This window comes from Canis aureus, chromosome 28 (assembly GCF_053574225.1).
Source record: "Canis aureus isolate CA01 chromosome 28, VMU_Caureus_v.1.0, whole genome shotgun sequence".
NCBI classification, from domain to species: Eukaryota; Metazoa; Chordata; class Mammalia; order Carnivora; family Canidae; genus Canis; species Canis aureus.
The window spans coordinates 30,563,334-30,825,129 of NC_135638.1; the positions used below are offsets into that span (position 1 = coordinate 30,563,334).

General features: G+C 42.2%; 1 protein-coding gene, 1 long non-coding RNA gene and 1 pseudogene across 4 annotated transcripts; 1 reads left to right on the plus strand and 2 right to left on the minus strand.

Annotated features, from left to right (window-relative positions):
- Positions 1-21,171: 21,171 nt before the first annotated feature.
- CHD7 (chromodomain helicase DNA binding protein 7) lies at positions 21,172-213,371 on the minus strand. 3 transcript variants are annotated; one of them, XM_077876852.1, is made up of 38 exons: positions 213,077-213,371; positions 147,239-149,074; positions 106,508-106,938; positions 91,891-92,032; positions 86,058-86,195; positions 84,952-85,017; positions 78,385-78,440; positions 71,992-72,106; positions 68,386-68,469; positions 66,693-66,830; positions 66,475-66,596; positions 65,661-65,904; positions 64,342-64,518; positions 58,833-58,976; positions 57,175-57,430; positions 51,100-51,310; positions 50,379-50,574; positions 49,871-50,038; positions 49,461-49,640; positions 46,396-46,506; positions 46,099-46,304; positions 43,137-43,336; positions 42,893-43,052; positions 38,887-38,976; positions 38,324-38,427; positions 36,868-36,997; positions 36,367-36,439; positions 36,152-36,209; positions 35,212-35,440; positions 34,755-34,963; positions 33,958-34,629; positions 32,760-32,917; positions 30,382-30,609; positions 29,712-30,155; positions 26,353-26,574; positions 24,644-24,784; positions 24,320-24,424; positions 21,172-23,063 (listed from the first exon to the last, which is right to left on the minus strand). In XM_077876852.1, the coding sequence occupies exons 2-38, from the start codon at positions 148,898-148,900 to the stop codon at positions 22,149-22,151; spliced, it is 8,985 nt and encodes a 2,994-aa protein (XP_077732978.1). In that variant the 5' UTR covers positions 148,901-149,074; positions 213,077-213,371; the 3' UTR covers positions 21,172-22,148. The 3 variants fall into 3 exon arrangements, with proteins under 3 accessions (XP_077732978.1, XP_077732976.1, XP_077732977.1); XM_077876850.1 differs by having other exon boundaries at positions 32,760-32,920; XM_077876851.1 differs by lacking the exon at positions 213,077-213,371 and adding an exon at positions 190,051-190,147 and having other exon boundaries at positions 32,760-32,920.
- Positions 190,352-196,050, plus strand: LOC144300263 (large ribosomal subunit protein eL32 pseudogene; annotated as a pseudogene).
- Positions 213,372-237,140: 23,769 nt separating the features above from the next.
- Positions 237,141-238,859, minus strand: LOC144300228 (uncharacterized). The gene is made up of 2 exons (XR_013366819.1): positions 238,322-238,859; positions 237,141-238,212 (listed from the first exon to the last, which is right to left on the minus strand). It is a non-coding gene; the product is annotated as an uncharacterized LOC144300228 (long non-coding RNA).
- Between the last annotated feature and the right edge of the window lie 22,937 nt (positions 238,860-261,796).

The window sequence follows — 261,796 nt, forward strand, 5'->3', positions numbered from 1 at the left end:
GGTGGCCTTGAAAGCCAGTTAAGAAAAGAAATCTTCCCAATCAATATAACCTTGGCTGTTTTTCATTCTCTGTCTTACCTCAAAGGAGAGAGGCGCTGAGGTCTGTCTATATAGGTCTGAGGTATGTCTATATATATAGTGGTTAATTGTTTGGCTATATGGTAAGGAAATAGTAAAGCATAAGATTTATGGGTTGATGACCAGATTAGGGAAAGACTATGGATCAGTCTCCAAGAATAAACATGGAATGTACCAAGCAAATATGCACCAAAAGCCCCTCGTGGTGGAGGAGGCTTTTGTTAATAAGGGTGACATGATTTATTTTCTGAATATCAGCCAACCATTATCCCCAGCAACCTAGTGTTCACTCAATAGGTTCATGAAGTGAGTGGCCACAGAGGGTGGAAGGGAAGCTGGACATGAGGTCACAAACATGGGCATGTCCTCAGCTGGCCGAGTATCCAAGTTTCCTGCAGAGTGATGTACCCTAAGCGTCAATATGGTGCCATACCCAGGAGGAATGGGTGGCCTCCCTGTAGCTGGTTCATCACACTGGATTCGTTCTGTAATTGAAGAGGTGGTAATCCATCCTCCCTGGAATTAACACTTATTCTGGATTCGGATTACATTTGCTTTCTTTCCTACTGTGCTTCTTCCTTCATGACCCACACAGTCTTATTATTAATCATCATGGAGTCTCCCATTCACATTAAGTTACTTTTCCGCAAAGCACACACTTGTAATGTGTAAGAAGACAAGCAATGGGCCGATGTCCACAAGATTCACCAATCTAACCATGCAGCCCATTTCTGAGAAGCAGATGCCCTTACAGGACAGCAGAATAGCCTGCCGAAGGCCCCATTCTAGCAACGGTAAAGGTAGAAAGAATAAACCTCGCTCTTAAATGGAAAAAAATGACACTGCAAATATGCAACAATTTTCGACCTGTGGAAATGATGAGTTCATGCCATTCAACCTCATGGTTTGGGGTACACAGAATGTGCTGAACTAGCAATAGTATGTGGTGTTCTTTCACGTGTGAATAGGGCAGACAGAATCGTATGATCTCATGATCACTTGCAACCGTTTTGTTTTCTGCTCCCTGGCCTTTGTCTGGATGTCTTAATAAGCAAGGAAAGAATACTTCCTCCAGGTGAGGTAGTAATGGTCCCATTGTATTTGAAGCTGAGACTCACACCTGCACTTTTCATGACTCTCCTGCCATTGGGTAAATAGGCAAAAAACCCAAGTGTGTGTGCGTGTGTATGTTGATGGGGATGTGATGGATTCTGAAGTAACTGATCAGCTTATAAAGAAGCAATGGAGTTGCTGCTCTACAATGGGATGGAGAGGAGCCTGGTGGGGACCAAGAGGTCCCCTGTGGTGCATCATAGGACTGCAATGTTCTCGGAACCTGGAATCCTGAGTCTCAATATGTTTTCTTTTATGAGCCAAAATCAATTGCTCTAAACTGCAACTAAGAACTCTGCCACATTGGGCTGCACCTCAGGTCCATAGCTATAGAATGGAAGTAAAAAAATTGGCCCTCTGCAGGGTAATGATTAAGGATACAGACCTACATATGAGAGAGTTATTTTTTTTTAAAGATTTTATTTACTTATTAGAGAAAGCATGAGCAGGGGAGGAGAGAGGCAGGGGAAGAGGGAGAAGCAGACTCCCCACCAAATAGGGAGCCCAACACAGGGCTCAATCCCAAGACCCTGGGATCATGCCCAGAGCCAAAGGCACATGCTTAACTGACTGAACCACTATTGCATTCCAAGAGAGAGTTCTTTTTTTAAAAAAATTTATTTATTTATTCATGAGAGACCCAGAGAGAGAGGCAGAGACACAGGCAGAGGAAGCCTGATGCGGATCTCCATCCCAGGACCCGGGGATCATGACCTGAGCCGAAGGCAGACACTTAACCACTAAACCACCCAGGTGCCCCCAAAGTAGAGTTCTTTTTTTTTTTTTTAAGATTTTATTTATTTATTCATGATAGTCACACAGAGAGGCAGAGACATAGGCAGAGGGAGAAGCAGACTCCATGCATTGGGAGCCCGACATGGGATTCGATCCCGGGTCTCCAGGATTGCGCCCTGGGCCAAAGGCAGGCGCCAAACCGCTGCGCCACCCAGGGATCCCCTCAAGGTAGAGTTCTTAATTCAAGTCCTGGCTCTGCCACTGTTTACATGTGGCACCTTTGGGAGGTTACTTGACATTTCTGATCTTTTTCCTCATCTATAAAATAAAAATGACAATAATAACACCCATATCAGGGCTTTTATGGTAATTAAATGAGATAGTCCACATAACATGCATATAGCGAGGATCAATGATGTCACTATCATTACCTATGCTTTTCTGAGTTGATGTGAGTCGTAAGGAAGATATCTAGAATTATACAGTGTTAGTTATCATTTAGGATTTGTCTTCCCCTTCCTTTATTTGATGATTACTTCCACTGTAAAAATGGGAAGAGAGACCTTTGTGTGCTGGTGGAAGGAGTATGGGTAAGAGTTAGTGCACCGGGGTGTCAGTACCTGCTTCTCGCTGTGTGGCCCAGGGATGGTCAGTTTCCTCATCTGTGATTTCAGTGGGTTAGACTTGGCTTCCCCAACTTTTTTCCAGGTCCAACATGTTCAGGGTGCAGAAAGATGAACTACAGGCTGCACTCCTCCTAGACCCTCATATCTCTGGGGTTCATCCTGTAATGGAGTAGCTGATAGGCATTGGATAAGATAGAAATTTATTCAGATCTCGATTTTTCCCAGTGTGAGACTTAATGACGGTTCCCCTCAAATATTTCAGTGAAAAGAATCAGAACTCTCAAATGAGCTAAGACATAGCCAATGCTTAGAACAACTTTGGGACAATAGGCAAGTATAAACCATGACACCATACTCTTCCTAGGTATGTGGAGCCCACAGGATGTTCCAAGGTATTTGTTCTCTTTAAAAAATAGGATGTGAAACTGACTTGGAAAAAAATGAGCCAGCCTTTATAGAAGAGGCTAGATTTGAATAGCTTACTGACTATATTACACAAATAACTTGAAGAGAAAAGAAAAGATTGAGTAATCCCCAGAATGTTGAAAGAGGAATAATTGCTGGGGACATGATACCATTACTGTAAATGTTTTGTCCTTAGTTCTGAAAGTTCTCTGAATTTTTTTCCATCTCATTATGTTTCTTAACTAAATTTCAAAGTGTTGACTAAACAAAAGATTCTAAAGAGAAAGGCCTAGTAAGGAGTGTATTTTTAATAATTTTAAGTAATTGCATCTCTGCAGATTAAAACTATTCTTGTCTTTCTCTCAGGCATTCTGACATGACAGTAAGAGAGTATCATTAAGTGCATTGCAAATGTTAAAAAAAAAAAAAAAAAAAAAAAAAAAAAGCAGAGATGTCTTGAATGAGGGACTCCCTAATTTAGACCATGAAACTTTCATAGGATTCTGGGGGAAAATGTTTTCTAGAGCAATAAACTGGCATTGTTTACAGGTGATATGATCACCTATGGGGCAGGGGTATAGAACAAGAAAGCATTAGGATTAATTGAGAGTTTAGTAAGGTCATTTGTGTGATCAACCAAATAACCAACTAGAAATTTTAATTTTAATGAAAAATTGAAATAAATAAAATCTTTTGTTCATAATAGCAACAAAACCTAGGAATTGTTTACAGATTAACTAAAAATCCTGAAGTCTTTTGTGAAGAAATCTGAAATTGATGAAGAGCATAGTCGATCTAAAAAGTGGGAAGGCAGGGATGACTGAGTGGCTCAGTGGTTGAGTGCCTGCCTTTGGTTCAGGGCCTGATCCTGGGGTCCTGGGATCGAGTCCCGCATCGGGCTCCCTGCATGGAGCTTGCTTCTCCTCCCTCTGCCTAGGTCTCTGCCTCTCTTTCTGTGTCTCTCATAAATAAATGAAATATTTTTAAAAATAAAAATAAAAAATAAATAAAAAGTGAGAAGACAGTCCCTGCTCTTAGATGGACAACTTAAAAGGTGAAATGTGTCAGTGTTTTTAAATTAACCCATGAATGGATGCAGTCATAATCATGATTAGACATTGAATTTTTGAGGGACTTAGACTTACATCAACATGCATATGGAAGAATAAAACATCTAAATCCATCTCGAAAATACTAGAGAAAGGATTTTCCACACTAGACAATAAAATATACCATAAAGCCACAGGGGGAAAAAAAGTGTGATATTGGTATAAGAAGAAGCTAATGGAGCTTAGTATTTGTTGGCAATGGAACTACAAACCAATGGGAAAAGGAGAGATATTTAGCAGCTAGTATTGGGGACACTGGTTCACCTTGAAGAAAAATAACATTGCATTTTTGCACAATAGCACTTACAAAGGTGACATCCAGATGGATAAATACCAAATGTGAAAGCTAAAAACTACGAAGTCAAGAAAACCTAGGATAACACCTTTCTGATACAGGCTTGAAGGCAGACTTTCTAAATAAAATAAAATTAACCAGAAAAATAGAAAAAGAAGAAAAGGAGCTGAACCGGTTTCATTTACAAAATGAAACCAAAAAGGCTAATAAAAACATGAAGACAAGCTCAAACTCATTGGTAATTAGAGAAATGCAAATAAAATCAAGGGCAGAAATTTACACCTGGTGACAATTGGAAAGACAATGGCAAATGTTGGTGATGACTGGAGACAGAGGGACATTCATTCATGGTGGGTGGAGGCTGGACTGGTACAGGCTCTCTCAAGAGCAACCAGTCGCTGCTCAGCCATAGTAAGTGTACACATGCACCTGTGCCCCTGAAGTCTCATTCCTGGGACAAATCTTAAGGAAATGTGTATACGAGTCCATAAGAAGACATAAATAAGGATGTTCTTTGCAACAGTCCTTGTAGTGGGGGGAGGGGGGAACCCATCTGGTGTCCATCACTGGGAAAGTGTGTATCTAAAATGTGGTGGATGCAAGTGCCATGTGGACAACGCAAATATGTCCTTGTCCTAATCCCTGGAACCTGTGACTGTTTCTTTATATGTCATACAGGACTTTGCAGATGTGATAAAGTTAAGGATCTTGAAATGGGGAGATTATCCTGAATTATCTGGGTGGGCTCCGTGTGATCACAACAGTCTTTATAAAAGGGAAGCAAGGGAGTCAGAGTGAGAGGGACATGGGATGACAAAACCAAAGCTAGAGTGATAGGCTTTGAAAATGAGGAAGGGCCACAGCCAAAGAATACAAGCAGCCACCAGAAACTGAAAAAGGAATAAAATAGATTCTCCCCTCAGAGCTTCCAGAAGGAACCAGTCTGCCTGACACTCTGACTTTAGCCCAGTGGTCAAATTCTGACATCCGGGGCACTAAGAGAGCACATTTGTGTTGTTGTAAGCATGTAGAATTGTTCCAGCGCTAATAGGAAACCAATACACACTGACATTATGCCAGTTAGAAGCAATGCAGTAAATACACAGCAACATAAATTCATCCTAAACTTAACATTAAAACTTAAAAATATTAAGAGAAAAAAAATTTTTTACACAAATATCATGTTCAAGGGATTAGAAAACTCAATATCATGAAGATGTCATTCTGCTCAAACTGGTGTATAGATTCAATGCGATCCCAATCAAATTCCTAGTAGGGATTTTTGTAGAAATTGGCAAGTTGATTCTAAAATTTATATGGAAATACAAAGGAACTAGAATAGCTAAAACAAGTTGGAAAAGGAAGGATAAATTTGGAGAACTATATTACTTGGCTTCAAGATTTATTTTAGAGCCCCAGGAATCAAGACAGTCTGGTTCTGGCATCAAGACAGACTTATAGATCAATGGAAGAGAACGTAAAGTCCAAAAGCAATGCCAAAAGTATGACCCGTAAGAAGCAAATTGATAAATCGAACTTCATCAAAACTAAAAACTTCTGCTATTCAAAAGACTCTAGTAAGAGAGTGGAAAAAGGGCCATAGACTAGGAAAGAATATTTATGAATTATATATCTGACAAAGCACTTGTATCCAGATTATAAAAGTAACTCAAACTCAATGCAAGAAAACAAACACCCTCCTCCACAAGTGGGCAGAAGATTTGAACAGGCACCTCACCAAAGAAGATATACAGATGGTGAATAAGCATATAAAAAGGAGGCTCAACTTCATTAGTTATTGGGGAAATGCACATTAAAGCCATAATGAGATACCACTGTTAGAATGTCTACAATGGAAAGGACCGTCTACACCAAGTGGTGGTGAGTGTGTGAAGGAACTGCAGACACTTCTGGAAAGTAAAATAATGCAACTATTTTGGAAGTACATTTGGCAGCTTCGTAAAAAGTAAAACATATACATTCCATATAATGTAGACGTTCCATTCCTATGCATTTACCCAAAAGAAATAAAAACATGGGGAGCCTGGGTGGCTCAGTGGTTGAGCATCTGCCTTCGGCTCAGGTCCCGATCCTGGGGTCCTGGGGTCGAGTCCTGCATCGGGCTTCCCTGAGGGAGCCTGCTTCTCCCTCTGCCTGTGTCTCTGCCTCTCTCTCTCTTTGTGTCTCTCATGAATAAATAAATACAATCTTTAGGAAAAAGAAACAAAAACATATGTCTATTTAAAAAGTAGTACCTGGCTATTTGTAGCAGTTTTATTTCTACACTTGATCTTAGCCAAAAGGCCGAGAAGTGATGTTTTATTTCTAAGAGCCAGAAACTGAAAAGAACCCAAATGTCCACCAGCAGGTGACTAGGCAAATAGTTTGGTATATCAAAAAAACCAAAAGACCCCCCAAAAAACAAACAAAAAAACTAAAACTATCGATACACACAACGTGAATGAATCTGAAAAAATTTGCTGTGTGAAAAAAGTCAGACCAAAAAAAGAATGTTCTCTAATTCCACTTATATAAAATTATGGAAAATGCAAACTAATCTATAGCAATAGAAAGCAGATCACCTGTCGCCTGGAGGTGAGGCGATGGCAAAGGGTGAGAGGAGAGGTTACAAAGAAGCCAGAGGAGGGCAGCCCAGGTGGCTCAGCGGTTTAGCACCGCCTTCAGCCCAGGCCTTGATCCTGGAGATGGGAGATCGAGTCCCACATCGGGCTCCCTGCATGGAGCCTGCTGCTCATTCTGCCTGTGTCTCTGCCTCTCTCTCTCTCCCTCTCTCTCTCTCTCTCTAATAAATAAATAAAACCTTAAAAAAGAAGAAGCAAAAGGAAACCTTCAGGGGGTGGATGGATATGTTCACTGAGTGTGGTAGAGTACGGTTCACAGGTGTCCACACTGACTCAACATATTCAGTATAATGCAGGTCAATGAGACTTCAGTAAAACTCTTAAAAATAAGATAAACTCACAAAAGGAAAAAAAAAAAGGCAGAACAGGATACATAACAAAATGCCACGTACCTCATGAAAGATGCACACAAGACAACACTCACTTCGAAAGAATGGTAAGCAAAAATAAATACATCTATTTATACAATACCCACGTTAGACAGCTGACCTCTAGGTGGGAGGGAGCCCAGGGATCAGAGGGGGTAAAAGAGAAAGAAGAAAGAAGAGAGAGACTTATACAGACCAACGAAGACAAGCGAGGTACACAATGAACTCAATCCTCTGCATAAGGATAGTTATTTTCTCTTCGTTGAATATTTTTTAAAAAGTTCCTTGGGACAAGGGAAATTTTTATCTCAGTTCAGAAAAGGAGTATTTCCAAAAAAAAAAAAAAAGAAAAAGAAAAGGAGTATTTCTGAGACCTAGGAAATGGATACAGTAATTTGTAGCCTTTTTTAAAAAAGATTTTACTTATTTATTTGAGAGAGAGAGTACGAACAGGGTAGGGGTAGGGAGAGGGAGAAGCAGGCCCCTCGCTGAGCAGGGAGCCTAACTCGGGGCTCAATCCCAGGACCCTGGGATCCTGACCTGAGCTGCTTAACCCACTGAGTCACCCAGGGTCCTCTCCTTTGTATCCTTTGCCTTCAAAGGGTTACATCTTAGCATTTTGGGAGGTAGAACTGAGCTTGTATATGCCACAGCTCGGAGAAGCCTGCTAGAAATCCTGCTAGCAGGGAAATGCTGGCATTCTCGAGAAGGGCATAATTACCTCGATGTTTATAAAACTCCATCATACCCTACATGCAGGCCCATTGCACAGATGTTTAAGTACCTTCAAGCTGTGTTTTCATATGTACAGCTAATAACTCCTAGCTGTGGTTCCCTTTAAATAAAGCCAACAGTAACCAGGAGATATGCTTGGCAGAGGAGTTCCCCTGCGTAAAACATCATTTATTTTTAGTTTATTGCAGAGAAATGGGGGGGGGGGGCACTTGGAAAATAATTAAAAGTGTGTGCCTCCTTATAACAGCTATCTCTACTAACTGAACTTCTAACCTGACATAAATACATTGCATACTGTAACCTGTTTCTCCTGATTATTAACCTTGAGTGTGGCAACCTATAAATCATCCCCGAAACAGCTGGCGCTCAGCATTGCCCCAAAGGTATATGATTACGATCGTTTTATATATATCTTGGTATGCAGACATGAAAAATTCATTGAAGAGGTTGGTATTGTAAGACTCATTGTAATGAATTTTCTCAAAAACATAGATCATGCTTAAAATAGGTGTCTGCTTATTATAATGCAGCCATTTATATCTTCTTGAATTACCTTGCCCATAGCTCAGCCATTTTCTTAAAGTCAAACACGATGATACCTAAACAGATTTACGGCAGTCACTTTGCACTGCTTAAAAGTAGAAGTTTGCTTTCTCCCCCTTTTTGGTGTTAATGCCTACAGAATCCAAGGGTACAGTATGTGTGTGTGTGCGTGTGTGTGTGCGCGTGTGTATGTAAGAGAATCATTTGGAAGGTCATTCCTTAAGGGCATCCCCATTTACTTGGGTCTGTCAACCATGGACACATAGAGCACAGAAACCCCAGACAGCATTATGCTTCTCACAACTTATCAAGATGTTCCACTACTCTCTACACAATGGTTCATATCAACATTTATTAGAATAATAAAATCTTAGAGCTGAAAAAGTCCTCAAATGTCACTGAGGTCTTCACTGTGCAAACGGAGCAAACCCAGGGAGGTAGTGACTTCCTCAAGGTCACACACCTGGCAAGGAGGAGGTTCCAGATTTGAGCTCGCGTCTCGGGTTCATAATAACAACACAATAATCACTTGCGTGGTGTTTTCCAGGTGCAGGGACAGTGCTAAGTGCTTGACACATGTTATCCCATTGAATTCTCACTGCAGGCTTCTGAAGTGGGCCCTGTCACCACCACCACCACCACCACCACCAGCATGATCCCTCCTTTACATCTAGGAAAACAGGTCCAGAGAGGTGGCACAGCTTGTCCTGGGGCACACAGCTTATAATCAGCTCGGTAGGATTTAGTCAGTTTGACTCTGGCCTGAATCCCTATTTCTAACTATGACATTTTACTCTGTTTTACTTCTGTGAGATCGTTGCTTACTTTTTCCTTTGCGATGTGGTTGGCCAGACTCGTAAACGGTTACTTTCTGAATTCATAAAAAACAAAAATAAAACAAAACCCCCAAACACAGGGTGTTAGTTGGCTAACACTGCTGTAACAAAGTCCCACAGATGGAGTGGCTTAAACTAATGTATTCTCTCACCGTTCCAAAGGCTAGAGGTCCAAGACCAAGGTGGCATCAGGGTGGGCTCCTTCTGAGGCCTCCCCTTGGCTTGTAGAAGGTCATCTTCTTGTGTCTTCACATGGTCTTCCCTCTGTACCTGCCTGTGCCTTAATCTCCCCTTCCTTTTTAAAAAAGATTGTATTTATTTATGAGACACAGAGAGAGGCAGAGACACAGGCAGAGGGAGAAACAGGCTCTGCGTGGGGATCCTTGGACTCCAGGATCACGATCTGAGCCAAAGGCAGATGCTCAACCACTGAGCCACCCAGGTGACCTCTAATCTCCCCTTCTTTTTAAAAAAGATTTTATTTATTTATTCATGACACACACAGAGAGAGAGAGAGAGAGACAGAGACAGAGACAGAGAGGCAGAGACACAGGCAGAGGGAGAAACAGGCTCCATGTGGGGAGCCTGATGTGGGACTCGATCTTTGGACTCCAGGATCACGCCCTGGGCTGAAGGCAGGAGCTCAACTGCTGAGCCACCCACGTGTCCCTAATCTCCCTTTCTTATAAGGACAGCAGTCATACCAGATTAGGATCGCCCACATGACCTTGCCCTAACCCACCTTTCTAAAGACCCTATTTTAACTATAGCCATATTCTGAGCTGCTGAAGGTTAGGGCTTCAATATAAGAAGGGGATCAGGACACAGTTCAGCCTCTACCACACAGTGTTATAAAAAACACCCAATTAAAAATGAACGGGTTCAGTACTTACAGGTGTATAAATCTTCATTCTTTACCAGGTATGAGCTGTTAAAATCAGCAAAACCTTTGTCTCTGTGTCCTTTTAAACTAATCTTTGTGGGGCTCCTGGGTGGCTCAGCCAGTTAAGCGTCTGCCCTCAGGTCATGATCCTGGGGTCCTGGGTTCGAGCACTGCATGGGGCTCCCTGTTCAGTGGGGAGCCTGCTTCTCCCTCCCCGTCTGCCTCCCCCCTCCACCCCACTTGTTCTGTCTCTATCATGCTCTCTCTCTTTCTCAAATAAATAAAATCTAAATAAACTAATCTTCAGAAAACAAGAGCTGGTTTTGGCAGAGGATCTGTCTGCTTGCTCTTCTTTCCTTCCTCGGAGTCCAGGACCTGGTGCCATAGTTGAATGGAATCCAGCACAGCCTAAATCTGCTACATCCACTCATGGTGCCACTATCCGAGGGTCCTCGCATGCGAGACTGAGCAGTGTGGTGGATGTTAATAAGGCGGCCAAAATTTGGACTCCCCAAAAGGCAAGCAACTTAATGCAAAGAGGCCTTTTTCCTTGACCTTAGCTTCTTCCTCATAAGGATGGAAAACTGAGGGCAACCCTCCTGGGCCTTTAGGTTTTGTTGGGTTTGATTTATTTTATTTTATTTTATTTATTCATGACAGACACAGAGAGAGAGAGAGAGAGAGGCAGAGACACAGGCAGAGGGAGAAGCAGGCTCCACGCAGGGAGCCTGAAGTGGGACTCGATCCTGGGTCTCCAGGATCATACCCCAGGCTGAAGGTGGCGCCAAACCGCTGAGCCATCAGGGCTGCCCTGTTGGGTTTGATTTTTATCCCCAAGTGCAGATGGGACAGGGGTGGGTGTCCTGAGCTTACCCGGGCCAAGGCGGCCCAGGAAGCTGGCGTAGCTTGGCAAGGAGGACCTAGGACCGGCCTCCAGAAGCCAGACAGCAATACAAGGACTCATTTCTGTCTTCTGGCTTTGTGCGAGGACGGAGGGGAGAGGCCTAAAGGTATCTTAGATTGCCCTGAATTTCTTCTTCTTCTTCTTTTTTTTAAGTAAGCTCTCTGCCCAGAGTGCGGCTTACACTCATGACCCCAAGATCAGGAGTCGTATGCTCTACTGACTGAGCCAGCCTGGCGCCCCCAATCGTCCTGAATTTCTCTCGGCCCCCATGCTTATGGAAGAGGGAAAGAATTCATTCCACTCAAACAAACACACAACTCACACAAGAACCAGGCTGATACAATGGACAACTCCTCTTACCACGCAGGGACAGCACAATAGTTGACATTGTGAAGTGTTTACTTAGTGCCAGCCCTGCTCAGCCCTCCGCGCATGATCTCATCCGGTCTCCAAAGCAGGCCTACACGGTGCTGTTACCATCCCCGCGGCCACGGGAGGCGGCCACAGCTGTGGGCCTTACTCGACGGAGACAGGGGGGCCCGTCCAGGCCGTGTGTGAAGGGGCACTCTGCTTCAAAGCAAGCCTCAATCGACTCGAATGGAATTTTCAGCCTCTTTCTCTCAAAGAGGGAGTCACAGGGGCGCTTGGGTGGCTCAGTTGGTTAAGCATCTGACTCGATTTTGGCTCAGGTCATGGTCTCAGGGTCAGGAGCTCGAGCCCCAGGTTGGGCTCTGCACTCACCTAGGAGTCTGCTGGAGATTCTCTCTCTCCCTCTCCCTCTGTCTCTCCTTGCTCCTGCTTTCTCTCTCTCTCTCTAAAAAAAATAAAATAAATAAAAGGGAGTCACAGGTGCTTTGAAGACCACATGAGACTGAGGGACACTCTTTCCAGAAAAAAATACACATACAATTGTGCATCAACGTCAGGAGATTTGAGGTCACTTTGGCCTCCCTGCCACAAAGCTCATCCAGGTGTCCAGATTCAGAATTCTTGTTTATTTTTTAAGTTTTTATTACTTTTTCTTATTCATGAGAGACACGGAGAGAGGGGCAGAGACATAGGCAGAGGGAGAGGCAGGCTCCCTACAGGGAGCCCGATGCAGGACTTGATCCAGGGAGCCTGGGATCGCACCCTGAGCCCAAGGCAGAGATGCTCAACCACTGAGCCACCCGGGTGCCCCACGAATTCTTGTTTAAAGCAGAATTTTTCAAGAAGCAGGCCCTCACCTTTTAATTGAATCATAAAATCAATTTAGACAGACACAAGCATTTATTTTTGACTGAAATCAAATACAACAAATGATTTGAGTATATGAGAGGGAGTAAGCCTATGCTATGTCTTGTGGCCTTTGGGGAAAAAATTGGTATCCAAATGTGAATATGCACAAGGCCCCAGTGTGCATCCTATTTGTCTTCAGAGTTTGAGAGCCAGAGTCATACCCAGCCTGACCCCCTCTCCAGCCTCCGCACTGCTTTCGGGGAAGCCACCATCATCCTCATCTTTGCAGACGTTCCTTACTGACCACATCACCTCCAGCCACTTTGTCAGTGCTTTTATTTTTTATTATTTTTTTAAAGATTTATTTATTTTATGATAGACATAGAGAGAGAGAGAGAGAGGCAGAGACACAGGCAGAGGGAGAAACAGGCTCCATGCCGGGAGCCCGACGTGGTCTCGATCCCGGGACTCCAGGATCATGCCCTGGGCCAAAGGCAGGCGCCAATCCGCTGAGCCACCCAGGGATCCCCTTCGTCAGTGCTTTTGGATGGCACTCTCCGAAGCCACTTTCTTTTGGAACTCATTAGATGAGGATGGTTTTAGGGTCAACCTTTATGGAGGGTCACTTCAGTGCCACACACTGAGGACGTTGCATACACACTATTTGTCATCCTCACAGCAGCCTACGAGGAAGGCATGATCATGGTTGGTGTTACTAGTATTATTCCGAATGTACAAATGAAGGTGGGGGCCCAGGGAGGGGTCCAAGCTCTCGCCGTGCGGGACTGCCAGTCTGCACTGGGCGCGGGTGGCCTGTTTGGTGCGTAGTGTGGCAGAGAGACCTGAGTTTAGGTCCAAAGACCTGTGCATAAGATCCATCTAAGCCACCTGCTGACCTTGGATTGCTGAGATTTAGTATCTTTGGTCTCTGAAGTCACAACTTACGTGCGATTTCAAAGTTGTATCAGTTGAGATAATGCGTGCATGTTTTGCAATCTGTAAGTTGCAGCCAGGCCTGTGTTATTTATATAAACCACGTCAGTCAGAGACCTGCGAAGGCCCTCGAGAGCGAGGACCCTGACTACATTCTTTGTCTCCTACCCCCCCCTCCAGCTGCACATTAAATATTTGCCAATTGATTGCTGCATAAGGACAAGAATGATGCCTATTATTCCCTTTCTCTAGCAGGCTTTAAAAAAAAGAAAGTGTCCCTAATACACAAAAAGACTCCCTGACATTTGTCCTTGAGAGAGAGGAGGCTTCGAACAAGAAGCACAAAATGGCTGCCTCGAATCCATCAGGCAAGATGTCCGAGCCCCAGAGGAAGTCAGCTTGTGGACGCTGGCAGCAAGGATGCTCTCGGCCACTGCCCAAGCCATTTTGGCTTTGCCCGCTGGGGGCACTTTCAGGAGTGCGGCGTCAGGGCCAGCCAGTTCAGGCAGGAGAGGCTGCTGTGCGAGTCGTTTAACCCACGTTTCTAAATTCTGTGGCCTTTTGTCCTGGCAGCAATTCAGAGGCCTGCATGGCTCGCCTTCGAGTAAAGTAAGATTGGTTTAAGCTGTTCGTGCTCTGGGTGAGGTCGCCAGGTGCAGGCAGCAAACCTCACCTGGAGCTGAGGGCAGCCCATCGTGTCACCTCTTCCCCAGGCTGTGTGGGCGCGGGTGTCGGTAATTATTCAACGCATTTAGCCACAACCGACGGTCAACTGGCTGGGATCATTGGTAGCTGCAGCAGCCATTAAAACTGGAATCTAGGGACGCCCGGGGGGCTCAGCGGTTGAGCGTCTGCCTTAGGCCCAGGGCGTGATCCCGGGGTCCTGGGATCGAGTCCCGCATCGATCCCCCCGCAGGGAGCCTGCTTCTCCCTCTGCCTGGGTCTCTGCTTCTCTCTCTCTGTATGAATAAATAAATAAATAAATAAATAAATAAATAAATAAATAAATAAATAAATAAATAAATAAAATCTTTAAAAAAAAAAAAGAAAAAGAAAACTTGAGTCTGCCTAAGCCCTTGAGTTAAGGTGGTCATGCCAGTGTCCCCTTGAGGGCAGGGACAGGCACCACGTTCCTAGCACCCACGGGGATAAGTGTGCCACAGCCATTGCCTGTGGGTCCTTTGGGCACGTGGCCCTTCGGGGGCTGCTTTGGCGAGGCCTTGCATACACAGGAGCGGAGGGCTGTTGGGACACGACAGGTGTCCGAAACTCAACTGGAGATGAGCTTTGGTCACTTGGGCTCCGAGACGCAGAGAAACAACAAGGAGGGCGGGGCTGCTGGTCCCGGGATCCTTCCTGCCCTTCGCGGCCAGCGGTGTTTCGACCCTTAGGCCCGCTCCCAAACCACATTAAAAACTCACAGAAATACAAAAGGCTTTTATTTCCCTGCCATCAGAAATGGTATTGGGGTTTATTGCCGTGACTGTCCCCAAGCAGAGGGGATTGGTGGTAACAACTGATGCTTGTCCCTCCCGCTCACTGGACTGCTCTCCGGTTGCAATGGAAAGGGCCATTTTGGGCTTGAATTGTGTGCTGATGGCCAGGGGAGTGCTTTTCTCGAGAGGGGCCTGCGGGGTTGGGGGGGCGGCTAGGCCCACTCTTGGGTCCTGGGATCGCTCTTGGGCCGTGAGGTGGAGCCTCCAGTCGGCTCGCGCTCAATGCAGAGGCTGCTTGAGTTTCTCTCTCTCTCCCCCTGCCCCCAGCATGTGTTTTTTTCCTATCAAATAATCGATCTAGGGGATCCCTGGGTGGCTCAGTGGTTTAGTGCCTGCCTTTGGCCCGGGGTGTGCTCCTGGAGACCCGAGATCCAGTCCCATGTCGGGCCCCCTGCATGGAGCCTGCTTCTCCCTCTGCCTGTGTCTCTGCTTCTCTCTCTATCTCTCATGAATAAATAAATAAAATCTTAAAAAACAAACAAATAAATAGATCTAAAAAAACTTACCTGTCTCTAAATATTAAAAACAAAGGGGGGGTGGTGCCGGGGGTGGAGGGCCCCGGCGGAGCAGGTCGTCGTCCAGTTGCTGTTTTCCTGTTTTCCCCTCTCAGAACATGCGGTTCTGTACAAAAATGGGGCTCTTGTGTGTGTGTGTGTGTGTGTGTGTGTGTGTGTGTGTGTGTGGCTTGTCTGTCACTTCATTTCGGAGGGCGAAGGCGGAAGGGAGATTTCTCGATGGCTTTCACCTAACCCTGCAGGCTCTGCCGAGGCGGCCCAGCTGCTCCCCCGAAGCTGGCCGGGGCTGCAGGGGCAGCCGGCGAGGAGCTGAGAAACAGGCCAGCGTCGCCCCGTCTCCGAGGAACAATGCCTCCCCAGCCAGACACAATGGCGGCCTCTCATTTTCCAGGGACTCTTACAATGAGATGGAAAGGATCCCGGCCGTCGCCTCGCAGGGCCCCAGCTCCGGAGAGAACAGTAGCTCGGCAGCTACAGATATGCAAATCTGCGGGGCGCTCCGGCGGAGGCCTGGGGGCCTGGGGGCCTGCTCGGCTGGGGAAGCAGCACTCCCTTCTGCAGGGCCACCTCCCAGCCTTGCGGGGGCCTGAGCGCCGGTCTGCCTTCTAGGGCCAGGTCCCCCAGGGCCCCTATCCAAAGGCCTAGAAGACAAGCTTCAGAAATGCGGCAGAAGTATGTGGACTACCTAATCGGTTCCATAGGTTATATCCTAAAATCAACATGGATGTAAAGTCTGCTCTTGATTAAACATTTTGAAGATTTTATTTATTTATTCATGAGACACACAGACACACAGGCAGAGGGAGAAGCAGGCTCCATGCAGGACGCCCGATGTGGGACTCGATCCTGGGACTGCCCTGAGCCGAAGCTCCACCACTGAGCCACCCAGGTGTCCCAAACAGGTTTTTTTAAACTTCAATATCTTTCAGTCATCCTTTACTAGGGCTCTGGTCTTGTAGCATGAGACACCAGAACTTCTAGTCATAAGATCAGTTGTTATTGAGGGAGTGTATAGCTTAATTAATTATATTTTATTTAAATTCCTTTCGCTGGTAGCTTATTTTATTTTAGGTATGGGTTTTTTTTTTAATATTGTTGACCTAAGTTTACACAAATGGCAGGTTTTTACTTAAGACAGTCCACCACGGGATCCCTGGGTGGCACAGCAGTTTAGCGCCTGCCTTTGGCTCAGAGCATGATCCTGGAGACCCGGGATCGAGTCCCACATCGGGCTCCCGGTGCATGGAGCCTGCTTCTCCCTCTGCCTGTGTCTCTGCCTCTCTCTCTCTCTCTCTGTATGACTATCGTAAAAAAAAAAAAAAAAAAAAAAAGACAGTCCACCACTACATACAGCTTATACTGGAGAAGCCTTAATTCTAGTTCCCTCCACTGCAGTTGTCTATCCACTTGGCCTTGGGCAGCGACCCCACCAGCTAGATAGGGGAGGCGGCAAGAACATTGGCCTGCCTCTCCTGGGTGTGCGGTGGGTGAGCTCACAAGTGCCCTTTGGCAACCACAAATGCTGAATTCTAAAACGCTAAGAGCTTCTTGGCTCCTAAGGAAACATGGTGGAACATGTCAGACAGGACAAATTTTCTCTCCTCAAATGGCGTACTCTCCCGACTATGAAATTCACAGCCTGTTTATGGTTTCAGTCATCCAGCCAACGTCCAGGTTGAAGTCTCTTGAACTGGGGCTGACAAGGATGAGGTGGTTTGGGGCTGCAAAGGGTGTGAAGCCAGGGCAGTACCTGGATCTTGTCACAAGAGCATCAGGTTTCTCTCTTTTGTAATTTTGAAATCGAGCTTTAAGATCAAAACACAAGGGAATGGAAGGAGCCACCTAAAGTAGGGTACTAAGTGATTGCTAAACAATATTTTGACCTGGTGTTTCTCTTTATCATACATTAGAAATCTATTATGCTGTCCTTTAGCTATCACTCAAAAAATTCCCAATGACACTCAACTTGGAGCCCGGAAAGACCTTGTGATCAAGAAAGGCTCATGGGAAAGAACCTGGTGGGGAGACATCGATACGCTTAAATGACCATCTGTCAGCATCTGCAGGTGGGTTCTGCTGTGTTTGTCCAGTTGATGAAAATTTCAGTCAGCTTAGGAGCTAAACAAATTATACAAGTAAATGCTTCTGAAGATAAAGATGTCCGATGAAAGAAGACTGTATTTGAAGTTTTAGTTGTCATTACCCTCGTCTTTGACTTCATTTAAGTTACATGGCAAACATTCATTCACTAAGGAAATGGAAATTAAAATTCAATTCTACATTCGTAGATCCAAAGTAAGATCTACAGATCAACAGACCATCGAATAGAGCTACATTGCCAACGCATATACACAAGGAGTTGTTCTAGTTTGGGTTTAGAGACTCAAGAATAAGAATGGGAGCAAGAGAAAGTTAAGGAGAAACCTTAAAACATACACGACTTAAATAGCCCAAAAATACTCTGTAAATCATCATCATAACCCCCACCAGAAAAATTGCCAAGTTGGGTGACTCTCCCCACAAAAAATTCAATGATGAAATGCTTTTCACTGAAGGAGTCTTACACTAAATATTTCAGAAGGTAATTTACTCATCTGTTTTGCCAAATGTAGTTTACTTTCCTATAAATTGTCTATAAAACTGTGGTAGATCTTATCTGTGCTAAAAAATACATAAAATTGCTCATTAGAGAGGCCAGTTGAATATGATATATTCTAACTTTTAAGTGCTTGTTAGAAGTCATTTACATTGTTTTGCTTTCTAATTTAAATTTATTGATGGCTCCAGAGGCACAGCAATGTTTGCTGCACACACACGTCACTTCAACAATGCACATATGTTCTTACTGCCCCTACCTGTTAGAAAGAGTCTTAGAATTCTTCCCAAAGATAATTAACAGTTTTCAATGAACTGAAGAATTTTGTAACAGAACATGGAAGGAAACTTTTCTGTTCCCAGTATCTTTTCTTGTAACATTTATCATTCAATTCTTTAAAAAAAAAGGAAAAAAGAAAAGAAAAGAAAAGAAAAGAAGAAAAGAAAAGAAAAGAAAAGAAAAGAAAAGAAAAGAAAGAAAAAAAGCATAGCAAACATTTGGATGTATTTCAGGAGTAATCCTGAAGTTAATTCAAATTATTCACATAATTCCAAGGCTGCTTGGAATTTTTTTTTTCACATTGTGGCCACCGCGATTATTTATTTTAAAAATACAAATTTGGTCATACTGCCTTCCTGCATAAAACCTCCCAAGCATTTTCTACAGCACCTAAAAGGAAATCCAAAGCCTCCAACAGGGCATCCCTGCCTCCCTCTTTTTCTGGGTAGATGGGCTGCCCAAGAAGCCCTTTCTTCCAAGCTCACTCTCAAACTCAGGGTCTTTGCTCTGCACTCTTCCCTTTGCCCAGAGCATCCTCCAACCAGATCTTCATCTGGCTCCTGCTTCTCATCACTCAGGCAAGTAAGCAGAGCTGCCCCTTCACAGTGCTCCTCCCTGTCTGCCCCATTACATTATTTAATGGTCTTCCTTGATCTATAAAAGTTTTATGTATGATCTGCTTATCACCTGTCTCCTTGCTCCTCAAATGTAAAATCTGACAGCAGGGAACTAGTCTGTTTTCGTTGTAAGGCTCCTGCCTCTGAAACCCCCTCTAGCACATGGAACCCCACAAATGTTTGCTGATGAACATTAATTACACTGGCTCATCAGTTAAGTGCCTGGGCTTTGGAGTTGATCAATCTGGGTTCAAATACCAGGTTTGCCGATTTATTAACTCGGAAGCCTGAGTAAGCTTATCTTTTCCAAAGACTTGATTTCTTTATAAAATGGAAGTATTCACGGGGCAAGATAAACCCAAATTTAAAGGAGGTAACTGGGACTCAAGTTTCCATAGTTAAGAGCTCACACTGTTCCACTTGACACAGGCTTTCTCTTAATCCAAGTCTGAAACTTAAGATCCTTATGGATGGGTCGGTGGAGAGGTAAAAACATAGAAGCCCCAAACATTCCAAATCATCATTTTATAATAATTTTCTTTCAGAGACCTGAAAGAACCGTATTTTGAGATAATGTAAGTTGGCTCTGATGTCAGACTGCCTGGGTTCCAATCCAGCTCCTATATTTACCACTGGCCAACTCCTAAGTCTCTGAAAGGCTCAGTTTCCCGCTGGAAGGAAAGTACTTCCCTCTCAGAGAAGGGAGATGAGCAGCAATGCCATGGAAAGCAGGTAGCAAGCACCTCAGGACTTAATTGACATTGAAGCACACAAGGAACCCTAGTTATTAAGGATCAGATTGAATTTAAAGTATTTCTTACTTAGGTAAATTCAAGGACTAACATCAAGAATTAATTCCATTAGAAGAAAAAAAAACCCCATATTTTCCAACATGGAAATCTAAATGACTTTAACAAAATAAATCCCAGCTAACGCAGAGCCAGCTGGTGACCCATCTCTCAACTCAGGGTTCCTTCTGGCCACAGCAACCAATGCCTTTGCTCTTGGCATTTCCTTCCCTAACAGTCCCACTGCATGTTCTATTTACACAAGGTCATAGGAAAACATCCAGTACTATAAAGTATTTTAGAAAAAGACCCTTTTAGGACGCACTTTATTAAACACACTCTTCTTACCTAATGTCTTACTTTGAGGCTTAAAAAAAATCTTTGTTTTAAATATTTAAACTCCCTGTACTTTGTGCAGATCTAGTCTTTTTTTTTTTTTTCCCCATGTTCAAAGAATTCCATTTTGGAAGATATTCTCAGATTAAAGGCACTTTTTACTCCAGTGCACACTACCCGTTTGTTAACTTCCAAGACACAGTAGTAACGATGGTGGATAAAAAGCAACCAGAGGGTCTCTAGCATGGGGGCTTCAAGTTGTCCTTTTTCCAGAATCACACTGGCAGATTTTCACCTTGGGATAAAAATGAACCGAGTCTTAGTGTCTACAAGGACTTTAGACAATCTGTCTTGTGACACATCCAGTGGGGGATGGACTACTTGAGTGTAGACAGGGTGTGGAAGGAGGCGACGTACACAGAACTCCAACCACATCCCTTCTTCTCCGTTTCTAGCTGCATGGAAATACAGCTTTGTGTTCGGTCAGGTGACATGAAAGGTGAAAAGAGTAGCTCTCAAATTATATTTAACCTCGAATATCAAAGGTCATGAAGGGGTGCACAGATGGGCAGTTCCCGAGCCCGCGCATGCGCACGCGGTTGCTTAAGTGGGCCCCTTTTAATTCCACATGGGTTTTCCACACAGTTTCTGGCATCAAGCACCGGTCCGCAGGACACCAGAGCGCCTTTGTGTCCCTTGCTGACACTCTGGCATTGTGTTTTTCTACCCATTAACCAAGGATAAATGACCTAGATATTCTGCCTATTAAAGCCTCATTTTTCTTTTGCCCTTTTGTTCTTTAGTGTACCACATTATCAGACGCTGCACACATTTTAAAGTATTCTCAGTCTCAGATGCCCTTTTGAGGGAGTAATAGGAGGTTTTTGTGTGTGGTTCTGTGGAGATATCTGGAGTGGAATTATGTGAAGGTAATTTAAGGTTTTTCTTCCTGTCTAGTCTGAAGACAATCAGTTTAGTGAATTACTAACAGCTAATCTAGCATAAGAGGATATATCAAGAAACCGTACAAAGGCCAGAATGCTGTATTTGCATCTATTGCGAATACAAAAAATAGAGTGAACACCAGTTCCCCTACATACTACATTCTATAATTACATCTCTGCATATCATGGGTCACTTTTATTAAAAGCATCATTACTACAGTTGGCAGCAATTTACATTTTATCTTACATGATAGCAGTTTTCAAAGAAAAAAATAAAAGGACATCACAACAAAGAAAAACAATACATTTACAAAGTCATGTCTGTAAACTTCAAGGCTAGTTTAGAGCTGAGGTAATGCTGTTTTAGCTTTGTGGCTAAAGTAACAAAGTCCTTTAATTTAAAAAAGGTACCTGATTCTCTCTTCTCTCACTCTTTATTTATTCATCTATTTATTTTGTTTATACCAGTGCATTACAAGACCACGAGACAATGGAACTGTAGTTCTGTCTGGCAAGAACCCTCCCAGTAGGTTAATTTCCAAAGGGACCCTTCACATTCAACAGCTGCCTTATTATTGCTGCGCCTCGGGACAGAGACGTTCACACTAACGTGGAGATTGTCAGAGTGTATGGATGTGTGTGGATGCGCAAGTGTGGGAACCCCCATACAGTCAAAAGGGAAACAAATGAGCAAGTATGATATGTATGGTAAATTTCATCTTGACCTTCACAGCAAAAAAATTAAAATTAAAAAATTAAATATATAACTTCATACTTCCTTTGAGCAGCACTTCCTTCCATTAGTGCCACTCAGTTACAAATTGCTCTTTATTATAATACCAATGGTACCAAAAGAAAAAAAAGAAAAAAAAAGCAGAGCATTATGTAAGTTTCCTTAAAAAAGACATGATCACCTCTCAAATTTCATCTCTCCTAGGGATAATAAATAATGCACTGCACAATACTTAATGACCAAGATACCTTTTGACACACCTGTATAACATGACTTGGACTTTTTTTTTTCCTTTTTTTTTTTTGCTACACTATGTTACAGAACAGCTTATAAAACTAGGTATGAACATTAACTGTGAGTGTAAACAGTAGGACTACCACTTGTCAAAAGTTTTAAACACTTGAACTGGAACTGGTACTGGTTATTCATCATTTTCATTGTTTTCTAGTTCGTCCCCCCCATCAAGTGAGTCCAGCTCTTCACCCTGTGCCATTTCATCTTCGAAGATGGAGGACTCCGCGGTCTTGTCCAGGTTCTCCTCGGCATCGCTGCCTTCCAGGTTCTCCTCTTCCTGGAAGGCGCCCCCCTCGGCCTTGTCGGGGGCCTTTTCCTCGCCGGAGCCCACGGCGTTCTGGAGTCCTGCTAAGGCGGGGAACCCGGGCAGTGTCAATCCCCCCAGTCCTGGAGGTAGAAACATGGATGGGTAGAAGAGGCCCGGCGCCATGGTGGACAGGAGGAAGGGGTTGAAGGCGAGCGGGCTGGAGGGCAGTCCGGCCGGGGCAGTAGCAGCACCAACAGATCCATTCGCGGAGTCAGTAGCCGAAACAGCATCTGTGCTTTTCTCGGAGTCTTTGTTCTCTTCCTCGTTCTCGTTGCCCTTCTCTTCCCCTTTTGAAGTGCCGTCGTCCGGGTCCCCTTGGCCCGAAGCAGTAGTGGCGTTGCCAGCAGCAGCGGAGAGCGGGCTGTTCAGCAGCCCGCCCAGGCCGAACACGTTGGGCAGGCCCGCCACGCCCGGCAGCATGAGGGGCAGCACGGCCGCGGGGTTCTTCGTGTCGCCGCCGGCGGCCGCGGCCGTCGCCAGTCCCGGGGGGAAGCCCATGAGCCCCGCCAGCTGGAGCGACTGCAGGTTCTGGAGGTTCTGAAGGCTCGTCAGGTCCATTCCCGCGAACAGACTGTTCACCAGCAGAGGGTTGATCCCCGACGTGGAGGCCGCCGCGGCCGCCGCAGCCGCCCGGGCGATCTCGCTCTTAGGCCTTCGACCTCTTCTGCTCGCTCCCTCCCCCCGCACCACGGGGCCGGTGAGAAGGCGGTCAAACATCGACTCGGGAACAAAACCCTGAGGCAAAGGGACAGGCAGAGACAGCAGCTGTAAATGCGGCTGGCGAAAGCTGAAGTTCACTGGGGGCCCTTGGGCGGTGCTGAAAATGCTCATTCTGAATGGAGACACGGAAGCCACGATTCCATCCCAACAGCCCGCTGGTAAAACCTCGAAAGCAGACATTCTACCTTCTGGCACTTACGTTAAACTCACTGAATTGTGTGTGGAGTTGCAGAAAAATTGCTAAAGGCCGCTCCACTGGTGAGGTCAACAGCCAGTTATCAGCATATCCGTAACTACCTCGAGAAATAACGTATTGCGAGGAAGTTGAAAAGTATGGACACTGACCAAAATCACATTTTAGTATCTACCCTGGAGAACCAAAAACTATGTTCACCCCAAAACAAATATTTATAGCAGCTGTCCTCGTATTTGCCCAAGTCTAGAAACCGCCCACATGTCCTTCTACGGGTGATGGGTAAGCGCACACACGGGCATATGCATGCGTTGGAGGGATGCTTAGCGATGAGAAGGATGCTCAGCGAGGAGTTGCACAAACGTCTGACACGAGCAACCATGTGGATAAATCTCAATTATGATGTCATCTTAAAAAGGTTAGACAATTTATGCTTCTGCTAATAGGACATCCCAAAAAGACAAAACTTGGGACAGGGAACAGATCAGCAGATGCCTGAGCTGGGAAGGGTAGGGAGGGGCAAGTAATAACAAGGGAACTTGGGGTCGCACGGTCTCTATTTTGGTTGCAGTGGTGGTTCAAGAAATTACACGTTATGACTGACAGAACCATACACCAAAAGAAAAATGAGAAATTTTACTGTATAAACAACCAGAGAAATCAAGACAGCAACAAATTCATCTTGAAAAGTGGAAAAAAATTTTAGACAAAACTGTTGTATTCTTTATTTGAAAATTAAAAAAAAATATATCAGTGAATCTTAATGATCTCAACCACCACGAATTCCATTCCACAGGTAGACTGTTAACCAGGTTTACCTGGGACATTCCACCCTGTAGTAAGTCTACCTCCAAGACCGTGAACATGTATTTCTATACAATCCTTTAAAATCAGAGCTGTCAAATGAATCCGCTTTGAGCTAATGATGTATGGATATAAGAAATGAGGATGTATTATGTCAATTCTTCTCAGAATCAGTTATCACTGATTCATTCATGGTCAACAGAAAAGAAAGACAAGCTCAGGAGACCACACTTTTGTATTAATACCTCTCCAGACAGAAGCACAGTGTACTTACAGACTGCTTCACTATCTCAGTCCAGTCTGGAGCAACTGCAAACTCAGGGTTCTCTTCCAGCCACCTGGGCAGGTCCTTCATTGGAGGCGCCATAGCTCCACCCATCTGGGGAGAGGCATTTGGAAAATGATCTAAAAGCACCTGCATTCCCCCCTTCCTCTGTCTCTCTCTCACACACACACTCACACACACACAACACACACACACACACACACGTGTATCATATACAGATATTCTGGAAGAAACATGATTTTTCTTCCTTAAAAAGATGTCAGGATAAAAAGCTTCCTTCTGTGAGCTCAATTTCCTTTCCCAAATGTTCACCTTCTTTCCATTTCGTTTATTGACAACAGGCACCCTTTCTTCTCCTGTCAAAGTGTTTATATCCAATTTATTAGGGTTTCGACATCTATGTCGTTTCTGTTTCGGTTTCTGAAATGAGGAAAACAGCACATCCGCATTCTTCTGCAAAAAAATCCAAATACATATTTAGCAAGATTGTATTTAGTAATTACCCTTTCCTATAAAAATGACAGAATATAATCCAGCCATTTGTTTTCTGCTCCAAGTAATCTCTAAACCCAATGTGGGGCTCAAACTTACAACCCAGAGATCAAGAGTACACACTCTACCAACTCAGCCAGCCAGGCACCCTCAGTCAAGCCATTTTTAATTATTAGGGAAGTTACAGGAATCATTTTAAGTTATTAGAAACCATACTTTTCTTTAAAAGGAAAAAAACTCCTATTTTTTTCTCTGTACATTAAGGAACTAAATAATCACGTAAGCTGAGAATTTGCTTTTCCTTTTATCAATAACTGTGCTTCAAGTCTTTCCTTCAAATGTTTAACCAAATCACAGTACTTTTTAAAATCTTTTTTTAACTAAGTCATGGTATTTAAAAAATATATATTTTATCTATTTGAGAGAGGGGGGCGGAGGGGAAGAGGGAGAGGGAGAGGGAGAAGCAGACTGTCAGTTGAGCAGGGAGCCTAATGCAGGGCTTGATCCTAGCACCCCAGGACCATGACCTGAGCCAAAGGCAGATGATCAACAGACTGAGCCACCCAGGCACCTCCAAGTCATGGTATCTTTAAAGGAAATTTCTTCAAGTACTTTTGCTAATTTCTATTTAGTGATTTGGATGAATACAGAGATGACATCAGGTCTACAACACAGACTATATATGAGAAGCAACCCAAGGGATGAAAGGACCCATGCAGGAGGGGGCGTTCTGAGTGGCAAGGACTCAACTTAAGATGAACTCAACAAGATAAAATGTGAAATTCTCTACTTAAGTTTTTTATTTTTAAAGATTTTTAAAAATTTTATTTGACAGAGAGAGTGCCAGCAAGAGGGAGATGGCCAGAGGGAGATGGAAAAGCAGACTCCCCCCTGAGCAGGGAGCCTGACCCGGGGCTCTATCACAGGACTCTGGGATGGTGACCTGAGCCCAAGGCAGCCACTTAACCAAATGAGCCACCCAGGCACTCCCTACACTTAAGTTTTAAAAAATCCAGTTACTAAGTACATAGGGAGTAAAAGATATGCATTGCCAGCTAGCAAGCAGTTTATGAGATAAATCATCTGGAGAATATTGTTTAATGTTTAATGTTACACATAGTGTTAGTTGTTAAAAAAAAATCTTGGGCTGTATTAGCTAGTCAAATTTCTGCAAGTAACAGCTTCATACTATTCTGTGCTGGTCAGACTTGGTCTGGAGACCAGTTAAGGTACATTCATGAATGTCATCCCCATAATGAGACCACCTGAAAACCAGGCCATGTGAAGTGAAGAAATCATGTCTATTTGGTGAGAACGAAAGTAAAGAAGTGCATAACAGGTGTCTTCAAATACCTACGAGGTTGTCCTTCAGACCCAAAGCTACCTTTTAATGACAGAAACTGGGAAATGTCTGAGATGAGGAGACATTCAAGCAAAAGGCAGAGGGATGGAGGATCTCTACACTGTACAGGAGAATTGCGAGGGCTATCCTCACAGGCCTCCTCTGGACTAAACTCTGTAGTACTTACTGGTACGTAACTTGGCATATCAACAGTATAAGTAGGATGCAGCTTCAGCCATTCAACTAAATCCTTGTTTTTAGGAGCATCCTCCCCCACCAGCCTAGTCCCATCTTCAAGATTTATCACGGGGATCCGCGTGTCTGGGTCCAGCTGTCCAGGAGAAGGAATGTTTCTTGTAGGTGGGGTCTCTATATCTTCTTCAAAAGCTTTGGTCACCTCAGCATCCTCCTGCAGAAAGTTGATAGGGGTTGAATTCTCGTAGGAAGAGAGATTCCAAAAATGTCTTATCTCAAGAAAGTGCTATCCTAGCATAATGGATCTCTGACCAAAAATGGAAAAAAGTTACTTGAAACAATGTCGGTTTGGGAACAGCCATTAAATTAGAAGATAAAACTTAAATCTCATTCTTCACACTGTAGAATTAGTAATTAGGAAATTCACAGTCCATCAATGTTCCATGTTTGAGATCTTAAGCAAGCAGCTAGGGCATGGGCAGTGTAGTCTGAGCTTGACTTGCAGGAAAGGTAGCCTCTCAATCTCTCTTGGGGATCTCAGGATAACATCATTAAAGAAATTATAATTAAAAGAATGTTCCAACAGTCAACCTGTACACGGCACTCTCTGAGCCACACAATTTTATTGGCAGTACAACAACCTGGAGTAGGTATGTGTGGCAACACTGAAAATACCATGTCTATCTCAAGTCTAGCCTCTACCATGGTCCAGCCGGTGGTCCTCAAACTTACACCAAACTCCAGATACCTTTTATGGCAGCCCATTTGTCTATTCCTACTGCTGTTTCTACTTTGGTTCAGGTCTTCATCGCTGCCCCCACCCCACATTCCTACAATATTCCTAAATGATCTCCCTGAGTCTAGTTCCACCCTTCATTATTCTGACATCCCTACTGCTATATCAGAGTCCGTTTTTTAAAGTGCACTCTTCCTAAGTCAAAACAACCTGAACTATTTAAACTATTTTGATAATTGAATCCCCATCACCTTCAGGATAAAATCCAAGTTCTTTAGATGGCAATCAAGGCCCTCCCTGATCTGTATCCTACCTTGTATCCGAGCCCACATCTGCTGAACCTTGCCCTCCTTATCACATTCCCCTGCTACCAATGACTTACAGTTCATCCAACCCGGAAGGTTCTCTGGCCTCAGCCCCTTTTGCACACTGTTCTTCCTGCAACCTCTTTTCAAATGGTCAACTCCTATACAGTCTTCAGAACTTAATCAAAGTATGACCATGTCTAAGGAGACTTCATCTGTTTCTCCCCATATTCTCTTCCTGCCATTCCCCTTCTTCCTTTGTGGAATATTCACAAAGTATCCCAGGCATGCCTCACAGCTATGATACATTATTATTCATCTGTCACTCATTTTCAGTACTGAGTTCCTCAGTACAAGCACTTGTTAGGCCCTTATTCTTCACCTCCCAATACTTGGGGGTGGGGGAGCCAGCACACAAAGGGATGATTTCCACCATGTTGCTGAATGTATGATGACTGCATCCTTACTTTTCAGGGCAACACAAAACAGTCTCCAGTTTGAGTATCGACATAACAAAAGATTTCAAGATTTCAGCAAGTAACTTTGCTGACCTTTATACCTCTTCACTATTCCATTTATTTATAGATCATCATTCTCCTTGTATTTTATCTGTATGCACATAATACCACAATACCAGATAAGTAATTCCTAGATCAAAACATCTGACAATAAAACGAACAAAAATCTAAAAAATACATCCTTTAACATCTATTAGGAGTTTGGGGCTGGGTCGCTTATGTGACTTTAGAAAAAGAAAAACACCACTAAGTTCTTCAGGATGATTTCAAATGTGTGAAATGAAGAAAGTCAGCCTGAAGTTTAATATAGGATATATAATTACAATAGGAAAATAGTACCTGGCTCACATCGTTAATTCCTGATGCCTGAACTACAGACAAATATGTGCTGTGACTCAAATATTAAACACAAGAATAAACAAATAAAGGAGTGAGATGCAGAAACTCACTAACTTGTTGATGCTTATGGAGAAAGGGATTTCAGGGAACAAAAATCCATCAAAGTGTTAGGATGGTTTCAAGTGTGAAGGCTAATCACTAGTGATACAACCTTGAGGACCACACACCTAGAAATGACATTTTAACTTACAGAATAACCAGTCACAGCTGATCCATTATGAGGTATATTTTTATAAGAATCTAAGAGTAATCACATGCTCAACAAAAATGACCATTATTATGATTCGTGCATGGTAATGAATTTTGAAAATTAACTTTTAATCACCCAGATGCTTCTGTTTCAATCAGACCCCACCAGAGGGCAAATTCCAGTGAATGCTATTTTGTCATTTCTAAACTTTTCACTCAACCACGACTTTTACTACCCTTTTACAGTTACTGAGCTTTCTGGAGGTTTCAAGAAATAGAAAATAAGCAATAAGAATAGGGATGAAAAAAGTAAAAGATATTGAAACAAGCATCTCCCTCCTTTCAGTTTCAAATTTCAGCATTTCCCAAACTGTGATCCACAGGGAAAGGGCACATCACGGTTCCTGGAGCACCAGCTCCTTGTGCACAAACCAGTTCCAGCACCATTATGTTGATTCAGGTTCCAAATCGATAAGGATTAAGATACCTAGTACTAATTTGTCCTTTAAAAAGGGATCACATGTAATCAAGTTCTTTGGGGGTAAAACCCTCATCATTTCGTAGGCAGCACATTTTTAGGTGGCACGGTTGAAGATTAGGGAAGAGAGCTGTTTTGATTACACTGCACTCAAGTCCTCTGAATTGAAAAAGAAAATGTCAAAATACATTGGCACATACATTTCATACAAACCTAAACTAGCACAGACCTTTATTCAGTTGAGACTTTAAAGGCAGCTACAATTATAGAGGTAGAAGAATTAGCAATCACTAGCTTTGTATATGAACACAAATCTTAAGTCTGGAATAAAACATTTATACTAATCTAATAAACGCCAGGGCCCAAACAACATTATTTTTAAGAGCAGAAGCTTTTTCCGCCTCAGGAATTCAGAGATAACAATTATAGGCTCAGAAGAACATGTTTTTGTTTTGGGCTAGTCTTCCGAGAGTAATCAATATATCAGGATCTTGGGAGGAATAAATCCTCAAGCTACATTTGGTTCAGGCCGAGTGATCTGTATCAATGCTCAACACAATTTTTCAGCTCAGAACCATGACTGTTCATTGTGATCCTATTTCTTTAGTGGAAGAAGCCAGCTTTAATACCACATCACTGAGAGGAGCACAGGCCAGCGTCGTCAGAATGGCAGGACTCTGGCTGCCACTGTGGGCACACACAATGGAAGTGAGCTCCTGAACTTACTGCACTCAATGACGTCCGTTTGTGGCTCATGAAAAGCAGATCAAGACCCTCCACGTTTTTCCTCCTTCCCCGCCTCCTCTTCATAGGAGGCTCTCCATCCACTAGGGAGCCATTAAGCAGATGCCTCGTGGGTGTGCGTGACAGGCCTGCCTGGAGCAGCTCCATTTGAGTCTTAAAGGCATCGGACACCGGTGTTGAGACATTAGGCAAGATAAACTTTGAAGTAAGAGATGAAAAATTTGAGGTAGAGCTTGCTGCCTCTCTTGAGGCCTTTGATAAATCTACAACTTTTTCTTGTCCATTTTCTGAGACCACCTGAGACTCCCGCAGCTGGGCAACCATTTCCATGAGGTTCCGCCGCTTGGCAGCTCTTTCGGCCTCGATTTCAATTTTTCTCCTCCTCCTCCTCCGCTGGCGAGGGACAGAGAGGTTTAGGGCGTCTTCCTATTGAAAAATTCCAACAGAATAATGAGCCTAAACTGTATCTGCTACACGGGCTGGATTTCAGAAAGAAAGAACATGAAGCTTCAGCAATTACACATTCATAACCGCTGAAAATGGCTGAGGGAATGGCAGCTGTCTTTAACTCTTGGGAGGACCAGGGAGCTGTGAGCTCCTAAACCGAGTGATGATTTAGGGCACTTGCCTATAAACCGCAAAACAAACTTACCTTCGACAACTGAGGAGAAGTTGTGAGGTCCTCGCTCCCACTGATGCTAGCCTGGCCGACCATGGAGAGCTCGGCAAAGCTCCTCTTCTGCAGGGGGCTGTCCATGGTGGGTGGTGTGTAACCAGGGATGAGGCCCTGGAAATCAAACATCTGGCGCCTGTTTACCGGCCATTTGCCTTTCAGCACTGCTTCACAGATGTTGTCTAATCGGTTTATCATTACTCGGTCCTGGAGGGAGAAGAAAAGTCACACGAAATTGTAATAAAGACATGGTGAAAATTACCAGATAAATATTTCCATCAAGATGCTAAAGAGCCTAAGAGGTTTAAAAGTCAATCCATGGGCAAAAAGTAAAACAAAGAACAAGCAAATAAATTAACAAAACCTGCCAAAACTGCTCTGCTCTGCTGGAAGGTGCTAAAGGTTGCTCCAACAGAGAAAACTTAATATTTTTTAATTTGAACACTGGATCACATAAATTAGAAAACATTACATAGCCACTTCTATTTCAAAAGTAACTTTTCTTCAAGTTAAAGAACTGTTGGTGAACACCCGCAGACAACAATGGAACCCTGCATTTAGCTTCTGGACGCTCTGGTGCTTCAGATCCACTGGCCGGATCGCAGTCTGTCCCAGGAAGTGGGACATCATTAGCGTCACTATTAATAAAGTTCAGCATTACGAAATGGGCACCAACCTAGGAACACCTAATGAATGTCAATTTGCATTCCCCACCTATTATCACTTCAAATTTCATTGAAGCGTGTACATTAAAAATTTCTAATTACAGCTCTTAGGCCCAGTTTCCATAGATTAAAAGTGTCTGCTACGATAGACCTCTAACTGATCTGGGAAACTCCCTTCTCGCCTCAATAAGGGGGATCAGCATAACAGGGTATAGGGAAGAAAAAATGTCTTTGAGAGGAAACTCCTTCAGCTAAAAATTTCACATTGTCTCTTGTACAACTAATACTATGGAAGTTCAGCCTGGGGATGAGTCAACTGAAGCTGTTTTTATGTTGTTTGTTTTAAACCAGATAGCCCTGTAATGGTGATTAGGGTGATTATGTCCCCACCCTGAAAAGCAGATCCAAATTACATACGGATTTATTATAAAATTATGCTAGTCAGCCAAAAAAGTAATTTCCATTTTGCTTTTGGTTATAGATAACTACATTTGGAATTATCTCATGATGTATTGGAGCAAATGGGTCAACAGCCTACCCTCTCTGGAGTTAAGATGACTATGGGTTTCCAAACCTACAAAGAGGTCTTAAATCTGGAAGTTCTGTTTTAGATTTAAAAAAATTAAAACACACATTTTAAAAAGTCCACAAATTTTCTCCTGTGCACTGTTGGTAGGACTGTAAATGGTGTGTAACTGCTACAGAAAACAGTCTGGAGGGTCCTCAAAAGATTAAAAATAGAATGACATGTGACACATCCATCCCACTTCTGGGTGTATATCCAAAAGAACTGAAAGCAGGATCTCAAAGAGATACTAGTACCCTCATGTCCTCAGTAGCACTATTATAAACCAGGGCATGGAAGAAACACAAATGTCCCAAGGACAGATGAATGGGTAAAGAAAATGTGATATATACACACAATGGAATATTATTCAGCCTTAAAAAAGGAAGGAGATCCTGTCACATGCTACCATATGGATAAATGTTGAGGATAAGGTGAAAATAAGTGAAATAAATGTGCCCCCAAAGGGCAAGTATTGCAAGATTCCACTTATATGATGAAGCATCTACAGTAGTCAAATTCACAGAAACAGAAAGTAGAGTAGTGGCTGCCAGAGGCTGAGGGGAGAGGAGAGGGGGTTGTTCAATGTGTATAAAGTTTCAGTCCCACAAGACAAAGAGAGTTCTGGAGATCTGTTTTATAGCAATATGAATGTACTTAGAACTACTGAACCATACGCTTAAAACTGGTTAAGATCATAAATTTCATGTTACATGGTTTTTACTACCATACAAAAAAATTTAAAAAGAAAAAGAAAGAAAAAAAGAAAAAGAGAAAAAAGAGCAACATTTCATGTTGCTAAGGGCAAGTCTGTGGAAACAACAACCCATAGACTACTGCACAATGTGACTACTAACCTAAAACACCTCAAGGAACCAAAAATACAGGCAAGATTCTTATCTTTCCTTCATGTCACCTTTCCTGTCCTATTACAAAAGGACTGCACAGACTTTAAAACATGAGAAAAATCTACAGTCTTCATACACTGTCAGAGTCTACCTTAAAATTCTCTGAAAAATCAAACCAGAATGATTTCCTATATTCCACTCTTTTTTGGCCCACAAAATAAAATAATAATAGTAATAGTAATAGTAATAGTAATAATAATAATAAAACAACCCACCCACCTTAGGCCAAAATGAGAAAGCAAAAGTTCTTTCGTGAAGGAGCTGAGCTACTGAGGGATCGCCATCCTCCATGTAGAACCCATCTCGGGTTTCATCCCTAGCAGTGCTCATGGAGGCATTGCTCTCTTCATCAAAATTCTTCCCTCTAGAGACAGCTCCTGCTGAGAAATGAATTCACGTGCATTACTCACAACCAAAGTGTCAGTGGAAAAGAAGTTTAGAGAGGACATGGTAAAAAAAATTTGAATACCAATCAGTTCCATTTTATTGAGTACCTACTATATGGCTAGGATGGCATTAGGTATCTTACAGTCTTGTTGTTTCAAGCTGGTGATGGCCCCTTCATGCAGATGGTGCTACTCTCATTTTACAGATGAAGACGCAGGCATGGTTAGGTAGGTGACATCACTAGTTATCTGATGCTCAGAGGAGGCGAAATGACAACCAAGTCTGACTCAGAGCCTCTCCACACAATGTCCCTCCACACAGGAGAGAAGACTAACAACCAGTGGGAGTACCAAGGCCCAGCTCCCCAGAACAGTACAATAGAAGGCTTAATTTTTACTCTGTGTTGGGAATAGCAACCTGACTGCAACTTACAAAGAAAACTGGTTATTTTCAGATTCTGCATCTACCCTTTACTTCTGACTTAAATCTAAAATTAAGCATCATTTGTTTCAAAATAATTACCAGTATTTATTCAGTGAATTCTCCTTCACATTTAATTGTCCAAATTAAAATCATGTGGAATTCTTAATACACTGCTACTACAAAGTTAACTCATTTTTTTTTTTTTTTTTTAGATTTTATTTGTTTATTCATGAGAGATAGAGAGGCAGAGACATAGAGGGAGAAGCAGGCTCCTTGTGGGGAGCCCGATGCGGAACTCAATCCTAGGACCCCAGGATCATAATCTGAGCCAAAGGCAGATGCTCAACCACTGAGCCACCCAGGTGACCCATTAACCTCAATTCTTAATCCGGAAATTGTTACAGGTCTTCTGAGCGATTAAGTAGTTCAAAATTCATACACATAAGCATACATGTAAGCATAACTCGAAAGTACCTATTCACAGAAGTAACTGTACACTAATTACCCTTGAAATAAATAAGAGCCCTTGCCATGTGCTGGGGAAGGATGGTCCTGGCATAGCTGCCATAGTGGGATGGGGAGAGAGGCCCAAGCAGCCCAGCATTACCTTCAAGCTGGGAAGACTCCTCTGACTTATCGTCATCCTCCAGCTTTTCTTCTTCATCCTCTTCAGAGCCTTTTTCTGAAATGGACTTGGGTCCTGTGTCTGCAGTGACCTCCATTCCTTTCAGCTCGCTTCTCACCGAGCCGGCCTCAGCCTCACACCCCTGCTTACTGTCCTTCTCCCCGCCATCCACCTCTTCATCGTCCTCCTTCCCCTCAGTTTTTTCTTGGGTGGCCACACTGCCTGACTCCTCCCCTTTGCCTTCACTTTGTCCTGTAGCCTTTTCCTCCTGGACATGAGCAGATGAGAGGATGGCAGGAGTCTGGCCAAACCCGACGGCCAGTGGGCCCAGGGAGGACATGTTACCAGCCCCTCTGTTCTGAGCAAAGTTTTTGTGTGCGTCCAAGAACGACAACTCGGGGTCATTGAGGATGTGATAATCCGTCCGACTGACCCCATGTTTAGCAGCACCGACCAGCAAGTCTCGGTCATGCCTCCCACATTCCCACCACTCTGGCAAATCCAAACTCGGCTGGCAGAGCTTCAGCCTCTCCCCCAGCTGAGGGTGATGGAGCACCTGCTCGCGGATTTTCCGTAGCAGCTCAATGCGGTAGAGTGTTCTGGAGGCACGCTCTTCTGTGATTGGCTCAATCATGGAGGAGAGGTCAGGTGGTTCTGTTAACATGAAAACAATTGTATTCATTTGAAAGAACCCTAAGTATTGCTTTAAACTGCTCACCCTCTATTTTTCACTTTATTTGGCCTTTTACTATAGAACTTCTGTTACGAAAAGCACTTACCATCATCTGGCTTAGTGGGCATTCGACACACTCGCCTACACATGGCTACAAAACAACTGAAATACTTTTCCAAACTCTCATCGGACTTCTTGTCGAGTCTGGCAAAGGCTCGAAATTGGTTCCAGTCAAACTGCTGTTTCATGGGGTCGAAAATAACTCCAAAAGTAGAAACCACACGGTAAAAGTCAGCCTCTTCTCTTCTTGTCCACCTAGGAGCAAGGAGACATTAGCTTCAACTGCACTTGAGCAAACAGTCTTAACGCTTATTCATTCTTCTTCTCTTTTCCCCTAAACTTAACACATGGGATGTATTCTGGGGGCGAGAGACAGGCTGCTTTGATGTCCTGAGACTTCCTCTGATCAGCGTCTGGGACGTGATTCCTGTCTCTGGCTGGTCGAGAAGGGCAGAGAAGAGAGGCCCATCCCAGGAGCTAAGTAAAACCCCGAGGACACTCACTTTTGCCGTTTCTCAGATATTATAGCTTCCCTTTCTGCTTCTAGTGCTCTCACTTCCTCCCGGGGCCGTCGCCTCCGCCGGTCAGTCTTCATTAGGGCCTCTTGCCTCATTTGTTGCCTTTTATAGCTGCGCTGATAGGCAGTAATGAGCCGGCGCAGACGGGTAGTCAGGGTCGAGGTGTTGGGCCAGTAGAGTTGGCCTAACTCAGCAGTACTCTCACTGGGCTTGCCTGGGGAAGTGGAAAAAAAGATTTCTGAAATGTATAGCTGCAATCTTGCAATACACAGGATTTTCCATCAAAACAAGATGACTCATTAACATTCAGATGACAGTGTGGGAAAGGTTATCTCAGTGTTCATTTTAAAAATATAAATAAATAAAGGATAATATTAGTATGAAACTTACAAACTTTTTTTTTTTTTTTTACTCCTTAGGGGGTTCTCGAGAAGCAAGTTTACATCGCCGTTTTATGTAAGGAAACATACTTTATGCCATGAACTATACTATAACGATGCTCTTCCGTAACATACTTAGAATAATAATCTTGAACATAAAACATAATCACATAATTGATAGTTATTCATCTGACATTAGGGAGGAGGTCAGCATTCCAAAAACTTGCAGGGTTTCAGATACCTAGCAAATGTCCTACTCCCAAGAGATATATTTCTAAAGATGCTTAAACTTTTCCACAAACTGGTATATAAATATATACAAAGTATCTCAGTCCAAAAAAGTAGTTATTTCATCAAAGAAATTCAGTGTAATGCATAACCCACAATAAACAAGAATTAAAACTGTTCACAAAAGGGACGAGTCAGTATAGAAGGAATAACATTTTAAGATATCATCGTCATAAAGAAGCAGAAGAGCGGGTATGTGAATTATGCCTGCACGGCACACATTTGCTCCGCTCTGTGGGCTTTTTACAGAGCCTTACCTGTGGTGCGTATGTCCATGGCTTCCTCTTTATCTTCTGGAGGAGAATTTGCAAATTCCTTGAAGGGAAAGCAAGAAACAGAATTTTTATAATTTGGGGTTTGATTTTGCTTTATCTTATTAAGAAATGGCCATTATCTATAAAGTTTAACAAGTCTTATATGGGCAGATGATATTTTAATGGTGTTGTAAAAGTCAATATACTCTAGTTCTTACATCTATTTCATCCTTGAATGGTGTCCTGGTTGGTTTATATTCTGGGTCTTCATCTTCTCTATCAAATTCTCCCCTATATTGAAATTGTTTAAAAAAAAAAAGTGTAAATTGTACAGATAAACAAGAGATTGGGTGGGGGGAGGGCAGCTTGGGAAAGACTAATCCTCCACCTGATGCTACTTTTAATTCTGAGTTAGACATCAAAGGCAACCTGATCAGTATTTAAATCATACAGCCACGGGGGAAGGGTCTGGGTTAGGGGTGGGGTAACGGGGGGGAGGGGGAGAGAATGTGTCATTACTTGGAAAAAACAATTTTCAGACTATCTAGATAATCTATAGTGTTTAAATAATCATTATCGTATAGAAACCGACTGGACTGGTAAACATCACTGAAGTTCCAATCGGATGCAATGCAGTGTGTGGTGCAGTGTAACTGAACCCTGCTGATAGAGATGACACTGACATAAAGTTTATTACAATTTTTACATGTCCTTCTTACCCGTCACCACCATCTGCTAACATGTCTGTTCCTCTTTGCTCGGCAGCTATGGCCTTGGCATCGGGCATGCCGACTCGTTCCAGGAAGCACAGTGCAGGGTCAGCTCGCATGGAATTGTACTTCTCGTAGCCTGTGCCATCCCCACCAGCCCACACAGGACATGTACAGAAACAGCAAAAGGGCCGTCACTGATAAAATCATAGCACTGCCATGATACACCAAGTTTGGCTCTCAAATGAGATGATCATTTATGAACCTTGTTTTAGTCGAGTATTCCACAGAATGCTCACTACAGGGCACGTTTTTAGGGGGGAACCATGTGACATTTCAGAGAGGTTTTATCTAAATGACCGCAAACATTAATGGAAACACAGGTTCAAAATAACTGCAAGATGCCTAGGAAGATTTTTGACCCTATTTTCCCCAAGATCTAATTCTGCTTGACATTTAAAAGGCTTCCTCACGCTCCTTTACGACCTCTGTAGGGTACTCTGTGTCTACCCCATCCTCCTGTGGATGGCTTCCGTCCTGAGGAACTCACACCACTGGCTGAAAATCCCTGTCTACGTAAGGCCAGCGAACCTGTCTTATTAGGTTTAGGATGATGCATGTCAGTAAGATGACACTGTTCTCTCTATGGTTTTCAAACTGCAATTTGCTTTTTGACTGCCCAAGCTGACTAGATGTAAAATGGCAGATCCCAACAGTGCACTGCGGGAAAATGATTTTTAGGCTGAGCTCACAAAACGCGGCTGCAGTACGTAGGCAGAACAGCACAATTCAATTAGGATGTGTACTACAACACACCGCTCCTAACTGCTGTAGCGCCGCAAGCCAAACTGTAATCATGAAAGGTTTTATAAGCCATCATTCTCCCCTTTAGTCAGGCTGGGCTGCTGAGAATACCTCCGCGACCTCCAGAGAATTGGGATTATAATCAGGAATCGCTCACTGTATATATCATGCCAGTTCTGCATCCCCAGCCTTTCAAAGTTAACAAGGCTGCATCCCACTCAGGGGAGCCGTGAGTTCTCAGCACTGACATTTGTGAAATATTGCTTGGAACAAAGCCCAGGAGGCACTTGTACAGATTAATAGCAGAGGTTAAGCCCACCGTCCACTTTGACACGGGTTGGCAGAGCTAGCAAGGGGAGCCGTGCTGGAAGCAAAGTTTAGGGAGAGCTATAGGACAACTTGGCTATTATTAAAACAAATATGGTTTTGGTTTTATTTACAGCCAAGAAAGAAATGTTTTCTTCTCAAATACTCAACAAACATTCAAAAACAGCATCTGATATTTACAGTTCATATTAGATTTTTAGTACAGGAAAATGGTAGAAGCCAAGAGTCCTTTGGAACTATCCTCATTAATATTATGACTTTGGAAAAGGGTATGCAAAGAGCTCTAACAACAAAGCCACATAGTCAAGATGTGGTCACATGAAACATCACTTACCGTGTTTGAACACTCCAATTAGGAGGGACTTATCTGCTTCCTTATCCCACCAATCTGTGGGGACTTCAGCATGGAAGGGTTCAGGTATCCACACATCAGCTTCACTATAAAGACACAGTTCATGTCATATTTAAAATACACATTATATTAGAAAAGAATTCTAAGTAGCAACAAACATGATACACCAGCCCACCGTGTCCCCTTCCTGCAACATGCATCTGAGTATCATGAAGAGCAATGAGCAAAGGCTACAAGAAAAGGTGTAAGCCAGTTGCTTCCTACCATGGCCTGAGATGGACTTCATAGCAGTGTCCCCTTTTAAAGGTCACCTCAGAACACCAGTAATGTGGTTTACACTTTTTTATCTGTACCACGTACATGGGAACGAGCTTTTCCTGATTCCCACTGCATCCCCACGCTCACAGGGTAGAAATTGCATTCCAGGTGCAAAAAAGGAGATGCGCTACTCATGGTTTATGGTCGTTCCGAAACACAATCGGCCGTGTTTTCCGACCACTCGGATTATTACCGGGAGGTATGGGACGGTATGCGCTTGCACTAACCTTGAGTCAGCACCCTCTAAAATCTTATCTGCCTGGTCTCCTATAACTTCTTGTCTTAGGTAGTACAGCATGCGGACACGCAGCAGGACCCTGGAGAGGAAGACAGAGGGGGGAAAAAGTTCTTAACTTCAGGACTGTTTGCCAACAGTGGCTTTTGGCAGCTGCTGCTGTTCATCCATCATCCTGCCAAGGCTGATTAGCCATGCTGTATGGTAGGCTTGAAGCGTGACAGATGGTGGCACATAATCACCTCTGTGTGGTGCTTTCTGCTGGCTTCCAACAGGCCTGCCTGGCAACCGCTCACGCTGCACAGAGAGGGACCGAGCTCAGCCCAGCCTGGGCGCACTTCATTTAGTTTTACCTAGTGCAGCTTGTGAAGTTTAGACACGTACCCTACCATTGCCTCTGAAGTATTGAAGCAAGTTTGTAAACAACTGAGCAGATGGCTTTCAGTAACTGTTCTGCTTCATTATCTCATAAAATTTCCTCAGCTGCTGCCTTAATACCATTTTTGGAAGCACATCAGAAGTTGTAGGAATAAACGAGATATAAAATCTGGTTTTACTACCTTACAATAAACCCTCAATATGGAATGTCAGGTTTTTTAGATTATACAACTTTGCTTCCGAGAAAGGAAGATGGTGATGGGGGTGGGGTATGGGAGGTGGATCCTCACTCTTCTCTCTTAAGGAATATTAAATATTATTTATTCCTTCTAGTTCATATTACCTGGAAGCCTAGGTTGTAGCTTAAAAAATAATAAAAGGATACAAAGGAGGTTAAATTGTGTCCAATTCATTGATGTTCTTAGTCATTTTCAAGGAATCAGCTTCTAAAAACCCATGGAATTCTAGGAACCAGATTTCCATTCTCACTTGGATTCCCTCAATGGCTTAAACTTAATTCTTTCAGTAAAGCCCACCTGGTAAATCCCAAAGGCCCGTGTCTACTCTGAGTCTAGCTAGCATCTCCTGCTGGACAGCTCCTGATGTGCATTCGGGACTGATATTTGAAGACTTACCTCCTTGACTGTGAGTAAATGGTAATACTGAATGCTATTTTCCCTATCTGGGTATGATCCTATCATACACTTACAGGATGTTTTATAGCGGATGCATCACATTTGTGTATACTACCTCATCTGATCTTCACAATAATCCTACAATGAAGTGGGGCATGCTACTACTTTACAAACATGAAAATGGAGGATAACAGAAAAGCAGTGACGTATCCAAGGTCACAGAGTTACCTTCAAGCATGGACCACTTGGGATTAGGCCTTCTGACTACCACCTCACAGTGTCTCAGGACGTGGCAGGTGCCCTTGAAAATGTCAAAATGATAACTAGGGGCAGCTTCATCAAAATAGACTACTTTTGCATACATAAATAGGTACTCCATGATATGCCTTCCTCTCTGACCAGTATCTGCTTTTGAGCAACACTTGTTCAGGATGGACAAAGTGTGAGGCTATGAACATCTGAATAAGCTCCAATGTATATAGTCATTTTGGGTATTTCATTTTAATTAAAAAAAATTTCTTTGGTAAGATTAAAAATTAGCTGTGCCACACTGAACTGGCAAAAGAAAACAGTATGGGGCCTCCACGGCTGGTACTTTTTTTCTTCTCTGGCTAGAGAAGAATTTATAGGCCAGATCTCCTGACAGAGGATGCTCGGAAAGGGTAGTTCCAAAGGAAGTGCCCTCCACCTTTGGCTGGATTCTCTCTCTATATTTTTTTTTAAACTAAAACTCAGCACAGTGGCAATGATCTGAATGGTTTCTCTCCCTTTTGATAGAAGACAAAGTTTTCTTCTTTGGGAGGAATTTTAGTTACACGGAGACCTTTAGGAGTTAACTGTGAATATTACCTTACTTCTAGAGGAAAAAATTCAAATCAGTTCAACTGGCAACTCAATGGTACCAGCAGGATAACAAAGTAGCCAGGAGGTGGGCCTGACCCTAAGGAGTTCACACTTGGTAAGCCCGACAGACCAGACTACTAACGAGTCCCCAAACCTCATTCACATTTGATGGGCAATCCCACTAGTGACTATTTCTGGACCTGCATCTGGTTCAAGACCACACATAGTAGTTTCTCTGTCTCTTGAAACTTTTGAAGAGAACTAGCCAGTTATTTTCTAGGAGGTCCCTCGATTTGGGTTTCATTTTCTCTTACCAGTCATCTACATTTCCCCACTTTAGATCCTAGGAAGTTGTAGGGCATGACCTTCTAGGAAAACTGGACCACTTGCTTGTCCCAGAGAGGAAACAGCCAGCCTTGCTAGGCTTTCCCTAAGACTGGGCAAAGAGCACACTAGCTACATCTCACGCACTAATGAGGGAGGATACTCTAAGAAAGTGTGCTACTGATGTTAGAATGGGAAATTTAAAACTACCACCTCCATCACTCTGGGATCCAGGCACAGGAGCCATTTTTCCCATACCAAACCACTTCACTTCCGGTTTGTATGAATCCAGAACTCAGAAGGTTATTGACCCAAAGTTCACATAAACCACAGGAAATGGAAGTTTTCTAAGAGCTGTAAGTGGGGCAGGATTTTAGGGAGAACTATTATTCCACAGCAGTAACAACAGTTTCCAAGGTACCAAAATGGTTTGAGATAATGGTTTTAAAGACTCAAAAAGGAAAAAATTTGTCAGTCAAAATCTAGCAATAGTGATCAAAAGTAGGCCCTGAAAGCACTCTCATATTTAAAAAAGGATTAGAACCATTAATCACTGCAAGCCAGGAATTATATTCCATGAAAGGCTTGGGATGACCCCGTGGAGAAGGCAGGCTTCTGAGGTGGGCGGCACTGCCCTCATCTATTCTGGAAGTCCAATCTGGCTCTGCCCCTTAACTAGCTGAGACTAGTTACCAGAGTCTCCAATTGCTTGTCAGGTAAATGGGGAGAAAGAGCGCTACTTACCTTAGACAAGTCACACAGATAATGCATGTGAAGTATTTGGCACACTGCCAGTTATTATGTGCTCTGACTTTTGTTGCTACTTTTTAGAGAAATACACATTTATTTATACTCTGGCTGTATCTAGTTGAGATCTTGTTGTAGAGCTCTGTGTGGTTAACAAGGAAAGTGAGTCTTAAAGAGGCTACGGAATTTGCCGAAGGCCTCACAAAGCTACAAGTGGTGGAGCTGTTCAGTGCTGGCTAGTGTACTGATTCTCAAAAATACATGTTCACAGCAATGGAAGAAGAATCGCCACATGCAGATGTTAGTTTAATACAAAGATAGTTAACAAAGCTCCAAGCAACGAAATAAATACAGATCTAATATAACACCTCTTGGTTACAACTTAGTTGTCTGCAACATTTACAGCAGCATTGCTCACAATAGCCAAAAGGCGTCCATCAACTCCAGTGCCCATCGACGGACGAATGGATAAACAAAATGTGGTCTACATGTACAATGGAGTATTATTTGGCCACAAAAAAGGAAAAATGTGCTGGTACAGCTACAACATGGATGAATCTCAGAAACATTATGCTAGGTGAAGTCAGCCAGACCTATAAAGACATATATATATTCTGTGATTCCACTTACAAGGTGCCTAGAATAGGCAAATTTGTAGAGGCAGAAAGAATGGTAGTTGCCAGGGTCTTGGGCAGGGAGGGTGGCGAAGGAGGTGGGGGCAAGCTGCCGTCTAATAGGTGCAAAATTTACACTGGGGTCAGTGAAATGGTTTGGGGTAACAAGAGTGCTGATGGGTACACTGCATTTTGAATATAATTAATACCAATGAGTCACATACTTACAAATGGTTAAAATGGGCAGCTATGTATGTACTATTATTTAAAAAAAAATAGCGCTATGTATCTACTATTATTTAAAAAAAAAAAAAAAAAAAAAGAATCCGTCATCTAAAGGTATGCCATCACATGAGCTGGCATCATGTTTCAAGGAAAACACTAAAGATGTACAAAACCAGGAACTACAAAACCAGGAACTACAAATGTCAACTGTATACATCCTTTCAAGACGTACTTATTACAGTGGTGCTTTAGGTGTTTCTTGTAGCTGTCCTCCTGGAACAAGGCGTCTGGGTTGCAGCCAGCCAGCCAGTCGGCATCCTGCACCACTGGATGTGTGCTCTGGGCTTTTACCTTCTTTCCTTTCCTTCCCCGTGGCACTGGGGCTGATAAACCTAGAATCAGAGTTATAATAACAATAACAATAATAATAGAAGTTTTTTATAACTCCAATTACAGACAGCAGGAAGCAGACCTACCAGAGTGATTGACCAAGGCTCGCGTCTGGCCATCAGCCGTGGGTGTGATCAAATCCCAGATGAAGCTTTTGATATTCTCATCCCCCTTGTAGTGATTGAGACAGTACACAAGGATGGTCCTGCAGATGGTTTCCACGTCTTGCTCAGTGAGCTGACGCTTGTAGCGCCCATGGGAAAGGATATCTGTCCACCGTCCCCAACTGCAAAGCAAATATTCAGCATGTAAGAAGAGGGTGCCTTTCAGTTCAGATTTGGGGCTTCATTCTGAGTCAGGTAGCAGAGTTAGGGAATCTTGGGTCAAACTGGTAGCACTTAAAACAAAACTGGCCATAATTGACAGCTGGTGATGGGAAAGTACTTCAGGACACCCGAGTCAAACACACTGGTGGCGGAGCAGGGCCCTAGCTTGTTGCCTGGAGCAGAGCATCACTGAAGTCCCGCCCATGGGGCTACCACAGGCTCTCCCGGGAGATTTGGGTGGCAGCCACAACCCTGGGTGAGGAGAAACGAGCCAGGCCCCAGACACTGTCCACTCGGCCTCATGCTGCCACTTGGCTGGTGTGCTCCAATGCGGACCAGCTATTTGCCATGTGTGGCGACCCAAGTCTAGGACATGATGCTGAGGGGGAATGGTTAGTTTCACTCTACCTCACAGGGATACTGTGATAACCAGTGAAAGACTGAACTGGCTTGAGTTTCCTTTCTGAAACAGGGAGCGCTGGTTCCCAAGTACAAGAGCATTCATGGACAGCACGTTTAGCCAACTCTCAGGCCCTTGTGTTAAATGGACAGGAGGAAGGACTGCACACAGAATGAAATAGAGAGCACACCACTGAACCCTAATAGTCTACTTGGGGTTATAACACCGGGCAGAAACAGCGCTGTGCTCTTTGATCCAGGTGCCATGGCGTGAGAGCACACAACAGATGGGCAGATGCTGTCTGCACTGTGTCTCCTCCAGGCCACATCTCAGGATGGAAGCCAGCCTCTCTCCTACCTTCCTCAGGGGCCCAGGGCTGTGCACGGCGAGGGCCACCTCGGCTGTGGTCCCAGCCCTGGACGGGTCCTCTCTGGCTTCTATGAATTCTCAGTTCCTCACCCTGCAGGAGCAGTCCTCAACTTCAGGCCTTTCGACACAATGTTCTCTCTGCCTGGAACTCTCTCCTCGCTGCCCAGCACCCAACTCTCTCTCCTACATGGACTAACCCACAATGTCCACCTATCAAGTCACATCGCTGTCTGTGGAATTCCTTCTTGTATTCCCTGAAGATCAAAAGTGGGGGGATGATACCAGAGCTGTGTCTTAAAGGAGCGACATGCTTTTCCCCTCCATCTGCACAGTCTTCCTGGCCATGGCACCATCACGGTTTCCTGCCACATTTGTTTGTTCACCTGCCTTGAGGCAAGGGCCGTGACTGTCCTACTCCCAGGTTTCTTGAGTATCCTAGCACAGTGCCCCGCCTCCAGTAGGGGTTTCCTACAGAGTAATGCCCAGGGGAGGAGGGAAAGACACTGTGCTTTGTGTATACTTCTTAGCTTTAGGAATTATTGATGTGTTCCATTCCTAAAGTAACCAGCAAAATTCTCAACTGTGATCGTTGGCTTGAAACATCCAAGCTGGTGCAAATTAGCAAAAGGCTCAGGTGTCTGTCCACCACATAAGAACAGACAAGAGAGAATTGTCTAGATTCTTATAGATAATCAGCTGAGATATAGAAGGTGCTTCAGTTGAACTTCATTTATTCCATAAAAAAATCACTGATCTGGCACTCAATGTATCTGCTGGCATTGCACTCTTCCCTGAGGACCTAGAGAAAAGAGTCCTGGGCTTCCTGGAGCTCTAACTGGGGCTCCAGCAGGAGAGCCTGCTACTCTTAGTCATAAAACAATGTGATGAAAAAAAAAAAACAACAACAACGTGATGAGTGTGATGGAACGTGCAAGCCAGACTCTCTGGTAGAGTGCCGAGGAGATGCCTGTGCTGGATGTCAACGACAGGAGCTGTTGGGCAGATCAAGTCTGTGCGATGGGGCGGGGGTAAGGGGGTGGGGAGTGGGCTGCTGCTCTAGGCAGTGGAAGAACTTGTAGAATGACAGAGATAAGACCTGAGGCAGAGCATGGCACACTGAAGGAAATGAAGTGGGCTGTCCCAACAGAGGCCTGGGCCACCCACAGAAAGGACCAACAGGACAGATGAGAGCCAGATCAGAGCTCTGTGTGCCATGTTAACAGAACGTATGTATTTACTCTGAAACTACTGATAATCAATCCACTGCAAGAAATAATCAAAAGCAGGATATCATCAGATCTACAGAAATGGCATTTTGGTGGTAGTTTTTTTATTTGAATAGAGCTTGCCTGCAGACCCATAAAATGCCAGAGAATTCTTATTTGCAGATTCAGATATTTTAGTGAGCACCTTGCCATCATTCAAAGCATCATTCAAAGCAAAGACTCAGAGATGAATTAGATATGGATCCTGACTTTCAGAGACATGTTGTCCAGCAGAAGTACAACTCAGAGTTGAAATAACCATCCATTTATGTTTCAGATGAGTTAGAAGAGCCTTATAACTGAGATGATTGCCTTTAACAACTCTTTATAGCAGAGAAATACTAAAAGACCACCACAGTTGAAAATTTTATGCGAAGAAGCTAAAGTAGGAAAAGGTTTTGTAATTCTGAGACTTTGTTCTGAGTTATTATTCACCAACAAGTATATTTGGATCTGACATAATTCTTTAAGGGACAAATTCGTGCTCCCTCAAATCCACGAGGATATGAATGACTTGTGACCACTTTGACTGATCAGCCCTGAGCCCTATCAAAGTTGCTGCAAAGTCATTTGCTTGACTGCACTATAGGGAATCACAGAAATCCAAACACAAACACGATTTTTTCTACGCTGATTAGAGTTCTAGTATTTAAAATAAAATTCTGTTTTTCATGTAAGCCTGACTTACCCATAGACGAGCAGATTCTTCTCAACTCTAAAGCACTCACTCCTCGCGTAGCCCTGGGACCTGTCCTGGGGCCGCCTCGGCTTTGTGCAAGGCTTCTCTTCAGAATCACTTTCCAAGTCTGAAAATTCCATCAGCTCGTCTTCCTTCACTGCACTGTATAGCCTGGTTTGCTTCCTCACTCTTGGAGTGTCAATAACCAGGTTGTTCTAAAAAAGATAGCAGATAAATCTGAAACTTCTAAAAAAGCATCCCTTGGGTTAGATTAGATAGGGCTTTGAATGGGAACCTCTCACTCACCCTCCCATTTAAGGCATCAATATCCAATTCAGCCTTCTTAGCCCACTTTTGCCAGAAATTTGGATCATCCAAGGAAATATCTGTTCTATTTCCAGATGCAACAAAACTGGCCTAAAGGAGAAAAAATATGCATTACTTTGAGATGCTTTTCTCGGAGGCAAAATGCAAAGTAGCTTTCATTTACTCATTCAGCCAAACATGTATGCATTCCTGCACTGTGTGCCAGATGCTGCAGTCAGTGGGCTAGGATGAAAGCGCTACCGTCCCTCAGGTAGCTCTCTGTCCAGGGGTTTAAATAGATCAGGAAGTGAAAGATGACAGTACAGCATATTCGGTGACGGGTGACAATGGTACATATAGGTACGACAGTTATCCACGGGAGGGACCAGGTTCATGAGGGGATGCAGCAACGGCACTGCTGGGAAGAAAGAAGAGGCTCCCCAGAATATAATTCCTGGGTCAGGCTAGAACAGGAAAGTATGTGGAAATGTTTGTGACAGAGCATGTGCAAAGGCTCAGAAGAAAAGAAATGCAATTGTGTCATGTGGCTGGTGATAAGAGTAGTCAGGGGAGAGCAGCTAAAGGTCAAGCTGGCGAGGCAGACGGAAACCAGGTCATGCAGGGCCTTGCATGTCCTGTTAATGAGGCCGGAACTCTATCCTGAGATAGCAGTGGACTCTTTCAAAATGGAAATCATCTCAAGATGGACACAATCACATCCAAAGCCACCTGTTTAAGAGCTCATACTGATGTCCTGGGACATGGGAGGTTACTGCAGTGGTTTACAGAGGAAGCAGCTCTATAGACTGAAAATGGCTCCACAGAAGTGGAGAAAAGGAGACAGTCCAGAAATGTTTACTCTTTAAAAAGTAAAATGAAAGCAGTTAGAATCTGGGTGGATGTGAAGCATATAAAATAGGTGGAGGAGGTGGGGGGTTTGGGGTGGTGGTGGGAGGCGGCAGTGGCCAAGAAAAACCTCTGTAGCCAACTTGGCATATGAACAGCATTAGTCAGGCGAAGTAACCGGGGGTGTGAGTTGAAAATGCACATACACAGAGGGTGGAGAGACAGGCGTGAGGAATCTGCTTTTGCACAAACTGAATCTGAAGTACCTGTGAGGACAGAGAACAGAACCGGGAAAGAGGCTGAAAGACATGAGAGAGAAGGTCCGGCACAGAGCCCAGAAGAGGGAACCTTTCAAGACTGGAGTAGCTGGGACAACTGGATGTCCATAGGGAAAGGGAAGGAGACGGGCCCCTATCTTACACCACAGGCAAAAGTTCACTCAAAAGAGATCACAGACCTAAATGTAAGGGCGAAAACTATAAAACTCGCAAGGAAAGAGCAAATCATTGTGAAGTTAGGTTAGACGACATATCAAAAGCGTGAACAATAAAAGAAAAAATGGGTAAACTGGACTTTATTGAAACTAAAAACCATTAAGAAAAGACTGGGAGAAAATACCTGGGAGAAAATACTTGCAAATCATATTGCCTAATGAGAAACTTCTATCCAGAATTTTAAAAGAATTCTTAATATTCAATAATAAAAGCCAAGTAACTCAAAAGGTGAATAAAAGACCTGTACAGACATTTTACCAAAAATGATATACAAATTGGTCAACAAGCACATGAAAAGATGCTCAATAGCATCAGAGAAGGCAGATCAAACTAGAGTGGGTGATCACTTCACACTAATATGGCTATAATCAGAAAATCAGAAAATAAAAAGTGTTGGTGAGGATATGGAGAAACTGGAACCCTAAATCACTGTTGGTGTAAAGAGAAAATGGTACAGTCACCAGAAAACAGTCTGTCAGTTCCTCAAAGTGTTAAACCTGGAGTTAACATATGACCCAGCAATTCTATTTATAGTAGATACATGAGAGAAATGAAAAGATACTTCCACATAAAAACCTGTTCATAAATTCTTGAAACAATGTTATTCACAGTAACTCCAAAATAGAGACAACCCAAATTTCATTACCAGCTAGTGAATGGATAAACAACCCCAATGCCCATTATCAACTGCTAACAGAGGTACATCTATATAACAGAACGACGTTCAGCAGAACAAGGGAACTGACACATGCTACAACACAGATGAATCTCAAAAACACTATGCTGAGTGAAGGAAGCCAGACACAAAAGACCACATGTTATATGATTCTGTTTTGTAAAATGTCCAGAGTAGGCAAATCTAGAGAAAGGAGATTAGTGGTTGCCAAGGACTTGGCAGGGGAGGGGCAAGGGGAGGGGAGGAGGGAGAGGCTGGTTGCTAATGGGCAAGAGGTTCTGGGGCGATTGAAACACTCTAGATTTAGATGTGGTAATGGCTGCACAAGTCTGCAAATTTGGTAAAGGCACTGAATCATACATTTAAAATTGGTGAATTTTATGCCAAGTGAATTACATTTCAATTAAGCTGTTAAAAATAAAGGTGTAAAGGGGGCCTGGGTGTGGATAGGCGGAACTATGCACAGGGGAAGCCTCAGAAGGTGCTCTCAGTCAAGTAGCGGGAAGGAAGGCTGGGTGGTGACCTTCACCAGAGCTGGTCTAATGACAGGGTGGGGGAGGGGTGCAAGCTGGAAGTTGAAAAATTAGCAGAAAAGCAGGTGGTGGGGACAGCTAGTACAAATAACATTCATGTGGATTTTAGCTATGAAAGAAGGGTTATAGAGCTGTAGCTGGAGGGCAACATGAGATGAGAGGCTTTTTTGATAGGAGTGACTCAACTGTTCTTATAGGCTATGTCAGGATCTCAGGAAACAAAATTATGTCAGAGCAGGAGCTCCAGAAGTGGAGAGGGTGGGATCAAGGACAGAGGAAGCAGATATGAGGTCAAGGTGAGGGTGACTACTAGGGCCATATACAGAGAAGGGAACCCAAAATGTACACAAAGAATCTTCTATGCATCAGCAGCTCCACAGAGATGTCAAAATTACCCTCTTAATTCTTAAAGAGCAAATGTTACATATGCACCTTAGGGGCACTTTATAAGATCCTGCTTTAGGTGAACTCTATTATGATTCTACAGAAAGCCTGTCTCTTCAGATTAATTCGCACCTTAGCAAATGTGGAGCCTTTCCCTTCAGACTCAATGGTGATAGTGTGGGTTCGCCGCAGGAGAATCTGATCAATATCTTCTTCACAGAATTTAGACCCTTCATCCTCCTCATCCATGAGTGCACCATAGGCCCCTTTCCGTAGCAGATCTTCTATTTCTTTCTTAGAAAGTTGTTGTACCTGTTTTAGAGAGATATTTTAAATAATTCAGAACTGAAATGTTTGTAGATGACACAAATGCTTCATTGTACTTAAGGAGGATAAACCTGACTCATAAAAAAGAAAATGTGACAAAATAGGCTGAAAATATTGAGGCTGAAAAGTAATTCAATGCTGGACAATTTCTTACTATTAGCTAAATAAAGTTAAGGCGCCAGAATAAACAAATGGTCTAGGCAAGTGTGGATTACCCCATTGGTAGCGTTTTCTCTCCCACTCATGGACTGCAGCACAGCTTTATCCAGGCCGAGCTTCAAACTAGCCTTGTCGAACATTTCCCTTTCATAAGAATTTCTTGTAATCAGCCTGTAGATTTTCACAGATTTGCTCTGTCCTATTCTATGACATCTAGCCTGAGCCTGAAAGAAAAAGGAAATGAATGGTTACCAAAGAAAGAAAAGACTCAAGTGTCAGTTATAAGAGCACCCGTTCCAATAAGCAGAGGTGCAGTACAGAAGGTTAACACACTAAGAAATTACTTTTACGTTACTAGTAAATTGATTACCACTTGGTTCATTTGCCCAACCATGGGATGCTACCTGAGTGACTACACAACTTTAATTTATTGGTTTGACTGGGGATTCTTCATCATAATGGAATAACTTAAAAAAAAAAAAAAGAAAAGAAAAGAAAAGAAAAGAAAAGAAAAGAAAAGAAAAGAAAAGAAAAGGCATCAGGACGATTTTTGTGTATCTTTACCTGGAGATCATTTTGGGGATTCCAGTCGGAATCAAAGATGATGCAGGTATCAGCAGCAGTAAGATTAATGCCTAAACCTCCTGCCCTTGTACACAGGAGGAAAACAAACCGATCAGAATCAGGTTTGGAGAATCTGTCGATAGCTGCCTGGCGGAGATTTCCTCTCACTCTGCCGTCGATCCTTTCGTATGGGTACCTAGAAAACGTCAGGATTAACAAGAAGGCCTGCCGCATGGCTACAGCACGCTTGTTTCTTTTTGTAAAGAATATTACAACATGGGATATATACCATCTGAATATTATTTATCAGAAATAATTTCAGAGCAAACAGGTTTCATTGTAGTTTGGGATATAATTGGTTGAATGCTCAAAAATCAAATTTTATTTTATGTCCTCCCTAGTTAAATAACTTAAGTCTAAAAATTGCTGACCCCTCTTACAGTCAAATAACAAACAATTTTAATTTTAGGTAAGAACCATTTTCCCCTAGTCAAATCAAAGAAATGGGAAACAAAATTGCCATTAAAAGTATGCAGAGTCCTACTGTAGTCACCACATAGAATAACAGCTATGTACATCGACAGTTTTGAAAAAGAGATGTGACACATTTTTCCCCACCCCATCCCCTCTATTATGAATGTCACTCTGAGGTGAGCCACTTGGAGCCCCATGAAAGGTCATTTTTTATTTCCTTTTTATTCTTACGGTGCGGTGGCCTCACCGTCTTTGAATGAGGTAGTCTTCCAGTATGTCCAAGCAGCGCACCATCTGGGAAAAGATAAGCACCCTGTGGCCACCAGCCTTCAGTTTTGGCAGCAGCTTGTCAATCAGCACTAGCTTGCCAGCAGCCTGGATCATCGCCTGGAGCTGAAAATCTGGAGAGTCTGCATTGTGTGTTTCTTTAAACTCTTCCAAAATTTTCTCTTCAGCACCTGCAGAGATTGGACAGCATAACGTGAATACTGTAAAAGGTTTTTATTACTAAAAACAATGAACTTGCTTTCAAAACCCACTGCTAACTATAGGAACCAGGATGCCATACTCATGTTTATGAATATGAATCCATCCGCTTACTAAAAGTCAGGTCTAACACAAAACCATGAAAGTATAAAAGGGATCAAAGTTTTAAGCACAACACATTTAAACATTTGGGGGGGAAAAAAACCACATTTTCCAACAAACAAATGTTTGCTGTCTGTAGAAACTGAATTTCAACAACAGACTGTCAAGCCAGAAGTGGCAGAAACAAGCCAAGGGCCAGATACCTACAGAAAATTTGGAACCTAAATTGCTAAAGAAATGAAGAACTGTTTACTAGCTGAATATAAACACAAACAACAAAATCTGTTCTGAAGCTAAGAAACAAGGGAATAGAGTTCTAATAATTACAGTGTCAGGGCAGTAGTTTTTGTATATAACTGTATGTAAACATAGCCAAAAGGAGGGCAACAAAAAGCAATTCCTTTTCGAGGATAATTTTTAGGGATTTTTTTAGGGGTTCTGAACATACTTCTTCTATTGCAATCTCTAAACCTCCTTCCATGTCCATTCTCATCTGAGAGTTTCATGAGGTACCAAAATTCTATCCTGAAGTGGCAAAAGCTTTTCAAGTGTTTAAAAAACAACAGCAGCAAATGACCTTGTTTCACGTAAGGCTTCTATGCCTATGTACGTCACCCTCTTTTTCTCATTAGCCTCATGCAGATGATTTCTGCTTGTTCAAAGACTTGGGTGCATCAGAGAAGCCTCAAGAGAATGACATTGTCAGAAGAGCAGTGCTTACATAACTGCCCCCAACCCCAAACACACACAGGCTAAGCTTCCTTCAACTACTTAGGTGGCTTAGCTAGAATTAGACGGCACCAGTCTGGCCACCTCCCATCCCTGGAGTTAATCGGCCAGGGCTGCTGTGCTCAGCGCCTCTCCCTAAGGATGGGGGGTAGGGTCACCTATTCTTTGGAAAATACAAACAAATCCACCTAATGGGATTGGTTCCCAGCCCTCGACTCTCCCAGAAAGTGTAAACTACTCTTCTTAGCACGGGGTTTAAACGTGTGAACTAACAATACATGTGATGAGTATGCATAAATCTCAAAGGGGGCTTAAAAGTTAAGTGAGTCAGACCCTCATGGCCTCTAGGACAGAACTTCCACAAGCAGCAATGTAAGTAAGAAAAGTGCCATCCTATTTCCACTCTAACGGCACTTGCGCAAATTAAGTTATGGCATGGTCATATGCAGAAATACAGCTTGTTAATTATTACAACAGAGAATCTTACTGAGATCAGATTAAAGTCGCTTTATGCCCTTACCCAGGCACTAAGGCCTCAGCAAAGCACACTGTTACTTGTGAAGAAGGGGGCTTGGCTGAAAATGCTACTCTGGGTCAGAATGGTTAGTCCCTCACTACCTTTTCCACATGAATCAGAAGCTCTTCTCTAAGTGGGGGAAAAACAGGGAAAGGTTTTGTAAAAACAAAATGTTGTTGAAGAGCATTAGCAGGAATGTCCCTGATGATAGAATGTTCTTGAATAAAGTTGAATAATATTTTTCAAAACATAAAATTTAGAAATCTAGGTCCTGGATTCAGGACAAGACAGCCCTCAGGAAACAAGAGAAATAGATTTAAGTCTGTGTCTTACATTAGGTCTTTTTAAAAAGTTTGTTCTTGTGCAATATAGTATAAGCTCTTTACAATTCAGAAATAGATTTTGCTCCTGGTATTCGGCTATTTTTTTTGTCTATATGAAAATTATAACTCAGAATCAAAATATAGTATATTGGTTTAAAACAAGCTAAGAAAAAAAATAAATAAAACAAGCTAAGGACCAAAGAATGTTTTTCACAAATGAAATAATCATTTTGAAAAGATAAGTAAAAGACATTTGAATAATTTTATTAAAAAACTGAAAATACAAATAATTTCTCAAATTAGCAGAGAAATTTTTTTCACTTTAACTTTATTCTGAGATGAGAAAAGTAACTTTCTTGCTTTTTGATTGCTACTAATGATTTCTCATCTTATAAAGAATAGTCAAAATTAAAATACATTTGTCCCTACCTGACAAAAGCTACAGCTGAATTTATCAATCCAGCTCTTTGTTATGAATTCAAGGTGTTTTGTTTTTTTAAAAGATTTTATTTATTTCTTCATGAGAGACACAGAGAGAGAGGGGCAGAGACACAGGCAGAGGGAGAAGCAGGCTCCATGCAGGGAGCCCAATGTGGGACTCGATCCCAAGTCTCCAGGATCACGCCCTGGGCCGAAGGCAGGTGCTAAACCACTGAGCCACCCAGGCTGCCCTGAATTCAAGGTTCTTAAAGTGCAGGCAGTTTTAAAAATATTAGCAAACATATTTCCTATATGATTCCTGTAGCACTATATTTATTATAGCCAGAATGTAGGAAAGAAGGGTGGTGAAGGTATTGAAGAGAAAGCAATTTCTACCTTGCAACATCACAGCCAAACTGCCCAATTTACCATTTATCTTGATGTTAGATTTGCAAATATCAATCTGAAAATTAGCTGGAAATAGGTTATGATAAGCCAAAATACTTTGTTGACACTGCCCTAAATTAAAGTACTATTCACGCTACATTTCAAAATGTGTGTGTGTCTCAAAGACAAATTGAAACGAGTGTGCACTCACTTGAAGCGAGTGTGGAAATCTGACTTAAACAGATGGTCACTGTGAAAACAGTACCTGCGATGGTAGCTAGCTATAACAAGAAATTATTATCTGGCCAATGTCATCCAGCCACAAACAAGAAATAATTTTCTTTCAAAGATTACCAAAAAAAGAGTTAGGATTATTTATCTGAAATTCATCCCATCATGCAAGCTTCAGCTTATTTTCTTTCTGCCTATTCTTTTTTTTTTTTTTTAAGATTTTATTTATGTATTCATGAGAGACACAGAGAGAGAGGCAGAGACACAGGCAGAGGGAGAAGCAGGCTCCATGCAGGGAGCCTGATGTGGGACTCGATCCTGGGACTCCAGGATCACGCCCTGGGCCAAAGGCAAGCGTTCAACTGCTGCCACCCAGGGATCCCTTTCTGCCTCTTCTTCTCTGTGCTGCTCAGATCTCCAACAACGACAACAAATGACCCTGATGTCACTCCTAACCATTAGGGGACCTTGACCAAGTTTTCAACATTATTTGTACTCTCACATAGGGAACCTAAAACTGGACATTCCACTCTCTTGAGGCTGGGGCCAGTAACTGTAACTGCATTTATGTTTCCCAGTTACCTGCTACCCTGATCTAATAAAGCAACAAGTAGCAACAATTAGCCAGTACTCACAGTGCACCCCCCAAAACTGCGCTAAGCACTTAAGATATCAACCCACATTTAAAATATTACTCAGTTTGTGTTCTACCATCCTTTCTAATTTTCTTCCCTCTGCTTTACTTATATTACACCATATGTCACCAACTTATGCATATAGTTGCTTCTACTTTCCACAATTACCAAAATGTTATGCTTTCCTGAATTGAACTTTAGCTTGATGGGGGCTGCTTGACTCTGCCACCACCAATAGGAATTTCGATTTAAACTTCAACACTGAAAACTTCCTTGAATCAGCTCAGTTACATGTGTAGAGGTGGCAGCCCATCAGTATACCTTCTACTCCAGATTGTGGATGAAAATGGGAGGTACTGGCCGTAGAGCAACCTCAGTGAAACCCAACATCCACATGAGCTACCCAGGCAGTTGTAACGCCTACTGTGTGTGTATATACTTTCAGCTTCTCAGCATAGAGGTATATAAAGACACACTGCTTAACAGATTCTTCATAACCTGTAGGCACAGAACACTGACCCCAAGGTGTGACCAACTAGGACAACTGCCACAGACCCAAATTTTAGAAATCCTAAAAAACTCATGGTCAACAATGAATTAAATAAGATGACCCTGAAGAGCAATCAGCCAAGGAAGAGACGACTCCTCCCCCGAATGTTCAATGCATATAATGAGCACGTAAGCAGACCAGGTAAACTTGAGAGAGCTGCAAGCGGGTATCTGACAACTATCACTGAGGTCAACCCTTTCACACACATCCTGCTCGCAGCATTTAAGCTCTTTTGTGAGTGTCCTCCTGTGCCCCGTGGACGCTACTATTCCTCATTTTCTTTTCACCAGATATTAAATGCAAAAGTGTGCATCTGTCACACATGTATTGTGCTTTACTCACACCATCAGTCACCCTAAGCCCCAACTCCACCTCCCCACCTCAGGAATAGACAGGTCAACACTCACAATAATGGCCTTATAGGCTCTTAAACACACAGTGATTAGTAGGCTGGCAGCATTAAACATATAATTATCACACACGATACTCTCTTTAGAAGACAAAGCTAAAAGCACAAAGTCTGAAAAGGAAATTCATCGATGTCACACCACAACAATGAGCTCAGGTGCTATGCTGAGACAGTCTTGCAGGTGTGGACCATTCTGTCATTTAATAACAGGAACATGGGGGTCTGAGATGCCTGACAGGTGTGTATGTCATGAATGGGGGCGGGGAGTGGAGGATGGGATTCTTTAAATTAGCTGCCTCTGAACTTCATGGATTGTGATAAAGACAAAACTAAGCTTTGTTCCTACTCACCTAGAAAGGAACCTAATGGCGTTGCCAGCCATTTGCAATCACACACAAACACCCCAACTCAGCCGGCCATCACCTTTCTTTAACCCATATTAACTCCGGCCAGCAGGGCAGGCAGCAAGAGCCTTCTAGCAGGTCTTTCCCCGCTCCCTCCCATCTGTTTTATATGATGTTGCCAGATCAATCATCCTGAATCATTTCTCAGCTCAAACACTAGCCATGGTTCTCCACTGTCTGCAGACAAAAGCCAAATTCCATGACCTAGCCTCGAAGCCTTTCCATAGCTGGGGCCACTATGTGCCTCAGGTTCCCTGTCCCACTGCTTCTTACATGGACTTTATACTTTGGGCAAGTTCCCCCTTTGTTTTCCTGCTTCTTTGTCTTTGCTCATGTTATTACATCAGCCTAAATGCCCTTCTCTTTTCTGCCCTTCACTGGCAAACCCCTTCCCACCCCCACAGGCTTGTCTCAATTGCTTTCTCTGTGGCTTCTCTAATCCCCATCCCTGACAAGCCTGAAGACTCTCATATCCTCCAATGTCCCACATATCACATGTATGCCATATTTATCCCTTTAATGATTTTCGGAAGTACATAATACAGGTTTTTACTCAAATCAGTTACAGGACACTATCAATTTAGTTAAGAAAACAGGAAGACTGTAAAGTATTCATCAGTAACAGAAACAAACTGTTAGCAAAGTTTTTGAATGATCTCTCATTCTTAGGGAATAGGTCCTAGAGGTCTCTAGACTGAAATTTCCTGCAGACAGCTGCCAGCTGCCTTCTCGCACCAGTTCCTCTTTAACTTCTCTGATTTACACACACACACACACACACACACACACCAAAGTCTCTGCTGAGGCTAATCTCTCTTTAACTATGAGCACTGTTGGTGATTTTTAGGTATGAGCACCCACACCTCCTTCCAAGGGGTAAGACACAGAGTCAGGAAAGTAGGAGAACAGCGAGCTGAGGTCCTGCTGCTGCAGGGATCAGAAGGTGCAATGGTCCCTTGCCTGTAGCCACCACAGAAGCAGGCGTCACGAAGAACAGGAAGCTGGTGAAACCCACGTTGAGATGACAGGATCCAGTAATGACCACAAACCATCAAGTCCCCTGTCTGGAGGACAAACAGGACTTCTGGAGCTCTGTCATTTAAACACATTCGCTGGTGCATAGGCTTACCGTTAATAAGGTATGGATGATTGCAGCACTTCCGTAACTCCATCATAGTGTTTAAAAGGTTAGGTACATTAGCTTGACCACCACCTTTGGAAAGAAATGTGAAATTCTTCTCAAGGATGGCTCGGTAATATTTCTTCTGAATGTTTGTTAGCTCAACTTCAATAATAGTTTCTTCTTTGGGGGCCAAGTTCTTTTCTACATCCTCCTTGAGACGTCGCAACATCATTGGCTTTAGAATAGCCTGGAGTTTTTGCACCTAAAAAAGGACCTTAAGTAAATACTGGAATCATGATTCGCTTGCATGCTGAAACATATTCTAATGTAAAAAATCAGGATTATGCTATTCATTTACCATTGGTTTTCACTTGTCAAAGCCCAATAAGGGTATGAAGGCACTGATCTCTCAGCTTGCATGACAGAAGAGTATGAAGGTTGAATGAGTCCAGGTTAAATGGCCTATTTCAGCTACCTGAGAGCCCGAAAAGCCAAAGGCCTGACAAGCACACAGCAGAAAAGAACCCAATTTATTCACTGAGCTTCCCTTCTGTTTGTCTCAAGCCACAGGGATGATGAGGAAGAAGGAAGAGGTGATGTCATGGAGTGTTATGCCTCAGTTCCCTTCCCTTCTAGAAAAAGCTAAGTGAACGAGTAGGCCAGGTGTTACCTACTCCCTCCACCAATAGGAAGGCAGAGAGGTCTCTCTGGTTCTCGTTTCTGTTGATTGGCATTTGGATATACAGCACACAAGACAGTTTTTATTTTAGGAAAAGCAAAAACAAAACAGACTTCACTCAACTAAACTAAGAGGCTTTAGACAATAAATTATGGAGGGGTGAAGGGGAGGACATAAAGACTAAGATTGCAAGTGTATCTCCATCTCTGTTTCAAATACAGTATAATAATAAATACCACAGAACTCTTAGGATGTATAAAATAATTAACTGCTTTTCATATACAATACCTCACTTCTCACAGAAATCCTGTGGGGGTAGTTTATTTTTTTATTTTTTATTTTTTTTAAAGATTTATTTATTTATTCTATGATAGACATAGAGAGAGAGAGAGAGAGGCAGAGACACAGGAGGAGGGAGAAGCAGGCTCCATGCCAGGAGCCCGACATGGGACTCAATCCCGGGACTCCAGGATCGCGCCCTGGGCCAAAGGCAGGCGCTGAACTGCTGAGCCACCCAGGGATCCCTGTGAGGGTAGTTTAAATGAAAACATGTAGACTCAGAAAAGTAAGCAATATGACCAAGTATACATAGCCAAGAAATAAGACTAGAATTTCAAAACTCCACGAGGCAAATAACTATAATTTCCATGGCTTCTAACACTGTGGTCAAAAGTATACACAGCAAAATCATTTACCCGAATAGCATGGCAGTCTATGAGAATTACATGAACAGGTAAGTAACCTCTCCCAACAGATCTCAACAGCCCCTCATGAGGGTAAACAGACAACAGAACAAGAAAACCTTCCATAACAAAGACCCAGAACGTCCAAGGAGAGGAGATATAAAGCTCACTTAACTAAGTAGGTGAGAAAAAGCTCATATAATTTATATTTTTAAAAAGCTAAATAGCAATGCGTTGTCATTTATTTCATGGGTTAATCTTCAAATTATATGACTAACGTACAAAGTAGATGTGATAAGTACCTGTTCTTCTGTTTTCAGATCACCAAATTCTTGCATAAAGGTGGTTTCTGAAGGGAAGCGACTTGGTTCCAAGAAATGAAGCAAGCTGAAGAGCTCTTCCACAGTGTTCTGTAGTGGGGTCCCTGTCAGCAGCACTTTGTGTTCCTATAGGAACACAAGGAAAGCAACTGATCAAATCCTAACAAAAACAGTTTATTAAAATGAAAGCCTCGCTCTCCTGGGGCGTCTGGTGGCTCAGTGGGTTGAGTGTCCAACTCTTGGTTTTGGCTCAGGTCATAATCTCAGGGTTGTGGGACTGGGCCCCCAGACGGGCTCTGTGCTTAGCTCAGAGTCTGATTGAGATTCTTACCCTCTGTCCCACATGCCCTCCCTCCTCATCTGCCTTGCACGTGCTCTCTCAAGTAAATAAAATCTTAAAAAACAAAAAACAAAAAAGCCTCTCTCTAGATATCCATTTTCCTACTTCTCGTTCATGCCAACTCAGCATCCACCATACGTAAAGTGCAGGTAGCAGAAACAAAGGCAGAACAAAACAAAAACACGGACCCTGCTTCAGACAGATCTGTGGTGTGGGTCCTCTAGAATGCTGCAGACCTTGCAAACATGTCTTGCCATTTCATTTCTTTCCAGGGTTATTAGGTCAACATTTTAGTGCCATGGCTTTGCAAGTCTCCCGAGTCCCAATGCTTTTTTTCTCCACGAAAGTTTTTTTCCCAAAATCCCTAGACTCAGAGAAAGCTCACATGCTTCTTTCTGTTCTCTACATCATCAGCGCTCTTCTCCCCATCTGCTTCCTGCATGACTCACTTCAGACACAAAAGAAGTTCTTCTACATGCAACAGCATATGAAAAACTATTTTGTTCTGCAAAAATTTCAAACTAGCAAAGAGGTCAGCTTGGTTTTAAATACCACAATCACTTTTTTTTTTCTTAAAGCAGATGCTATTTCTAACTTTGTTTCTTTGAACCAATTAGGTATTTCTTTAAAATAATTCTTCCTGTTTACGAGCTGTTTCTCCAGTTTTCCTTATGCATCTGTACCCTTGTCTTTGTATTTTATATATCCAACATAGTGGGGCTATTTCTCAGTGATCAATTTTAATGATATGAGTTTTTTAATCTTAAGAGTCTTATTATTTAATATTTTGTTTGGTACATAGTCCAGCAAATAAAACTATTTCAGAAAGTGATCCTACCTTCTAGTAGGTTCAAAAGCAATTATTCTGACCTAACGTGAAATCTGACACAAACTTGGCTGCCAAGCAGAGTATATGCTCAGTAAATACTAGATAAATGATGTAACTAGGGACGTGCTAATTTTCATCATATCTACCATGTCTTTTTTATTTTTTTATTTTTTTATTTTTTATATCTACCATGTCTTATATGTCAATGAAGTTCTTTAAAAAAAAAAAAGATTTCTTTATTTATTTATGATAGACAGAGAGAGAGAGAGAGAGAGAGGCAGAGACACAGGAGGAGGGAGAAGCAGGCTCCATGCAGGGAGCCCGATGCAGGACTCGATCCCGGGACTCCAGGATCGCGCCCTGGGCCAAAGGCAGGCGCTAAACCGCTGAGCCACCCAGGGATCCCCTCAATGAAGTTCTTTGAAAGTGAAGTAAAGCAGTTCAGTTTGTTTTTATTTCTCCTTTTCTCCCTTTTGAATAAAGATGTCTCTCAGGAAGATACATAGACCACCATCATCTTGGGATTTATTTATTAAATTCATAATGCGAAAGGCATTGGGAATCAGTTCAAGATTTTCTAATATAGGGGCAGCACCTGGTTGGCTCAGTTAAGGGTCCGACTCTTGATTTCAGCTCAGGTCATGATCTCAGGGTTGTGAGATTGAGGCCCATGTTGGGCTCCACACTGGGGCATGGTGTCTGTTTGATATTCCTCTCCCAGTCCCGATCCTTCAACCCCTCTCCTCTCCCTTCTTCCTCTCTTAAAAAAAAAAAAAAAAAAAAAAAAAAAAGGTTTGCTAATATCTAACCATATGGGTGGGTAACATGGGCTACAGTCCCTGACATGCTTAAGTTCTGAATTACTTTACCCAAGAATTTTTTAAGCTGTCACAGACTCATGAAAGAGCTATACTGATACGAAAGATTGTCTCCTAGTTTTCTCATATCCCTAATGATTGAGCTAAATCCTAACCTTTAAACAAATACCGTAGAAAAAGCCTTTTTTAACTTATTCATTTCAAAGTAAATGTATCCTTTTTTTTTTTTAAGTTCAACATGGGGCTTGAACTCACAATTCTGAGATCAAGAGTCAAACACTTAGCCAACTGAGCTACTCAGGAGCCCTGGAAGGGACTCCTTTTTTTTTTTTAAAAAAAAAAAAGATTTTATTTATTCATGACAGACACACACAGAGAGAGAGAGGCAGAGATACAGGCAGAGGGAGAAGCAGGCCCCATGCAGGGAGCCTGATGTGGGACTTGATCCCAGGTCTCCAGGATCAGGCCTTGGGCTGAATGCAGGTGCTAAACCGCTGAGCCACCCGGGGACTCCTTTTTTATTCTACATTCCCTCAAGGACTGTTTAAAGCCGTTATGCCAAATGGTTACACACGTGACACTTTTATAAGGTTACATACGAGTAGTCTAGTCGGATAAAACCAGGTTTCCACTAGAAAGTAACTGTGAAAGACCATCTGATTAATACACACCGTATCACAAAACGTCATGTAAGAGACTTGGGCCAGTAAGCTTATCATCTCCAAGCTCAGCTATGTCAGCAAATATGCTTTTGGCTTGAAAACATTACCATTCTTTAGCTCTGATGGAGTGATGAGCATTTAATTTCATTTCAGCAGACTCTTTAATTTGTGTGAGGCCTGACAATGAAAGACAAGATGACAGAATCAATGAAGAACTTCTACCCCCTCCAGAGAATCCCCTCCTTGTCAATGAGGGGCAAGGAGATGGCTTGGTTTTCCAGAGCTCTGTGGAGGATGGTGAAGACCATAAATGTCCCTCTACAAATCATTTTCGTGAGCATTTCCTTTTGTGATGGGAGAGCTAAAGACACTCAGTGGTCTTCTCTTTCTGAGAATGCACTTGGAACACAATCCTCATCAAGTATACCTTTGTACTGAGTCTAGTGCAGGAAACAGCAGTTCCCTCTGACCTGCTACATAGCTGGATAAACTTACTGCTTGTTATTTTCACTGTGATTTATTCTAAGAAACAAGAATAAAAAGTGGCCACTGTGTAAGTCATCATCATAAGGTTCACTGTAAATAAGAATTTAAAGGCCAACCTTTAGTTGTTCAGAACTAGACAAATACAATTGCATTCTAATTCTGAACAACGGTGCTGTATTCCATCTAGAAAACCTCTTTCAAGAAAGATTCTTGATCATCAGAAAAACAATTATTGTGTTTCATTTGCTTATCAGAGATTCCTGGTGAGTGAACCAAGAATGAGTAACAGGTATGTGAGTCCTTGAGATGACCAGGAGGGCTGAGAGTCAGGATCCCAGGGCTGGTCCATTATAGCAGTGGGCAGCATTCTCAGCTTTGTCCCACTATGACATGGTATATCTAGAATATTATGACTTTCTATATGGGCTGTTACGTGAAAAATAATTAGGGAACATTGCAATATGTAACAGAAAAATTATCTGGCTAAGAGATTCTAATCCATTAATGAAGTGTTACTATAAACAACAGAAAATCCTTTCAAGTCTCCCGATTACAATTACATTGTAGGATGTTGACAGCATTTAACTAATCTGTATGCACCAGTGGAGGACAGTTTTGCAGTTAGAATCAACTGCTTGGTAGCACATAAACTAATAAAAGGAAACAACTCAGATAAACTCAGGTGACTATTTAAGCCTTCAGAAAGTGGTACTCTAGCTGTCTTTTACGTGGACCACTGTGAAGATGGGTCCCTACTTGGAAGATGTAGTTAGGTACTTCATGAACACTCGCATTTGCCTGCAAATACCAGTTTACTTCAATGTAATGCTAAAGTATTGCATGGAGAGAGCAAATACAGTCTCAGAGTTTCTCTTTTCCATGTGCTTACCTAGGTCTTCAAGACTATTCACTATTTCTAAGTATTTTAATTTCTTTTTTGGATTGGTCGCCAAATAATATAAACTGGTTATGAGAAACGTCTTAGGATGGAAATTCCATACTTAATATAAAGATTGTACTTATTTACTTGAGAGAGAGTGCACAAGTGAACACCAAGTAAGGGGGAGGGGCAGAGAGGGAGAAGCAGGCTCCCCACTGAGCAGGGAGCCTGACTTGGGGCTCGATCTCAGGACCCTGGGATCATGACCTGAGCTGAAGGCAATCGCTTAACCAACTGAGCCACCCAGGTTCCCCGGAAATCCCATACTTAATAGAATAATTCAGTCAGACTTATTCCTTTAAACAAAACTGGATTTTGTTTGCTTTTAATTAAAAGAACTGCTGGCTAATGAATAAAAGAAATTGCTTCAAAGAAGCAGCTGCAACAGAAAGCTTTTAAGTGTTCTTTTTGGTAGTACCACTCTTCAGTAAATAAATTTATAGTCATGAACGTATAGAATGTTCTTCCCAACTCAAACTCTCAATTAACAAGAGATCATATTAATCTACAAAAGGCAACATCAAAGAGATTTTTTAAATCTTTTGCACTTTTTAAAAACTCATCAAAACATCCAAGACATACTGAATGACAATAACATAGGTTTTAAAATGTACATTAAAAATGAAAACAAGTGATCAAAACCCACTTTGCAAACTACAGAGAACAAAGAAGTCTGAGGATGACTGAAGTCATGTAATAATTTCTGCTAGGAAACCATATACACAGAAGCATGGAACAGAAAATCAATAAAATCCTACCACCTCTATAATACATTATCCCATAACACCCCCACTGAAAAAAATGTAGAAAAATCTATTCAGAAAAACCTGACCAAAAAAAAAAAAAAAAAAAAAGAAAAAGAAAAACCTGACCACCTCTTAGGAAGCAGAGAGAGTATGAGAGTATGGAGGAGGTATGGTCTACAACTCCAGATCAAATCCAAGGTCTTGTAAATGCCCCCAAACTTCTAAGTGTCTGTGTGAACTTGACCAATTCCGGGTATTAATCCATACAAAGAACTTGACTCTACAAGTCCTACTGGATTCAATGTGCCAAAACTGTTGAGCCCTGGAATATAACTTCATTATCATCACTGGGCCAAAGCCTGGCCCACAGTTTATGAAATGGCAGTATTTATAAACAAAAGGGAAAATCAAATACTCATAATCCATCTCAGCGAAAATATCCTGACTATACCTTACTGTAATACAATTGTGCAAAGACACCAGCCAACAATGTCAGAATCAAGAACAGCCATAACTTTGGAGAAACTGAAAGCTCAGGAGGACATATCATGGTATTTGACAGACTTTGGAAACACCCTACACAGGTATCAGTCAAATTCAGAGCTGTGAGAATACTGAGTCGGTAACGATTCTGTTCGGGTTCAATGGAATCATCAATACGATCACTGACCAAGTCCATCATCTTGAGCCCCTCCAGCAGCTTGCAGTTCCTATTCTTCAGCCTATGGGCTTCATCAATGACGACACAGCGCCATGGAATATTCCGCAGCTCAGGACAATCCGTCAAAATCATCTCAAATGTAGTGATGATGGCATGAAACTTATAGGACCCCTTTATCACTCGACCCTACAAGAACGGTTCTAAATTATTATTTAGCATTAGAGATTACACGAACTTTGATTAATAAGTAGCATAAAATGGATATATTTATCTTTTGGGGACATCTTTATTTTAGTAACAAGTTGCATTTTTGTTTTCAAGGTTATTTTGCAGGGGAGCTTTAAAAACCTTTCTTTTTTCAAGGAAGTTTGAAAATCATTAGTAAAGTTTCCAATCCAATTTCTCCACAGATCATATGTAGTAAAGTGCCACTAAGTGTGGCCATTCTAATTATATCCTAGAGACCCCCAAAAGGTGAAAAGCTGAAAGATTATATACTATAGTATATAAAAACTTGTTTACTGTTTAAAATCTTTTACTTTTTTTTTTTTAACTTTTGTAACATTTCTTTTGAAGTGCTAAAATGAAAAAACATTCACCTAGGATAGAACTTTTAACAATCTCTCAAATCCAGAGTTAAACACCAAAATAGATTTCCATATTTTTCTCCTTGAAGTATTTAATCATAGGTTAGATTTTATACTCAAAGCAAACATATAACAAAACTCTTCCTATTTCCAGTTATAGGATTTTTACTTACCACCTGTAGCTTACAATCATTTTAGCACATACTCTTCTTCCTTCTCATTTATGATGTTTCACTGTCAGTATCATAGAATAACTGTATACAGCTAACAAGAGTAAGTCAAAAATCATCCCAAGTGCTACAAAAAGTCAAAGGAGAAGTTCTTCCCTTTGGGTGTGTTTCACACAAACACTGCATGCCCAATAAATTTTTACTTCTAGTAATAGTTTAACAAAATAATTTTTCCGCTTACATTTAAGAACACCATTTTTTATTTAGCTTTTCCTTAGGCTTGCAAAATAAAACCAATTAGTGTATCAGCACATTAAATGATTTTCCATAGTCACCCAAGGTAAAAATATTTTATTCATTCTTATCAAATAATCAGAATGACCAAAGGTTGTAAAAAAATTAGCTGTATTTATAAGATAGGAAAATATAACACAATTGGGTAAGAAATCTGAAGCAATTTCTCAATTTTGTAAAATCTAGACTTTCTCCCCAAACATGTGAGTCCATTTTAATACCTAATACCTTGAAATGTACATGATAGGCACAGAGCATACCACTCAAGATGCTTTACCTGGGGATCTTTGAAGTACATTTCATACGACTGAATGGTCCGACGACTAGCTTGACTCCCATGATACACAACCACGTTCAACTCTGTCCAGGTACGGAATTCCCTTTCCCAGTTGGGGATTGTGGACAATGGGGCAATTACTAAGAAAGGGCCATGGATTCCTTTCAAATATATCTCATAGAGAAATGTAATGGACTGGATAGTCTTTCCCAAACCCATTTCATCTGCTAAAATGCAGTTTCGCCTTTGGGAAGGAAGTGAAACAAAAGTTTAGTAAGTACAGATGTTAGATATTTTGCTTTCTTTTCACAAAATATATACTATGATAGTCACAAATGCGTATCTCAAATGTTCTTTTTCTTTTTTAAGATTTTATTTATTTATTCATGAGAGACACAGAGAGAGAGGGGCAGAGACACAGGCAGAGGGAGAAGCAGACTCCATGAGGGGAACCTGACATGGGACTCAATCCTGGGTCTCCAGGATCACACCCTGGGCTGAAGGCGGTGCTAAACCGCTGAGCCACCCGGGCTGCCCTCAAATGTTCTTTTAGAGTCAACAAAATACATTTCTTTTTCAACAAAATACATTTTCAAACAAAGTGCTCTAGGACATAAAAATTATTTCTGCATACTTCCATTAATATCTATGCATTAATGTTTGTGGGATGAAAATTAATCATACTTCCATTCCTGGCTGTTTCTCATAATTTTGGTTAGAGATTAAAGTGTGACATTATTTGATTAGTATTTTCAATGACTACACAGGAAGCTATAGGTCTTCTTAAAAGTGAAGAAAAACATGCTTTACGTACATGTTGTACCAATTGAAAAGTAGCCAGTTTACTCCCTCCAACTGGTATTCCCTGAGTTTGTTATTGTTTTTGTACTCCCTGGAACTCTCCGATTTCTTCCAATCATCAGCAGGAGGTCGCTCCTGTTTCAAATATAGTAAATCCCATTAGTGGTTTCTCCAAGACCACACCACTATGCTATTTTCAAATTAAATCCTTCACCATTAGCCAAGTCTTACCACACGCTCTGTTTCTGGCTCCCTGGACATTAGTTTCTCAAATTCTTCAATCTTCGCTTGATCTATGTCCTGCCTTAGCTCCCACGTGCTGTCTTCATAAGGCAGGGAGCACCACTTCACCAGGTAGTGAGTCACAGGCTGGGGCAGGTTTAAATAAATTAGAATTGGATTCATTTGATCGAAATGTATCTATATACACATACACATTACTTATTGATAGACACTACACCTCAGCAACAGTAAGAACTGAGTTGGTAGAAGTTTATTTAAAACTACAATTGTTACAGTCATCCCAGTTAATGGTATCAAGTGTAAATTAGAAATAATATTACTGGGTATCATCAGAACAAGCTAACTTTTACCTAAATTCATTGCTATTTTCAAAAGCCAAAAATATAAAGAAATCGTTAGTAACACAGCTGAATTTAAGCCTTATTCCTATCTGTACAAATCATTTATTAGATGCCTGATTCAGACTTATATGGTAAATCATTATAATACATTTATATAATTAGTTTCTTAAAGAATAAGAAACCAGTCTGTATTAGTATCTCTGCCTTTTTCTTAAAGAGAGGTATTGTTCGTATCTAATCGCTTTAAAATAAAGTGTTTGAGGGGCACCTGGCTGGCTCAGTCGGAAGAGCATGCGACTCTTGATCTCAAGGTTGTAAGTCTGAGCCCCACGCCGGGTGTACAGATTACATACATACATATATACATACATACATAAAGTGTTTGAGCTCTAGTATATCAGAGAAAAAATATTTTGGGTAATGCAGATCAACAGGATTTCCCTTATCTTTCCTCTAGAAAATACTTGAGTCTGTCAATCTTCACTTCAAGACTAAAGCACACTGACCTCGTTGTGATATTAAAAACATTCACTGTACTGTGTAAGTATGCAATAAAACAATCTTCTTTTAAGTACAGCTAAGTAAAACTAGAAAAGTAAATATCACATTATAGATACAGAAGCATCATAGACTTCATGATAACAGTCTGGAAAAAATGGGAGTTCACTGCAAATCTCACTAGATAAGTAAGTTCTAAACATTTTTATATAAAACTTAATTTACACAAGGAAGCCAGGAATGACAGAACTCATAGTGGGTGCATATATATCATTAGCAAGACAATATGGTCAGGAAGGCACTAGACTGGTCTTGACTCTTCCTGCCCCAATCAACCATCCTTTACAACCTCACAGGGCTTTGCAAAGCAACATGAAAATGCCAAGAACTCATAAAGAGAATTATTTTACATTATCCTCTGTGCACCACACTCAATGAGGTTCATCAACTTCACTATGGATGTACAATGTTAAATAACATTTAATTCCATTCTTCTACAAGAGCACTCTTAATTACGTATGGGAAATTTGTGCTTCATAATACGTTTATATCAAACTGTACTGAATTCTTAATTGATCATATTCTGAAATTGTGTAAAGTGCCAATGTATTTGTTTCGTATTGAAAATTGATTTCTTTTAAAAAGCTCTCAAACTAAGCAAAGAACACATTTAGCACTATTAGGTCATAAAACTAATAGTAAGTTTCAGTTAAATTTAGACCAAGTGTGTCACAATCCAACGCTCTGAACCAGGACCTGATCTAGGATTCCATAATCATTCTCTGTAAACACACATAAGCTGTCTGAGTCACTGCCCCCTAATACAAATGATCTTCTGTTACCTCTCCCCGTTCATCTGTGCTACGTGCAAAGTCCATTATCCGGTCAACCTCCACATAATCTGGATTAAAAAGCTCATCTTCAATCTGCACCAAAGGAAAAAAAAGTTAAAATGTGCATTTAATTCCTAAGAGTAAACGTTATTCCACTTTTCACCAGGCAATAATATTTTGGGGGCCACAGAAAAATAAAAATTTATATTTGGCAAATTCTATTATATTAATTGAAATGCTACAATTTAGCAAAATCATTCCCCATGAGGAAATCAGACTTCTCAGACTTTGTTAACCGGGTCTTTTAATTACTGTGTGAAACCTTTTTACTGTGAGAGAATGTTTAAGAATATTTTAAATGAAGTGTGAAATTACAATTCACTAATGAGCAATCCAAAAGGCTTATGGCATGCAATGCATTTAGCATTCTAGAAACTACAGCTTGCAATAAAGTCTCAGAGCCATGCAAAGTTAAGTGCTACTGGAGTCTCATAACTACTGGAGTTGTCTGAGGCCTTACAGCATCATTTACAGAATGCTATTCAAAAGCTAAAAAATACTGAAACCAGTGAGCTTCCTATTTTTAGTGTGAACAGTTTAGGGTATCTGGTTGTCTTTGCCAATCAATCTGTACCCTCATCTGAATATAGTCTTATCGTTAATCTAAGTGTTCTAATGATTTATTTGTACTGAATATAGAGCATCTGGCTAAAAGTATAAAGAATAAAGAAATGAGGCTTAAATAATTGGGTTATTTAGCCAATGTATTAACAATCTTTACGAAGTAAAGTAATACTAACTTCCTTGCAAGGTCATCTCTTTATAAAAGAACAGAATATGGCTCAAAGGGAAATTACAGACTATGCCATACTTTAAAGAAGTCAGAATCAGGCAAATTAGAAAACAGAAGATACATTATTATGTGTGCCTAGAGATGAATTTATCAGTAACATAACTGCATTAAAAAGCTTCTGCAAGGGCAGCCCGGGTGGCTCAGCGGTTTAGCACTGCCATCAGCTCCGGGTGTGATCCTGGAGACCCGGGATAGAGTCCCACATCAGGCTCCCTGCATGGAGCCCGCTTCTCATGAATAAATAAATAAAATCTTTAAAAAAAAAAAAAAAAAAAAAAAAGCTTCTACAAGACATAGTGGAAGTCGCTTCAACACTGTTCATATCTTCTAAAATGCAGGTTAAAAAAATAAGCTGTTTGGTCACAAGGATAGCAAACATTCTCTGGGCTACTGTGTCCATTTAAAACATCTGGTTTGGGGGCATCTGAGTGCCTCAGTGGTTGAGTGTCTGCCTTTGGCTCAGGTTGTGATCCTGGGGTACTGGGATCGAGTTCTACATCAGGCTCCCACTAGGGAGCCTGCTTCTCCCTCTGCCTATGTCTCTGCCTTTCTCTGTGTCTCTCATGAATAAATAAAATCTTAAAAAAACAAAAACAAAACAAAACAAAAAGTGTGGTTTAGGTCCTTTGAACACAAAATTATGAAGAAGAAATGAGAAATGCCTTTGAACAGTGCAAAAAATCCATCTAAATGTTCATTTAAAATGTTAATGTATTAATGCACTGGCTTCGTCAAAAGCATCTAGGTTTAGGTACACAATATGTATGCATTGTTCTTATATAGTATGAACACTAAAACTTTCCATTAAAACTTTGATGATAAAAGTTCCTTTTAAGACACCTTGTTTCTTAAATGGCAGCTTTCACTGATGAATTAAAATCCTTAACCTTACTCCTGAACACATCCATTCTCCCAGAGAATAATCTGGGCCATCATGCATGGGATGCAATTTCCACTTTGAACAGAGATTTAGGTACAGCGGACTTAAAAGGATGCCTAGGTGAAACAAAGAATGCAAAAGCAGTCATAATTAAAAATCCCAAAGCAGCAGCACCATGGAACACCTGAAACCAGGGCGTGTGTGTCCGTGTGTGTGCCTGAGTGTGCATGTGTCTGTGTGTAAAAGAGAAAGAGAGGAAGAGAGTTGCTATCTTTTTTGTGCTTGCCCTCAGATCATCTTTTCAGACTGGAGTTTAGCTACTTCCACTCAGGACAAAACTTAAGATTTCTAGTTGCCAAGTTACCACTCAAGATAATATATTTCAACCGTAGCAATAGGTTATTCACATAGATAGACCCAAATAGATAAGGCTACATAGGTAGGACCAGGCACAAATCCCTGAACTGCAGCTGACACCAGCAAACAAGGTCCAAATAAATTTCATAAACAGAACCAGGACTTAAGGATGGTGGGGGTGGGGGAAGCTACCACTGCCCTCTTTCCTTCTCCCTACATTGATCCATAAAGAAAAGGTCAGAAGAACATATGGTGTCTTTTTAAAATAAAGCTAATGATTTCAACTTGCCGAATTGTCACCAACACTTAACTTCAGTTTCATTAAGAAGGTCACAAAAAAAATAGAATCTTAAGTATTTTCTTAAAATCTGCCCTTTAAAAAAAAATCATTTAAATATTCTCTAAGAGGTAAAAGAGACACATGTGAGTAACTCCAATCCACCTCAGTGTTAATTACTGCACTGCAAGGAAGCTGAATACTCGGATCAGAAAAGGTGGTGATGCAGACATATGTCCAATAAAACCACTGCCACCCAATCACCCATCTAATACAAACTTTACAATCTGCCTGTTGGGAGCATGGAAATCAGACTTCAGGAGACCACAGACTTGTCATCTGAGATTATAAGGATTTTATGACAGAAAAGTACTGAACACTCTTCCATCCCCACCCCTCATGTCCAAAAAGGGGTGGGGGTGCGAAGTAGGTTGTTAAACAGGCATTATTTTGCATCAAATTTCACACTTCTTTGCAGTTTACATTCTGTTAACTCCTTTATGGAGAGGGAAACTAATAAATCAGCAAGTTTAATCTTTCAATGTGAAGGTTTCTCTTTTATCTTTTTGAGGCTGTAAGTGAAACCAAATTGGTGAGCAAAAGTCCAGAGACCCCAGTAAGCAGTCTGCAAAAGCATTTTTAATGCAATCAAGTTATGTTGGAGGGGAAATCTGGAACTTCTTTTAAAAAATGCAGATTTCCTTCCCTGCCCTAGGTATGGTTACCTTTTTCATCATCGATAATTTAGGATAAAGGGAGACAGGCAAAGACATTATACCAACTTCTAATACCACATGGCACACATCATTAGTAAAGATGAGTTTAGTGATCGGGTATTAACTTGAGCAAAAGAAATCTGCCACATACTTTCCTTAGTAGAAGTAACTGACATTCTAGAAACTGTATTTAATACTTACTATAGAGTCTTTAACTCACTAAATCTTAATAGAACTTTTATCCAGTGACTTTTTTCACCATCTGCTAACTATACTTTCATTACAAGATTTTAATGATACCATCATATTTCCACATAATATAAGGACCAGTATCTTCTAGACTAAGCAACAGGAAGAATGAGAAATTTCCTGTTTACAAATTTTTTTTAGCAATAACCAGTTACCAGTATGTAAGTAACAGCACCAAATGAGGCAAACTATTTTTTTTCTTAGCCATTTGCTAAACTAAAATTCAAAAGTCAAACACTTTAAGAAAGTTACTACTTAAGAAAATTAACTGGGTATTTCATACCTCTGAAAGGAATTTGTTCTGGCCCTGCTTTGCCTTAAATCGTTTGATCTTTTGCTGAATTCTCTTATCTTTTTCCAGATCTTCTACAGATGCCCATTGACAATGAAGATAAGAGCTAAAAGAATAAAATAATATACTTGAAACATGTAGAAAATAATTTTATTATTCCCCCCCAAAATCAACTAAATAATTAACAAAATAAGCTGTTTACCTACTTATTGAGACTGCTGATCAACATTCAATACAATTATTCATGTTTGAGAATAAGAAAAAAAAATCAGTAATAGTGCCTGAATTTGTCTTCCATCCTAAGCCTCCAGTTCTCTTATTTATCTCCCATTAAAAAGAGGAAAGGACCTACTAACAAGCTGTTTCCATAAGTGAATGGATTACACTTCAATACAAAACAATTAGCACTACAGGGTGGCCCTAATTATGAATTTACATTTTGAGCCTTTTATCATTAATTGAGAAATAAAAGGTTTCCATCAAGTTAAGAGAATTCAAATTTAAAACAGCACTGGTAAACCTAACCTAGTCCTTCTAGAGCAATCAGAGAGAAAAGAACCATCACTTGCTCTCTGAACACCCACACCCCAACCAGCCCCTGATCAATTTCTGCCCTCCCAGCTTCATTCTTCCAGGAGCTTTGAAATGATGTTTCTTGGACCCCTGTGAATTTTTCCCTCTCTACTGTCTACCTAGTCCTCACACTGGGCAAGTCCTCTCCTCTTCATACTCACCACGGCCTGCTCCAAGCACAGCTGTTCTCTCTAACCTCAACTTGAACACTCTCACCCTCCCTTTGACTATAGGTATATAGTTAACATTTTATGATACTTTGACATTCTTTGGTTTGCTATTTCAATATTCTTTTGTACCATCATTCTCTCCCTGCCCCAGATAGCCTGTCTCCTATTCCTCTTTCTGGTGATGACATTAAAAAGAAATAAGGTGCTGAATATGTGCCTATTTCAAAATCAAGGTACTACTACTCTTAGAAATTATGCAGCCATTCTAAAATCTGTCAAAAATGATCAATGACATGGAAAAGGCTTATGATATTAAGCATTATATCGTTTATATTTATGTAAAGTATAATATGCAAAAGGAAGGACTAATTTAGTCCTTCTACAATTGACTGAGGGAGATAAGGACTTTAAATACATATACCTTGTAGGATATGAATTGATATAAACCCTGTACACACATGCACACAGAGAAAAGAGCCTAGATGAAAATGCATCAAAATGTTAATAATGATCATTTCTGGGTGGTAAGATTCCAAGTATTTTATTTTCTACTTTCAAGTACTTTCTCAATTTCCAATAAATAATGTGCAACCTGCTACTGCATATTATCAGAAACAAATACTATAAAAATAACCTAGTCTAGTCTAATTATTGGATAGAAAAAGACATTTGTGTAAGTCAACACCCTTGTCTTTCCTAAGGTGCAGCACATGCCTTTAAAAGCACCACTGGTGTGGCTGTGAGGTGGACATAGGCATTTAGTCACTCTCTCATTTGTAAACTGGGCTGTAATTTTTTGGATAGTGATTCTGCATTACTAAGTGGAGAAAAACCACAGCTCTCACTAAGAACAGAAAGAAGGCAAGGATACTCACCACCCCCACTATTATTCAATATTGTACTTGAGGCACTAGCCAATGCTATTAGACAAGAGAAAACAAGGAGGGGCAATAATTGGAAAGAAGTAAAACTACCCCTATTTATAGACTGTATAACTGCATAGCTGGGAAACCCTAGATAATCCATTAGAATACTCATTCAAATAATAAAATGAAATAATTTAGCAATGTAGCAGGATATAAAATTAACATACAGAAGTCAATAGCTTCCATTTACACTAACAATAATCAGAAGATACAATGGTAGAGAAAACCACTTATGTTATCAACAAACATTAAATGCTTAGCAATGTATTTAATTTACAAATGTATGAAATGTATAAGGAAATATTCAAAACCCTTCTAAAATACACAAAAATAGAGTTGAATGGACTAGAAAGACAACCTTATTTTTAGAGAGCATGACTCACCATCATAAATCATAAATTCGTAAATGTAATACAATATAAATATAAATAAAATATAAAGAAGCATTTTTATGGTGTTAGGTGAGTTAATACTGACATATATACAAATAAACATGCAAGAACATCCAGAAAAACACTAAAAAGGGGAAGTTTTTAGGGGAAATTAGATACACTAGACATTAAAATATACCATAAGCCTTTATAAGTAAAACAGCATGCTACTGGCTCATGAATAGAAAGGCAGATCAAGGGATTAAAACATGGTACAGGGGCACCTGGGTTGAATGCCTGACTCTTAATTTCGGCTCAGGTCAAGAGCTTAAGGTCATGAGATCGAGCCCAGTGCAGAGCCTGCTTGAGATTCTCTCTCTCCCCCTCTGCCCTTCCCCTGCTCTCTCTCTTTAAAAAAAAAAAAAAAAAAGGTACGTATATAGTTCCAAATAAATATATAAATTTAGGACATGATAAGGAACATATCTCAAATTGCCAGGATGAAGATGGACTTTTTAATAATAGTGCTAAAACAACAATATTTGGAAAAGTATAAAATTGGAACCAATTTTATAGTAACCAAATATTACTATACTTTATGCCATACCCCAAAATAAACACCAAGTAGATCAAGCACCTACACACAGAAAATGAAACCATGCAGGTACTAGAGGAAAACATGGCAAGTTCCTCTTTAATCTGGGGGTAGGGAAAAGCTTTCTAGCTATGGCTCAAATGCCATATACAATAAGAGAAAATATTAATAAATCTAAATACATAAAAAATTTCTTTAATTTACAATGCAATAAAAATATAAAGTCAAAGGATAATAGAAACTAAGAAAACATAGTTGCAACAGATCACACAGAAAAATGGGCAGAGGACATGATGACACAACTCACAAAAGAAGATATAAAAATGGCCATTAAACTAATGAAAAGATGTTCTTGTTCACAAATTAAGAAAAAAAAAAACTAAAGCAAAATACAATTTTTCACAAAAAATGAAACTACCATACTACATTGGAAAGTTTGTAGGGAAACAGATGGTCTCTTACATTGTTGGTAGGAAGGCAAAGGGCCACACCCTTATGGAAGGGAATGTGGCAATACCTAATAGAACTACATATATGTTTGCCTTTGAATACAGCAATCCCATTCCTAGGATTTCACCCTCTAACTGTGCCTAAAACAATCTCAAAATATATAGGCATGAGAATATATACTGTAGCATTATCTATAACTATAAAATATCAAAAGCAATTTACATGCCCACATGCACAGGATGTATTTGGATGAGTGATGACACAGCCATGAAATGGAGCAGTAACAAAGAGTGAAGAAGACCTTATGGTTTGATATTGAATAATTGCCAAAATACAGTATTATTAAAAAGCAAAGTGAAAATGTGTACTGATAGTTGCTATTTTTTGTAAGAAAATAGGAGAAAATAATACTTTTATTATATGTAAAATATTTTATGTATATATATTTACACACACACACACACACATATACATATATGTTATCTGTGTGTTCATACCAAAAATTACAGAAAGGATAAATCTGGGATTGATGAGAAGGTAAGTAGGAATGAGGTGGAAGGAAAGGGAAAAGGATGTGTCTTTGAATATCCTTATGTGGAAGTTCTGACTTTTGAACCATGTGATTATTTCATGAACTTGAAAAAAAGAAAATAAATAAGATCAACAAGAATGATGGGGAGCTGGGGCACCTGGGTGGCTCAGTTGGTTAAGGGTCTGACTCTGGCTTAGGTCATGATCCCAGGGTCCTGGAATGGAGCCCATGTTGGGCTCCTTGCTCAGCAAGGAGTCTGCTTCTCCCTCTCCCTCTGGCCCTCCCCCTGCTCATGCTCTCTCTCTCTCAAATAAACATACAAATACTGAATGAACTTTATAGTTGGTAGGCTTCTTTTTCACAAAAATATGGTCTAGTAATTTGGAAAACACTTCCTGTATATTCTAAGACTGACAATTAAGCAAATATATTAGAGATAATGAGAGCCAGGTTTCTCCTGGTTGAAGAAGGGAGTCATTACTATTAGAAGGGGAAAGGACAGAATGAACCCTGCAGTGCTGTTGAAATAAAGCCAGAACAATTGTTATAAAGGCCCTCCCCCTTTATAGGCATTGTTTTTCATCATTGTTAGGTAAGTAGATAGGTAGGTACACAGAGATGTGTATATATAATAAACACATGCGTGTACATGTAACATATATGTGTATGTCACACATACTTATACACATGTGTGTACATGCATGTACATGAGCAGGTGGCCCACCTAGCTCTATCTACTGACAGGCCCCTGAAGGGCTGACCTCCCTGCAGCAATGCGTACACCTAGTACTCAAATGGTGGTTTCTAAATGCCATTCTTCAATAGAAACAACCAAGTCTCTTTGGATAAATAACCTATTCCAGGACTTAAACAGGACAATTACAAGATGAGATTATCCTCTGCTGCCAGAAAGTAAGGAAGTGCTCAAAGAAGGATGGGGACAAGGCAAAAGGAAACAGTATCCAGCCTAAAGGGGCTCCCAGTGGCCAAATCTGGGATGTGAGCAAAGTAAATAATGATATGATAATAAAGAATTATGGCCCACTGAATAAAAATAAGACATTGCAAGTCTACACAGCTACAAAGAAGCAGATTTAGGCCAAATTCTCCCTTACAGTGGAAACCCAACTAATACATTTAGAATGGGTGATAGAATTAGTAAATCACCACTTGGTAACCATTATCACATTTAAGAATCTCAAAAATCTTTCCAGAAGATACTTTTACAATTACAAAAAGGAAAACAAGAATTCTTTATACCAGTTCTGTAATTTTTCTATAAATTTGAAATTATGTCAAATAAAAGGTTGACAGGAACTGTTAATTTTATGGAAATTTTAATTTCTCTTAGAACTCAATAATATCAGACAGAAAAGCTCTTCTTTATAACTACATTTGCCTCATCTCACATGACCGATGAAGGATGACTGGTCTCTCCTGGACTGGCAGTGGGACCTAGTCACAAATGAATCAAGTACCTCAAGCCCTCACTTCCACATCCTGATTTGAATGGATGCTGATCTAGTGGTGCCCCTTTGTGGGAATCAATACTTAAATTTCTTGCTTTGTGTGTGATTTGATAAATCTACCAGAGAACTGTCTCTGGCTTACTTATATCTCCTCCTTACCTATGCTGACGCTTCCCTTATATGGCTATATATGAAATCATGTCATATGTACAATTTCCACATGTATACAGTCATAATGCTCTAAGTACAAAATGATGACAACATCCATCTAATACAAACCGAGAATTTTTTTATCGCTGTATTCTGTATATCACTGAACTCCCACAATAACACTGACAAGAGACTTCTTCATCTTTTCACTCAATAAAGGTCTTATGAGCAAAACTTTAAACTACATTAGTTTATTAACACAGTGGCAGTTGCAACAAGGGAGAATGATAGAGACCATGGGCCCAGTGCTTTCATTTTCTAAGAGTACGGTATATTTTCTTAGGCTGTCTGAACAGCTGTCTGTCAGAACAGCAACTCCCAAAAGCCTCTCTTTAAACTCTAGAACTTATTAATATGGGGTTTGAGTTCCTTGCTTTGACATTTTTAAACTTAATTTTTATGTTATCCATGAAGATTTTTGTCCTTGTTCTGTGACTACTGCTTAAACTAGAAAAAGGCCGCAGATGGGATGACTTTAGCAGGATGACTACTGATCCTCACAACTACTTGGCCTCATCAAGATGTGTCTGGTCCTATATCTACAATAAAGAATAACTCACTGAGTTCTTCAGTTTTTAAAACTTCTGCAATTCAAATCTACTAAACAGAAACAAACAAAATCACAGCTCACTGCATTTCAATATGTGAATGATGTCATAATTTTCTAGAGCCTTCGCCTGATAGGAGACATCTCATCTCAAGTGCCTGGCATCCTATGCACAGCCAGAGGAGGGAGAGTGGCCTCACAGAGTAAAATTCATTCTCAAAGGACAGGCAAATATGACTTTACTCACTTTTCTATTATTGTATGAGGCTGTATTCCTTCTAAAAAGAATTTCTTGATTATACATGAAAGCTAGTCAACTTTTCTACCAATTACACATTTTCCAGAAAAATGAAATTTATGAAATTCCAAGGATACAAAAATTAGTAGGCAATGGCCTCCAAAGCATGAAATAAACCATACCCAAATCTCCCAATTCCCAATTATTTTTTCATTTTTCCAATTATTTCTTACATCCTTATTTAAGACTTTGACAATATATCCCCCAATTAAAAGAGAAAAAAAAAAATCACAGTTTACTTACAAGTTTTTGTATTTCACATAGAATTCCTCAACTTCTACCTCTTCTCCAGAGTCCTTCTGCAGCAAAAGAAAATTTCAGACACATACTTAACACCAACTACTAGAATATTCCAAAAGTAGTGATTTACTCCCACAGGAATACGAAACAGGAACGAGAAAGGCAGTGCTTGATGTTCTTGTAAGGATGAGCACATTGCGAGCAGTAGGAGGCCAGTGAGATGAAGACTAACACGCTTAGGCCCATGCAAGCTACTCAATGTGCTATAGCTTCTAAGACATGAATCATTTTAACTCCTCCCTAACCACATGCAGCTTCATTCACAACAACCTGACCCCAAATTTGGCTCTCTGCCAAACCCACAGTGTTAAGTAGACGCCAAGTGTACCATTTTCTCAGGCAGCAGCCAATTAGCAACTGCTCTCCTGAATGCCATATGTATTATTTTTGGCTGCCTCATGGCAACTTTACATTGTGGGTTTTGTAATGTTTTAAAATATTTAAAAGACATTTATTCCTCCATATAGTTAATAACTCTAAACAAGAAACCATATAAAACTAAACCTTGTTCTTACACTGTAATATCAGTGCATCACAATTCACAGTTTTAGTTTTACTCAGTGGTACAATTAAAATCTCTCAGACAAGATGTCTCACACACATAGCAGCCAAATAAAATTAACACTCCAACTACTACATTTAGGTTAAGGTTAAAATCGTGATATGCATCAGCCAAATCAAGAGTTCGGTGGTGAGATTATCTGCACCATCTCCCCTGATCCCACCTACTGCAGTGTGTGCAGCAGAAGATACCACTCATATGATATTTTAGGTATCTCTTTCAATATTTTTTTTTCCCTTCTGGTTTTAGGCTATTAAACAAGTCATAGTATGTAATTTTCTCCTGGAACATTTGATCAGATAAATCAGGGACGTAGAACATAAACACCACTTACAGATGTTTAGGGATTGCTTTTACACTCTTACAAGAGCACCCAAGCCTGCCTCGAGGGTCACACTTGGCTAAGCCGCCTCAGAGATGCTGCGGAGAAAATTAAGGCAAGTAGGAACATGGTAAAGGACGAACAAAAGAGCAAAGACTTCTATACTGGATGACAGGCTAGCACAGGCTCTGCTCTGAGAGGCTACAATTTCCTCAATCCCTAATCTTCAAACTACTATCAAAGACTGTGTGAACTTAAACTTTTCTCTGAAACTCTCACACGTATCTCCTCAATCAAATTTTAAAATGCTTTTCCACCTGTGTAGCCCTCAGCAATTAGAAGACAGGATATTTATGAGCGTAGTCAAAGCCCATTAATATCTGGTTCTGATCTAATGATATATAAATGGTCATAACCATAAATAGCTTTTTAAACAATATATACAGGACACCATCACTATCCCAAACATTTAGTTGTCAAAAATGGAAAAAAAGAATTTTTGCTGGGTACCATCAAGAGCCAGCAACGTAAGCCTGGAATTAATTGATTTAATTTAGAGAGAAATTCTTGTCAATTCAAGTGACAACCTAACTAGCCCCCACCTTACTTTTTTCGGACCCAATGTTACCTCTTCCACTCACACATTTCAGCAGTCATTTTGAAATACATTAGCTCTGCATAGAACTGGAGATTCTGGTAGAAAGGCCATGACAAGACAGAAGACAACCAGGGTAAAGGGAAAGCCAGGATGAGCCTAGACCTTTTGATACTTGTCATAGCATTACCGTGAAATCCAATCCTAGGATGGAATTCAAGTGTCTCGTCTACCGTTTTTACTCTTTTAATGCTAGTTATATTTCTTTCAATTCAGAAAGTGTTTCAAAATTATGTATCTTTGAGGTAGTAAAAAAACAAAAAACAAAAAACCAAGCTTTATCATTTCTATTCTCTCTTATTTCCTGATTTCCTTCTTCCCAATCTTTCCCCCTATACTGGCTTTTCCATCATATTCTAAATAGATAGTCTCACCAGCCCCTAATTTCTAAGCAGACACCAAAGCACATAGGATCTACTCTGGAACACCACGGATAGTTTTCATCCTATCTCAGTCCTGTGGTCAGAAAGTTCTGACTCACAGCCATCAACTGTCTGTCTCTTGACTGTCATCAATACCCACTTTCTTATCATGATCAGCTATTCCTCTAGGAACCCGCCACGGAAATGTCTACCAAGAGGGTCGAGAGCTGTCTGAGAAGAAGCAACTGGGTTCCAAGGCTTCATGTAGTACCACCTGGAGCTGGTATAGAATTCTACCAAGGCTTGTTTCTTCTGGATGTCCCAAATTATAAGCCTGTTCTTTGATGAAGTGACCACACATACTGGATCACCTTCTTGCCCCTAGAACTGTGAGTAGAGCTGCTTTATACCTTTTGTTTCATATACATATGATCTTCCTGACCTCTGCCTTACTAATAGCAAAACAATTAACAAAAGTATGTGAATTCATTAGCCCTCGGGAACACCATTTTAATTATTCATTAAATGGCAGTTTGGGGACACCTGGGTGGCTCGGCGGTTGAATGTCTGCCTTTGGCTCAGGGCGTGATCCTGGCATCCGGGATCGAGTCCCACTTCGGGCTCCTTGCATGGAGCCTGCTTCTCCCTCTGCCTATGTCTCTGTCTCTCTCTCATTGTCTCGAATGAATGAATGAATGAATGAATGAATGAATGAATGAATGAATAAATAAATAAATAAATAAATAAATAAATAAATAAATAAATAAATGGCAGTTTGACCAGCCTCTGGTGATATCTGGAAACAGTCCCAACAATTATCCATCCTCATGTCCCAACTTTCAGACACCATTCTATAATGAGCATAACTAATGAATAACTGACTCCAAGCACTAGAGTTCTGGACATGAATGCAAGTGTGCTTGCACATACACAAAAAACCAGCAAATTTATTTTCTGGACAACTACTATTAAATTTGAGAGCCCTCTACAGTAATTTTATGTGTTCAATAGAATATTTTTGAGAAACGTGTATATCTTTTCATTAGATTCCAAGGCTAGTCTATGAAAATCCTTAGTATTCATATGAAATTTAAAGTTCCAAATATATTAAGCCATACTTGTTCCCATCGTTCACAGGAACCAGACAATAAATCGACTCCTTTGGCCACCTGGATTCTATCTGTAAATGGCAATCCTGAAGCCAAAAATAATGGATGACCTTCCCTAAGCATTCTATTACTAAATTAAGCAGCCACACTGGAGAAACAAAGCTAAACTATAGTTTCCCCAAAAGGGAAAGTGTTAGAAAATTTACAACAGAAAGAGAAAGCACCTTGATAAAGACATCAATAAAGCAAAGGTATGAATCACTTCCTACTTCTGACCCAACCCTACTCTATTCTCTACCAGAGATACCAAATCACAGTTCACTTATGGAGAAAGTAGGACATAATAAATGTGATGAAGACTTCTGCCCACTTTACATACTATTTGTTGTTATTAGTGGGTTTGGCTAAAGAAGATTAAAACAAATACCCTGGAATTTAAATAAGCTCTTAAGAAAATATATCATGGCATAACCTAAAAAAAAAAAAAAAAAAAAGAATTCCAGGGAATATAGCCAGAATTTATTTATTTTTTATTTTATTTATGATAGTCACAGAGAGAGAGAGAGAGGGGCAGAGACACAGGCAGAGGGGGGAGAAGCAGGCTCCATGCACCGGGAGCCCGATGTAGGATTCAATCCCGGGTCTCCAGGATCGCGCCCTGGGCCAAAGGCAGGCGCCAAACCGCTGCGCCACCCAGGGATCCCCCAGAATTTACTTTTAAAACTACTTTTGACCTTCTAATACAAAAAGGATTTGAATTACTATTCTCCAAGGACGGATGGCTCCAAGCAGAAAGGGCTACATGATGGACTAAATGCAGAAAACAAAAGAATGAACAATTGTACAATCCAAAAGTCCATTCTTAAATTTACCTTAAAATTCAAATACGAGTATCATCTACAGCCCTTTCCCTGGGACTCACACACTTGAACGTGAGTTTAGAACAACATACAGGCCTGAGCCAGCCCTATTTAACAGGAGGTGCAGCATTACGCAGGCCCTGCCAGATGAGCTCTGTGTCCACATGACTCCATGACAATGAGAAACGCTTCTCAGGCTACAGTGATGAGGTCAACTGACTCTGGAAACCATTATCTGAGTCCCCACTATGTGTCAGCACCGTGTAGGGTAGGCTCTGAGAGCCCACAGCAGTTACTGTAGTGCTGCCAGGCGGAGATAAAGGCACCTTCTCACAGCTACTTCTTCAATTATTCATGGTAATAGGACACAGACCAGCAGGCATAGCTAGAATCCACAGGAAAATCTCAAATTTCCTTTTGTTTCTATTTGCCACACTCTCCTCCAATGTTAATAGAGCTGATAACTAAAGTAACTATTTCAAGAACGTTACCAATTGGAAAAGTGAGTACCTGCTAATGTTTACAATGTTCTGATGACTTTTTATTGCGCTTTATGAAAACCAGTAATGTAAAAGCACTTCAATGAGCTATACATCTCATCCTTACTTTAAATCACACCTCAAGGCATACCTCCCTGCCCAGACCAATTCTTCCGTTCATCTTCTCCATCCTAAAATTCACCAACTCCACAAAAACTCCACCGTCATATAAAATTACAGTGATTTTTAATCTCCTATGATAAAATAACCTCGGTTGTCTGTAAATGATAACAATACCTATTCCTAACCATGGGTACCTATCTTTTAAAGCTAATGAGAAAAGAAAAAAGAGCTGTAAAGTGTGCAAAGCAGAAAGGAAAAGCAACGTCCCATGTAATGCATAGTCTAAGTAGCTCTGAATAATAGAGCTAATTATAATTTGCAACCCCAAACCTGCTGAGTATGCCTGCTGAAGCACTATCAACTGAATGAAAATTAATACATCCTATCCAAACCACATGCTATTTACTCCAACAAGTCACTTCAATTCTGTGAAGGGGATTATTCTTTAAAGCATGTCAAGTATTTAAATTTTACCATATATTGACAATTCACAAATTAACAGTTCTAAAGTCATTAGCAGGACAAAAACGCAACCTTTCTAATGAGTTAAATAGCGCTCATTTCTGCTTAAACAGGTGGGAAATTTGGTGGAAATTTTATCATTGAATTCATCAGAGAGGAAATTGTCATGTTCAAAGGGTCAACAGATAGCCACTCCATATAACTCCCATCCCCTACGCTCAATTTCAAAATATCTTGACATGCCATTCTTGATTATTTTCCTGTGAACTAGAGTTGTAGAGTCTGATAAAAAAATCCACACTCTGAATAACACAATAGAAAAGCAAACAGTACTGCAACAAAGGTAAAGAGAAATGCCCTGCTGGTGTAATACCATTTTCAAGGGTCTCTCGACAATTGCATCTGAAGAGCAAAGGTTCCCTATTTGATAAATCTGGGGTCTCACTGATTCCTCCATGCCTCATCTCTTTCAATGGGAAGTCACATTTTGCATACATCTCACTTTAAAACAAACAAAAAAAGGAAGCAGCTTATTTTACATATCAGAGCAATGAGGTTGTACTTCCACCTACCTGGAAAGCAAATAAGAACTGCATTTGACAATGATTCAAGCTGAAAGACAGGCATCCTATATCCATAGGACACCACTTCTAGGGACACTGGAAATTGTATGCTAGAATATAGAGGTGCAGCTCAAGGTCTATGTAATTCTTCGAACAAAATAAAACATTTTCTCCAACTGGCAAAAGAGAGATGGTTGGGATGAAACAGGGACTCTCCATCAGTACTAGACTACTTTATATGTGTTCTTCAGTGACAAAGCTATCAGACTAGTAGTAACAGGTACTTAGAGTTCACCTCAGATCAACATAAATTTTGACTAATTTTGAAGAATAAGTCATATTATCTTCAAAAGATACACTGAAGGGGCACCTGGCTGGCTCAGTCAGTGAAACATGTGACTCTTGATCTCAGAGTTGTGAGTTCAAGCCCCATGTTGGGTATAGAGATTACTTTAAAAAAAAACCTGAATCTTAAAAAAAGAAAAGAAATTACACTGAAAATAGTTCAGTAGTTCACCTTTGCATTGACAAAAAAAAAAAGATATTAACAAATATTTTAATTGGATATGAAGAAATGTTATGGAAAGTATGAGAAAACACCTACTCACTAAAATGATAAACCTCCATCCTGGGGTGGGGGCAGGGACAGGGGCAGGCAGGGAACTTTCCTAAGGGAAAGGAGAGGTAAATTCACATTTATGATTTTTTATGAATAGTATTTATGAAAGAGGCAGCATATAACTCTAAAAGGCTTATATATTTCTTTGGCGATTTTTGAGTTCCTTGTCTACTCTAAATGGTGTCATAAAGCACTGATTGTTTGATATATTTCAATTTCATTTGGAGCTAAATAGCTCATAGTTTTATATTTGGCTAATAAATCAGACAGGATGAGAAATATCACCAGGAGTTTTGTTTTACAATAGTGAATTTTTAATGGAAATTATAAGGCAAAAAATAACTTAAGAGTCATACATATACCATAGGTTTTGATCACTCCAAGTGGTGCTTACCTGTTTTTTTACTGAACGACTGCTCATGATTTTTTCTACCACTGGACCTTCTGCATCAACAGATTCCTAAAAAAAACAAAACCAAAGTAGAATCAATCAACCCAAATGGAAACCATCCCATTCCATACTATAAAAATAAGAAATCATTCCCTTTACATCTACCTTCCTCCCTTTTAAATTCATACCCTTTAAATCACTGGGTACAAAGTCACCAGTGGGAAATAATGACTGAAAAGAACAAGACTCTCACTCTCTAGAAAGGCAAAGGAAGATCTGTGTTTATTACTTCATGATTATGTGGTTTAATTATGTGGACTAGCATGGGTCCCTAAAGCCAGAGAACATTCAGAAACTCCAGCTGCCAAGAGAAAATAATCTCTGCATGATAGCAGTCAAAAATATAACTTTTGCTCATCTATACCCATGGGGTAAATATACTCATCATTCTGTTATTGTAGGCAGCTTTTATCTATGTTGGTCACATAAAATGTTATATAACAACTTAACATAGCACAAATTACCAAATAAAGTAAAAAATGGCATTTAATATACTTTTCAATGGGTTACCAGTTTGTTAACTAAAGTACAGTAATGGTAACAAAAGAGCATTAAAAAAAAAAGATCTTTACAATAATCAATCCAACATTACTAGCCATATTTTATACAAACTATTTTATCCATCATTTACATTGCACAGAGAATAAAGTATGCCCTGCTGGGTACTACAAGGCAGTAATTTCATAAAGGGGTTCTGACGGTGCCTAACAGCAGGAGACAAGCTTGAGTGGTTTATTAAAGTCCCAGAAGCTACAGCCCTGAATTCTTCAGAGGTAAATTCAGCCTCCTTGCATCCTAGCTCTGACTATTCCTCAACATAGGCCATTAATTCCCCAAAACTGTGTCAAATTATGTATCAGAGGATCATATAAAAATAAATTTCAGCAAACAGGGCTTTCTAAAAGCTACTGCTAAACATTTAATATCCCACAGTACATTAGCCAATAGTAGATGAATGTTCTCCGACTCAGAGTCCAAGGCTTCCAGCTATTCAATCTCTAGTCCACCTTGTGCAAGACACGTGAGAACCACACAGAAGGGCCGCTGACCTGCTGCTCTGACTGAGAGGTGTTGGAGGGGGAGTCTCTCCCAGCAGTGTCTGCATCATCTGCCTCCTCATCAGAAATCTTGAACTCCAAGTCTTCTGTGTATCGCTTTCTCTTCACCTGCCTGCTGGAACGTCTCTTCTAAAACAAAAACAAACAAATCCAACAAAGCAAGTTTAAGAAGCCATCACTGATGCTCTTTATAACTTTTCAGGATGGCAATATGTATGTGTGTGTGTGTGTGTGTGTGTATATATATATATATATATATATATATATATTTTTTTTTTTTACATTAACCTCAGCGAAAAGCTGATAATTTTAACTCTGTAAATCACATAAGAAACCGCAGTGGCAGTGAACATAACGGAAATGGGGTGGAATCTGGAGTCAGGTGTCTGGAACTTCCAAGGCTCCGTCACTCCCAGTTACCAGATCTTCAGCTGGGGAATGGAAGTAATGACACAACTGATTCTTTAGTCAGGCGGTGCACCGCTCAGAAGTGAAAGCTATATAGAAGCTGGATGATAGGTAAATAGCAGTGTATACTATTCTACTTTTGTAGGTTTTAAGTTTTTCCTATAATAATAAAAGATCCAAAAAAGTGAAGGCATTAGAAGATAATCTGTAAATTACAAAGTTCTATATAAATACTGATATAGTACTTCAGAGGACCATTTAAATAAAAGGTTTGCATTTTAATCTTGGCAATAGTCTTAAAATTTTTGAGGAGATGAAAGACTGAATGGCAGAATTTATAGTGAATGTGAAAACTAATTTTACTTTTTTTAGTTAAATTTTTTACCACACTGATTAAAATGTAAAGTTCTGGTAATAGCTGGTATTAGTAAGATTATTAGCAAAATGGTCTCCTCCCACCCCAACGACAAAAGACTGGGTTAATCCAATTTGCAGGACAGTATGGTCATTGTCTATCAAAAGTTTAAAAATGCCCACCCTTTGACCTAGCGATTGCACTTCTAGTAAGGTACATAACATATCTTGAGAATATCTGCAAGATATCTCAATTGTTTTTTAGACCCAAACTTTTATATCTTCAGAATGATCTGCAAGATAAATTGTAAAATAAAAAGCAAGTCACATAATAATAAGCAGCTTATAATTCTATTTAGGATAACAGAAATGCTTGTGCATCTCTTTGTATATATGACTCATCAATACATAAATTCAAAACAAGGACATTGAACGTCTCGTTTACTTCTCTAAGACTACAGGAATATTTGCTAAGAAATGGTATATGTATATATTTTCAATAACAACAACAACAGAAACCTGAAAAGACACACAACAAATTGTTAATAACTATTAATTCTAGGGAGTGAAGTGAATGGAGCAGGAAGAGATTTACACACTTTTTGCTCAAAACAGTTCTGTATTGTTAGACCTTTTTGATGAAGATTAGTTCTGTCAATTAAAAACAAGAGGAAATCACCTTTCGTTAATATGTGTATTTGATAAAATCTAACACAACTCTAAAATGACATGGGTAAATTTTAAATCACTGATAAATATAAGATTACAACTTACAGAGGAGTTCACGAAGCACTCAAAATGAATAAAAATACTGAGAAAGTAACACTTATGAACTTTTTTCTAAGAATTATGAAATAAAACATTTTAAAGAGACTCTGAATTTTAAAGTTCGTTAGTAAAACAAAGAGGCAAGTCACCCCACCATGCAGACCAGAGGGGGAGCAAGCAAGGATATTCGCAGCTTAAGCCAGGACCATGGAAGCGCAGGATAAGATGGATTGAGTTTTGTTTTATCACACTTCTGCTCTCTCTGCTCTCAGGAGGGGCTGGGAGGCAGCTTACAACACAAACTTGCTACAGTATGACCATCAAATGAGTTGTTTTAGACTATGAGCTCTGATCTTACACAGTCGGGACTGCAGAGGTGCAAAGCACCTTTCTGGCTCAAGGTATGTGGGGTAACCTCTTATTAATAAACTTGTAGTGGCTTAGATCCACAGGGTAGCACATGGTCCAGAGTAGAGGCTCCTCCTCTGATCCTCCTAGTCAGCCCTGCCCCAGAACCAATTCTAGGTCAGCAGGGGTTCTGCTATCTGTGACCTCCCCCCACACCACTGGAGGCAATTTGACCTTGGGGGCCCTGGAGGTGAGTGCGGAGTCTCTGAATTGGCCCAGGTTCTCACTATGTGACTTTGGACATATTGTTTTGTGGACCTCAGTCTCCCGATCTGCAGGATGGGGTTCATGATAGTTAACTACCTCATAAGTATATTGTGAAGATCCCATTAGGGAATTAGATCACATAACACAATTCATTTAAAGCATTTAGAACAGTGCATGGTCCATACTAATGCAAAGTGAAATTAGTAGGTTTAAAGTCATCATTAATTAGCTCCACCTTTCCAAAATAATAATAATAATAATAATAATAATAATAATAATAATAATAAATCACAAAGTACTGATGCTCCAAGGCCAGGATACCCTGCACAGCTTCCCTTCTCTCTTCCCAAAGCTGATCTAGAATAACTCCTGCTCCTGTGCCCATTTAACCATTCCCCACTTCTCAATTGTCAATTTCCTTAAGATATAAATGGTTGTTATCAGTAACGGTATTTTAATTGGTAAGATTTAGCAAATCTGTATTTCATTTAATCTATCAATTTAACTAAATTGAAATGGGCTAATCTATATTTTCATCTTGTTGTCATTACTATAAGGAGGAAGTGTTATCAGTGATGCATCTGGATGTTTTATCAGGTTTCCCTGGTTGGGGCCATGTCACAGTATGCTTCCAGCCTAAGTAACTAGACACCCTCAGATACAGTCTAACACAAATCCACTATACACTAAATCTCCCTACTGAAGAAATGTTCCAGTACAATAAAACAGTAAGCTTTTCTTTTTTTAAACAGAAATTTTATGATTGGTGGATAGGACTTTTTTAATTCTGGAAGTTTGTTCTCACATCAACTTTGGTTTATCAATCTATGTAACAGTGATGGGGTTTGTTAGTAGTGGATACACGGTCACTTCATAAGAGCAAAAACACCAAAAATACAATTAGAACTAAATTTTTCCTGAAAATTTTACATGTTGTTATGGCTTTCTGCCTTTTAAACAATAGTGATCTTAAGTTCATTTATTTTAGGTAATGAGATTCCTTTTACCATTTCCCAACATAAAATCAATTCATTACATAATACACTTCTATTATGGTCTGTTAAACTATTATTATTTGAAAGATTTTTTAAAATCAAAACAAAGTGTAAGCATTCCATTTAAACCATAACTCAAGAGGTGCCTGGCTGGCTCAGTAGGTTGGGCATCTGCCTTTGGCATATACAAATACTTTTGTGTAAACCTAAAACTACTTTTTTAAAAAAAAGCTTATTGGGGCGCCTGGGTGGCTCAGTCGGTTAAGCATCTGCCTTTGGCTCAGGTCATGACCCCAGGGTCCTGGGATGGAGCCCAGCATCAGGTTCCCCGCTCAGTGGGGAGCCTGTTTCTCAGTTTCCTGCTGCCCTTCCCCTTGCTCATTTTCTCTCTCTCAAATAAATAAATAAAAACTTTTTTTAGGACAGCCCGGGTGGCTCAGTGGTTTAGCACCACCTTCAGCCAAGGGCACGATCCTGGAGGCCCTGGAGGCCCAGGATCAAGTCCCACATCAGGCTCCCTACATGGAACCTGCTTCTCCCTCTGCCTGTGTCTCTGCCTCTCTCTCTGCATCTCTCTGTGTCTCTCATGAATAAATAAATAAAATCTTAAAAAAATTAAATTAAATTAAAAAATAAAAACTTTTTTAAAAAAGAAAATAAACCATAAATCAAAACTTCTGAACTGAGACTAAAATAATAGGTCAATTTGATAAACTTACATTATTTTAGAAAAGTTACACATAGTTAACACAGTTCTACCAAAGGGAAGATTTAAATGTGTTTCCGTGGTCTCTCTGTTGTAGTACTTTGAGATACAATTTTGAGTTTACATTATACGGAATTTAATAGTTTAAACAAATCAATCACAGAACATAAGAACTGTAAGCCCTTCATGCATATGCTACAGGAAGAAACAACAAACAGCAGTCAGCATCACTTCCTGTGTCAGGAACACAGAAAGATTTGCCTTCAAAGTCAGATCTTCTTGTGTGGTTGCTTATATTAGGTACTGAACCCATAATAGTTATGCACTAGCTAATTAGAAAGGATGCACTGATGTTTATTTGAATAGATTAGCCTTTTTCTATAAGTGAAATGCAGAAGGGGGAAAAAATCAGTATTTCATAAAGTCCAACTGAGTCTCCATTAATACAAATACTTTTAAGAAACAGCAGCATTATTTGTGAGGGAAAAATGGAATTTTCTTGACCTGTGTGGATAAATCTATTTAATGTCCAAATACTATTGTCATAAAGGCCCTGGTTTAAGCAAACACGATTCAGAAGAAAACACCCCTGTGCATAAAAATAAACTTTAAGATCAATCAAATATTTTAGTTTAAAATTCCCAAAGCCATTAAAAAAAAAAAAAAAAAAAAAAGAGGTTTACTTACCTTTCCTATCTTTACAGTGATGTGTAAAAGGAAATTACAAAATTCACCCAAACGGCCAGCGGCATCACAAGTTAGTTACAGAACCTAACCAAACCACATTCATTCACGCATACTCTCTTTTTCCTCTCCCTTTCGGGCCCTCTTAGCTTAAGCCATTCCGTGACATTATAGACATCAAGGAGTTCTACTAAAAAACAAACAAACAGGGGCACCTGGCTGGCTCAGCTGGAAGAGCCAGTGACTCTTGATCTCAGGATTGTGGGGTTGGGCCCCACGCTGGGTGTAGAGATTACTTAAAACTAAAACCTTTAAAACAAACAAAACAAAAAACCCCAAACCTATCTGAAATTCTTTAAAATAGAGCTGCAACTGTACTTTTTTTTCTGACTTTTAAGCGACTTGGTAGAGGTATGGGTAGCAAAGTACTTAGTGTGGACTGAAGACTCCGAAAAAGACAAGCAGGTTGTTAGGGGCTGCCTTGCGATTCTAACAGGACTCCTCGGTAACTGCTCCTTGATAACTTAGATGTCATTCACTGAAGTGACATTCCTAGCCATCCCAGTGGAACATACTGGCACACTTCCAGAGACTGTAACAAGGAAATAATTTTTAACGGTCACGTGTAAGGGCCTCTTACCTTATAGTCTAATCAGTGAAGGCAGGATGCTTTACACACAAGAATCTACATTCCTAATGTTTATTTCAGTTTTTCAACTTCTTCCTACAAAATTCTCCAAAAGTCAGGAGAATCTAACACTGAAAAGTTCTGCACTGTTACCATCCAGAAAGTCACTAACTTGTTCACAGAAACTTTATTTATTACATGACTATACATCCCAACTCTGGCCATCAGATGTCAGAAACCTTAAGATTAGCTACAGATTACATGTTGGTTTTTTTTATTCTGTAAAATAAAAGAACTGACAAGCAACCAAACTCCAGAGAAAATCAGAAATATGAAAGCAGCTTTAAATGAACCAATACATCAACAACATGTTAACACAAATACATACATACATATATCAACATCGAAGGATACATTTACAGAAATAAATGAAGATTCTCAGTTTTATTTATTGTGAGGTCAAAGATGACAAAACCAAGAAGTCAGGGGTTTAACTTCGTGTCAGCCCCCAGCTCTCACCATTGTGGATATAATGTTCCAGACAACAATAAAGCCACCTTTAAAGCAGCTCTATAACAAAGACAGGGGAGGTCTAGTGTACTTGATATGCGGCTAAAGTTACCCATGCTAAATAACCAAGGCTCGGGATCAGAATAATGGTATTACCTGAACACCTGGGTCCTCATCTTCTTCAGGAGGAGGAGATGGTGGGGGCGTTTTGTCTAAGTCTGAATTTTCAGAACCTTCTGTTTTTCCCTTGTTGACCTTTTTCTTCAAAGCACTTGCTTCTGAATCAGGTTTCTTATTACTAGAATTCAAAGTGGATCACTTAGTGTTCACTTTTTAATGAGGTTTTCCACATGCCCCATGCCTTATATTTCCCACATTAATATCCCGAAAGTATCAATGACAACTGATAAATCGATGCATGTTGGCCGTTTATAGTTAAATGGCACTCTCAATTAAGTTTTTATAGCCAAACCCCATACTGATGACCTTTGGCAAATATCTGACCTAATTAAAAAGAAATTTCATGCAAAAACTCCTAACACCACACGGAGTACATTTCCTCATCTAGACAATGCAAAATCCCTGCCAACACACCAAGCCATAATGAAAAATCAGATTAAGAAGCAGTTTTATTATCAAGTTTTTAAGGTGCAGAATGTTATGGGTTCTTTTTTTTTTTTTTTTTAATTTTAATGTCAAGGGAAACTAGACTATAATGATCATTTCTTTGTGTCTCTTGCAGCTTTAAATACTCCTATTTAAGTCCTTTTTATAACTAACACTACTAGGTGTCCTCTATTATGTCATCCAGCTACATTATTATCCAATGAAGCCTTTTAAAATATAACAAAATATATGGCAATTTCCTGTTCTATATAATTTTACTTAATGCTGTCTTCTTAATTTAACATAAGCTTTATTTTGGTGCTAGGCATTTTTTTTTTTTTGACATAGTCACAATAGCCTCTCTTTCAAAAGCTAGGTCTCTGAAATACAAAAATATAGCAAAGCAACCCCAATAATTAAAGTGCATGTTCCATAGAATGTTTCTGTCAAACGTTAATAGGATTTGAATGTTACATAAGTCAAAAGACATGAATGAACTCTATGAAAAAAAATTTTTTAATTTAAGTTTACCATCACCTTTAGGACATTTATTTGATGTTCTTTTAAAATGTACATTTAGTGCTAACTTCCATTCCAATTTCCAAACCAGCTCCAACATTTCCTAATATTATCATGTTATCCAACGATTAATCTAACCTCGTTAATGATTTACATTTACTATTTCTAGAAAGCCTAAAATTCCAATATATTTGAAAACAAGATGTATTTCAAAAACCTTTAAAAAGTTTATTTATTGAAGTTTATAAATTCCAGAAAAGTATGCTGACAGAAAACAGCATTTTCTTCAGCCTCAGCTACTACAAAAGACGCCAAGACATCTCTATGCTTTTATTTAAATAAAGCACATCATGTAAAACATTTCAAAATTATGTTAGTATAATAAAGTATCCACACATGCCTAAAATGTATTTTTGTCATGAGTAAATAAAATATTTGGTAATCCTAAACTAGTTATTTCTAAATACTCAGCGCCTGTTTTTATTTTGTGAACACTTTAGCATAGTAAATAGCCACATAAGGAAGTAACTTACAAAGAATTCAAGATTATAGTCAACGGCAGTTAGGTTTAAAGAGTTCTTTTTATTTAAATTTTTTTTAAAAAGGTGCTGTCCTAAAAACTTTAAGTCCCCAAAAGATCCACGGAAAGAATAATATTTTTTAAAATTAAAAAAAAAAATCCATACAACAGTTCCTCATCCAACTGTCCTAGTGTTTACGCTACACATGGACAGAAGTCTCCCCTACTATGAGGCTCCATTTCCAGCATTTATTTCCGCTCTAACTGCCACAAATTATACAATACTACAGCTGAACGCTGGGCCCCTTTCCTTTCATCTGCACGCCAAGAGCAATCAGATTACCCTGGTAACCAGCGGTCACATGACCAGCACCTGCTCTTTTGGCTGGATGCCACTGACTAAAGCCATCTGCTTCCCTCAATCAGCTTTCAAACATTCTCAACACCTGCGCTGCAGTGTTTTGTGGTTTCTTTTATCAAATCAGTGCAAAACTGCTTCCAAAACTTTACATATTTCTCAAATTTGTTTAAATCAGAGGTAGGCCTGTCACAGAGTTGAACCACTGCCAGGTAAAGTAAGTCGGCAGCCACTGCTTTTCACGGTGACCTCTCTGCACCAGAGCGAAGTACACAATTTAATTTAGTGGGGTTACTGCACCCTGTGTGAACTATCCTATAGGAGTAAAAAGGCTTACTGTCTTAAAGCCACCAGAGCCCAGGTTTGATGAAATATCAATTTGCTGAAGGAGAGAAGTGCTAATGATTTTCCATCTGCCCTTCCCATGAATGAACTATGTGGAACCTCCAAGGCTGCTAAAAGTCAGACAAGACCTCTCCAAATGCTTAGGGAGGTGAGGGGGGGGGGGGCGGCGGAAAGCCTGTAGCCAAGGGAAGCACTCATCCCAGATCTGATTACTGAAAGATTTCTAAACTCATTAGACCTTGCACTATTAACGTTGCTCAGAGACAGCTAAGCATTTCCATGCTGACATCTTCTCAGGACATCAATATACAAATCAAAAACATGCCAAGAAGTCAGAAAAGCTACAAAATCCTCAGTGTCCACCCAAAGACATAACAATCAAGGACAAGATAAAGTTACTTTAATCACTAAATTGCCTTCATTACTGGTTTGCAGTAATCTCATTTGGATTTTCAACTATGTGTTATATTAAAACCACTCTGTCCCAAAAAAGCCAAAGTCAGGATTTTTCTTTTAACAAATGAGGTATAATATAGGATGGTGGGTTAGAGCACTGATATGGGTCAGACACACCTTAGTTCAAGTTCTGACGCTGTCACTCAGAACCTTATCTGTGTGGGACCCTGGACAAGCCACACCATTTCCCTGAGCCTCCACTCCTCATCTGTAAAATGAGGTAATTCTATCTTCCTCCAAGATTCGTTAGGAGGTTTAAATTAGATAGTGGATGAAGACTTTGGCAACGTCTGACACAAATGGCCAGGATGCACACACATCTAGAAGGCATTCTGGAACGTCTGGGAACCAAACCTCTGGCTTGGTTCAGACCCACTCGGGCCAAATCAACTGCAGACTCGGAGACAGAATCCCCAAGCAACACAAGGAGAAGGAAAGCCCTTTATCCACAGTCCTCAACACAAGTTGGAAGAACAAAGCAGCAGACGGTCTCCAATGCCGCTCCTCTCCATGCCCATGACCAGTGTTCTAGTTCAGGCAGGTATCATCTGACACCTTGCCTGTCACAACTGCCTCCCCACCGCCTCGTCACCCGCAGGACCCACAGGTAGGGGGACCTACCACCAGACTGCCGGGGGAAAGGCACACAGTCTACCTCCAAACCTCTAAGGTTCAAAGCTCACCTTTTATAATGTCAGAGCCAAAACACAGCCATACATTCCTCTCCCAAACTGTAATTTGGAAAGCTGGAAGGCACAAACAGTGCAGCTCTTCCCATTGGGGGTAAGAAAACATTACGAATAAGAAACGTCCCTTAAGCTGACACTACAATGTTGAGAATGAGGCCACTGAGTAGCTTAGCAGAGAGACAGACCCTCAAACAGCTAACAGGACAGCCACTCACGGGAGTAGCCGACACTGGCCTACCAGTGGGGATCACAAGAAAGACCAGGGGTGGGCAGGGAATGCTTTCACCTTCTGGCCCTAAATGGTCTCCATCCTGGAGAAATCATATCTGCTCCCACTCTTCTCCCAAACCTGCTCTGCCTCCCACACTTCTTAGTTCAGGGACATGGCACTGCCACCAAAACAAAAACAAAACCAAACCCACCCTCCGTACATCACCACAGTGACCAGCAAAAATGTAAACCTGATTGCATCATTCTGCTTCAAGTCCAATTCCATATGTAATAACATCGGAGTCTGCATTGGCAATATAAGGCCTTCTGCAATTTTTGCAACTGGCAACCATATTATTTTTCTACTTACCTCACACCCCAAACCCCCCACCCACCCTTTATGCTGCAGACACAAAGAACTACTCCCTAAGGGGTACACCTATCTCTTCCACGTCCACTCCCCTCCCAACTCCATTACTGCTGTGCAAGACTCGACCAGGCCATCTCATTCAGGGAAGCCTTTTCTGGTCAAAACAGACTAGATGACTCCACCTACATGTCATAAGGTGTACCCCATACAAGGGATATTTAAAATACACAGAATATGGTGGTAGTAATGGTGGTTCACTGCAATGAACCAAGACCAAAGCCGTGTGTGTGTGTACACATGAGTGCATGTGTGACTGTCTTTCTCCAAATCTCCCTTACACTCAGAAAGAGGAAGAGTGTGTCCTATTTATCTTTGCTTTCCTAGTGCCTGGTCAGGTATGTTCCTTATCAACTTTAGCAGATCGATTTAACTAAAGAGCGCAAGTAGCAGCAACAACAACAATAACAACAACAACAACACACACACACAGCCCTTATGATATGCCAGGCGCTATTCTAAAGTGCTTTTCTCATTAACTCCTTTCAGAAAACCCCACAGATTCTATCTTTATGATGAAAGAGCTATGAAGCTCAGTAAAATGGGACTAACATGCTACCAAAATAGAGTGAGACTTCACAAGTTTTCAAAACCAGTACATCTATATACTTCCCCTCCCTCTTCACCAAGTTCTTTCATTTCCTCAGACTTATCTCCCATCACTGCTGGTAAGACCGAGATACAGAGCCACCCACTCCTGAAGCCCTTCCAACCCTGGAAGCAGCACATTATTCTGGGGAGGGTGCTAGCAGTTTGAAGGGCACTGTCCCTCCACCAGCTCTATTTTCATTTCACATTTTATCATGAGAGCATGGTCACACTGGTGGACAGCTGGATGAGCTCAGCGTCCATAGCTTAGTGACATTTAAGTCACCACTGCTAGACCAGGCTCTAATGTGCTTTAATTGTCCCCTGTGTGATCAAAGCACAGGCCATCTTCATGAGAACCCAGGAACACAAACTCTGTATTTGGAGAATACATGTTATATGGAGGGAAGTGCTAAGGACATTCCATACCCTGAAGGGTTCATATTCAGCTTCTGACCGTTAAGAGTCTGCAATGAAGGCCTAAGTGGAAGTACCTAAAATGGGGTGGCATGAACTCATTCCACTGAAGACATGGCACAGAGATAACAATTTTTCTTTCTTTTTTTTTTTTTTTTTTGGTGAGAATGAGTACAAGCTTTGAAACAGGCCAAGGGCCAGAACTTACTAGATATCTAGCTAGCTGCCCTGATTTATTGCAAAACAGAATGCAGTTAAACATTGATCAGCATCAGCCTACGGATCTAAGTCCTCAAAAGAAACGCAGTTTAAAAAGAAACCACATGTGATGAGAAAATGGTTAGTAAAGGTCTGGACACTGGGAGGGAGTTCTCGGACAGACACTTCAGATGGGGTAAGTTAGTGAAGATTCTCATCACACTGGGAAAAATCAACCTTGAGGCGTGGGTCATGAAGATTAATCAGATTTGTCTCAGGGACTCAAGCCAAAATGTCATACTATAATCTTTTAGAAGAAGAGTAAAAGGTATTGAAAGATATCCTTATATTTTATATGCTCAAAAGGTTTTTTAATGAAGAATCAAAATTAATGGATGGGAAGTGAGAGAGATGTTCCTGGCATGGGATGTTTGCGGTGCGCTGTAATTCTAAAAGATCCAGGCTGCCAGAATAAAAACTGTAATAAGCTGTTAGAGTCAAGGGCCCAATGGTGGTAGAAAGAAAAGCATCAAGTCTTTCAACTTGAATAGATAATTTTATTTTATTTTTTTACAGATTTTATTTATTCATGAGAGACACAGAAAGAGAGAGAGAGGCAGAGACACAGACAGGGAGAAGCAGGCTCGACGCGGGACTCGATCCTGGGTCTCCAGGATCACGTCCTGGGCTGAAGGCGGCGCTAAACCGCTGAGCCACCCAGGCTGCGCCATGAGTAGAGGATTTTCCTCTAAGTTTATAAACCTCAAAAAAGAAACGCAAAAGAAAAAAGAGACAAAGTACTAAAAGCTTAAAAGTGTCAAACTAAAAATAAAATATGAAATCATCATGTAAACTTAACCCAACAAAACAAAAATAAAATGTTTAAAGAAAGTCCTTAGACTAAAATTTATTTAATGGCTAAATTCGAATATAATAAAATGCAGGTGACAGAATAAACTAATGATGAAAGAGACAAACTGCGCAACACACAATAAACACACAGGACAACTCCTTCCCACGAAGGCAATCAAAGCTTGCCAGGTGAAGGCCTGAGCGTGCTCTGGAGACTGCCCACCCCCTGGGATGCTCCACAGGGCAACCCTGGGCAGATAGCAGCCGGGTGGGAATGGTGGGGTGTGACCAAGACCCTTGACCTGCACACTTATGCCCTCTGGCTCCCAGCAACTCAGCCAGCCTGGTGCCACATGGTTCCCTCCAAGTGGGTACCTTGCCCCCTCAGCCCCTAAACTCTACCCATAAATTCCTCACCCCACTTCTGAAGATGGTTGAGAAAGAGAAAGAGGAAGAGCAGAGAAGAGAAAAAGAGAGAGAAGGGGAGGGAATTCTATTTTATTTCTGAACAACAAACATAAGATTTCACTGACAAATTAATAGGCTTTTTTTTTTTTTTTTTAAGTTCTCTGAATGTCACTGGCTGGAACACCTCTAAGACATTTAATGTAATCTAAATTGTTACCTTAAAATAGCTCTTCGAGCACCAATGTTCTTACTCCTTAAGAACATTAACTATGCTAAATTTTTAGAAAAGATACAGAAACCTAACTTGCCTTCATTTAAAATGAAAGTATATTTCAACTCAACATGCCTTACCTTTACATTTTACAATCGAACTTTCCAAGGATAAAGAAACTGATGGTCAGACAGGCTACATGCTCAGCCCAAGAAGTGGCATTGCTAGGACTAGAGCTAAACCTGTCTGGTTTCAGGGCCCACGTCTGAGTCCTGGAACTGGTCTGAAGGCATCTAACCTCCTCATAGAGATCTCCATAGAGTCCAGTGTGTGCCTGGCCTTTTAGGGTATCCCTCAGGCCTTTGGAACCTTTGCTGGTGAATGTCTTCTGTTACTTGGGACCATCTCTGGGTAGCCTTCCAGTACCACCAGAACCCTATCTTGATGATAGCTACAGAGTTGCCCCTTATTTAAAAATGAATGAGAAGGAAGGAAGGAAGGAAGGAAGGAAGGAAGGAAGGAAGGAAGGAAGGAAGGAAGGAAGGAAGGAAGGAAGGGAGGGAGGGAGGGAGGGAAGGAGAGGAAAGAAAGAAAAGAGAAAAAAGAAAAGAGAAAAGAAAAGAAAAAAGAAAAGAAAAGAAAAGAGTGATAGAAAAGCCTCCTGAAGGAGCCAAATCCATTTTTAATACAATGAATATGTTCTAGATGGGGGGAAAAAGACTCATCATGCAGTCAAGAATTTTCATCGAAAAACTAAAGGTTGCTGAGTTATGGATTGAATTAAGATCTTCCAGTAGCATGGAAAAGAACACTAGTTAGTTAATACATTATCTCATCACAGAAGCTCAACATAAACATTAGCCACTGTGGCTATATGACACTGCCTGGCACTGTTCTGCAACATAAGAACTGAATAAATCAGACATTACAAAACTGATGCAAAAAGCACTCTTTTACTATAGCATATTCTTCCAAGTGCCAAACAGTAGGGCACAGATGTGGTTCCTTGTGCATGTACTGAAAATGCCACTCTTATTTAGCCACAGCGTTCCCATGATCCTGGAAAGGGGATACTGGTCTAAGTCTGGCAGTTAGAACCCCATTCCCTAGATTCATAATGAGCTTCTCTGATCTGCCAGCATGGCCAATACAACAAATGAGACATGCTGCTCATCCACATTTTAATCAGGTGCTACCTATAACTTTCCCTAATTAACATTTTTATTTTTTTAAATGTTTTTAAAATGTGAGACAGAGAAAGCATGGGGTGGGGGGCAGAGGGAAAGGGAGAAGCATGCTCCCCACTGAGCAGGAAGCCCAACTCAGGACTAAATCCCAGGACCCTGAGATTGTGACCTGAGCCAAAGGCAGATGCTTAACCGACTGAGCCACCCAGGCATTGAACCACCCAGACAGAGTGGGAACCCACCCAGAGTTCCCCTCTCCTAGATAACATTTTAAAGCTAGGCCACGCAGACTTCTCTGAGAAGCTAAAGGGAAGGTTGGTGTTTTAGATGGCTAATGATGTTCTCAGGGTGGCTTTGCACAGTACCCAGACTCAAAGGGGCCCTTACCTGGGCAGAAGACACCTAGCAGAAAGATCTTTGTATATCAAATGATAAATTTTGCCTTTGTATAGGTCTTCATACTTTTCAAAAGCATTTTCGTATATGGTTTTTAATAATTATTTAAAAATTAAGCCCATGATTTCTTCTGCTCTTTATCTTCCAATTCTAACATCACAGCCACATGTTCAATGACAACATATGTTCCACCCTAAGATTCCACTTAAGAAAGTCTTCAAGGGGGATCCCTGGGTGGCTCAGCAGTTAAGCGCCTGCCTTCGGCCCAGGGCGTGATCCTGGAGTCGCAGGATCGAGTCCCACGTCGGGCTCTCTGCACGGAGCCTGCTTCTCTCTCTGCCTGTGTCTCTGCCTCTCTCTCTGTGTCTCATGAATAAATAAATAAAATCATTAAATAATAATAATTTAAAAAAAAAGAAAGTCTTCAAGGGAATGTATCTCCAGAAAAATCCCCCTTTAACATTCCACTACCACCCTGAGCTCCTTGCCTCTCAACTTTCATCTGATGGGTGCAATGAGAGCTGGAGGTGGAGTCTATGCCACCCTTTCCCACATCCAACCACAGTGGCAGCCAGCCACCACTTTCAAGTCCACTCCAGCTCCCTGGACAGGCAGAAACAAACTTTTGCAGACCAGTGTGGTCCAGTCCTGCATCTAGCACAGGGCAGGAGTTAGCAAGACCTGCTTTTTAAGGGTCCATGTTGTTGGGCATTCTCTTCCCCCAAGGACTATGAACCAAACCACACGTGGCTAATGGTAGTACAGTCTGTGCTAAAGAGTGGCTGACAGGGGATCCCTGGGTGGCGCAGCGGTTTAGCGCCTGCCTTTGGCCCAGGGCGCGATCCTGGAGACCCGGGATCGAGTCCCACGTCGGGCTCCCGGTGCATGGAGCCTGCTTCTCCCTCTGCCTCTCTCTCTCTCTCTCTCTCTCTCTCTCTCTCTCTGTGTGTGACTATCATAAATTAAAAAAAAAAAAAAAAGAGTGGCTGACAACTACTCCCTCCTTGCTCATTCAGCTGATTTAAAACAAATCAGATAGAGGAAGGATGATAATGTGGTCTATCACTGGCAAGAGAAAGACTGAGACGGCCATCCTAAAGGAAAAAAGGATTTCTAATTAAAAAGACCCAATGGCGAGGTGCCTGAGTCACTCAGTCGGTTAAGGCATCCGACTCTTGACTTCGGCTCAGGTCATGATCTCATGAGTTGTGGGACTGAGCCCCGAGACCAGCTCCGTGGTCAACAGGAGTCTGCTTCAGATTCTCTGGCCCCTGCCCCTCCCTCTGCTCACATGCTTTCTTGCTCTCTCAAATAAATGAATCTTAAAAAAAAAAAAAAAAAAAAAAAGTCCAATGGGCCTCTTTCAAAGAGAAGATAACCTTTGAGACCAGCAGAGAAGAGGGCGTCTACCTGGTCCCATCCCTGACCTGCAGCTTGGATTTAATGAACCACAGACTTGGCAGGGCAGACCAGAGAGCAGAGATGCACAATGCCCACAGGCACCTTCTCTCCCTTGCTCCTCTCCAATACTGAAAGGGCTCAACACTCCACTTTGTGGTCATACATTAAAAAAATCTGTGCCCTCTTCTGCAGAGTGTCCAAAATACTTAATTCAGTATTTCCAATTATCCAATGCTGTGGGCCAAAATTGAATCATGGAACATAAAAGAAAAAAAAAACAGAAGGAAAGCTGTGGGTTTAATTTATTTTATTACCAAATACCTGAGGGAGAGGTATCTGACTCTCCAGGTTTTGTGTACTTATTAAATAAAACTAGTTTAATGGTTTGCTTTTGTGTCTAATCTCTACAGAGAAATTTTACATGTAGAAGAGCACACTGTAAAATATATATTAGGTTACCAAAACTACACCGCTGTTGGGCTTGTTGGCAGAATAAAAATATTCTGTGGGTTAAAATGCTACTTTCTTAGATCAGAATTGAGAAAACAACATCTGAAAAGCAAAATTCCTCAGAATAAAGTTACCACATAAATATTAATGATAATGATAGTGTGGTTTACAAAACAAACAAACAAAAAAAACAAACAAAAAACCCACTTTACATGGTTTTGGTACTTCGTGTTTTTGAAAAATAAGAGCAGTATGTTGACTGTCCATTTTAAAATAAAATAATTCATCACTCTTAATTTAGAAGGTGCATTTTAGTTTCCTGCTAACTTTAAATGTTGGGGGGGGGGGGTGGAAAATAGCAAGGAAGCTGCACCAGAAGCAAATCTCCACGGCTTCATTTAACTGGTGCTTCACTAGTCAAGTCACAATCTTTGGCCAAGTTCCCTTCTTTATGTCCATTCAAAGAATCTTTATATAGCTAAATGGACCACTAAATCCTTCAAGAGTCATTCAAAGGAAGCGCTTCCTCCAAATTCTCTCTCATTTCACAAGGCCCGTGCATACACAACAGAAAACACATTGAAGAGAAGAATGCAAATCCTCCTATTTCAGCTACTTGAATCCTTCCATATGCAAAATGGCATCCCCTCCAGCCCACAAATGTCTTAGCTTTTATTTTCAATATTTACTGCCAATATTTGAAAGCTATAAGGACACCTGGGGAGAGCACTAGGAAAAAGAATGGGTAGAAAAATATATATTTAACATACAAGGTAAAGAGGAAAGAAAGATACATCTCTAATAGAAAAGTGGAATGAGGCCCATTTTTCTCATTTTTAAGATTTTAAATGTCTTTTCCTGAAATGCTCATTTTTTTCTGTTTCCCTACCATTCTATGTAACAGCTTGTGGATGGATTCTTTTAGTTATCCTGGATAGACAAGACAAATATAATCATATTTTGGTTGCCAAAAGGGTCAGTTTGCTGGGCATGACCACAAATTCAATCCACTTTACAGAATGAAGCAGAACGGCAGGTAGTGAGAAGGACATCCTCAAGGCACACAAAATCAGCCCACTGATAACAGCCACCCTTTATAAATGTCCTTTATTACCAAGAGTGTGTGAATGATGCAAAACAAGCTCTCTCCCTGCCACAGACATAATGCAGAGCAAGCCAGACCACCAGTGGGTCACTTCCATCACCACTGGCACAGAGGGCAGCACATTTCTTTGTAGAACGTCACCAATTAATGATACAGCATACAGGGCTGAACAGGAAAGATGTGTGAGTAGTTCTACACTAAATTTTTCATTTTACTTCTGTTTATTCCCTTCTATTTCAACCCTCTGTAGGAAAATTATTTTCTGTATAAACAAATTCATCAAGTTAACTTATTCAAGAATGGAAATAACTGGTATCACATAACATTTTGCAAAACAAAATTGCCACTGCTGTATTCCAGTGCTTAAAAGCAAACTGCTATGGCAATTCAACCCCAGTGCTAACATAACCCAAACCCCCTATTACCTTCATCACTGCATATTCAATTTACATAATTATTCTGCTATGCTATTCAGAATTTACATGTAGTTGTATGCATTCCACTTATCTGTGCTTCAGGGATGCTATTTCCTTCCTAGACTTAGCAGAACACAAGACCACAACTTGACGTACTCCATTCATCTGGCCAATAGAAACTGGCTCAACAAAAAAGTGGGTTGGTTGGTTTGTTAATCTACTGAAAATCTTTGTTCAATTACCATATTCTTGGACAGCCGGCCCCATCTGACCAACGATGACAGGAAAGCCACCCAGGAATGTTCTCACACACTCTGTTATAAACCAGCAATGGCCTGACGAGTGGTCAAGGCACCGGGGCCGAATATCCCCAGGCCCCCTCAGCATGGCCTGAGTCTTGGCCACGTTATACCAGCCCCCATTCTGCATGCACATCTCCACACTCAACAGAAATGTTCTACTCAATTATTTTTATACCACTTGGGGAAAAACAGCTATCACTTATAGGAGGCATTCACTGAGACTGTTCGTCTAAAGCAACACAGAGGAGGAGAGATGTACCAAACACTCTTCTTGGGAGAAAATAATCACATGCCCTTTCTCCTACCAAGAACATGTGACTAATGCAGAGCCATTACTCAGATTCAGCAATGCCAAAAATTTACTCTGCAGAGACAATTCAAATCTCAGGATGAGCAGCTGGGAGCATGCAGATGAGACCTACACTGGAGCTTTCTCTGGTGGGTAAAGATAGGGCCTCTCTCTGTACCAAGGCAGCACAGGTGCCCAGAACAAGTTCCTAACACTTGCTTACAGTTGTTGGGAAAATTTTAACAAGTTTCACTGTTAAATACAGCATTCATTTTAAATATCTGCCCTAACATATCCCACAAGAGACAAGGATAGGCTAAAGTATGTTTTTTAAAAGACAAGACTAGGTCAGTGTAGACTCAGGACTTGAACATAATATACTTGGAAATTTATGACAAGACCCAAGACACAGTGCAGGTTTTTTCTTCTTTTTTTTTTTAATCAACGTTTATCATTAGGTGCCAGATTAAAAAAATTAAAGATAACAAACCTAAAGGCAGATAGACTGTGAGGCTAAAGCTAGTCTTGGTGATATATTTTCTGAGTTCTAGGAAGGTTCTTTACAACACAGACTCTTAGGGATGCCTGGGTGGCTCCGCAGTTGAGTGCCAGCCTTCGGCACAAGGCGTGATCCTGGAGTCCCGGGATTGAGTCCCACATCAGGCTCCCTGCATGCAGCCTGCTTTACTTCACTCTCTGCCTATGTCTCTGCTTCTCCCATTAATAAATAAATAAAATTTAAAAAAACAACAACCCACACAGACTCTTACATTTCAAGTTTTAAAATAATAATAATAATAATAATAATAATAATAATAATAATAATAAAACATTCTTTTACAATTTTGCTGCAATTTCTCCTTGAAAAAAATAAGCACATTTCTACCTAATCAAAACCACAATACTTAGCTTTTAGGGAATTATAGTTCTAAAAAACCCTTGATAAGTCAGACTGAAATTCTAACCACATCTTTCTTGCTCACAACCTAACACTTAACGCTGTACCTACAAAGAATAAGTATTTAATGAAATATTTAAGTAAATGAAAACAAAATTCATAATGGGTTGTGGGTTTAGAAGGGTGTTCATAGGGGAAAAAATAAAGGTTTTCAATTAAGAAACCACATACTGAGGCATCAAAGAATGTTCCTAAGTAAATGCAAGTATTAAGTTATCTATAAGATTGAGTCATTGAATAGAATTCAGTTATTTCGGCACCATAAAAAGTACCGGTGACAAAAATTTTTAAATGACTATCATATAAACTTTCAAAACTCTATAAAATAGCCTATTTGGGGTTATATAGATATTTTTAGCAGAAGTTGAAAATCCGACTTCACTCTTCCTTTGCAGGGACATCTCTGTATTCACAGAAATCATCTCTTCTCTGTATCTGCACATACACACACAGGAAAGACTACAAGACAAAGGTTTACTACAGGCCAGCGAGCTCAAAAAGTTCAGGTCAAGCATGTCTGTCACAGAACTGAGGATGCATGTGTACACACACGTGTGTGTGTGTATATGTATGCACATGGGGGTAGGAGGTGGAGTGTGTTTTCTAATGAAGTTTGCAAACAGGTTCAGATTAACCAAGTCTGACCATACATCCATCTGGAAACTATATTTTCTAACATGAGCCATATTCTGAAAAATAGATTCAGATGTTTGGAATTGGTTCAGAACAGTTGTAAGAAATGTTCAGTACAAATGAAAAAAATTAGTCTTCAATGTCTTCTCCTCTCAGCTTTTCTTACTGAGTAAATATGCCTTCTGGGGGGTCAGAGTTGGTGGGGGAAGTACAGAGGGAAGTATGGAGTGGAGGAGGGTATTTCCTAGAAGCTAAAGCGCATGCTAATCTTGCATGCATATCTAATGGATAACTGCTATTTGATTTCTCCCACGTTGCCCACTAGCATTTCAACCCTGCCCCTGGAAGGCTTACTCCGCCAAGTGGAGAGAATTAATTCTCCTCTTTCAACTTCTGGGAAACAGGGCTGAAACGCTTAGTGAAATATAGTGACCTATCTTGCTTCTGTAATCCTTCTTTCCCTGTTTTGCATTGTCCTTGAAAATGAGGTTGCTGGTCTAGGCTTACAAATAATTAAGCTGGTAATTTGGTTCTGTTTGCTCAGTGACGAATTTTCACAAAAATACACGCAAATGATTTTAAACAAAGACTTTTTACCCAATGAAGTCTAAAATGTACCATCCAAACAAACAGTTTATAGTAATTGATTCCTAAACTTCAGAATGTACAAACAAAACTCTTAACTTTTTAGTTTGGGTATCAGAGAAAGGAACCCAATGGCAAAAATCAAAGTGCAGCCCCTCTGCCCCACCCCCACCCCCTTTCAAGGGCTGTGACTGAGGTGCTCATTTCTACACTGTTTGGAGGGGGGTGATTTCTGCCCACAGCCTACCTTGACTTTTTGCTGGATTTGGGTTTTGGCGTGGCAGTTTTTGCTTTCTTTTCCTTTGGCTCTTTGGGAATCTTAGGGGCTTTCGGGGTCTTGGGTTCCTTGGGCTCTTTTTTCTCCTTGGGTTCTTTCGGTTCCTTCGGATCTTTTTTTACCTTCGGCCTTTTCTTTTTCTTTTTCTCTTCTTGGGACCCATCTAGTGAGTTCCTATTTAGTTCTTGGTTATCAACCCCACCAGGGAAGTCATCTTTACCAAAACTTTTACTGGGATCCTCTGCAACAATGTGGTTGTTTTTCTTTTTCTTCTTCTTCTGCTGTGGCTGCTGTTCTACGGACGGCAGGTAATCATCACTCTTCACTAGCTGAGCGTTCGGTCCGCTAACCTGAGTCATATCCGGCACTGGTTTCTCCAGAAAGGGCTCCGATGGAGAATGCTAAGAGACACAAATAGGAATTGAAATTAGTTTATCATTCTTCAGATCGATGAAAGGAACTGAAAGTTAGTAGTTGATGCTTCTGAAACTTTATACTCAAAGTAGCAAATATTTTACCAACTATATACTTTAAAATCTACCTTTTTCTCTCATCTAAAAAACAAGAAAGCTTTTACGTAAATAGTTAAACAACAACAACATCAACAAAAAAGCAATACAGTAAAAATTTTAGTTCAGGAAGAAAAATAATTCTCATTTAGCTGTCCATTTCTTAGCAGCCCCCTCCATGTGTGGGTCTTGGTGAATGACAAACAGTGGAAGAAGCTAAGCCCAAAGAACGAATTTAAATGGAATTCTTTTATTAAAGATATATAATTAAGCCGCTTTTAACAAGAACAGGTATACAGAGCACTGTACGATTCAGGTACTGTGAAAGTTTGAAATCCAAGTATCATACACAAATCTTCCATGGTACAGGCCATTTCTGATTTAAATGACATGAAAATACCAAATTAAAAATACATATCCAAATTTAGTGACTTCAGATTCATTAAATTTCTTGTACTAATATGAAATGCAGAGGGTGTTTTTCTTAAGTTACTAAAGCTTTACATTTTCACATTTCACTGAGGAACAGAAAATCCAAGTAGTTGAGCTGGTAAGCCTTGCAGGATATTTTTGATATTCACAAGGAATGTATCCAGAGACGGGCTTAAATACAGTAGAGAATACCAACAATCAGGATGGGGTGCTGAGTGGTCAGCTGAGATCAGAGACAGCTCAAACCAGCACAGGGGTAGAGTATCATCTCTACTGTAAATTCGGATATCTAATGAACCTTCGTATTTCAACGAAATACTTTAAAATGTTGTATCTGCAAATGTTACTCAGGTTTTTTTTTTTTCCTTTTTCATCTGTTTCTCCAGATACTTAAGAGTAAGTATAACAGAAACAGCAACAATAATGGCAGCTAGTGTTTGCTGAACAATCTCACTATGTGCCAGGCATGTGCTAAGCACTTTACACTCCTGACACCAGCCCCAATTAGGAACTGAGTATGGACGCTGATGCTCTAGTGCTGAGCCCAAGAAGTTACAGGCCCACCCTTCTGACCACATCACCTCCAAAAAGGAGGAGGCAAGAGAGCCCAGGTCCAGGTCTGCAGAAGACTCGAGAGTAACCCAGAAGCTACAGCTTACCATAAACAGGGTACTTTAAATTAGATTCCAGTATAGTACTGAGCATCTATTTCATGCCATGTACTGAGCTGAGTGCTTTCAGGAGTCAGTTCACCTGACTCTCACAACAAAAATGTGGCAATCTGCCCCCATCTTACAGAAAGGAAGTAAAGTTTGAGGAGGCAATGTGTTCTCTCAAGGTCACACAACAAGAGACAGAGCTGTGATTTGAATTTAGGTTTTCTAAAACAGTGTTCTTTGGACTCTCTGCTTCTCCTGAAATCTTACATATGGGCATCCTTCTGGGAAAGGCTCCATGGGTTTCATTTGATTTCCAAAGTATTCAGTGACAGACCCCCAAATTTTAAGATATCACTTCCTGAAAAAGCTTACCAGGGTCACTAAAGAAACCCACATAGATGCCTGGGTGGCTCAGTCAGTTAAACTGTCTGCTTTCAGCTCAGGTCATGGTCCCAGGGTCCTGGGATCAAGTCCAGCATCAGGCTCCCTGCTCATCAGGAAGTCTGCCTCTCCCTCTGCCCCTCCCCCAGCTCACGTTCAAACCTGCTTTGTCTCAAAAATAAATACATAAAATCTTAATAAAAACATAATAAAGAACCCCACATTCTCCATCTGCACTAGTATATGAGACAGAGCCCATAATTATGAGATAAGAGACACAAATTCTAGTCTGGGCCCTGCCATTAGCTTTATTACCAGTGGAAAATCATTTCACTCATCCAGCATTCATTTTCTTCATCTACAAAGTGAAAGGTTTGGGTTAGATGATTTCCAAAGTCTCTTTCCAAATCCAATGGTATTGGAAAATCTTAAAATACATATTGCTCTTTCCTAGTCACAGCTGAAAGAAGATGAACCTGAAAAAGAGTAAAGCTATACAGAAAGAGAAAGAAGCAGGGGCAGAAGTCTGAGGAAGAGCACAGGGGTGGGAGTCCACATGAGCAGCTTTCCACACAGGAAGAGCACAGCTAGCCAAACACTGAAAAAGTTACCATGTGCCCCACACTTCTCCCTTACACACACTCTCAATACGCCAACTAAGGTGCTGTCCATGTTACCATCACCTGAGAATTCAGAGTGTCTGGTTTAATTGTGTGATTAAACTTCAGTTGCTTAAGTTGTTACATATTATTTTCAAATGTTAAATAAAAAGGAAAAAGCTATATTTTTAAAAAAAGAGATTTAGAGATCAAACTTTTTTGGGACAAACTATTTTTCAGGAAAGGGAAGAAAAAGTATTTCCTGGAAAGGGAAGGAAAGAGAAAAATCTACCAGTAAACAAAGCTTAAAGCTTAGAATGGTGAATTAATCCCAGGTATATGTACCTTGCTTTAATCTGCATGGCATTAACCCCAGTAACAGAGTGATAGCTTCTAATGAGAAATACCTGGAACACATTTATGGACTAGAAAAAGCACAGAACATCTAATACAAAAAGAGTGAAAATTTATCTACACATTTTAGCATACAAATGATTTTAGATGCTCCTTTCAGTAATAAATGAAGCCATAAATTAGTATCCCTTAAAACATTTAATCTTCCATAAGAAGGAAAAAAACATAAAGATTAAATACAAAAAAAAGGGATTAATCCTGTTTGATATGCAGCAGAATTATGTTTTGGTACTATATGAGATAGGGTGAAAAAGGTGCTCAGAAATATTATAGTGTTTACCAGACCCACATCTCCTTAAATCTTTTAGAGAAAAGCTGTTTTTGTAAACATTTAACAAAGAACAGATGGCTTGCCTTAATCATGTGGGGGAAAAAACCTGGAGCTCACAGTAATACCCTGACAAAGTCTCCCAGGCCCAGCCATGCACCCCCCACCCCTGCCCCATGCATGGTACAGTCTTCCCTAATGCTATTTAATTTTACAGCGGACATTTTCCCATCAATTCCCACTGCCTGACAGGTAATCAATGCCATTAACATCTGATATTACCATATAGGGCATTGCTAAAACCTCTCATTTATTAGAGCAAACGTGGAGAATGTTAGATACCAAAGATATCTTTAAATACACACTATGGGACAGACTTTCCACATGTTTTCTATCATAATTGGAATAGTAAGGACTATGCCGTGGACTTTTGGAACTAAAATAGAATGACTGATACTTAAAGTGTAAATAAAAATGATTCAAAGCGTGTTTGTGTCTTGTCCAAAAAATTACCATAAATTAAAGATAATCACTTTTATCCTTAACTCCATTGTTCAAAATGTATAAACTACACAAACACACAAACAAGTCACCATATGTAAAACAGCAGAACAGATAGGACGCAAAGTTAACCAAAGGAGAGCTGAGATGAAGGAAGGGAGGGCAATCCTTCTCTTACCTTTAAAGCAAATGAAACCTAAAATTCTCAGGAGCTTTCCCAAGGAAAGGAAAAAGTAGATAAGAAGAAACTTTTCATTTACCTCAGGTATGCTTTTCATCTAACATTCACCAGCTTTATCTGGCTTAAAAGCTACCTTATTTACTCATGTTTTGCCTTAATTATATTCCTAAAGCCTCAACCTGTTAGCACTGTCAAGGAACAGGAGTGAGCTGCGTGATATTAACACTGTGCAGCATTTCCAACACAAATCATATCTGCAAACTAACAACATTCTGTAATGTAGGGCACCTACAGACGGATGAAGGTTTTATTCACTGAATGATACAAACAAGCCTAAAATCAAAATGCTACTTTAGAATATAGAAAAGATACTTCCAACTGGGCAAGAGCAAGAGGACACTTTTGGGAGACACATCCTTTACCCGCAAGTTAAAGCTAAAGGGAGGTTCTTGTGCTTTTAGAGAAATGGAGATTCTGGTGGAGAAGCTGCAGGCCACGTAAGGCTGAAGGAACAACAAATTCAAGCCTAAAACACACTAAACTATGATTCCAATGATTTGTAAAAATACAAATAGTAAGTCCTTAAGATTGCAAAGTACTGGGCAGCCCTGGTGGCCCAGCGGTTTAGCGCTGCTTTTGGCCCAGGGTGTGATCCTGGAAACCCAGGATCAAGTCTCACGTCGGGCTCCCTGCATGGAACCTGCTTCTCCCTCTGCCTGTGTCTCTGCCTCTCTCTCTCTCTCTCTCTCTTTGTGTCTCTCATGAATAAATAAAAAATCTTTAAAAAAAAATTGCAAAGTACTATTTGTTTCCTTTTTTTTTTTTTTTTTTAATGGCTTTGGAAACACCTCATATCGATGCTCTTCACTTTCATTTTTCCAGTATTCCCTGGGTTCTTGATCCCTTGGCATTCTTTTAAAAAGTAATTCCAATATGAAAACTGAAGCTCAATCTTCAGCCAAAACAGCGTTACAGGGTTCAAAAGTATGTTTAGTAAAGGCTCCATAAGTCCTGTCCAGTTGAGACTCTAATATCCTTTTCTTGCCAGTGACACTAGTAAAAAGAAGATGCACTCAATATATGATGCCCAATTAATTTATTTATTCAACAAATATTTGGAGATGTAACAGTAAACAAGCCAGCCACAGTACTGGCAGGGGGAAAGCAGAGCACTTGACCTAGGCTGACACTAGGGAGGCTTCCTGAAGAAAGTCACCCAGGTGCTGGGCAGAGGTTACTTCCTCTATAGACCCAGCCTGAACAATGAGTCATACCTGAGATCAGGTAACTGAAAACATAAAAATGTATGACAAGCAATCTTGTGAAGCCCTGTTAATGGAGGAGCAGATCCAAGAGGAGCGGATACTAGTTCTAATGGTCAAGCAATATACTTTTCAACTATGACTATTTGTTTTTGTTTTTTAATTTTTTATTTATGATAGTCACAGAGAGAGACAGAGAGAGAGAGAGAGAGAGAGGCAGAGACATAGGCAGAGGGAGAAGCAGGCTCCATGCCCCAGGAGCCCGACATGGGATTCGATCCCGGGTCTCCAGGATCGCACCCTGGGCCAAAGGCAGGCACTAAACCACTGCGCCACCCAGGGATCCCAACTATGACTATTTGATATAAAATAAAGTATGGAGCACCTGGGTGGCTCAGTTGGTTACGCATCTGCCTTTGGCTCAGGTCATGATCTTGGGGTCCTAGGATTGAGACCCGCATCAGGCTCTCTGCTCGGCAAGGAGTCTGCTTCTCCCTCTATGTGCCCTCTCTCTCCTGCTCTCACTCTCTCTCAATAAATAAAATCTTTTAAAAAATAGAAAATAAGTATAAAAATATTCTTAAGAAGACAAAGGTTGGACTCTTTTTTTGTTTGACTAAATTTGTTATTACAATCAGGGCTCCAAATTCAAGCCATAATTTTATATGCCAGTTAGTTTTACTCAGCTCATTCTTAATTTCCAGGAATGATGACTTATTGAATGAGTACATTTATGAACAAAATCACCCAAATGAATAATTATTAAGCTTGTTAGTCACAGGAATTGAGAAGGCAAAATGTATAAAACAATAGTTCTTAAGTTTTGGGTATTAAAAAGTGTTACATGTAAAGATGACGCAGGTCACATGAGTTTAGAGAATTCTGGGCTAACCAAATAAATCGTTTTCTTTAACTACAAAACCCCAAGGCCTTACTACATTCTGAGTAGGGGATAATGTACAGTGTGTCCTAAAAGTATTTAATCCCTGCATCCCTTTTTTTCTGGGAATATCTTGGATGAAAACGTTCTTTAAGATATGCTTTGGATTATACTGATCTAGCTGAAGCAGGGCAAATTCATCTGCTCCTCTGGGTGGGGAAAGTATGTGTGTGCATGTGGCTGTCTGTGTTTCAAAGAGCGGTTATCAAATGTTTCATAATACAGCATGTGACTCTCTGAACAAACCTAATTTTATATAAAATGTGCTCAAATGGCTCACTGAATTGGCAGTTTCTTTTATGTTCAATTTAAGTCACTGGAAGGAATAAAATAGGAATATTGGTATAATCATATAAGGATGACTTGTATAATTTTTGTTTTATACAGTCAAGATAATTACCAAGTTAAATATAATGAATGTTGAAATATTATAATGCAATAAGTTATCTTTATGAGTGCCTCAGAACCATTAAATTTTAGAACTAAAAATTTTAATTACTGCTAAAATATCTCATTTAAAATCATCTGAAGCCATTTCCAAAACTTTGGTCTTCTGCTTGTGTTTTTAATCTGTCCTTAGAATAAATGTGCCATACAAACAAAATCTTAAATAGCTACAAATTAACATGAACCACTTTAATGGCATCTAAATTATAAACACATTTTGAATTTAAGTAGAGCCCAAAATAATGAAAATAATGAGCCAAGCAATCATGTTGCATTTAATATTAAATAGTTTACATTAGATATTGAATACTGCCCATCTTCTATGTATTTAGGAGTAAACAATACCACAGGAACTGTCAAACCGCAATTTTAATGTGTAAAGCACTATGTTGTGGTATTTCCACAGTCACTTTAATGAGGGTAACACAGCAGTGAAATTCCACCGATGCTAAACCCTTTCCAAGTATCTGAGAGACCCTCAGTGCAGCAGACTCCCTCCCAGAGGAGAATAGGGCATCTGTCCACCATACCTCACTCTTTGCCACCCCATCACTGCCCTTCTGGCCATCTCCCCTTCCTTGACTCTGTTCTGAGCAGGCTGTCACACTGGGCTGGGAGCTACTGCAGACGCACGAGGTGGCTGCCGGAGGGTTACAGGTGTGCAGGCCGGAACAGTGCTGGGTACCTGCAAGGCTGCCTCCACCTGCCCGACTCAAGGTGGTGGGGAAGAGCATCAGGGAAGAGCCCCGTAGTTCAGGGAGAGACAGCAAAACGGACAGGAAGTCCTGAAGCCGTCCCAGGACACCATACTGAATGATGATTTTAAACCAGGTATTATACAGTTACATGTACATTTTACAACCCTCTTCTCCTTCACTGCCTATAATAACCACAGGAAGTTGCCAAGGTGGGTGGTATTCTTCCTCTTTTATAACTGAGGAAACTGAGGCTTTCAGATGAACTTACCCAAAGTGACAGAGCTGGAAAGGGCCAACCCTGAATCATCACCCTGATGTGACAGCTACAAGCCAGAGAGTGAATGTGATCGGGCTCGCCTGCAGGGTGATGAGGGCTTCTCCAAGCCCAGGAAGCTGCTTGCTGCCTTCCTCCAAAACCATAAAGGCCTTAGTTTTAAGATCCTAACCCTAATCAACAGGTTAAAATGGACTTAATTTAATATAAATTTGGGATTTTTGCCTTCAAGGGATCAGAGGAGAACTCTAGTTTAATTCTAAACTAAAACTACAAAAACCACTAGCTCTTCTCCCAAAGATAAAAATGTGGATAAGAACTGGCGTTTACATTCCTGTTTATGAACATGATCCTGTTTGAATATCAGAATCACCCTGTTTGATAGAAGTTGAATTCAATTCAACCAATCTGCTTTGTCCCAGGGAGTCAGCAGTCTGCCAGAACTAGAAGAAAATAAGCCCACTTTCTGCCCTGCCCTGAAAACTCTCCCAAAACCAAATTTTTAAAAATTTTTATTTATTTATGATAGTCACAGAGAGAGAGAGAGAGAGAGAGAGAGAGGCAGAGACACAGGCAGAGGGAGAAGCAGGCCCCATGCACCGGGAGCCCAACATGGGATTCGATCCCGGGTCTCCAGGATCGCACCCTGGGCCAAAGACAGGCGCTAAACCGCTGCGCCACCCAGGGATCCCCCAAAACCAATTAAAAAGAAGAGCCTCTATGCATTTTTTAAATTCCATCTACTATATTTCAAGAAATCTAACAGTTCTTTTCCCCAGTTTGGTAACACATCATTCTACTTCTTAGGAAAAGCACCAGATGAAGTAGTAGGCTTGCATGTAAAGACCATATATTTGAAATAACGTGTTTATACACAGGCGCATACACGCACACACACACACACCCCTAGGGCATAGAGTTGAACTGATGTAAACTGAACATACTTTTGATGTACCTCCATTGCTTCATAAATGCTTGGAAAAATTAGCATTAATTGTTTATACAAGACTTGAATTATGTTTTTACATGTGTTAGCCTTCCAAAAAGTATATACAGGTAATCAGACTGCATTCCTGATCATGAGAATCTCCTCTCAAGTATTTCTGATAGAAGAGAAATGGAGAGGGGCCAACAGAACCTATCGCTCCTGTGGAGAGGGGAGAAACAGAAACCACCACAAATGTAACACAATTCAAACCCTAGCACAGTACTGGTGAATAACTCTGTAGGTCTTTTGGGCTACAGGCACAAGGGCAGCCCCCTCTGGGAAGCAGGCCTGTCCACCCTTGAAGACTACATCCATTCTCCTCCCGTAGAAAACCCCTGAGAAAAAAACAGGGTCTGCAATGTGGGCATCATGGTACACCTGAGGTGCAACAAGCAAACTGAAATATGAACCCATTAGCAGAGTCTGAGATACAGTCATACTTCCAGCCTCTTGTTCTGAATTTCTTAGTTCCTTCCAGCAGTAAATCCTTAAGTGTTATCTTCTATCAGACATTGCTTTCTAGAAGTAAAAAGTAGAAACGATAACGAATGTGCTCAGGGGCCTTAACAAAGTCCATTTGTTGTTTCTCCTTTCCCTCTTTTTTTCTCTTACTTTTTCACATTTTTTTTTCCTTAGTAGGCTCTACTCAATAAATATCAATGAATGAGAATCTATGGAACAAATTCCCAGTTCACGGGCATTTGCCTTCCGTATTTCAAGTTAGCTCTTAGGTCCAAACTGTTCTCAAAGAGGTATCTGGAGGCTTGAATTTGGCAGCAGACCTCTAGACCTGAAGCGACCCAATTTACCAGGGATCAAAAAGCAAAACACCAAACAGTGCTTCCAGGGTGGTCAACTGTTCTGCAGAAATAAATCCTTTCAAAGACACTTAAGGATGAAGATCAAACTTACATCCTAAAAATAGTCCATTTCAAAATTTTTTTTACCGTACACTTACACTGTATTTTGCTATCACTGGTATTCCCAACAGCAAGTTTGATCCTTAAACTGGAAAAGTGAAACGTATGCAGTTTGGCTCTGGAAAAGCAACTGACACCAAGTTTGCATTTAGGTTTCAACTACTCTATAAATATTAATATTAAATGTAACTTACTACGCTATTCTTATGAATTTAAAGAGTCAAACTTCAGTAGACTGATAGGAAAGTGTCTTTATCTAACACTGGCCAATCCCAAGGGTTTGTGTAGAAATGCAAATAGAACAAAATTTATAAGGAGCTCAGTGATAAAGCTAATTTACACAGTCTAGGCAGGCAAGTTCTCCATAACTCAGAGACTGTGAGTCTAGCAAATTTAGTTGGCAATAAATGCTTAATGATAAACTACTTTGGTCCTATAAAAATTCCTTTGCTTCTTATAGGAGACAGAACCCTAAGATAGCCATAGGATCTCCACCTCCTGACTGTAGAGGGGACCTGTGTCTTCCAGGCAAGAGAAGGAGGCAAAAGTCATAGGACTTGGTAGGTTTGATTAAGGTCCCAAATCAGTTGGTTTTAAGTTACTCAAAGGGCAGATTTTCTTGGATAAGCCTGGCTTAATTAAGGAGGTTTGTAAGGAGGATGCGGACTTTCCCTGAGGGTCAGGTACACTCTGTCACTGAGACCAAGGAAGCAAGTGACCAGAGTGAGGGAACCACAGTGGGGAACCCACCATGGTAAGAAACTGCCAGCAGCCTCTAGGAGTGGAGGGCAGCCCCAGATGATGGCCAGCAAGAACTGAAGCCCCTCATCATACAGCCACAGGAAATGAAATCTGTCAACCACCAGAACGGACTTGGAAATAGATTCTTCCCCAGTCAAGACTCCAGATGAGAATGCAGTCCTTGCATCTGACTGTAGCCTTGCTGTAACCCTGAGCAGGAGAACCAGTGAGGCCATGCTCAAACCCTGACTCACAGAAACTAGGAGACAAGAAAGGGGTATTGTCTTACCCATGAAATTTGTGGTAATTCATTACACAGCAGTAAACAACAAATGATTCCTCTTCTCATGCAAGACATTGACCCTTCCACACAAAGACAGAGAGCACCCCAGTATATCTTTTTACTGTTGTGATGCTGATGCTAAGACTGAGAACATCTGTGCCAAACACTTTTCTGTGCTCACAACCTCCTTAGGAAATTACTCCCATTTTATACATAGGAAAAACCAAGGCACACAGAGAGATAAATAAATTTGCCAAAGGTCACAAAAAGCTGGTTCAAAGAGGAATCAGGGTCAAACCCAGGCAACCTTTCAGCAGAGCCTACATCTCAGCCATCACAGCTGCTGCCTAATCCCTGCGGCTCCCACACTTCTGCTGAAGTCTTTCCAAGAAGCAGTTAGATGTAACAGCAGGGAGAGCTGGGAATAAGGTGACAAGGAATTTTGGGGGGGGACGACCCATTCAGAAGGGATGAGCCCAGAGGACACAGACAATGTGGCTGCTATAAGCCAACTGGAGCCCAACACTCTTCCACAGTCAACTGCCACAGAGAGCATCACAGGGAAAGGATTTTTATAAGAAAATCACTCCATTTTCAAGTAAAAAAAAATGTAAGAAACTGCACTATAAACAATATTAAAGGTTCCTGATATCTTAAAAGAAACTTTATTGTACATTAGAAACAGTCTGTTTAACACTTACAGGGGATGGTGTCCCTATGACTCCTTCCAGCTGGAATTACACATGAAACAGAAGATACCAAAGCAATTAAGTATTTTATAAACACTGCTGAGGGGTCAAAAAGAGGGAGGTTCATTCACTGACTAATAACGCAGTAATAAACAAACAGCAATGTTATGCAACTGAGAAAATTATTATAATTGAATCTACACAGCTGGGCAAGAATAGAAGCCTGCTTATGTATATTAGCTCACAAATCCTTTGTGTGGGTAGGTTTTAGTTTTAGAACTGTTTTAGACTTGAGTCCCTTTTATGAAGTCAGATTTTTTTTTCCTTATCTGAATACAATTCCTCAACTACGACTGCAGAACAGAAAATAACTTAATGAACTGCCCCACCAATTTTTGCTATTCTATTTATACTACAAGAGAAATAAGCATGTACACAGTGATTGGAAACTTAAACTTTTTTGAGATGTACTCCCTTTAGAGGAGTACATTTTACCTTGTTTGTGCACAGCAATATGAATAATGAATGACTGTGACTCCCTAGCATATGGGAGGGAAAAGCCCAGAACAAAGTAGCTTTTCACATTTTAACATTTAGCTCCTGCTGTGTTCTTGGAGTTTCCTTTACACCTTGATATCTTCCCCTTTGCAGAAGATGGGCAGAGAAATACTGCCAATTACCGTAGTTAAGTTTACACAGATGTGTCACAGAAAGTGACTCCTATATTTCCCTTGAATTGCTGAAGTCACAAGCATTTGAATGAGAGAAACACTATTATTCTCTTGGGTTCAGGACTAAGCTTGCTAAAAGTCCACCATCCTTCCATCAATTAAGTGTAGTTAAAATGCAAACCAAAACAAAGTTTCTTTTGGGAAAATATTCTAGCTAGATATTATCCTTATTACTACATGGAATTTTTTCTTGATTAAATGACTAAATCTGAACAAATCAGTGATCTATGTCAAGTTCCCGTCTGCATAAAAACCTAACTAACTTCAAACACAAATGGATGATTAGCTAACCATCAGGGCAGAGGTACAAATGTATCTTCAACAGGCACACATTTTACATCAATGATATCTATTTTTATGAGATAAAAGTACTAAAGCTTTAATGGTGGCAATTAAAACAGCCAAGAGTTTGAGTAGCTCGATGGCTGAGTCACAGACCTTTTACCTATAATGGGATCCATTATATCCCTGAACTCAGTTTGAGGGAGTAAAAGAGGAACAAATTTTTAAATATGGTTATAAAACAGCAGTACCCTCTGAACTAAGCTGTTTTAGTTTAAACCACTGTGTGATTTACTCTGTGTCTTAATGTCAACAACCATTCAGCAGCCTTCTTTACAGTTTTTAGATACTTGTATCTATTTGAAAGTATTTGAGCAATTTGAAAATGCTACAATGAGGCTATTATATAATAATTTATACTTCGGTAATTTGCTTCCATTTTAACTTATTTATATGAAAAAGTCCATCTGCTTTGAAAATGCATAACTTGAGATGACTTCTGACAAAATCCTCATCTGTGCCTAAGATATAAGTTTTTATATTTTGATATTCTCTTTTAAAGTACAATTTTGGGGGAACAGATAATTATTCCCAATAAAGATGGTATATGTTTCAGTGATAAAGAACATCAGCAAACAAAGGGGTGGGGATTTTTCATGAGAGTTTAACATTAGGATACATTATACTATTAGGATAATAAGCTCCATAGTTGCAAAACAGAATAATCATCTAACGTCTAGTCAGTCCAACACTAACCACTTCTCCAATTCAAGAACGTAAAGATGTTCTCATTCGCTTCTATTATAGCAAATTCAGAAATGTAAACAGAAATTATCTTGGGAACAATCTCACAAGTTTTTGTATCTGTTACCATCATCATCTCCAGGGACAGCTGGCAAACAGGAAACGGATGCAGAATGATTTGCCTCGACCAGGAAAGACCAAACTAACAGGAATGGCAGGGCAGGCAGAGGCCAAGGTCCTCAGGGTTACATGGGTCTGCAGCCCCCACTGAGTACACCAGCATTACATAAAGAGTGCCAGACGCGGCCTTGGGTATATTCCTTTCTGTTCTGGCAGCTCTTTTTAGACAAGTTGTTAGAAGGAAGAACAGCAGGATGGACCTGAGGACTCACTATTAGGGTTGGGTTTTGGCAATTTACTCTGTGGGACTTTAACAGTCAAGTGGGAAGACCATCATGATTCTCAAGATCTATAAGAAGCAGCAGCTTGATGAGCTGATTTATAAAATCCCTTCTAACTCCACAACTCAGGTCTCTGCTGTTAAAATCTGACTTTGTCCTGCTCAAATGATAACCACTCCTATCGTCTAAAAAGAAATGAGTATTTGTAAATATGGAGTGGGAAAATGAAGGTAATTTCAGAAGGAAACACTAAGGAAGTTTCTCAGATTAACACAAAAGAAATAAAGCTGATCTGAAAACCTACACTAGAAAGCACAAACTTAAATAAGACATACCAGAATTACTATAACAAAATGTTAAAGTATACAATTTACTTTTCCCATAAAAAAGGGAAACTTTCAGAATGGTATTCCAGGACTACATAATCTCATTTCATAGAGATGTAACATCTACTAGGCTTTCCCACAGTTAAGGTTAACCTCTGCTCAATATAATGTGTCACAAAATAATGTTTATTAAACATCTCAGTATGTACAGAATAGTAATGGCTACACTTCTGGAGCTGTAGATCCACACCAAATAAACCATGGAGAGGTGACAGTGAAGGGAAGAACAAGGGAAGGCAGAAAGGATAAAAGCCAGAAGTCGTTCAGCATGAGCCCCAAGCCCATGAGAAAGCACGTAGGAAAGCAACGCTCTCTCACCTGGAAATGGCGTACTGACACTTTTAGTGGGGACCATGCTGAATTCAGGGAAGCAAGGAAGGGACCCAAGCTCCTACTGGCACAGCTGAGGGCACAACCAGAGCACTGTGAGCTTTGGAGGCCAGCACTCCCCAGGTAAAGCAAACTCCAGGCTGGCATCAAGCTGCCCCACACCCTTGTGGCAACACTCTTCAGCAATTTCAAAGTCTGTCACACAGAACAATTTAGCCATATCCTTCAAATTTATCTCCCAACCTACTTTTGGATTTGCCTCTTTTCTTTACACAGTTCTCTCTACTTTGTAGCATCCTTTGACTCCTCGCTTGGTTTTTCAAATATTTATTGAGTCTTGCTTCACCCCCATCTTCCTCCCGCTCTTGTCATCTCTGCTCCCCCTTAGAGCAGAATTTTCAATCCTCATGAGAGTGACAATATTTGCTATCCTCGTCCTCCTTCAATCCACTCTTGACTTTGTTCTAACCACATCTCATCAGGGTGACCTCCAGTGGCCTCCTCTCCCTCTCACTGTCCATGAACTGACACAGCTTCCCACCCAGACCTCGACCTCCAGGACAGTCCTCTCCCTTTTACCTCCCAAGCTCTTTCTTTGCTGGTTTCTCATCAACTTCTCAACATATGACTTCTGAGATGCTCCAAGACTCTGTGTTTGGATCTCAGTTCTATCCAGGCTTCCTCCTTCTTCAGGTACCATTGCTCTAACTACTACCTACCTACAGACTGACAAAATCCACAATTCTTTCTTGAGCCCAGACCACTCCTTTGAACTCTGTATTTCTCTATCCAACAAACTACTTGATATACTCACTTCGATGTCCCAATAGACATCTCAAACTTAACACATTCTAAAAACAAATTCTTAACTCTCTTCACCAAACTCCAATGCCACGCATTGTTACTCTGTGAGCAGAAGAAGCCAAAAACATGGAGTCATCCCTGATTCTTCACTTAGTCTCCTTTCCAATTAGTTAAGTCCTGTTGGCGGCATCTTCCACAGAGACGGGAAATAACCTTCAATGACCTCACCCACTACTCTCTTCATCTAGGGACTTCAAGACCTTGCCTGGATTACTGTGACAGCCTCTATAACTAATTCCTGATTTCTAGCTTTGCCCTTTACCCCAATCTATTTCCTGCATAGTCTGAGTGATCTTTAGAAATGTAAATCAGACTATATCACATCTCTCTACTCAAAACCTCCAAGATTTGCTCATTTCAGAGTAAAATCTAGAGTCCTTGCCATGGCCAACACAACCTTAAATGATGTGGACTCCTGCCACTTCCCTAATCTCATCTCCTAAAATCCTCCTTTGTGCTTTTCCACTCCAACCACATAGATTCCTTATTTACAAACAACAAACGACGAAGGCCATTCTACCCCAGGGCCTTTGCACAGGCTACCTCTGTCCTCAGGTCTCTTTACTCAGATGCCTTCATGGCTATCTTCCTTGGCTTCCTTCAGATGGCTTAGGCAGTAAGAGAATAAAGCAAATGTGACACAATGCCAGTACTTGAGGATTTTAGGGGAAGGACAAATAGGTGCTCACGGTATCATTCCTTCAACTTTCCTGTAGATTTAAGATATTTCAAAAATCAAAGTTGAGGGGGGAACCTCTGTGCTACAATAAAATTATTCTCTCTTATACCCCGTTTCTGACCATTCCTCCCTAATTCTCAGCATAGTCAGATACATGTTTCCGCCTGAGACTAGGTATTTCCTTCAGCACCTTAAAATAGCAGGTCAAACATCAAAATCACTTTCCTCCACCAATCTGCTTTCCTATCTTAGTCATTCACTGGCACTGAGGTTCCCAGTCACCCAACCTTGTTTCTTCCTCATCCTCACTGGCCCCCATCCACACTTCTGCAGTCCAGGCCTGCTCCAAAAGTCTTCCTTCCAAGTCTTCCTCCCGCTGGGCTCACCTTCTTCCGTGTTCTCTGTGTAATGTAGTGGAGAGATCATTCTTTTATTTTTTTAAAGATTCTTATTTAATTGAGAAAGAGAGAGAATGTGAGAGAGAGCACAAGCAGGGAGGAGGGGGAGAGAGAGAAGCAGGCTCCCCGCCGAGCAGGGAGCCTGATGCGGTACTCGAACCCAGGACCCTAGGATCATGACCTGAGCTGAAGTCAGACACTTAACCAACTGAGCCATCTAAGTACCCCAGAGATACTGTTCTATAACACAAACCACTTGGGCTGCTTTCCTTTGTACAATTTGTCAGCGATCCCTGTCAACTACATTTAAAACTGAGACCCCCAGCATGGCTGGTGGGGGTCTTCCCGGGCCCATCTTTCCCGTGCCTGCCCCTCTCCACTACACATGCCGGCCACCGCAGGCTAGCAGCTGCAGTCACATAACGCACTTTGCTCTTTCCCAACTTAGTGCCTGTGGACATGTTACTCCTCCTGCCTGGAATGCTGTTCCTACTGTTTCCCTGACCACCCCCCTCACCCCATTTAATCCTACTCAATCTTTGAAATATAACTAAACATACCCTCTTCCTGAGGCCTTTCCTGATCCCTCCAGGTGGAGTCAAATACTAGATCAAGTACCATTTATCACATTGCTTGGCTAGTTATGATCAGATCCTTCTAGCCTTCTGCAGTACAGCCCCTGAAGGAAAGGAGTATGTTATACTGCTGTTTTTATGTATACATTGTGTGTATGCACCTGTGCAAGCAGGTGTGTACATGTGCCGGTATCCCTAACACCTAAAGTGGGCACTGAAACATACCAAAGGCTGAGTATTTACAGAGTGAACGTCAAAGTCTCCCTGAGTCTCACTCGGATGTTGCACAGATGTCCTACCCCACTCTGTCCTGACCACACATGTGCCTCCCCCTTGACACCTCAGAGCAGCTGTACCTCCCCAGGAGCTGGGAAGAAAGCCTTCAGCCACTGTGAACCTAACAAATGCAGGCATAAATGAATGCACACTGGATGGACTGGCCCAACGCAACGCTGAACCATCTGTTGTCCAGGACCCGGGTGGTGTCAGCACAAACCTCCATCACTCTTTCCCCTGACTCAACCATTACTTTTCTTCCTGGCCCTGAAATAATTAATTACCTGCTCCCATACAACTCTGCATTTCTCTCTCTTCATTGCAGTTACATTACTATAAAACCGTTTGTTTGTTTTTTTTTAAAGGGGAGAACAGAGTATTATACCCTCACAACCACACATGGTGACTGGCACATGGTGAATGCACAAGAATGTTCACTGATGAATGAATGAATGGATGAGTGAGGTTATCACCTCATCTTTCAGTATCCTAAATAAGACTCAACAAACAACAAATGCTTCCTCTTTACTGAGAACTAACCGCGATCATTCCATCTCAGTCCCAGAGACAGTGCCCAACAAAAGCACCCTCTGGAAAGAGACCCAGAAGAAGTTCTCAGAATTTGAGGTCTAAAAGTGAAAAAGGTACCTTTTCTAGTAATTGCTGTACTATGTTTTTATCAAAAATGGCATATGACTTTAGTGTATGTGGATTTCAAAATAAACTTTAAAATTCTGATGGCTTACCAACTGTGAAATACTTCATTTTAGATGGAAGGTTAAAACACACTTGCAAAATGTGACACTTGTATGCTTCTCCTTTTTGCTCTGACCACAACCATCTACTGGTGGGGGTGGGGAGGATGATTATCTACCTTCCCCCAAAGCCAAAGAGGAGAGTCCTGGGGCCAGAAAGAAGAGGAGAGCCAGAGAGGATGCCTGAATGGGTGGTTGGCCGAGGGGAAAACCGACAGCCCCGGGGATCAGTGCTGGGTTTGCAGAGCTTCAGCCTCCACTGGCAGGCCCCAAGTTTACACAGCCCCAGGTGAAGCTCCCTCTCCAAGACACCCAAGGTCCTACCCTAAACCGCCAACTCCAAAACTTAACTCACCATCTTAACCCTGTGCGCCTCTCTTCCTGAAAAATGGTAAAGTTTATGTGGTTTTTCCTGATTTTTTCCTACCAGCCTGTGTGGCCACCACTCACCCAGGACCCAAGTGGGAAAAGTGGTGGCCCTATTCTACCTCCTTCACCTCTCCATACATGCTGCTGCTGCCTCAATTCCAGACCCTCACTTCCCGACTCTCTCGGCCCAAGGCTCATGCTGTCCAACGCGCCAGCTACCCCTCACATGGCCACCAAGGACCGGGAATGTGGCACATATGAACTGAGAAGTGCTGGAAACATAAAATACACCAGATCTCAAAGACTTCAAAAACCAGTGGCAGCAAAAGGAAACTACCTCTATCTCACTAATATCTCTATATTATATAGTATTTGTTGAAAGGATATGCAAATATTCCATGCTGAAAAAGTATTTTGGAAACATTACAGTAAATCAAATATATTAAAATCAATTTCACTGTTTGTTGTTTGCTTTTGTAACGTGACCAGACATCTTTATACAACACGTGTGGCTCATATCCTGCCCCCTGAACAGCACTGCCCAGAGGCATCTCTCAGTTTCTCTGCTGGCCCCTCTGGGCAGTCTCATCTTCTCTGCCCACCATCCCCGGAGTCCTCCAAGTTGCTGTCCACTTCAGTCCCAGCTGGCTTCCACCCATCAGGTGCATCTCAGCCCAGAAGGTGTCTCCTCCACGGGAGGTCCCTGAATGTCACTCTCCTCACATCCCCCAAACACCTCTTCTCTCCACCCCTGCCATAGTGTACTGCACGCCGGACAAGCACCTACAGAATCTATGTGCCGTGCCCTGAGGGTACAAAAGAAAATGGCAAACAGGAACCCTGACCTCACCCAGCCTAGAATACGGAGGAGGTGAAAGAGTATTTTAGTTAAAATATAGTCACAGTAGTAGTAATAATATAATAATGTGGCATGGAGAGCTGTCGTGGTTTACCAGATACAAGTGCAAGCACTACATTACCTCACTTAATCTTCCTAACAACATTATTAAATTGGGATTAGTACGAGTCTCATTTTATTTTACTGTTTTAAAGAAGATTTTATTTCAGAGAGAGAGAAAGCACAAGGGGGGTGGGCAGGGGGAGAGGGAGAGACAGGTTCCCTGCTGAGCAGGAAGTCCCGAGGTGGGGCTCCATTCCAGGACCCTGAGATCATGACCTGAGCCGAAGGCAAACACTTAACTGAGCCACCCAGGTGCCCCTGCATCTTGTTTGAGAGGTGAAAAATTGAGGCCCAGAGAAGTTATGCAGTTCACCCAAGATCACACAGCTCAAAAGTGACAGAACCAGGATTCCAAGGCCACACTGTTCAACACTGTGCTGTGCTGCCTTCCAAGAGAAGGATCACCGCATGGTGAGGACATGATCCATTGTGGGAGCACAGAGGAGCAGTCCAGAGCCCACACTGTTGAGGTCAGAAAAGGCTTTGCACAAGAAGCCATCTCTAAACTGCAAGTGAATGTTCTGGGCCAAGCCCAGGAGAGAGAAGGTCTGGAAGACCCGAAATCAGTTCACTGTGCATGGTGAGAAGGAAAAAGGCTGTATCTAGAGGAAGACAGGGCTCTGTTTATTCGAGCTTTAAGAAAGAACTTTTTGAGAGAACCTGTACAGAGAGTACATGAGGATACAAGATGGGTGAAGACCCAGAGTTCTGGGGAAGAACTAACTAAAAAGGGGGAACAGGTCTGTCCCACAGCATCTAGAAGGTAAGAGAGGGGAATACAGCAGTCCTCAGTCCTTATCCTGATAAGCCTGGGCCAGAACCTCACATCTCTTACTAAAGGGAAACTGGGGCATCCCCAGTTCTCAAGAAGGAATTCCCAGCAGATGCCCTCCACCACCACTGGCCAAGGTCATCTGAAGATTTTACTAACTCCACACAACTGAGACATGCATCTAAATTTAAAAATATATATATCTGATTACAAGGCTGTGAAGTAAAAATGTTATGAAACCACGGGCATAAGCACTTCCCCACGATAACATGGCAAGTCTAACAACAGGGATTCAAAGCAACTAAAAAAGCACACATCTCCTTGGGGTGGGGGTGTTAAATAATTAAACAGCTAAGCACAAATGATATGCTTAAGTGGACTGCAAAATTTGCATCCATTTTAAAGATGAAAGACATGCTTTTAAAAGAATTTAAAAGATTTATTTTTTTTTAATTTTTTTAAATTTTATTTTTCTTATTAATGATAGGCACACAGTGAGAGAGAGAGAGGCAGAGACACAGGCAGAGGGAGAAGCAGGCTCCATGCACTGGGAGCCCGATGTGGGATTCGATCCCGGGTCTCCAGGATCGTGCCCTGGGCCAAAGGCAGGTGCTAAACTGCTGCGCCACCCAGGGATCCCAATTTAAAAGATTTAAAAGAAATGCTTATCTTGCCAATTCAAGCAGGGCCACAGGCCCCCCTCCCTCCCAATCCCTGTTTGTTCTCCTTCGCTTTTAGTGGTAGCAGACAACAGGAAAGAGGGACAAGCAATGCACAAAAACGGATACGATCCCTTATCCAAGACCATCATGAGAATGTGATTTCTCATCTTGCCTGAAGGCTTTCTACTAACATGTAGTACCTTGGAAGGGCAGTAATTTTGTTTTTCAAGTAGACATCCTCCCATAAGGATCTTCATAATCTTTAATATGGCTATTTTTCACCTGATTAAAGATGGGGTCCACTGGGGCACCAGGGTGGCTCAGTCAGTTAAGGGTCCGAGTCTTGGTTTCAGCCCAGGTCACGATTTCAGGGTCCTGGGATCAAGCCCTGTGTCAGGCTCTATGCTCACTGGGGAGTCTGTTTGAGATTCTCTCTCTCCTTCTCCCTCTCAAAGAAATAAATAAATCTTAAAAAAAAAAAAAAAAAAAAAAAAAGATGCCACCCACTGGAAGAAGGATGATAGAAACTGAAAATCAATCTAATACTAGTACTGCCATCAACAAACTGCAACCATTTTATCATTAGCTTCTATACTCTATTCATTTAATATTCCCATTTATCGTGCCACAAACACTGCACTAAAAAAAATGTACATACATTCTCTCTTCAGATTACAAGTCTGGGAAGTTTAGAAGGATTTTTTCTTATTTGTCTTTGTGTCTCAGGGGCTGATACCTAGTACATGGTAGATGCTAAGTGCTCTTATAGTGACCTCCTGATGAACTGCTACTCAAATGCAGATTCTATTGAAACTCAACAACAAAAGAGTTAATTTATTATGTTGTAGGGAAGTGTATGAGAATATGAAAAAGGCTGGCCTTTAGGACTGAGACAGCTAAGGGGCATCTGGCTGGCTCAGTTGGTAGAGGACGTGGCTCTTGATCTCGGGGGTGTAGATTCGAGCCCCACATTGGGTGTAGAGGTCACTTAAAAATAAAACCTTTAAAAAAAGACTGAGAAAGGTAAGATTCCTTCCTTATCTTACTCAACTTTACAGTAGCACTTGACAACTGATTACTCCCTTCTTGCAACCCTTTCTCCACTTGGTTCCAGGACACACCCTGGTGGTTTTCTACCTTCCTGACTACTCTTCTCATAATACTTTCCTTGATCTCCTGGTCTAGAGTATTAGACAAAGGGACTGTACAAGGGCCCAATCTTGCATTTCTCTTCTACCCATTCACTCTAAACAACATTGTCCAGGCTTATGGCAGAAAAAGCCACCTATGCAATGATAACCTCTAATTCCTCTACTAAATTATAAATTCCCATATGCAACTGCCTACTTGAAACCTCTGCTTGAGCCTAGTTAGTAAGCACCTCCCAAATTAATGTCTGAATCAAATGTGAGTTTTCTGCCCTAACCTGCTTCTCCCAGTGTTCCTGATCTTCCAACTTCTCAAGCTAAAACTCACATGTCTGTCATTCTCTCAAACCCAATTTCCAATCCATCAGCAAATCCTGTCAGCACTACTCTGAAATCTGTTCTCACTTCCTACCACAACCCTAATTTAAGCCACCATTATGTCTTGCCTGACCAATTGTCCTCGTCTTCTACCACATTTGCCCTATCTAGTCCTCATAGAGAAAACCAGAGTGAGCCTGCTAAAATACACAATATATTATGTCACATCATGCTAAAAAGTCAGGTAACTTTCCATCTTATTCACAGTAAAATTCAAACTCCTTAGTATATTGCTTACAATGCCCTACTTGATCCCTCCTCTAACCAAAGCTCCCACCATTCTTTCACTCACTATATTCCAAACACACTGATCTCTTTTCTGCCCTTCAAACATACAAAGCATACTCCTGCCTCAGGGCCTTTGCACAGGCTATACTCATTTTCCCCAGATGTTTGCATAACTTGCTTGTTCCCTTTACTTTATTCAGGTTTTCTGCTCAGTGTTACCTCCCAAGGAGGCATTCCTTAACAACTTACCCACATTATCACTCTCTATAGTTTACTCTCCCCTCATTCAGTTCTATTTTTCTTCATAACTCACATCATTTAATATTACACACACACACTTTGGTTAGTTGGCTGGTTGCCTCTCTCACTAGAATGTTAGCTTCATGATCGCTGCTTGCTCACTGTTCTGCCTAGAAGAATCCTTGGTACAGAATAAGCAGTAAATTTGTTCAAAGTTCTTCAACTGATAAAAATAGATGACAGAAATATCTACCAAAGCAACATGTCCTAAAGAATAGTGAAAAGGTACCAAATGAGTTTTGGAAACACAAACAGCCAAGTGCACTCAAGAAAAATAAAGTAAATGAAAAGTTACGTAATAATCAATTTTATCAAATCTAATAAGGAAGAAGGTATTAACAGGAAAGGTATAGCCTGCTAGGGACCCAAAGGACATTTGTTTACCCATTTAGCCAGCAAGGTCCAAAGAATGTAAAGGATCAAGGAAAACTCAACCAAGAAGAGGCGCTTTGCTACATGGCAGAGATACAGTGAGCCTGGATGAAAGTCCTAAATAAAGTAAACCTCAAGGAAATCAACACTCTTTGTTCCTATTGTATTCTCACCAAAGAAGATCTGATTATGAATCTGGACTCCTGAGTACATTGACAGCAAAAAGAAGTGACAGTGGAAACTGTAAAAACTATAAGTAACATAAAGTTCTTTAAAAAAAAAAAAGATTTTATTTTTTTTATTCATGAGAGACATGGGGGGAGGGGGCAGAGACACAGGCAGAGGGAAAAGCAGGCTCCCCACAAAGAGCCCGATGTGGGACTCGATCCCAGATCCCAGGATCACGCCAAGCCAAAGACAGATGCTCAACCACTGAGCCACCCAGGCATCCCAGTAACATAAAAAAAAAAGCTGGGAATGGCCTCCAGGGTCTTCAGACATCCAAGTACATCTTATCAAACTGGGTCAATCCCAAAGAATCTAATCTACTCTGAATGTCAACACGTTGCAGATTTCCAAAGCTAGAAGCCTCTGTGAAGCCCTGTCTGACCCAAACAAAATGCTTTATCTTTGTGCCATAATTCTACCCAGTGCTCCTTACCAGCATTCACTACATGGTAATATGGGCACACACTTGCCACTTGCTACTAACTACAAGCAAGCTCAGAGGCAAGGAGAAGCTATTGTTCATTTTTACATTCTCAGCATTTATTGTGTATGCATCAGTCACTAAACACGTGATGGATGGATGAAGGGAAGAAGGAAAGAACCAATGACCCCACTAAGACCCAGCCATCCTCCAAGGCCCTCCTGGGCAGCCATGTGCCTTCCTCAACCTAACAGTCTACTGCATAAATAAACTTATTCAGTTACTGAATTCATCACAGTGGACATACTAGCAGGCTATGTGACTCAACAATCTATGGAAGAGTTACTCAGAATTTTCTAGAGGGACAACAGGTGGCAAAACCTGCTCTCCGGTTTTTTTCAGGCCACAACTATCTCCGCTATCCTTAAAGCAGCCCTCCTCAGCTTCTGACGCACATCAGGGTCCCTAATGAGCTTCTCTGTAGCCGGGACCATGAGGCCCAGTCCAGCGGCTTGAGCATCTCTGATTAGATAATATCCGGATGACACTGCTGTGCCGAAGACACTAAGATGCAACACCGGAGTCATACTGACATTCTAGTGCTCTACAAATCAGGATGAGGACAGGACAAGCCCTGAGAATTCTCAAGAGTTTCTAAGGCCCACGAAGAACTTGAGGGGTCATTTTCCAGTTTCCCAAGGAATGCACCCACTCCAGGAAAACTGCAGCCTTCTGCTCCTTCTCCTTTTCTCTCTTCCTTTTTACAATTGCTTCTTTTTATCAAAATGCCTTTTATTTATCCCAAAACTTATTACAATACATGGCCTGCTCTTGGGTATAAAAACCTCTGAGGCACCAATCAAATGGTGATTTGAGAACGCCTTCCTGAGAATGCCTTCCTCTGGAGGAGGTGTAAAGAAAGGGCACAAATGCCCACTTAGTGAAATGATGGTGACACAGGCATTTTAAAATATATATACATACCATATAATATTATGTATTATATGTACATATATAAAATATGCCACACAAAATTTCTTTTAGGATCTGATGCCAGGAAAAAAACCATCCTTCTGAGAAGAAAAAAATTTAATACATTTATTTAATGCATTTATTCTCACTGAAAAACAAAAACAGAATTTTAAAAAATTTTTAAAAAATCTTTTAGGGGACAAAAAAGTTTAAGTACTACTGCTCTACCAAATATGACTAGAACTGCACTGTCGAATATGGTAGTAGCCAAATGTGGTTATTTGAGTTTAAAGTTGGTTCAGATTAAATAAAATTTAAAATTTGGTTGCTTGGTCACACTAACCACATTTAAGTCTTCACGACCACAAGTGCTTACACATCTCATCACAATGGCAGTACAGAGAACATTTCCATCATACCAGAAAACTCCACTGGCTAGAGCTACTCTGGAATTCTGATCAACTGTTTAATAAAGGGCTGAAATCCTTTCTAGGGAAAATGCTGCCTACAATCATTTTTATGATCCCAAGCACCATGAGAAGGTGAGAGGGCTTCAACCAGGTAACAACACATTAGGACTTCAACTTTCAAAACAGAATGTTCACCCTACAACTCTCACTCATCTGGTTTCCAAAGAAGAGGGTTCTACTCTCCACTAATAGGATAGAAAGCTAGTACTTTGGCTTCTTTTTAAAATTATCATTGAGTTATGTTTTACATAACATAAAAGACATAAACCATTTTAAAGTAAACAGTTCAGTGGCATTTAATATAGTCACAATAATTTAGACTCTTGATGACCTGAAGAATCTGTCAAATTATCTTCTATCAAGGTTCTATTCATGACCTAATTAAAAACAAACAAAAATCTAGGGGAGATTGCCCAAGATATGCAACATATCCACATCAGGCATCTCAGGTCCACTTAAGTTACCAAGCAGGATCTCTGAGGTACACTGTGTGGGTCAGATCAACGTAACCCTCACAAGACAGCTGTCACCATGTAGCCCTGATTGTCACTCTCAGATGGGATTGTCAAGGGGGCATGGAAGAAACTATCATGAGGGGGAAAAATAACTACTTCTACATTTGTTATAAAACTACCCCTAAAAAAAGTATCTGTGACACCAGTCAATACCTCCTACACATATAAAATATGCCACACAAAATTTCTTTTAGGATCTGATGCCAGGAAAAAACCATCTTTCTGAGAAGAAAAAAATATTTCCTTCCTTTTTATGAGAATTATACATCTTTGTATGCTCACTAGGAAGCTCAGAATAGAACATGATGCTCAGTTCAGGCAACCAAGGCTATCATTAGCATATTTCCTTGTCCTTATATTTCCAGGACCCAACTTCCTATCTCTACTTCATTTACACACACTCACACACTCTCATTCTCTCTCAATCTCCACTCCTCCCCCACCAATCGTTTTTGGAAAACCATCAACTAAGGAGTAATATGCAGCTATTATTCCACTTATCCTCTGCCACTAATACATTATAAAATTCGAAGACAACAAGATCATACTTAGCATAGGACTAATTTACCCTAAAGTAACATCATGTAACAGCTAATGGTTTTCTGCTTGTCTTCATGCTAAACAGGCACTAGCACCTTCTCATCAAAACAGATTCACACAGGGATACCTGGCTGCCTCAGTCAGTAGAGCATGCAACTCTCGAACTCAGGGTCATGAGTTCGAGCCCCATAATGGGGGTAGAGATTACTTTAAAAAAAAAAAAAAAGATATACACCCACCTCGAAATATGAAAAGTGCAGCTTAGGAGACCAATAAGCCAGATACTGCTGTCAGCCATGAGCACCTGAGAAAATATTTTGAAGTTTTTCTTCCAAGAATGAGGAGACTGAATTCAATATCAAATTGTGAGAAATCTTTTTCAAGGGCAAATAAATAAATAAATAAATAAATAAATAAATAAATAAATAAATAAATAAAACCACAAAACACACACACACACACACACCAATTTCATCAACTGTGATAGCTTTTAACTTATGAAACCAAATAACAAATTTTCATTTTTTAAAAAAGATTTTATTTATTTGAGAGATAGAGTGAGGGAGAGAGAGAGAGAGAATGCACAAGTGGGCGGAAGGTGGGGGGGAGGGAGGGAGAAGTAGGCTCCCCACTGAGCAGGGAGTCCAATGTGGGGCTCTATCCCAGGACCCTGAGATTATAACCTGAGCTGAAGGCAGATGCTTGACCAACTGAGCCACCCAGGGACCCCAACAAATGTTTCATATAAAACAGTAATGGTTAGGACTTCTTTGTGAAAAAGTTAATAACTTTCTGAAATATTACTTGTACTTTTAAACTAAGAGACTCTGTTCATGCTACTTAAAATAGCATGCGGTGTTTAGCAGCAACTGACTGATAAACAGAAAAGATTTATTCCAAAAATAACAATGTGAGTTGTGTCAGCATTACTGTGTATGAATCACTATATTCTATCACCATCTAGCAGGGCCAAAAGATACAGGGTGCCCATGGCTTTAAGGCCATCTGGTAAGAGGTGACAGATTAAAAGCGTAGGGACACAGATGATAAAAAAAAACTTCTCTAGTTCTAGTCGTGCTCTACATCTTACTTTCTCGTAATCTAACGTGTCTTGTTTGTTATGGCTGAGATGCACAATACGTATGTCAGTAGCCACATATGGCTAAATTTACATTTACTGAAATAAAAAAAAAAACTAAAAGCTCAGTCACACAGTCTCATAAGCCTCATTTCAGGTGCCTGACAGCTACCTGTGACAAGTGGCTTCTGTACCGGACAGAGCAAATACAAAACATTCTCGTCACCACAGGAACGTTCACAGACAGTACTAGCTTATGCATTTCCTACAAACACATTATTAGTGTGATATCAAAGAACAAATGGCAAAGTTTCTTTTTTTTTTTTTTTGCAAAGTTTCTTTAAAAAATAATTAGGAAAGTACTAGATACTTTCTGACAAACTTCAGTATACAATTAAGTATATTTAAGAGGTGTTATATCTTGAATTAAATGAAACTACTTGGACTGTAACCACTTTACGGTATTTCCTTGATATGAAGAGAGCATTTCATTTCATACATGATTGTGTGTAGATTACAGTTCAATAAATTAATATATACAGACATTATACACGGTATTTGGTAAACACATATTTGATGGACATTTGATAATACCTAACAGGTTTCCCGTGCTTTTTAAAATTCCACTCTTCAATATTTTTATAAAAAGGAAAAAACTATAGTGTATGAAGTTTGAAGATGAAAAGCAAAAAAGGGTCCTTTCCCTTATATTCAAATGGAAGAAAGATATGTGATCTTCCCTAAATACACCAATCTTCTATCTAGCTCTAAAATTCTACAGCTCCCCCTTCACGAAGATGGAGCCAAAGGCGAAGAAGGAAGCCCCTGCCCCTCCCAAAGCCGAAGCCAAAGCAAAGGCTTTGAAAGCTAAGAAAGTGGTGCTGAAAAAAAAAAAAAAGAAAGAAAAAGAAAGTGGTGCTGAAAGGCATGCACAGTCACAAAAAAGAAGATCCGCATGTCACCTACATTCCGACGACCCAAGACCCTGCGTCTCCGAAGGCAGCCCAAATACCCTCGAGAGAGCGCCCCCAGGAGAAACAAGCTTGATCACTATGCCATCATCAAGTTCCCCTGACTACTGAGTCAGCCATGAAGAAAATAGAAGACAAGAACACACTTGTGTTCATCGTGGATGTCAAGGCCAATAAGCACCAGATCAAACAGGCTATGAAGAAGCTCTATGACATTGATGCAGCCAAGGTCAACACCTTGATCAGGCCTGATGGAGAGAAGAAAGCATATGTTCGACTGGCTCCTGACTATGATGCTTTGGATGTTGCCAACAAAATTGGGATCATCTAAACTGAGTCCAGCTGGCTATAAATCTAAATATAAATTTTTTCACCATAAAAAAAATAATAATAATAAAATAAAAAATAAAATTCTATAGCTCTGAATAGGCACTTTTGGGGTTCCTGGGTAGTTTAGTCAGCCAACTCTTGGTTAAGTGGCCAACTCTTGGCTTCAGCTCAGGTCATGATCACAGGGTCCTGGGATGGAGCCCTGAGTCAGGCTTCAAGTTCAGTAGGGAGTCTGCTAGTAGATTTTCTCTCTCTATCTCTCTCCCCCTGACCCTCCCCCTGCACACACTCTCTCTCTTTAAAATAAGTAAATAAATCTTTTAAAAATCAAAGTGGTAATAGTATTGAGTTACACAAAAAAATGTTTCCAAAATTGTAAAACCTCACATATGAAAAAATCTGAATCACCTTCTTTGGCCACTTTTTAAAATGTAGCTGCTGAATCAAACTGCAAGGATACTTATTTTCCTTTTGTGACCATCTCACTTTGAAACATAAAGTTACATTTTATAGGAAAACAAACAGATTAGGATAAAGAAACATTGAAAAGATCATAAGTGGTATGGCCCTCACAAACCAACTGGGAAGAAACTAAACACTGAGAAAGAGGATATTTTATATATAGTACCCCACTTCCTAGAGAGTAAATAAAAAGAAATGCAGCAGTGTGATAGCAATTTTGCCCCCTCCCAGCAAAAATATTATGAATTCTTGTTTGCTTTATAGGGATTCTGATAAACTGATTTTTTTTAAAGATTTTATTTATTTATTCATGAGACACACACACACACACACACACACACACACAGAGGCAGAGACACAGGCAGAGAGAGAAGCAGGCTCCATGCAGGGAGCCTGACGTGGGACTCGATCCCAGAACTCCAGGATCACATCCCCGGCTGAAGGCAGGTACCAAACCGCTGAGCCACCCGGGGCTGCCCTGATAAACTGATTTTTAAGACATTGGTATATAATGCTCAGTTTCACAAAATAAGGGAAAGTTTTTCTACTTTCAGGTGAAAAGTGGAAGTGGGGAAGAAATTCCAAGAGCTCATTTCAATAAACCACATTAGCAGTAATTGTAATAAAATACTTAACTTTTATCAGAGACTTATCACATGCCACACACTGTGCTAAAAACTTGACAGCCACTGTCTCATTTAACGCCCATAGTGATCTGGAGCAATTGATATTTGTCATCCTCAGGAAACAAGTTTAGGGAGGACACTAAGTACCCAATTTCCTGACTAGGCAAAAAACTGGAAGAGGGAGATTCAGATGCAGTTCCCGTGCAGGTGGAGCCCATGAGCCCATGGTCTCCACCAGTCTGCACTCCTGACTTGCCAGCATCCTCTCCAGCAGCACTGACAGGCAGTGCCCTGGCCAACCCCCCATCATATGGCCCACTAGACAGAAGTACAAAGTGTTTTTTTAAAAATGACACGGGAAACCCTAAATGAAGTAAACTGATACCTCTTCCCATTACCTCAGTCTTGGAATCAAATTTATATTTAATATGAAATATTACTCTAGCATCCATTTAAAGGATTCTCAGGGGATCCCTGGGTGGCACAGTTGGTTGAGCTTCTGACTCTCAGTTTCAGCTGGGGTCGTGGAATCAGGCCCTACGTCAGGTTCCACACTTGGCTGGGAGTCTGCTTGGGATTCTCTTTCTCCCGCTGCCCTTCATCCCCACACTTCCTCACTTTCTCTCTCTCTCTCTCTCTCAAATAAAGTCTTTTCAAAAAAAAGGATTCTCACTTAAGTCTTCAGTGAGGGAAACTTACTAAAACTGATCTTGTGATCTGGCTTATTTTTTGCTCTATGACTGCCTGGTCTCTTAGTTTTTTGTTCTGTTTTGCCTTTTCCCTTCACTAATGATACCCTAGCTTAGAGACTTATTTATACATAAATACTGATTTTTAACTTTCTTGCAAACACTAAAGCTGTGAGCTTTAAGCTCAGCTCTAAGGACATACCTTTTCCAAAATCAGGCTCTGGAGTTTTCTTTCCTTCAGTTGTCTTCTACCATTGTTTCAAAGTAAGAGGAACACCTGACTGAATCAGAAGGCAAGATATAGGGCAGCCCTGGTGGCCCAGCGGTTTTAGCACTGCCTTCAGCCCAAGGCATGATTCTGGAGACCTGGGATCAAGTCCCGTGTCAGGCTCCCTGCATGGAGCCTGCTTCTCCCTCTGCCTGTGTCTCTGCCTCTGCATGTGTGTGTGTGTCTCATGAATAAATAAATAAAATCTTTTAAAAAAAATAAAAGAAAGAAAGAAGGTGAGATATATTAGACATTGAGCACCAGTGCTGCTTTCGCATCTGACCCCAGAATGGGGGAAGTTCGTATGCTTCATTAACAGTCCCCATTATTTAGGGGAATACAGCTAAGGTGAAAAGGGGAAGCATCCAGAGGAATAGCTGATAAAAATGAAATACTACTTAACTCCTTCTAAATCATCAAACTTTTTCCCTAAAGAACTCTCACTTGTCTCCTTTAATCCACGGTATGCTTCCATACATTTCAACAGCTCTCCTTTGTGAAAATGTCTTTGCAATATTTGAGCAGCCAGAAATGGAGTTAGCTTAGTAATGGACCAATTTAAAGCAACGTCAGCACATCCTACTTGGTGATTGCCCCAGTTCCACTTCTGCCTGTGGTTACTGACAGATTATCTGTAGATTTACAGCTATGAATACAGAGAACGGAGAGTAACATTAAAATGTCAAGACTGAGGTAAATTCTCCATTAGTCGCCACTGTCCATTTCTGTCAACCTCCACAGTGGTATTAAAGTTTAGCCATCTCTTCACACTGACATTTTGAGGTGGTTGTAACAATAACAGTGAAAACAAACACATCATAACTGGATAATCCCACTATTTCATGACTGCTTTTTTTAAGTTAAACAGAACATTTGTGCTATAAGAATCAAAGAAGCAAAAAAAAAAAAAAAAAAGAATCAAAGAAGCATGACCTAAAAATTGAACTTTAATTCCAAATATTCCTATAGCCAGTAAGAACTTTAAATCTATGCATGGCCCCTTCATTAAAAAGTTCAGAAATATGACTTTAAAGTTTCAGAGAAAGAATGATCTAAAAGTCCTTGCCTATTTACTAACTGAGAAATCTACCCTGCAGTGTTCTCAGCCCTCTCTGATAAGCAAGAAGCAGGGACTTTACAGCCCACCAAATGGCTAAGGGAGGAATTCCCACCCCAGAGCTCCAAACCTGCTCTGGCCTGCCATTAACAAACAGGGTGGGTAACAGGCTGAGTTAGAACACCACTCAAGAAAATCTCAGCAAGGCTTCCAACATCGCTATTTGCCCCTCCTCCTCTGCCCATGCCCAAAACAAACAAAATGACTCTCAGATTAATCCCTTTTATTTCAAATTAAAGCAATTTTTTTTTTTTTTTTTGGCCTTCACAGTTAGTGTTGAGGTCTAAGAATTCTCCTAAAATTGGTGGTAAGAATTACTTAGAATTAAATTAAACATAGAAGACAGTGGAGGAGAACAGGCCAAACACACAATAAAGCAGAACAGACACATGCTCTTCATTAAGAGGAATCAAGATAGCATGTTTCTTTTAAATAACTGGTTCGGTGATGATTTTAATGCAATCACTAAAATAAGACAGAGGGAGGAGCACCCGGGAGGCTCAGTCAATGTTAAGTCTCTGACTCTTGGTTTCAGCTCAGGTCATGATCTCAAAGTTGTGAGATCAAGATCGAGCCCCACAAAGGGCTCCATGTTCAGCAGGGAGCCTGCTTGTCCCTCTCCCTCAGGGCCCCCTGTCCCTCCCTGCTCCTTTTGCATGTGCATGTGCATGCTCATGCTTCCTCTCCCTCTCCCCTTCCCTCCCTCAAATCAATCCATCCATCCACCCATCCTTTAAAATAAGACATAAGGCCTTCTGGCCTTACTTGGTCCTCTCTCACCATCCAATCCAAAGCAGGAAAATGAGTGTCTATGTATCTATGTTGACTTTTGACTTTTTAAAATGGTGCCAACTCCTTGGCATTTGGCCAGCTTCCTCTAACTTCTCCACTGGCACCACTCCTAGTGTCATGCCCCAGTCCCTAGAAGGCTCGCCTATGTTTCTCACACTAAGCAAAAGAAAAAAAAAGTGAAACCTCATTCATGGTGATGCACCATCACCTACTAAAGTTTGCAAGGCAAAAGCACAAGTTTGCTGCTGACTTCCTTCACTGATAAAGGAACTATATTCGGTGACAAAGGAAGAATGAGGGCCCTCTCTCCATGGTTATTTAGAGATTACCTATAGATTGACAGCTATAACTACAGCAAATGGAGAATAATATTAAGGTGCCAAGATGAAGGTAAATTCTCCAAGTTAGGTCTAGCAATGCTTTTCCCCTAATTGTCTCCCTGACCCACTCCCCAATTTTCCTTCCCCAGCCAACTATTGCTCTGCGGTGCCAGAGATGGTGTCCTGAGTGATTATAAAAATGAAGAAGAAAAAAGCAGCAGAGAAGAAAAAGGTAAAAGGAAAAGGAAGGAGGGGGAAATCATAAGAGTAAAGACGAGGGCTTTCTCCTTTATCCTTGGAGTACCAATTTCATAAATAAGCATTAGTGATGGAGAGGCAAGGAGAGATCCGGAGTTGGGGGGAGAGGAAATAACTACTAAAAGTATCCAAAAACCACTTGAAACTAAAATCTTGGAAATGGTTATAATCCACCTTTCAGACAAACTCACTATTTTTTATTACAAGAAAGTAGAAAAACATTCAAGACAGCCTTCTTTGAAATCGAAACAAATGGAATTTCACTTAGATTATCTTTTCATGAGCTGACGAGGATACCACACACATGCACATGCATGCACACAACACTACGTGTAGTGTTATTACCTAAAAAAAACACTACTACTTTCCCAACCTTACAACCTTAGACCTGTGTTGAACTTTACTGTCATAATTAAAGAGTTTAAAATTTACTTACATGTGCATAGATTTATTTATACTTGGAGTTGTTTTCAAAAAGAATTTGAGGGACGCCTGGTTGGCTCAGTGGTTAAGTGTCTGCCTTTGGCCCAGGGCATGATCTTGGAGTCCCAGGATCGAGTCCCATATTAGGCTCCCTGCATGGGGCCTGCTTCTCCCTCTGCCTGTCTCTCCCTCTCTTTGTGTGTGTGTGTGTGTCTCTCATGAATAAATAAATAAAATCTTTAAAAAAATAATAATAATTTGAAGCAACTACTATTCAAAGAGTCCGGCCCTGTGCTCTTCAACATGGCAGCTGCCAGCCACATTGGGCTCCTGGTCCACCTTCTATGGAGATGGCAAGTGCTGACTGAATGCAATGAGAAGTGTGTGTAAAACGCCAATCAGATTTCAAGTACTTGTGTAAAATATCTAATTAGTAATTTTTTACTGATCATGTGTTGGAATAATATCTTATATATACTGACTTAATTAAATATATTATTAACTTTTTTAAAAGATTCTATTTATTTATTCATGAGAGAGACAGAGACACAGGCAAAGGGAGAAGCAGGCTCCCTGCGGGGAGCCTGATGTGGGACTCGATCCCAGACACCAGGACCATGCCCTGAGCCAAAGCCAGACGCTCAACCGCTAAGCCACCCAGGCTTCCCAATATGTTACTAAAATTAATTTTACCAGGTTTTTTTTTTTTAAGTAACTATTTAAAAATTCAAAATAACACATGTGGCTTACACCTGCAACTCCCACTACATTTCAATTGGACAGGACTGGTCTAGAACAGAGTTGGTACCCGAAGAAATGACAGCAAGGAGATTATACACCTAAATAGCAAAATCCCCTGTCCATCTCAGTGAAGGCCTTTATTTCATCCCTGCCTTGTCCCACATCGCCAATCTCTTCCTTCATATAGCGCTTAGCACATAACAACATAAATATTTCTTTAATGGAGTTGAATGAAAACAACAAAGATCCAAGATTAAAATGCAATACCCAAAAGTGGCTTCTTAAACGTTAAGAAATTTCATTGGCTGCTTAGGACACTGAGCCGATGGTTAATATCCAGGTTTCAAAAGTAAATCAAAAAACTAACTCCTTGTTACCTGCAATATTTTTGATACAGAAAACAATACTCTTTTACAAAATGAAAGCCACTAGGAGACAAGGCTACCATTTAGTATGCGGCTCACTTCACGCCTTCAGACGGTGGGGGTGAAAGGACAGATAGGGCAGAATTTTTTCCTTTGCTTGACTCTACACTCGGTATTTTCCATTTCAACCCACTGAATCTCTGACCTCTGAGATAAACCACCTGTGCTGAGGGAAGACGCAGGGAGGCTCTCATTAAGCTGTAGCATATAGAAATTGTGACAGAAGAAACACCTAACAGTCTTCACTGAACAACAAGAAGCCGCTGAGAGCACCAGATCACCCAGCAAAGTCAAGGGCAGTCAAGGACGGATGGCTTGCTGTAACCAAAGGGTATCATGAAGAAATAACCAGCAAGCCACCAGCACATGGGGAAAGAGGCGACTCCCCTGACTCCTCCCTTCCCTCTGTGAGAATGGTGGGACAGCCTGTTCCATCAAGGTCTTAGCTATGGGTGTCTGTTCTCTGAACGTGGTACACTTAGAAGAGCCCCTGAATGACACTTAGGTTGAAGCTGGGTTCTCCCCATCTCTATCAGATATCTGTGGGGGTATGAAAGTGTAAGTATGTCATGTCAAAAGTAATATTCATAGAGATACATGTATTCTCTATTAAAAAGGCCCCTTTCTCTACTTCTGATCACAATTTGCATAAGTGAGGCTTGAGATGCATGGCCACATTTTCCATAAAGTTTATTTAGTAGTTGCCAATTACCCTGCTCATGTCTGGAATTCTGTATTTACTGGGTGAACTGAATGAATTTCAGTAGAATATTCACTGTACTTGAAACTTAACAGGAAAAGGTTTTCCCAGAAAAGCTGTTTTTTAAAGATATTTATAAGATATCATGGAAAGACAGAGAACTGCAAAAGTTACAACCACTGATTCTTCTAGGTGTTTTTCCTTTTTTTTTTTTTTTTAAATCTCCTGGGGAAAAATTAGGACACCAAAATTATTACCCATCACCTCAATCTTAGAGTCCCTTAATTTTTTCTGCTTCTGTTTCCTTCATCATGATGGTCTTTCAGGCCCAAGTTAATGAAAAGGGTACAAATATATTCAAAATATACTTATTCTAAGGATACAACACTGTAGATTCTAAATTCCACCAAAAGTTACCCCCACCCCAGAACAAAATCTGTAAACGGAGATACCTGTGTCTTGTGTAGTAGAACTTATTCAGAAACTCAGGGATTTGCCTATGACTTGACAGACAATCTATTTAACCAGTCTTTTTTAGATAAGCTCTTCAAATGAACAAAACGATGTTCTAGGTGGTTCTCACCCACAGCCACCGTGCACTGATCAACATTCCATTCTCTGCTGTGCTTCCCACTCCTTGGGTGCTGCAGAGCAAACCAATGGTGCTGTGTTCCCGCCAAAAACATCCCAGTGCACCCCGTGGACACAGAACCTGCCCACAAGGAGACCACACAGCTTCCTCTCTCATACCCCAGCCTCTACACCTCTCAACAACACTGAAGTTCATTCGGGGGGCATGGGGCTCTGGTCTTTGGACTCAATTCCTCAGCCTTAAACTCCTCTCTCTCCCCCTTTCACCCAACCTCCTCTCAACCTGGGCAGATCCTTCACACCTCAGTGAAGCCATCTCTTCCCCTGGCTCAAACTCAGAGACCCCAACTTCACCCCTACAAGAGTGGATTGGAAGCTATTTCCAAACCACACAGTGCTTATTCCTGGGCTGTGCTTTCCTTGGCAGATGCATGCCTGCACCATACACCCCCGACTCCCCACCCCCCGCCGCCCCAAACAAGCTGTCTCTAGCTCTCCCAAAGAGTAGTATTATTGGGAGCCTCGGTATCTGGTAACTGTTCCCTAAAAGCATGAAAACAAAGGCAAACAATTCCAACAATAGTTAATATTGAAGTAAGTGCTTTAAGTTATTTTTTAAACTTTGCAACAAGCAATTCTGAGCATTGGCCCAATGATAACATAATGTTTTGGAGTCCTTACCATGTATCTGACACCATGTTAAATGTTAAAAGATATTATTGGTAATTTTGCTATGCCTCTAACCAGGGAGGTAAACTCTCATTTTATTTATTTTTTAAATTTTATTTATTTATTTTACACAGAGAGAGAGCAAGAGAGCAAGCAGAGGGATGAGGAGAGAAAGAGAATCTGAAGCAAACTCTGCACTGTGCACAGAGTCCAACACAGGGCTCAATCTCAGGACCCTGAGATCATGTTCTGAACCAAAGTTAAGAGTTGGATGCTCAACCGAGTCACCCAGGCACCCCAGTCTACCTTCATTTTAGAGAGAAAAAAAATTGAGGCCCTGAGCTTAAGTCACCTGGTCAAGGTCACAGGGCCAGCAGTTGGTGGTGTTTCCACTCAAAAGCTGCAAACTCCAAAGCCTGCACACTTCCCCTTCATGCTGGTGGCTCTGAAAGTGGGACTGGGGCCCTGGGTTCTATGAGATGTAATCTGTCTCTCTCGCTCTCATTCTCTCTAAGCATATGTGGACTTTTCCAAAGAGTCCCTGCAGGCTGTATGCGGTGGCAAATGTTAGAATCCAACATTTCAAAAAATGTAAAACGATGTCTTTTTTTTTTTTGGTTCTGGAAAATAGTTATTTTTTATTTTAAAATGCTACTGATGTTAACACACAATAGTTTATTATTTTTTAAATTTATTTATTCATTTGTTTTTAACTAATCTCTACAGTCACGTGGGACTTGAACTCACGTCCCCATGATCAAGAGTTTGCACACTCTTGCTACTTATCCACCTCGGTTTATTATTTTTAAATGATCAACAAATAAATATTTCAAACTGTCCTCAGTTTAAATTTCTAAGACAATAAATTTCAACATATAAACCCATGTAAACGAAAGATCTTTGGAGTCCTCAATAATTTTTAAGCATGTAAATGGGTCTGAAATGAAAAGGATCAGGAATCAATGTCCTTCCTTATCAGCTATTTAAAAGAAATACAGGATCTTTTTCTTCCCCTGTAAACTTCATCAAATAATCAGGATAGTCTGGACCTAACGCCAAAGAATGTGCCCACACTCCACAATGAACACTGTGGTCCAATGAACTCTGGCCTTTCTAACATTTTCCTTTGTTGACTCTTCAATAAAAAGTTAAAACCTCTTTAAAAAAAAAAAAAACTCTTTAAAGATAACTATGTGTGTTATATAATTTGGAAAATATCTGTTTAGAGCCCACGAGACATTTAAAAAGCTTCACATACTTTTAAAAAGTGACTCAAGATAAAACCAACAAGCCTATATGATTGTGATAACTCAGCAAATCACATCAATATTTCAACCCGATCGGGCAGTTTCCCTGCTACACAGCACGGTTTTGAACCACCATTCTATCATATATGAAATGCAAAATAATTTTAGTAGTTCTAAAGCAAAACATAATTAGATAGATATATTTCCTAGAGTGAGTCATTCACAGGGAGAGAGAGGTTTTTAGGATTATGTGATAGCATTTTGAATTACTCACATCATTATCCTCATCACACCTGTCAACATGGGCTAAAGAAGGGGAAATATTTGCACAAATCAAATTTAATGTTTCATAACTAAGGCTATAATCATATTTCACCTGTTCCTTAAAAATAAAAAAGTAATTTTACATTGTATTTACATGTGAAATGATGCAATGATAAAGCAAGGTCTGTATCACAGGAGATGAGCACTACAGCCTGAAGAACTAACAGGAGTACACACCACAGACCGCCACTATACTAGGCACTAGATATATGTTAAGTTCAACGCCTTTTGCAATAGGGTACTTACTATCTTTCCTATTTTACTGACGAACAATCTGAGGGCAGAGAGGTTAACTTGTCTGAGGTCGCCAAGCTAGTTAAGAGTAGCAGAGCTGAAATTCGACTTTTTTTTCTTTTTTTTTTGACTGTAGTCTATGCTCTTCCCAAGATTTTACACCTCCCTAGTATTATTTTCAGAAGTGAGTGCTTCAAAATCTGAAGAGGATGCAAAGTTATGCAGAAGGAAAAAGGCAAATGCCACGAACAAAAAATGTTAAGGGCAACGAAACTTAAATAAAAACACTTCAAATGTACGTGTTTACAGTTCTAAGTCTGTCTATAAAGGCGGACTCAAGAAGGTGACCTAGAGGCAGGGGAACTGCACGTCAGGTCCCCTAGAGTCTAGCACATATGCAACCCTCCAGTGTACAGTGACTCCAATGCCACACACTTGTAGTCATCCTCTGAAATGGCTATTGAGATGTTTTAAGCTCTTGAAACTAGGGAAAGGGTGATGAGAGCAACGATTCTCACCCAGAGAGTGCATTACAACCACAGGGTAGCTCCTTCAAATGGGTGCTTGCATTTAGCAAAGTGAGAAGATGCCAGAACGAGGAGAAGTCAGAATTGCTGCTCTGGAAAGGTCCCTGGGCCAATAAGATCCTTTCCAAGAAGCAAGTTAAGAGTAATTCTTGGAAACCAAGTCACACTCATTTCTGCCCTCAAGGCCCCCCAGCCTGAATGGCTCAGGGACAGCACTTTCCGGGGCACCTGGCCTGGAGATTGATATAAGAGAAAACAAATACACAGGGTTTGATGCCATTCATTCCTCTGCACTCCTCTTCCCCCAGGCCCTCTGTTCCCAGCCTCCTGTCAGGCTAAGCTCTCTCACCTCCCCCTTCCCTTGGTCTGGGAACCACTGGACTCCAAATCCCTTTCCCATGGGCTGCAGGTCGAGCTTCAGCTCCCAGAGGAGACAGGGAACAGCTCTCTCCCGGACAGCTCCCACTGACCTTGGGACTCCTGCTGAGAATATCCAAGTGTGCCAGACCTCGGAGGACAGCTTCCCCAAAACCTCCACATGTCCTTGTGTCCTGGGTCCCCGAGAGACTTTCTTGATCCCCACTTTCCTGCTCCCACTATGGCTGAGGCTTCTGAGTCTCTGTTCTAAATGCCTCTCCACCTGGGCTACCCCAACACAGATTTGTTTCCTGACCAAACCTTTCTACTTTCACATTGCTTTAATCCCTCCTTGTTTCTACTCCCCAATCCTTGGTCCAAACTGTCCTTACAGGCCTGGACCACAGGCTCACAGTTCAACTTCTGGTCTCCCAGCCAGCTGTGGACTGTCTAATCAACATCCCAAGCTCCCCACAGAAGCCTGTCTACATTCCTTAAAAGAAAATACAAGACCTCCACCAACTGGCCTGCCCTGCAGCAAGCTCAAGGTCCCATACCCCATTTACTAAGTCATCCCCAAACCAGAAATGCTGTCCTCAGTTCACTTTTCCTGGCTAACTCCTAGGCAAGAGCCAAGCACCCACATTCCCAGGTATTTCCTGTCTTTGGACACCTGTTGCATAAGCACGTGTGGTCTTCCACTGTGCTTTTCTTTCCACATGTTGGTCATGTTTTCCCATAAGTTCATTAAGAATAGCTCTAAAATCACCTCCTGTGCCATCCGAACTCAAGTTGCAATCATGGTGGAAGATCAATACCTATTTTTGAACAGCACTCAGAATTATCTGTACATATATTCATTTATTTTTCCTAGACCTACGGCACAAACACCAATGTTTATAATGGAAAGACATCTTTGTGAATACAAGAGCTTTGAAACTTACATGTCCACTTACAAACTCGTTAGGATAACAAAAATCCCAGCTTATAGAAAGGTAGACTCCTGCAGCGGTGCCGGGTACCCAAATCTCTTAGAGACCAAACATTTTCTGCAGATTAACGTTGACTCTGATTTTCTACACTGCAATTTAAGTTCACACTAGCATTCAACATCTGGTAAAATAAGTATTACAGAAGAACACATTGTGAACCTTCCCAAGGAAAAAAAATTATAATTTTCTAAAAGAGGTAAGAGGAACTGCCACAAACAGAAAATGTTGCTGAAAACCAAGTTTCACTGTATTTTTAAACCAGAGAGAGAAGAGAGATAGAGAAAGAAGAGGAGCCCAATGTCCATGTCCCTGTTGGCAGTGACAGCTCTTGCAGGCAAGCAGGGACCCAGGTTTAGTTACCCGTGACACATCCGCAACACTGAGCATGATGCCTGGGGTAGAAGAATTCAAGGCTTTTTGAATACGTGAATAAATGCAGAAGCCAATAAGTGAAAGAAGAATAGAGGGGGAAAAATGAGATTCCAGGGCAGCGTACAATATAAAAATTAAGGAACTCATAACGAAAAAGCTCTGCATGAAACTCAAAGGAAAAACCTCTTTAAGTTTACCGTGTTGCACTTTGCACTGCAAGGCAGGCCGGATTCGGGTTCCCTTACCTGAGGCACAGGCACTTTCTGCGGGGTGTTCTGGGGTGATGGGTGGAGCTGTGCCCAAGGCTGGTGATGCGGGTGTGGGGGCGAAGACTGGTGGTGCAAGCCTGGGTGGGGCTGCATCGGAGGGCAGGTCGGCAACTGCTGGAAAGACGGCTGCTGGCCAGGATGCTGTTGGCCAGGAAGCAGTCGCTCCTGGATTGCTTGGGGATCTGCAAGGCCAACACCGGGACAACCATTTGGTCTCATGTGCCCGGCCAACTCCCTCGGTGCTGAGGACATGCCCATGAACGGACGAGACTGCTGCATGTTTCTGGGGCCCATATTCCTCTGTCCGATTCCCATGGCACCGGGGGGCTGGTGAGACGGCTGAGGGTGGGGCATATTTGGATAACTGCCAACTTCCATGGGTATCCCAGCACTTCCAGGCCTGACCTGCGGAGGAGGAGTACCTGCCGGGTTACTCATTGCTTTCATGGGTGACATGGGAGGTGGAGAGGCGTAAGTTCCCTGAGGCTGTGAAGGATGCATAGTTTGTGTGTTCATTTGGTTAAGTGAGCCGCTGGGGTGGATGGGCTGCTGGTGCATTAGTCCTTGACCACTGTTTGACGGGAATCCTACAGCATTGGGATATCTTGGTACGGACTGACTCATTGGAGGATTATTTGTAAGGCCTAAATTTTGATTCATCCCTGTATTGTTAACTAATCCCTGATTTAGGTTACTGTAAGGATATCGAGAATACTGCCCTGAGTTGTTCATAGTAGGTGAGGGGACTGTCTGGCTCCGAGAGCTAAAGTTAAGGGTCTGTGGCCGAACAGCCCCTTGCTGAGGAGGATTAGGGGAGAATCTGGGACTGTGGGCCACGGATTCTCCATGGAGAGCAGTAGGGGGGTGGTGGTGGAACTGTGGCACCGAGTGACGCAGGGAAGGTGCCATGCTGGGACTCTGTTGGGGCACGTGGGACAAGTGGCCAGGGCCTGAAGTGGCGATGAAAGGACTTCCCTGATTGAGGCCCTCTTGGCCTGGGGAAAACTGGCTCATCCTCTGCTGTGGCTGACCATGCTGCTGCATGGAAAAATCCCCACGTGCCATGTAGCTGCCCATCTGCTGCATGTGCTGAGGGTGGCCCTGTGCAGGAGGCCCCGACGGAGTGGGCTGGGGCGGCTGTGGCTGTGGCTGCTGCTGGTAGGGGGCCCGTATCTGGTCTGGCACCTGCACAGCCCGGGGGCCCCACATGGAGCCACTGTCCACGAATGACTGCCCGTGCCTTTCATTCTGCATGCCAGGGTAGACTCCCATCTGACTGCCGCCACTGCCACCATGGGGGACCTGAGGGACGGGGGGGCCGTGATACTGCGAGTGGGGAGACGCAAGCCCGTTCCCAGGGGCGCTGCTCATCATTCTATTCGGCTGATCCATCAGATGCATCTTTTGCTGTTCGTACTGATTATAGTGATCAAAATGGGTCAACTTTGTTTGATTTTGATTAGTGGAGGGATGATGAAGGGATGGCTGCAAGGAGGCGAAGCCCTGGTCTATCGGCATCTGCTGACCCATGGGGTTCACTGGATTTTCTGGGTAACCACATTCTCCGAGGCCTTCAAGGCCTTCGCTGAAAATATTCCCATCCTCGCCAAAAAGACTCATCATTCCTGGATCTGCCATCTTCTTCCAACGCGCGGCTCCTCCAAACCACAGCTCAGGAGCTTGTCTGTGCTTCACCTCACTGAGGTGTTTGTCCTCAAAGCCTATAATCCTTGACTAATCTTCTTCACGTCATTCCATATTTCTTTAATTCTCTTGGACCCTGCAGTGTCAGGCAAAGTCTGGATATAGGTCCTAGAAGAGAGCGGGAGGTGGGGGGAGGGGGGAGGGAGGGAGGAAGAAAACAAAGAATTAGGAACGAATGATAAGAAACTGCCAGTATTTTACGCATTCGAATTTGGTTTCCATCAACAATACTAATCTAGCCCGCTCGCTGAGCTGTATTTTATAAATCTAGTTCACTTTAAGAGAAACTCATTAGCTTCTACCAGAAGCATTATTATGATCGGTTACTTAGAAAGCAAGCAAAACACTAACCTTAACCTTAAATTAATCCATTCACTACACTTCCTAGCGCTCCATTCTTGGATGGAACAGAACAAAAGAACACAACATGAAGCAGCAGCAGCTGCCACAGCAGGCAAGCAGATGTATGAATATAGCCAAGCAGCCCATCTGCTGAACTAAAGCCCTGGAAATGCTCTGGTTACCAACAGCCCGCCCTTAACCTTATTCCCCTGAGCAGTGTAATCAGATGAGCAGCCGCGGCACCGGGGGCTGTGAAAAGCTCAACTTAGTTAAATTGACTAGAGGATTATACAAATACCAAAATCAGGCATTTCGTACAAATTAGATATTTACGGCCTGCATACAACTATGTAACGGCCACAGAGGCATCCAACAAGAAAGTGCCCACAACGGTGTTCGAACAAGGGAGAGTCCGTAAGGATGGTGGAAAGCAAGGTCATGAACAGTATAATAGGTTCATAATTCCATTATGTTTCATGGCAGTATATAGGACTCAGAAAGAGACCAGAATAAAAGCTTTCATTCTCCAAGAGGGTGGATTTCACCCATGGCTTTGGGCCCACCGCGCCCCCAGACCACGCTGCCGGCCGACAGATCACAGGTCATGATTTGCCGGCACATACCAGGCCCTGGTGATGCACCCAGAGTGTGACCACTCAGAGAAACTCTGGACGGGTGGCTAGACGCTGGACGATGACCATTCTCGTCAGAAGAAACCGAAAACTTCCCCCAAACTGGTCAAAACTGAAAATTACTTTTTTTTTTTTTAAGATTTTATTCATTTATTCATAGACACACAGAGAGAGGCAGAGACACAGGCAGAGGGAGAAGCAGGCTCCATGCAGGGAGCCCGACGTGGGACTCGATCCCCAGGTCTCCAGGATCATACCCCAGGCTGCAGGCGGCGCCAAACTGCTGCGCCACTGGGGCTGCCCTGAAAATTACTTTAATGGAATAAAGCTCCAAATATCCATGCAGGCCTTCGCCCTTGCCTTTGCCTCTTCTGGGACAAGACAGGATGAGAGCCGGTAGGGAGAAAAGCACATCTGTCAGCATCCTGTGTTTATAGCACAAGGTATATACTACTTACTGCTGGGCATTTTGTTCAAACAGTTTCTAACAGATTCTGCACGTCCGATTAAAATCACCAGTTTAAAGAATGCTTCACCAATCAAAACCGGAAAGTGTTTTTGTCGAATGCTAATTAAATCAACAACCTAATAAAGAACTAATTCACATAGGAAAAATGTCCGAAATCTTAAACATCTTTGGAATTTAACTCATTTTTTTCCTCTTTCATGAGCACATGAAGTATTGTGTGACACCACCCAACTGGAAAAGAGCAGTATCTTGAAGAATTTCAAAAGTGATGTTATAAACAGGCTCAGTCATAAATACTGACGCACTTCTCCACCAGCATGGGAACGAACAATGGGCAACCAGCACTGCTGAGAACTTACCAGAAAGAGAGAGAAAACCCAGTCCCTAAGAGAGAGAGAGAAAACCCAGTCCCTGCCTGTCCTACTCTAACATATTCCTAACAAGGGGAGAATTTTGCTTACAGAAAATGTAAACAACATTCCTGTTCACTGTCAGAGCTACAGACATAACACCTGAGAAGGTCTTCAGGTCTGTAGTTTTCAGGTGACAGCTGTCAGCTAAAGTCAAAGGTCTCCTCACTCCGCCGCTAACTGCCATGAATTTTCTGATCGACTTTTCTCCAAAACAGAGGTCAGAAGAGTGAGAATAAGGTGAGCATGAAAGCCATTTTATTTACCGACATGCTGCTTTACTACACAACCACTTTCAAATCCAAAATAAAGACAGGCAGAAATCTTCAGCGCCAAGTGCAACAAATATTTATAAACCGAATTTACTCCTAAACAGCCCAAGCAGTCAGTCTTCATTTATTCAAGACTCATTCTAGCTTTCAAGGAAATAAACACTAGAACGGACTTGGTAATAGCTTAAACTAGCCGTGCAGACTAACCCCTTACCAAAATAACCTTTCAAATTAGCTTAAGGAAGGTAATGTCTACTCATATGTACGGACGGCCTTGTTTTTATAGGATAACAGCTTCATCCTCCAGGGTGCCCCGCGTGTCATGGGAGGCAATGCTACTGACTGCATGGGGTTCCCAGCCAGCTCTGGAGGGAAAGCAGTCCAAGGGGAGGGGATGGCCTGGTCCGCTGAGCCCAGAGGCACAGCAGCCTGGGAGCAGCAGCTTCTGAGATGCCCCTTACCTTGTATCAGCTTAAAGGTGGGGCAGAAAGGGGAAAAAGAACTTGCCTACAGGCAGAAGAAGGGACAAAACAGAACACTTACTCAAAGTAATCCTACCTGATGCATAGGCTTCCAGTTAGCCAGTCTAAGACTTCATTTCCCAGAAGCAAGAAAAATGACAGCATTACCTGATATCCAGTAAACGCACCACCCTCCACAACAGAGACCACCATCAGGTGAGCTCCAGGCAGAGGAGTTCAAAAACTATGGTTTTAATGACGCTCCCGCTTGCCTGGGCAGCCACCACGATGCTCCTGCCCCTTTTCTGACCTCAAGACTTGGCTGGCGACTATGCTAGGAATCCATCTGGTAGCTGGATTTCATATTTCTGATCTGAGCTAATCTAATTAATTTATTTTGGTCCTTTTTAATTTGATCAAGTCCATTTGAATACCCACTTTCCCAAGTCACAGCTGCAACCTATAATTTTGTTTCTATCAAAGATATTCATTTAAAACTCCTTTTTGGAGGTTGGCCTCTTCTCTACATTCAGCATCTATATTTTCTATGTCTACATAGATCAGCTGTTCAATGAGCCATCAAATCAGAGCCGTAGATATCATTTTAAATTTTGCAGTAGTCACATTTTAAAAATAACCAAAGAGTGTGAAATTAATTTTAATAATAAATCTAACTTAATCCAATATATGGAAAAAAATTATCACTTCAACATGTAATCAACATTAAAAAAATGAATGAGATCATTCACATTTTTTGGTACGGAGTCTTGGAACCCCAGTGTGTGTTTCACACTTAGAACATATCTCAATTTCTACTGACCACATTTATTTAAGATTTTTAAATTTATTTATTTGAGAGAGAGTGAGCAAGAGAGAGAGCACAAGCTGGGAGTGTCAGTGAGAGAAGCAGCCTCCCCCACTGAGCAGGGGGACCTTGATCGTTAGTCTCTCGATCCCAGGGCCCTGGGATAATGACCTGAGCTAAAGGCAGATACTTAACCAACTGAACCACCCAGGCGCCCCTACTGGCCACATTTCAAGGAAAAAATGTGCACGTGGCGGTAGGGGCTATCACGCTGGACAGTATAATTACATATTATTAAAAAGATGACTAGATATACAAGTTGTCAGTTATCAATACAATTATCAAATAATTTTCACGATTATTATCTGGGTAATAAATATTCAAGTTGTATTTATGTTTGATTTGGTTTTAAATAAAAATCAAACTAAATATCAAATCACACTTATTCAAAACACAGGTACTGAGTACCTATAATGATCCAGGCACTGGTCTAAGTACTAGAGATATTATCAACGAATAAAATCAAAATTCCCTTTGTCCTCATGGAGCTCATCTGTAAATGATAAATCTTAAAAAGTAAGATTCAGAGGTTACATTAATAAAAACTTAGGATACCATTTTACAAACTATTTCTTGGGAATTTATGATGGACAAGTGTTTTAACATGTGTGATATTATATAGTAAATAGTACGGAAACAGACAGTGAAGTCACAATAATGTAAGTTTCTGTTGAATGCCTTACTGGGCACTGGGTATTTTCTGAGATAGCAATGGCAGTGCAGAAGGTACATATGTCTGGGGGTGAGGAGGGGTCCAATGAGACAGCTCAACTAACAGAATCACCTATGCTGCAGTAGAAACTTCACTGTGAAACCAATTATGAAAATCTGAGAATTAGCAAGGACTTTGGAGACCTTCTAATCCAAACCCCTCTTCCTCCAACAGATTAAAAAAAACCTTTTATAGACTGAGAAGTAAACATCTTCTAGGAGGTATTTTCATGACGGACAATTCCCAAAGATGGAAGAGAAATGTACGGAAGAAATGGCAGCTTACTAGTAACAGCAAATTATTAAAGGCCTAATTTGCATCTGTTTTGTTCGGAGATAAGTTACTAAACTGCTGAGACCAACCAGCATAAGAGTTTCCTTTCAAACAAATATTTTTAATTATACTATCTATCTGTAACTTTAAGGAAGCAAGCACATTATTAGCACCACATTGAGGCTATTGATTGATTTTGGGGAGGAATAAGCAGGAAGAAAACTGGCAGATCCAAAAACCAAATAAACAGCACATAGAGAATCAGGGATGAAAGCAACAGGCATACAACGAACCGAGGTGAAATAAGTTGTGCAAAAACACATATTAATATCTTGAAATGATTTCTGACTTCCCCAAACTTCTATAAACAATGCTTATCTACGCTGCTCTTGCCAAAGTAATATGGCATTCCTGCAGGCAAGTTTCAATGTGGTATCATAGTGAATGACCTGAGAAATTAGCAAGGAGGTTAAGTGAATACAAAACATTTTCATGTGCAAGATATTTTCCATAGGTCACTTTTTATCCAATTGGGTAAGTAGAATGCCATCCAAAGGAAACTTTTTTCATAAATATCCAACATGTGTGGCCAAGTGTAGACTCAAAGGATAACTGCATTTTAGATGATGAAGACTATTTTGTGATCTATAGCTTGATTTTTAATTGTGCTCTTCAAGTTTCTATCCTCCATCTCCAAAATGCCTGGGGCACGTAACATGACCGTGACAGTGATTCTTGGGCGTGGGTAAGCATATATCAGCATTTCCACGGCAGTTTCTAGCAGCTGTCACCATCCGCAGTACAACCTATGAAGGTGCCTCTCCATCATCAAGGTTACAAATTATATCAAAAGGGAGGAGGATCCATGAACCCATAGGTGATCACATGAAAGATAAAGGGCTCAGTACCACTGCATGTTCCTATTCATAGATCTGCTAGATCATAAGGCCTATGGGCATCGATGCCCACTCATAGCCCCCAAGAGCCACTTGGGAAAGAGGAAAAAGTCTACCCAGGCCAATGCCCACTGTGGAAGAAGGTATTACCTAACGGACAATGACCCAGATAAACAATCAGGAAATGCCTCCAAGTCACCAGCATCAGTTGACTACAAGTCAGTTCTAGATTTGCCTCATGGCCCTTCCTGAACTCCCCAACCCACCACCCACTCCCTGCCCTGGGAAAGACCATTTTCTTCCTCATTAGTATGTCGGGTCATGCTAATATGCTATGAATGCCCTGTCCCACACAACAGCCATGAGCCACATGTTGCTATTCAAATTAATTAAAACTAAATAAATTTAAAATTCAGTAGGTCAGTCACACAAGCTACAACCCAGGGCATACATAAAACATTTCCATCATTGCAGAAAATTCTACGGACTGCACTACTATGTATTTCCTGTTAGAGGTAACATGTTTAGACAAAGACCATATTAGATAGTAGCAATTTTCTTTGATGAAAAATACTTTCTCCTGTTCAGTGCATTTTTTTTTTAAGATTTTATTTATTCATGAGAGACAGAGGGAGGCAAAGACATAGGCAGAGAGAAAAGGAGGCTCCCTGTGGGGAGCCCAATGCAGGACTCAATCCCAGGACTGCAGGATCAGACCTGAGTCAAAGGCAGATGCTCAACCGCTGAGTCACCCAGGTGCCAGTAAGCTTAATTTTTAAACCAGAATCTACATAATGATATAGTAAGGACACTATTTTTCTTAGTGGCTTTGTGTATTATTTTCACTATTTTATTGGAAGAAAAAAATATAGAAAAAACAAAAAAGGATTTGAAGTCCTTTGGAAGTCCAAGCACCATATGTAAAATAAAACCAAAAAAAAAAAAAAAAGAGTAAGAATTGCATTTACAGCTAGCTTCCATGTTTAACACCAGGAAACCCCCAAATCTGCTGATATTAAAGAGATCCATATTTTTTATAGGAAAAACTATGCTCAGAATTGATGTTGTATAGAGTAATGGTATGCTTTACATCAGCATTCCTTACAGCAGCTAATACTAGTTCCATCCGCCCCTCTGACCCAGCCAAACAATGGAAAATAACCCTCTATCCTTCCCATCATTCATTCATTTAAAAATATTTAATGAGTGCCTACTTTGCATAACGCATTTACCAGACACTGGGTACACAGAACTGAACAAAACAGACAGGGCCCCTGTCTTGTGCAGCTTGCTATTCTAATAAATGCCCCTCAGATACCCTTCATATACCAACCACCAACCAACCTGCTGACTCTGCCTCCCAATACCCCACAGGTCTACTTCTTCCTCTCAGTTCACCCCACCTCTGATGGAGTCAGGCCTTCGTATTTTAAGCAAGGATAAAACATTAAAGACTGGCTGTTTCTCTCCAAGTCGGGTCTCAACAGGTTCACACAGCCAACTGAGCGATCTTCCAAAACACAAAACACATCATGTTTCTCCCCTGATTAAAATCCTTACAGGAGTTTCCAGAGTTCCATCAAGTCCAAGTGCTCCAGCGTGGGTGGAAGGCACTTCATAATCAGATCCCTGTCAACCTCCATTCTAAACCCCAAACTTCCCCCTCCCCACCCCTGAAACATGCACAAACACCCAGGCTAGGTCTGATGAGAAGTTTACCAACAATCATCCACTCACTTCCTCACACCTTCCTCGAACTACACACCTGCCTCCTTATGTCCTCACCTTGCACTCTGGCATCTTTTTCATCTCAGTCCTTTTGTTACCACTCCTCTGGGGAAACTTCCTGACCCTCAGCCCTTTTTCTCCTCAGGCTGATTCAAGTCAAGCACTGTTGTCCTCATTTATTTGCCTTGCCATCTGAAGCAGGTGCTGGGACTACTGATACTTCCTAGGAACTGGTGAGAGACACAGATTCTTGGGTGTCCTAATCCAGACCTCCTGACTCAGAATTGGCATTTTATTAACAAGCCTGTCGATTCCTGCGCAGATGAAAATTTAGGAAGTCCTGCCCTCAGGACTGAGCCACCATGGCTCTGACTGCTCCTCAGTTAACACAAGAGTGAAAAACCAACCACAAATAACTCATCCCAAAGGATTACAAAGCAAGTAATACAAAGATGTGCTATCTTACACTTAAGGAAAGGTAGTCGAGGCATTCCTGACCAACAAAGAAACAACACTACTATCGACCTCACCCAAAAATTACGAATATTCCTTAGTGATAAATTTTAATTCATAATGGTTTACAAGGAGTGGACATCTAAAAGGGGTTTAATTTTATAGATACACCCATCTGCTTGCCAACCATTTTACATGACCCCCACACCAAAAAAAAATGCAGTTAACATTAATATCTAATGCTATGTTACATAACACACTATTTCACAGGTTTCTTGCAGAAATCTTTCAGTTATTTCTACATAACTTTGAGAGTGTGCATATTCTGAGCTGCCTTTCAGATAAAGATGATTTTCTTTTTCCTATATAAGAGTGCTGGAGCCAATGTTTTCCTTTAAGGCAACTAATGAAACAGCACTCAACTAACAGTTCATACCAAGTGCGTGGCCACAATACTATTTTTTTTTCTAAATTGGACAAAAGGTAGCATTGTCCTATACATAAGTTATCTACCAAACCACAAGAATCATGGAAATCAATGTCTTTTAGAGAACAACCTTTACACCCTACAAGTCCACATTGAAATACCACTCTCTGAAATTAGCTCCTTCAAAGACTAAGCCCACTGAGAAGGCAGCCAGCAGACAGCTAACCTGCTTGTCCTACCACAGAACACATCCAGGGTGACCTCCTTTCCACATACAACTTTGCATGGCCCAGCAATAAACCAGTATACATTCTAAAAGCACTTAGAGGGCAGCCCAGGTGGCTTGGCGGTTTAGCGCCGCCTTCAGCCCAGGGCCTAATTTAAAAAAATAAATAAATAAAAATTTTTAAAAAAGCACTTAGAGATTCAACATGATATGGCGAAAGAAATGAGAACAAACACCTATATACTTATCTGTACGCACCATATCCATATAAGTACACAAGATATGTATCTATGTAAAATATGTGAATCCACTCCAACTTTGTAATGCTATCTTTTTTTTTTTAAGATTTTATTTATTTATTCATGAGAGACACAGAAAGAGAGAGGCAGAGACACAGGCAGAGGGAGAAGCAGGGTCCATAAAGGGAGCCCGATGCGGGACTTGATCTCGGGACTCCAGGATCATGCCCTGAGCTGAAGGCAGACACTCAACCGCTGGGCCACCCAGGCGTAATGCTATCTTAATTAATTTTATTACAGATGAGAAGGAAAGCAGAGACAAATCCACAAATAGGTAAATGGAAATTTTTTTAGTGTAATTTATTTGGGGCAGGAAAAAAATGAAACTTCAGAAATGTATTTCAATCCACCTAGCAAAGATGTTTATTGGGCAAACTAATGGAAAAGTAATATAAATTTTACAAAATTTTATGAATCCTGGTACATCTTGCTTAATATTGCAAAATATCCATGCATAAACAAAACATGGTTGATCTATGAAGGCAAATGATGTCACATGTTTATGAGCCTATTAAAAAATTATCATTTGAAAATATTTCCCTGTTCACTCTATCTAGTCCTATTTCAAGCAATTGACTACACACACACCCCCATCTGGTGATGTCAAGCCTACCAAAAGTGAGAAGAGAACAAGAGGAGGGAAGGAAGGATTGCCTAGGGCCACCCTCTGTCCAGGGGTGCTCTGCTGTTCACAAACCCCTGTAAAGCTAAACCAATGAAAGTTGCCAAGGTGGGACACAGGTAACAATGGTGAGAGGTTACCAAAAAAAAAAAAAGAAAAAGAAAAAGTAAGCAGCCAACTCTTCTGTAAGTATACAGAAAACACCATTTTTACCACATTTTCTGTACACTTACTACGGTTGTCACGGATTAACTGATCGGGCAATTTCCTATAATCTTTTGCATTTTCAAAGGTCCCAAAAAAGTTGAAAAGGGGATCTTGTCTCATATTCCAGGGGGATTTTAAAACTCTCAATTCTGTACCCAACTCTGCCTGGTTTGAAATGCAGGGAGAGAAAGGCTGTAGTAAACAGTGTCCTCTGATACATACTACCAACATTCTTTTCCTGAGAGGAGGCGGGGAAAAGAACCTTCGGCAATACCACAGCTGAAAATAATTTATCATCTTCTCTCCTAGAGCAGAGCACATGTGATGAGAAGCCTTATCCATCATGAATAAACCTGAGCACAGACACAGGCAAAGTGTCACGGGATGAGGGTAGAGGTCACATGGTAACCTGGAAGGTTCTTTAAGATGCCGTATTTCATGTGAAAGAGGAATACACAGGACTAAGAAAAATCCAAATTTCTACCAGGGAAGCAAGCAATATATATAAAAGGTACAGAGAATGGTAAAGAAAGGCTGTGGAGGTCCTTGGAAGAATATTAGAGAAAGTTATTTGGAAAAGTGCACATACTCTCAAAAGGTAAATCTATAGGGGGAAAAGGAAGAAAACAAATGTCACTTATTCAATGACTACATTAAATCTCTACTTCAATGTAAATTATATTTGACAAAGGAAATGGAATGATGCCTGGAATATATAATAAACAGCCTCACATCCATTATGTCATAATCATTCTGACTTAAAATAAGGTTGAAAACATTTTTTCTATACCTATGACACTTAACGAAAATGTGAATAGGATTCTACAATGCCATCATCATCAAAACTATGATAATCAAATCAAAACTATAATCAAAAACTATTCTAGGGCACCTGGGTGGCTTGGTTGGTTAAGTGTCTGCCTTTGGCTCGGGTCATGATCCCAGAGTCCTGGGATCGAGCCCTGTGTTGTGCTCCCTGTTCAGCGGGGAGCCTGCTTCTCCCTCTGCCCCTCCCCACTGCTCATGCTCTCTCTACCACTCTCTCTCAAATAAATAAAATCTTTGATTAAAAAACTATTCTAAAATATAACTACTGACAATCAAAGCTATCAATTTCATGAAACTAAATAAGCCTGATAATCTTTTAGCCAAGTTCAATGTCTTCATATTCGCATATAACAAAAGACAACAGTTTTCTCCATAAACTCTATATATTTAACTTTATGTTTTCCTGCATCCACTGCAAAGGCTCAACCCTAAACTAGCCCTTCTCCTTATTACCCAGAAATTTCCTGAGCTTCCTTCCCCAGTTATCTGAGCACTGCGGGCAAAACGAAGTATCTTTTACACTATTCTAAGCAAATTAATTCATAACCTAAATCTGTTCTCCCTCAAATTACAATACATTCTGTAAAAAATTCCTTTATTATTTTGCTACAGTGCCATACTATTCTATGTCACTGAAAGCTGACTGTTATGACCCACTTCTGTTTCACATATTTCCCCTAAAAATCATTCAATTAACCAATTCTAACATTAAGTACTTTTTACAGGAGTGTACAAGATTCCTGCTATTAGGATATCATTCTAACTTGCACATAAACTTTATATTTCAGTTTGAAAAGGGATCCCACTTATGTACTTATAAATTTCTACCTTGTGTTCATTTTGATCATAGATCAATATTAAGTTCACCTTGAGTGAGCAAGTAAAAGAGACTATAATGTAAGAAAAGGCAAAGTGAGAAGAGGAGTTACTACTAGGTGAGGCATTTGTTTCGCATAAAGAGGATGATCAAAATAATTTAAGGCTACATGAAACCTTATCAAATTTTGTACTTGGTTTAATAAAAAAAAAAATACAAAAAAGAACACACACTTGCCTATTCCGCTTTAAAATACAGAGCTTCCTAAGACCTGGGACTGCTGCACCCATTGGTTAGTATGGTTTTAGGGAGTTTAACTAGTATACATCATTTGCCAATAGAATTATGATGCAGGTAAGGAAATGTAAATAGTTAAGTTTCATCAGTGATACTATACATTGTATTACTCCTACCCACATTTTTCATTTTCTCACCCCCACATTCATTCTCTCTCTAAACATACCAGTTCCTACTTCATTCCCATTTCTCAGAGAACATATAAAAATATTCACAATGTTTCCTATGAAACAACTATGCAGAATATAAAGGTTTCTAACCATGCTACTGAGAGTCCAGTGCCTTTTTAAAAACAGAGGTTGGGCAGCCTGGGTGGCTCAGCAGTTTAAAGGCCTGCCTTCCGCCCAGGGCGTGATCCTGGAGTCCCAGGATTGAGTCCCACATCAGGCTCCCTGCATGGAGCCTGCTCCTCCCTCTGCCTGTGTCTCTGCCTCTCTCTCTCTCTCTCTATCATGAATAAATAAATAAAATCATTTAAAAAAAAAAAAAAGAAACATGTAGGGTCCACTTAACCGTGGATTCTTTAAAAAATAAATAAATAAAAATAAAAAAACAGGGGTTATGGCAAACATTTCTCAATTTCTTGAAAATAGCTTTAAAGGTTCTGTATATAAATCAGGGTGTCCCATTAAATAGAATACTGCCCCTACACTACATCTTCCAGACTGCAATGTATACCTGGAAAGAGCACAAAGTGTTCTGGAAGACCACGTATCTTAAGTTTCTACTTCAAAAATATACACACAAGCCCTCTGTACTCTGGGTTTGACACCTGTCAAGATCTCTGTGTATTCAATGGCCAATGCTCCTCAGCACTAAAACTAAAACAGGGAGATTAAAGGTTTTTTTCTCATCATGGTAAAGGGAATAGTTTTAAAATACCATTTGGTATTTAAAATTGTTTAGATCATCAGTATCCAAATAATTTTTATTGGTTGCATATAAACTTGGTAGTTAACAGCTTTTAACCTATCAGAATCATTCATAACTATTTTGTAGAATAAATTTAAGTTTTCTGACTGTACTTTTAACTTTTCCATTTTTCATATTTTTAATTTGAATAAATGATGTCCTATTGAAAGGTTAACCTGCAAATACATACATATCAATATTTCTTTCATCATGAACCATTTAGGGTTCCCCTATTGTATCTTAAGTGCATTAAGGCCCTATATTTTATGTCTATCACTTTGTACCCCCAATGCCAGACCCAATGCCTCAGTTTAAAGAATTAGCCATTATACAACAGATATCTCAGCATATCACTAATGCCCCCTCCTCCAGCCACAAAAATGTAGGAGAATCAATAAGCTGCACTGTCTCCCTAAGGTTTTACTCATACAAGGGAGGGGTTTGCATTGGGGCAGCATCTTCCATTTCTCCACTGATACTGTGCCATTTAAAAGGGGAAGCACATGCTGATGACAATTTTCTAGTTCTACAACTCCTTGTTTGTGTAATGACCCGCTCCAGCCTTCAGAGTGAACCTCTTAGAACAGTGTGGTCTGGCATGTTTCCCATCAACAGCGTCCAAAGAATCTAGCAATCTCTTCTCTCCACTTCACATTTTTTTGTTTCAAATGATGACTTTTTTTTTAAGATTTATGGATTTATTGAGAGAGAGAGCATACACGAGTGCGTGCAAGCAGGGAGTGGAGCAGAGAGAGAGAGGGAGAGACTCTCAAGCCAACTCCCTGCTGGGCACAGAGCCCAAGGCAGGGCTCTATCTCAGGACCCTAAGATCATGACCTGAGCTGAAATCAAGAGTTGGATGCTTAATGGACTAAAGCACCCACGTGCCCCTTCCCACTTTCCATTCTACCTACATTCTCACGTGCCCAAGAAGGAAATGCATTAAATGCTATTTATTGCTTATTACATTCGAACACCTTTTCTCCAAAAAGTCCAAAGTTCTCTACACACTGCCTTTTCACACATTTTAAGTTCCATCAATATTTGCTAACCATCCAACAACAAATATTATTGAAAACTATATTATCGGGCATCCACAAACAAAATGTTTGAAATAAATTTTTATTATTAATTTCACCTGGCTCCCTGGTTCACAGCTTATATTTAAGCATTTTGGATGTAATTCCAGTATAAAACAAGTAACCATGTGAATATGTTGAAAATAGTAACTGGTTCTTGATCAATCAAAATCATATCTTAATAAACTTATTTTTCTGCATTATAATACTCTTATGTCTTCATATAAATGTACTTTGAGTTCTTGAGCTTCTTTTCTGAGTTTTTTCTGACCCCTCTACTACTATCAGCTAGTATTTTGTTGTTCTTGGGGAAAGTGTTTTGGTGGAGATAAGAACAGAAATGCCGAGAAGCAGAGGCACCCTCCCATTAGACCCGTGTAGGTATTCCAATTAAGTGAAATTACAAAAATTTAAAATCCTCTTCTTCTGTCACACTAGCCACATGCAAGTGCTCAACAGCCACACGTGGCTAGTGGCTACTGAACTGAATGCAGCAAATAGAGCTCCGTTGAATTTTCACTACAGTAGAAAATACAGGCAGTATTGGTCTAGAGGGCAAGCAGGAGAACAGCAGGTAGAGGGAAGGAGGGACGACTGAAAAAGTCCATTCCTGAGGCCTAGAGAAGCAGGATATACTCAGATGTTGCAAATACTTCAATATGTCTTAAGTGGAGGCCAGATCTTGAAGGGCCTTATAATTCACTGAATTCATGGAGAAATCACTCTCAAGTTGTTAAGCCATACTATTTATAAAGATATACACTGTGAAAAGATTTACTGACTTGTGGACCACAGACTGGATGAGGTGGAAATGGTACAAGACTAGAACCAAGAAGCCCAATTTGAAGGCTCTAGCAGGAATTCAGGTAAACAATGATGGTGCAGCCAAAAAGGGAGAGAACTACCCAACCATCTGACTCAAGTTTCTGACCGGATGTTGGAAAATGAAGAGTCTAGGATGACAGGACCCTGGCTTGGGTAACTCCGCAGATGGTCATACCATTCACCAAAATATGGGGAATTGAAGAGGAGTTTACATGGGGTGGGGGAGAGGTGTAGAAATAACCCAGAGCTCTCCAGGAAGCCATACAAAAGAAGTGAAGAGCCCAAGAGAGAAAGCTGAGCTAAAGATATGGCTGTCTGGGCCACTGACAAACAGAAAGAAGGCAAAGTCTGAGAGTAGATAAGATCACCCAGAAAAATATGTTTAGTGATAAGAGAAAAGAACAAGGACAGTATCCTGAGGAATACCAACACTTATAGGGCAAGCAGAAGCGTCCACCAGCATGACAAAAGCAAACACCAAAAAAAAAAAGAAAAAACAAAAAAACAAAAACAGCTTTAAGAAGGAGGTGATCAACAGGTTCAAAGGCTACAGGGAAAACAGAACAGTGTCCACCAGTCTCCACAGGCAGAACACCAGTAACTCCACAAAGGTAGTTTCTATAAAGCAGTAGGGCCAGAAGCTCCAGTGCTTGAGTTGAGATGGTGACGGGTGGAGAAAAGAGTAAAGATGGCTGCCAAGCTCCAACAGAGGAGGGGAAGGGACAGCAAGCAGCAGTGAAGGTGACTAGTCGATCAAGGGCTGGAATACGTCTACTCAACATGAGGGAAATGGGATTTGTGTTCCAACACAACTCAAGCAACCCTGGGAACATTCCTCAGTCTCTCTGTGCCTTGATATAAAGTGGGGATGACCATAGCATCTACTCCACAGGGTTATTAGGGTGAGGTACATTAGTATTTGTAAAGCACTTAGAACAGTGCCTGCCATTTGGCAAGCACTATACAGGCATGTGTTAGATAAAATACATTAACACTGAGAGGAGGAGACATAGGGAGTGAGAGGTCCAAGGAGGAGCATAGAAAAAGGGGAATGATTAAAGGCATGAGTCTCTGAGGTGGCGGTGGGGCGGGGGGCAGGAGGGGAGACCCATGCACAGGGCATAGGATCTGCCTCTTTCATTGGGACAAGCAGAAGGATGGGTACAGATGCAGAGTTAACAAGTGAATATGGTTCATTCCCATGGCTTTGACTGGCTAGTTCAATTCCAAGGGAGGCAGTGGTCTTGAGGTATAAGTTTTAAAGAAACAAATTGGAGACAAAACAAGTGGAAAGCAGAAGATACACTGTGCTCACGGATTGAAGAATTAACGTCATTAAAATAGGTTATAAAAAAGGTTATTAAAGATGTCCACACTACCCAATCTATAGATTCAATACAATCCCTATCAAAATTCCAATAGCATTTTTCACAGAAATAGAACAATCCTAAAATTTGTATGGAAACACAAAAGACCCTGCACATCAACAGAACAAAGGGGCATGGTCACAGGGTGCCATGAACACACTAAGGTCTGACATCAACTCTGAAATGACATCTGGTTCTAGAAATGATAATTCCACCCTAGCTCTAATATTTGAGGACTGAATTAGAGTGTATATACAAAGCACTTAACACACTCCCTGCAGATGATCAAACAACTTTCTTCTTTAATGTGAGAAATTTAAATATGCAAAGTATGTCACCCAGGCTGTGTGGCCTTGATCCAGTTAGTTAGCCTCTCTGGTTCTTGATTCTTCACCTCAGGAGAGGGGAAGTGGAAAGGTGGCTGAACGAAAGGACAAATATCTTAGTATTCTGAGGCACTAAGTACTTCACAATTGGAAACCGGTGAAATTCTCTTCTGAAATTCACACTTCTAGTGACAGAAAAGTAATGAAAATTTCAAAAGTACAGATAATTGATAAAAACTGAATATACAGGTAAATTGAACACACATATATTATGTAAATAATTCAGTAGCTTTTTAAAAAAGTTTATTTATTTGAGAGAGAGAGAAAAAACAAGTATGGGAGGGGCAGAGGGAGAAAGAGATTCCCCCCTGAGCAGGGAGCCCAAAATGAAGCTTGAACCCAGGATCCTGATATCATGATCTGAACTGAAGCAAGATGCTTAACCAACTGAGTCACCTAGGCACCCCAATAATTCAGTAACTTTAAAGTTTAAAGAATTCATTCTGAATTCATGGAGAAATAAATCACTTTAAAGTTTTCAGCTATGCCATTTGGAAAGATACATATTTTATAGAAGGAATCCCCCCCTTACTAAAATGTGGGGACCACTAGCAACTCAAGTAACTGTTCCCGCCCCCCCCCCCCAAAGGTAAATTAGCACCTGGTTCATATGGTGAATTAGGAAACCACCATTTCTCAGAAGACGTTCACTTGCAACGCTATAAATGGGCATCCTAGGGAATCCCTCTGCTTCGGGCCCACCTTCAGAAAGGGCAGTCAGGGCAGTACACCTGCAGGCCCTCCTCTACGACAAAGACCTCAGAAGCCTGCCAGGTCCTTTCCCAAATGTCTGGAAGTGTTGGTCCAAAGACCAAGCAGTCACCTAAAGCAAATTTCTCAGAAGAATGAACTGCATGCCATCTTTATTCGAGGCAGCACACAATCTCTCTCCCAAATCACCAATAATATAAACTGTTGGTCACAGAACTGTAATCCTTCCATTAAATTAATGATTTAAGGGTTTAGAATAGAACTACAAAGCATCCTATAAAGTGCTGAAGAATTGGATTGCTAATTGCATTCTTCCCATTTCCCATTTATTTGCTGAACAAACTTGAGTGAGAAGTAATCTCTTTAATTTCCTTTTCCAAAAGTAAAATAGGTTAATGTCAATTGTCATCTTCAGGGATGTTGAAGGATAACTTCTTCAAATTCCTACTACAAATATACTTACTATAAAAATATATTAAAATGTTTATTATCCACTATGACTAGTCTTTTTTTTTTTTAAGATTTTATTTCTTGGGGATCCCTGGGTGGCTCAGCGGTTTGGCGCCTGCCTTTGGCCCAGGGCGCGATCCTGGAGTCCTGGGATCGAGTCCCACATCGGGCTCCCGGCATGGAGCCTGCTTCTCCCTCCTCCTGTGTCTCTGCGCCTCTCTCTCTCTCTCTCTCTCTATGTCTATCATAAATAAATAAATAAATCTTTAAAAAAAAAAAAAAAAGGTAGCAACCTGTGGATTTAATGCAGCTACCGAGATGTACCTTTAAAAAAAAAAAAAAAAAAAAAAGATTTTATTTCTTTATTCATGAGTGACACAGTGAGAGAGGCAGAGACATAGGCAGAGGGAGAAGCAAGCCCCATGCAGGGAGCCCGATGTGGGACTCGGTCCGGGGACTCTAGGATCATGCCCTAAGCCAAAGGCAGACACTCAATCGCTGAGCCACTCAGGTGTCCCCTATGATTAGTCTTGTAGGTCTAGCCTAGAACAGTCCTTTCCTCAGATTCCCAACTATACACAGATGGAAGAACTCTTCCATCAAAACAAAACAAAACAAAACAAAAAAACACACACAAAAAAAACCCCCAAAACACACGTACACAAACACAAAATTTTAGCTTCCACAATTTTAAAAACTTTCAGAAAAAAATCACAGACCATTTCTTTAAAATATCTCATTCCCTGATCAAGCCCCATGTCGGGCTCTGCATTCAGCACAGAGTCTGCTTGAGATTTTCTCTCTCTCCCTTTCTCTCTGCCCCTCTCCCTGCGTGCACATGCACTCTCTCACTCAAATAAATAAATCTTTAAAAAAATAAAACATCTCCTTCCCTTATGACCCACCCGCGGTAGATTTCCCTATCTCTGGAATCTAGAAAAGCACTTCTGCAGTCTGCAGGGCTTCATCACACAAGCCCAAAAGGTCCCCCTCCCTAGAGCTCCCAGAGAGTAAGGGAGACTTTGGTCATTGCCAACAGAGCCCTGTGCCAACTACCCACGGGCTGAGGGCTCATGGAGTGCTGCTCATGTCTAATTTTATCCCCAGTACTCATCACCATGGCTAGGATAAAGCAGCTGAATGTACATGCCTATAGAAGAAATAAAGAGTAAAGAGTTTTTCTTTTCAATAAGTAATCCACAAAAATTTGAGTGTCTACTTCATGATATGGAAAGTCAAACTGGAAACACCTGAGTGCTGTATTTGCAAATCCCATCATCCATTTCTGAATTTGTCCAAAAACTTATCTCCCCTTGATCTTACGTAACTAATAGTTCCAAGCAGACCCCCTTTCAACACAAGTTTATGATTTCATATTAGCATTTTCTCATCTTCATCTTTTATTGACCGTTGTCAAAAATTAGGCCTATAAATGTCAAGTTTACTTATAAAATCACCACCTCTCGTTAAAGATTAGTGTTGCACAATTATGGCACCTCTTCAACACTTTAGAAAAGCTTAAAACAATAGTAAAGAAAAATGAGAAAAAAGGAGTATCATGGCTGGGGGGATGGTAGAAGAGAGCAGCATCTGGAAATTTGGGGAAAACCAGTTGTGAAGCCAGCTAGATCCGGCTTACACACTTTCGCCACCTCAAGCAAATTAAAGCAGCTCTCTGACTTCAGCTTCCTCATCTAAGAAAATATGAAAATAGTATTCTACAACCTCCCTCAGAGGACAGCTTAGAAGTGCTCTCTCAAAAGTAGCCATTATCAGAATGCCTTACACACGACAGATGGTAAACAATAGTTGTCCTCCCACATTCTGCACCAACCCTACCTAGTCATCTAGATTTTCCTGCTCACAGCTTCACTGACAAATATACTGGGTACCTCCACGGGAGCTGACAGTACGAAACTCAAATGGTATTACACCAAGTCCTGAACTCTTCTGCCCTATAAAGAATTAAAAAATCCTTAAAAAAAAAATTCAGAACCACAGAAGCCTGTTACCTTACTAGGATAGAGACAGGGCAGGCAGAAAGAGTCCAGAAGGCTGCAGGGCAAGTCCCTGGATGAACATCTTCACAGACAATGAAGGAAATTCTGCTTTCAGGCATCTAGACTCTGGGAATCACAGAAGGCAAATGCTAAAGAACTCAAGACCTAATCCAATCACTTGACCTTACAGAGAAACAGTGAGAAGGTAAATGCTTCATTCAAGGTCATTCAGCTACTCAGAGGGAGAGAGAGAGAGCAAAGACTCCAAGACAAGTGCTGGTTCCTACTGTAATATATACCCTAAACTGTTAAGGAATGTATGCCTTTATTCTCAGGCAAGTGTCCTCTCAGACTAGACAACTGTATATATAATTAGAAAAATGTTAACAGACATTTGAGGCAATACAATTTTAAAACAGTACACCCAAACACCATCTATGGAGTAAGCTAAAGTCATAACTTGAAGCGATTCCAAATAAGGTGGCATTCTAAAAACGTTCTGTTCTAACCGTTGGCGTTATCACTGAATGTGGTGTTGTGTCTCCAAGGTCACTATGCTGAAGGAAACAACATTCATTTGCATAATTTCTGGTGTATTAAGTCAACTATGTCATGAAAATTTTTTTCTCTTAAACAGCAGAGGAGTTGCTTCCCCAAAATGTCTCTGAGTGCTAAGTCCTTCTTTCTACACGCAAAGATATTTGCCCTCTATGCATTGTTCCCATATGCCTGTATCTTTCTAGATGGTAGTTAATGCCATAAGCTATTCAATTCAAGGTAAATAGTTTGTGTGATCAAATTGCAAGCTTTTTTCAAAAACGGTTTTTCATGGGGAAAAAAACCCAACTTACAAACTATGATTATTCAGACTTAAGTGTGTGACAGGCATTTTCTCAAAAATGAACAAAATAAGTCTGTCACTTAAGAAAAACAATCGACAGTTTGTTGCCAATGATAAAATTTGACTTTCAAGCAAAAATGAGAATTTTGGAAAATCTGTATCCACCACTATGAACTTGACAGCTTCCCAATACTTAAAGAATTTTTTTTTTAATTTTTATTTATTTATGATAGTCACAGAGAGAGAGAGAGAGAGAGAGGCAGAGACACAGGCAGAGGGAGAAGCAGGCTCCATGCACTGGGAGCCCGATGTGGGATTCGATCCTGGGTCTCCAGGATCGCGCCCTAGGCCAAAGGCAGGCGCCAAACCGCTGCGCCACCCAGGGATCCCTTTAAAGAATTTTTTATTAGATAGATAGTAAGAGGAATAAGACTTTAAAAAATACTGTATAATGAAATGTGTCAACAAGTGAAAGATTTATGTAACTCGCTGAACCAATATTTTCCAAATTACCAATGCATGATGTTACAAAACTGTACACATGGATGGAAGATCCATTCAAAGCACAAGATACACCAATGCATTTTAATGAAACCAAATACAAAAATTTCACTGATACGGATTTCAGATTCCACATTGCAACTAACCTGTAAGAAATTACTCCTTATAGGGACACCTGGGTGGCTCAGTGGTTGAGCACCTGCCTTCGGCTCAGGGCGTGATCCTGGGGTCCTGGGATCAAGTCCCGCATCGGGCTCCCCACAGGGAGCGTGCTTCTCCCTCAGCCTGTGTCTCTGCCTCTCTTTGTCGTCTCTCATTAATAAATAAATAAAATCTAAAAAAAAAAAAAAAAAGAAAAAAAGAAAGAAAGAAAAAGAAACTACTCCTTATAGTTTTAGTATAAAATTATCTAAAAAGGCTATTCAAATATTCCTCCTTTTTTTTTTTCATTCCTTCCTTTTCAATTACAAATCTGCATGCTAGATTTTCTTCATGTTCTTCAACCAAAACAACATATTATAACAGATGGAATGCAGAAGCAGCTATCAAAATCTAACGGTCTTCTCTTGAGCCAGGCACTAAAGAGATTTACAAAAACAAAGTAATACCCTTCATTCTCGCTAAACTTTTGCTTTGGAAAACACTTATTTTTCATAAAAATTAAGTTGATTAACATGTAAAACTATTCTTGGTTAACAGCACTGCTGAGAAATGCAATGTACATACACTTAAAACTTACACATCATGAAACATCTAAACATGGTAAAACAAAAAATTAAACAAAAAAGGCCTTTCAAATATGATACCCTGGACATGGACAGTATGGCCACAAGTCGTAGCCGTGGAGATCTAGAAACTCAGTAATTTCCACTGCCACAATCACCAAAAAAAGGTCACAGATATCCTTGACAAGGGAGAGGCCAAATAAGGAGCCACAGACTCTATTATGAAGGTTACTTGATTAAAATGCCTGGCTTTCAAGAGAAGTTGGGGTGTGGAATGCAAAGAAGAGAAAGTTTAAGAACCAGCAAATCAAATGACTTGGCTGTGATTAGCCTAGTGGCTACACAGGGGAGAAAAGGAAGAGAATACCTTACTTTGGCTTTTAGCTTACTATATAAATATTTCAGCACTCACCCATTTGTTGTTCTTTTTATAAGAATGAGACATCCACACTCCTACTCTTACTGCTATGTATGAACATCAGAGAAAGACCCAAAAGCTTTCTACGTGTATCTTAAGTCTACGGCCATACTACCCTGAACGCGCCCAATCTCATCTATGCGTATCTTAGCTTCAATAATCCTATGAAATAAGCAGTACAAATATTATCCCCATTTACAGAGGGTGAAACTAAGTCTCAAAAGTTTATTTTTTATTTTTTTTTTATTATTTTTTTTTTCAAAAGTTTAAAAGACTGCCACAGTTGAGTGGAAGAACCCATATCCCTACCCCCACGTCTTCTGGGCTTTTATTTGAATCCTCTTCCACACACTACTCAGACACTGGTTCTCCCTGGGTGGTCCTGCACCAGCATCATTGACACCTTGGGGAACTTGTTAGAAATATGACGTCTCAGGCCAACCCATACCTACTAGATTTGAAACTCTTGGGGTGAGCCCCAGCGATCGGTGTTCACAAAGCCTTCCAGTCATTCTGATGTATGAACCGAGGACCTAGGAACAATGACACTCCAGAGAGACAGCTGTCCACTAAGACAATTATGTAAATAATATAAACAACTTGATACCAATACAATACAGCCAGAGCTGCCATAACAAAAAAACCACAGACTGAATGCTTTGAACAACAGAAACATCCTTCTCACAGCTCTGAAGGCTCAAAGTTCAAGATCAAGGAACCAGCAGGACAGGCTTCATTCTGAGCCCTCTTCTCCTGGCTTGAACGTGGCCACCATCTCCTCTGTGCTCACATGACCTCTTTGTGCACAAAAAGAAAAAAATCTTTCTCTTCCTCTTTTTACAAGGCCATCAATCCTATTGGATTCAGGCCCCATCCATATGACCTCATTTAACCAGAACTATTTTCACAAGGGCTCTATTTCCAAATACAATTACACTGAGATTGGGGCTTCCACGTGTAAGTTTGGGAGAACAAAATTCTGTCCCTAACTGAATTCAGAAGGAAAATGTTCAGGTCCCATGCAAAGGCTGATGCTGCTGGTCTAGGACCTCACCTGCAGAACCTGCAACACAGAGGGACAAAGAGAACGAAGTTTACTTGGAAAAGCAGCAAGTATCATGGGAATCCCAGCACTGATCCAAAGCAGCTGAGGAGGACTCACGGGGATTTCCACAGGAAGTAAGGAAGGAGGGAAAAGTCATTTCCCACACTGGTGCCTCATGCTAACTGGTAGTGGTAAACACTTACTGAGCATATGCTCATGTGCCTGGCCTTACATGGTAAGGCTTCAGATGTACTGGCTCATTTAATCCGCGTTACCCTCATTATGGAAATGGAAACAGAGGATTTAAAGGTTAAGTAGCCTGTCAAGGATCCACCACTGGCAAGGGGCAGCAATGGGAATAATCCCCAAGACAGTTTTAACCTCTACACTCTACTAGAAGGGAGAAAAGAGTGCAGGCTTGTATCTGATCTTCAATCATTGAGAGCAATCCCAGGCACTATAGGCCATCCAGCACAATGGTGTCGAGAACAGCTGTTAAGGAAACACAAAAGACCAAAACACACAGGGAATGATACTCGACTTCACTGATAATGAAAGTGTGCACCTACCAAACTGGCAAAGGACAATAATGTCCTGAGTTGGCAAGTGCAGAAAAATGAGCAACTCCCACACCACTGAAAAGATTATGAAATGATGTGTCCTTTCAGGGCAGGGCAATCCAGGAAAACACACCATATAGAAAATGAACACAGCCTGTGACCCCATGACAATCCTTTCTAGGAATGCATCCTAAAGGTGCATGGAGATATATGTGAAAGGCTAATCTGTATGGCAGCACTGTTTTCAAGAGTAAAACACTAGAAATGACCTAAATGTCCATTAAAAGAGGACAGGTATGTGAAGTTACGTGGTAGAGGATATCATTGTTTGAGCTATCTGAAAAGATAAGGTATAGCTCTATGCATTGATATGAAACATCAGCCACAGTATTCTGAAAAAAAAGGGAATTACAGGTGTATTAATACATTAGTAGTGTGAAAACCTATCTCCCACTGAAAGGCCTAGAGGGATAATTAATGTACCAATGTTTATTGGGCATGGGGGCTTTCATTTTCTACTTCATACACACTTTGTGGTGTGAAATCTTTTGGAATAAGCATCCTTACAATCAGCCAGATGTTAGAGATAAATTTTATTACAATTTTCCCCTCATGTCAAATGGATCTAGCTTCTATCCAAATTCTGCTAGCTGCTAACGGCTGGGTTACTAATTCTCACAAAACCTCAATTTTCTCCTAGGAGCCACTGTTGGGATAAGAATGCCTATTATCGGGACGCCTGGGTGGCTCCACAGTTGAACATCTGCCTTCGACCCGGGGCGTGATCCTAGAGTCCCAGGATTGAGTCCCACGTCAGGCTCCCTTCATGGAGCCTGCTTCTCTCTGCCTCTCTCTTTTTCTGTGTCTCTCATGAATAAATAAATAAATCTTAAAAAAAAAGAGAGAGAGAGAGAGAGAGAATGCCTATTGTCTACTCTCAGGCTACATCCTTGGCTTTCCTTCCTGGTGCTCACCAGGACAGTACACACAACCCTGCATGTTGGGACAAGGGTTTGCTGGGTTAAGAGCCCCTTAAGGGTAGGTCTGTGTGCTCATGCATCTCTGGTGTCTCAGGGTCCCCCAGAACACCTAGTACAAAGAGATGATCAAGTAGTAATTAATAAGCAAGAAAATCTACAGCTAGCATATTTAACCAATACTAGTAATGTAAGATATTTCACTTTCAAGAGAATTTTGGAAAAAATATTTATGAATCCTTGAAACCCCATACACACTCCAAATATTTTAAAAGTATAAAACTGATCTACCAGGGGGCCTGAAATGGCTCAGTCGGTCAAGCATCTACCTTCGACTCAGGTCATGATCCTGGGGTTCTGGGACCGAACCCTAAGTCAGACACCCTGCTCAGTGGGGAGTCTGCTACACTCTCTCCCCCTGCCCATCCCCCCACTCATGAGCACCCTCTATTTCAAATAAATAAATAAAAACTTTAAAAATAAATAAATAAATAAAAATGATCTATCTAAATTTCTTCATTGCAGAGTTGATGAAAGACGTCTAAATTTTCCATATTCCTGCTTTGAAAGTTTAAAAAATATTTCAGTCCACTCATCTGAAATTACAATTTAGACTTACCTAACTCAGAAACAAAATCTGTCATCTCCAAAGTTCCCTACCCTATGGGTGATAAATTCTTTCCCATAACCAAACAGTGCCATGCATTTACTCGAGTGCAGAGTGCAGAATGCTATACACGAACATATGATCAGAATTAAGTCTGTCAGCTTTTACAGCTAGTTCCTCTCTACTTACTCATCCCCTGCATGGCTAAATTTTAACACAGAACCACCTGAGTGGCAGTGTGACCAAGAGGAAAGTACTAGGGTAGAAGATGGGACTTACTGTGCTATCTCAAAGGGCCCATCTATATCTAGACCATAATAACCCCTTCTCTCCAGGTGAACAAAATGTACAATGAAATAACAAATGTGACTTACTTTTGAGTTCTCAGAAAAGTCCTACACATGAGGTACTTGGGCAGCTCCATGGGTTAAACAGCTGCCTTAGGTTCGAATCATGGTCCCAGGGTCCCAGGATCCAGTCCCACATCAGGCTACCTGCTCAGTGGGGAGCCTACTTCTCCCTCTGCCTGCCACTTCTGCTTGTGCACTCTCTCTCTCTGTCAGATAAATAAATAAAATCTTAAAAAAAAAAAAAAAGTCCTACACAAAGGTATTGTCAAATCCAATAACTAACCAAAGTGTTTACATCATAACCAAAAGTAACTAAATGAAAACACTACAGTGACACAGTTTCCTTCATTTTCAAGCAGGCTAATCACCATACTCCTAATTTGACAATAAACTAAGGTTTTAAATGGAATTCTAGTAATTTCCTTTTCAAGACAGAATGTAGCGCCTTCACCAGATGACCAAACTTAACATGACCAGTAAACAGGACGAAGAGATGTCACGTGCCCCTGTGTGACACCCTGAGGAAAGACACACCACCGCCCATGCATTACTCTGGCCAAAAAAGGCTTAACCTAAATCTAAACAGGAGGAAAAAAAAAAACTACTTTGCTAATTAGGTTGCTATTTTGGCCACCTCAAAGAGATGTCTAATTTCTGAAAGCCACTACAGTATAATATTTGCTGTCTTTCATAAAGTTTTCTCTGCTGTACCCATGCCAAAAACTACTACAAAGAAGCAAATTGATGACATTTTCCCTCCAATGATTAACTTCCATATACTTTCATGCAACAAATATCTATTGAGCACCTGCCATTATGTCAAACACTGTTCTAGGCACTGGGGATGCATCAGTAAACACCATAGACAACAATTCTCCCCTTCAGAGCTGAACTGCATTCTAGTGAGGATCAAGTCAGAGTAAGTAGGTAAAATATAAATAAATAATTAAAAGGCAAAACAAGAAAAACCACAGCACAGAAGGAAGGGGGACAGGTAGTTTTAAGGAAAGGGTGTGATTTTAGAGTGGGTGGTACAGGGAATTCTCCCAGGGAAAAGGACTCTGAGGATGTGGAAGGAGCTGACAAGGAAGCTGGACAACCAAGAGGACTGCTGGGGATTGGGGGATGGGGGGTGGGCAGAGACCATGAGGTAGGCCTCCCTGCCCCCCCCCGCCCCCAGAACCCCCAGACCCCCCCCAAGTGTCCCAGGGAAGCCACTGCGCAGGGTGCAGCAAGGAGGAAGGTGAGCCACGGAAGCACTGTGGAGGAGGGGCCGCTGTGACTTGGGCTCTGGCACTGGCTCTGTGGATGGAAAGAGCCTGCAGAGTGAGGGCAGGGAGCAGACCAGGGAGGGCGCCGGCCGCGGCCAGGCTGCAGGAAGAAATGGCCGCTGAAGCAGGGGGGTGAAGTGGAGGTGCAAGTTGTCTGATTCTGCACATACGTGGTAGAGCCAACAGGATCTGAGGATGAATCTGATGCAGTGAGAGAGAGGAGTAAAGAGAATTCCAAGGTTCCCATCAACACCTCCGTGTGATAAAGGTTCTGAAAGCAATGCTGGTGGAAAGCACCTCAACTCGCTGTGCCCTCTTGCTGTGCACCACAGTCCTATGAGGCAGGCTGTGCAGGGTCAGTGTTTCCACCTTTTCTAAATGCAAGAACGAGGCCTGAATGGGTGTTTTGTCCATACATAGCAGTACTGGAAACAAAACAGGAGCCTAGATTTCCTTCCCAAGTTCAGGGTTTTTTCCATTATATCATGTAGTTGGGTTTTTGTTTCCCATTTTTTTTTTAAGGTAAAAGGTTACCATATACAAAATATACAGAAAATGGAGAAGCCTTGTTCTGGGACATTTTAATGGCTTGCTGGTACCCAAGAACTTGCTAACGTGAACTCTTCTGCACCAAGAGATCAGCAAGTGCTTTTTACCAAACTGTCAGGTATATGCAGGGCCATCTGTATGCTGAGAAGCTCCCTGACGTTTGGCCCTGGCTGGTTCTAGAAGGAATATATACAACTAGAAGAACAGCAGTGGCCCATCCATCCTTATTTATAGAAAAAGCACCTCAAATTTTAGCCCCATGTTGTCACCTATCTACCCTCATCTGTTTTAGGAGGCAAATCATGTCAACATTACTGCGTTTCTTTAACATCACCTCTAAACCCTAATATCTCTCTCCAATCACATTCCTTGCAGATCGTAGGAGACCTTCCTTTAGCTATCCTGTACACCCAAACAAGTCCGACAGACTATTTCTCTCTTGTCACTGCCAGAATTCCTTTTCACTGCCCACTGTACCACGTGCACCCTCAATGCCCACCACCACCCTTACCAGCCTAAGTCCATCCATTCATTCATTCATTCACTGAGCACATCTCTGATGGGAGCTAAGCCCGCTGTAAGCACCCAGATTTCCGGTTCCCCACCGGCAGACATGGAATACTAATTATAAATGGGATAAAGGTTATGAAAGCAGAACAGGCAGCCGAGGCCAAGGGACGGTGGGGGCGGGGGGGGGGGGGGGGGAGGAGGTGCTAACCAGTGCTACAGCCAGGGCAGGTCTCTCTGGGTAATGACCAGAGGGGAAGGTGGGGCAGAAACCAGGCAAATGAGGGAAGGCAGGTGGGTCAAGCTCCAAGCGGTCAGAGTGGCTCAAACAACACTAGAGAGAGAGAGAGAGAGAGAGAGAGAGAGAGCAGGATATTTGAGGAGGGCAGTACACCTAACCAGAAAGGCCAGGGAGCAAGTCCGGGAGGACCAAGGGGCAAGAGCACTTCAGAAATCACATCAAAACTCCTGGCCTGGGGCAGCCCCGGTGGCCCAGCGGTTTAGCGCCACCTTTGGCCCGGGGTGTGATCCTGGAGACCCGAGATCAAGTCCCACATCAGGCTCCCTGCATGGAGACTGGTTCTCCCTCTGCCTGTGTCTCTGCCTCTCTCTTTCTCTGTGTCTGTCATGAATAAATAAAATCTTTTAAAACAAAAACAAAAGCTCCTAGCCTGTATGAAGACAATGAGAAGTTGATGCAGAGTGTTAAGCAGAGAAGTGAAAAGATCAGGCTTTTGGGGGGAAAGGTCATTTTAATTACATGATACTTCTTCCTTGATTTCATGTAGAATCTCTGTTGGGTTACCCCACACAGCAACAGCTCTAGAAGAGCTCTTCATCAGCTCTGGCCACCTCCTCCAAAGCTTCTGGCCTCTAGACAGTCAACACCCTGTAGAGAACGTTGCCTCTGCAAACAAAACAATGTTTTGATCCTGTCGTTCTCATTTCAGAATTGTGATTGCTTCTGCCTACTGATCCTAACTGTACAGTAACGGCCCGTCACCCACTGCGTTCTAGAAAAAAAAGCACACTAACAAGTTGCTCCTCCAATATAGCACTGCTTTTAAATTAAAATAAACAAAAACTACCTTAAAACGTTCACACAAGCTTCTACAGCAATTTAATTTGGAAGGAGTTCTTTCCTTTTCACCGATATATGTTAAAATATTTTATATTTTTTAAGATTTTATTTTATATATAGTAGGAGAGACCGTGAGCAAGAGGAGGAGCAGAGGGAGAGAAACAAAGAGTATCTCAAGGGCTCAATCTCAGGACCCTGAGATCATGACAAGAGCCAAAATCAAGAGTCGAATGCTTAACCTAACCCACTGAGGCACACAGCGCCCCTGTACCGAAATATTTTATTTTATTTTATTTATTTTTTTTTTATGTTGAAATATTTTAAAATAAAAAGAATACGCTGCCTAGGATTTCCTTCAAGTAATACAGAACCTGGGGGAAGCTGACAAGTATGTGAATGAAGTACATCTGGCTATGACAGCTGATTCTACTATTCTGTCTCCTTTTGTGTGTTAGAAGGGGTTCTACTATCTGGGCATCTGAAGCACCTCAAAGTACTCAAACTCTACATAGAATCCCCTTCTTTTGTTCTGTTACTTTCCCTGAAAGTTGATGTTGCTTAGAATGATAGCAAACTTAACCATCAAAGATTAAGCTATTGCGATCTAACTTTTGTTACAAAAGAGAAAATTCCAATTTTAGGGCAAATACCTCAATGAAGCATTTGGATTTTTTTTTTTTTAAGATTTTATTTATTTATTCATGAGAGACACAGAGAGAGAGGCAGAGATGAAGGCAGAGGGAGAAGCAGGCTCCACTGGGAGCCTGATGTGGAACTTGATCCTGTGTCTTCATGATCACACTCTGGGCCAAAGGCAGACACCAAACTACTGAGCCACCCAGGAATCCCCTGGATTTATTTTTTAAAAACAGTCCTGCCTAAACATCTTCCTTCCACCAAATTTATTTTAGTCTCACAATTCTTAGCATTATGGATTTATAAAGTGTGAATAATTTGTGTTAATAGATACGTTTCCAATCACCCTCTACCATCAACTTAAATATCTTCTACTTCATTTGTAACTCTATATATGAAAAATGGTCATTACATGTGGTAAACTGGCTTACAGAATCACTGACTTCCAAGGCTGAAAAGAACATTCAAGGCTCCCCAACCAGTCATTTGATGTTTTTGTCTTTAGATTAACATGCATATGCAACCTGGTAAGTTTTAGTGGGTAATTTAATGCTACACACTACATACACTACGTACAGTAGAAAATGTGGAGGATCAGGAAAACTTGTTTTGTCCACAATGGTGGATCAATTACTCGTGCCTTCCTAGTATCTCACACTAAATAATTATGGCTCAAGGAAATAACACTAATATCTCTATGTCGTCTTAGAGTTTCCACTGTAGACAATTACAGGCTACAAAAAAAATTTTGTGCTCACCTTCTGCATAGCAAACTTTACCATACTGTGTTCAGTCGTTGGAGCTTCCCCACAATTAGTGTGAGAAATAACACCATTTCCACTCTCGCTCAACATTTAAAGTCAAAGTCATCAAACAGCGGAAGATTTCATTACCACCCTGTACTGACAGAGACCAATATTAATTATTATTTGAATTAACCTCTGAGCCATGGTTTTCATCAGTACTCAGAAAAGACAGGGACAATTTCTAATTACATGCCACCCTCATTATAAGTCACTAGGCCACAAAGCTGTATCTGATGGGGCTGCCACCCTGTGCCTTGAAACTGCTTTGGACTTCTATTACTGAACATTCTCATCTCATTTACACAGAAATGGAACTCGGCACTCAGAGATACTTTCCCCAGGAGCTACCACATTTTTCCTTTAAAATTGTGATGGGGGTGGCACCTGGGTGGCTCAGTGGTTAAACACCTCTTCAGGTCAGGTCAGAATCCTAGGATCCTGGGATCGAGTCAACATCAGGCTTCTGGCAAGGAGCCTGCTCCTCCCTCCACCTGTGTCTCTGCCTCTTTCTGTGTGTCTCTCATGAATAAATAAATAAAAATGTTTTTTGAACTGACTGGGCGGGGGGGAGGGAGACGCCTGGGTGGCTGAGTGGTTGAGCACATGCCTTCAGCCCAGGGCATGATCCTGGAGTTCTAGGATCGAGTCCCACGTTGGACTCCCTGCATGGAGCCTGCTTCTCCCTCTGCCTGTGTCTCTGCTTCTGTGTGTGTGTGTGTGTGTGTGTGTGTGTCATGAATAAATAAATAAAATCTTTAAAAAAATTTTTTTAATAAAAATAAAAATTGTGATGGGGAACTGTACATAAGTCTATTAGCAAAAGTCCTTTAATGCAAGGTAAACAGTACGAAGTGTTGACACTTAACTGAAACATTGAGTTTTATTTCTCTCTTCCACCACCAACCCTAGTCTCATTCTCCAAAGATAATCAACTTAACTGTCTCTTAGATGTCCTTCCCTGCCCATGCGTGCACATACAGATGTGTCTGCACACATCAGGTATTTTAATCAGGAATTTGGGAGATAAACATGCAAGCTGTCCATCAACATCTCAGCCACAGTCATTCCTTGGTGAAGTTTCACTGCTGTCCTCTGCCAAATACACTGCCCTTTGAGGTACACATTCCATTCTATTGTTAGAAAAATGAAGCATTTTCAAATCCTAAAAGTTTTAGGTTAATCATCTGTGACACAAATATTCACATTTAAAATATCTCAAGATTAAGGATTTAGGTGTGGCACTATACGATTCCTTAAATGTCAAGAGGAATGGAGACCAGATAAAAACAAATCTATGTGTTCTCAACAAAAAAAAGACAGAGTTTCTGAATTTTGATTAGAACACAATTTTAAACTTGACAAAACCACTGGTACAGCCACTGTAAAAAACAGTATGAGGTTTCTCAAAAAGTTAAAAATAGAAATACCACGATCCATGATCCAGAAATCCCATGCCTAGGTATTTACCCAAAGAAAATGAAAACACTAATTCAAAAAGATATGCACCCCTATGTTTACTGCAGCATTATTTACAATAGCTGAGACACAGAAACAACCCAAGTGTCTATCAAAAGACAAATGGATAAAGACAGGGTACGTGTGTATGTATGTATACGTACACACAGGTGCACACACACTGGAATATTATTCCACCATTAAAATGATGAGATCTTAGGGTGCTTGAGTGGCTCAGTCAGTTAAGCATCCAATTCTTGATTTTGGCTCCAGTCATGATCTCAGAGTCCTAAGATGGAGCCCCACATCACCTCTACACTCAATGGGGAGTCTGCTTGGGTTTCTCTCTCTCACTCCCCACCCTCCACACTTAAATCTTAAAAAAAAAAAAAAAAAAAAAAAGATGAGATTTTACCATCTATAACAACATGCATGGATCTAGACATGCAGACAATAACACACATTTACTTAACGCTTAGTAGAATTAGAGAAAAACAAATACTACGATTTCACTTACAAGTGAAATCTAAAAAACAAGACAAAAACCAGAAACAGACCCATAAATAAATACAGAGAATAAACTGATGGTTGCCAGAGGGCAGGGTGGTTGGGGATGGGCGGAGTGGGAGATAACAGGCTTCCAGTTACAGAATGAGTAAGTCACAGTGCATCTGGGTGGCTCAGTCGGTTAAGTATCTGCCTTCAGCTCAGGTCATGATCTCAGGGTCCTATGATTAAGCCCCAAGTCAGGCTCCCTCCTCAGCGGGGAGTCTGCTTCTCCCTCTACCGCTGCCCCTCCCCCCACATATTCTCTCTCTCTCTCTCTCTCTCTCTCTCTCTAATAAATAAAATCTTAAAAAAAAAAAAAAGAAGAAGTCACAGAGATGAAAGGCACAGCACAGGGAATACACAGTCAATGGTATTGTCATAGTGTTGTATGGTGCAGATGGTAGCTACACTGTAGTGAGCATAGTATAATGTATAAACTTGTCAAATCACTATATTGTACACCTGAAACTAACATAACATTGCATGTCAACTATACTTCAATTAAAAAAATAAAATTAAGATCAGGAAAAAAATAAACTCGGCAAAATCAACTGTGTGTTAGAACAATAACTTACCAATTTTACTACAGTTGGTACAATGAAGGAAGACAGGATGTCATTATCCACAAGATAGAGAGAGAGGTCTAACCTGATGTATTCTAAATACAACTGTCCCATTTCTTGGCCATACACATGGCAATCATGGCATCCATCCTCCACGGGGTTAGTGCTTCAAGGGTGAGTGAATATTGTTTGTTACTGAAAAGAGCACTATGGGGACCAACATCATCAGTAAGACAAAGGTGAATTTTAAAAATCAAAAGTCTACACAAGAGTTATATTGAATTAAAAACAGGTATCTTGCTATCTAAAATTTCCTTCAAAGATCCTACCTTCCCACTCCCCATTTTATCAATATAAAAGAACCTTTCATCTCAACAAGATGTAAAGAAGAAACTGGTATTTGAAGAATTCGTTCCTAAAAACTAAGAGTGAATTTTTGTAAACACTTCAAAAACAACTATCATAAACTAAGGAGATTAAATCCTGAGATTTAAAACAATCTCCAGGGATACCTGAGTGGCTCAGTGGTTGAGCGTCTGCCTTTGGCTCAGGGAGTGATCCCGGAGTCTGGGATCGGGTCCCGCATCGGGCTCCTTGTGGAGAGCCTGCTTCTCCCTCTGCCTGTCTGCCTCTCTCTCTCTCTCTCTCTCTCTCTCTCGAATGAATGAATGAATGAAATCTTTTTAAAAAATAGGAATAAAACAATCTTCAAAACTATTCCTACCAACTCATATCTGTGAATCTCCAGTTTTAAATGTCACTAATAACAAATTACAAATACTTGAATTTATACAAATTACAACTATAAGATACCTTTAAACTCCTCTGTAAGAAATCACTATCTTTAAATGTCCATATCTATTATGATCTCAAGAGATAAAAATTTTAACTAAAGTTTCCTTTCACTCTTAGAGTTTCAATTTCTATTTAAAAACCAAAACATATATAGGATGTGAGTGATACTGCACTAGGTCCTAGGAATAAAAAGTAAACAAGAAATGCTTGATGAACTCAGTCTAGTGAGAAGAGCAAAGAGAAAAGTAACAATGATACAATGTGATTTAGCACTATAATAATTTAGTTTACAAGATAATCTCTCACTTAAGAGTTTTTACTTAGTCTTCAATTAAACCAAACTCCTTTAGGCTGTTTACTGGCTTCTATGGGGATGCAAAAATAATAACAATAAGCCTCAGTGATTTTTATACTATATTTACCTTCCCTACTTCCTCTAACTTTACACTAAATTCACAGGATTCCCTCCTTTAAGGGACTCTATCATTTTTTCAAGTTAATTGATATTAACTTGATAGGTAATATTACCACCTATACAAAAGCACCTTGGTTACTTATTAGAGAATGTACAACTACCTATTTTAGAAATCAGAACCTAATGGGAATAATCAGGAAAGTACTAACTAAAAAAAAGATTACAGTAGCCCTAGACATCTCCAAAGAGCAGATAACATAAAAGAAAACAGCAATGTAAAGCAGTACAATTTTAGAAATTCAGCAAAAAGAAGCCTGCTGCAGGCAGAGATGGAGCAGAAGCACCAAGGACAAGAGCAAGATGTTGCCATGTTTACCTTTGTACCTCACTTGTGTGTTTACTCATTTACTGATGCAATAATCTACACGGAGACATGTGCCCTCAAATAACTAGAAAGAGAAGACAATGTAAGACAGGGAAGTTGCATTCCATTGAAAATAATTAGAAATGTCATTCCAGAAGAGGTAGCATTTGAGACAGAACGGGAAGGCAAGCAAGATTCTGACAGGCAAAGATAGGTCTGAGAAGACAAAAAGGTACTTGCAATAGAGCGAGCAAGAGTAAATCTACTGAAGAGGGGAACTATCGTGTGTTTAGGGACCATGAGTGCTCCAGGTGAGCCTGAATATGGGATACATTTTAACAAGAGGAGGGACTATGGTTAGAAAGTTAGATTGGCATTAAGAATGGAAGACCTGGGGATCCCTGGGTGGCGCAGCGGTTTGGCGCCTGCCTTTGGCCCAGGGCGCGATCCTGGAGACCCGGGATCGAATCCCACGTCGGGCTCCCGGTGCATGGAGCCTGCTTCTCCCTCTGCCTGTGTCTCTGCCTCTCTCTCTCTCTCTCTCTCTGTGACTATCATAAATAAAAAAAAAAAAAATTAAATAAAAAAAAAAAAAAAAAAAAAAAAGAATGGAAGACCTGGGAGGCCTGGGTGGCTCTGCGGTTAAGTGTCTGCCTTCGGCTCAGGACATGATCCTGGAGATCGAGTCCCACATCGGGCTCCCTGCATGGAGCCTGCTTCTCCCTCTGCCTAGGTCTCTGCCTCTCTCTCTCTCTCTCATGAATAAATAAAATCTTTGAAAAAAAAGAATGGAAGACCTGAGTGCAGGCAGGCAATCTTGTATTCAAGGGGGAAAAACAAAAAAAGGGTGTGCAGAATGTGAAATGGGGAGATGTGGGCACTGGGGCAGCTTCTCTAACACACAGGTGGAGGACTCCTGTGGTGAGAAGTCTTTGCAGGAGTCCAGCAGAGGTGGCCAAGAGACACTGAAACGTGGGCAAGATCTGAGAGGCCACATCAGGGGAGAAAGAATCTACAAATCTACAAACTTCAACAACATTCTATATATGGGGTAAGAGAGTCAAAGTAGAAGTGAAATGGAGACAGTATTTGTGGGTGACTGGGGAAGCACAATGTGGTTTCAAAGGCGTGATACCCAAAGCACAGGTCTGGTGTCCTCCATCCTTCCAAGGCTCCCTCTGACTATGAAATAAAACCAGCCTCATTTGAAAAGCCCTTCTTATGCTCATCTTCATACCCTCTATCTCACAGGTCAAATTCTTCCCAGGTCCTAGTATGAAGCTTTACTGTCTTTTGCACATGTCTTTCCTCCTCCACTTCCCACCACCCTTCCTTTAAACCCTGCACAGAGGCCAATTCCTCTGTATTCTCCCCAACACTTTCACTGGCCGAATATTACCAACATTTAAGGTCTTAACCCTTAGTATTTGACTCAACTGTGAATTTGCATGCACCTAGCCTTGCCGTAGAAGAGTGTGAGTTTTCAACAGCTACCCAATGCTGACACTCCATTCTTCAGAATTACTATTAAGATCCCTGAAAGTTAACTCTTAGAGAGGGGTAACTTGTAAACTTTTTCCATTAATCCAATCCATTAATCAGTAATTGAGACATGTGTTACATTATAAGATGTATAATAAGTTATACCATTTCATGGGGAACAAGTGCATGACATTTAAGAGTAAGATAGTAAATTATAATCTTCTAATTTAACTGGGCTAGAGCAGAGTCACTCAAGAGGAAGAAAGCAAAGCAGTCAAATTCCTTTCCACAGAGAGAGATGCCAGTCAAGGAAGACTCCTAGATGCACTGACTCACAATATTTTAATTGAAATCACTATCAATAAATCCAGTTTTGTCAATATTTGCATATTTCAGCCACTGTAGATACAGAAATAGAGGTTCCAAGATATTAACATCAAAAGGTGTTTTTTTATTAATAATCCAATTTTATACCACAGATTAAGAACTATGCAAAATCCTGATATTAACATGCATTTTTAAAGATCTTTGTAGATTAGCAAACAGTGTTAAAAGAACTTCCCTCTTCTTAATGAAAATTAACAGCACAATGACATTTTTAAATGGCAAAATATTTTAACCTGTAAGTTTAAACTTAAGGCATCAAATCACAGCTAAATTACTATACTTTTGTTCTCATAATTTGAAGATAAATGTGTTACTCGCTGATTTATCTTTTTATGTCTTACAACTCTAATTCTCACTTTTCATTATGACTATTCAACAACTGGTGCAATATCCTCTATTAACAAGAAGTTCCATAACATGCAATTATGTAGCAAGTGGTCTAGTGTCGCCCTTTGTTTTATCATCACCTACAATGTCCAGACACTGTTTTAACACAATCTATTTAGCATATTTTTCTATTTAATTATAGTGAAATTCTATCCAAGCACTAAAATATTCCCTGCTATCATTAAATTCACTATTTTACCAAGGGTTTAAAAATATTAAACACTATAAGTACGGGCCCTGCTAAATTATTCCTAACTACTTCCTGAATGTTACTGACAAGCAATTCTTAACGGCTCAACCACATGATACAAATTCAGATTTCCATCATTTTATTTATTTATTTTCTTTTGGTTTTGTTTATTTTAGAGAGAGAGGGGAAGAGAGCATGCATACACAAGTGGGGGGAGGGGCGGAGAGAGAAATCTCAAGCAGAACTCCCCAATGAGCATGGAGCCAGCCCCCAAAACTCAGATCACAACTTCAGCTGAAATCACCATTTAAGTAACTGACTGAGCCAACCGTGAGCCTCAAATTTCCAACATTTTAAATAACTTTGCATAAGCACAATTAGAAAACAAAGTATTAATCAGAAAACTTGCCACGCCACCCAACAGCAATCAGATTAAATCTATTAAATCTACATAATCACTATTGCATAAAAAGTCTTTGTGTATGTGTATTAGATACCTCATGAGGGATGCCTGGATGGCTCAGCAGTTGAGCATCTGCCTTTGGCTCACGACATGATCCTGGGGTCCCGGGATCGAGTCCCACATCGGGCTCCCTGCATGGGGCCTGCTTCTCCCTCTGCCTGTGTTGTGTCTCTGCCTCTCTCTCTGTGTGTCTCTCATGAATAAATAAATAAAATATTTTAAAAAGTAAAAATTAAAAAAAAATAGATACTTCATGATATGTGGAACTACATGGGGTCCACACACAAAAAAAAAATGTAACCCACCCTCTTAGGATGCCCATGGTAGATGTGGAAAGGCACTTGACTCTGTTTTGGAGTCGTGAGGACTGAAATCAAGTATGTCTCATCCATCTACTATACACGTGGCTTTGGGTAAATCCTGTTCCTTTTTCTACAGAATGCCATATGGATTATAGCACCAGTGTGTGTTAGAGTAAGCAACAAAATACAGTACAGATGTGATTCACTGTATAACATAATGTTGACCAACATTGGCTGAAGCAATGAACCATTACTCCATGTTGCCTTTCTCCCCGTTTTCTCTTCTGCATGTGTCACCATTATCTTTGTACTGTATATCTAAATCTAAAAAGTGGATGGTATGCATTTCTCTCAAGTCCAGGGATCAGACAATTAGCAAGAATCCTGCCATTTTTACTCTATGAGGTTACTTACAGATACGTTATCATAAGTTAAATTAGCAATATTCAGAATATAGTTAGGAATTATGGAGCTGGGCACATCTGAGTGCAGAGCACAATCACAGGACATGCTCGCCACTGTTCCTGTGGGACAGACCAAGCTCTCCCCAGTCCAGCCACTGAGCCTACAGGCAGGAGGACCACAGCTCAAGCTTACCTTCGTCAGGTCAGTAGTCCTTCCATGTCTACATTCAATGCCTGTTACCCACTCCATAGCTCCTTTTTATTTTTTTTTAAACAACTGGTTAACAGTTGTACTTTGACCAGTCTGTGCAATTACCTGATTAGTTACCATCTTTCCCACTAGCCTTGGGCACCTGGTATAGTTTTGCTCACCTCTATACCCAACACTCTGCATGGTGCCCACAGACACTCATAATTACTTTTATGGATCAGCAAATAAACAGGAGACAACTAATCCTATAGCCAATACCTTAGGGAAGATGAGATAAAATTCATGATCAAGTGCATGTGCACTGAGGAAAGTCAAAAGAGAAATTTGTCTACAAGTGGGTTTAAAAGTTTAAAAAAAGGGGTGAGGGGACATGAAGTTAAAAAGGCCCTAGGGCTGACGGGTCACAGTTCAGAGAAGGGCAGAGGGGAGGGTCACGCTAGAGGGAAGAGGGAGACCTGGGACACAAGGGACAATCTGCGTCCCAACTGACACGTAGATCCAGGAACTGAGACATGCTTAACCAAGATTAATTTGGCAGAAGGACGTCTGATACAGAAGGGAGTTGCAAGCTGTTTCAGAGATGAGGCGGAACCACAGCTTGGATTCAGTAAATGGCTGGATGCAGGGGGCGCCTGGGTGGCTCAGGGTTGAGCATCTGCCTGCAGCCCAGGGCGAGATCCCGAGGTCCTAGGATCAAGTCCCACATCAGACAACCCGCAGGGAGCCTCCTTCTCCCTCTGCCTGTGTCTCTGCCTCTCTCTGTGTCTCTCATGAATAAATAAAATATTTTTTTTTTTAATAAATAAAATCTTAAAAAAAAAAAACTGGCTGGACACAGGGAAGGAGAGTGGTCTGGGAGACTGAAATTGAAAGAAGTTGTCCAAGATGCCACCAGGATAGCAAGGCTGTTGGCCGGACAGCCCTTCCAGGACGGGTCGAACAACGTGGCATTCAGTTTACACTCAAAGACGAGATGTAATTTTAATGTTATGATGCAGCTAACCAAACAAGAGCTGAAGCACTGGCTCTAGTTACGGAAGCATTAGGAATCTATTTTTCCTTAGTGGCAAGGGTAGGGGTTGGCAGAGTAGAGACTATAATTTCTACTGATAGAGTTCAAACCAAATAGGATTTTAAGAATTTACCTAAAACAGCTTCTGAGGCTTAAGTACTATAATGGGGAAAATGAAAGTACAAATGGCCTTTCTTTCTTGCTTTATTTTCTTCTGTTTCCCTACTTTGACCAATGAGAGGAAGAGAAAGCAATGAGATTCTAACATGTTCTCCTCTAATCTCTCCATTTCAGCACTACCACCAGTTAACTGGCCAAAGGCATTTTATGCAAGAATTAAGATTATGCACATTCACCATGGAAAATGGTTGCAGTCTGTTCACACCTCCCTTGAGTGGTCCCTCCCACACCGCCTGGCCAAGTGAACAAACAGCTGAGATTCACTAGGAGACTCTAGGATCTCCGAGTATAAACTAATTCCTTGTCACTTTTGACATGCCTCTCACCAGCAACTGAAATGCTTGGATAGAGGACCCCTGGGTGGCTTAGTGGTTCACCGTCTGCCTTCAGTTCAGGGAGTGATCCCAGGGTCTGGGATCAAGTCCCACATTGAGCTCCTTGCAGGGAGCCTGCTTCTCCCTCTGTCTATGTCTCAGCCTCTCTCTCTGTGTCTCTCATGAAGAAAGAAAGAAAGAAAGAAAGAAAGAAAGAAAGAAAGAAAGAAAGAAAGAAAGAAAGAAAGAAAGAAAGAAAGAAAGAAAGAAAGAAAGAAGGAAAGAAAGAAAGAAAGAAGAAAAGAAAAGAAAAGAAAAGAAAAGAAAGAAAAGAAAAGAAAAGAAAAGAGAAATTAAAGAAATGCATGCTTGGAGAGGAAAAGGATTAGTAGAAGAGATTTTAAGTTTACAACTAAAACCACAGTCTCCACCTTCTCAGGAGCTTGTTGCTAGGAGGTCTTAATATAAAAAGCTTTACTTAAGGGACTAAATAGATTCCAGTTGTTCTCAGAAGTTGGAATGGATGGTTAAATTGAGGAAGAAACCAAAATAAGAGCTGCAAGAGGCAAAGTGTGATACAGATGCAATAACTGTATTTACCAATGTAGAAATCAGGAGGGACATCTTGTCTAAAACAAGTGTAATATTTGTTATAAGAAAATCCTGAAAAAAAAAAAAAAAAGAAAATCCTGCATTTTCCCAATTATACACCACCACATGTGGAAAATTACTGTTAAAGCAAGGGGGGAAAATAGCATCTAGTAAGTGCTCACTATAGACCAAGCACCATGCCAGGTGCTTTACACACCACACACACACCCACACACACCCATATAATCCTCACAAATAGCCCTCAAGTATTATCTCCCTCTATTTTCTATTTTGTAGATGAAGAAAATGAAATCGAAGCAATTGAGTAATTCTCTAGAATACAAAATTAGTCAGTAGAGGAGCTGGTTTTTCTTCATCTTGTCCTGCCTCCAAAAGCAGCACTGCAAGAGTGAAAGCACGGGTCCTCACTCCCCATCAACCAGTGCACCAGAGGCTTCAGGATTTGCACAAGAGGCAGAAAACAACCCTACAGCAGGGTAAACATCCTTTACAGAGAAATCAAACAAGCCACAGTGGTGATGGCTGCCTCTCCCCACCCCCGGCAAAGAGCGGGGGAGAACTTTCTTTTAAACATCCCCAGGAAGGTTAAAAATATCTCCTAAGTTCATTTGGAGCTGTCACTAAACCAAAAACCTTTCAAAGAACAGAGTTTCCTTCTCATCCAAACCCAGTTTTCCAAATAAAATTCATTCTTTAAAGATTTTATTATTTGATTAAAAGTTTTTCCAAGACAGAACTATATCAATACTCCCGTTACCCTGCATAGACGGCTGCACGGAAGAAGCAACTAGGGTACGTAACACAGTCGGCACGTCCGACGGCAGGCGCGGCTACCATACCCCCGGGGGTAAGAGACCCCCTCCCCCTTATAACTAGGAAGTCCACCCATTCCCAAACAAACGTCCAAATGTAATCACATACACAACGGGAGGAGGAAAAATAACCCACTTCGCCTTAAGGGATGTGCTTACTGGGAACTATATAAAAGGGCCAGTCCTCACACAGACACAGACCGGCCACCACACGGATGCGTGTGACTGAGGAGACTGGCTCTCTGAGCTGTGATGCCTTCGGCCACGACGAGCACTCACTGAGGACCTCCCGGAGAACTCAGGACCGTGTGCCTTCCCGGGGACTTCACACCAGCGGTGCCACTGACCTGGTGACCGAGACAGAGCTGCTGCTTATAAAGATGTGTTAACGGCGACTCTCGCTTCAGTTAACCGAGTCCGCTGATCTGCTCAAGTTGCAGCCACGTATCTGTTCCTACTGCAGGAGAGATCCCGGATTACTTCAAGGGTATGTCTGTGTACATATGTGTGCTCACTTTCCATCAGTTTATTTTCTAGCCCAGATACACATTACTCACAAACCTCACTCAGCTCAAAATTCAAATGAACATATTGTTCTAATCTGCGAAACCAGCCCACCATTTCTGGAAAGTATCACCTTCTGAGGCAATGACAGACTTGCCGGAGCTGCAACTCCGCTGCCCGTCGTCATCGTGCCCGTGGTTCTGCTTAGAGGGCGTGCGCCAGGCACTGGTCTCGCTACAGAAACTGAGCCTGGAGGATTTAAGTAGCTTTCCCAAGGTCACGTGGCACAGTGCGGAGTCTAAATTAGAACCAGGCTCCAGCTCCAGAACCCATGCTCTTAACTGTTAGGTTATACTGCCTCCGATGGCTCACGACAGCAGCTAAAGCATTTGAAAACTCCCACATATTCACAGACCTTTTGATTGGCTTCAGTGGCTACCCAGCCAGCACGGAAGCTGGCAGTATTTTTAAGTTTCTACAACTAACCACTTAGTTACTTGATGTGCCATCAACTCATCATGTTAGCCCAAACACAGTCCACTCCCAATTCTGTGATCTTGATTCCTTTGGTACTGTCTTCATCTAGTACAGTCTTCATCTAGTTTGGGCTAAAGATACATATGGAACCCGTGGCTTTCATCAGGTCAATATCCAATCTCAGCCCAGCAACTAATAAAAAAAAAACCTGTTAGATAGTGTGTACCTACACCAGAACAACCATTGCCTGTTATACTTATTCTAAGATAGTAATAAGCTTTTAGAAACGTCCTAGACCTAATCCGTGAAGGTGAAAAGCTGCCAGTATGGCTGGAAAGAGCCTAAGGCAAGCAATCACCAAGTATCAATTCAGTATTTAGTTTTATCCATGATGATCTTTTGAAATTTGACTGTTTAGAATCTAAAATATTTCCATAGAAACAATCTCTAGCTATGAAACAACAACAAACAAAAAGGGGGAAAAAAAAAAAAAACACTTGACCTAACCCATGATGCAGCTGAGAGGGTGGAATGTGACGGGTGATGCTAGAAGTCAGTGGAGCATGAGGCTGAAGAGGAGATGAAAGTTAATTCAACTGTAAGCTCCTTAAAGTCTTGCCCTATTTCTTACTCTAGTTTTCTATGCCCTCCACACCCCAGTAGATAAGGCTCTCGGGAAGGAAACAGAGGAGTTGGGACATGTTCCATAGGAATGAGGGGAGACACAGGGCTGGTTACACAGAACAGGCCATCTGAGGCTTTAAAAAAAAAAGAGAGAGAGAAGATAACATGTAATAAAACCACACCCATCACATAGCCCTGGCTTGTTCTAGATGACTAGAAACAATGTTAAAGTATCAGCATTTGGCAATTTTGAGATCATCTCAGTTCTTAATGGTCACATGAATTTTTTGGTGATGTTAAAATACTTGGTTACATCATTTAAGATATAGGAATCTATGGGATCAAACAGAGAAGCCCCTGTCACGTTGTACAAAGCACAGTTGTAGCACACTTGGCTACAACCTAAATCCTCATTGCCATATAAAAACCACTCCTTCTTAACCACATAATGCAGAGAGAAATCCAGAAAACCCTGACCAAGAAAGAAGTCACCAACAAAATGTTCTACTGGTAACTGCCACAGTCATACTTTTAATCTTTTCTTTTAAATATACTAATAACTAACTGTTCTCTGGGTGTGTTATGCTGTGATGCCAAGAATGCCAGTTAGCTACCATCTCTATGTGAAACCTTCAGTCATGCAAATAGATACTAGGGCTTGCAAATCTTTACATCCCTCACTTTCATCTTCTCTTTACAAAGAAACACAGCATACCATTACAACATTAGTAACTGCTCATTTTAATGAATGCTAGTATGTGCCAGGCATTGAAGAAGGTATGAACTCCATTTTACAAGTGAGGAAACTGAAACACGGAGGTTAATTAACTTGTTCAAGGTCCTAAAGGTAGTTAAGTTGTTGGAACTGGGTTTTAAACCCAGGTCATCTGATTCCAGAGCTCTTGGCTTTAACCTTTATACCGTGCTACTTTTCTGATCTCTAACTGTGCCTTTAAGAAATCTTTAAATTGTCATCATTTTATCTGCAGTTTTTCTTTCTTATGGCTGGTGGAGGAGGAAGCTCTGAGGTCACTGTAACAGGTCCACATTTGGGTTTGAAGAAGTCTACCTAACCTGAATTCTTTATATACTGGCCTCACACTATCTGATGCAAGATCCTCTTAAATTATCCTAGATACAAAGATATTAAAAGGGGTCCTTCCTTGCATTTTTATTACTGAGAAATTAGATTTTAAACTTCTTATAAACAAGAACCACTCATTTTACTACTTTTCCATATGTAAAATGTGGGCACTAGCCTCGTACAAAGCTCGGAATCTATACTCAAATACCTGATTGTTTGTCAAGTTAGATTTTTAGTGGTTAACAGTACATTGCTTGTTTTCCTGTGACTTTTAATAGATTTTGGCATCAGTCTTGTGGAATAGTCTCGGTGACACTGTTTTATGGTACCCAATGTGTTGACAGCAGTCTGGCAGATTAACACCACAAAAAGTTGCCCACTGTCTGCTTACATTAGGTCCAGTAGCCAAGCAGGGTCATGATGAAATACCTGATTCATGAGTCTATCTCTGCTGTACTCTATGTGCTATTCGCAACGTATGGAGCAAGGTGGGTTAGAGGTGGCACCAGGTGTGACTAAAGTGACATATAACTGTGAAATCTTTCTGCTCAAGATTAGAAGCTTAGGTTCCAATTTCAGATACATTCAGTTGATATTCCTTTCTGTTCAGCAAGCAAAACTGAAAAATACAAATAACTGTGAACTGAAGGTTTCCTGATTTTTTACTCACTTATCTAATCACTTCCAACACGTAATTTTCTTCCACATTTCAATATACCAGAAATAGGTCTGTCTTACAACTGATAACATCTTAGATTTGATGAAATAAAATAATAAAACAATTGCATATATATCCTGGATTCTATGATTTTGAAGTTTTATATTACCATCAACTCATAATTAACTTAGATGACAATGTTAACAACTTGTCTCTGTTCTTCTCCTGTTTGCCGTAGAAGATATAAGAATGTGAGATAAATGCAAGGTAACATAACTTGAAGGAGACAAAAGCTTTGAAGCTACTTTATTCTAAGTGCAAAGCTGTTACCCTCCTGTGAAGAAAATAGAGCCTGAAAGTTTCTCTAGGCTGCATGCAGCCCAAATGTTTCTTCTACGAGAAAGACACAATTCCAAGGTGAAAGAGTTCCAGATGCTAAAGTCTTCCTACTAACTTACATCAACTTGCTCCAAGACACAATAAGCCTTTTAACTCAAGCTCAAAAACCTCAAGGGCTTTCTCCTCCACCTCCCAAATATCAAAATCATGCTCACATATTTAAACAATTAGGTGAGACGTACAGAAGCTAGCACTAAATATGTCTGAAATTTGAGTGCTAAATGTGCAGTTAATATTAACCAAATTCAGATCCCATCTATAGAAATGTTTTTAAAGATGATTCTTGTTTTCAAGGGGAAAAGAAAAAGATGATTCTTGTTTTCTTTGACTTCAGAAAACTTAAAAAGGGGAGTAGAAAGGGTTGTTTAAATTCAACTTATGGCAGAACAAAATTTCTTTGGGATAGAAAAAAAATAAGCCAATTATTGGTAAGTGATCTAGAAAAAAGAAAAACCCAAGAGGAAGAAGTTGGGAGTGCTTGTTTCAAAAATATAACCAGCTAACATTATTTTTTCCAGAAGATTTCCCTGGCTATACCACAAAACACTGAAATATTGTTAGTCCTTCTTTCCGTATAAGGTACCGGATAGCTTCTTGGTGGTTACTGCTTTTCCTGATTATAAAAATATCTTTCAGTTCAAAAAAATAAAAAGATTAAAATAAGAACCACTTGCAATCTAAGTAACTAACATTTACTGAGTGCTAACAATACACAAAACACCGTGTGAATTATTTTAAATGCACTGTTACATTAATCTAAATAAGCCCAGGAGATAAGTACTATTATCATCCCCTTGTTACAACAAAAACCTGAATCTTAGATAAGTTTTAAAAATTTGCCTATGGTCATAGAGCTAATTAAGTCACTTGTCCAAAAGTCACATAGCCAATAAGCTGTTAGAGATTCAAACCAGATCTATGTAACTCTGGAATTTGAGCTTTTAACTAAGTGAAACTGCCAATTTCTGAAACCACTCATTTTTTTTTTAATTGATGTATTTTCCCTGTAGTCTTTTTCTATGCTTATAATTTAATTTGTATAAAATTGGGACCGCAGTTAATATTATTTCATACCCTATTCTTACACGCTTTATGTTTTTTTAAAAATATGATCTGTAATGCTTGTACAATATTCTAATATATAACACAAATTTAACCACTAGCAATTTTTCCACTCAGAAAAAATGCTGCAACTTCTTACTCATCATGGCTGACTGCACTTCAGATTTTTCCTTAGGATACACAGCTGATAACTTCAATGGCCATTTATAAACATCTTGAGACATAGAATCTCCAATTAAAAAAAAAAAAAAAAAAAGAATCTCCAATTTTGTTTTAAAATATTTGTGTTGGGACACCTGGGTGGCTCAGCGGTTGAGCGTCTGCCTTCCACTCAGGGCTTGATCCTGGATTCCCAGGATTGGGTCCCACATCGGGCTCCCTGCATGGAGCCTGCTTCTCCCTCTGCCTGTGTCTCTGCCTCTCTCTGTGTTTCTCATGAATAAAATAAAATCTTAAAAATAAATAAATAAATAATAAATACAATATTTGTGTTTACTGCACTTCAGACAGTACTGAGACTGCAAGTTTCACCATTATTCTGCCAGCATCAAGAGTATTTAATTTTTACTTATTTGACAAGGAGGAAAAAAGTATCTCATTTTTTTTTTTAATTTTTATTTATTTATGATAGTCTCACAGAGAGAGAGAGAGAGAGGCAGAGACACAGGCAGAGGGAGAAGCAGGCTCCATGCACCAGGAGCCCGATGTGGGATTCGATCCCGGGTCTCCAGGATCGCGCCCTGGGCCAAAGGCAGGCGCCAAACCGCTGCGCCACCCAGGGATCCCAAAAGTATCTCATTTTAATCTGCATTTCTTTTATTACTCCACAATCTGAAAATTTTCATGTTTAGTGGCAATTGAATTTTCTTCTATGTGTTACCTACTGATACCCTTTACTGCTTTTCCATTGTGCTCCAATTGGTTCTTTGCTGTATTCTCTCATAGAAAATGCTCAGGTGTCTTTTTAATGATGCACACAGACATACACAGAGTAGATGAAGTATAAAACACGAGATTGTTCTTCCTAATGTTGGAACACATACATTTAAAAGAAAGTTGACTCTCTTCCTCGGCGCCGCCTGCGGAGGTGGCAGCCATCGATCGCTGGGCATCCTGGCTGCCCTCAGACCTCTGGTGAAGCCCAAGACCGTTAAAAAGAGGACCAAGAAGTTCATCCGGCACCAGTCAGACCGATATGTCAAAATTAAGCGCAACTGGCGGAAACCCAGAGGCATTGACAATAGGGTACGCAGAAGATTCAAGGGCCAAATCTTGATGCCCAACATTGGTTACGGGAGCAACAAGAAAACAGCACATGCTGCCCAGTGGCTTCCGGAAGTTCCTAGTCCACAACGTCAAGGAGCTTGAAGTGCTGCTGATGTGCAACAAATCTTATTGTGCAGAGATTGCTCACAATGTATCCTCCAAGAACCTGCAAAGCCATTGTGGAAAGAGCAGCCCAGCTGGCCATCAGAGTCACCAATCCCAATGCCAGGCTGCGTAGCGAAGAAAATGAATAAACAGCTTATGTGCGCGTCATATTTGTGTTAATAAAACCATAAAACTACAAAATAAATAAATAAATAAATAAATAAATAAATAAATAAATAAATAAATAAACGAACGAACGAACGTTGAGGGGCGCCTGGGTGGCTCAGTTGGTTAAGTGTCTGCCTTGGGTTCAGGTTGTGTTCCAAGGGTCCTGGGATGGAGCCCCACATCAGGCTCCCTGCTCAGCAGAGAATCTGCTTCTCCCTCTCCCCATTGCCTGCCCTCGTCCCTACTTGTGCTCTGTGTGTGTGTGCCAAATAAATATATAAAATCTTTAAAATAATAAAAATCTAAAAAAAATAAAGCTGAACTAGAATAAACCAGTGAACTTCAGTCTGTAGTACTGTATTTGTATTGGCCTTCTTACAGACGCCTAAATTACCATCATGCTGTTTTGACTCTAAATGAGTAATATTAATATTCTATAGGATGCTGTCATGTTATTCTGACCCATGCAGTAAAGGACATTTACAAAAATAAAGTCAAGCTACATATGAAAATAATTCCAAAAAGGGACCCCTGGGTGGCTCAGTGGTTGACTACCTTGCCTTTGGCTAAGGTCATGATCCTGGGATCCTCAGGTCCCGGGATCGAGTCCCACATCAGGCTCCCCATGGGAAGCCTGCTTTTCCCTCTGCCTATGTCTCTGCCTCTCTCTCTCTCTCTCTCACGAATAAACAAAATCTTAAAAAAAAAAAAAATAGTTCCAAAATCATCTTGATAAGATCCTTTTATTTAAAACAATGAACAAACAAAAAAGGCTTAATATTTTGCCATTTCTTGACCTGCAAGTTGTACGACTTCATCAGTTCAGTAGTTTTACTTTGGAAACTTTCTAACATGATCATTTTTTTTTCGTTTTATACATCTTACACTGCTCAAGTGTTTTCTATTTCTCAATCTAATCTAAGCTCAGAATCTCAAACCTAAGTTCTCATGGAGGCCAGTCCTAGCTCCACACCAAGCCCCCTGCAGTGACTGGTTCCCCTCCCCCTCTGCACCCCCAGTCTCCACCTCTCCTCTCCAACGTCCCCTTAGTGTCCCCTTAGTCAGGGCTCACCTCGGCTGGCTGCCCAACTCCAACTGCTCTGACTTTTTGCCTCTAGTCCCTCTTCAACTGCAATCCATCACATGTTGCCAAACTAACCTTTCAACTCCATTCCATCACGTAATGGGAGTCAGGATCTAACACTCTGAACTTCCAATTTCGCCATAGCCCACACCCTCCTTGTCTATCCAAACCCTGCTCCTTTCTTCCTGACCAACTCTGATCCTCCCAGAGCCAGACGGCCATACTTGGCCACGCTCAGCCACAGCGGACTGACCCAGGGGCAGTGAGGAGGAGGGGACAGGTCCACAGCAGTGGCTGTGTCCTCCTCCAGCTCCTATTTTCCTGGGAAGGGCCCTGGGCATCAAAGTGCCCTGTGCTGGCCCCTGCAGGCTGCTCTCGGCTGGCCCACCCGTTCCTTGCCAGGACCCTTTGCTGACAGTGTCTCCCGTGATTTTGTTTGTGTTATTTGTCAGCTATCTCAAGCTACCAAAAGGCAGTGCAAGCCAGATCTCATGGTTTCCTTCTCCATTCCCAAGCCCTGCACTGGCTGCTTCCAGGTGTTACTAGGCCGACAGCATCACACCTTTTAGCACTTAATTGCACACTGTGCTGTCCTGTTCCACATTGTCATATGTGGGTTAATCTCACTTCCTAGCTATGGATAACAATTTCAGTACCTCCCACAGAACTAATCATTCTACATGGGCACACCTTCACAAACATCTAAGTCATATGAAAAAGACAACAAAAATATTCTGAAGGTCTGCATCCTCATAATTCTATTACCTTTGAAAGGAGTTCATGAGAATAACAGCTTTCACCAGGCACGTTCCAGATTTCCAAAAACCAAAGAGATTTTATTATAAACCTCACACAGAAATTGCCATTTTCTCTTTAGAGATGTAAATCTGAAAACATTATTGAATTTTTCCCTGCCGTTACTGGCCATGTCTTTGCATTCATTAAAGTCTTTCCTAGAATTGACTTGGGTACAGCCCTTTATGTAAAAGCTCACAGTGACATGAATTCAGATAGGTCCAGCTTTCTGTAACCCATTCCTAAAAGCCTGATGAACTCACAGCGAGCTCATAAGTCAGGCATCCTCCTGGGTTCTGGTGTTACTGAATGGTTCCTCATGCCACCATCACCCACTCCAGTAGGTACTTAGGTCATGCTCACTTCAGCAAGCAATTTTCTCCCAAAAGGATTTCAGGAGCCACTTTAACAGTTTCCCTCCAACACAATATTAGAATATGGACATTACCGCGCACTGGATTAACCCACAGTGAATCGTAAGTACCAAATCAAAACAACGCCACCATGGAGAAACACGTTTGGATCAAATGCCAAGACCATGGCAATGGGGTCTGAGGAGGTCAGAATAACTCTCACCTCCTCTTCCCCACCCACGTTCTGAACTAACTGGGAGACAGCCAAGCAAGAGGAGCCGCCTGCCACCCTGCCACGGAGAAGGCCGGCAAGGCCTCAGGCACAGGCACAAGGCCTGGCGCCGCCTGCGCTTGTCAGGCCCAGCTGCACACGGAGGCCTCTCTCTGGAGGCCGCCACGCAAGGAGCAGCAGGGCCCGCGCTCTGCGGGAAGCCGCGCCCCAGAGCAGGCTCCCTCTGAACTCCCGGGGCGGTGTGTGGGATGCTGGATGCCAGCGGGGGCCACCAGGCACAGAAGGTAGACGCGGACGCGGGTTACTGCTCTGCTCTCCAGGGCAAGCAACAAGGGCGGGCTGGGCCTGTGCTCTAATGGCCGAGCAGGCATCCCGGAGAGTGCGCTATAGTGGAAGAAGCAGGGATGCCGGGGCACAAGGCTGGGGCACCTCCAAAGAGAAGGAGGCAGCCAGGATCTGGGGAGCCAGGAACTGCTGACGTTCAGTGCAGGCATCAGGTGGAGAGTTGGGATCCAAGAGAAAGAGCTGCTTTCGGGTTTTCGGGACTTTGCTATGCTTCGGCAGAAAGGAGGAGACGTGAGGAAGACTTAGGTTTTAGACCAGATGGGGACATTAAATTAAGGACAGAAGTATGAGAGACGTACCAGAAACAAAAACATAGACTCAAGAGTTCCTCGTGTAGAAACGAGAGCTGAGGCCGTGGGCCGGACCTAGACCCAAGAGCAGACCAAGGCGGAAACCCTAAGAGCAGGTTGTCCGCAGGGAGAGGACAGAGAGGACGGATGGTTAGTGGGCGCTGAGCCGGAGAGGGAGGGAGGAGGTGAGAGACGGCCTCCACGCCGAGGCCTGCTTTCACCCTCTCAACGTGAGCACCGTGTCTCTTCTGCAGAATTACACTAACAAGTCCTCACAGACAGCACTAGCCCACTCGCCAAATTACATTTTGAGAGGACTCTCATTTTAAAGTTATTACATGCCCTTGGAAACGATACTGGCTCGCACTGGGCTGCCCAAAAATAGTACTGCAGCGTGTTAACCTATTCGTCTCTCATACCTCCACCGCAGAAACTGGAACTACACATAAAACAAATGTTTAATTATTCTGTGGCAGGAAAGAAAATGAAATGTAACAACTAAATACTAAACAACCTACTCCCTCTCCTATTTAACGCCACCTTTAAAGTGTACTATGCTTTTAAACTCTTAACCCATATGTCCATCTTCACCTTTCCTACGAACTGGCTTGTCAAATAGCAACTATACTTCACTCATTTGCATGTAAGAGAATAAACAGTAGTTGCAACATTGAAAAAAACATTGTAAGAATATATCAGTTGGATTTCCTTTTTTCTAAATTGTTTTGTATTTCCCAGGTATACCCATTGTGTAACTAATACATCTGTCTAAATGTGTAGTTTTTTTAGAGTGTGTCAGAAACACCTAGAAAAAAGCAGATTTTAGATGGCCCACAGAGATTCCGATTCAGTAGGATGGGAGTGGGGGAACCTGCATTTTTAAAGGCACCCCAAATGACTGTGTTAATGGTAAAGCATAACAAGTATCTCTTTTATTAGTTATTCTAATCTTACCACATGAACTTTTAAAATAACAACATAAAATTTTAAAAATCACTGAAATAGACTCATTTTATGGGTCTCTGGAAGAAAACATGAAAAAGCTACCTCAGCCCAGCTCACCACTCTACTCTTCCTTAAAGACCAACAGATGCATTAGTTCTGCAAAGCAACCTTATATACCTTCTGAATCCTGGCAAGGTAGGGGGCGGAAGGCTGAAGGCAGAAAGGAGGAGTAAAAACATTGTTAAAAAGCTGCATTTCTGCCCCTAGAATGATGGACGAGTGTTCTTACCTGCAACCTTCTCAAAGCAGTGAGAAAAGAGAAAGGTGGAGTTCCCCTCACAAAGGAGAACATTGGGAGAGTAAGAAATACACAAGTCAGTTTCACAGGGATACGAATTAATGCTGTCGTGCTTTGAATCATTTGAATCATTGACCCATTTTCTCACCTCTAGCCTAGCAGGTGAAACAAGTCAAATCTCTTAGCTGGCCAAGCAGTCATTTTTAGAGAAGGCAAAGGTAATAAACAGTCATTTTTCAGGTCTGCCAAGGGAAGACATTATTATTATTATCATCACAGCAGTGACCCATAAAGGAAAATACCAATGATGTGGGCATTTCCCGAGGTTCTGAAAAACCTGAGCCACAGAGGATGGCAAGCAACCATTCTGCTCGCAAAAGCCTGGGTTTCCATGCAGCATCTTGGACAGCACACTGCCTTTCACTCACCACATAGAGACAGTCAAACAACACTACGACACACACTTGCCAGCTGCAGCACAGTGGCACTGCCTGCCAGCCAGCAAGTCAGCGCCAGCAGTGTCACCACCGGTGGGCTCAACCGTGTGGGGAAATTACCCGACTATGCTACTGTACTGTGTCCTTACAAATGTATTTGACAGCACATAAGACAGAGTCCTCCTTATCCTGCTGGACTCTAGCAGCTAAATGGAAGGGCTCTCAGCAGCCCGTACTAGCCACAGAGTTCCTTCTAAACAGCCCAGGTGTTTATTTTTGTTTTTTAATGAGAAGGAAAATGGAAAATTTAAAAATGTTAATTCTAATGATAAACCCAGCTCCGAAACTTAACACAACCAAGACAAAAATTTAAATTGCAATCGTACAAAAAATGGTAAAACTTGTTTCAACTAGAGGCTCACTGTTTTTAAGCTAGTCAACAGTTTCTTCAGTTGTAAAGGGGGAAAAAAACTGCAAACATGAAGACGATCTAGAAACCTATCACCATAGAATATTTCTATGAGGCAAAGTAGTATTAGCATTTTGGACTTTTTCTTTTCCTTTTAAAACTCCTCTAAAAAAAGAAACACACATCTACCCCATAACACACAAGTCTACTGATGTATATACATTTGAATTCTATACCTATTTAAACCATGCAGTGTATAGTTGGAGAAGATGGCCTGCTGCCTTGCAAGTTAGAAGAAGAAGATAACAAGAAGGACACATATTCACCCAAAATAATGCATCTATGAAGAACAAGGGACTGTGAGCCTAAGTCTTGTCCTGGTTCCTGCCTAGGCAATGCAAGTCCTATGAAATGAGGAAAAGATGTTAAGTGAATTACATCCTGGATAAACACTGGGAAGGAACGTTCAGGGAAGCCAATTCTATAGCAAGCCGAATACTCTGATGTTGGCTCTATCTTGGACTGGTAAACAAAAACAGGGCTGAGACACCAGTAAGTCTCGCAACGAGCATATGTCTTATTAGGTTGAAAGCATTCACAATTAATACAACATCTGAGGAAGAGAAACTTCACTGACTACGATCCATTAATAGACAACTTTCTGCCTCTCGATTTCTCTCCAGGAGGCAACCTTCCAAAGCAAAGGTATGTAAGATCTTGATAAACTCATTCTATCCTTCTAAGGACTACTACATCTGTTTGATGGAACCATCCAAAGCAACTTCTGCAGAGAGGTTAATGCCACAGGCTACTCAATGAGCCTATCCTGATTTGCACCCCAACTCCACCTCCAACAGTTGTGATTTGGGGAAAATTCATTAAACAATCTCTAGAATTCCATTCCCTCACCTATAAATGGCAAGTATTGTTCCTACCTCAGCATTTTCTGTTGTTTTAAGATTTTATTTATTTGAGAGGGATAGGGACAAAGAGAGAGGGAGAAGCAGACTCCCTGTCCAACAGGGAGTGCAGGGACCCTAGCCCAGGACCTCAGGATCACAACCCAAGCCAAAGTCAGACGTTTAACAGACTAAGCCACCCAGGCACCCCTCTACCTCAGCGTTTCGGTTAATCCTACTTCAGGATTCAGTGAAACCAGTTCATGTAAATAAGGAGTTTAGCAAAATGTGAACTCACAAAAAGTCCATGCTCTGTAAACGTTAGCTACTGACATCAAGCCCTTAGAGTCAGTCACGTTAAGAAACCTTTTTTTTTTTTAAGAAACTTTGATTTTGATACAATTTCCCAACCTGCAGTAAAGATGTAAGAACAGTACAAGGAACTCCCATGCATCCATATTTATCAACTGTTTACATTTTGCCTGACCATCCCAGAGCCTTACCCTTCCAGAGCAAGGGAACCCTCCTCATTCTCTTGTGGCTACTTCAAGCCCTGGCCCCAAATCTACTTTCACTTTAGATGCCATCTTATTTCTTCCTTAAGTAATAAGGAGAACTTGGAGAGGACAGGACTGAATTCAATGTTCAGCAACTTGAAGACCAAAAGCTACAGATTGTGAGAACACCCTATAGCTCTCCAGTCTGAACTGGGAATTTATAATACTCCAGAACTGACTAAGTATGCCCACACAAGTGACTGTCCAAGATAACACCATCCAGCATTTTTGGAGAAGCACAGGTTTGGGGGAAAGAAGGAACTAACTGGTTTGCTGGCAGGACAGCCACCATTTAGGCTGCAGACAGGTATCTCACAGCTCAAAGGAACTAGTCCTATGATAACTCAGCTGTCTCTCAGTAACCAATATGAAGTTAGCTAAATAACATCTAGTTATACACCAGGACAAGGGCACATGTAATTTTATGTCTACACCTGAGGAAAAGTGAAAATGTTATGGTCAATCACTACTATAGGCCACTCATTATTTTCTAGTCATAATTTAGAATTATGGGGATTTTTTAAAGTAAAAATAAAATCAAGATACATGGTTTGATAAGCTCAATGATTAAGAGTGAGCTAATAATAATAACTATCAAAACAATAGTAACTATTCAATACATAGACCACATGCTATACCAAGTGCTTTAGGTAAAGTATCTCACTTAACCCTGGGTAGGTAGATTCACCCTCTGATCCATCTGATATCAGAACTCAAGTTCTCAGCCACCACAGAATAAAACCTCCATAAGAACAAATGTTGTGGGCAGTCGGTGGCTCAGCGGTTTAGTGCTGCCTTCAGTCCAGGGCATGATCCTGGAGACCCGGGATCAAGTCCCATGTTGGGCTTCCTGCATGGAGCCTGCTTCTCCCTCTGCCTGTGTCTCTGCCTCTCTCTCTGTATCTCTCATGAATAAAGAAAAATCTTTAAAAAAAAAAAAAAAAAAAAAGGAACAAATGTTCTGGGGCACCTGGGTGGCTCAATGGTTGAGCATCTGCCTTTGGCTCAGGTCCTGATCCCGGGGTCCTGGGATCGAGTCCCACATCGGGCTCCCCGCAGGAAGCCTGCTTCTCCCTCAGCCTGTGTCTCTGCCTCTCTCTGTGTTTCTCATAAATAAATAGATAAAATCTTAAAAAAAAAAAAAAAAAAAAAAAAAAAGAACAAATGTTCTCACCTCCAAGGGAGAGGAAAGGCATGAGGAGTTAAAGGCACGGGACCCAGTCATTTTAGGGGCCAAGACATATGGCTTCACAAATACAGCAGCACAGACGGAGGAAGTGTGGACAGAAATAACCTGGACTGATTGGATACAGCAAGAGGGTATCATATAGGATTACAGGGTGTTGCCAGTATTTTTAACAGACCTTTGCCTTTTAAGACACAAATGATGGTCTCAGAGCTGGTTGAGGACACAACCGAGCAAGATGCTTACACATGCAGTTTCTGGACACTGGCCAATCTAGATTCAAATTCCTCCTCCATCACTTGCTAGAATTGTAAGACCCTGGGCAATTTAACCTCTCAACCCAGGTCTCCTCATCTATAAAATGGAGATGACAATTCTACTTATTTCCTAGGTTCTGATAGGTAAATGAAACAATCCATTAAAACACTTGGCATAATGTCTCCTTGACTGGAAATGCTCAATAACTAACCATTGGTTAGTACCTATGGGTTATTACTGTTATATGTAATGCTGTTTTGTTATTTCTACACCATTTCAGCTGATTGCTCCAATACACATGTAATAGAAAAATAAAAGTTTATTAATTTATTTTTATTTTTTTTTAATTTTTTATTTATTTATGATAGTCACACACACAGAGAGAGAGAGAGAGAGGCAGAGACATAGGCAGAGGGAGAAGCAGGCTCCATGCACCGGGAGCCCGACGTGGGATTCGATCCCGGGTCTCCAGGATCGCGCCCTGGGCCAAAGGCAGGTGCTAAACCACTGCGCCACCCAGGGATCCCAAGTTTATTAATTTAATCAAGATTTTTAAAATCTCAAGATGAGTCTGCATGATTTTTCTGACAAGATCAATACACCTGCAATTGGCCAAAGCAAAATTCCCAGTGCAAAACAAGGTCAAGTACACAAGAATATAAAATACTGCAATAGAGAGGTTTCAAAAAAGTTCACCTTGAGGATACGGGCTTAACAGTTTCAATATGTTAGTCCCATCCATAAATAAAGTAATTTCTAGACCCATACACTTTAAAACACATCACCAACCAAGGCATATTTTTGATTGTACACCTGTGCTCAAATTGATTTTATTATTCACTTAGTGCAATGGCAGGAACTACCTTGGAAACTAAAGCATGCTTAGAATTCTATAAAGGACTTTTACTATTTGCCTCTTAGTGTCACGTTAAAGATAACAGTTGTTGGGTGTGTTTAAATAATAGTACACTCGCTAATTATATTTTAAATATCAACAGAACAGATTCTGCTATGGATATCTTACAGAATAGAAGAACAAAAGTGGACTCTTTAAAAGATTAAAGCAGCCCCCCGGCTTGCCATGGAACTAAGGGGAAAAAATTAATTACTGAAGTATCATGTATCCTTTACCAGACCTACTGCAACTAGAGTGTGAAAATCTCTATTTTAAGCGATGGATACCAGGGAGAGTATATGACATGTCAGAACTAACACAGGTGTCTAATTCCCTGCCTTTCCCTACACAAAGTCTCAATGTGGCAATCCAGGTCCCAGTTGTCCACATGATGACGATGGCTCTCTGCGTGACCTGCCCCCCATCCCACCCCATACATGAGATACACGGTGGAAAACTCAAACCTGCTATCTCATTGGCCTTGTGGGGTGGAGGTGGGAGGGGGCAGGATAAATAAACATCCTCTTTATTCTTCCACTAAAACCCACATCACAGGAACCTTTGTGCAGCTTTCCATTTAGTGTCTACACCTCTGAAAAGACAATGATTTCTTAAACTGTAAGAATACACTGTTGATGAGACCAGACAAGGAAATCTATTTTTTAAAGTTTTTCAAAAACCTGGAACTACCAAGTTGAAGAAATAGCGTAATAAGTAAATTGCCGCAGAGTAGCTGACAACAGTCTATCAGAAGGTTGAGTAAGCATGTCAAGCTTTTCTACTATTCCACCGCAGGTAACATACCGCTCCTGGGTTTTAAACTTATCCAAATAATCGCTCATAACAACTAGAAGTAAAATTTTCAGATGAAGCATGTCCTTACGATCAAAGTCCCTAAATTTGCCTGTGAAGCCACACAATCTTGCCTACCCTGAATGAGACAGGAAGAACTCTAGTAGACTTGAACATGTCACAGTGTCCACCAGAGAAGCCTATAAGGATCAAAGTCCACGTAAGCATCTTTGACATCAAACCCTTACCCAAAGGCAGTGAGTCCCAGGAAGGATGTCTGTATGCACACCGAGATCAAAGTCTGATTTATAACCAAAATAAATGGGTAATATTGTTACTTACATAAACTAACACAAAAATACAGACATTTCCCTCAAAAACTATTTCAAGATAAATGTTCAGGATTTTCATAATTTACCTTATTAGAAGCTTTTCTCGATTTATCAGTTAGCAACCATGCAGTATATATAGTCCACTTTCTATAATAATTGAACAAAATGGCTTTTAAGATAATTTACACCACAAAGTTATACATCCTCGACTGAAAAATAAGTAAATATTCTGGCCCAGGATGGTATTTTCTCCACAATTATTTAAGCATTGCATTCATTTCTACCATACCCATGTAGAACTGCAACCAGCTCCTAAAATACAACTAACACCCTTCACTGAGCACAGTGGGACCCACCGGCTATCTGCTGGAAACCCAAGCACCTTGTGTCAATACCTAACTAGCAACAGAAAGCCACCACCCACAATGTGGAAACACAGAACAAAATGTGGCAAAGTCCAACCACCATAGGATTCTATTCTCAGTGTATGAGGAGCAAACTCCTACAGAGTGCTACATCATCTCAGGTAAGTCACAAAGTGCCATATATTTGGTAAATAGCAAAGGTTCCCCCCCCCCCCCATTTTATCGACGCTCACCAGCACTCCTCAATGGACTCACTATTCACCATCTTTTTGGGGAAGCTAGCAAGTCATTTTGGAAAATTTTGGAACACCACTAGCAACAGAAAGAAAGCTGAGCTACTCCCTCAGTCGTACGCTGTAAGAACTGGTAGGTACCCTCCTCGAACCAGGTCCTCAACAGGTGCTCCCTGCCTCAGTGAACAGCATAGCATCACCAGCCAGTCAGCTAGGCACGCAGCGTGTATGCCAGAAACCTACATTCCTGGATACCTTCTCCCTGAGCAAATCTATTGAGTCCTATTCATTGAGCCTCCTAAAGATTTCTCAGCCGGGTCCACATTACTCCATCCCCACAGCCACTACTTGGTCCAGACCATAACTGTTTCCCCTTCACATGGACCACAACAACAGCACATGGACCACAACAGCAGCTGGATGCTGTCCCTAACCCATTCCACCTCTTCTGCCCCACCCACCAACTCAATCTTCCTCAGAAAATAAGTCTGTTCATGTCAAATGCTGTGAAACACTCATCAGTGGCCCTGCAACTTCTTTGTAAATCCCCAATTCCAATATTCCATGGGCCCCACCCAAGCTGGCCTCTGCCTGTCTCCTGAGTCTCATCTAGCTCCTCTCTGTAGACCTCAAACACACGACCTCCCTCTAGCTTGGCTAATGCTACCCTCCTCTTGTAACACCATTTAGATGGCAGTGCTAAAGACACTTCCTAAGGGGTGATAGCCCAGACAGCTAGATGAACCCCCCAAAGTCACTCTCACTCCTCCAAATACGCACCACATAGCACCTAGGACAGTGCAGTTGCTTTATTTACGTTTTGTCTGGCTCTACCACGTCTTAGACCCACCCAGGTGTCTCGTGGCACCACAGCATTCCCAACACAGCACCTTTCAGGTGGCAGGTACCCAATGAATAGGTGAATTGATGAACAAGAAAAGAGATAAACCAGGAGAGCTGATCGTAGTCGAGTCATTTGCCCCTAGAGCCAAGCCTGACCCGTACAGCACTGTGGCGGTTAAAAGGGCCACTAAAGAAAGTGTCACCAATACCACACTGGCAGAAACAAGCAAGCCCAAGTACCAATCAGCCTTTGAGTGCCAAGCTATGCTTCTGTATTCCCATTCTACATTTTTTTTTTAACAGAACCCTCTAAAAATACCCCGCTGACAAAACAATCATGTTTTCAGTCACCTAACGTTAGTTAAAAGGTACAGAAATCTAGTTACGGTAATGAATACAAGCTTCTAAAATGAAAACAGTAATCAAATCTTGGAATAATTATCTCTGCATTTTCCTAGATGGATAATCATAGTTTTACAAAAAACAAAAAACCTCCAAACCATCACATAGTAGAGACAAATAAATTATTATTGGCATAAAAACCCCTTTAAGAGCGATGTTAAATTCTTAAACCAAAGGTACTTTTGATCAGAACCTAAGGGGGAAAGATACTCTTCCAGAGGCAGCTCAGTCATCCAACAACAGCAGCAACAACAAAAAACCCAGTACCTCCCCTACACAGGCACCAAGCTAGGCACCTTGAAAACAGCCACGACCAAGACAGCTCAGCGCTAACTGGGTGACCAGCCAGAGGCAGCTCATCTAATTAATCTCTCTGGGCTTTAGTTTCTTAATCTGTAAAATGAGAAAGTTAGACCAGCTCTCTAAGGTTCTCTCACTCTAAATATCCATAAAGATTCACCACTGATTATAAGACAAATTTCTATTCGACAGTATCATGATGATTTCCTACTTCTGTTTATCATTTTCGTCACAAAGGTGTGGTCTCATTTAAGAATTTTATTGATGAAAGGAAAATATAAAAGAGCACTAGTAGAGTTTTTAATTACCTTCCCAGCTCCCGACTACCACCATAATCATCTATGGACTTCTGCCATAATTGCAAACCAATCTGAAATGCAACATGACATCTATTTTTTGTAGAAAAATTAAGTGATCATTTACTCCCAATTTCTCTTATACTTTAACATCATCTGTCATCGTTGAATATCAAAGGATTTTTTTTAAGAAGTAATACAAAACAATAAAGTTTTCTAGGGGGAAAAAAAGGAAAATTGTATCACCCAAGTAAAGCTATAATGGCTTTAGAAACCTGATAAGATACGACACTAAACTCCGAATTTCTAATGACATAAAAAGAAAATAGCTTTTTTTTTAAGATACACAAACACGTCCATATGAATGGACAAGACAATGAAAGAGTCACACGGGGCCAACGTGTTCCTGACATCATCTCAACATCATCCATCTAGTTCACATCTAGAAACCATCTGAATACTGAAAGTAAATCACTTTCTTACAAAGTGGAAATTAAGGGTCTTTTTTTTTTTTTTTGTAGTCACTTTACTCAGCACTGACTAAGCATTTTTATTCTTGCAATGCCATATTTATAGATGTTTATAAGACAGTCAGTCATGTTGTGTGCTATCAAATCGGAAAGGCCATATATGGATAATAAAGGATGAAAGATAACTACTGCCTCCAAAGTTAATCTCAAAAGTTAAATGTGGGTATTTGGTTACTTAAAGAACTCTCTCTCCTACTCGACAGGAAACTCTCTGAGGGAAAGCACTGCCTCTTATTTGTCATTTATACACTGAAAGGCTTACCAATGATTGATTACTGAAACAAAGAGTAAATAAATGGATGGTAACTTACAGCAAGCCAACTTTCTTAAGCACGGGTAATAAAATGTAAGCCTAGGTATGAAACGACTACTCTAAACTTGGCACTTAGGTTGCTCTTAAGGGTCACACAGCTCATACATTGAACCACTCAGACTGTATTCTTTCACAGATAAAAAAAAAAAAAAAAAAAAACACTCCTCTTCTTCCTTTGACCTAATTGCTTAAAAACCATACTATAAATATTACATTCTCGGCTGTATTTGTATGAGAAAAAAAGTTGTAGCATTTCTCTGATACGTTACTATAAAGGTACTCCTCATGGTATTCATTTTAGCTCAGTAAAAGACTCTCATGAAAAAAAGTTTGGGAAATAGTCCTGTAAGTCCCCCTGGTTAAAAACTAAACCAAGTACAGGTGAATCTATGAAAGTTCTATTTTAAAACTAAGTTACTAGATGCATTTTAAACTTGACTTCTACATTTTAAGCTTGGGGGAAAAGGCGTCATTTTTTCCTCAAAAGAGGAAAATAGTGTTTGAGCTGTTAAACCATCGCTATCACGTATACACAACCTGCATCATTTCTCTATCCTGACTTCCATGTCAAGAAACAGAAAAGGAAGTAATTTTTTAAATCAGCTTAAAAATACACGTATTGATTATTAAACCAAGATAACCAGAGTTTGGAATTCCCATGCTGGTCTATATTTCTTACCTAAAAATGCATTTGAATCTTTAGAAACCTAGAATAGAATTCCTCAGGCTTCAACTTACTGGCTTGCCCAGAAAGCAGGAAAAAAAAAAAAAAAAAGAAAGAAAAAGAAAAAGAAAAGAACGTATCAAGAGGATATAAATTATAAAATACATAGTGCTGGGAAATAATTCTTAAGTGTCAAGTCATGGTGAGGAAATTCACCTGTTACAAGCCTCACAAAAATCCATAATCTTCCTTTTATCAGGTCATCAGAGAGGGGAGAACGCCATACTCCCACTGTGTGGCAAAATAAGAAAATTTGGTTCCTAAAACCGACTGCAAGTCCCTATCCGTTTCCATTTCCAAATTCTGTTTACTTTGTAACTTTTTTCTACAGTACAGATTTTTTTCCAGCGAAAATAAACTTTTCGTGAGCAAATCTGGAAGACATAAAATGTCTCCTACTTATTATCACCTAGAAAGGCAAACCGAGTACTGCTCCGTGCCCCAAGCATCTAGCTTTCAGCCTCTTTATTATCATTGTCAATGAATGGGCCCCAGTCAAATGAAAGCTGCCATTTTAGGGTAAAGACTGGAGGGCTTCTGTTGTGCAACAGCGAGACAAAAACACTCCGCGACAGATGTACTCTGGGGGCTGGGAGACGGATTCAACTTCATAAAATCGCTGCTCAAGTTATTCCTGAAATAAGAATCACCTAGTACTCACACATTACTACAATCTAAATAGAATTACAACTAGGATAAATTAGGTTCCCATGCTGTTAAGGTCGTAGTCACTAAGATTTGTTTGTCATCGTTAGAATGGGTCTGTGAGGAAATAAAGAGAACTATTTTTTTTTTCCTATTTGATTATTACGTACAGTGAGTACTCCCCCTTCTCGTTATTGGGAGAGAATGGGGGGGGGGGGGACATACACTCAACCTCTTTGAAAGGTACTGCCCACCGCAAAGACGGCTTCAGTTAATATTTTTAGAAAATAAAAATCAGGGCCTTCACGTAAATCCTTCAAATTAAAATAGTCAACATGCCCCAGAAATGGAGCCCAGAGGATGGACGTATTTCAAGATAAGTTATTTAAATCGATTGCTAGATAATATACAATGGGAAACTAAAAAGTCTACTTAGCGAGTGGAGAGCTGGATAGTGTATCTAATTCTAGCAATTCAAAAGGAAACTCTCCATGTGGGTTGCTACTTTTCTTTTGTCCATTGTCTGTTCAGAAGAGGGGGGAAAAACTAGTTTAAAACCGAGGCGTGAACAGTCTCTAAAAGTGACCTCCGGGAAAACCGTCCGACCCCCCGCAGGAGCAGTCCCCGCGCCGCCCGCTCCACGGGGGCGCTCACAAAGCGGGCGGCCGGCCGGGACTTGGGGTGCGCTCCCACGGCGCGGGGCTCCTCGAGGCACGGCCATCCGGAGAAAGGCGGCTCGGTAATGATGGCTGCTCGGGGCCGGCGGCTCCTTCCCCGGAGCCTCCCGACCCCCCCACCCCCCACCCCGCCCGGGATCCGCCGCCCTCCCCGCCCCACCCCCCACCCCCCGGCTGCGCTCGCCCCGCGCGGACGCGGCCGCCCCGCACCGCAGCCCCCCGGTGCCCGCGCCCCCGCGCCCCCGCGCCCCGCGCCCCCGGCGAGCCCAGTCCCCGGTGCGAACCAAACAAACAGCGCGTCCCCCGCCGCCCTCCTTCCTCTCCCCGCTGACCGCCTGGCCTCCAGCCACCTCGGCCGTTCGCGCTCCGAGCCGCGGATCCCTGCGGGGGCACAGCGCGCCCGGGCCGCCTCGGGGGCCACCAGGAGACCCCCCCGGCGCTGACCCCCCGGCGGGGCCCGGCCCGGGGCGGGGAGCCGAGCGGCCTCGGGGGCTTAAAGTCGCTATTATGCAGCCGCCGCCGCCGCCGCCGCCGCCGCCGGCCCGGCCAGCTCGGCAAGGTGGGGTCCCCTCCTCGCCGCGCCTCCCCGCGCTCGCCCCGGCCCCGCTCCCTTTCTTCTCCTCCTCGCGCACTTGGGAGCCGCCGGGGAGCCCCGGGGGCCCCCGGCTCCGGGCTCGCAACTCCCCGAGCGGCCGGCGCGGGTCGGGGTCCGGCGGGGTCGGCCGCCCCCCGCGCCGCGTGCTCGCGCCGCCCCCGCCCCCGCCCCACGCGGCGGCCCCCGCGCACTTTCCCCGCCGCCGGCCCACCTCGCCCGGCCGCCGTCCGCCCGCGCCGGGAGGGACGCACTTTGTTCGCGCCGGTGCGGCCGCCGCTCCCGGCGAGCGCGGCGTGGTCGGTCCGGGGCGGGGGCGGGGGCGGGGGCGGGGGCGGGGGTCGCCGCCGTCCCCGAGCCGCCGCCGCTCAGCCGCCCCGCGCCCGCGCGCCCGTCGCCCACTCGCACTTGAGTTGGAGCCCAACTTTTCCTCCTTCCTTTTTCTTTCGATCGGAGCCGGCAACTCGTGCTCGGCGCCGGCGGGAGGAAACGCGCTCGCGCTCCCCCGCGCAGACACGCTCCCTCCTGTCCCCGTCCCCGTCCCCGTCCCCGTCCCCGTCCCCCCCCACGCCGGCAGCACAACAAAAAGCCATTTACATGCGAGGAAGTGACCCTCGGCCGGACCGCGCGCCCCCGCCGCCGCCGGCCCCGCGGACGCAGGCAAAAGTTGGGGCGCGGGCGGCGCTCGGGGCGCGGGTTCGGGGCCCGCGGGCGGCGGTGGAGGCGGGGGCGGCGGCGGGGGCGGCGGCGACACGGCCCGGGCGGCGCTGCGCTCCTGCGCCCACCCGGCCCCCGGCCCCGGCCCCGGCCCCGGCCCCGGCCCCGGCCCCCGCCCGCCCGCCCGCGCCCCGCGCCCCGCGCCCCGCGCCCCGCACACGCCCAACTCCTCGCTCCCAACTCCTCGCGCGGCCCCGGCCCCGGCCCCGGCCCCGGCCCCGGCCCGGAGCGATTTCCTGCCGCCGCCCCTCCCGGAGGCGCCCGGCGAACTCTCGCGCTCACCGGGTCGGTCGGGAGGCTCCTCCGCTGCCCCGCGCCGAGGGCACAGCACAACGCAGGACGGGCTCCGGAGTTGGCTCGGCGGCCGCGGCCGGGGGGCTCATCCACGGGCGCGGAGTTGGCCGGCGCGGACGGGGCTCTGGCGAGTTTCAGGGTCTCCGGGTCCCCGGGCCGCCTCCTCAGCGGCGCTCCTTTGTGTAATTCCACTCGATTCAAGTTTAATCCGATAGTTCCCGAGCACGAGCGCGTCCGCACTACCGCGGCTCAGCCCCCGCGCCGCCGCCGCCGCCGCCGCCGCCGCCGCCGCCGCCGCCGCCACCGCTGCCGCCGCCGCCGCCGCCGCCGCCGCCGCGGCCCCAGCACGCCAGCGCCTGCGCGCGCCCGGCAGCCGCGCGTGCCCGAGACCGCGGGGCCGCGCGCGCCCGCCGCCGGCTCCCTCCGCGCCGCGCCCGCGCCCGCGCCCCCGCCCGCGCCCCCGCCCGCGCCCGCGCCCCCGCCCGCGCGCCGCCACCTGACGTCAGGCGCGCCTGGCATAATTTATGCAAGAATTCGGCCGGGGTGGCGGAGGCCGAGGGAGAGGCCGAGGGAAAAGGGGCGGCGCGGGGCTGCGGGGCGCGGGCGCGGAGGGCGGGCCGGGCGCCACTTCCCGTCCCCGGGCGGGCGCCGGCGCTGCGGGCGGTGCTCCCCGCGGGCCGGTGCGCGGCCGCCGCGCAGCCTCCCTGGCGGGGCCCCTCCGAGCGCCCGGCCGCCGCGCAGCAAGCAGCGCCCCGGGCGCGGGCCGCCGACGGTGCCACGTTTCCCCGCGCGGCACCTTCCCGGAGCCCGGGTGCGCCGCCCCGGGGCAGGCAGGGGCAGGCAGGGGCGCGGGGCGCGGGCCGCGGGGCTCCGGGACGGCGGCGGCCCGACGGCGGCGGGCGCCCCTCCTGCGACCGTGCTTCCACCTGGAGTGATCTTCCCGCATGAGACTACCCAGATGGACACCTACCGATTCGACCCGGTCCGTCCCGCCTCCCCGACATTGCTCTTCCTGCCTCCTCGTTGACGGGACGGCCGGGTGCGCGGCTGGATCAGAAAGTTTGACCTAGATGGCGTGGATTCTGCTGACTGTGTCGCCGTGCCAAAGACGGGGGGGGGGGGGGGGGGCAGTCGTGGTGAAACAAAGAAATAGGTTGTGTGCCCATTATTAAACGTGTCGGGACTAGAATGCTTTAATCATTCTTTGGCAAAAATGGCACTTTCAGATGATCTCCTGGCCCTTCGTGTCCACACCTCCTCTTCTGGTTCTCCTCCCGGTGCAAAAGCAATAGGGAATCTGGAGAAATGTTTCCTTTACTGATTTTCCTTCTAGGAGACAGACCTACAAGCATTTACCAAGCACTCTCTGTGTGCAACTTACTGAGCAATTATGGTTCTTTTAAACTGTCAACAACTGTGCGCTCTAAGATGATGTTATTAGGTTAAATACTGCATGTATTGTTAAGTCAAGGAAGAAACCTGTATCAACCCAAGATAGGCACAGAGTAAAGCGACTTGCTAGACTTCAAAATAAACTTGAGAAAACTGCAAAACTATGCAAAATATACTTTCTCCTCACCACCTGTGGTGCCAAGAGAAATCACAATATTCCTATTTGAACAAAAGATTCATCAGAACCATTTTTGCCGCATAACAACTAGAACTGTTCGATAATGTTGATTAGACCTAACCACTAAAACATTTATTTTTCTAATATTAGTAATACTTTTCTAAAGATTTGTGACATTATACTGTCATTTATCAGAATGCATTGCTTTTGGCTTTCTTTTGTCATTTGAGTGCTGTATGAAAAGAGGTAAATGTTTCACCCAAGGGATTTACAGATACACAGCATAAAGAAGATGGACCCTACAGAAAATTCTGACATTAAGAAATTGGCAAACACTAAAATCAACTTCTCCCTGTTTTATAGCCCCATGTCATAAACCAAGAATCAGAATTCTGAGGTTAGATTTACTTTCCATTAAGTTTATATCTCTTAATGAAAGCATGTGGGGGGTGCTTTAGTGTATGTGTGTGGGAGAGAGAGAGGTTAAAGACAGGATACAATGTCTACAAAGAAACCACTAGGACCTTGCTATATCAGAGGACATAAAAGTAACATAAAAGGAACTACTTCTTATCTTTTACGGTATACCCAGCTCTCTGTCAGATGTAAATACGTTTCAAAGCTAATTATAAAAATAAAAAAAAATAAAAATAAAAGCTAATTATAAGCCAAAAAGTAAAAAATAAAAAGACATCTGCGTATAAGGAAAGTATGTTAGTTAACCTTTAAGGAACAAATAGTATTAAGTGACTATGAGGAGATCTCCCTGTGCCCTTGTCATTTAACTAGAAAGATAGGACACTTCTTGAAATAGGAGAAATGGTGAAGTAGTGCAGCCAAAGCTCAAAGTGGAAACAAAACAGTTATACTGCCCTTCCCTGATTTATTCTCCCTCCTTATCCCAACCACTGTCCTGACAGTCAGTGATGGAGAAGACTCTAAGCTTTTAGAAGTTGCACTAGTGCAAAGTTTGAGGAGGCTTGAAGAGCAGGGAGCCTCAGCCTCTAGGCAGCTCTGGCCTACTAAAGTCTTTACTCCCACCCCCATCCCCACTACCTTTTACCTTCAACTGTTTTCTCTCCCTTTGCTGCACTATTGAACTTCTCCCAATGAGAAGTACTTGAATTCACAAGCTTTCCCTTTAAGTATGCAAATATCTTAAGGAGAGATAAGGGACTCCTGCTCATTCACAGATGATTGTAAATTAGGTCAATGGGTCATTTTCCTCCCAACACCTTGCTGAAACTAACAAATTTAGAGATTTATTTATTCATTCAACACAGAGTGCCTAAGAGGTTCCAGGCATTGTTCTAGGCACTGGAGATGAAGTCGTGAACAAAACAAACCAAAATCCCTGCCTTCTTGGAGTTTACAATCTAACGGATTGGTAGTTTTGATTCAGTGGTTAGAGAAAACAGTAGTTTGGGAGCCTGAGCCCCTTGGGCAGGCCTGTGTTCCTTACAGCCAGAAGGCATTACTAAGGACCTGGAAGATGGACATGAGAGTATGGAGTGGGTGCCAGCAGACAGCAGTTGAGAAAAACACCAAAGACAACTTAACCTGTGGCCAAAAGGTTTTCTCAGCCCCTGAAATGAATGAAAAGTCTTCCAAGAACTCAAACTATTACTAAGTGACCTATAATTCAGCTACATCAATGTTGAGGCAAATAGTTGTCTCTGGGAACATAGCTATAATGTATCAATGTATAGTGCTGCATGAGGGCAGGGGGAGGAGGAAAGAGGAAGATAATTTGCCCATCCCAAGTAACTGAGAGGTACCTGGCTGGCTCAGTCCATAAAGCATACTACTCTTTTCTTTTTCTTTCTTTCTTTCTTTTTTTTTTTCTGAAAGAATTTTGTTTTTTGTTTGCTTTGAAAGATTTTGCTTTTGTTTCTGTTTTTAAGTAATCTCTATACCCAGTGTGGGACTCCAACTCAAAATCCAGAGATCAAGAGTTGTATGCTCTACTGACTGAGCTAACCAGGCACCCTGAGCATACTTGCTATTGCTCTCTGGATCATGAGTTCAAGCCCCACGTTTGAATGGAGAGCCTACTTACAAACAAACAAAAAACTAAAAATTACCCAAACTCTAGGAACACCTCCTATTTAAAATGAGAGCCCTATCTGTTCTTCCAGATATTGTGAACTTTAAAAAATTACAGATATTACACTAATTCCTGTTGAAAGTACTTCTATGTGTTTTTGGAACTCATCTTTTGTAAATGTGTTTGGAACCAATTTGCAAGTTATAGGGGACAACTCTCTTTAGAACCACGTCTCTTTTTCTCCACTAAAACTGCATTATTCTACCTCATCATTTATCAAATTTGCATCCAAATGATTTTGGCAAGCTCCAACAATGTATTTTGGCTTTAGGGGCACTTGGGTGGCTCAGTGGCTGAGGGTCTGCTTTCAGCTCAGGTCGTGACCCCGGAGTCTTAGGATCAAGTCCAATATCAGGCTCCTTGGAAGGAGCCTGCTTCTCCCTCTGCCTGTGTCTCTGCCTCTTTCATGTGTCTCTCATGAATAAATAAATAAAATATTTTAAAAAATATATATATATTGCCTTTAAATGATGAAGATTTACTACCATTGAAATTATAGAGGAAAAAATAAAGGTACAGATATCTAAAGGGTTACAAATGCTGAAGGAAACACCAAAAAGAAAAGTCTAAAAAGCATTTCTTTCATCACTGGAATAACAGTATTAATGCTCCTCTGTAATTTTTTCATAAGGGAAAGAATCCAGTTGAGAATGTAACCTCACCCTCTATGCTCTGCTCATAATGGAACTACTTGCAACAAGCTTTAACTAGGCACTGCCAAGATTGTTAAGGTCAAGATATGAGGTGAAAAGAAAGCCACTAGGGCTACAGTTAGGCCACTGTTGGCTCCCAAAGACACCACGTTTAGCAAACATTGTATTGAATGCCTACTTTCTTTCAGGAAACATTTACTGAGTACCTAGCATATGCCAGACTATTAGCCGTGGAGGACGTGGCTAGCTCCCCGTCCTCAAGGAGTCCATGGTTTACAGCAACTTAAAGAAAGGAGTGATTTTTGCTACCTGAGACAGCAGAGCAGGTTTCCTAGAAGATAGGAGGCTCAAGCTGGGACTAGAGTAAGCACAGGTGTTTCTCAGAACAAGGAGGGTGGGAGCCATTACTGACAGACAACAAAGTGGTCCAGTGGTTTTGAAGCCTGGTGAGCACTTGTTGCTGCCAGTAATTCCATACTGAGTGGAACATGGAGGGTGAGCCATTCTCCATCTTCAGTCTTCTCAGATACCCTTGGGATGGGTTGGCTGTTTTTTTGTTCTCCCCAAAGTGCCTGCCTGCATCAACACTGGTTTTCATTGGATTATAATTTATTGCTTCCCTACTTTGTCATTAGGTCATGGGCTGGTTGGGGACAAGAACCATGCTTTGTCTTTTAGCATGCCTAGTTGGCATAGAGCCCTCCATATAGAAGGTGCTCAGAAAATGCTGACATACTTATATAAATGGTGGGGGTAAGGAGGTAGCAGAGAAGTAGATAGGGCCAAGGAGAGGTCTAGGCATCACCCTCAAAGGTTTTGGCATCACTGATGAGTTCAGCAAGAGAGTAACAAGTCAGACCTGTACTTGGAAAGATCTCTGTGATAGGTGCTGAATGCAGGAAACTAGACCTGAAGCGGGAGAAAAGCGAGGTGGCCCCCATAAGACAAGAACAGGGAAGATCTAGAAACAATTACCAACTTCTTTGTACCCTTCAGATTCAGAGAAGTTACTAAATGCTTGTCACATGGGCTGTCATCCCATAGGAAAAACATAGCAGAACTGAAGAACCACTCCTCCCTGTGGTGGAGGAAGGCAGTGCTCTTTCTGGAAGGAGCACTAGATGGAGAGTGTGAAGGCAGTGGCCCTGCCGCCAATCTGGAAAGAGTCACTTCTCCTCCTTACCTCTCAGTTACCGGCTCCAGTCAGTATTGGGTGACTTGTTGCCACTGAACTTACCCTAAGTAATACAGGGCCATACCTAGGTCGTTCATTGTCTCCATTTCTAGACTACCAAATGGAAATCCATATTGCCTAACTTAGCCAATTATAATTAGATTCTTTTGCTTTACATTCAAAGTGGGAAAATATAAATATAGTGTTTTACTCAACAGGGATTAAGCACTTGCCATGCAAGTGTTTTCTGCAAAAACAGAAAAAAAAGTAAACCCCTGCCCTAGAGGAGTTAGTTCTCTGAATCTATCAGGCATGACACACATTTAAGCATGTCATTACAATTCGAATGCATCCAATAGTGGTATTACTGAGTATAGTGGTAGCCCAGAAGAAAAGACGACTAATTTTGCTTCTGTGCAGATAGGCAGGGAAAGCTTTACAGAGGATGTGACATTTAAGCTGAGTCTTCAAGGACTCTGCAGATGGCAGGGCTTGGTAGGTACACCAGGCAGGAAAACTGTCCAGGGCATCTACTGGGCAGATGGCTAGTGTCAGCACTGCAAGTAATTTGGCTCAAGCACAGCATAAACAGGGAGAGGACAGGAAATGAGGTTGGAAATATAGGTAGAGCCAGGTTGGGAGGGTTTCGTAGCCTATTCAGAAATCTTTATTCCAAAAGGGGTGAGGAGCCACTAAAGGATTGTGAGTAGGAAAATGATCAGGACAAACATGGATGTGTTGGCTGGGTGAGCAAGGAGACAATGAAGAGACATCATTGATGGTCAAAGTACAATATGACAAAGCCCTTGACCAAGGCAGCATGCAAGGTGATGGAGATCAAGGAATAAATATAAGAGCTACTTAGACGACATCTTTTTTTTTTTTTTAAGATTTATTTATTTATTTACGATAGACACACACAGAGAGAGAGAGAGAGAGAGAGGCAGAGAGAGAGGGGCAGAGACACAGGAGGAGGGAGAACCAGGCTCCATGCGGAGCCCGATGCGGGACACCAGGATCGTGCCTTGGGCCAAAGGCAGGCACTAAACCCCTGAGCCACCTGGGGATCCCCTTAGGCGACATTGATAAGTTCATGAAAAGTAAGGGTGAAGATCCACTTCTAAGTTTCCTCCTTGAGTGGTAACGAGTTGCATCATTAACTAAGATAAAGAATAATGAGCAGGAGCGGTTTGTAGAACATAGTGCTCTGGTGTGGGGATTCAAGGTAATCTGTAGACTATTCAAGGGGAGATGCCTGCTAAGTAAGAGATGAGAACATGGAAGAATGATCTGGTCTGGAAATGCAGGCATCAGAATCATGAGGTATGAACCATAATTAAATCCACTAGCATGGATAGCATTGTTTGGGAAGACCTGCAACATGAGACAAAAGCAGGCTAACAGGAATCTTTAAAATACCATGTTTTCTCCGTTATTTATTACTGTGTATCAAACCACCCCCAAAAAGTACTGGCTTAAAACAAAAATTTATTATTCATCTGATGAATTGACTGGAAGTTGGGCTCAGTTGGAAAACCTGAGGTAGATTGTTCTGTCTCTCTCTCCCCCTCTCTCTCCACTTGGTCTTTATCTTAGTCATCCAGATGACCTGGCAGTCTCTGAGGAGTGTTCTAAGAAGGCAAGCCCCCAAATACAAGCACCTATCGAGCCTTTGCTGGCTTCATGTTTCCTGATGTTCACTGGCCAAAGCAAGTCACATGGTCAAGCCCAGAATCAATGTGGCAGGAGTAGGAAAGTGGGAAATCGCATGACCGCACAAGGAATAATTCACTGAGGAATGTTACTTATCCATGTAAAGCACGTTAGGAGACAGATAGAAAAAAATAATAAAGGGAGACATCAAAAAAGAAGCCACTGAAGAAAAATCATGAAGATCAATCTGAGAGGAAAAATAAGACCTCAAGAGAGGAGAGTTTCTAGAAGGAAAGGAGCAGTAAGTCATATGTCACAGAGAGAGCATGTAGGAAAGGAATGAAAAGCGTTCATTGGATTTGGTCTTTGTTAACCTTTTCAGCTTCAAGTGTTGAGGGCAAAAGCTAGATTGCAGAGGGGTGAGAAAGTTAATGGGAGCTGAGAAATTGTAGGCAGTTGGTATAGACTTCAGACTGTTAGTAGTGGTGTGGTCACAAAGTGAAGTGAGATGGGATAGTAGCTAGAGGAGACCTCACATTAAAGAGAGGGTAGTAGGTTTTTGAAGAAACAAACAAATGAACAAAACAAAACAATACCAACCATGGGGGTGATAAGCATTCCTATGGAGTAGGAGGCAGGAGCAGGAGGGGAAATGGGCAACCACGTCAGGGAGTGAGGCTCGTGAGAAAGAGGATGCCATCAAGCCCCAGGTGGATGACAGGAAAGATGCCTATCTTTCTGGAACCCAAGAAAGGTGGGTAAAAACTGCAATAAAGTTATAGGTTGGGGTAGGGAGAGATGACAGAAAATTAAGCAAATTCATTTATGGTAACTTCTTTCTTTTTTTTTTTTTTTTGGTAACTTCTTTCTTATTAATTCAGTTGCTAATCATTTACTGAGATTGAATTGTTCATGGATGGTCAAGAGATATGAGATATGAGGAGAGAGTTCAAGCTTTGGAATAGTACCTACAGGGAAGAAAGAAGCTGCAACAAGAAAGTAAAGGGACTTTTTCATTGAGTCCTGAACTGAGATATTAGCAGTGCTAAGTTGTTATGCAACTTTCTTAAGTGATGTTCACCTCTAGAGATAAGGAGTACAAATGGTGAATTGCCAGGTTCGCCCTGGGGAGTTGTTGTCTTCTATGGAGACCCCAAGGGCCACTGGCAGCATAGCCAAAGTAGGGCCCCTGGGGCCACACCACATCAGCTTGCATTGTTACCTGGAGCAATGAAGTAGCCACATTAAAGGCCCTTTGTTTAAATGTAGGGCACATTTGTTGTTGTTGTTGTTTAAAGATTTTATTTATTTATTCATGAGAGACACACAGAGAGAGAGAGAGAAAGGTACAGACATAGGCAGAGGGAGAAGCAGGCTCCACGCAGGGAGCCCGACATGGGACTCGATCCCGGGTCTCCAGGATCACACCCTGGGCCAAAGGCGGCACTAAACCGCGTAGGGCACGAGTTGTACATGAAATAATAAAATAGAGATTTCTGGCTATCTCAAATCCTTTTTTGGGGAAATAGATATGTTCTCAACAACAACAAAAATAACTAAGTGTGTCTCTTCCTCCTTCGATTTCATTAAGACCCTGGGTGGCTGGTTGACCCATTTGGTTGGATTCCCATGTTAACCAGACCAAATTCTTGGGTGTTGTTTTTGTTCTGGTGATCTCAGTAATGTCAATGTCAGACAGTGGAACATAACATCGCCGCAAGTTCTTAGACAGTTCTAGGCTAGACTATGTCAAATTCAAAGATGTACTTTGATATGTATAATGAGAAAAGGTCATAATTTAAGGTCACCTAATTCTATATCTCATGTGTCAGATCTCATGATACTCCTAAGTTCAACTCTGGTTTAGGTATTTGCCAATAACTATTGCTAGCACACGATGCTCCAGGCCCCTTCCTCCTCGGTCAAAATATTCACAGTAGGAAGAATATAAGATTTGGGTTTTATGGATCAAGTACCCTCAACCCTCTTTTACAGATGAAGAATCTGAGGCTTGAGAGATTGCCCTGCTGTGAAAGATAAAAGTGGGATCCAAACCCAGGTGTCCTAAACCCCTGCTCAGTGTTTTTTCCCAAAGAAATCTAAGAACTGTCAAAAGGCTACTTGCCTTTCCCATGATCCACTGGGAGCTGAACTCCCTTACATCCAACTATTTTCACTTTCTTCTTTTTTAAAGAAAGGAAAGTCACATTTGACAGACAAGTCTGTGCCCTGTCACAACATCTTGCCTTACACTACAGCTCTGGGTTAGACTGACTTGATAATTGAAACCAATGATGGCTAATTCCTTCTGCTGGGTGGAAGCACTAACTACTCTCTGCCTAGATGCTCCACTGTGAAATGTGGTGGTCACAGGGATGCACATATCTAGTTCAGCACTTGGATATGTGAGCAGTTGGCTTGGTACCAGCACCTAGGCAGTGTCTGGCACATAGAAGGCCAGCGACAAATGCCCATGGAATGTGTTGTATTTAAGGTGCTGGGATAACTGGATACAGAAAGGCAAAACTTTTTTTTTTTTTTTTTGGTTTTTATTTATTTATGATAGTCACACAGAGAGAGAGAGAGAGAGAGAGAGAGAGGCAGAGACACAGGCAGAGGGAGAAGCAGGCTCCATGCACCGGGAGCCCAACGTGGGATTCGATCCCGGGTCTCCAGGATCACGCCCCGGGCCAAAGGCAGGAGCTAAACCGCTGCGCCACCCAGGGATCCCCAAAACTAATTTTTAAAAGAGATTCTGTGTACTTAAATCTGAGAGGAGAAATATTCCTAATTTTATCTTAATTTGTATTTTAACATAGTTAACTTCCTCCAAGGTAATTACTTTTTAATATGTTCCTAATGTGTTTATAATATGATTGAGCTGCTATACTGGGGCTTTTCATTTAGATAGCTAGCAAGAATTTGCATTAACCCATCTCCTAAGCTCCTCTCTGGAGTTTCTCTGTGGTGTGCGCTGCCATAACTTCAGTTCAGGGGTAGAGCTTCTTGGACGCCACAAGACAGAAGTCAACTAGGCACAGTGGTGCGCACCATCCCATTCCTCTTCCCGTCCTCACGGTTCTGTTGAGGGGCCCTCACGAGCCATGGCCCTTGGGTCACTCCTAAGTCACCTGGGTCTAAAGTCGATTAAGTACAATTTCACAGGTTTCACCAAGAGCCTGTTCATTTATTACCTCTCTTGGGGGGGGAGGGGATATATATATATATATAATTACCAGACTTGACTCATGAAGATTCAGATACTCCATGAGGACTCAGAGATGGCATGGATTGAGGCAGTGGCACAAGAATGACTGCATTTGGGGAAACAAGACTACGTTCCACATTGCATGTTTCCCTTGCTTCATGGGGTTTTTAAAATTGTGAGTAAACATATCCTATATAAAAATGCTTTTTATTTTTTTAAAGATCTATTTATTTTCTAGAGAAAGTGTGCATACAAGCAGAGGGGAGGACAGAGGACAGGAAGAAAAATAGACCCCCCACTGAACTCAGAGCCTCATGCTGGGCAGGATCTCACAACCCTGAGATCATGACCTGCGCTGAAACCAAGAGTCAGATGCTTAACCAACTGAGCCACCTAGGCGCCCTGAGACTGGTTTAAAAAGTATTTCTATAGGCGCTTTCTCCACATGCAGTGTGCAGCCTGCTGAAGATTCTCTCTCCCCCTCTGCCCTCCCCCTTCTTCTCTCAAATAAATAAATAAATAAATAAATAACCAAGTTTTTTAAAAATATTTTATTTTTGTATTCATGAAAGACACACAGAGAGACAGAGACACAGGCAGAAGGAGAAGCAGGCTCCATGCAGGGAGCCCGATGTGGGACTCCATCCCAGGACTCTAGGATCATGCCCTGAGCCGAAGGCAGACACTTAACCGCTATGCCACCCAATTTTGAGTCTCCAAGTCAGTGGCATTAAGTTCATTCACGATGTTGTGCAACTATTACTACTATCCATCTCTAGGATTTTTGTCATCTCAAGTGGAAACTCTGTACCCAGTAAACATTAACTCTCTCCTTCTGCCCATCTTCCAGACCTTGGCACTCTCTACTCTACTTTCTGTCAATTTACCAAATCTAGGACCCCACGTAATGGAATCATATAATATTTGTTCTTTTGTATCTGGCTTATTTTACTTAACACGATGTTTTCAAAGTTTACCCATGTTGTAGCCTGTGGCCTAATTTCCTTACTTTTTAAGACTGAATTATATTCCATTGTAGTATTGCCACATTTTCTTTATCCATTCATCTGTTAACAGAAATGGGAACTGTTTCCACCTTGTAGCTATTGTGAATAACACTACTATCAACATGGGTGCACCCTCGTCTTCTATAAGACCAGGACCCATTCAACCTAAGTGCTGGCATCTTGTAACTCCTCCTTCCCTGAAATTGGTTCATCCCAACACCCTTGTCCCTTTGCCTACTCCACAGTGAAGGCGTCACCTCCTGAGCAGAACTGAGACTGGCTTCCTCATGTGCTGCTGTGCTCTCTCCTTGGAGTGATTATCTTGGTCCTATAGATTCCTTGCTCCTATCTCCAGATGCAGGAACTTGACTGAACCCACTGTCTTCCCTGGAAGCCACGCCACAGGACCAGGCACACCCAGCCCTTCTCTTCATGAGCTAAAACTTACTATGCCTCAAGGTCAGACCTTTCCAAAACATGCTGTAAATAATAGCAAAAGCGTACCGCAGCACAGAAAATCTCACTGAAAGACAGATGTGGTTGATTGGATAATGCTATAAGACTTTTTCAAGTTAAATATTTTTATAAAATAGAATTGCTTGCTTTGTGAATATTTACTGATAAAAATTGATAGTCAGTTATTTGTTAAGGTTTTCTTATAGGATTTGTGAAAGAATATATTAAATGTAGACATATCCCCTCCATTGCCTTCAGAAAGAGCATATGTAATCAGAGATATGGGCCATGATGGTATAACTAATCAAACAAATTATGGTTTATCTTTTTTTTATGGTTTATCTTTCCAATAAAACCTACATAGGTATTAGAATAGGTATATAGGGGATCCCTGGGTGGCTCAGCGGTTTAGCACCTGCCTTTGGCCCAGGGCGTGATCCTGGGGTCTCGGGATCGAGTCCCATGTCAGGCTCCCTGCATGGAGCCTGCTTCTCCCTCTGCCTGTGTCTCTACCTCTCTCTCTCTGTGTCTCTATGAATAAATAAATTAAATATTTCAAAAAAAAAGAATAGGTATATATTTTTATGCTGACATGCTATCATCTCTGAGCCATGGTATTATATGGGGGGAAAAGTCTAGACGCAGAAGAATATATGCTATGTTCATAGTTGGGGGAAAGGATCAAAGAATTTGTAAGTGCACACACACATATATACATGTATGTATGTTTATGTATATGTAAATATATATGTATTTGTGTGTGTGTTTCAAAGATTTTCTTTCTTTCTTTCTTTCTTTCTTTCTTTCTTTCTTTCTTTCTTTCAGAAAGAGATAGCAAGCAAGAGCACATGGGGTTCAATTCCAGGACCCCCGAGATCCTGACCTGAGCTGAAGGCAGCTGCTTAACCGACAGAGCCATCCAGGTGCCCCCTCATATGTATGTTTGTAAATGCATAGACGTGTCTGTAATGATAACACAAAGAACAAACGGTCGTGGTTGCCTCTCAGGCAGTCGTGGATGACAGAGTACCTTTTTCCTGCATGGCCGGCCTGGTACAGTTTAAATTTTTGACTGTGTGCACATATTACTTTAAACTTAGAAAAATGTTTATAAAATTAAAAGACAGAGTAAAGGAAGCAGTAAATGAATAGTGTATAAACAACAGAAAGTCTCTCAGAGGAAGGCAGGTTGGCTCTAGGCTGGGGCAGTCAGTTCGGGTCATGGAAGAGTGGGCCTTCCAGCGAGATGTGTAGGATGAGCAGTTTGGGGCAGAAGGAGAGGTAGTGGGAGAGTAGAGTGGGACAGCATTCCAGAGAGAAGGCACACAATAAGCAAACTTAGAGTCTATGGGGTAAATCAATTGATCTTTGCGTAGGTGGAGGAATGTAGCAATAATTTATTTACATAATGTATACACCGGCTTTTTCCAAAATGCATTTGAAGACATTTATAAGATGAAAAACAACACAAAATTGTTTGAGTATAAGTAGAACAGGACGCAGGGGGAAAATATAAAATTTTTTATCAAAAGAAGTAACCAGTTATTAAGCTTTGCAATTGCATCTGAGCCTCCTGATGGCCAGAGTAAAAAAGGAAAACCATAAATACATGGTTTTTGCTACATAAAGAAAGATGGCATAACAGCTTTCTGAGTACCAGTCCTTTGTGTCAAATTTTGTAAGAAAGTGAGGTGCCTGGGTGGCTTAGTCTATTAAGCATCTGACTTAGGCTCAAGTCATGATCTCAGGGTCCTGGGATCGAGCCCCATGTTGGGCTCTGTGCTCAGCGGGGAGTCTACTTCTCCCTCTCTTTCTCCCTCTGCCCTCCCTCTACTCACGTAAGCTCTCTCTTTCTCTTACATAAATAAATAAAATCTTTTTTTAAAATTGTAAGAGGGACGTCTGGGTGGCTCAGCGGTTGAGTGTCTGCCTTTGGCTCAGTTCGTGACTCCAGGGTTTTGGGATCGAGTCCCACATCAGGCTCCCAGCGGGGAGCCTGCTTCTCTCTCTGCCTATGTCTCTGCCTCTCTCTCTCTCTCTTTCATGAATAAATAAAATAAAGTATTGCGTGAGAATTCATCTAGAAGACAGTGAGTCATGGCCCTGAGCAGATCAGTGTAAGGCAGGGTAATGATTAGGAGCACCTTGGTTGAAGGTCATCCAGGATGCAGATGTTCAGTGGTCTACCTTAAAACACTTCTTAGAATACTGGATGAATATCATGTCTCCTAGAAAATTTTGCCTGACTGGCATTCTGCATTACTGGTCTATGGCCAGTCACATGTTTTAAGATCAGACAACAGGTAGAAGTGTGAACATCTTATTAGGAAAGCTGAGAAAGCTAGCAAGAAGTGTTTTGCCAGAGTGACAGGCAATTTCCTCGTCCCCTAGCATGGGGCCACAGGGTATCCCTTGAGACACATCCAGAATTATCCTCAGAGAGAAGATTTGCCTTATTACAGTGCTTGGATAATTGTTCATTTGACTCTCTGATATTCAGCAATGAAAAAGGATGTCAGATATGACAGTGGTCTACATGTTTTCAAGTCACTTGGTTTTCATGGCTATCAAAAAACATTGAATGCTAAGCAAGATGAACTGTGAGGGGAGGCTGGTAATATAGGTTGGGATCAGACTGTGCTGGAATACTCTCAGTAGCGTAGACTTTATTCCAAAAGTAATGGGTAACCATTGAAGGTTTGTATCTGGGAAGTACTTAGTAAGGAGTACATGATGTGTAGGTGGTTAATCCAGTGGCAGTTTAGAGTGGGACTGAGGAAAAAGAGACCAGAAGGGGAAAGGTATTGTAATATTTTTGAAGCCTGTAGGAGGGCAATAGGTGTGAGAATCAAAAGGAAAAACTGTTCACATTCTATTGAGAGAGAACTGACAGGTCTTCATAACTGAATATGGGAGCTGATGAAAAGTGGAGGATGGCTCTAAGACCTGGAGCCTGAGTGATGTAAAAGGACCATAGAAACTGCAGAAACAGACATGGTGTTAAGAGAGATCGTTTGTGTGGGGGAAGATCCATTTGTTTTTAGACATGCTGATTTTTGAGATGATGGCAGATTATTCTAGTGAAATGATCCACAGCTAGCTGACAATAAAGGAATGAAGCTATGTAAATGAATGAGATTCCTGATGGAAGAGCATCATTTCACCTATGAAATATTCTTGCCAAAAAATCAACTTGAATTGGATCACACCTCTACAGTTTACTGGAAACTTGGGTGGGTGGAGGGCTGAATGTGTTAAACAACATCCTGGAGATGTGATCAGCAAACTCCAGAATGTGGGACATGGCACAGGACAAATGAGCGGACATTCTCTACAAATGTATTGCAAAGAAAAGAAGAAAAAAAAAAAAAAAAAGAAGGAAGAGAATCTAAAGATTGAAAGAGATTTATTTATTTATTTATTTATTTTATTTATGATAGTCACAGAGAGAGAAAGAGAGAGAGGCAGAGACATAGGCAGAGGGAGAAGCAGGCTCCATGCACCGGGAGCCCGATGTGGGATTCGATCCTGGGTCTCCAGGATCGCGCCCTGGGCCAAAGGCAGGCGCCAAACCGCTGCGCCACCCAGGGATCCCTGAAAGAGATTTAAAAAAGCCACATCAACCAAGTGCAAATGTGGACTTTATTTGCATCCTGATCTGAACAAACTGACTCTTCAAAAAATTTATGAGACAACTGAGGAAATTTGATCTGATTAAATATTTGGATATTTTTAGACATATTAATATTTTTGTGGTTAAAACTTTTTTAAAAAAAAGAGTCCTTAAAATTTAAAAATACATGCTGGAATATTTACAAGTGATCTAATACAGTTTCTGAGTCTTGCTTCCAAAGAATCCAGTGGGAATAGGACATAGGAAATGGTGGGGTATAGACGAAATGAGAGTAGCCATAAACGGATGATTGATGGGCATGGTTGGTAATTCCTGGGGGCAGGGGGAGCATCATCACACAATTCTCTCTACCTTTGCATACTTTTAAAATGTTCCATAATAGGGGTGCCTTGGTGGCTCAGTCGGTTAAGCATCTAACTCTTGATTGGGCTCAGGTTGTGATCTCAGGGTCATGAGATTGAGCCCCTCATCAGGCTCTGCACTGAGTGTGGAACCTGTTTAAGATTCTCTCTCTCTCTCAGGGATCCCTGGGTGGCTCAGCGGTTTAGCACCTGCCTTCAGCTCAGGGCGTGACCCTGGAGTCCTGGGATGGAGTCACACATTGGGTTCCCTGCATGGAGCCTGCTTCTCCCTCTGCCTATGTCTCTCATGAATAAATAAATAAAATCTTAAAAAAATAATTCTCTCTCTCCCTCTCCCTCTGGCGCTCCTCCCTCAAGCATGTGTGTATCTCTCCCTCTCAAATAAACCATCTTTAAAAATTTTTTAAATAAAGTGTTCTATAATAAGTAGGTAAAAATGAATGAACAAATGAATGAATGAATGAAACAGTTCACCCTCGTGAAAATCAAACATATCCTTGTGAAAGTAAACATCTAAAGACAGGTGAGCAGCTAGTCCAAAGCAGAACCCTGGGGAAGTCTCATATATAGGGTGGAATCAGGAAAAGAAGAACAACAGATAGATTAGAAGCAATGTGCTCTACTGGCAGAAAGCATGGCTTTGGAAGTCCACAAATCTGGGTTTGTGTCCAGTTCTCTTACTAGCTTTGTCATCCTGAGCACACCATTTTCCTCTGTCAGCTTACAAGCCTGGTTCGTTGTCCATAAAGTGGGAATAATAACTGCATCTGCCTCATGGAGATAATACAGAGGTGGAATGAATCAGTGTGTATACAGCATCTTATAGTCTGCCTGAAACAAAATAAACACTCATGGAGCATTCGCTATTACCTTGTGGTTTTGTTGCTGATCAGAGTGGTGGGAAGAGGTAAGGAAAAGAACCAGAGAGTGTAATGTAACAGAAGGCACGAGGAAACTTTGATGACAGGGCAATGACATTGGTGCCAGGTTACAATCAAAGAATCTGGTGCGTTCATCTGATTAGGTGGTTTGGAGGTCACTGATGATGTCAACACCTTGGCTTCGTCCAGACGTGGCCAGTACAACCTGATGACTAGACTCGGGCTGGCATGCTGGGGAAGTGTGGGGGAGGTGGCGATGGATTCTGTGATTCTGTACATCTCTCCCTATTTGGCCAAGAAAAAAGGAAAGGGATAGAGCAAGAAAGACAAAGGAGCCCTTTCTCAAAGTGAGGGGGCTCTGGCAAGTGTGGGGGAGAGAGGAAGAAGCCTGCAGAGGGGGAGTGACAGAGGCGCTGAGGCAGGAGCAGCGTCCTCACTAAGGAAGAGAGATGGAGGGCTGGCCTTTGGGTGAGGTTATTCAGGGAAGTTGATTCACAGCGAGTGAGTGAGGCGTGGAGAATAAAAACAGGATGAAGCCTCAAGAGGAATCAGGGTTTCCAAGAGCACCGGAAGGGACTGTGAGGGAGGGAAAAAGCTGAGACATGCAAGGGAGAAGTGTGGAAAGGAGAATGAAAGAGGCACTAGCTGAGTACAGGGCTTGGTGTCTGGGACAGAGGCAGAGGATGACAAGGGAGACCTGGCTGGTGGCCTCCCTTCTCACCAGGCAGGCAGTGGGAGAAGGGAGGCCACCAGCCCTGGTACTGAAGCAGCAACCACGGTGGCCAAGGTGGAATAGAGACCTCCAGCTTCCCGGGGTGGAACTGCAGGGGCTCGATGAAGGAAAGGAGAGGAGCACTCCCCAGAGAGCCAAGGGAAAAACAGCACAAAACAAATCTAGCCCATGAGACTTAGGGTCGTATTAGAAGCGTTAAAATGCACAATCCTTTCTCTACTGTTTGTGAGCCCTCCAATCTACTGACACCCTTCACTTCCCACCCCCATCACCTCGCCTCTGAGACGCATCCTAAGGATGAATTAATTGGTAGCTCTTCTTTCTTATGTTACCCAATAATAGGAAAAACTTGGAAATGCAATAACTTGCTTGATGTAAAAATTCCAGAGTCTAGAGATGCCTGGGTGGCTCAGTGGTTGAGCATCTGCCTTCGGTTCAGGTCTGATCCCAGGGGTCCTTGGATCGGGTCCTGCATTGGGCTCCCCACAAGGGGCCTGCTTCTCCCTCTGCCTTTGTCTCTGCCTCTCGCTCTGTGTCTCTCATGAACAAATAACTAAGATCTTAAATAAGAAAAAACAAAAACAAAAAACCCTTCTGAGTCTAAATGTCATGATCTTTCGACAGAGGAGATTAAGATCTGGGAAGAATACATTTCAAATCTAGATGCATCCAGATTATGATGTTGACATATCTGTATCTCTTTTCAAACTCAGGGATGGCCTGCCCTTCTTTTGGCCTCCAATACTCATTGGTCCTCCTCTTCCAATACCAACAGGATTTTTAGCTGCGCACATGGCTGCTCAAAACAAAGCCTGTGTAGCTCAGCCTCCCTTGCAGCTAGGGGTGATTAAATCAGCCCAATGATACATAGGCAAAAATGTTGGATGTGAGCTTCAGAAGAGCTTCCAGAAAGACACATGGTACATGCACTTCTCCCTTTCTTTATTCCTTCATCCACTCTGCTGCCCAGAATTTGAGTCCAACCTCCATCCCAGACCACAGAGATAGTGGCACAGCCTCTGGATGGTGAAGTCAAAGAAAATCGATGCCTGCAGATTTGAAGTGAGACACATATTAACCCATCACCATCTGCACTTGTGCTTGTACAGACGTGGAATAAAATTTCTGTTTTGTTTATACTAGTGCTATTGGAGGATTTTCTGTTATGTGCATCCTAACCTAATACTAATTAATATACAAAGTATTAAAATTAACTAGTTGTTGGGGAAAAAAAGCTAAAATAAAAGGTAATGATTTGATATTTATAAGAATCACAGAATTTATAAAATCACAGAAGTAGATAAAAACTTAAAAAGGGGTGGGGGGGCAGCCTGTGTGGCTCAGTGGTTTAGCGCCACCTTCAGCCCAGGGCGTGATCCTGGAGACCTGGGATCGAGTCCCACATCAGGTTCCCTGCATGGAGCCTGCTTCTCCCTCTGCCTGTGTCTCTGCCTCTCTGTGTGTGTGTCTTTCGTGAATAAATGAATAAAGTTTTCAAAAAAAATCACAGAAGTAAAACTGTAAGCCAAATGATCATCTATTAGATCAAATCTATAACCACATATTCTCCCCCCCCCCCCATTGTGTTCTTAAAAGCATATTCAGTGACCAATTTCCAGCCAATTTGCCTGTGTTGGGTCCTGTATTAGACTCGGAGGATGCCATAACAAATATACCAGTTTCTGCCCCGTGAACCCTATGTCTGGGGAAGTGATTACAAGGGAGAGAATAAGCTGCTATGGGCATACACACACTCTGCCTGCAGACTGAGGTAGGGCCCCGGGGATGCTTTCTCGGAGATGAGGTCCCAGCTGAGCCCTCAAGAACAGATAGGGTCTGTGCAGACGAAGAAGAGGAAAGAAGCGGCTTGCCAGGCAGTGGGGTCTGCCGGTGCAGCCTTGGAACAGGGAGCGCAGCACCTTTGGAGGGCTGCAGCACGGGGCCGTGCCAAATGAGCTCTGTTCATGCAGAGCTAGGCCGGAACAGGACGAGGCCATGCTCTGTTCCATGGCATTAGGAGAAGCCGAAAGCGACACGGGATAGGCTTAGAGAGTGCAGTTTTAAAGATTTTTTTTAAAAAATTTTTATTTATTTATGATAGTCACAGAGAGAGAGAGAGAGGCAGAGACATAGGCAGAGGGAGACGCAGGCTCCATGCACCAGGAGCCCGACGTGGGATTCGATCCCGGGTCTCCAGGATCACACCCTGGGCCAAAGGCAGGCACTAAACCGCTGCGCCACCCAGGGATCCCTTAAAGATTTTTTTTTTTAAATGTATTCATGAGAGACAGAGAGAGAGACAGAGACATCGGCAAAGGGAGAAGCCGACTTCCCATGGGGAGCCCGATGCGGGACCGGACCCCAGGACCCCGGGATCATGTCCTGAGCCAAAAGCAGATGCTCAACCACTGATCCACACAGGTGCCCCAAGAGGGCAGTTTTAGAGGGTAAGAGGGAGTCATTAATGGCCTTGTAGAAAAGCATGAGAGACTCCACTTTGGGCTCAGTTGGGGTTGCAGACAGTAAGCCAGTGTGTCACGGGCCCAGTGCCCACAACTGTGTGACACCCTGAGCCGCGCTGGGGGAGAGGCTGAGGGAATGGGGTCTCCAAGAGGTTGAAGAGCAGGTGTAGTAAAATCAAAGAAGGATGAAGGCTGTGGGTGTAGGCTACATGTGGATGTGCTTCGGAAGTGGGGTGGTCGTCGGCAGTGTCCCACGTGACCGTGGGAGCACAGGGCTCGGGGCTTGGATGACAGCCCCAAGTGGTGGCGGAGCACTGGAAGCAGAGTGTTGCTTGAGAAGAGCTGGGGCGGTCCAGGAGTGCTTATGAAGGAGGGGGTAGGAGCATCCCCTTGCACAGGGCCATGGAGGGGGTCCTGTCATGCAGGGAGAGATTGAGGATGGGTCAAAATTCAGACTGCCACACGGAAAAGTCGGGGGCAAGGCTTTAGGCCGATGGCACAAAGCAGGTCTTCAATCAGGGATCCCACTGTGGGCTTCCAAGTCTGTTTTGTTTAAAATATTTTTTTGCGGTGGGGCACCTGGGCGGCTCAGTGGGTTAAGCGTCTCCCTTCAGCTCAGGTCATGATCCAGGGTCCGGGATGGAGCCCTCTATTGGGCTCCCTGCTCAGTGGGGAGTCTGCTTCTCCCTCTCCCTCTGCCCCTCCTCCCGGCTTGTGTTCTTTCTCTCTCAAATAGATAAATAGAATCTTAAAAATAAAATAATTTTTGTGGTAAAATATACATTATGTGAAATGTACCATTTTCACCATTTTTAAGTGTACAGTTCAGCGACATTAATTATATCCACATTGCTGTGCAACTATCACCACTATTCCTCTCCAGAAGTCTTTCATCTTCCCAAACTATAAATCTGTCCCCACTAAGCAATAGCTCCCAATTCCCTCTCCGCTTCAGTGCCTGGGAACTTCTATTCTACTTACTGTTCTATTTTGTCTGAATTTGACTCTTCAAAGTACCTCCTATGAGGGGAATCATATAATGTTTCCCTTTGTGTACGGGTTATTTCACTAAGCATAATGCCTTCAAGGCTCATCTATGTTACAGCCTGTATCAGGATTCTCTCCTTTTTTGGCTGAGAAATATTTCCTTGGATGTATATATCACATTTTGTTCACGGATATTTGGGGTTTTCACCTTTTTTTTTTTTTTAAGATTTTATTTATTTATTCGTGAGATACACACACACACACACACACACACACACACACACACACACACACAGAGGCAGATACACAGGCAGAGGGAGAAGCAGGCTCCATGCAGGGAGCCAGACGTGGGACTCGATCCCGGGTCTCCAGGATCATGCCGTGGGCTGAAGGTGGTGCTAAACCGCTGAGCCACCCGGGCTGCCTGGCTGTTTCACCTTTTGAGTAAAAAGAGTTGGAGCAGTTAGCAGGCAGGGAAAGGGAGAAACCCAGAGCTGAATAGGAATGTCATCCACTCTCTCCTTTTACATAGAATGGGGAAAATTGTCATCCATGGAAGGACTGAATGACTCAAAGTCAAAAAGAAATCAAGTCTTCTGACCTTCGGACTGCTTTTTCTTCTAGTACCATGTGCTAGTCTGAATTCAGCTGAGTTCCCTGACAGAGGAGGAGTATGTGTGGGGCAGATGAGCAGAATCTGGAAGCCTGAGAGCAGAGGCTGGAATCCCATGGCATGATGCCACACCAGCACAGAAATGGAGCCAGAGAGATGGTTCCCAGGCAAAACTGTCAAAGCTCTTTTGGGTCTCACCTTACTGGGTCATTGATCTTTTCTTCCTTTCTATCTTTGCTCCCTTTCTTCATCTCAGCAGGATAAAAATGATCTCTGTTGACCAGGTAAAAGATGATTTAGGTGTGAGCTTCAAGTGCCCTGTGCCACCTGTGCCCCTCACAGGAGATTTATATTTTAAGGGGCAGCTTTAGAAAACTGAAAATTTTAGGAGTCAAGAGGATGGGACTGTAACAGTAGAATGGCAGCCGGGGTGAGTACTGTATTCAGGCAGGAGTCCCCTCCTCTGCTTGCTGGTGTGGTTAGAAGGTTGCAGAGATAAGTGGGTGGGAAAGTGTCTGCCCAGCTTCCCCTCCCTCTCAAGAAGGGAGGCTCAGTCACAGATGCATTAGGGCTTTTTTTTTCTTCTTCTTCTTCTTCTTCTTCTTCTTTCTTTTTCAGAATTTGATATTAGCTTCTTTGAGATAAAATGTATCTTGTGGTTATTTTACCAACCATCGTGTGTGCATTGTCACTTTCTGCACATAGTCAGTTCTCAGTCAAAACCGGGAAGGCAATTAACCACTGGCCAAATATTTTAGACTTGTGTGAAGGAGCCAGGGATAATAGAAGGGCTTTTGGTGCTACTTTATCCTTGATCATGGGTCAATAATGAGTATTATCATTGAAGAACACCTTCCTCTTTTAAAGTTTGACGGTGAACACTGAATAAGGTATACTTCATTAAGTATTTACCTTATTTTTCTTTACCCGTTTTTATTAGTATCTCTCACACACACGCGCGCGCATACACACACACACACACACACATTACCTGGCTCTTGTATAATATGTAGAGCATAACAAAATCCAGATTGTACCAGAATCCTCTTAAACTTCCTCCAATGATTCTTTTTTATATAGAGTGCCCCAGTTGCCTCTGATATCAGCTATTACCCATGAATAAACGCAAGTACACATCAATCCCTATAAGGGAATTGGAGTTTATGAAAAAGTAATTTTACTTCCTTCTTAGATATTTTTTTCATACTGGGTGTGTGTTTGTGTGTGTTTGTGTGTGCATCATTTCTGTGAAAACCAAATCCTTTCAAGTCCGAAGTGGAATGTATAGAACAATAAGGGCAACTACTGTTTGGTTAGTGTTTTAAGGTTGGTGGTACACATTATCCTCATTTGATCCTCATATCAGCAGTGGGAGCTTGTCAAAATGGGAAATAGTTGCTAATTTATAATGTGGAAACTAACTCTCAGGCATAACTTGCAAAAGGCATAAACTAGCTGATTTGGACCAGAGTCTTTTAATTCCAAATCCCAAGCTTTCCGCACTATATTATGTGCTAGTCATCACTATCTGCATATCTCTACTAGACTGGTAGTTTATTTTCAATACCCAATTAACTTGAAATCTCTGTTAAAACCAACAAATGTAGCAAATGGCAATCTTACATCTCATCTTAAATGTGTGTTTCTTTCAAATGGTTGCCTAATCAGGTTTGCTATGCTTAAATAAGGCTGAAATGTACTTCATTGTAGATATACTCTTAAAATGAACTATACTTTTTAAAAATGTTTCACTATAAACATTTAAAAAAATCACTTAACACTCCGCAAGGTTTGGAAATAAGATTTTTAAAAAGGTTAAAATTGAAAAACACAGCTAAAATGTCAGTAAAGTGTACTTATAGGACTTTTACCAAATCAGTGCCTAAAATGTGTTTTTCCTTTTTTTTTTTAGATTTTATTTATTTATTCATGAGACACACACAGAGAGAGAGAGAGGTAGAGCCATAGGCAGAGGGAGAAGCAGGCTGCCTGCAGGGAGCACAATGTGGGACTTGATCCTGGGACTCCAGGATCATGCCCTGAGCTGAAGGCAGGTGCTCAACCACTGAGCCACCCCAGGCGTCCCTAAAATGTTTTCTCAACTCAAAATTATCCAAGCCTACACACCTAAGAGAAGCCCTTTGGGGTTTACTTTTCCCTTATTATTTATGATAATTATTCAGTTTGTCCTTTATATAAATAGATATGATACATACTGAGAGAATACTTATCTACAGAACAGTAAATAATTATGATGCCTTTTTTTTCCTGCCCCAAATACTTTAAATACATTACTTGGTTTCACTTTTATATGATCTCATTAATTTTTTGCCTATTTTACTAAAGAAATTTTCTCTTTTTAAAAAAATTTTTTATTTCTTACTAAATTATACTCCCCTCCACCAAAGTGTAACAGAGTCAACAGGCTAGTTGTACAGTAATGAGAAAACCAACAAGGATCTCCTTCAGAGTAAGGCTGAAGGGAAACAATTTGTAGTAGTTAAGATTTATTCCCTTATACCCCCCCTCCAAATATTACATCTCTCAACAAAGAATTCTTGTTTAACTTTATTGAAAGTGTGTAGCAGGGTGGTGTTTAGAAATACTACAGATCTAAATGTACATATGTAACACTGCTAGCTCAGAAGGAGCACAAGGAAAATGATAATTTCAATTTGTTACCATGACATCTCTTAAACAAAAGAAAAATATTAAGAGTACAGGATATTTTTTTAAGTCAGTATCAGGACAATTTCCTAACATATTGATAATTGCTGTCCTAAAAATTAATAATAACAATCAAGGATCAGAACGTCCACCATAATGTTCTTTCCTTCCACTATCATTTTTTGGCATTTAGTTTCAGCTCAGTTTTAAAGTTTCAGAGCCTGGGCTTAACATGAACATTTCTGCCCCTTAACGTTAAACAGGGAGCTACTGTTCCAGAATTTCACTTCACAAACCACACACACGATGGCTGCTAAAAAAGATTTATGGTTAATCGTGACAAAAACATCAGAATGGTCTAAGCAAAATTTATATCATTTTTTAAACAAGTTATTCTTCTAGAGAAACTTCTGATTAAATGAGGAGCATTCAAAACTGAAAAACACAGCAACATAAGATAAATCTGTCAGTAGATACCTAAGGCGACTCTAATTTTTGTTTTCCTACGCCGGTCGCTGAATTCTTAGAGGGTCCGACCAGTACTGCCAAGGACCGTCCTGGGGAGCTGGGAACAATGGTGAGCGGGATGCAGCAGCCCGGTTCCGAGGAGCTGGTGTGGGCTGGAGCACCCCGGGCGCACAGCAGGCGAGCGCAGCGCAGGGCGACGGGTGCACCCTGCTGGGAGGGACGCCACCGGCCCTTCACTCGGGGTTAGGAGGTGAGGGAAAGGAAGGAAGCCACCTCTTACGAAAGGAGGAGGCCGGGGCGTGTTGCCGAAGCTGGGGAGGACCGTCGCCCTGGAGAACCGAGAGCCACTCAGGTGGGCTGGAGCTCGGGGAAGGGGGGGGGGAGTGGGGAGCGGCCGCAGGTGGACGATCCTGCTGGAGACAGGATTCGGAGGCCCTTGCGAAGCGGATCTAGGGAGACGGGACTTATCCTGAAGGCAACGGAGATTTCCTAGAAGATGTGAAACGGGAACAGCGTGATCGGATTCACTCTACGGGAAAGCATAGCTGTCGGGCCGCAGGGTCGAGGTGGGGGAGGGGCGGGGCCGGAGCCGACGGACCTAACGAGCCGAAAACCACGGCGCTCCAGGTGGAAGGCGCTGGGGGCCTGTACCAGGAAGCCGGAGCGTGGCAGGAGCGACGGGCGGACGACCAGGGGGACGCGAGTAAAACGGACCGTGGGCCTCGACGACTGCGGGACGGGGCTGGGGGCTGAGACCAGGCTGCAGGGAAGCAGTTTGGAAGCAGGGAAGTTTGCAGGAAAGGTGCGGGGCTCCGCTTAGGGCACGCAGACTGTGAGGCTTCTGCGGCACCCAAGTCCCATCTATCCGGACCCCAGAAGAGGGCGGTCTGGGAGCAGGACGACCGGCTGCGAGGGGACCAGACACCCTCTAAGGTGCGCACGGGAGGGACGACGGCCCAGGACAGCTGGGAGCCCTGGGAGCCCCGCCCCCCGCCCCCCCCCCCCGGACAATGCTCATATTCCACTTTTCTTCAAATACACGCTGAATCACAGAACGCGCTGCGACATAAGCAGGGGGAGTTCATTGCTCTACTTTTTTCAGGTGACAAAAGTGAGACTTTGGGCAGGGCTGGTTCACGGTCCTTCCCGTCTCCAGCCGAGAGCCCCCGCTCTGCCCGGCTGCTGAAGCATATTCTTTCTCAAAATTTCGGTAGAGCGGGTCACGGAAATGGGATGTTCCTTTTTAGACGCCTTTTGTTCTTTTTCTCCCAATCCTCGTGAAATACAGTGATCAATGTTCAGTTCTAATAAGATACCACCAGGCATCGAAAATACGTAAAAACAAAAACAGGATTCGGATAGAGGAAAATTTTAGAGCCCAGCGCCACCAGAACGCACACGACTTCTTCAAGTTCTCTGAGCCGCGTGAAGGAACCTCGACAGATTCCGGCTTCACGCTTAGGACTCGGCTCGTCCATCCCCGCCCTCCCCGCTCGAGGACGAGCCCGAGCGCCCCCCCGCCCGCTCCCGTCGCTCCCGTCCCGCCCCGCCCCCCTCCGGCCGCACCACCTGCTCCCGTCTGCCCGCTCGCGCCGGTTCTCACGCGCGGCCCGCGGGCCTCCCCGCCGCTCGGGCCTCGGAGCCCGGCCGCCGCCCGCGCAGCCTCCCGGCCCCTCCCGCCCCCCTCGGCGCCGCGCCCCCCGCGAAGCTCCCCCCCCGCCCCGCCCCCCGCGAGGACTTCGGAGGCGGGCCCCGGCCGGACGCCGCTGATTGGCTGCGTCCCCGGCCCCGCCCCGTGCACGCGCAGGAGGTGGGGCGGGACCCGGCGCGTGCGCGCGCGCGCGGCGCGGTCCCGCGGGCGGAGCGTCCGTGACCCGCGTGCCGGCCTCGGCGTCCGGGCCCCGGCGTCCGGGAGGCGGGGGCGGGCGGCGGGCGGCGGCCGCGGCGGCGGGGTGTGCTCGGCTGGGGACTCACGCGGCCCCCCCGCCCCGCCCCGGCCCGGCCCCGCCTTCGCCCCGGCGGCGCTCCCCAGCCGCGGCCGGTCGGGCGCCCCGCGGGGCCCGGGAGCTGCCCGAGGGGCCGTCGTCGTCGCCGGCCCGGTAGCCCGGATGTCGCTGCCCCCCGCGGCGGGGCCGCCGACGCGCTCCCGGCCCCGGAGGAGGCTCGTCTTAAAGGGACAGCGCCGAGTTCGTGCCGGCGTGGGCGGCGCCTCCTGCCCTCCGTGCGCGACCCGCGCCCCGGGCCCCTGCGCCGGGCGGGGCTGCCCCGGGATGGCCGCCGCTGGCCGCCCGCGGGCCGGGGTGCTCGGGCGAGCTCGCCGCCGGGGCCGGGGCCGGGGCCGGGGCCGGGGCCGGGGCCGGGGCCGGGGCCGGGGCCGGGGGCGCCGCGCGGGGCGGCGAGGCGCCGGCCTGTGATTGGCCGAGGCCGCGGTGAATGCAGGACATTGTCTGGCGGCGGCCGCCTCCGAGCGAGCACGACGGGTGCGGGCGGCGCGGGTCTGCGGCCGCCGGGGCGCCGGGCCGGGGCTTCCGAGCGGGGGCGGGGGCGGGGGCGGGGGGGCGCCTCGGAGCACAGGGTCAGCCCCAACGAGGAAATGAGATCATCGTGTTGCAGATACGGGCTTCCTTTAAGGCGAAAACCATGCAGGTGATTGAAAGGGGCCAACTGTTGTACAAGCGCGTCCTTTGGTTCAGGCGTGGGAGGCCCCGGCTCTCCCGTGCACAGCGCCACGCCGCCCGTTCACACGTGCGTATCCACGCGGAGGCCGGGACCGTGCGGCGGCGCGTCTCCCCGGGCCTTGGCCTCCGGGCTCGTGAGAAGGACACGCGGGGCTGGTGGCTTTGCGAGTTCGTTCCTATTGTTAGGAGGACTCTGACGCCGGCCCTAGACCCGGAATCCTGTTGTGCCCTACGTGTCGGGTCACCTCTCAGGGTCTCGGGATGAACGAGATCTTGTAAAGAGCCCTCGAGGAGATGGGAGCGCCCAGAGCCTGCCTGGACGGAGAGGAGGCCTGTACGTGGGATTGTGCAGTGAAGGGAAATGAGCGCAGGACAGGGGTGTATGCAGACCAGTCAGTTATTAGTCTGTGAAGAGCAGGGTTTTCTCTCATCCTAGACACGTTTTCTGGGTAAAGGAATATTATGGTAAAGAATAGCCCTCTTTCCTGTTTTGTTCCCAGTATCAAAGGACTGGAAAGATGGCAAGGGAAAGAAGGCACGAATGAAGAGAGAGACACAAATGGGAACTATTTGGAGAGTTTTGAATGAAGCTAAGTTGTATTTGCTTTTTTAAAAAGCTGTACAGGAGAAATTATCGTAGAGTTAAAATTAAGCAGACTCGTGTTAACACAGATTGCGTGTGTTTGCACATGTGTGTCCATATATAGACATGCATACACATATAAAATATATAAACATATACATGCATACATATATATTTAGGTGTTTTATTTTTAAGATGGTTAATTCCAGGATAGTTGACGTACAGTATTGCATTAGTTTCATGTGTACAAAATAGTGATTCAACAATTCCATGCGTCAATACAGGTTTATTGTAATATGTTGTAACTTCAGTTGGATGCCCTCTTCAAAATAAAAAAAAGTCAGTGATTTCATTTAATTGAACAATCAACAAGAATTAGAGACGTGGAAATGACAAACAAATGAAGGAAGGAAAACATCCAGAAAACAAGATAAATTTAATGGACATGATTCATTGCAAGAGACATGACCTCATTCCTTATTAGAGGGATTTCCACTAAACCAGGTTTGATGTTAAATAAATTTGTTTTACAGACTTTCCTCAAAATTACGCTAATCTAATATGTTTTTTCCTTGTTGTTGTCATTGTTTTTTTCTGTGGTATGGAAAAGGGAAAAAGGGAAGAGATACACTGAAAAATTTAAAACATTGTTGCAGCTTCCCCAAATGACAATTGTTCCAGGTTCCTCTACCTCATCCATCGTAATATAGGAATAAAAAAGCAGAAATCATCAGCGTAAAGATGCTAGCTGTTCCCAGAAGTGAAACATGAATAGTTGTGTTGGTCTCTGTGAGCGAAGCAAATTTAGTTTTGATTACTTCTAGCATTTAAAGTGTTGATTTCTATAATTAAGCTGATTTTACTTAGAAGTTATTGAATAAATGATGAAAAGTTAGGGATTAAGCTGAATGAAATAAGCTGTTTATCATAAACACAAGCAGCAGGTTATAGGATAAAGTCTATAAGGTAGGAAATGACTAGCCAAGAAAGTTTGAGACAGTTCCAGCAAGTTCTTTTCCTCGGGACTTTCGCTTTGGTAGTCCATATATAACTGTAGGCTAATCTTACAGGATCATAATATTTACCGAACACTTGGTGTATACCAAACACTGTCTTAAGTATACTTCTTAGGTACTCCCACAAAAATCTGAGGGAGCAGGTATACGATTATCCCCGTTCTAAAGGTGCAGAAAGGTTAGATCGCTCGCCTGAAGTCAGACAGCCGGCGGCACAGAGCCGGACCCGGGCCTAGAATCCTGTCTGACTCAGAGCCGGGAGGCTATGTGATCTCACTCGCTCACTGAGCGGACTTAGTGATTTCTAGGGATGTGGTCACTAATACACCTTTGATCAGGTTTTTTTTTTTTTTTTTTTTTCCAACAGTTGCACATTTAAACGTTTTGCCCTTTCACTCATTTGTATTTCAGGTGACCCTGGGGCCACAGGGCTGCCATCTGTGCTTAGTTAGCTACAGAGAGTCAAGCATGCCTATCACCTTTGAAGAGAAACACCCCCTGAAATTTGCATCTCTGTTCTCTTTTAAGCAGACGTGGACATGGGCAGTAGCACATGGGAAAGTCCGCTCACCTCCTGCTTTTCTGCGTTTTCTCTTTCTCTTCTTACTTTTTCTTCTTTCAGGCCTGTGGCTTCATAGGACCCCTGTAATACTGGCTGGCCATGTTTGGTGCATCTGGGTGGTGTCAGTCCCAGAAGAAGTCCTCAGTCATTCAGTTATTGGCTGAAGGCTGACATATCACTCCTTTCTTCAGAAGACAGAGAAGGGAGGAGGAACCAGTAATGCAAGACAGGAATTTGGGGATTCAGTAGCATAAAGCTGAGAGAAAGGGCTGCCCCTTCAAGTTATTTTATTTTTTATTTTATTATTTTATTTTATTGTATTATTTTTATTTTGCCTTTCTTCTGCAGTCTGTACCTTTAGCTGAGAAGTGGTACACCCTTAATGACAATCAGGGGTAAAGGGTTGCTGGCCCTCCCATTTCCCTTGGTGTCTTTAGGCCTGGTCCTGCAGGGAGTGGCCAGTGTAGTACTCCTCTGTAGCTCTGCCAGCAGACAGAGGGAAAGGGGCCCTCAGTCTCCAATCAATCCCTATTGTTGCTTATTCCTGGTGTCAGTATCAGGAGGGTTAAGAAATTAGAAATAAAATTATTCTGAAGGGGATCACTTGTGACTGACTCATTAATCCATGTGATTTCTGATGCTCATTATCACTGAAAATTGAGTTGCCTAAGTCTGTTTAACTTTTGTGATTAAGGATCAGCGTTAGGATTTGAGGTTCCAGGGACAGAGAGGGATGAAAGGATTGTGTTCAGTGGTCCTCCGCCCCTTCCCGCCCCATGGCCAGCACCCAGTACTCTTTGTCCTTGGCCAACAGGTGCTTCTCCATCTCCAGTAGAACACCCGACAGGGAGGCTGACAGAGCAGTGTGGAGGACGACGGGCCAGCACTGGGCTGGCCCAATCCAAGTCCCACTGCCATCAGTGGATGACAGACACAGCCACAATCAGTGTCTTAATCCCTAAGAGTACCTAGATGGGGCGGGGGAGACGCTTCTGCAGGCCTAACTGAAGACCCGCCTCCTTAGTCATAAGTTGTCTTTTTATTTTATTGTAGTTTTACAGTATTCCATAACTATGCTCTTACCCTCTGATACTTTTTTTTTAAGATTTTATTTTTATTTATTCATGAGAGACACAGAGAGAGGCAGAGACATAGAGAGAGAAGCAGGCTCCCCACTGAGCAGAGAGCCCAATGAGGGAATCGATCCCAGGACCCTGGGATCATGCCCCGAGCCTGAGGCAGACTCTCAACCACTGAGCCACCCAGTGCCCTGCCCTCTGATGTTTTTCAAATCCAAATATTTAAACATCTTACAAATGTGTAAAAATATTTTAATCTAATAGCGAGCACCTACTCATTTATCTTAGTACTAGTACTTCACACTCAACAGGTGGCCACCCCCTCTTCCTGGGCTCCAGCACACAACCAGATTCTGGCCTGTCATTTCCTTTCTTTAACCCCTCAGCCCAGGGTGGAGAGGGCTTCCCACTGGGGCTGTCCCCAGATGCCTTATCTTGCTGATTCCTTTCACTCCACCCACAGTTCTTAGAAGTCTTTTCTGAAAGTCCTCCTTTGATGGTTCCTGCCTCATCAGACATCCAGCACCATCTGGCCCCCACCTACACCCCCAGGTTCATCTGTGGCCTTTCCCTTCTGCATTTTTTCCCTCTCACACACCAAACTACTCCTCTCCCCCACACACTTTGACCCTGGAGGATGCCGTTCTTTCTCTCGGGAAAGCTGTATGAAGACTTCCTTGGGCTCCTTCCACCTGGGCTGCCTCTGTTACTACATTTACCACATTGAGTTGGAATTGCTACTTGGCCCTTCCCAGACTGGAAGTCCCTTGAGGTCAGAGCTCATGACATTCATCTGCACATCTTGGTGCTTAGCACCATGCTGAACACATGCAAGAACATGATGAAGGAAGAGCTAGATACAAATTGAAAATGTTTCACTTCCTCTATTGATTCTCTTTCCAGATTCACTGTCTAGTTTTTCAAAATTTAATCAATTCAAAATTGAAGTTTCATTTCTTTCAACCTTGTCAATATCGATGTAGATAAAATTATACTCTTTAATTAACATTTACATGATTGCATGCTTTTACTACACTGTATACACCAGATATGCTCTCAAAACGTGAGTAAATATTTCTAATTCAGGTGTTTACATTTTAAGGTAATTTGATTTCTTTTTTTTTTTTTTTTAAGATTTTATTTATTCATGAGAAACACAGGGAGAGGCAGAGACATAGGCAGAGGGAGAAGCAGGTTCACTGCAGGGAGCCTGATATGGAACTTGATCCCAGAATCCGGAGACACGACCTGAGCCAAAGGCAGACGCTCAACCACTGAGCCACCCAGGTGCCCTGGTAATTTGATTTCTTAGTGGTGAAGCTTTCTGTTTTTGTATAACAGTCATTTTCTAGATTATTTGTTTGGGAAGTGCTACTTTCCTTGTATCAGATTTGCCTTAAGAAAGAAATTCTGCAATGTGCCCTACTACATAAGTAGATTTAACTGAGAAGTATCATTTTGCCATTTTTTTGCCCCTAAATACAAAAATAAGGAGAATGATGTAACAGTCATATTCTTTTCAAGGCAACTCCACCGTCTGTGTGTTTTCGGCAGTTAGAGCAGGGGAAGGCCCAGCTTCTCCCCTGCCCCTTCCCTGTGTTTCTCTAGCTCTAGCAGAGACGTTTTCTGTAATTGGTTTTCCATATTTGCCAAGAGTCTGTTTCCTCTTAACATTCAACATGTTTAACAGAAGTCTTGTAATAGTTCCAAAAATAATAAAGCTGGTCCCAAGCATAAAAATGATCCATACACAACACATTGTTTTTTTGTCGTGGTTTTGGTTTGTTAAGTTCTTTTTAATAATTTTTAGTGTCAAATCACGTGGTAGAAATAAAAAGGTTTTCTTCACAGTAATAAAACCCACTAAAGAAATACAATCAATGGCTTGTGCATAGGGCGAGTGCTACCTGCCGAGGCCACCCCAGGACAGTACGGCCACCTCAATGTCCAGCACTGCTTGCTGTGATAGAAGTGGGAGATTCTGGTTAAGTTTAACACTGTGTATCCTCAGAAGGCGCAAAAGCTTGTTCGAGGTACATGCTTCCTGCATGTTGGGAAGGCTCTTCTTAATCTGATGTAATTTATTTCTCCCATTGTCAGATGCTAATATAAAAAAGGAACACTAGCTTATATTTATCCTCCCCTTCCATCACTCCTAGGAGGTGGTTGAAATGTCCCAAAATAATGTTCTCTGTCTTAATAATTAGATCAGACAACTGAACAAATGTAGATTTCCTTTAAAATTGTTCCTTGTTTTACTGTGGTGGTAATTATTATTATTAGCGCTACTATTTTAAAATTTTTATTTATTTTTTATTTTTTAAGGATTTTATTTATTCATTCATGGGAGACAGAGAGAGAGAGAGAGAGGGGCAGAGACACAGGCAGAGGGAGAAGCAGGCTCTCTGCGGGGAGCCGGATGCGGGACTCGATCTCCAGGACCCCAGGATCACACCCTGAGCTGAAGGCAGACCCTGAACCCTGAACCACCCAGGTGCCCCTATTACGTCTAGTATTATTATTAATGAAACATCTTTAAGTGTTTAGGGATCTAAGTCCAGATGAAGAGCTTTAAAATCCCAGGGAGAAATCAGAGGCATCACAGTCAGCAGGTAGCTGAGGAGCCGACAACAAAACCCCTATGATTTTGTGCAATGCATTTCGACCTTTTCTTCGTCAGTGAATTGGAATCCAAAGATAAGCCCGAGGCAATACAAATAAATAACCCTGGCGAAGTGGTGCCCTCCCCCCCCCCCCCCATCGCTGTTGGAGTGAGCATCCCAGAGCCCGGGATTCTAGGCCCTGACTCACACCCATGTTGGGGGAACCGGTCTCCTCGTCCCCAGATCCACTTCTCTCTGCTGAAGGACCCTGTTGTCCCCAGGACCCGGAGGGGCTGGGACCGAAAGATCTTGCTGCTCCCTGCCTGTCTGAGCTCCAGCAGCAGCCGGGCGACCCGAGACCCTGAGGAAACCGCAAGCTCAGGCTGTACCTGCACCTTGGGAGTCCCAGTCGGCCTCTTGGCCAGGGCTTGGGGGGACCACGGCACCCCGAGGTGAGCAGCCTGGCTTAGAGCACCCTCAAAGGAAGATAAACTGAGAGTGCCCCCCCTGGGGCAGTGGGAACCCCCTTACATGTTGTATATTTGACCAGTCCTCGTCTATTTTAGCATATGTTTCTAGGGAATGGAAAGATTTGGGGGGAGGGTGGATAAAAAAAGAGTACTCACCTCACGGAGCCTGATCAACACATGGAGTTGAAATTGTATGTCTCTCGTGAATAAATAAAATATTAAAAAAAAAAAAAAAGAATCGCTTGGGATTTGATTTGAATCCAGGTTCCAGGGCACGGAACCAGAATGGGAGTTGGGGGTGGCCTGGGGTCCAGCTGGAGAGACACCCCGGAGCCCCTCCTGCTGCCCGCTGGCCTGCACCTCCTCCAGAGGCCACACCTTCTTCAACTCGGGTGGCCGGGGATCGGGGTCCCCAGGCCCAGCAGAATGTGGCCTTATTTGGAAATCATGTGGCAGGCGAGGTCATACTGCAGTTGGGAGGAGAGGGGACTTAATCCCTGACGACCCTGACGACGACCTGTTTTACCCAGGGGGAGGAAGGACCGCGGCAGGTGAGGAGGCAGGCACCCGGGAGAGCAGCATGTGCGCAGCCCGGCACCCACTGCCCAGGGGCACCCACTGCCCGGGGGCACCCACTGCCCCCCAGCCTGTGTGGTACTTTGTCACAGCAGCCCTAGGAGACCAGTAAAGATTCGAGATGTAATACTTCTCTTTTATTTTTTTAATTTTTTTAAAAGATTTTATTTATTTATTCGTGAGACACACACACACAGAGGCAGAGACACAGGCTCCCTGTAGGAAGCCCGATGCAGGACTCCATCCTGGGACCCCAGGATCATGACCTGAGCCAAAGGGAGATGCTCAACCACTGAGCCACCCAGGCGTCCCACTGCCAAGCCACTCTGACCGCAGACGGCCTCACTTGCAAGCTAGGGTGGGAGGCATCAGGATCCCAGCAGGGGTCCCCATCTTTCCCAGCTGGCCCACACCCCAGTGTGCTGGTAGACAAACGATGGCATGTGTGTGTATGTGTGTGTGTGTAAAAATGAATCTGGGCAGGAGGCCCTAGTTGTGGAAAAAGCAATCAGGAATTTGTTGTTAGAGTACAGTGACAGGTGACAAGAGCCCTTCACGGTGTCATGACAGACACTTTTATTGTTGTGAAGTCTATACACTAACCTCAAGCATTTCAAACCGGAGGTGGTTCATTCATTCATCAAATACTTCAGTGCCAAGTTGTACTCAGTGCTTTGGGACTTGGCGGGGGCGGGGGGGGGGGGTTGCTCTTAGTTAAAAAAAAAATCAAATTAAATAAATTTAGGAAATTAAAGTAGATTGCAATGAAAACATTTTTCTTTTGCCAGTTACGAACATAGAAAAAATCGCCATCATCACAGCAAGGACTTCAATTATTTTTTTTTAAGATTTTATTTATTTGTTCATGAGAGATAGAGAGAAAGGCAGAGACACAGTCTGAGGGAGAAGCGGGCCCCATGCAGGGAGCCCCACGTGAGACTCCATCCCGGGTCCCCAGGATCACGCCCTGGGCTGAAGGCAGTGTTAAGCCTCTAAGCCACTGGGGCTGCCCAGGGCTTCAATTATTTTATCTTAAATTTGTATTTTTTAATTTCTGAATAGGTAAAACCAAAAGATACAAAGGCTGATGATGTAAAGTAAACGTCTCTCCCTCAGAGGTGATTGCTGTTACTTGAGAAAAACCATTTTAACACCAGAGAAGTAGGAAGGACATAATCTTAGAGAAAAAGAGAGCTTTCCCCAAAAGGGAATAGTTAGGGGAAAAAATATGTATGTATTTTTCCTTAAAAAAAAAATCATCCATTACTTTTTTCCAAGGTTGGTCCTCACTCCTTTTATGAATGAGGCATTGTTCTACGTGCGAGCAATATATCAGAGAACAAAAACAGTGAAAACACCATTCCCTGCCCTCTTGGACTTCTATTCCTCTGGGAACTGAATCTGAAACTAGGGCACAGAAATCCAAGTAAATGAACAAGGAGAAGCCGAAAGCTAAAGGAAGAGGCTGTCCCAGCCAGCCAGGCATCGCCCAGTGTCCTCCAGGCATACGGGTACAAAAGTGGGCATGTGTTTAGGAATAGCCACCTGCCATGGCCAGGACTGCTCAGAGGCGAAGCCAGTCAGACCAGCTGAAGGGCTTCATGTCTGGGTCTCATCGGACTCAAGAAGCCAGAGTCTGACAATAGAATTTGGTCCAGATGTGAGTACAAGTGCAAGAGATGTTGGTGGGGCGGAGGGAGTCTGAAGAAGCAGAGAGGAGGGTGATTATAATTTTTTGGTAGGGTTTCTGTTCATGCAAAGGAACCAGCTAAATCTGTTTGCCATTTGCATGCTTCCTTCTTCATTCTTCCAGTATCTGGGCGTGCCTCTCAACCGAGGTAGCGACTGAGCTGTGATAAACTACCCGGTCTCTGCCTAAGGCTCTTCAGTCAGGACAGCAGGTGGAAGAAGCATCGACCTCAATCACTACACTTTTCCAAAATTAATAAGCTTTTTAAATTAAAAAAAATTTTAAAACATTTTATTTATTTGAGATAAAAGAAGAGATGGAGAGACAGAGAGAACAGCGGGGAGGAGGAGCAGAGGGAGAGGGAGAAGCACACTCCCCACTGAGCAGGGAGCCTGATGCGGGACTTGATCCCAGGACCCTGGGATCATGACCTGAGCTGAAGGCAGATGCTTAACCGACTGAGCCACCCAGGAGCCCCAATAGGCTTTTTTAAAAAAAGTAGTTTTAGGTTTACACAAAAGTATTTGTATATGCCCTCATCCATCCCAATTTTCCCTACTATTAACATCTCGCTGATGGTCTGATAATTTGTTACAATCAATGAATGCACATCGATACATGATTATTAGCTAAAGTCAATAGTTTACATTAGGATTCCCTCTTTGTGGTGTACATTCTGTAAGGTTTTTTTTTTAAGGTTTTATTTTCAAATAATCTCTACACCCAGCATGAGGCTCGAACTCACAACCAAGATCAAGAGTCGCATGCTCATCTGATGGAGCCAGCCAAGCACCCCACAGTCTGTGGGTTTTGACAAATGTATAATGACACGTATCCACCATGGTAGTATCATACAGAATAATTTCACTGCCCTAAAAATCCCCTGTGCTCTCTGCCCATTCATCCCTCCCTCCCCCTGAACCTCTGGCAACCACTGATCTTTTTACAGTGGTTTTTTTTTTTTTTTTGCCTTTTCCAGGGCGTCCTATAACTGGAACCATACATGTGGGTTTTTCAGATTGTCATCTTTCACTTGCTGATATACATTTAAGGCTAGTACCTGTCTTTTTGTGCTTAAAAGCTCATTTGTTTTTAGCACTATATATTATTCCATTGTCTGGATGGACCACATTCGTGTTTCCATTCATCTATTAAAGGACATTTAGGTTGCTTCTACGTTTCAGCAATCATGAACAAAGCTGCTATAGGGCACCTGGGTGGCTCAGTGGTTAAGCGTCTGCCTTCAGCTCAGGGCATGATCCTGGGGTCCTGGGATCAAGTCGCTCATCAGGCTCCCTGCAGTGAGCCTGCTTCTCCCTCTGCCTGTGTCTCTGCCTCTCTCTGTGTGTCTCTCTTGAATAAATAAATAAATTCTTAAAAAAAAAAAAAGTTGCTATAAACTTTTGTGTGCAGGTTTGTATGTGAACATGGATTTTCAACTCATATGGGTAAATGCTAAGGAGAGTTATTATAGGAGCATATGATAAGAAAATGTTTAACCTTCATACTTTTCCTCCAAGAACTGTTCCCTTTATGTAAAATTTTGCAGAAAAAAATGCAGTATAACGTTTTGTCTTAAAATACTATGTTGCACGCGATTTATTTATTGATATGGGCTAGTCAGTTTAGGTAACTGTATTTCGCATCACAACACAAAGCTAAAACTTTTTTTTTTAGTACAACTACATGGACATTTGGCTTTAAAAAACAGACTTTAATTTTTAGGGCATTTTTAGGTTCACAACAAAATTGAGGTTCCCATGTACCCATTCTCACATTTGTTTTTTTTTTTCAATGCTGTTATTCATAGAAATATGGTTACATGTAGATTTATTAACAAGAATGTTGATCAAAAACACCTACAACTTTTAAAATTCAAGAGCAATAGTGGCTCACAGAAACAAGTATAAGCAATGCACACTTGTGTAATGTAAATATCATTTCTCCTGCTCCCGACTCCTGCCTTGATCATCATTCAATTCGTGTGTAAGCTTGACATCATTTTTCCATGCTTTGCAAGCATATTTACGCAGAAGTACGTTTTCTTCTTTTGTCATTATTCTCATAAAAATGGGATCCTGCCATAAATATTGTCCTGCTAGCATAATCTGTTTTCTTTATAACTTTTCAGCTTAGTGCATAAAAACTTTATTTTAAAATATTTTATTTTTAAGCTAGCTCCACACCCAACGTGAGGCTTGAGCTCCCAACCCCAAGATCAAGAGTCACATGCTCCACTGACTGAACCAGCTAAGTGTCCCTACACCTTATTTTTGTTATGGCTGGAATGTATTCCTTAATCTATCCCTTCTCCTAATGTGGAAATTTAAGCAATTTTGCATTAAAAATTATGTTTAAGTAAACATGCTACATATTCATCTTTATGCATTTTTTAATAGATTTTATTTATTTATTTGACAGAGAGAGAGAGCACAAGTGGGAGGAGCAGCAGACGGAGAGGGAGAAGTGGGCTCCCCTTGGAGCAAAGAGCCCAAAGTGGGGCTCAATTCCAGGATCCTGGGCTCATGACCTGAGCCAGAGGCAGACACTTAACCAACTGAGCCACCCAGGGGCCAATCTTTATGCATTTGTGCTAAATCTTTTGAAAGAGTCAGAAGAATAGAACTGTTATCAGTGGTCATTTTACACACACACACATACACACACTCATATATAGAATTTCCCTTCTTTAAATTCCATCAACATTTCATGAACAAATAAATCCTTAATTATGGATGTTACTAAGCTTTTTTATTTTTTGCCGATTTGAAAGACAAAAAAATGAGTATCTCTGTTTCAACTTATAGTTTACTGATCTTGAACGCCTTTTCATATGCTTGGAAGCTATTTGTATTTCTTCTTTTGTTAATTGTCTGTTCATGCCATTTGCCTATATTTTCTCTTTATGTAATTTTCATTTGTACAAGTCATATATTAATGTAATATGATTATTTAAAAATTCAAACAGTATAGAAGTGTAAAGAATTAAAGATAAAAATTTTCCATCCAGAAATTAGTTATCATAGTCAAAAGTTGGGATGTATTTTTTTTAAGATTATCTATTTATCTGAGGGGGGGCACCAGTAGGAAGGAGGAACAGAGGGAGATGAGAACAGACTCCCCACTGAGCAGGGAGCTCCATGACCTGAGCCCAAAGCAGACATTCAACTGACTGAGCCACTCAGGTGCCCCAGGATGTATTTCTCTATAAAATTTCCTCTGTGTAAAAAAAAAAAAAATTTCCTCTGTGTGTGCGATCAAACATACATAATGTGCAAATGTGTGTATATGTGCATAAGTGATATTATTATCATATCTATTATTCCCCATCACATTTTTTACCTAACAATATGTTTTGTACAGCTTTTTATATTATATAAATGGTTTTACTTAATAATATGCCATATATACCTATTTTAGAATCCTGATTTTTTTTAGCATTATTTAGTATTCCATATATTTTTCTTTTTTTCTTCCTATTTAATGAACAACTATATACTGCTTCCTGTGCATAAGGTATTCTTCTAGTGCTTCATAAAAATTAGCCCATTTCAAAAAAAAAAATTAGCCCATTTCATCATCACCACTATCCGGTGGAGTAGGTATTACTGGAATCCCCCCCCCCCTTTTTTTTTAAAGATTTTATTTATTTATTCATGAGAGAGAGAGAGGGGCAGAGACACAGGCAGAGGGAGAAGCAGGCTCCATGCAGGGAGCCCGATGTGGGACTCGATCCTGGGTCTCCAGGATCAGGCCCTGAGCTGAAGGCGGCACTAAACCGCTGAGCCCACCCCCCACCCCCCCGGGGCTGCCCTGGAATCCTTATTTTTATCATGGAAACTAAGTTACAAAAAGGTTAAGGACTTGCTCAAGATCACACTGTTGATCAGTTGCAGAGTAGATGAAAATTTTGCTTGAAAATTCCTGTATTGATAGGCTTAGGTTGTTTTGCTCTTTCCCATGGTGCGGCAATAAACACCCCAGGGACACAGCAAGAAGCTTGAGGAAGGGAGTGGCAGGAAGTCAGGTCCAGTGGGGGTTAGCAGGTTGGAAGGAGGTGCCAAAACAGGCCGGAGAAAGATGGCTAAGGACACGTACTATGGTACATGGGCAGTCTACAAAAAGAACACATCTTTACAGCTTTTTTTTTTTCTTTAAAGATTTTACTTATTTCGTCATGAGAGACACAGAGAGAGGCAGAGACACAGGCTTCCTGCGGGGAGCCCGATGTGGGACTCGATTTCAGGATCCTGGGATTCCAGGATCCTGGGATCATGACCTGCGCCGAAGGCAATCGCCCAATACTGAGCCACCCAGGTGCCCCTTGTTACAACTTTTCTAAGGAAGGAATAGACCACAGGCCAATCAAGTGCAATTTGTCTTCAGGACAAGGTTAAAAGAAGTCAATAGAGCCAGTCTATTGGGCTGGATACCATGTGGAAGACTTCATTATTAAGCTACAGGCAAGGACTCTGATAGCCAATATGTTTCAATAATTTGGATGCTAAATATGAAGGAATCTCACATTATGTTATCAAGTAGCATATTAATATGATTTTACTATATTTACTTGGCAAATACTCAGTATTTGCTGAATGCTCACTCGTATTGAGTTGAATGAAATGCACACAGAGTGAATATTTGCTGTTTCTTTTTGGATGACATTTTATAGCTAAAAGAAGAGAAAGGCTATTTTTTTAGGATAAGGAACTAAGAGATGGATGGAAGAGAAAACAAGCAGTTGAAAAATAAAAGTCTATGAGAAAGATAAAAATTAGTAGAAATTGTGAAATGCCTTAGATTAGTCAAACAGAAAGCAAAATGGGTAGAAATGTCCTCCCCCAAATTGCACTGAATTTGAAAATGCAGACGTGAGATTAATTTTAGATTTTGAAAAAACTGAGCTCCTCAAAAATTCTATTTCTAGAATGAACATCATTATCTTAAAAACCCTTGTTGCACAGATAGACATAACTTGTTAGTGGATGGAAACATTTAATATTACAGGAATATTAGCTTTTCCTCAAATTAAACTATCTGTTAAGCACAATTTAAAAAATTTTCAATAGAATTTGGAGTGTTTTGGGGTGCTTGGGTGGCCCAGTCAGTTAAGTGACCTACCCCTTCATTTGGCTCAGTGTGGGGAGTTTGAGCCTGCATGGACTCCGGGCTCTGCACAGAATCTGCTTAAGATTCTCTGTTACTCTGCCCCTCCCCTGTGCTCTGTCTCTCCTCTCAAATAAATAAATAAATAAATACATACATACATACAATTTTTTTTAAAGATTTTATTTATTTATTCATGAGACACACACACACACACAGAGGGAGAGAGAGAGAGAGAGAGGCAGAGACACAGGCAGAGGGAGAAGCAGGCTCCATGCAGGAAGCCCGGTGTTGGACTTGATCCAGGTGTCCAGGATCACACCCTGGGCTGAAGGTGGCGCTAAACTGCTGAGCCACCCAGGGATCCCCTAAATAAATCTCTTTTTTTTTTTTTTTTAAAGATTTTATTTATTTATTCATGAGAGAGACACACACACACACAGAGGCAGAGACACAGACAGAGAGAGAAGCAGGCCCCGTGCAGGGAGCCCGATGTGGGACTCGATCCGGGGACTCCAGGATCATGCCCTGAACCAAAGGCAGACACTTAACCACTGAGCCATCTGGGCGTCCCAATAAATAATTCTTTAAAAAAGAATTGGAGGGGTTTGAGGGATAGTGGTAAAAGAAACATAGAAATCTGTGACACAATACAAACATAGATTTTATATGGATATAAAATTTTGTCATCTGAAATTAAAGCTTTTATTTTTTTTAAGATTTTATTTATTCATGAGAGACCCAGAGAGAGAAACAGAGACATAGGCAAAGGGAGAAGCAGGCTCCTCGCAGGGAGTCTGATGTGGGGCTCGATCCCCAGACCTGAGATCGTGTCCTGAGCCAAAGGCAGATGCTCAACTGTTGAGCCACCCAGGCATCCCTGAAACTAAAGCATTTAGATGTAGTGAGGAAAAGAACTGCTTAATAAATGACACAAACCAAAGATTTGGAGGTGGCCTCTCAAGTTGCAAAAAACTTTTTTTAAATAAAAATTTCCACTGCTGGTAATTCAGTACAGAAAACAGAACACTCTTGAGGTCTAGTTGGAATATAAATTGGTACCTTTCTTTTTTCAAAGGTTTTATTTGTTTATTCATGAGAGACACAGAGAGAGAGGCAGAGACCCAGGCAGAGAGAGAAGCAGGCTCCTCGCAGGGAGCCCAGTGTGGGACTTGACCCAGGACTCCGGGATCATACCCGAGCCAAAGGCAGATGCCCAACCACTGAGCCACCCAGGAGCCCCATATTTCTTTCTTTCTTCTTTCTTTCTTTCTTTTTCTTTCTTTCTTTCTTTCTTTCTTTCTTTCTTTCTTTCTTTCTTTCTTTCTTTCTTTCTTTCTTCCTTCCTTCCTTCCTTCCTTCCTTCCTTCCTTCCTTCCTTCCTTTCTTCTTTTTCTTTCTTTCTTTCTTTCTTTCTTTCTTTCTTTCTTTCTTTCTTTCTTTCTTTCTTTCCTTCCTTCCTTCCTTCCTTCCTTCCTTCCTTCCCTCCCTCCCTCCCTCCCTCCCTCCCTCCCTCCCTCCCTCCCTCCCTCCCTCCTTCCTTCCTTCCTTCCTTCCTTCCTTCCTTCCTTCTTTTTTTTAAAAAAGATTTTATTTATTTATTTGAGAGATTGAGAGAGAGCTGGAGCAGGGGGAGTGGCAGAGGGAGAGGGACAAGCAGACTCCCTGCTGAGCGTGGAGCCCGACCTGAGAGCATGATGGGAGCTGAAGTCAGATGCATCACCGACTGAGCTCCCCCCATCACCCCCGTTAGCTATTTCTCCTCCTCTCCCTATCTCACTTCTGCACACCCTCACTATACTCCTGGGGGCACTAACCCCCCAGATTACTTGCATTCAAATCTTGTTCAGACTCAGCTTTGTGGGGAATCCAAACTTGGAGACTCATTTTAATTCTTCACGTTTTCTTTGTTTTCCTTGTGTTTTCTGCAGCAAACACTGCATTTTAACAAGTTATAAAGGAAGACAGTGTTGTTGTTGTTTAAAGGAACTTCCTGGGGATCCCTGGGTGGCGCAGCGGTTTAGCGCCTGCCTTTGGCCCAGGGCGCGATCCCGGAGACCCGGGATCAAATCCCACGTCGGGCTCCCGGTGCATGGAGCCTGCTTCTCCCTCTGCCTGTGTCTCTGCCTCTCTCTCTCTCTCTCTGTGTGACTATCATAAATAAATAAAAATTTAAAAAAAAAAAAAATAAAGGAACTTCCTGGACTTCTAGTTAAGCCAAGTGGATTCAGCACATGCCCTTATCTCCCTCCCAAGACCTCAATAATTGCGATTAAAGGAATCAAATATACAAATACACAAGGGCAAAGAGGAGGGGAGGAGAGGCAGTGGACAGGAAATGACAACAGTGTATGGACTCAGCAGAGTGAAAGCCATGAGCAGCGAGCCACAGCCACCGCGGCAGGTGAGCCAGAGGTGTGGGGCTGGCCTGCACATCACCTCTCAGTACCGCAGGGTCGGGGGCCAGCCTCCATGCCTCTGCACACAGGAGCTGGAGGCTGACAGTGGGTGCAGGCTCCAAGCAGGTGGTGAAAGCAGGGCTGAGAACTCTGAGGAGTTGCTTATGAGGTGGGGACAGGCAGGACAAGGGATGGTGGCTTTTATATAAGCCTTCTAACACTATTCGACTTTTTGGAAACTATGTGCATATGTAATTTTAGTGATTTTTAATAAAGATTTTATTTATTGATTTGAGGGAGACAAAGAGAGCACAAAGGGGATAGCAGCAAAGGGAGAAGGAGAACCAGACTCACTCCTTGCTGAGCACGGAGCCCGGTGTGAGGCTCGATCCCAGGACCCTGAGATCATGATCTGAGCCGAAGGCAGACACTCAACCAACTGAGCCACCTAGGCGTGCCTAATTTTAGTAATTTTTAAATAAAACACCAAAGGGATATTTTTATTATTTAAATATGGGAAAATCAGGACTAGGTTGGTGCCAAGTACCATTAGATAATCAGGTTTTTAAAAAATATTTTATTTATTTATTCATGAGACACACAGAGAGAGAGAGAGAGAGAGAGAGAGAGGCAGAGACACAGGCAGAGGGAGAAGCAGACTTCTTGCAGGGAGCCCGATGTGGGACTCGATCTCAGGACTCCAGGACCATGTCCTGGGCGGAAGGCGGGCCTTCAACCGCTGAGCCACCCGGGCATCCCTGATAATCAGTTTGATAAATGTACATACTTGCTCATAGCAGCAGTAGTCCCGATCATCAAAAGGTAGAAACAGACCAAATGTCCATCAGTGACCTAAGGACTAAGCAAAGTGTGGTGGACACACACAGAATATTAAAGTATAAAAAGGAATCAAAGTACTGATATCCACTGCCATGTGTGTGGACCTCGAAAACACTGTGCTGAGCGAAAGAAGCCAGGCACAGGAAGCCGTATCGTATGACTCCACTTACATGAGCTGTCCCAAACAGGTGGATCCACAGAGAAAGAAAACAGATTTGCAGTCACCAGGGGCTGGGTAGAGGGGTTAATGAGGAGTAACTGCTGAATAGGTACGGGGCCTCCTTTGGGGTGATAAAACTGTTTTTAAACTAGATAGAGGGGATGGTTGCATAGAGTGTGAATGTACTAAATACTACTGCACTGTTTCCCTTAAGATGGCTGATTTTATGTTGTGGGAATGTCACCTCGGTTTGTTTGTTTTTAAGATTTATTTATTTCAGAGAGAGAGAGAGAGAGAGCGCGAGCAAGCAGGAGGGGCAGAAGGAGAGGGAGAGAGTCTCCTGCAGACTCCCCACTGAGTGCAGAGTCCAACGTGGGGCTTGATTCTCCTCCGAACCTTAGATCAGGCCCTGAACCCAAACTGAGAGTCCTTTGCTTAACCGACTGAGCCACTCAGGCATCCCAATGTCACCTCAGTTTAAAAGAAAGAAAGAGGACACCTGGGTGGCTTGGTGACTGAGCATCTTGCCTTTGGCTCCGGTTGTGTTCTAGGGTCTCAGGATCGAGTCCCACATCGGGCTCCCTGCATGGAGCCTGCTTCTCCCTCTGCCTGTGTCTCTGCCTCTCTCTCTCTCTCTCTCTGTGTCTCTCATGAATAAATAAATAAAATCTTAAAAAAAAAAGTATTAAGGCTAAGTAAGAGTGGGAAGGCAAGAAGAATTAGAAAGCACAGCACCACCGCACATGTCATGTTCTGAGGAATTTTGTTAGGCAGATGGGCGATGCCGGCTGACAGGATGACACCGGGCCCTGGGACCAGGCAACTGCTGGGAGACACACACGACAGCCCCATGAAATCATGGAGGCGCAAGGGGAAAGGGCCTGGGTTCCAATGGGCCTTGATTACACAGTGAGATATTCAGAATCAGGAAGAGGATTATTCCATGTGCTGAGTTTCTCTCCCGGGTTAGGTGACACAGACAAACAGAAGAGCCATTAAAAGAGCATCTTTACACCTGTTGACACCCAGCGGGTTCCTGCCCTTTGTGGTGTTCCTCAAATCCCAGCTTCATGGTAAACACATATTGGGCTGAGTAAAGAGCTAAGTGCTTCTCTTTCCTACTCTCCAAATCCGTAATCCACAACCCCACTCCTTACCTCTGAATCGCGTTCCCGTCTCCCAAAGTCATACGGTGAAACCCTAAACCCCAGTACAGCACAGTGTGACCTTCTCTAGAGATAGAATCTTTACAGCAGGGATCCGGGGGATCCGATGCCATAGGGGCGGGCCTTACTCCGGTACCACTGGTGTCCTTCTAAGAAGGGGAGATTTGGATACAAAGACACGCCTAAAGGGAAGATTATGTGAAGAGACACCGGGATAGCCCTCCAAGACCAGGAGAGGGGCTGAGCCGATCCTTACAGTCCTCAGGAGGCCTCAACCCTGCCGGCACCTTGATTTCCAATTTTAGCCACCAGAACTGTGAGGCGATACATTTGTTGTTTAAAGCAGAGCAGTCGGGCAGCCCGGGCGGCCCAGCCGTTTAGCGCCGCCTTCAGCCCAGGGCCGGATGCTGGAGACCCGGGATCGAGTCCCCCGTCGGGCTCCCTGCATGGAGCCTGCTTCTCCCTCTGCCTGTGTGTGTGTGTGTCTCTCTCTCATGAATACATGGATAAAATCTTTTTAAAAAATGAATAAAGCAGAGTTCTTTTTCTTTTTCTTTTTTTTTAAGTAGGCGCGGCACCCGGTGTAGGACTTGAACTCACGACCCCGAGGTGGAGAGTCCCACGCTCCACCCCCCGAGCCGGCCGGGCGCGTACAGCGCAGGCGATCGGGCTGGTAGGGCGGCCCTCGCTAACCCGCAGTCCGTGACACAGCAACCCTTGCTCTTCACCCCATGTGCCCACTGTCCGCAGGGCCGTCACGTGGGACTCCGCGTCCTCCCAGACCAGGTTTCCACGGGCGGGTCCTGGGGACGCGCGACGCTGTGGCCCGGCGCTGCCCTCTGCCTTCTCTGACACTGGCTGCGGAGAGGACGTCGGAATCCCAGCGCTCAACGTGAATCTCCACCTGCGGAGGGCGGGGGGGGCGGGGGGAGGGGGGATGGGAAAGGGGGGATTGGGGGCCCGGGAGGGGGGGGGGCGGGCGAGGGGGGGGGGCGGGCGAGGGGGGCCGGGCCAACTCCTGCGGCGCGGGGAGGCTGGAGCGGAGGCCACTTACCAAGCTCCTGTAAATGGGGTTTCTGCGCGGCCTGCAGCTCCTGGGGACCCGCCTGTGGCTATTTTATTTTTATTTTTTAAAATATTATTTTATTTATTTATTCAGAGAGAGAGAGGCAGAGACACAGGCAGAGGGAGAAGCAGGCTCCATGGCGGGAGCCCGACGTGGGACTCGATCCCGGGGCCCCAGGATCACGCCCTGGGCTGCAGGGGGCGCTAACCCGCTGCGCCACCAGGGCTGCCCCTGTGGCTATTTTAATGCAAAATTAATCGTCAACTAGAAGCCGGCAGCGCCCAGGGTCTGTGCGGCGCCCCCTGGGGCTGGGGCCTTCCTCTGGCCTCGGTGCCCCGCGGCTTGCTAGCGCTCTTCAGGTGATCAGGATTTCAGCATCTCAGACTCAAAACACAACCCTCTGGGTCAGCTCCCCCCCACTTTGTAATTTGTTCTTTCTCGCTCATCCCCACAAACAGGAAGGCCATCGTTTCCAGAATTTGTTTAGTATTTCCACTTTCATCTCATCATCATATGCATCAGATCACATTTCCTTTGACACCTGGCTTCAAATTTTAAGCTAAATTCTGGGTGTAATGATAAAAATTCTTTTTTAAATATTTATTTATTTATTTATTTATTTATTTATTTATTTAGAGAGCGCGAGCGCACAAGCAGGAACTGGGGGAGGGGCAGACTCCCTGCTGAGCAGGGAGCCTGATGTGGGGCTTGATCCAGGGACCCCGAGATCATGACCCAAGCTGAAGACAGCTGCTTAACTGAGTCAGTCACTCAGGTGCCCCCAAAGATCTCACGTTCTGAATAGCACCTCGATGTGTAAATGAAGCTGAAGCCAGAGGATGTCGCATCCCTAGAGAGTAACCCTACTTCTCTCAGGATGAGCTCTACATGTGCTGGGCAGTGAAGTGGCCGTTACCCTCTCATAAGCCCATGGCTTCAACACAACCTTTCACTGAAGGTACAGAGACAATCCAACAAAAAACCTCTTCACTCACAGGATATAAGGGATGTTTCAATCTCCTAGGGTGGCTGTAACAAAGGGCCACACACTTGGGTGGCTTAAAATAGAAACTTAGTCTTTCAGTTCTGGAAGCTGGAACAAGCTCCAAGTCAAGATGGCAGCAGGGCTGTGCTCCCTCATACCTGGAGGGGAATCCTTCCTTGCCTCATCCTAGCTCCTGGTGGTTTGCTGGCAATCTTTGGCATTCCTTGGTTTGAGGCTGCACAACTCTAGTCTCCGCCCTGTCATCACGTGGTCTTCTCCCTGTGTGTCTCTGTGTCGTCACATGGCTATCTCCTCCTCCTCCTCCTCCTCCTTAAGTATTTTATTTGTTCATGAGAGACACAGAGAGAGGCAGAGACACAGGCAGAGGGAGAAGCAGGCTTCATATGGGGAGCCTGACGTGGGATTCAATCCCAGTTAAAAAATTGTAAGGCAAGTATCTATGTAACTCCCATTCAGGTCAAGAGACAGAATCTTGCTGGTACCAGAGAAGGCACCCCGCCCACCCTGTGTACCCCTCCATCGTCAGAACCCTTCCCCAGAGTCCATCCAGTATCCCACGTTGAATTTAGTTGTCATGTCTCCTTAAATCTGTGATACTTCCTCATTCTTTATCCTTCAAGATCTTGATATTTTTGTAGAGCACTAGTCATTTTTTTAAAAATAAGATTTTATTTATTTGAGACCAAGAGAGCACAAATAGGGAGCGGAGCAGAGTGAGAGGGAGAAGCTGATTCTGCCCTGAGCGCAGAGCCCAACTTGGGGCTGGATCCCATGACCTGAGCCAAAATCAAGAGTTGGAAGCTCAACCGACAGAACCACCCAGGTACCCCACTAGTTGCTTCTTTCGTAGGAAGTGTTCCTCAATTTAGGTTTGTCTGAGGTTTCCTAATGATTACGTTAAGGTTCTATTTTGGGCAAGAATCCCACAGAACAGTGTTACCATCAGTTGATCCATGATGTCCTCACGTCTTACTGATCATTTGATGAAGGTGGTGTCAAGTTGGCCAACCAGCAAGTTAGTATTTTTCCTTTTGTAATAGTATCTTGTGGGGATGCACTGAGCCTATGTATAT

Bases quoted from the DNA above. Each gene is read 5' to 3' on its own strand.
- CHD7 (XM_077876850.1), bottom strand. From the start codon at position 148,900: ATGGCAGATCCAGGAATGATGAGTCTTTTTGGCGAGGATGGGAATATT. The intron at 85,018-86,057 runs GTCAGCGGCCCT...TGTTTTTTTTAG, and splicing joins CCTCTCAGTCAGAGCAGCAG to GAATCTGTTGATGCAGAAGG. The intron at 32,921-33,957 runs GTAATGCTGGGC...TTCATTTCTCAG, and splicing joins GGAGTCTTCCCAGCTTGAAG to CAGGAGCTGTCTCTAGAGGG.